The sequence below is a fragment of the Rattus norvegicus genome, chromosome X (genome assembly GCF_021556685.1).
Source record: "Rattus norvegicus strain SHRSP/BbbUtx chromosome X, alternate assembly SHRSP_T2T, whole genome shotgun sequence".
Taxonomy (NCBI): domain Eukaryota; kingdom Metazoa; phylum Chordata; class Mammalia; order Rodentia; family Muridae; genus Rattus; species Rattus norvegicus.
Window position 1 is genome coordinate 122495089 of NC_141554.1, and position 288358 is coordinate 122783446.

At 37.7% G+C, this 288358-nt stretch overlaps 1 protein-coding gene and 1 long non-coding RNA gene across 12 annotated transcripts; one reads left to right on the plus strand and one right to left on the minus strand.

Moving 5' to 3' along the window:
* The first annotated feature begins 12898 nt into the window (after window positions 1-12898).
* Window positions 12899-29546, plus strand: LOC108349247 (uncharacterized). The gene is made up of 3 exons (XR_015647031.1): window positions 12899-13092; window positions 15989-16081; window positions 29294-29546. It is a non-coding gene; the product is annotated as an uncharacterized LOC108349247 (long non-coding RNA).
* On the minus strand, window positions 20611-177869 carry Klhl13 (kelch-like family member 13). Of its 11 annotated transcripts, none has more exon segments than NM_001401131.1 (10): window positions 20611-22180; window positions 24254-24367; window positions 34240-35035; window positions 52364-52560; window positions 53110-53242; window positions 69746-69884; window positions 99978-100043; window positions 120564-120635; window positions 174291-174408; window positions 177762-177869. In NM_001401131.1, coding segments are annotated over 8 exon segments (1983 nt in total). In that variant the 5' UTR covers window positions 120614-120635; window positions 174291-174408; window positions 177762-177869; the 3' UTR covers window positions 20611-21692.
* Between the last annotated feature and the right edge of the window lie 110489 nt (window positions 177870-288358).

Below are 288358 nucleotides of genomic sequence, written 5' to 3' on the forward strand. Positions count from 1 at the left end.
CTCAGTTTAGTTCTAGACCCCATTTTTTGATAGGGTTGTTTGGCTTTTTGGTGGTTAGCTTTTTGAGTTCTTTATATATTTTGGGTATTAGCCATCTATCCAATGTGTGGCTAGTAAAGATATTTTTCCAATCTTTAAGATGCAGATTTGTCTTATTACTGTTCTTTGCCTTACAGAAGTTTTCCAGTTTCATGAGGTCCCATTTATCAATTCTTGATCTTAGAGCATGCGCCATTGGAGTTCTGTTTAGGAAATTTCCCCCTGTGTCAATGAGTTCAAGGCTCTTTCCACCTTACACCAATCAGAATGTCTAAGATCAAAACCTCAGGTGACCAAATATGTTGGAGAGGATGTGGAGAAAGAGGAACATTCCTCCAGTGCTGGTGGGATTGCAAACTGGTACAACAACTCTGGAAATCAATTTGGAGGTTCCTCAGAAAATGGGAAATAGACCTACCTAAAGACCAAGCAATACTACTCTTGGGAATATACCCAAAAGATGACCCACCATAACATAGGGGCACATGTTCCACTATGTTCATAGCAGCCTTATTTGTGATAGCCAGAAGATGGAAACAATCCAGATGTCTCATAACAGAAGAATGGATACAGAAAATGTGATTCATTTACACAATGGAAAATATTCAGCTATTAAAATTTGAGGACATCATGAATTTTTGCAGGCAAATTAGTGAAACTGGAAAATAACATCCTCAGTGACATAACTCTTCTTGAAAAGGACATACATGGTATGGTCTCACTAATAAATGAATATTAGCCAAAAAAAGTACAGAATACCCAAGATTAAGTCCACAGAACTCAAGAATGTCAACAAACTGAAAGGCCCAAGTGTGGATGCCTCAGTCCTACTTGGGAGGGAGAAGAAAGCAACCACAAGTGGGGAGGGAGGGAGGGACAGGAGAGTGAAAGCAGATGGGGGTGGGAGGAGATGGGAACATGATTGGTGGGAGTGTGTGGGAGGACTGAAGCCCCGAGGGCCAGCATAAAGAATGGAAACAGGCAACCTCTGCTGGAAGGAGGTTGAGAGGATGCTCTAGAATTCACCAGAGACCTGGGAAGTGAGAGATCCTCATGACTCAAAGGGGAGGACCCTAGATGAAATTCCCTACAGTAGGGAGAAGAAACTTATTGAATCTACCTCTAGCAGAAAGACAGGGGGGCATCAAGTGAAGGATGGGGTTACTATCCATAGTCAAAGCTCTGACCCATAATTCTTCCTGTCTGAAAGAAATGCATGGATGGAAATGGAGAAGATCCTGAAGAATAAAAGGTCCAGTGACAGGCCCAAAGTGGGACTCAGCTCAAGTGGAGGCCCTGAGACCTGGCATCATTACTGAAGCTATGCGGAATTCACAAAAAGGGAGCTATCATGACTGCCCTCCAAAAGACCCAACAAACAGCTGGAAGAGTCAGATGCAGATATGTGTACCCAACCAATAAACAGAAGTGTTTACCCCTGTGGTTAAATTAGGGAAAAGCTGCAGGAAGCTGAGGAGGAGAGCAACCGTGTAGGAGGACCAGCAGTCTCAATTAACCTGAACTCCGGAGATCTCTCAGACATTGAATCACCAATCACCAACCAGGCAGCCTATGCCAGCTGAAATGAGGCCTCCAACACATATACAGCAGAGGACTCCCAGGTCTGGGTTCAGTCACAGAAGATGCATCTAACCCTCCAGAGACTGGAGGCCCCAGGAAATTTAAAGGTCTGGTGGGGTGGGTGTGGTAGAGACGTCCTTGTGGAGACAGGGTGGGGCAAGGGAATAAAATCTGGAGTGTAAAAATTAAATAAATAAACAAATAAATAAATAAATAAATAAATACATAAATAAATACATAAATAATTTTTAAACAGTTGGATATGAGACTAAGAAATGGTTCAGGGGTTAAAAGTATGCACTTTTCTTTCCGAGGGCCCAAATTTGATTCTTGTGCCCACATCACACAGTTCACAAGTACCTTTAACTTCAGTTAAAGTAGGATCCCATGTGGCAGTAAAATGATGGATACAGAGAGAGAGAGAGAGAGAGAGAGAGAGAGAGAGAGAGAGAGAGAGAGAGAGAGAAATACAGGTGTAATAGAAATAAATTTCTAAAGGTGTGATATGACCTCATAGCATTGCCCTTGCCCATGTTGGCATATAAATACCACTGGAAAAATAGTTACAGGTGGTCAATGTTTGTTGAGAGAGTGATAATCAGTAATCTGTTTCTTCCAGAGATGGTGTCAACATAGGTGATTCAATCCTCAAGATGTATGCTAATATAATAGTTATAAGCTGTGCATGGTTATAATTAAATCCAATCTGAACTTCTCTAAAGAAGTTAGGATAATAGAACTCAGTCCCACGAACACATTCATTTCTCTAGAATCATTCCTTAGCATGACTAGAGGTCCTCACTAAGCACTCATTCAAACATCCATAAAAACAGACTGGTTGCCAAAGTCAAAGAAGAAACATGGACCAGTGTATTAGTTACTTTTCTTGTCCTTATGACAAAACACCGAATCAAAATGACTTAAAGAAGGAAATTTTTATTTTGCTCCCCGTTTCAGAGCGTTCCAGTCCATCATGGAAGGAAGGCAATGCTTCACAGATATGGTTACAATTGCGGAAGCACATTGGTGACCTGTTTATATTGTTCGCATAGGAAGTGGTAAACTCAGGGAAGAAACAGACATGGACACAGCTTTCAACGGCCCATTCCTAGTGACCTACTTTTATAAACCAGGTGCTACCTCCCAACCTTGAAAACAGTGCCACAAAATAGTAGACAAGCATTTAATGGATAGATCTGTTGGGGACTTTTCAGCCTTAATTCATAGCTTTCAGGGTAGTAACAAGGCAAATAATGAGCTCTTTCCATTTTGTTCAGTAAGCTCTGTCTATGTATTTTAAACCACTTTAACTATGTTGTTCTATAATGATCTTTAAAATTGAAGAATTTTGCTCAAATAACCCAAGGATACCATTAGCTTATTTCTCTTGATGCTAACAACTTGCATTCCCTTGACAAAATGGTCAGCAGTGCAAGTCTACTGCACTAACTCAGCACAATGAAATGAAGTACATACTGGACTGTTCTTGGCCTTCTTACACTAATTTTTATTTTCTGTTCTAGAATTCAACCCAGGTCCTTTATTGTAGTACTTGTTGTAACTCTTTGGCCTTCCCCAGTCTATGACTGTCTTTGTCCTCATATTGACACTTTTATAGGAGTATTGGCCAGTTATTTTGCTGAGTGTTTCTCAATGACCTCAGATCATTTTATAACTCTCACTCTGTGTCTTGGTCAGGTTCATATTTTAATATTTGTATCAGTTAATTTTTTGTTTTCACTTAGGACCATTCCCAATTTGTTATCACGGTTTTGCCATTATTAGATTTGCTGCTCTTTGCATGTCTCTGGAGAATCATTTTGTGATGTATCAGGAGTAATGAGAACACTGTCAGGACAAGCAATGTGAAGCTCATTAATATTGTAATCATGCATCTGTGTTGTTGTCTTGCCTAGTTTAATTATGACAAAGGACTGTGGTGAAGATGAACAACTGAACAACAGTTTATGGGGATGCAGTCAAAAGTCATGAAGATATGATAAATGCATCACGCAAAAAGTCATGGAAATGCATGGCACAAGATAACCAGGAAATGTTAATTCAAGCCAGTCCCATCCTAAGACATGAGAAGCTTCCAAGTTGTGAGAGATGATGGGCATCACGAATAGAAATGGATCCTGAATGCTTCACCATAAAATAGAGGAAAGGCAGCTGAGAAGAGGATTGTGCAGAAAAGCAATTTGTGAAAGGGTCTTAATACTCATGTACTTGGGTTCCCTCCCTATAATACAGGATAACAGAGTCATCTCCATTTACCTCCTAGGTCTTTTTGCAGTGACCATGGGCACACTAGGCAAATGCAATATGGCTTAAAATAAAAGGCATTGGACATCAAGAAAGACTTAAGACTGCAAAATTCCATGAAGTCATTTGATGGTATTATCTACATTGGTAAAAAAAAGTCAGTGTTCTGATGGATCTGCTTAGTAACACAACTTCAACAAACCTGTTGGTAGCCACCCATACCAGCTGTTGTCTGTTAGTACAGGGCACAGCTGTTGTCCACCCCCGAAGGATGCAGTGCGCATGCGCAAGGGTGTGTTCGCGCCAAGTCTTTGCCCACCCTGGGGCGTGCCAATGAGATCACGGCTATGCGGCCAATCAGGAAGGAACACGTTGCTTTGGGGGATATAAAGCTAACACTCTCTGGGGCCGCGACATCTCTCCTCTTCAAGATGCAATAAACACTTTGCTGCAGAAGGATCTTGGTGTCTGTGTGCATTCTTGCTGGCGAGACGATAGCGCGGGACACATACCTACTTTAAAAATCATGTTTAACGTGAACTCTTGCTCTGTTGTGGGGTCCTTTCAGTTCTTACCTGATTCCACAGCTCTTTTCCTGATGTCTCGAAAAGTCTCCCAGGTGTCTTACTCTTTATTTATTTTTTTCATACAAGATGTTTTATCATATTCTTTCCCCTCGTCTAATCCCTCCCAGATCATCCTTACCTCCATATCCACCCAACTTCCCCACTCCCATGCTTCTCTGTCTCCTCCTACCCCCACTGAGAGAAAAGATCTAGACTACTGTAGGGACAGTACTTAGTCAAATACCGGTCATGTTGTTTTACTTCTCTAATTCAGTCCTCCCAATAACCTAGAAAAATAAGCACCATGGATATTATTTCCACTTTAATGAGAAAAAATGAGACAGTGGAAAGGATCTACTTGAAATTATACGACAGTTGACTTTTGCATTATAAAACCAGGGGAAACGAAATGGTTCCCATACCTGTGCTAAGCCTGGGAGAGCAAATGCAAATATCTCAAGGAGACTCAAAATGTAGACAAGGAGAAAGTGTTGAGTAACAGCTGTGATGATGGAGACAACAGGATAAAGAGGATAGATATGGTACACGATAAAGAAAGCAAATGAGCAGCATGGCCCTTGCTATGTAGGTTGATGTCATTATGCAGGTGAAGGCAGGAACAAGATAAAATGAGGCTTGTCATTGGACAAGAAGGAAGGGAGGCAGGAACAGAGATTTTAGGAGAGAAGCAGAATGGGAAGACAACATGGAGGCAGACATAAACGATCCTCAACATGCATCTATACCTAGATGCAGGTTGATATGAATATTCCTTAAGGGATAGATTTCTAAAGGTCAATTTATCTTATCTAGGTGGGTGGTTTGTGTATTTATCAGTTGGTTGTGGGTTTATTGTATAGATGTATTGTGGATTGAGAATTTAACATATAAATCTGGTTGTTGGGTTGCAGTTGATGAGTCTTGATTTTACCGGGTAGCGAGTAGCAAGAGTTCGTGGCTAGTAGAGAGCCTCCAAGAGAGCTACTAACCCGAGATAAATTATAGTTAGTTCTATACAGACCCTCAGGTGTCAGAACTAACACTTGAGACTCTGGTAGAGCTTAAGGACCTCCTGGGTCTGAGAATAGTTGGGGGCAGCATGGAGCCACTAAGATAAAGATACCCTGCAGTGCCGTGCAGCACCATGGGTGCTGGTGCTAGCATGGGGTAAAAGGTTCAGCCCTTTTTAAAATATTTACCGGAACAGGCCTAGGACTTCATTTCACTCTAGTTACAAGCTGTTGAGTTTTCAGATGAGACCATTGAAATTGGTATGTTCTGAGTGTCTGGAGAAGAAATTGGTAGTGAAAAGTCTAATGTGATCATCATGGTCATATCACTTCAGGGTCTTATCTAGGCTCAGAGCTCTTCAGAGGAGGCCAGACCATTGTGTCTTTTGAGGAAACAAAAGTCTTCAGGAGTGGTTGAGAGGGTTAACCTAAAGAAAATTTTAGAAGGATAGAAGGATAGGTTCAGAATAGCATTCATTGAGGGAGTTGAGTAGGAGACACTTCTCTGGGAATTTCAAAAAAAAAAATACAAAAGTAAGAGGACAGAACTTTCTAGAAGAAGTAAAAGTAGAAGACAGGGTCAGAATATGATTCATTAAAGGGGATTTCAACTAATCTTTCCCTCCTGGGTATTTTTCTGAAGGCGGAGGAAAGAAAGCAGAAGTTTTTTGGAAATGAACCATTTTAGAGAAGATAGATTATTTCTGGATAGAAAAAGAATGATCATTAGTTGGCATGACAATCAAGGTTCAAAGTAGATAGGGGACAAACTGCTTTCACTTTCCTTTGCTTCTGTGTCAAAGATAAAATTCTAAAATCAACTCCTAATTTAAAAAATATTAATATATATTTGTTATACACAATGAAGGACTTCATAATATTTCTGTTCAAGTATAGCATGTACTTGACCTTTCAGCCTCCCAATTAGCCTTATTAGTTTGTATACTCTTAATATTCATATACTTCTACTTCTAATTTCATATACAATTACACACGTATGTAAATATAGGCTTCAAGTATTTTTATGTCATCTACTCTTTTTGCTGTTTTGATAAAGTATCCTGACAAAGCAACTTGAAGGAGAAAAGGGTTTACTCTGACTCACAGTTTGAGGAACTGTATTATTGTGGTGAAGTCCTTTTGAGGTAGCTTTCTAAATTGCATCTGCTATCAGGAAGCAGAGAATAATAAATGCTGATATTCAGCTAGCTTTATCCTCTTCATACAGTTAGGGACTCCAGCCAGTGGAATCTTCTTGCCTTTACTAACCTAATATAATCTCTCATAGGCTTGCCCAAAGGTCTGCATAGCCTATAAAATCCTTCTCAAGCATTGACTCCTACATGATTCTAGAACCTACCAAGTTGATAACTGAGATTAATCATCACACCAGATAATGTTTTGCTTAATATGATCATTTTAACTCTATTAATTTTCCTACAAATCACATAAGTTTGTATTTATAAAGGAATAAAACCTCCACTCAGTATACATAGTATACATTTTCTTTACCCCTTCATCTGTTGGTGGATGCTTATTTAGTCTGATTGCATAATTTGATCATTATGAATGTGTAAGAATCTGTGGAGTAGTCTGGATTCTAGTCATTTGAACACACATGGCTGGTTTCTTGTGCCTTTTCACTGTCTTATTCTTTTTTTTTTTTGTATTTTATAATATGGATTTTTTATGTTCCACTAAACCCTCTTTGTGCCAGAAAATTAAGTTATTTATGGGTGTCATTTTAAAGAATTTATTCTACTTATGCTAGAATGAAGAGTGCAGTGGTACAGGGAAAGAGCAGATATGCGGGTAGAACTAAGGCAAGGATTGTGGTTGGGATAGAGTAATGAAAACAATCAAGAGAAAAATCAGAGAAGTCTTCTGTTCTGGGTCACTTCTCAGGTTAATTCATGTCACTACTTAATCCTGATAGTCATAAATCTGAATAAACCTTTGTCTGAAAGAAGAGGTAGAAAAGTTACCTGCAACTATATTTGATGTGTTTTATAAAAATATAGGAGAGAAGGAATGTGTTTGGTGGATATGCAGTAATGAGTGGTAGAATGGGGTGCCTCTCTGGGCCCATGTTGAGGCAGTCCTTTGTCCTGAAGGACCAGCCAAAAATAGTTTATTCAGGGCATTGGGAGGGGAGTTGAGATAGTAGAGATAGAGAAAGGCAGAGAGGAGGGGGAGGGAGAGGGAGAGAGTAGAGGAGCATAGGCCAGCCATGAGCATGTGGGAGGGGGGAGGCGAGAGATGGGGAGCAGGAGCAAGAGGACAAAGCAAAAGCAAGAAGGCAAGAGAGAGGGGTGGGGGAAGGGGCAACCAGCACCTTTTATAGTGAATCAGACACACCTAGCTATGGCCAGTTAATTTTGAGGCAGAACCTTGACTAAATGCCAACATTCCTCTGTTTTGATTTAATTAAAAAAGAAAAATTAGAAAGAGGTGATGGTGGAACAGGAATAGGATCATTGTGATCTTTAACTACTTCCTACTTAATTGGGGGTGACATGTCCCCAGGGAATCTAGAAAAATGGGTATGGGGATGTTGGTCCTCTTAGGAGACTTGGCTGTTTCCTTGATGTCCAGGGTCTATAGAACTATCTGTGGATAGATAGGACGAACAGGTCCAGCAGAAGCATCTGTGTCTGTGAGAGTAGATTGGAGTATCTGGGGGTTTGTGCTTTAGAGCTGTCTTGGATAGAGTAAATGCCTAGACATGACAAGATGCTGAAACACACATATATATTATATGTAGGGAATAAGGTTAAGTACATCTGGGAGAAATTTTTTTCTTACATGTACATGTGGAAGTTTAGGTGTACATTTGAAAATACATTTGAAACCCTTATGTCTTGGTGGTTAGGGGAGAGGTGAGTCCCAATTACAGGGCACAGGATAGGAATCCTATACTCTTGAACAGGTAGCAAATAAGAACCTAGGCTATTGACTAGCAGGTATACTTACTTGAATGGAGTCTATTTGTTCCACAAGAGGTAGTTCTGAGTGAGTTTCCTATAGCTTATAAGTTTATGTTAACAACATAGTTGTTAAGGTGAGCTTAGGGAAAACAAAATCCTTTCATGGAGTAGAAGGAACAAGAAGGGTTTTTTTTCCTTCTCTCTAGGAGACTGAATATATATACACATATGGATCACAGGATCATATAGTTTAACATGAGAAATACCTTAAGGCTATAGTTAAAAGACAACCGAGGGAAACTTATATTTAGCATGATAGCTTATAGTGTAGACTTAGCAGGGGATACACTTTAAATTTAGTTAAAAGAAAATCAAAGAAAACTTGAATTTTGAATTTGTTATTATACAATTAGATCATATAGTGGAATGTTTTATTAGGGTTAGGCAAATTTATAAGAGCTTTACCAAATAATATTAGGCCAGTGGCATAGCAAGAAGAAGAAAACATGACACATTTAGCTGCTGAAAACTGAGTTTAGGTAAAGAAGTAACAGGTCACATGTGTGAAAAATTACATCTGAACTTGTGTATCATTTCTCATGAAGTCTGTAAGAAATCTGGCCGTCTTAGCTAGTTAATGAATTTATTAATGAGCAAATAAGGTGGAATACTTTGGGGTAAGGAACTAGGTCTGTTTTCTAGCTGTCAGACAACAGTTACCTTAGCTGTCAATGTAGTCCGAAATCTGAGAAAGAATAAATTATTATCTAGGAGTTATATATTAATTAAAATGACAGTTTCAGCTATGGTCTACTACCTAAACAGTTTCCAGGTCCCAGTGTCTCCATGGCACCTTGGGCTGAGTCAGTCTGGCCCCACATGTTGAAAAACTTTTTCTTTCTGGAGTTAGATACATGTGAAATGAGAAATGATCCACCTTGACTTAGGCAATATGAGACATTTGACTCTCATGGTATCCTGTTTTTTCCACAGTGTAGACCAAGCCCTGGCAGTGGGCAAGGAAATGGCAGTGTTTCTCAGTAGTTATCATACCACAATCCAGGTAGACTCTTGTCGCTGTGTCTATATCTTCTCAGAGACCTTGAGGGTAACTGTCACGCTTTGGGAGTCTGTCTGTTATAAGCTTAAACATTATTTAGTAGACTTCTGACAAGATTGAGAGCAGTATCTATGGGGCATACCTGAGTTAGACAGCCTGTGTTTAATTTCTTGTTCAAGAATGTACTAGCAAATAGAGTAAACTATAATTTAACGACAGTAGCAAAAAGTAAGGCTAAACATATATTTATAAAAAGCAGTGATATTTAACCTTTATATTGTTTAAAAATCATTATTTACCAAGGCAGGACAGAACGAAAACCTTATCTTAATTGTTAAGTGACTTTGACAGGTTGCATTAACAAAGATAAACACATGATGAGACACATATAGAATCAAATGGCAGAGTTGTGTCTAGTGTACACTTCTCTTAGAATTGATGTGGACCAAAATGGAAAGAAATCAGGAAGCTGACAGTGGCAGTGTGAGCTGTGGGCCATGACAGAAAGTGACTATCTGGGCAGGATCAGCCTTCTGCTCCCTCCCTGACTGGGGAGAGTGTAGGCCCATTTCCCAGCCCCTGTCAGAGTGGCTCAGGCATCTAGTCAGCTGGCAGTGACCTAGGGATCCATCTCTGGGAATGCACTGGGGAACTCGGAACTTGGAGTAGCCCCTGCTCTGGGCTGTAAACTATGGGCAAGCAGTGCTGATCTTCCAGGAAAGATCTGAGAATGTTCCATTTCCGACCTGGGCTAGTGCACCCCTCCTTAGACAAGTGGAGCACACTCAGAAGAGGAAATGGGAGCATGCATGTGCTTGGCTGAGGAAACAGGGGTGCAGGGCCATGCAAGATGCTGGCTTTGTTCCCTCTCCTCCCCTACCCTGGGCAGGGATGGTAGCACTTGTGCTTGCTGGGGGCGCCAGAGAAGGCAGAGTCCCAAAGAGAGAGATAGCACATGCATAAGAGAGTGCAGGGGCAGGGCTGGTACAGGAGAAATGGCCTGGGAAAGCATCACAGTAACTTAGCAAATAGTGTCCCAGGCAGGGTATGGTAGTGCAAGGGGACCTGATTTTCCCCCACTGAGCTGGGAGCAGAGCAAGTGGCTGAAAGCAGCAGGACAAGCAAATCAAGTTGGGAGGGGAAAAGCCTATGGATTGCTATTGAGGAAGTTGTTTTAAAAGTGCCAATTAAGTAGACATATTGCTTGCTGGGTACTGTGAATTAGACCTGGAAATGCCCTGTAAGTAGGAGCAAGGCAGCTTAAGATCAACCCATTGGGTGTGGAAGTTATTAAAATGTTCCTACCAGCATCCTGAGCAAAAAATTCAGTAACTAATAAACAGAAAAACCAAACAAACCAGCCAGGTCTAGATATACCAGCCTCATGGATGCTGATGGCTCAATGAGAGTCTGGGACTCACAGGAGAAAAGTGACCCAGCTAAGCTTAGGAGTTTGTTCCATGGCTGCAAGAGCCCAAGGGAGGGGTCATGAAAACCACTAGAGACAGGGATCACCCAAGGGTTAGAGGTACTAGAACCAGTGAGGCTCAATGTAAAGAACAGTCATAAAGACTGAATGTTTCCATACTCACGGGTACCATAGGGGTGGCTGTGAGCTCAAGAACTCTCCCCTGGGACGATAGGACATCTACAATGACCAGTGGGGAGCAGGAGATTACTGGCTCTTTCTGTGGCAGTGGATGTGAACCTTCAAGTTTCTAAATCCCATGTTTCTGCACCAAATCTTGTGTTTTATAAAAATATAGAAGAGAAAGAATATATTTGGTAGATGTGCAGTCAAGGGTGGGGTAAGGTGGTGTCTCTGTGGGCCCATGCTGAGACATCCCTTCCCCCTGAGGGACCAGCCATATGACCATATAGTATAGAATAGAGTTTATTCAGGACATGGGGAGGGGAGTTGAGAGAGCAGAACCTCTGTAGCAGTTCTGTTCCATTAAACATCAAATACAACATAGCAGCTGCAGACTGGTCCTCTAGGAAGGCACATACGACACACGAACCAGGAGCTACAGTCTAGTCCTTTCAGGAAGCAGACACCAGCATGAACCAGCACCTGGATTTCAATCCTGAAGAAACCGCCATGCTCGCCAATCTGCCTGAGGAGAGGCTACAGAAGTGGCAAACTGCAGCAGAAACCTCACCAGCAGTTCTTGGGCGAGTTTCTTCTATCTGTGGTGAACTTATCACAAGTTGAGCTCAAAACTCGATGTAAAGCAAACCAATATATGTGTGTCTTCAGCAAAGAATAGGGAGATGGAGCAAGCCCAAGCAAAGCTCATTGCTTGTCTCTCACTGTCTGTGGGGTCAGATTTATACTCCTTCATTCTGGGTCCTTTCACCTGTCTGCTATATCCAAACATCCTTTCACCTGTGTCTGCTTGAAGTAAACAGTCTTTCACGTGTTTACTTTAGCAAGACATCCGTTCACCTGTGTGTTCCAGCAAACCAACATTTGACATCACTAACTTTCCAAAGAACTACAAGTTTCCACTTCACAAAATTGGCACACATCGTGTGCCTTTTTAAAAACCACATTTATGTGACATCTATACAGAGCACAGAGTGATTGTCAGAGGCTGAGTGAGAGGTAAGCTAATGCTGTGACTGTTCATGAGTAAAGGGTTTCTTGGGAAGTTATGGAATCACAAAATTCAAGTCAATTAAGTTTGGAGCTCAGCTTTAAACTGTTTAAACTATTGAATCTGTGATCATTAACAAAGAAATCCCTGAAAGTGAATTCATGCCAGGTGTGTGATTTAAATGATTGCACGGCAGTAGTCTTTATTAAAATATGATTTTCCATCTCACTATAAAAAGATGGAGGGAGAGAAATTGGGCTAATTTTCATTTACACTTTCCAGCGAGTGACATTTTAATTACGTCAGCCAAGAAAAAAAGTTTCATCGTTCTTGGCTTTTCCTTTTTAAAAAGCCTAAGTGTATGCTATCTCCAGGACAAAAAAGTTGTACCACTTGTGATGGGGGGATGGATCACTGTCAATTCTCATTCCCTCTTGAGACTCTGCTGGGTCCTTGGGACAAGTGGGTATCATTTGTCAGAGCTGGGCAAGAAATCAATATAGATTTGAAGAGTGAAAACAAATATATCTATACAATATATAAGTCTAATTGAAGCTGCAAATTTCTTCTCAGCCCTCAGGGGTACCCAGAGAATTCTCATTAGTCTTTGCAGTCTGACATGCATTTATTCTTAAAGAGAGGCAAAGAAGGTGTCAGTAAATATGGATGGCTTCCAGAGAATCAAAGAACTAACAGTTTGGATTTGAGGCCTAGGTCGGAATGCTGGAAGGAGCTTGGTCCTGAATCCTGAAGAGAACAAGCATTCTAAGGTCTCCCTAGCCATGAACATGTAACAATCCTTTATTTTCATTCACAATGGTGGTTCACAGGGTCTGGCTTCCTCTAGGTTCTACTTCTAAGACCCAGCAGAGGATACAGAAGGGGAAATGGTAGTGGAGGTGGGTTGGTGTAAATTGTTTGGTCACACAGAGACTACAGGAAGTCAGAACTTCCATGCAAGGCTTCCAAACAACGCCTGGAAGTGTAGAAGAGGATCTTGGCATCTTCGGAAAACATCATCTACCAAAAAGTAACAATAACTAGGTATGTCTCTCAGGTGTATGCCCCTGATACTTAGCACTCTAAAATAAAATCACTTTACTGTGGTAAGAAATTTTCACTCGTCATGTTTCAGGGGTTCAGTGGGATGTCATACACAGATGGTGACTAACTTCTTTGCTGTCATTCTGACCTAAATTCAATATTGTAGTTTTGGTGACAAATATTCTATGGATGTGGTGGTTTGAATGAGAATGACCTTCACAGGCATATATATTTGAAAGCTTAGCCACTAGTTACTGGAACTGTTTGGAAGGATTTGGATGTGGGCCCTTGTTGGAGTAACTGTCACCTTGTGGGAGGAGCATGGGCTTCAAAGTTTAAGAAGCTCATGCCAGATTCTCAGCCTGTTTTTTTAATACAAACTGTTATAGCTATAAACTTTCCTCACAAAATTGGTTTAGTTCCATTCAAAGGAATCTGATAAGTTGTAGTCCCATTTTCATTTGAGTCTAGGAATATTTCAAACACCCTTACTATTTTTTAAAGTGAGGAAGCATACAAAACCTTTCTCTAATGTGTGATATGTGAGTTGGGTCACACCCCCCTCTCTCTCTCTGTCTCTCTGTCTCTCTCTCTGTCTCTGTCTCTCTCTCTCTCTGTTCCCCCCCCCCCCCCGCCTGCTGTCTTTGGATCAGGATAGAAAACTCTTGGGTACTGCTACAACACCACACCTGTCTGCTTCCTGTCATAATCCACTTACATACTTTTATAAGAGTTACCTTGATCATGGTGACTTTTTACAGCAATAGAACATTATGAAAGACACTGGGTACTTAAATTTGTACTCAGTAAAAAATTTTGAATTGTCTTAGGCAAGGTGAAGTTTTTAAGAAGGAAATTATACTTAAGTATACATTTAAATATATTTAAGGAAGAAATGTCATAATGCTTATAAATTTTTAAATGCCTTAATATCAAATTATACAAATATGAAAAATGTTTACAATTGTTTTATATAAACAGTGGGTGTGCATGTTTAATATAGTGGTTCCTCTACTGTAAATATATTTAAATTTTTAATATTCAAAATTAAATGTAAATGAAATCTTCATTGTATGTAAATAGCTCTCAAGTTGTAACCTTACTTGAAGAATTCAAATGAAACAAAATGCAATGTTTAACTTCTGGGTCTGGTTAGTTTGCCCATAAAATCAGCCTACCATGAAAATGTCATAATGAAACCCATACCAAGAAAAAAAATACACTTTCTTTACACTGTAATCAAGTATGTGTATATGTATTTGCATTTGCAAATACTAGTTTGCTAAAATTTTCCTTAACACTACATATATAAGTGGGAATGTATGTGTGTGTGTGCATGTTTATGTATACCTACATGAATGTAAGTATTTATAAACATACACATATATACATTTATACAATCAGAAAGGGCCGATCCATAGGAGGGGATGACTGCCTGGTATTGTAAATATTGCCAAGAATCCATAATTGAGGATCTCACAGATTGAACAAGTGACCTTACAATTATTGTTTGGCTAAATAGGCATGGTATTAAACTATTCACTAAACTTATGCCTCTATATTTATAGATTAGTGTAGCTCTCAGACCTGATCAGTAATGTTTCTTTGTGCAGTGAACAGTTAAAACCTTCTAAATAATCCACAGCCTTCCCAAGCTGTCCCAGCAACTGGGGACCAAGTGTTCAAACACATGAGCCTATGGGGCTCTTTCTCCTTCCAATCAACATAATACAGAATCTAGAAGCACAAGCTTATTAATACAAATTTAACCAAGTAATGTCTATTGGACCAATATTGTTCTCAGTGTTTTATATTCGTTCTTGCATTGGAAAGGGACTATTATAATTTCAAAAGATGTAAATTCCTGGTTAGGAAATGTTTTCTCCTCCTCCTCTTCCCTCTCCTCCCCCTCCTCCTCTTCCTCTTTTTCTCTTCTTCCTTCCCCTCTTCTCCGATTCTTCCTCATCCTCTTTTTTTGTTTCTCCTCTTCCTCTTCCTCCTTCTCCTTTTATTTTTCAAGACAGGGTTTTTCCATATAACAACCCTGGTTGGCCTGGAAATCAATCTGTAGACCAGTTTGGCCTCCATCTCAGAGATCCACCAGACTCTGCCTCCTGAGTTCAGGAATTAGAGGTGTGCACAACCATGCTCAATGAGGTTTTCTTTTTTTCCATGTGAACTAGGCATACTACTGGCAAAACAGTATATGGAGAGAAGAAATAACAATAATAAAAAGACTGGATGTTTCATAACACAGCTAATTATAGGATGCCTAGGGCCCCACTTGCCTCCAAGAAAGCTTTGCAATAATATAAGAAAGAAAATATTCTTTATTGTTACCATCAGGTTTAAGTTCTCTGTACCAAAGAAACATGCCTACACAGTGAGACTTGAAGGAAGCCTTGTGAACTATTTCATCCTGAGTTGCAACATACTTTAAAGGGCAAATTATTTGTAACCTTGTCTATATGGACAGGAGCAAAGACTAGCCTTTTTCAAGGATGCTCTTTATTTTGAAACTTGGAGCAACAGGATATGCGTGTTATTAAGGAAGGCTATCATTTATAGTTTTCCATACATCCACTTTATAAATACTTCTTCTTATGCCATTGTTGGAATGGTGCCACTTTACACACCCACCATAGCCTTTAGCACACTACAGTATAAGTCCCTATTACATGACTAGATTGAGCTTCAGATTTTTGTATTTATATTTGTAGCCCAGGTGTGGTGGATTGAATGAGAATGGCCCTTACTGGCTCATATATTCAAATGTTTGGTTTACAGTTGGTGGACAGTTTAGGAGGGATTAATTGCCACTAGGGGTGGAGTTTAAAGTCTCCAAAACTCATGCCATTCCCAATTATCTCTCTCTCTCTTTGCCTTCAACTTGAAGATTATAAGTGAGTTGTCGCCTACTGCTCCAGCACTATGTCTGCCTGCCACCAAGCTTCCCTCCATAATGATCATGGATTAACTCTCTGAAATTGTAAGTAAGCTCCAATTAGATGTTCTTTTCTTTTATAAAATGCCTTGGTCATGCTGTCTTTTCACAGCAATAGACCAGTAGCTAACACACCAGGAAATTCCATCCATGCATAATGGTAAGGCAAGACTCAGGGAACTACAAGCCTGTGGCATTTTTTGGTGCATGCTGTGAGTGAAAGTGGCAGTCATGTTTTTAAAGGTTTGAAAAAAATACCCAAAAGAGTAGTAAGATTTTATAATAGTCCCCATTACTTAAAATGCTAATGTCTTTAAATAAAGTTGTATCCATGTGTTGTGTGTCTTTTTGTAGTACCAGTGTGAGGATGAGTAGTTGTGATAGATATTATGTAATTCACAAGGATTAAAATAGTCACTGACTTTATGCACAAAATGTATGCCATTCCTACTAATATTTCCTGTATTTTTTCTTTCTATGGAGGTATGTTCCTTAACATTGCCTTTATCTAAATTTAAGCATCTAACAGAATAGTACAGGTGAGGTGAAAAACTGTGATAATTGGGTATATACTATTAGTGGGGACATTTAAGAATGAAATACTCATTGACTATAAGATCTAAATCAAATGAACTAGGTTCACTAGCAAAATATTTGAAATGTATTGCTATACCATCCCAACAATATTCAGTAGTTTTAAACTGGCAAAGCTCAATACATTTCCTGGTCATTAACTCTCACTTGAGACAGATCACAAACACTATTAATTATACTCTCTTATGCTTGCAGACCGGAGTCTAGCATTACTGTCCTCTGAGAGGCTCCACCCAGCAACTGACTGAAATAGATGCAGACACCCGCAGCCAAACTTTTTACAGAGCTTGGGAGATTTTATGAAAGAGTTGAGAGAAGGATTGTGACCCTCAAGTGAATAGAGACTCGAGAGGAAGACCAACAGAGTTAACCAACCTGGACCCTTGAAGGCTCTCAGAGACTGAGCCACTAACCAAAAGAGCATACATGATCTGCACCTATGCCCCCCTGCACATAGGTAGTAGAGGTGAAGCTTGGCTTTCATATGGGTCCCCAAAAACTGGAATCTGTGCTTAGCCTGCCAGACTCTTGCCTATGGATCCTATTCCCCTAACTAGGGCAGCTTGTCTGAACTCAGTGGGAGAGTATGTGTCTAATCCTGCAATGACATGAGGTATCATGGTCAGTTGGTACCCTGGTGGGACGTCACCTTCCTCAGAGATGAAGGGGAGGAAGAAATGGGGGGAGGGATTATGTGAAGGGGGACTTGGAGAAGGTGTGTGCTGTGATAGGGATGTAAAGTAAATAAATTAATTCATGGAAAAAACACAGACCAGAAATACTATCTTAAAATTCAGAAGTCAACCTGTTGATATATCAGAAAATTGTCTATTAATACTTTAAACCATATTTACATAAAATATGAAAAAGTATACTGATATTAGAGATTTTCTATATTGATGTAATGCTTCTTTGTGGTATTTTTCTTCTTAACTTTTTCAATTTTTAAAATACATTTTTGTGACTACCAAAATTTTTAAATACTGAATTTGATCAACTTAAAACAGTGATTTATCAAACCATTAGAATTTTCTTTGCATTTATTTTCTTCCCTAAAATCAATATGATATACAAAAACTTGACTACAGTGGAGATGCTTATAAACAAAAATTTCAGGGGTCTAGAATGAAATAAGAACTAAAGCTGACTTTCCACAGAAATGTTTTAAAATGAAAAAAAAAAGGATGCATGCAATTAAAAATACAATCTAACTGCCTTCTAGAGTGTTTTGTCAGGAGTGGATATGAGAGAAAGTGTTCAGTAATGCTCTCAAAATGCTGTATAGTTTTATAGAGTTTTATCTCCTCCAACAACTGTAAAGAAAGGGAAAGATACTTAGGCAAATATTAACCACATTAATTTCTTTTAAATTATAAAAACAAACCATATTTTGTTTTTTAGACCCCAACTACTCTGTTCAAAAAGAATATTAACCTTTTGAGAGTCCATGGTTTTTAGTCATCCATCATGTACACCAGGAACCTATGAGGGTAGGTGTGCTTATTGGTTTAATGTCAACTTGACAGAAACTTGATTAATCTGAAAGAGAGGAACCTCAATTGACAAAATGCTCCCGTGAGATCCACCTGTGAGGCATTTTCTCAAGTAGTGATTTATGAAGGAGGGCTCAGGCCACTGTGGACTGTGTCATCCCTGGGCTGGTGATCCTGGGTTGTATAAGCAGCCTGAGCAAGCTATAGGAAGCAAGTCAGTATCCAGCACCCTTCCATGTCCTCAGCATCAGTTACTGCTTCCAGATTCCAACCCTGCTTGAATTCCGTCCCGACTTCCTCAACTGATGGACTATTCTCTGGACATGTGAGCCAAATATACCCGTTCCTTCCCAACCCAATGGTTGGTTGTAGTGTTTTACCACAGCAATAGCAACACTAAATAGGATACCAAGAAAATGCAAAAAAAAAAAAAAAAAACCAAACCAAACCAAAACAAAACAAAACCCACCTGTATATTCCTTTTTCATCAAGAAAATAACTTGCTAAGAAAAAACTATGTGATAATTCTCCAGCTGTTTGAACTATCTAATAATAACTATTACAGTACAGTGTGGAATTAGTTGCTTCTAAATAACACATGGCATGGATGCAGAGAACTGCATATGCTTTGCAATATTCTCATGACATCCTGCCAGCAGATCACCAACCTGACTTTCTCTTCTTTCTTTCACTCCCCTTTGTGGTTTTATGTAGCTAAGGTACTCTGGCAATTAGTATGTAGCTAGCTACGATGAATGCCTCTTTCCAGATTGAGCACTCTGGCACTCACACCTCTACGGCTTCTACCAACTAGTAGTCCTCCTACCAACTGCAGGGAGGACTCTGTGGAACTAGGTATGGGTAGCCACAAGATGTGAAGACTCTTCACTTCTTGGACTAGAGTTGCTTGATCAGGAATTCTGGCCTGGGATTCTTACAGGATCATTAGTTTTCTTGTATATACGTCCATTTTCAGGCTGGTTTTAACTAAAACAAATGCTACTGAATATTCCCATGTATAGATAAATAAAATCCCCCAGAGAAGTTGTGCTCATTTAGGAACAATCTTACCTAAGTGGAGGAATCTTTCAAATTTAGGGTAGGTTCTGCCAGCAATATGCAAAAGTACCACAGATGGGAATTTTTTTTCCCCTCAATGATATTTAACTCAAGACAGAAGTGGTAAAACTCATGCTGCCAATCTGTCCCTCTGGTCAAGAAATAAGACGCTGCTGTGCTGTTTTGGAATAGCCTTAGGTTGTGGTTTTAGTCTGCATTCAAGTGTACATTATACACTTGTAGACAAAGAGAAAGAGATGGCGATTCTTTTGCTTTAGGGTGCAATGTTAAGAATAAATCTTAGGGTGGTTGTGGTACACCCTTTAATTCCAGGACTTGGGAGGTAGGGGCAGGTGTATCTCTGTGAATTTAGAGGCCAAATGGTCTACCCAGCAAGTTTCAGCACAGCCAAAGCTTGATAGAGAAACCCTATCTGGACAAAAGAAAGCAAAAACCTAAGAAGCCACTTTACATGACTTCACCTGAGTGGACAAGATGGATCTTGGGTGGCAGAGAAACTGTCCTCAGAAATATAATTCAGTATATCTCAGTAAGGTAGCATGAGTCTGTGCTTCTAGTTGCTGAGGCAGTACGATGGCTTGAACACAGAAAATTAAGGTCAATCTGAGCAATAGAGTAATAAAGAGCTTCTCAAGGAAGCAGGACGGGGAGAGGAGAGGAGGTATAAGGAGCATAGGAACCCTGAGTGAGGGAAATCCTGAGTGAATGTGAAGTGTTGTCATGGACACAGCCACAGGAAGGATTAAGGTCTCAGAACCATGGGAAATTGGCAGTCTTTCCCCATACGGCCCAAGCTTGAAATTGGCAAAGCCTTCTTCCACTGGCCCAAGTACAAGTATTTATGAACAACTGGCCAGTTTGAGCAAAAACTAGCAACTGCTACTCCCTCCTTTCAGATGTTTGGAGCCTGAGACTGAGACAGATATCGCCTAGCCAGATTAGTTCCCCCGTTTCCCACGCTACTCCCAACATGTTTGGGGTACAGCAGGTGGAAATGCCACTCCATAGAGTGACAACACCTCATCTGGCCCCAGCTTTGCTGTACATGGCTGTCATTTCTATATTACTCTCACCAACCTTAGATAGGGTTTCTGGACCAAGCGTGCAGGTCACAGTAGGGAGGGAAGAGAAGGGAAAAGAAAGGGACGGAGGACATGTAACAGCATTTATAGTTTACCCAGACTTGGCGCTGCGGCTGCTTAAAAGCCAATTAGCATCTTTCACAAACCATTTCCTCAAAGGCAACAAGCAATATCTCCTCAGTGAGGTGTGGGTTGGCCCAAGTCTTTGTCCTTTGAATAAAAGTCACATACATTTACGTGTTCAACCTCCTCAGTTCTCTCCCCTAGAAAGACAGTGAATAAATGGAAGTCAAATCGGAGAGTAAGGGAATAGCACAGAGCAGAATGACATTAAATGTTTTTATTGAATAAAAGGGAAACCATGGACATCATAGAGCAAAAGCAGCTTCCCAGGCGAAGCTGTTACACTTTGTGCTAAATAACCTCATGAACCAAGAGTGTACAGAATACAGAATACACAGAACAGGTAAGTTACCTCAACAGCAAAGGAGAAAAAGAGAATGTAATTCTTTAAGATAAAATTTGGTCAAGTGATAAATTTAGTTGCTCAAAATTTCTAGCCCTTATCCACCTAAATTCAGTATGGTTCCAAATATATGCATTTAATGTGTGCATACTGAATCCCCATTGTTCATGGAAGCTGCTTTTTCGAAGAATTTATTTTAATTTCACATTTATTTGACCTGACACTCAATTTTTAAAAATTTGTGTTTGATAGAAGTATGTGTGTGTTTATCTATACACACTTAAAAAACCCCAAACCAATTCTTAGAAGCAGAGGGGTCATGCTTTCCCCCTAACTAGTGTTGGTGAATTTCAGTTATTTCTCCTGTGTGTCTTAGAAACTTGGTGTGTTCTCAATGCACCCACATATTCGGGTGGGTTGACAGATGTGTCAAAAATACTGTATGAAAAGAGGGAGGTAGCTCATGCGAGTTGACAACCGTTTGTGTATTGTTTCCTGTTGGAGCAGGCTGCCTCCCTTTGACATTTTACAGTTACAGATGAAAGGAAAACTTTACTTTGAAGCCTAGTGTGCACAGTTGTACGTTTACTACAATCCACCTCTGACTTGGCTTATAATGTAAGATGATGAATACCTTACACTCAGTACACAGCATTTAAAAAGTACTGAAGGAACAGCTTGTAGACAATACTTTTTTTTGTTTTCAATGTTAAACATCAGCTTCTATGGGATATATTTCGAGGATGGGTTGTTACCACTTTATAAACATTCTAGGCCATACAAATAGCACAAGTAACATCAATGTCAATTTTTTTTCCATTATCTGTATCAATTACTGGATGCTAATTCTAACATATATACTACTTAAGGGGGGGGGGGAAGAAGAGAATCATGACACATTGCAAAGATAGGAATATAGCATCTTAACTGTAAGGATGATCTTAGGGTCCAGAAAGAGGGGACTCTCTAGAAGGTGATGGAGTATTTTCTTCAGGTGGATAAACCGTAAGTGTACAGGCTCGAATACCACCAAGGGACTCTGGCAGATCGAAAACCTTATGCCATTCATTTTTCTCTGGATCATACTTCTGCACTATCTCTACCATACAGCGATTATTCCATGAATATCCACCAACCACATAGATTTTATTCTCAAAGACAGCGACCCCAACATCGCTCTGCCCTCTTAGCATGGAAGCAATTGGGGTCCACTGGTCAAGGATAGGTGAATAGTATTCACAGCTCAGGACATCATCGTAATCACTGGTTCCTCGGAAATGGTTGCCACCAATGACATAGAGCCTATCCCCTACTGTACACATGCAGTGTAGGCCTCGGACAGTGGTCATTGGAGCCTTCTGGATCCATTTGTCAGTATCAGGGTCGAAGCACATGAGTTCCTTTTGGAAAGTGTCATGGGTAATTCCTCCTAGAGAATAAAAATAATAGGCATGAGGAGAAGTCCTAAAGAATATAAAAAGTGAGGCTCCCTCATAGATAATTAACTTTCCTACATTTTATGGCATGTTATAGATTCCAAATATATAAGTGTTGTCACTCCATGTTCTTTAACAACAACAACAAAGAAAAGAAAAATCTCATGTTTAACTATTTAAATCAAGTCAAAATGTTATAGTATTACAAAAATCTTCCGAAATGAAGTAATGGATGGAAATAATTTTTGACTACTATTAGAATTAACTGTGCAGTACATTTGAACTTCAGTGTGTTGTGATAGTTTAGTGAGTAGGCAACGGGTGCTGAGCACTGGGCTAGGACACCTTAAATTGAAGGTACCCATTAGTTCCTTCCCCAAATCAAAATACCCATTCTAGTTAACATATTAGGGTTTTGAATATAAAGCAAGATATTTATTAATAACTGTTAAAAGTCTCATGCCAGTAACACCCAACCTGGAAGCCTATGCAAAGCTAAAGGATTGGAATTTGGCGCATAAGAATTTTATATATGTAGTAGTAGTTGTTGTTGGATTGGGTTAAATTAGGTCAAACTACCTATAATCTGACTACAGACAGAACACAAATAATCCAAGCTATGTGATGAAAGTACCAGACTCTATCTTCGGCAGACAAGGGGCAGACGTAAGCTAATCTTTAGCTGTGCCATAGATTTATCAAGTAGCCAGGCAGAAATTAATGAAGCCTATTTTTCTAAATCTTTAAGGCCCTACCAGAAAGCAAAGCATTGTGTTTGGGTTATAACATTGGCTCAGTTCTTAGCCCAACATCAATATGGAAGATAACCTTTGCAGCATATACCAGTTATGCCAAAATGCCACTAAAACTATTCAAGTGTCAGTTTTGCTCTGGAGAACTGGGAACTCTTGTTATAAGTAGTAGAGCACTTACACACATGAAACAGGTATGTGATACAATATGATTTCCTTTATGGCTCTGTCAATGTAAGATACCTCACAGTCACTCAGGAATTGAAGCCTGGAAACCTGAAAACCACACATGGCACAGCCATTCCCAGATCCTTCTTGACTACAGACATCATAAGGCAATGCTCTGTGACTCATCAGCTCCTTAACAACTTTGTTTTCTAATAACAGAACTATTTGCCTGGCATTGAAGGGAGAGGGCTCTCAGAGGTAGACAGAAAGAGGGAAGGAGAGAGAGTGGGAGGGGAGAGGGGAGAGAGGGAGAGAGGGAGGGAAGGAGAAAGTGTGTGTGTGTGTGTGGGGGGGATTACTTAAAAAACTAAATGTCAATATCAAAGGTGATCACTATGTTAAAACATATTTCTGAATTTGTGAATTTCTGAAGGGAAATGTAAGTACAAACCATTTGAGAATGAAAGTTGTTATTTGAATATTGAATGAACTTGAGCCATTTTAGAATTTTCATATAAAAGTATCTCTGCATATAATGGTACCACAGTAGAATCCCCACTATAATACTAAAGGAATAATATATGTGTTTTTGTTATGTATATTATATACAATGGATCACACTTAAAGAGATTATTATGTATATTTTATTTCCTAATATGGCTTAGCTAAATTTGAAGTCAAACAAATGATTACTACATGTGAATGGTGTTTACTAGAATACAGAGTATTGTCACTTACTTTACAAATGAACTGGAGATAAATGCTTTCCAATTTCTTATACATTATACATTGATACATGAATTGGTTTGGTGCTAGATCATAAACATAGAATACTCAAAGCATTCATATATAAATATACACAAAAAAGTCTTCCTATAATATAAATATCTTTTTACCATTTTCCCAGAAATTGCTATTATTACTGGCACTATATGGAAAGATCATATTTAGTGGAAGAAGGGCCTAGCTCTGCAGGGACTTGATGTGCCACAGTGGGAGATACTCAGGAGAGGGAGTAGTCCTTCACTCTCTCAGAGGAAAAGAAGAGGGGATGGGGAAGGGGGAACAGGAATCAAGATGTAAAGTGAATAAATTAAATAAGTAGAATAAACACTATTATGATATGTTCACAAAGTAGTTGTCTACCTGAAATATACATCACTCCTCCATACACAGTTCCAGCATGTCCATAGTGAGGCTCATTCATTTTGGCAACGTAGGTCCATTCATTTGTTCTTGGATTGTAACACTCGACAGTAGCTGTTAAAAAAAGAAATACAATGATATTTTAATCTCAAATTTTATTTGATTTTAGTAGAATAATAATACTATATTAATTACTGAAAATGCATAATATGAGAGTCCACAGAGGGCTTCTTATATCTCTTATAATTTTTGAGACTGTTAAAATGAAACATTCAGAGTATTATATTAGGCTAGATTATGTACATTTCTAAAACATTATACAACTGTAAAAAAAGTCACTAAAGATTTTTTCTACCATTTATCACTTTTCAATTTGACATTTCTCAAATGTCTTTGCTCTAAAAATACAGGAAAGGAAAAATATCACATAGAAAGAATAACACATCAATTCTGAATATTTATTTTTTGCCATAGTGTACAGGAAGTAACATCAATATCTCCAATGTACAGCTGAGTCTGAGAGTATAATCACTGGCTGATCTATTTCCTACAAGTTTCACTATGGCAACTGTTACAACTAATACCACCATTCTTAACCCAAAGATGATTGGCAAGAATGTGTTAATTTCTTTCTTAAGTGGACTTCCTGTATGTAATCAATTTGTCATCTTCAACATAAAGTCCTTTGGACAAGTGACTTCAGTTACTTAAATATCTTTCAATCTATCCATTGTTGGAAACCACAGAATCAGAACAATAGCAGTCCAGACAGATTTTTAAAATGTTTCTTTTTACAAGGAAAGAAACAGATACTCTGAAGACTAGCAGGAAGCATGAAGTTTGGATGGACTTGAAAGCTTCAGATTTACTACAGATACTGCAAAAGCAAATCCTATTCTTTGTTTCCCTCCACCCTGTATTTTCTTTTAAAAAATATTTTATTGATTATTTTATTTACATTTCAAATGTTATACTTCTTCCTGGTTTCCCCTCCACAAACCACCTATCCCATCCCCCCCTTCTCCCCTGCTTCTGTGAGGGTGCTCCCCCACTGAACCCCACTTCTGCTTCACCAGACAACACTGTGCAGGGAAGCACAGTGGCAGCCTCAAAATGAAATTTGCCTCAGTAACTTCCCTTTAAGCTTTATGATATTTTTTTACTTTAGGATACAGCTCTAGGCAGGGGCATAAAGCAGAAAGTATAAGGTTTAGCAACTTCAACCCAAATGCAATCCTAACTGGAGAGTTAACCTTTGAAGCTCATTCTCTACTTAATAACCACAGGCAAATATGGGGATAGAGGAGTGATTTTGTTTGTGTTCTATAGAGTAAGCTCATTTATTCCATCAGTTCACTTATGCCAAGTACTCTTGCTCTTCTCATCATGCCTATACATTAGCAATTCACACCCTTCTAGTCCTTTCCTTTTCCACTTATTTTATTTTTTAATTTCAAAATCTTTTACTATTCTCATTCTGATTTATTATCTTGATGTTCTATAAGAGACTCTGGAGCCTTAAGTTTTTAATGGACACATACTAATGATGAATTTATAGCATAAAATATGATGTTCTGATGTCTGTATACATATATGATGGCCAAATCAGAATAATTAGTGTATCTGTCACTTCAAGTACATATTACTTTTTATTGTTCAATCTCTTTAAAAATACTCCTTTTTAGTTGCTTTTAGCATGACTATCACCTGACAAGCAAAATGCAGATTTTACATTTTTGTCTCATACACAGAGGGGCTTAATGTACTGAATGGCATGTGATATTAGAAAAGTAATAAATGGACAAACTTTCTGTGAGAAAATAATCTAATCTCACATCCTAGCAGAATGGGGATTTGAAATTAAAGACTTGCAGGTATTTTCTTCATCTAGTTCAAGCCAAAGAGACCTGACTACCTATATGCTTCTCTTTTTTTTTTCTCCTTTATTTTTTTTATTTTTTTTATTATTAACTTGAGTATTTCTTATATACATTTCGAGTGTTATTCCCTTTCCCAGTTTCCGGGCAAACATCCCCCTCCCCCCTCCCCTTTCTTATCGGTGTTCCCCTCCCCACCCTCCCCCCATTGTCCCCCTCCCCCCAACAGTCTAGTTCACTGGGGGTTCAGTCTTAGCAGGACCCAGGGCTTCCCCTTCCACTGGTGCTCTTACTAGGATATTCATTGCTACCTATGAGGTCAGAGTCCAGGGTCAGTCCATGTATAGTCTTTAGGTAGTGGCTTAGTCCCTGGAAGCTCTGGTTGCTTGGCATTGTTGTACATATGGGGTCTCAAGCCCCTTCAAGCTCTTCCAGTTATTTCTCTGATTCCTTCAATGGGGGTCCTATTCTCAGTTCAGTGGTTTGCTGCTGGCATTCGCCTCTGTATTTGCTGTATTCTGGCTGTGTCTCTCAGGAGCGATCTACATCCGGCTCCTGTCGGTCTGCACTTCTTTGCTTCATCCATCTTGTCTAATTGGATGGCTGTATATGCATGGGCCACATGTGGGGCAGACTCTGAATGGGTGTTCCTTCAGTCTCTGTTTTAATCTTTGCCTCTCTCTTCCCTGCCAAGGGTATTCTTGTTCCCCTTTAAAAGAAGGAGTGAACCATTCACATTTTGATCATCTGTCTTGAGTTTCATTTGTTCTAGGCATTTAGGGTAATTCAAGCATTTGGGCTAATAGCCACTTATCAGTGAGTGCATACCATGTATGTCTTTCTGTGTTTGGGTTAGCTCACTCAGGATGATATTTTCCAGTTCCAGCCATTTGCCTATGAATTTCATAAAGTCGTTGTTTTTGATAGCTGAGGAATATTCCATTGTGTAGATGTACCACATTTTCTGTATCCATTCCTCTGTTGAAGGGCATCTGGGTTCTTTCCAGCTTCTGGCTATTATAAATAAGGCTGCGATGAACATAGTGGAGCACGTGTCTTTTTTATATGTTGGGGCATCTTTTGGGTATATGCCCAAGAGAGGTATAGCTGGATCCTCAGGCAGTTCAATGTCCAATTTTCTGAGGATCCTCCAGACTGATTTCCAGAATGGTTGTACCAGTTTGCAATCCCACCAACAATGGAGGAGTGTTCCTCTTTCTCCACATCCTCGCCAGCATCTGTTGTCCCCTGAGTTTTTGATCTTAGCCATTCTCACTGGTGTGAGGTGAAATCTCAGGGTTGTTTTGATTTGCATTTCCCTTATGACTAAAGATGTTGAACATTTCTTTAGGTGTTTCTCAGCCATTCGGCATTCCTCAGCTGTGAATTCTTTGTTTAGCTCTGAGCCCCATTTTTTAATAGGGTTATTTGTTTCCCTGCGGTCTAACTTCTTGAGTTCTTTGTATATTTTGGATATAAGGCCTCTATCTGTTGTAGGATTGATAAAGATCTTTTCCCAATCTGTTGGTTGCCGTTTTGTCCTAACCACAGTGTCCTTTGCCTTACAGAAGCTTTGCAGTTTTATGAGATCCCATTTGTCAATTCTTGATCTTAGAGCGTAAGCCATTGGTGTTTTGTTCAGGAAATTTTTTCCAGTGCCCATGTGTTCCAGATGCTTCCCTAGTTTTTCTTCTATTAGTTTGAGTGTGTCTGCTTTGATGTGGAGGTCCTTGATCCACTTGGACTTAAGCTTTGTACAGGGTGATAAGCATGGATCGATCTGCATTCTTCTACATGTTGACCTCCAGTTGAACCAGCACCATTTGCTGAAAATGCTATCTTTTTTCCATTGGATGGTTTTGGCTCCTTTGTCAAAAATCAAGTGACCATATGTGTGTGGGTTCATTTCTGGGTCTTCAATTCTATTCCATTGGTCTATCTGTCTGTCTCTGTACCAATACCATGCAGTTTTTATCACTATTGCTCTGTAATACTGCTTGAGTTCAGGGATAGTGATTCCCCCTGAAGTCCTTTCATTGTTGAGGATAGCTTTAGCTATCCTGGGTTTTTTGTTATTCCAGATGAATTTGCAAATTGTTCTGTCTAACTCTTTGAAGAATTGGATTGGTATTTTGATGGGGATTGCATTGAATCTGTAGATTGCTTTTGGTAAAATGGCCATTTTTACTATATTAATCCTGCCAATCCATGAGCATGGGAGATCTTTCCATCTTCTGAGGTCTTCTTCAATTTCCTTCTTCAGTGTCTTGAAGTTCTTATTGTACAGATCTTTTACTTGCTTTGTTAAAGTCACTCCGAGGTACTTTATATTATTTGGGTCTATTATGAAGGGTGTCGTTTCCCTAATTTCTTTCTCGGCTTGTTTCTCTTTTGTATAGAGGAAGGCAACTGATTTATTTGAGTTAATTTTATACCCAGCCACTTTGCTGAAGTTGTTTATCAGCTTTAGTAGTTCTCTGGTGGAACTTTTGGGATCACTTAAATATACTATCATATCATCTGCAAATAGTGATATTTTGACTTCTTCTTTTCCGATCTGTATCCCCTTGACATCCTTTTGTTGTCTGATTGCTCTGGCTAGAACTTCAAGAACTATATTGAATAAGTAGGGAGAGAGTGGGCAGCCTTGTCTAGTCCCTGATTTTAGTGGGATTGCTTCAAGTTTCTCTCCATTTAGTTTAATGTTAGCAACTGGTTTGCTGTATATGGCTTTTACCATGTTCAGGTATGGGCCTTGAATTCCTATTCTTTCCAGGACTTTTATCATGAAGGGGTGTTGAATTTTGTCAAATGCTTTCTCAGCATCTAATGAAATGATCATGTGGTTTTGTTCTTTCAGTTTGTGTATATAATGGATGACGTTGATGGTTTTCCATATATTAAACCATCCCTGCATGCCTGGGATGAAGCCTACTTGATCATCCTATATGCTTCTCTTAATACAGCATTTTTCCGTTGAACTTTGAAATTTCTCCATTATAACTGTCCTTTTCTATATCTAATCCATCTGTCTGGATGCAGTTTCCATCATTTTCCTCCTATTCTTTTTATGATGGATTTAGAGACCAAATAGCTAATCATGGTGGTGGTTAACATTCCCCTGTATGAAAAGATAATGCTGTTTTTGTATTTTTTCTAATAGGAATTGTAAGATCCATCCACAGTTTCTCGTGCAGTAACCTCTCAGTGCAAGATGGAAATTCATCTCACCAACTACATGATAGCCCATCAACCCTGAACATCCCCTCTTCCAGCTGGGCCATCAATCACCTTTACACTTTTCAGGTCCCTTAGCTTTACTGTCAGCCTTTAAAGTTCCTCTGTGTCCAGCTGTTGTTCTTAGAGAAAGCAACAGCACTCACAATGAAAATAAAATGCAGCTGATTCAAAATCTGGTGTGTACATTCTTGTCTCTGTATTTCACATTTGCGCAATAATCAGATAGAGATTGATACCGATAAGTCTGACAAGCGGAGGAGGGAGAGCAAAGACAGCAACAAGACAAGGAGCTTGAGCCCTCAAGTGATGGCTACAGCAGTAAGCACCAGGGCAAATGCCCGGCAGGTAGTCAGGAAACTTCAGTCCCTGCCAAATTCACTCTCCCAAATCCATGCCCATTTCTCTATGCCCCACAGTATAGCAGGATGAATGGCATAGCATCTTTTAAAGGCTGCAAAAATCAACCAAAGGACAATTCCACAACATAAAAATTATATGAAATTACAATTTCAGTGGTCATAAATAAAGTTTTGTTGGAGCTAAGACCCAAGTATTTGTTTACGGACTCTCTGCAATTGCTTTTGTTCTACAAGAGTGGGGGGCCTCATTAGCTGCAACACAGAATTACTATCTCAAAAGCTATTAATAGAGTTTCTGACACTTTATAGAAGTTATCTGACTGTTAAACTAAAGACTCAACTTCAGAGCTCTAAGGTTCTGGAGTAGAACTTAAGAGACCTTTCGATTCCGTAACTATAATTACTATGCTTATTGTATCTGTCTCAGGGATCCTCATTTTCTCAGATGATTTTATCAAGTTCTGGAATAAGTCTTAAGAGATAATGTGGATGGAGCTGGAGAAATGGATCAGTGTTTAAGATGACTTCTCCTCTAGAAGTCCTGAGTTCCAATTCTCAGCAACCACATGGTGGCTCACAATCATCTGTAATGAGATCCTCATCTGGTGTGCAGGAAGACAGCTACAGTGTACTCATATACATAAAATAAATTTTAAAAAGAGAGAGAATATGGAACCTTCTCTAGATCTAGAATCTGTTTACTAACGAACAAACCTCCCAAATCCATTAAAGGATACAGGGATTCATTAAATATATTTTAGCAATTTTGCTATTTATTTGAAATTTTAACATTTTTTTCTGTTATTCCATCAACATTCGAAAACTTTTTATTTATGTAATTGCAGTGAAAGGATCTGAGCCATTAGTCTTCTTCAAAATGGAAAGCCACAATGGAAGGCTAATTTCGTAATGATATTACATTTTTAAAAGGCTGAGAAAAAGAACCAAATGACACTGAAAAAAATGCAAGAAATAAAAAAAAATCCTTTTCACTAAAATGGCAGCTCCTATACACTAATCCTATTTTCCTGCTGCAACCAGTATCAGGGAGAGCAGAATGCCCAAGGAATCACATTCCAGCAATAAGTGAAACATGCAGGTATACAAATAATCTTTTTAAAAATGGGCTATAGACTTACATTGTTTCCCCTTAAGACCCTCATACACTCCATGAGAGATTTTGAAAGGACCTAGCATATTAAATTGATATATGTCTTACAAAGGTGGTCAGTTTTCCTTTCATAATTACATATGGACAATTGGTATTGTGTATATGATGGTTACATGATATACTGGACCTGATCAATGAACCTGTTAAATTATTAAGACTTTCCCCATCAATCCCTGTTTCTAGCCATGTTCTCTCCATCATCTTCTCTATTTCAATAGCCATGTGAGCATGGAAATCTAATGAGTTAAAAAGAGGATGCTTGTTTTCAAGAAGAGATGTTAGCAAGTCTGTATAAGGGGAATAAAAAACCCAACAATAAACCCAATCTATCTATCTATCTATCTATCTATCTATGTATCTATCTATCTATCTACCTACCTACCTATCTATCTATCTATCTATCTATCTATCTATCTATCTATCTATCTATCTATCTGACTTAAATCTTATATATGACTTTCTTTAGAGTTCTGCTGTTCCTTAAAAACAATGTGGGCAGCACAACTAGACAGTGCAACAAATACAAGTTTAGTTTGGATTTATATAACAAATCATTATTAATGGATAAGATTCAGAAGGATTCACCATGTTCACTAGAAAGATAAACCAAGGATGGTTACAAGTTTGACTACCTCACCAAAATGGAACAGAACATGGGAAGATAAGGCAGCAATACCCTCCACCTCAGCAGGCGTTCGGGTTAGAAAATGAATGAAGTCTCCTGATTTTAGCCTTGTGCAATTGCTCTTCCTAGCCTGAAGTCTTTCGTGGATTCAAGACTCTCAATTTGAATCACTTAGTCAAATTGAGAATCAATCGTGTCATTTTAAAAATTCCATATATTGTACCTTAAACTACTTACAAAATGTGTTTTTGACAGCGATGCTATTTAGGAAACAATTCCTAGAAAAGTTTAGGAATGGTTTTTAATTTTGTACTTTTTAAGTGATGGGAGTTTTCTCTTCCATTTGCTTTCTCTGTTGTTCTTGAGACAGAGTTTTTTGTGTATACTTGGTTGTCCTGGAACTTGCTCTGTGTATCAGGCTGGTCTCAAATTTAAGAGATATGCTTGCCTCTGCCTGGGATTAAATGTGTGCACTAACATGCCCACCTAAGGGAGATCTCTTAAATGGGATGGAGTATCAGAAAGGGAGCTATAATTGGAATTAGAGCAACCTCATCACAAGGAGGTTTTGGATCTGTACTGAAGTCATATAAACAGGTGTGAAAACTTTTTAAAGTCAGAGTCTTACTACATGGATTAGATGGGCCTTGAACTTGGCATCCTTCTGCCTCACCCTGTCAAGTCCAAAGAATTCAGGTATGTACCATTAGGCCTTGTAATAGTCTAGTAGTGTCAATAGGCAGTGTATACTTTTTGATTTTCTCTCTCTCTTTTTTTTTATAATAAATTACAATTACATCTTTTTTCTCTTTCAAGTTCTTTCCTCCAACCTATCCCGCGTACCCCATCTTGATCTCAAATTTATGGCCTCTATTTTTTAATCAGCCATGTGTGTGTATTAGTGTGTGTGAATGTGTGTGTGTGTGTGTGTGTGTGTGTGTGTGTGTGTGTGCGCGCGCGCGCGCGCGCAACTTTCTCTAATTAGGGGTACAGATCATGTTCAAGGAAGCCTATTCCTATGCCGTTTGCCTAATGCACTCACTTATTTCTTGTTCCTTTCATAACACAACGCAGGAAAAAACAAGAGAACACAGGGATACACTAGAAAAAAAAAGAAGCCTCTAGCTTCTTAGTTTTACATAATGATTTTCCTTGGCTTAAGAGTATAATTTCCCTAGAACAATACTCTTAATTAATATTAGGGACAGGATAATGAAAAATAAGTGGCTGCATATTCATTCATAGCACTAGGAATGAGAATCATCTGATGTGATGTACGAATAGATGTTTCAAAACGACTACCAACTGCTCCCTAGAATCCTGTCAATTCTTGAAGATTATCTTTATGGTATTACATCTTCAATAAACCACAAAACCATCTAGTTATTTTTAGATGCCATACACTTAAAATAGCACAATAACATGAAGATAATATGTATGGCTAAACTAAGAAGACCTAGAATTTCAATTCTATGCTAAGAGCATGAGTATCTCATGCCTTTATTAATCTGACTAATGAAAGAATTTGGAAAACATATGTAGTTAATGATAATGCCATCTAGGCACCCCAGATCTATGAAGCTTGGTCCAAGAAAAACTTTTATAACTCCAAGTAAAAAATCAGACAGAAAAGATGCGTAACATTAAGGTCATGCTACTATCAAGAAAGTGTTCTATACATAGTAAAGAAAAAATATGGAGGTAGTTCTTTTCCCCAATAAATAGTTCAATCTAAAAAACAAAACAAAACAAAAACCCACTAAAGTCTCTAATTTCTTATAATAATAGGAGAAAAAGATACTGAGAAACACTCTAAATTTATTTAAAGTCATGACAGATGATATAGAGTTTGAGATACTGGCCACCTCAAGGATGCTCTCTCTATATAGAAGTCAAAGGCTAGATTGAGGCTAGTGACTGGAGTATACTTCACACTGGGATGGAAACAACAACAAATAACTAAAACAAAAAATTAACCAAACAACTTCAAACTAACAAAGACTTTTTAGATACTTTCCAAATAAAAGAATGTATTGTTGTTGGTAATTTCAAAAGACCAAACAATAATAGTGGTGACAGATATAAAATAAAGTATCCCTAGCATTCATTGTAGCAAAAATATATTATTCATATTTAAGCTAAAATGTGCCTTATCAGATTGATGTTTATAGTTAAAAATATTTCTGTTAAAATACACTCATGACCAATATTTAATTAGTAAATCAAAAGAAGTATACATTGGTGACACCTGTCTGATATTACAGTAAGGGTAACTTTTAAAACTGATAGTTAGAGATCTTAATTATCATAGTTAATAAACTGTGCCTAATACTGAATGAACTGTGTACTTTACTCCAAGAAGAACATATTACTATGTAGTCTCTAGTAGGTATTTCTCATTTAGGAAATGAAAAAAATAAGAAGAGCCAGGCCTTTGCAAAGAAGGATCTTAACCTATTAAGTACCATAGCTCATGGGCTTTTAATAGTGGAGGATTAAGAATTATGCCAAACTTCTATCAAGAAGCTATTAGAATATAAACTATTTGAATATATACTGCAGTTTATCTTTCAATATGAAAACTGTATATATATATATATATATATATGTTATATAGTTGTTCAAATTCAGCAAACTATATATTAGTTATATTAGTTTATTTTGTTACCTACAACAAATTTCTGGATAAAAATAATATAAGTAGAGAGACTTACGTAGTTCTCCAGCTGCATTTCGCCCACCGACTGCATACAGAAATCCTTTGAGGGCACTTAGGTGGAAGAAGGTGCGCTTTTCATTTAAAGATGCAACTTGGATCCACTTGTTGTATCGAGGATCAAATCTAAACACTGTGTCGACGGCCGTTTTTCCTTTTGTGTCATAATTACTCTGCCCACCAACAACATAGAGAAAATTTCCGATGACAGCAATGCCATGCTGGTATCTTGGGGCATCCATGGGGGCTAGAGATTTCCACTCGTGGGTCTTTTCATCATACATGCGCAATTCTTTACTGACGACAAGCTGCTGCCTCAGGACTCCTCCGAGTGTGACCAAATGAGTGGTGTCAGACCGAATGGCAGTCCTGTCTGACTGCATAACTGGCTGCATAAACGGCATCATTTGGTAATTGCTGGCTTCCAGAAGCAAATTGACACAAGTATTGTCAGTTCTCATGAAATCCACCGTTTGCACATAATTAATCAGCTCCTGTGGTGTCATCAGCGGGAATCGTATGTTCTTCATTAGTTTTGCAGCAACGTCCATTCTAGGTTCTTCCAGGCGAAGCCAACGGCAGGTAGCTTTGAAGAGCTCGAGTTCGGTGCAGCGCTTAAGGCTGTTGCTGGAAAGCACAAAGGCAAGGCGCTCAAAGGGAAGCTTCAGGAACTCCCCGGTACTCAGCAATGCAGCAAAATTCTTTAAGACGAAGCTGTTGACATATTTATCCACTTCTGTCAGATGGTAGGTGTTGGCAATCCGTCCAACTTCAACACAGTTATCCAAAGTGACCTAGAAAGCAAATGAGAAAATTCAAACATGGCTCCTTTCTGGACATCTGCATTTTGATCAAAAAACTCTTATTTCAGAGGAAGAATGCTTTCTAAAATCCATCTAGATGCAAATAAAATTCTTATTTAAGTGCATAAAAATCTAAGTTAGATGCAAACAACCTTCGTCTGGTTCAGCAAAGAGATGGCTAAAAATACAAACTAAAAGCTCTTAACATAAGACACAATATTTCAATGGACTATGTCCAAAATGATTAAGTTTTTCTTCTTCAAAAATTATTCACTTCCTAAATACTGATGAAATTATTGTTAGATAAAAAAATTTAGAAAAAAGATGTTATTCAATTACAGTCAAGTCATCTTTTTCCTCGTGGTTGTTCAAAATAGCACATATAATTACCAGAACACACCACACACACACACACACACACACACACACACACACACACACACCCCTCTCTACTAATTCTTTGACTTCCATTTTCTATAGGTGTCATTTGTTACTATCCTTCATATAGATTCTTTTCAAAGTTAGTGTTCACAAGAAATGACTTAATAGCACAGTTGCTTCTTGTACAAAATTATTTTACATAATTTATCCAGAAATATAAGTTATAGAATGTGTTGAGGGCAGGAAGGATGTATCTATATTAAAACCTATGCAGTAGGAATGAACAGCCTAGTAAGAGCACCAGTGGAAGGGGAAGTCCTTGGTCCTGCTAAGACTGAACCCCCAGTGAACATGATTGTTGGGGGGAGGGCGGCAATGGGGGGAGGATGGGGAGGGGAACACCCATAGAGAAGGGGAGGGGGAGGGATAAGGGGATGTTGGCCGGAAATGGGGAAAGGGAATAACATTTGAAATGCAAATAATAAATACCCAAGTTAATAAAGATGGAAAAAATTTAAAAAAAAAGAAAAAAAGAATTGAAAAGTACATTGAAAAAAAAAAACCTATGCAGGATGAGTTTGGGAGATCTATTGTTTGTATCTCGATAGCATAAATTTCCTTAGTTAGTCTGCTAGTACTAACACACGCTAGAATGAGCTAGAATTGAAATGAGCCCAGAATAATGTTCCCAGCACAAACTTAAATATGCCTTAAAGTGGAAAGCAAACAAAGGGGAGAAGTGATTCAAGTGGTCCTTCCTTCCTCAGCAGGATCTCTTTGCGGTGTTCTAATAACTGATGGGTCAACATGAAAAACAGGAAAATAAAATCAGCAAAAAATAATACAGGAAAAAAACATAAAACAAGCCCACCACCCAAATACTTCCATGTGTGTATGCAACACAAAGACAGGAAAAAGGCTCAAATGTGTGTGTTTCTTAACTTTCATCACAGCGCATTAACAATGTGTAACATAAAATTCATCAGCGCATTGTTAGCCTCAGAACCGTAATGCTAAGGCATGTGTTATACGGTTAAGAGAAAAGTGGATAATCCTTCTGTTGAGGTTTCACTTGAAAGATGAAATGAAAGGCTAGAGATGTAGCTCACTGGTAGGCTGTTTGCCTGGCATGGAGAAAGTCATTAGTTCCACACCCAGTACTGAAAACAAAAGCTAGAAGCATTACTCCTTTGCATTAAATAACAAACCAGTTAGATATTAATAACTGTAAAACTGTAAGGTTAGCTGACAAATACTTTTTAGAGATATTTCTCAAAAAGAATTTGTACTTTTTTCTGTTATTTGTTCTATTTCACTTTAATAACTTGTTTCTAATTAATTAAAATCTGTTGGTACTCAAGTTTCAGACATCTACAGAGTTCATATTGATAACTCTCACTCCAACCTCTCTTATCTTCTTGTTATCCCTATCCACTCCTGTTTTCTCTCCACATATCTTTTTGTTGGTCATGGAGTTTAACCAAGGTCTGGGTTTTAACCAGGGTCTTCTGTGTGAGCATGGGTTTTGAGCTATCCATTTGAGCCTGAAGGGCTCAGCAGAGAGTAGAGAACTGATGGCAATGTTTTCCCTAAGAAAACTGATCTGCTTACTATAAAAAGATCATCAAAATGTCTCATTGCTTACTTAATTGGCAGCTGTATATTTAAAACACCTAAAATTTACTAGCAAAAAATAAAGAAAATAAAGTCTGGTTCTCTAGAACTGCATAGATTAACAATGTACCAATATCTTTGATTTTTAATATTTAATGTATTTTAATCCTAGTTTTGAAGCAGCAGAATGATTTGTAAAAAATCCTTCAGTTCCATTAAATAGAGTTATAATCAATATTTGATTACACAGATGGTGCTAGGTGGAAGGCATTATTGTTTAGGGTGAAGAATCTGCTTTCCAAGGCAAGTAAAAAAGTGAAGGTAATTTTTACTTTTGGAAATATTTACTAGTCGGGATTAGCAAGTATTTAGGATAGCACAAAATTCTCAAAGATGATCATTTTTCATTACTGATATAATTACTATCAAAATCAACAAGGGATGGGCACTTAAGATGCTAAAAAGAGACCGCCAGCTGTTACAAATTATTTAGTTACAAATTAAATCTAAATTTATACCATGTGGTGGGTGTGATGGTATATGCCTGTGATCCTAGCATGCGAGAAGCAGAAGTAGGCTGCTCAGAAACTCATGGCCCAGCCTGAGCTACAAACTGAGATCCCTGTCCCCTGAGCAACACGGATGAAATGAAAACATTGAAATAGAAACAGAGTAGCCCAACAATGGAGATTTACAAAACAAGCTACATAAATGGTTAGCAGAGCCTGGCGTCCTGGTGTGCAAGTATAATCCTACTTGTGTATCCAGGGAGTAGGAGTAGGATTGCCATGAGTTTGAGGCCAGCCTGGGGTGGAGGGAGAACTTTTCCCAAAAACTGATGACGATGTTTATAATGGTGATGATGACAACAACGAAACAGGATTAGCATATTTTATTCTCTTCCACCACCCGCCCCTGTCTTCAATAATGTCTAATCAGATAAACATTACTAATTCATCAGGAGAGAAAAAACTACCACTAAGGGGCATTTGGAGAATAATTTCTAGATATCAGTAACCCATATACGTAGATGCAAAGGACTGAAAAAGACTTGGACAGAATAACTAACTACTCAATACAAATAACTCCTACCTTTAAAATGACGCTAGAGAGGTTTTGATAACCTTCTGACCTGTCATCTTCTTTATAAAGGACTATTTTCTATACACTCTGTACAACAGGCACTACACTATGGGCCTACAAACAACGTTAAGACCTATTAAACTCAGTATTACAAATACAGCAATATTTTCTGTTAGGACAGAAAATTACTAGAACCTTATTAGTTATAAATGGAACACAGGGGAAGTGTGTATTGGGAAATTAATTTTCATCAAATATTTGTAGAATATAGGGATAAAAGTTGAATTCTCAGAGAACAATTGACAATATAAACAGATTAAAGCTGATGGCGAACAGGAAATAATTTTAACACAGTTCGGGACTACTTTATTCTTGTTCATTCTGACTTACTTCTCATTCCAAATTCCTAGTAATGTGTCAGATAGTTGATCTCTAGATGTTTGTATCAGGTAGTATTTTAAAAATGGATACAGGCGTTACTATGTAATGTAATTTACACATGATAGATGACCTTTTACTTTCAATGATACTTAAAATAAGAAGTAATCAAGTAGAAATAATTCTATTTTAATCCCAATTTATTGAATTCCATCTGAAAGTCTGGCCAGAATTTCCCAAGTAATTACATATGAGAACAGATTTACAATAGAAGTGAGGCATGATAGTATTACTTCATTTAAAAGGGCTGCATGTACTCTGGCTTCTCTTTAGATCATATAAGCCTTCTATATTTTAAAAAGACTGAACAACAAAACAAAAGAAAATTCCTAACACACATCTAGGCCCTTCTAAATTTCTCTTCAAATTTTTACTTTTATTTCCTTGACATTTATTATTATATTATTTTCTTAATTCAAATCTTCAAGCCATTCTAAAAACAGTTCTTCACACACTATAATTTTGCTACTTTGAGTTCTCACTAACATGTTAGTCCTTGTGGCTGCTGCAGATTCAAATGATTTTTGGCTGCACCCAAACACGTTCCTTAATGTAATTTAACGATTCAATGGCACATTTGATTAGACATCTGTGGTGCTGTTTTGTTAAAGGAATAGTGTGATATACAAAGAGATCCTGGTACAGATTAAACAAATGAATGCCTGCTTTTATATTTTCAAGGAAAAAAGTAGAGACTTAAAAAAAAAATCTGAGGCTGCTGCCGCAGAGAGCTCATAGGCAGCACCCCACGAGCAAACTTGAGCCTCTGGACCACGGGTAAGACCAACTTTTCTGCTGCAAGAGACCTGCCTGGTGAACTCAGGACACACAGAGGCAAAATTCCTCTAGGACCGGGCACTTCCTGTGTTTACCTGGAGTCCCAAACCCGGCCCGCAGCAGCTCTCTGCTCCCAAACCCCATGGGAGAGAGACTTCACTGCCTGGTCAGGCGGGCACTCCTGAGGCTGCAGAGCGGAAGAGACCACCAACACTGCCCACACCTGCCCACATCCCTGGCCCAAGAGGAAACTGTATACGGCCTCTGGGTTCCCGTGGGGGAGGGCCCAGGAGCAGCAGGACCCCTGCGCCTGAGACACCACCGGAACCTGAAGGGACAGACCAGATAAATAGTTCTCTGCACCCAAATCCCGTGGGAGGGAGAGCTAAACCTACAGAGAGGCAGACATGCCTGGGAAACTAGAAGAGACTGCACTCTGCACACATCTCTGACGCCAGAGGAAAACACCAAACGCCATTTGGAACCCTGGTGCACGGAGGCTCCCAGAAAGGGTGGCGCAGATCTTCCTGGTTGCTGAAACCGCTGAGAGCTCGTAGGCAGCACCCCACGAGCAAACTTGAGCCTCGGGACCACAGGTAAGAACAACTTTTCTGCTGCAAGTGACCTGCCTGGTGAACACCAGACACAGGCCCACAGGAACAGCTGAAGGCCTGTAGATAGGAAAAACTACACGCCCGAAAGCAGAACACTCTGTCCCCAAAACTGGCTGAAAGAAAACAGGAAAACAGGTCTACAGCACTCCTGACACACAGGCTTATAGGACAGTCTAGCCACTGTCAGAAATAGCAGAACAAAGTAACACTAGAGATAATCTGATGGCGAGAGGCAAGCACAGGAACCCAAGCAACAGAAACCAAGACTACATGGCACCATTGGAGCCCAATTCTCCCACCAAAGCAAACATGGAATATCCAAACAAACCAGAAAAGCAAGATCTAGTTTCAAAATCATATTTGATCATGATGCTGGAGGACTTCAAGAAAGACGTGAAGAACTCCCTTAGAAAACAAGTAGAAGCCTACAGAGAGGAATCACAAAAATCCCTGAAAGAATTCCAGGAAATCATAAATAAACAAGTAGAAGCCCATAGAGAGGAGTCACAAAAATCCCTGAAAGAAATCCAGGAAATCATAAATAAACAAGTAGAAGGCCATAGACAGGAGTCACAAAAATCCCTGAAAGAATTCTAGGAAAACACAATCAAACAGTTGAAGGAATTAAAAATGGAAATAGAAGCAATCAAGAAAGAACACATGGAAACAACCCTGGATATAGAAAACCAAAAGAAGAGACAAGGAGCTGTAGATACGAGCTTCACCAACAGAAAACAAGAGATGGAAGAGAGAATCTCAGGAGCAGAAGATTCCATAGAAATCATTGACTCAACTGTCAAAGATAATGTAAAGCGGAAAAAGCTACTGGTCCAAAACATACAGGAAATCCAGGACTCAATGAGAAGATCAAACCTAAGGATAATAGGTATAAAAGAGAGTGAAGACTCCCAGCTCAAAGGACCAGTAAATATTTCAACAAAATCATAGAAGAAAACTTCCCTAACCTAAAAAAAGAGATACCCATAGGCATACAAGAAGCCTACAGAACTCCAAATAGATTGGACCAGAAAAGAAACATCTCCCGTCACATAATAGTCAAAACACCAAACGCACAAAATAAAGAAAGAATATTAAAAGCAGTAAGGGAAAAAGGTCAAGTAACATATAAAGGCAGACCTATCAGAATCACACCAGACTTTTCGCCAGAAACTATGAAAGCCAGTAGATCCTGGACAGATATCATACAGACCTTAAGAGAACACAAATGCCAGCCCAGGTTACTGTATCCTGCAAAACTCTCAATTAACATAGATGGAGAAACCAAGATATTCCATGACAAAACCAAATATACACAATATCTTTCTACAAATCCAGCACTACAAAGGATAATAAATGGTAAAGCCCAACATAAGGAGGCAAGCTATACCCTAGAAGAAGCAAGAAACTAATCATCTTGGCAACAAAACAAAGAGAAGAAAAGCACACAAACATAACCTCACATCCAAATATGAATATAACAGGAAGCAATAATCACTATTCCTTGATATCTCTCAACGTCAATGGCCTCAACTCCCCAATAAAAAGACATAGATTAACAAACTGGATATGCAACCAGGACCCTGCATTCTGCTGCCTACAGGAAACACACCTCAGAGACAAAGACAGAAACTACCTCAGAGTGAAAGGCTGGAAAACAACTTTCCAAGCAAATGGTAAGAAGAAGCAAGCTGGAGTAGCCATTCTAATATCAAATAAAATCAATTTTCAACTAAAATTCATCAAAAAAGATAAGGAAGACACTTCATATTCATCAAAGGAAAAATCCACCAAGATGAACTCTCAATCCTAAATATCTATGCCCCAAATACAAGGGCACCTACATACGTAAAAGAAACCTTACTAAAGCTCAAAACACACATTGCACCTCACACAATAATAGTAGGAGACTTCAACACCCCACTCTCATCAATGGACAGATCATGGAAACAGAAATTAATCAGAGATGTAGACAGACTAAGAGAAGTCATGAGCCAAATGGACTTAACAGATATTTATAGAACATTCTACCCTAAAGCAAAAGGATATACCTTCTTCTCAGCTCCTCATGGTACTTTCAACAAAATTGACCATATAATTGGTCAAAAAACGGGCCTCAACAGGTACAGAAAGATAGAAATAATCCCATGCTTGCTATCAGACCACCACGGCCTAAAACTGGTCTTCAATAACAATAAGGGAAGAGTGCCCACATATACGTGGAAATTGAACAATGCTCTACTCAATGATAACCTGGTCAAGGAAGAAATAAAGAAAGAAATTAAATACTTTTTAGAATTTAATGAAAATGAAGGTACAACATACCCAAACTTATGGGACACAATGAAAGCTGTGCTAAGAGGAAAAGTCATAGGGCTGAGTGCCTGCAGAAAGAAACAGGAAACAGCATATGTCAGCAGCTTGACAGCACACCTAAAATCTCTAGAACAAAAAGAAGCAAATACACCCAGGAGGAGTAGAAGGCAGGAAATAATCAAACTCAGAGCTGAAATCAACCAAGTAGAAACAAAAAGGACCATAGAAAGAATCAACAGAACCAAAAGTTGGTTCTTTGAGAAAATCAACAAGATAGATAAACCCTTAGCCAGACTAATGAAAGGACACAGAGAGTGTATCCAAATTAACAAAATCAGAAATGAAAAGGGAGACATAACTACAGATTCAGAGGAAATTCAAAAAATCATCAGATCTCACTATAAAAGCCTATATTCAACAAAACTTGAAAATCTGCAGGAAATGGACAATTTTCTAGACAGATACCAGGTGCCGAAGTTAAATCAGGAACAGATAAACCAGTTAAACAACCCCATAACTCCTAAGGAAATAGAAGCAGTTATGGTCTCCTAACCAAAAAGAGCCCAGGTCCAGAATTCTATCAGACCTTCATAGAAGACCTCGTACCAATATTATCCAAACTGTTCCACAAAATTGAAACAGATGGAGCACTCCGAATTCCTTCTATGAAGCCATAATTACACTTGTACCCAAACCACACAAAGACCCAACAAAGAAAGAGAACTTCAGACCAATTTCCCTTATGAATATCGATGCAAAAATACTCAATAAAATTCTGGCAAACCGAATCCAAGAGCACATCAAAACAATCATCCACCATGATCAAGTAGGCTTCATCCCAGGCATGCAGGGATGGTTTAATATACAGAAAACCATCAACGTGATCCATTATATAAACAAACTGAAAGAACAAAACCACATGATCATTTCATTAGATGCTGAGAAAGCATTTGACAAAATTCAACACCCCTTCATGATAAAAGTCCTGGAAAGAATAGGAATTCAAGGCCCATACCTAAACATAGTAAAAGCCATATACAGCAAACCAGTTGCTAACATTAAACTAAATGGAGAGAAACTTGAAGAAATCCCACTAAAATCAGGGACTAGACAAGGCTGCCCACTCTCTCCCTACTTATTCAATATAGTTCTTGAAGTTCTAGCCAGAGCAATCAGACAACAAAAGGAGGTCAAGGGGATACAGATCGGAAAAGAAGAAGTCAAAATATCACTATTTGCAGATGATATGATAGTATATTTAAGTGATCCCAAAAGTTCCACCAGAGAACTACTAAAGCTGATAAACAACTTCAGCAAAGTGGCTGGGTATAAAATTAACTCAAAGAAATCAGTAGCCTTCCTCTACACAAAAGAGAAACAAGCCGAGAAAGAAATTAGGGAAACGACACCCTTCATAATAGACCCAAATAATATAAAGTACCTTGGTGTGACTTTAACCAAGCAAGTAAAAGATCTGTACAATAAGAACTTCAAGACTCGGAAGAAAGAAATTGAAGAAGTCCTCAGAAGATGGAAAGATTTCCCATGCTCATGGACGGACAGGATTAATATAGTAAAAATGGCCATTTTACCAAAAGCGATCTAGAGATTCAATGCAATACCCATCAAAATTCTAATCCAATTCTTCATAGAGTTATACAGAACAATTTGCAAATTAATCTAGAATAACAAAAAACCCAGGATAGCTAAAACTATCCTCAACAATAAAAGGACTTCAGGGGGAATCACTATCGCTGAACTCAAGCAGTATTACAGAGCAATTGTGATTTAAAAAAAACTGTATGGTATTGGTACAGAGACAGGCAGATAGACCAGTGAAATAGAATTGAAGACCCAGAAATGAAACCACACACCTATCTATGGTCACTTGATTTTTGACAAAGGAGCCAAAACCATCCAATGGAAAAAAGATAGCATTTTCAGCAAATGGTGATGGTACAACTGGAGGTCAACATGTAGAAGAATGCAGATTGATCCATGCTTATCACCCTGTACAAAGCTTAAGTCCAAGTGGATCAAGGACCTCCACATCAAACCAGACACACTCAAACTAATAGAAGAAAAACTAGGGAAGCATCTGGAACACATGGGCACTGGAAAAAATTTCCTGAACAAAACACCAATGGCTTATGCTCTAAGATCAAGAATCGACAAATGGGATCTCATAAAACTGCAAAGTTTCTGTAAGGCAAAGGACACTGTGGTTAGGACAAAACGGCAACCAACAGATTGGGAAAAGATCTTTACCAATCCTACAACAGATAGAGACCTTATATCCAAAATATACAAAGAACTCAAGTTAGACCGCAGGGAGACAAATAACCCTATTTAAAAATGGGGTTCAGAGCTAAACAAAGAATTCACAGCTGGGGAATGCCAAATGGCTGAGAAACACCTAAAGAAATGTTCAACATCTTTAGTCATAAGGGAAATGCAAATCAAAACAACCCTGAGATTTCACTTCACACCAGTGAGAATGGCTAAGATCAAAAACTCAGGTGTCAGCAGATGCTGGCGAGGATGCGGAGAAAGAGGAACACTCCTCCATTGTTGGTGGGATTGCAGACTGGTACAACCATTCTGAAAATCAGTCTGGAGGTTCCTTAGAAAATTGAACATTGAACTGCCTGAGGATCCAGCTATACCTCTCTTGGGCATATACCCAAAAGATGCCCCAACATATAAAAAAGACACGAGCTCCACTATGTTCGTCGCAGTCTTATTTATAATAGCCAGAAGCTGGAAAGAACCCAGATGCCTTTCAACAGAGGAATGGATACAGAAAATGTGGTACATCTACACAATGGAATATTACTCAGCTATCAAAAACAATGACTTTATGAAATTCGTAGGCAAATGGTCGGAACTGGAAAATATCATCCTGAGTGAGGTAATCCAATCACAGAAAAACACACATGATATGCACTCATTGATAAGTGGCTATTAGCCCAAATGCTTGAATTACCCTAGATGCCTAGAAGAAATGAAACTCAAGACCGATGATCAAAATGTGAATGCTTCACTCCTTCTTTAGAAGGGGAACAAGAATACCCTTGGCAGGGAATAGAGAGGCAAAGATTAAAACAGAGACATAAGGTACACCCATTCAGAGCCTGCCCCACATGTGGCCCATGCATATACAGCCATCCAATTAGACAAGATGGATGAAGCAAAGAAGTGCAGGCCGACAGGAGCTGGATGTAGATCTCTCCCGAGAGACACAGCCAGAATACAGCAAACACAGAGGCATATGCCAGCAGCAAACCATTGAATTGAGAATAGGACTCCCGTTGATGGAATCAGAGAAAGAACTGGAAAAGCTTGAAGGGGCTCGAGACCCAATATGTACAACAATGCCAAGCAACCAGAGCTTCCAGGGACTAAGCCACTACCTAAAGACTATACATGGACTGACCCTGGACTCTGACCCCATAGGTAGCAATGAATATCCTAGTAAGAGCACCAGTGGAAGGGGAAGTCCTGGGTCCTGCTAAGACTGAACCCCAGTGAACTAGACAGTTGGGGGGAGGGGGGTAAGGGGGGAGGATGGGGAGGGGAACGCCCATAAAGAAGGCGAGGGAGGAGGGGGATGTTTGCCCGGAAACCGGGAAAGGGAATAACACTCGAAATGTATATAAGAAATACTCAAGTTAATAAAAAAAAATCTGAAAATTTCAACTATCACTCAACCACACAATAGAAATAATACACCTCCTCAGTGAGAAATCCCTTCACACACTTAGAGATAAAGTAATCTCTTTACTAAAGAAAGCTCCTGGTTGACTGTGGCTAATGTCCAAATTGATGCTCAAAAGATTTCACTGGATGATAAACCCCTTAGGCTTATGTATTTTATATCTGCTACTGTCATTCTTAAATGTCTTTTTGGGTTCCAACCCCAGGTTGCACTCGAACAACTAGAGACAAGATACTCTAAGTCTGGCCATTTAGGCAGATATACACTACAAGAATTTCAATATTGCCAGAATTATTTTAAGTATCCCAGTGTTGTTCTTTTTCAAATAACTGTTACTGGGGAAATCATCTTACTCACCAGGCAGAATTGTATTTTCCTGGTAAGAGAACAAAGGGTTACTGGCAGACCTGGACTTATTGAATCATGGTTTACCCAATGCTGCCTGCCTGCCCCGGGTGCCTGGTAGAGGTATATCTTTCTAATGGCTAGTTTTATGTAGGTGCTATCTCTTTTGTAATGAAAATCAAAGCCTAGTGGCTGATCAAAACTTATCAATTTAAATGAGTAAACATTTAAATCCCTGCATCCTAAATTGTATAAATGTCTAACATGCCTGGTAAGCATGCTACTTATCTTTGGGGTTTTTTGGAGACAGTGCTCCCATAGATAAATTCCACTTGTGTGACTTAATGTTTCCTGAGCAAATCTATTAGTAGCCCTTTATAATACTAATTCTATCACTTCAGTTTCTTCTACATCATCCACACCACACATTAAATTCTACTTAGTGCTTTCTAGTGTGTCCAAAACCCAGCCCAAAGATGAGTTCAACCAACTTGAAAAATGGAAGCATATGCAATCGAGCAAGTAAATATTGGAGCAGAAGATGTAGCACGCATTTCTAGCCAGAATTCCTGCATAAGCACAGGACACATTAGAAGACAAAAGTTAAAGAACCTTTGGATAAGATCAAAGAGATAATTAAAGTATATATAAAACAACTAAAGGGCAAATCCAATTATAGACAAATGATCTAAAGATGTAAAAATGATGGATAAATATATTAAGCAATTTTCATCATTCTTGGCTGGGATCAGCTGGGATCAATAAATATATCAAACACTATTAAACATTTTTAGCCATTAGAGGAATGCAAGTTAAATGGTTATAGGCCCAAGAGAAATCTAAATCAAGATACTCTAAAGAGTTATTTATGTCTCTCAATCTATCAGACTATTGAAACAACAGAATCCCCCAATAAAAATTTCTCCACGAATCTCATTTGACTGTTGAAGACTTGTGGCTAGATCTAGCTTTGGGCACAAGATGTGACCCCAAGTTCAATAACAAAACTACCTTACCCTACTCAGGATAGCAAACAGGAAAACAAAGGACAGCAAGTGTTGGCAAGGATGGGGCTGGGATGAGGACAGGAACTCAAATAGTCCCAACTCTCCAGAAGTCACTGTAGATACTCTTCAAAAACTAAAGATGGATCTTTCTTTAAAGACCCAACTATAGCACTCCCTGGTACATACCAAAGGCAATCTATGTTACATAGCACAGAAAGGAATGTTCATCCATTTGTACTATTCACAGTAGCCACGGTAGGGAATCAGCACATGTGTCCATCCACAGATGAACAGATAAAGAAAGCAATGAAACTGTCATTTGCAGGAAAATGAATGATACTGGAGAATATTGTGCAAAGTGAAACAAGTCAAAGAAATACAAATATTCATTTCCTATTATATGTGGAACGTGAAACTGAAAAATATTGTACTTACTATGCATATATAAAGAAAAGAAAATTATTTATTTATCTTGTAGTATATATTCTTAACATTTATGTTCTCTCTCTCTATATATATATACAGATATATATGTATATATATATATTCCTGTGAATTCCAAGTATCCTATTCAGCAACCTAGTATTAAATGGGTTTATACTATAGACAAGCTTATTATTATTATTATTCATAATAATTAACTCTACAGAGAAGATAGATGACAAGTTTTTCAAACTAAAAAAATTAAATGAATGAAAATCTTGATCTAAGTCCATTTGTAATTTGAGGAATGGCTATAAAATATTGTAGTGATATGATGTCATAGGGACAAAGAACTATTTAATTTTTTTATTCAAAAGACTTGTGCTGTGTGTGTTTTACAGAAATGTGTGTGTGTGTGTTACATGGATGTATATATATATATATATGTACTGTATACATGCCTAGTTCCTGCTGAGGTCAGAAGAGATCCCCTGGAATGGTAGTTACATTGGTTGTTAGGTGTCATGTACGTGCTGAGATTCGAACCTGAGGCATCTGGAAGAGCAGCTGGGGCTCTTGACAAGTAAGCCATTTCTCCAGCGCTTTACTTTTAAGTTCTAGTGATAAATATAAAGACAGCTTATTAAAGAAGAGAAAGGGAGTGTGGTAGAAGCCTGGGACAGGTGGTAGCCTCAAAAGCCCTAATGTAATATCTTTAAAGTATGTGATTAAAAACAGGCAATTTCCCTTTACCTTCCCAACATATAAAGATAGTTTTTTAACTTTATACATAATTTTATCTATTCTGATTTATGGGCTTAATCATCAGTAGTTTATGTTCATTTCAGTGTTCTCTTTCCTATAACAACAAAGAAAATGATACAGCAATAACAAAATTGCCAGATCCCATAAAATATAATACTAATTATAACCCTAAGACAAAAGCAATAATCTTAAAGGATGATGAAATTAGACAGAAGGTTGATTTTCTTGTATTGAGCCTCAGGCTCTGTTACACAAAGGTGGATTCTAACTAACATAAAAGTGAGTTCATTCTATTTAAAGCTATCATTCATAAATTCTTTCTGGATCCCACTTTACCAATTCACATTTTCCTAGCCACCATCCTTTATTCACACACATGATTAAGAATTAAAAGCAATGTTTCTTTTCAAAGCTCCAACTTGATTAGTGCTTCAGTTATTTGAGCTATAATCTCAATGCTTCATTAAAAACATGAAGCCCCTGAGATCTCTCACTGGATCACCAACCAGGCAGCATACACCAGCTGAGATGTGGCTCCCAGCACATATACAGCAGAGGACTCCCGGGTCTGGGTTCAGTCAGAGAAGATGCATCTAACCCTAAGGAGACTGGAGGCCCCAGGAAGTTTAGAAGTATGGTGGGGTAGGTGAGGTGGGAACATCCTTGTGGAGACTGGGAACGGGGTATGAGGAAGAGGTATGGGATGTGGCATGGACCTGGAGGGGAATAAATTCTGGGGTGTAAAAATAAATAAATTAAAAACATGAAGTCTGTTTCTGCCAAAACATTTTGACTCAGCACTCAGTTTTTAAAACATAGGATCATCTTAATAAGAAATTACCCCAAATAGTTTCCCTCCGCAAAAAACCCTCCTATGTGAAATAGTCATAGTATCTTGAAACTTGAAGTTCTAAGTAGAAAAGTTCCCCAGGAATATTGTATTTCACTTTCACTTGCTGAGAAGGGAGAAATAGTTTAAAGCTAAATAGTGGCTCAACTAAGAAATAAAATGCACCAGAAAAAATAAAGATCCTGGGACTAACAATCCTCCAATTTTCTAAAACATAGTTCAAAAAACATGAGAGAGGAGATTCCCACCATAAAAGCACACAGACACATTGCAGTAAGCAAGAGAAATTATCAACAAAGTAGATTGGTCAGAAAAATTTGCATCTACTAGAAGTTCACAGGCAAGGAAATCTGAAAAGTAGCTGGAGAACGAACTGTAGCACAAGTAAATAGTAATCTGAAGCCTCCTCAGTACATAGAGGGCAGCTTGTCTGCTAAAGCTATTAAGAATGAATAACATAGTCTTGAAAAGAATATTAACTGTTCACGGTAATGAAGGTTACGAGCCTTAGTTACAGCAAGTATTTCAAATGCATTAAGGAAATAACTTCTGAATGATTGCAAATGTTCAAATATATAAAATCACTATGATTACCTCTCTAAATAAAACTGTTTTTAAATAGTTATCTTGAAAATTTCTTCTGTATTAGTCTTATAGGAAAATGCTAACATTAAATATAGTCAGGTGTGGTGGTTCCTGCTTTTAATCCTAGCACTTAGGAGGCAGAGGTAAATCTCTGTTGCATGTGAGGATAGCCTAGCCTGGTCTAAACTGAGTCTTAGAAGTCAGCCAGGGATACATAGTGAGACCCTGCCTCAAAAATGTATGTACATATAAAATATATACACATTATCTCTCTGTGTCTCTGTCTCTCTCTCACATACACATATATATTTATATACTTTTAGTCTGTCTTGTCTGTTTCTCTCTCTTACACACACACACATACACACACACACACACGTACACACACACACACACACACACACACACACACTAAATTTGCCATCTTCTTTCAGGTAAAGTAATTGATCAAAATAGCTGAAGTTATAAACACGAACCTTTTGTTATATAATAGGTCAATATGCTTATTTTTCACTACTATCTCTGCAGAAATCATAGTACTTTCCCTAGTTGGTTCTGAACTGCGTATGTATTGCTAAGCTTAGTGGCAAGTGATGTAAAAGGGTCTACAAACATAAAATGTAAGGGCTACTACAAAATTAATCCTTGAACTTGTGACATTATGAAAATACATTCAATACAATCCCAGTTTACTTGAAGCTGTCTCATGGTGTTTGTAACAAGAAGTTAGGAGAAAATAGTTAATACTATGGGATTTGCATAATCAGATTAAAATGAAATTTAGTACACAAATTCAGTAATGTTGGCAAACAGTCCCATGAGAGGTTAATAAACTTCATTTAGACTATTCCGTAGTAATGACAAGTCAATAATATACTTCCATATTGTCATAAAACCTTTAAAATAGCAATAACTTAAACTTAACAAGTAATTATGATAGTCATTTGAGTACTCTAAAATGGTAAGAAATATATTAAAATGGTTCAATAGTATAATTAAATGAGCATTTGCAGACTTACAGAAAGTTTCTCATATTTAAAATGTTCTTTTAATATACTTAAATTTTTATTATAATTTGAATGTACACATATATTACTTATATAAGTTTACTTGTACATTGTAATGTTTATATATGTATATGTATGCTGTGTAATAATTAGAGTAATTATTATGATCTTAAATATTCATAATTTCTTCATTGTACCAAGATTTAACATACTTTTATAACTATTTTGAAATATATGAAACATTAGAAATAGTCACTGTGCTGTGCTATACTAGAACACCAGAATACTCCTATGTAGCTCTATTTCTGTACCTACTAACAAGTTTCTCCATAAACCTCCTCTAACTTTACATTCTCTGCAGTCTGGTAACCACTATTTTCCTCATATGAGTGTGAATACATTTTTCTATGTGTGACTAATTTCATTCAATATAATATACCCCAAGCTTATACTTGTTAACTATAAATGATAGTAATGCATTCTTTTCATCATTCCATTGTGTACTTATATCACATCTTCATTATTGATTAACTTGTTGATAAGAGGCATCTTATTAATAAAGAAATTAGGTAAATGTTTTTCCAAAATTTAGTAGTTTAAAGAAGAGTTCATGTTCAAAAGCCTTAAGACACCAAGGAGCAAATTACCAATATTAAAGGTGACAGTATAGGAGAATATATTATCTATCAAATAATGAACTAGAAAATAGACAACATTTCACTATCACTATAATTTTAATCACAAAAGCAGGCTCCAGGAACTATAGAAATTTTGTTGTTCCTGTATAAACCGGAGATTATTTAGTTCAGAGTTTCCTGAACTAAAATTAAGGGTCTTGACTAAAATAAAACAATATCTGCAGGAACAGAGAAACTGTTCTGCAGTTCATTGATTAGTTGATAAAGAGCTAACCACTCTTCAGGGTGATATGTCCTAAGGACTAAAGATTCTTGTCTTTGCAAGTTTGCACTTAACTGCTAGTTATTAAGATCGCATCCCCATATTCAAAGAAGAAAAAAATGCTGAGCTTGTTTAAACAGAATTCTAGAAGCTCAAATTACTTTTCTATGCAATTCTATAAAAGAAGTCTACTGTATAAAATTAAGTCAAGTGTACAAAATCAATTAAACAAATCTAAGTATATAAATTATTTAACAAGCTAAGGTATATACATTTATCAAATGTTATTAGTATTCTACATCATTTGACTACAGGAAATGGTTTTGTTGAATCATTCCACTTTATAAAATTCACTGGTTTTATTTTCCATTTACTTCTATACCTCATGTTATACAACATCTTTTTCTGATGATGAGTATTACATATCTATATAACTGAGCCATTATCTAATTCTACATGAGCATGTCTCACAAGAAAAATAAAATATAAAACATCTTACCCCAGATATGAGAAATACTTTGCAGAAGTCTAAAACCGGCAGAATCTGAAGAAAGCTGGCAGCTTCCAGTGTATCTTGAAGGGTGTCCATGTTGAGAGAAAGCTTTGCAGTATAGATGAAGTCAATAATTTTCCTTAGACCCACTCTGCTCACGCCATGAAGCTTAATGCACATTAACTCTTGTTCTTTCATTCCACCTTAAATGAAAAGACAATTAAATGAAGGTGGATAAAATTAAGGTCAAACTCCGTTCTGCTGGTAATTAGATGCAGCAAAATCAAGGGAAGGTCTTATTCCAAGTAAGCATCCATTCCGCAGTTTTGCTTTTGTACCTTTTTACAGTTAAAAGGTCACTTGAGGAAATCCTATCTGTACTAATAGAGATCATATATAATACAAGTACTTTCAAATGTTCTGTCATTTCACATCTTTTGATGGATTAAAGACCATATTATAGGAGCACAGAATCTATGATAGTCCATTCAGAGATTTTTTAAAAAAGCTATGAAGTAGAACAGATGGTAGAAAACATGATTCAAACACACACAATCACATAGATTAGTGAACTTTTCTTTTGAAAGTGTTTTTTTAGAAGGACAAAGAGTAAAATATTGGATTTTGAGTTAGCAATTATATAGGTATAGTATATACTGTATATGTATTATGTATTAGATATATACATACATACACATAGATGTCTTCTAACTTATTAATGTGGGAACATAGAGTAACAGAAGGCAACCTACCGGTAAACATAGCTTTGAAGTAGTCACTAGCAGAGGCCATCATGACTCGGTGCACAGGATAGGCATCATCTGTATCACCTGGCATCAGTGTCACGTCACAAAGCAATCCATCAAGCCGAAGCTGGTCAAATCCCTGTAACAAGCATATGAGTTGAGTAAGGAATCAAGGAGAAAATGCTTACACCCCTGTGTGCTAAACTTATGCTTATGAGCTCATACATCTCTGGTATTTTGAAAACAGAGTCAAGGGAGTTCTCAGAAGGAATAAAAACTACTTTGTTTAAATATCTATAGAATTTACTGCATAAAAAATAGAGTACTAAGGCAATTTGCATCAAGAACAAACAGGGTAAGTATGTGAAATTTATTGAGACATCTATTTGCCCTAATTGGAGAAAAAAAAGATGACCATTTACTTCTGTTTTTCCCACACATGAAACAAAAATCTTTGACCTTCCAAAATTGCTTTCCATACTAACACAGATAGCACTGCTGTGGGGCTTTAATAGATTATTTTGCATTTTGATGACTTTTTTCACCTTGAGACAGAAAGGGAGAGGGTATTTATCTGTATCAAGTGCTAGAGACTGGGGTTCATTTTATTATCTGAATTGTTTACTCTCTCAGAGAATTAAAGCTTGTACTTTAAATATTCCAATACTTAGCTTACTGCTGCTGCTGTTAGGCCAATTATCTTTCAAGTCAAAGATTTAATTATCTTTGATAAAAGGAATGTAGGGAGTCCCAACAGGAGGCTTGATTGTCTCCAAAGGCTTAAAGGATTAGCATAGAATGGACAGGCTAGCCCCTACAGTGGAGAGGAAGGACAGGACCCAGTGAGAAGAGTACCTGTTGATTAACTCCTTCAGCTGGCCTAAAACCAGGGCAGATGTCTCTACTCCCTGCCTCTACTCATAGGAGAATGAAATGCTTTCATTACAATGGATAGCTTCCTCAATGTATGTGTATCACTCAACATGTTTTACAAGATGAATTATATAAATTACTTTATTAAAAATAATGAACAGAGCCATAACAAGCTGCTAAAAGGGAATCATAAAGAAGTAGATAATAAAGCAAAAAGGAAGAATGTGGCAGACTCAATCCATACTTTCAAAGAAATGTTTCATTGTAAAACAAAACAGGGGTGATAGAAAGTGATGTAAACTAGTTTCTAAGATTATAATAAACGAACATAGTAAGAACAGATATAAAGGACTCCTTGATCTCAAAACTTCAAATAAAGTCATGTGTCACAGATTTAAGAAAGAATTTAAGAATCAAAAGGTATAATTTACTAAGAAGGCAATTCTGGAAATATTGATTCTATCCATGGGTATAATACAAATCATAATCTATACATCCCATTATAATTTTAAAATTACTTTTGAAAGTAAATATGTAGCTTAATAGAATTAAAACTTCAGAGAGATTATCTGAACCAACCATTGCTCCTCTTAGGAGAGAAAAATATTCACGTATTATACATATACTTTAGGATATACATATATATTTGTGTTTCTCCAAAAATGAATCGCATATTTTGTTCACAATCACAAAACTTTTCATAAATACCCCTTTCCTTTGCCAATATAAACACTCTTAAACCCTACTTCTGCAATTCATACCTTGCCTCTCATATTCAGAAATGCAGATATAAAAGAATAGCAATGCATTTGGCCAAAGTAATGTCCACCTGGAGAGATTGTTCTCATTCTTAAGACAAGAACTGACCCTTACTAATGAATTAAGGAGTAAAATGTGCATTAAGTCCAAGGCACAGGCCTTTAAAATTCAGTAAGTATCCATAAGCACTGAATAAGCACATTGCTGTGGTGTTAAGACTGTTTGTCACTCAGCTGATAAGAAGCCCAGCCCAGGCAGTTTGGGGACCAGTGCCTTTGAATTTACCAGGGTTCTCGCAAATCCTTGGTCAAAATGTTCAAGTTAAGATAGCCCTACTTCATTCAAAAGCAATCAAATAGTACTTTAACCATGTAAGCATGGTGGGGAGAACACTAGCTTTGTGTCATATTAGCCAGGAACTAGAAACCTAGCTTTTCTCAAGAAAGAATTAGAATGTGTTTAAAGTGCTTGCTTGTGAAAGAATTGTAAAGGTTGAAAATTAGAAGAAAAAAATTGAATTAAGCCAGTGTTTAAGAAGAAAAGGTTGGGTCCAATGGCTTAGCTTGTTTACGCATTCTTCATCAAATAAATTTGAAGTTAAAAGTTTATAAATATACATTTTTTAACAGTCTAGACACATAAGGATAAACCCAGGTGTAGTGACTGACACATGTCTATATAACAGTGAAGAGCCTTGTATCTCAGTGTGCAAATACAAACTTTATTCTATCCCATTTCAGTACATATTGCAGCAGAACTTTGATGGTTTTACAACTTTTGATATTACAATTGATGCGACAATGAACTTCCTGTGAAAGGAAGGGCCCATTCCTTAATATCTGGACAGATCAGCTTAGTTAAGATATCATTCTGTATTCACTCACACTGCCATGAAAAACTCAACCCTTTGTTAGTACAAGTTAGTGTCATGAAAGGCCTTTGAATTCACCTTCAATATATATCTATATTTTGTTCTCATTCTCATACTCTTTTCTTTTTACCTCTCTCAATTTTGAGATTTTTCATATCTAAGTGCTGGATTCGTATCATGTTTACTCGATTCCCTCCTGTTTTTCTCCTACCTCCCACTTTCTCAACACACACACACACACACACACACACACACACACACACACACACACACCACACTACAGGGTCCATTAAGAACAACTCTGGTGTTTGGGGCTGTACCACTTGGGATGCATCTACCAGATGGCATGTCTCTGGAAAGACTGCGCCTCTCTCTCCAAGCATCCAGTGATTGCTTATATTTATTCATCTAATTATGAGGCTTTGTGAGAATTCCCCATCTACACCAGAGTGTCAACTGATGCTGTCATTATGCAGGTCTTATTTAGGCAGCCATATTGTGGAGATTTCATGGGTGCACCTTCTGTCCCTTTAAGATAGAAGACACTATCTTGAAGCAGACATCTAGGTCCTGTAGCTCATACAACCTTCCCATCCCCTCTTTTGTGATTTCCCCTGAGCCTTTGATGTAGGGGTGGTCTTACAACTGAATCAATTGGGGGTTGACATGCCACAATCTCTCCTCTGCATTTTATCAGAGCTGTCTCAATCTTTTCCTCTGATGAGCTTTAGAAAAGATCGTAGAGATCATGCACAAAGTGTACACTTTCATTACAAAAATTTCTCCTCACCAACTTTGTACTCATTCCTTTTAAATAATTTCTATAAACATATGTTCCCCACACCTCTACACATAAAGAGTTCGGTTTTACGGGCATTGCTTAGGCTATAGTTAACTTTTAAGGGTGTCCTCAAAATTGCTTCAGTTGATTTCAATTCACTTTTCTGTCTCAGTACTTCTCTTCTCTATTAGTGCATTTCTGCTGGGTCTTGGTTCTCATCTAAGAGAAACTTGTTTGTCTTCAGCTTCTAAATATTTACTTTTTTCTCCTTCTATAAATCTCCCTATATATTTCTATACATCTATACTCTTTGGGAGCAAATAAGCACAGTGATGTTTTTACCTTCTTGAAATTAAGTTTAATCAATGTGGCAAAGATTCAAATATGATGACAAAAGGCATGTACATACATACCCTAAAAGAATGAAACATATTCATCTAACAAATGTCATAATAATTGTCTAAAAGGGAAAATGAGTTGATGCTATAAAATTATAATATTGAGATAAGCAGCAATAAAATTTTAAAAGTTGGTTGGATAGCTAGAGCACTCAAATGAAATATACCCATCATGATAAAAAGCAACTCTGATGTATAGTATGGTACTAAAGATAATGAGATAAGCAAATATTTCTACTTACTTCTGCATTGCAAAGAATTTAGTAGCATATTATAACTGATGTGATGACCATAATTTTAAAAGAAGAATGAGCAAAACCAGGAAATTCATCTTTACAAGAACAATAAAAATTAATGATGGGACATGTGTTGTACAAACAAGGATGGAAGATTTTAAGAACAGAAGAAGAGAAGGCTAAGTAATGAGTTTAAGAAGATGTCACGCATTTGATCAAAACAATATGAGTTTTGCTTTTATGAGGCTGCCTCTCATTTGATTCAGAGGACAGAGAGGAAAAGACGCATTCAAGTTAAAAGAGATATATAGGCTGGACATAATAAAAGTTTATATTAACACTAAACACTATTGTCATTATGTAACATGGCTTGTACTTTCAAAACATCTAATAGCTCTCTATCATTGTCTGTATCATAACTATTGCTTTTCAAAGACTTCTCAAGTTTGGCTTTAACCCAAATATAAACCCATAACTTTTATGACTCTGTGTACTGTAACTAATCATATGACTTTTTATTTCTGCCATTATTTTTCACATGGATGGCCTCCCTCCTTCAAAGCCTAATTTAAAATTGGCTCTCTTTAGAAAGCTATTAGCAATCAAATCTCCTCTAAAATAATTAGACAGTTTTGCTCTTGCCCTCAATATTTAGCATTTATGTTTAGCTTAAATTTTTTTTGTTTTCAGAGGAAGCAAACCAGCAGCATATTTCTTCATGTTACCCTCAAGAAACACCTTAAACCAAGATAAAATATAAGAAAAATAGAGCTTTTACAGATCAAAAGGACAGTATCTGTGAAAGGTAGGAAACAAATTAGATGGACCTTTAACTGTTACAACATGCTGCCTAGAAAGAGGTACAGCATGGGAACCCTGACAAACCTCAATCATCCCTGCATCCACTGGTGCTGCCAAGGCTGTGGGCAAGGTCATCCCAGAGCTGAACGGGAAGCTCACTGGCACAGCCTTCCATGTTCCTACCCCCAATGTATCCGTTGTGGATCTGACATGCCGTCTGGAGAAATCTGCCAAGTATGATGACATCAAGAAGGTGGTGAAGCAGGCATCTGTGGGCCCACTAAAGGGCATCCTGGGCTACACTGAGGACAAGGCTGTCTCCTGCGACTTCAACAGCAACTCCCACTCTTCCACCTTTGATGCTGGGGCTGGCATTGCTCTCAATGACAACTTTGTAAAGCTCATTTCCTGGTATGACAATGAATACGGCTATAGCAACAGGGTGGTGGACTTCATGGCCTACATGGCCTCCAAGGAGTAAGAAACCCTGGACCACCAAGCCTAGCAAGGATACTGAGAGCAAGAGAGAGGCCCTCAGTTGCTGAGGAGTCCCCATCCCAACTTAACCCCCAACACTGAGCGTCTCCCTCACAATCCATCCCAGACCCCATAATAACAGGAGGGGCCTAGGGAGCCCTCCCTTCTCTCAAATACCATCAATAAAGTTTGCTGCACCCCCCCCCCCACCAAAAGACTAAGATATTTAGAGAGAGATGCTTGGAGAGATGCATTCTCACGCACTTCCTTCCCCAATCTCCATCAGCCAATAGACCAAGGCAAGGCAAGGACTTGGACAATCCTGCTTCCTGCAAGTAGTCATGTAGCATTTCAAGGCAGTGCCTAAAATTCCAAGGAAGAAGCAGCTTTCTTTTTGTATGATGATATGCATGCTAGCCCATGTGGTAAGTGCTCACATTTTATTCCTTCTATATGGATTAAGACATGGGTATAGTTGTGGTATGTATGTAGCACAGCAGAGGTTGAAGCCTCAGGTTTGAGATCATGGAGACAGTCCTCGAAAGTGGAAAATACTGGGAGAATGGCAAATATGAAGTCATATAGCCAAGCGATATTAAAAAGTAACATACTGTGAAAAACTTTCAAATATTAAAAAAGCAGATTAATAACATATATGATAAGGTACATGATTTAAAAAGACTAAACTATGAAAAAGAAGCCAATCTCAGTACCTTATGGGTTATATTATATTTGGGGGTTCTTTTGAATAAACAAAGTAACAGAAAATAGACTGTAGTTCCCAAGACTTAGGAGAAGGGACCACCAAGGTGTAATAAGAAATAAGGCAGAATCATGTAATCATTCTTTGTCAATATAATTGTGAGGATCAAATGAAATGACATATTTTCAATGCATATACAAGAACATACAAGAAAAGATCAAATTCGCTATATGTTCCAATTTGTAAAATAAAAAGTAGGAAGACAGTAAAATATACTGAGTTGATAGTAACTAAAACATAGCCAGGATAAATATAGTATTAGACAAAACAGATTTCAGAGCAAAGACTATTAGCAGGGAGGATGTGAGTCACTTTGTGGTACAGGCATTAATTAATCAAGAGTATATAAAAATCAGTAAATGTTTCTGTGTCTTAAGAGCAGAGTCTCAAAATACATGAAGCCCAAACTAGAATAATCAGAGAAAGAACAATAGAGGTTCACACTTGATACAGATTTCAAAGCTAACCATTTTGGTGGCCTTAAAATGTGATAGAAATCAGTAAGGGTATTGCTACAACCATATCCGTCAACTTGATCTAGCCAAGACATAAAATATACCACCAAATAACTTTAAATGTGCATTATTTCCATGCACCTATGGGATACAGCACAAAGTACATGCCATTGAAAGTTATAAAATGTGTCTTAAAATAGTTTTTAAATGATCCAGGTTATACAAAGCATGTTTTCTGACAAGTTTGATTAAATGAGAAATCAAACTGGAAAGATATCCAGAATTTCCTCAAGTCTTTGAAAGCACAAGAATGACTGGCCCAGCAATGGTGCATAAAAGCACCTATTTCATTGGGTGAACAATAGCTGTCTAACTGGACTTAAGGCACACTCGATAATTGGAGGAAATTCATGCCTGGTGCCAGAAACCCAGCCAACTATTCATGGCTGGAGTGATCACAGATCCTAGAGCAAAACCAGCTACTGCTATTTTCTAAACCATATAATTTCTAAGTGTATTCAGTTAAGTGTAGCTCTTACTCCTCATCAGAGACCCCACTTGTCCCAGCACATAGAGACTATTGCAGAGATCCAGAAGTAGTCAAAAGGCACAGGACAACTGACCATGGATGTAGTCCCCAACATGATACACTTACAATGCAACCCCTATACCTAAGGCTTGTAATCAAAAGTTAATAAAGAGGCAGGGCAAAAAGGTAAGAGGCAGAGAATCAGGAGCCCTGCTGTTAGGTACTACCTTCTGGACATGCCAGGGAAGCTCACACACATGAAATCTCAAGCAACATAGTTCCCTAAAGAAGACGTGCATAATGACACCACTAGGTAATATTCCAATGCAGATGGAGGATATTTCTTAAGGAGCTATCCCCTAGAAGAGGTACAATCAGTGGCTGCTGAGAATAAGGTTTTTTCAAGGAAAAATTCCTTTATAGGCTATCCAATTCCAGTGGTTAGATCTAAAAGCATGTACAAATGAGTAATGTTAAATGGATTCTGGAGTGGACGTGCCCGTGTATCAATGATAATAAAAGAGGAAGTCTGGAATTTAGAAAGGAATGAGAGGGAGAAACACAAGAGGATTTGGAGGAGAGGGAGAGGTAGAAATGATGTAAAGATATACTTCTGTACGAAGTTCTCATCTTTTCAATTGAAAAAAAACATAAAAATATTTGGAGGACACTTCCACATAAGTCATGAAGAACTCCAAAGGGGAACTAGAAAGTAGGTTTAACTCAAAGAAAACACAACATCTCCCAAATGTGTGGGATGCAGGTAAGTAGAGCTTAGGAGGGATTTCTGTCTGTAAATGACTAGGAGAAAGTCCCATATGAAAGAACTCCATGTTCTCATTGTGAAACTTAAAATAGAAGAAACTACTTATAAATTGAGCAGAAACAACCAGTCATAATGGGATTCAATTAAAATATGAAACAAATCACAACAAAAGAATAATAAAGACAAAAAGGGTTTCTTTAAGGATATCCTTAAACCACACATGCACACATGCATGCACGCCCACACGCCCACATGCACTTACAGGGACACAGGTAAATGAAACTTGAGATCTAATGGCTAGAGATACAAATAACTAATATCAGAATTGAGGGATTTGATAATCAACTCTAGATATCTGAATAACTGCCAATCAAATTTGATAACTTAATTGACATGGATCAATTGAAAGACATGAATCAGATAACGTGAATATCTATATAGTTTTAAAACTGAATTTGTACTTAAAACTCTCCCTTAAAACACTTACAGCAAGATGACTTTCACTGGTACAATCTACCAAATACTGAAAGAAGACAATCAATGCTTTCTGTATAAAATGCTAGAAGTGACTGACTTTCATTTGTTTGCTTTGTTGACTTAAAAAAAATGGATATCAAGGAACTCTGTAGAGTAGGCTGTCCTTGACCTCCTCACAGAGCTCTATCTGCCTCTGCCTCCTGAGTGCTAGAATTAAAGGTGTTTCACTACCATGTCAGGATCTACAATATCCTTTTAAAATTGTTTCCCTTATGATCATAAAATTTTGAAACGAGGTAAGTTATCAACCTGCCATGATCAATAACCCAAACATTTACTTTAAACTAAGTATACCATGGCGCTAAACCAGTAGAGAGCAGGGCATCATTACTTTGCCTATGCTTTTTAAACAGCTCTGTTCTAATCATTCTATTAGGTAGGTTATAACTGAAGGATATACCATAATACCTTACAGTGACTTTAGCACTAAAATTATGCAGAGAAAATAAATAGCTAAAGTGGAGAAAAACATGGACAGATGAGTGTGACAGTCACTAGGAAGGGAGGTGGTCAATTACCAGTCTCAATGGTCAGAACACTGGGGTATTTTTAAGTTTTATGGGTTTAGGTACCAGTTAAAGCGTGGTCCCCTTGTTATGGTCTCCTTGTCCTAATAACAGGGCTTCCAAATGCAGAGGAAGGGAAGAACAAGCAAAGAAGGAGATGATCTGTATAATATTACTATTTCTTTGAAGAATGAAATTACTGTACCATTGTGTAAATTGCTAGCTTCAATTGATATGTTTTTAAAATCCTGGCTAAGGAACAGTTAATATTTGAAAGAGATGGCATTTCCAAAGGTAAAATGGTTTACAACAAATTTAGAGTATAAGTACATGCACAGAGTCAGAAAAGCTGAATCAAGTATGTGCCATCTAAATGGGTATATGAATCTGAGGCAGGCCTCCTAGCTTTTGGGATATTCAGTATCCCTTTATATAAGGTGGATATGACAATGTTTGCCATTTCTGTCTCATGATCTATTTTCATGCGTCAATGAGGCAAGACTATACATAAATGCATCACAAACTGCCATCTAAATTTATTCATCCCATAAATAATATTCCTAAGAACAGCAAAAAGGCACTGAGTGGTTCCTCTATGCCAAATATGAGGCTAAGCTCTTTACTTGCATTGCCTCTTTTAATGATAGACAATATTAAAAAATCAAAGCTGAATATTTATGGAGAATACTCATGTGCCCTAGCACTAGAACACAAGGCATTCAGTGGTAGAGCGCTTACCTAGGAAGCGCAAGGCCCTGGGTTCGGTTCCCAGCTCTGAAAAAAAAGAACCAAAAAAAAAAAAAAGAAAAAGAAATCCTTCCCAGAGCCCACATTTATCAAGGACTGAATTACATGAATATAGTAGAAGTCAGTAGTTGCTTTAGTCACAAAAAAGCTTTGATGGGAGAAGTAGATCAATGGTTGTTAAGCTGCAATTAGATATGAACAAAGGCTCTGGTATGCTATTTGCCTAGCTGGGTGCCTCTAGATAACAAGCATTGTATCACAAAGTTTAAAAAGTTCTTTGAAATCTTTTGAAACATTTTACCATCAAGAAATGGTAAATATTTGAACATATTTAATCTTATTTAAATATACAACCTACCATGTACCAATAATACCACTCATTAACAGGTATACTTTTATGTTCTATGTGTCTGAAAAACATACATTTAAAAAATAGCCCCCAAAATAAAAGTAGAAGCACGTTGCCAAAATGTAACATTTAAGATGAGTCTTTATGAATAAATAGAAATAAATAAATAGAACGGAGAAAAGAAAGGACATTCTTGGGAGAGGAAAGAGGAATAAGAACCATGATACATGAAAGAATGGTGCAAATTTTGAGGGCAGTGAAAAACTGAAACTCTTCTATGCTAATGCCAAAGGTAGGGCTAGGTGGTTGAATGGATTAGAAATTGACATAGCTTTAACAGAACAATGAAGGAACATAAGACTGAAGTTATTGTGAGAAATGCTGGCAAACCATTTATAAGTATTTGTATCTATGTTATAGAAGGCAATATTTATTATTAAATACTAGAGAGATAAGTGCTGCAATTAAAAACTGGGCCAAAATTCTAAACAGATATTTCCCCAAAGATAGCATAAAAATGACAATAAGCACAAATGAAAAGCTGTTCAACATAATTAGTAATTGGGGAAATGCAAATCGAAACCACAAGTAGTACTTCACACCTGCTCAGATGGACATAATGCCAAAACAAACCAAAGAATTGTCAAGGAGACTGTAATACATGCTTTCTTTACTGTACTCCATGTCAAGGAGCATGCAACATATGTGTGTGTGTGTGTATATATATATATACATACATATATATATATATACATACATATATATATATTCATTATACTGTAAAGAAACCAGAAGTGTCTGCAATCACAGTACAGACAAAAAATAGTGCAAACACTCTGGTAATGCTTCAAAAGTTTATGCATACAATTATCACAGGACCAAGAAATTCTATTCCTAGACTCATACCAAAAAGAAACTAGAATATTAGTAAATAAAAGCATTGTTCATAAGCTAAACACTAGAAGTCACCAAGTGCCCATCAATAAACAAATGGTTGAATAAAATGTAATACATCCACACAATGGGATATTGCTTGGTCATAGAAAGAGAGTTTGTTGCATGCTATAACATGGATGAACCTTGAAAACTTTATACTCTTACTAAAAGAAATGAGTCACAAGGACATATAGTTGTAACTTCATATATATCAAGTGCTGAGAATATATGAAGCTAGAGAGATTAATGGCTAGAGACAAGAAAGGGTTTGGCAGTAGATGTCATGTACTTGCTAGCAGATAAAGGTTTTCTTATATTGAGAGGATAATCTAAAATAGACGACTGTGATAGTTGCAAAATCCCATGAACAGTCTAAACCCCACTGACTCATACACTTTAACTAGGTGAATTATATGGTATATGAATTTCATCTCAATAAAGCTCTCATTCAAATGTTAAATGAGCCTGATATATATGAAACCAAGAGCTATCATTATAGGACTCCATACATTGTAAAAGAAAGTGACAACCCAGGATAATAAACCGAAGCAAGCAAGCACAGATGCAGAAGTTCAGAATTGGGGGGGCAATGAGGTTACCCTTGACTTTAACAATCACCCCTTAAGCTAACTCTAGGTAATCTTACTTCAGTATGTGTAATTTGTACTGCTAACTTCATCATGGATTCTTCTGGGATTTGTTCAAGGTTCTAGGAATCCAAGATGATGACTTATCAAATGTCTTTCTAGGCACTTTGACAGCCTAATTTGTTGCAGCCTATTTACTAAAGATGACTAATCTTCTGGAGTCACTCAGCCCAAACAGATGGATACCTTATTTGGTGTACCCATCACTTCTGATCAGCTACAGTTTCCCTGATCTCTTTTCTATTTAGCTTGGATGGAAGGAAAACAAATATTGATCACAGATCTCACTTTTCCAAAATTGTGATACTTAATCTTCATCTACTTCACCTAGTTTACGAATAAGGAAAAAGGTCCAGAGAAGATAAGTGATTTTCTCAAAGTCAGATAACAGACTAGTAATACTATAATTACAATTCTAGTTTGGGTTGCACTATACGAACCAAGTTATGTTCATTACAGTTTGGAAATGGGTAATCATTCAAGGCAAGAATTCCTAAAAACAGTTGCTCCCCATGGAGTAATCACCCCTCTCATGCTGGAGTTTGTACTGTTGCTAATTTTAACACAATGATAACATTTATATATTAAACATTTCTCTGGCTTATTCCCTTGACAACCAGCCATCCAAAATTAGATAGAAAAGGTTCCCTGTTAGTGCTTAGTCCTAAAAATCTGTTTGTGGTAACATACTTTTTAAAAAATAATATTTTATTAATAATTTGAGAATTTCATACTATGTATTTTAATACATTTCCTCTCCCAACTCTTCTTCCCAGATCTATCCACACCCAATTTTGCTACTCCTCTCCTCCTCCTCCTCCTCCTCTTCTTCTTCCTCCTCCTCCTTCTGCTTCCCCTTCCTCGTCCTTCTTCCTCTTCCTCCTCATTTAACTCACCAATTTCAATTTGCATAGTCCATGTGTGAGGCCTGCCCTAGAGTATGGCTTATTTACTCATGAGTCATACTATTAAAGAAAGCAAACTTTTTTATTTTTGTTTCTTTGTTTTTGTTTTTAAAGAAAACAAAGCTCTTTCTGCAGCTATCAAATGCCTATAGCCCCTTAGCTAGGGGTAGGAGGACTTTGAACTGATCCCAGTCCCCCTGCAGCTAGGATTTTGTCTGTCTTGAGTTTGCACTGTAAGTTCAGATGTGCACTTCTCCTATTGTGTCTGGAAAACACTATCTCTTATCGTAGCCACCCAACACTTCTGCCTCTGGCACTTACTTACACTCTTGATTCTTGAAACTTTATGGGAGGGCATGACCCAGATTTCCTATTTGGGTGTAAAATTTTTCCTCTGTTGTTATTTACACACTGTCCAGTTGTTGGTCACTCTGAAAGCTATTGAAAGAAGTAGCTTTTCAGGTGAGGGTTGAGATTTGCACTAAACTGTGAGTATAACAATAGGTCATTGGACCCATTAGGAGCTGTTTGAATATTGTGTCATTTTAGCAGAAAACAGTAGTATTCTCTCCTATGAACCACAACCAGTATAGGCAGAGTATATATGGCTTCAATAACAGTTTCATGTATGGGCTCCATCCGCTGGAGTGGATCTTATAGCCAAGAAAACATTAGTACTCCTAAAATTTGTGCCACTATTAGAGCAGTATCTGGCCAGGAAAAGCCATTACTGTACCTCACAGAGATCACAACTGAGGACTGCTATTCTCCTTCAGTAGATTGCATAGCAACTTCTAGTCAGCAGGGTGAAGCTTCCAGGTCTGTACTTGCTTTAATTTCCCATGTTTTATGACTCAAGTATTTAGTGTTTTCCTCACTTAGGTCTTACAATCGGGTTCTAGAGGCTAAGCAAGAGCAAAGGCAACAGCCTACAATGCTTAGGGGTCTTTGGGCTATCACTATTCCTGAACTCAAGAAGATAACCAGGTCCTGGTACTAGTGTTTTTATTTGCTAGCACATGGTGTCTAGTTGGAGTATTGTCCCCCAGTTATAGGATAATGCCACTTAAATCCTTTTGTGTATGAATTATGTATATATTTTAGGATGTTTCTACAGTAATAGGTTTCCATATGGCTTTTTGAAAAGGCCTCCAGTATTTGTTTTCCCTCCTTATGTTCCCTCCCCCACACTGACCTCCCATACACCATCCATTTAATCCAGCTTATTTTATTATTCCTCTTCGCCCCTCTATACCACTATATTCTATCTTCTTTTGCTGGAAAGATTCCCTCCTTCCATATGGCCCCCTACTATTTATGTAACTTCTGTGAGTATTGAAAATTAAATATAATATGTAAAGATTCATAACTAACATCTACCTATATGAGAAAAAAATATGGTGTTTGCCTATCTGAGTCTGGGTTATATCACTCAAGATGACTGTTTCCAGTTCCACTCTTTATTTGTGTATGTCACAATTTTATTTTTCATAACAGTTCAATAATATTCTATGATGCAAATGCATATTTTTGGTTTGTCCATCCTATTTCCTGCCTATTATGAGTAGAGTATCAATGAACATGGATGAACAAGCATTTCTATAGTAAGATGTAGAATCCTTTGAGTGTTCAAGAGTGGAAGAGCTGGATTGTATGCTAGACTGATTTTCAGCTTTGTGAGAAACCTCTACGCTGATTTCCAGAGTAATTATACCAGTCTGTAATTTCACCATCAGTGAATATGTCTTCCCTCCTCCCTTACATCTTCACTAACACTTGCTGTCATTTGTTTTATTGATCTTAGCCACTATGTCTGGGCTAAGATGAAATATCAAAGTAGTTTAAATTTGCATTTTTCTTATGGCTAAGGATGTTGAACATTTTTAAATGTTCCTCAGACATTTGTATGTATCTGTATTTATTCTGTTTAGGGGGCTGAGATAGGAGGACTGCCTCAGTTCAAGGATATTTAGACTACATAGTAAGCTTCAGGCCATCCCAGGCTACTGAACAAGACCTTGTCTTAAAATAAACAAAAAAGTAGAATATATCTATGTACCAAATCAAAAGAATATATGACTAAACGGAAACAAAAACCTTAATGGGAAAATATTTAAGCTATTGTTTATGTTCCTCTGCTGTAATAATGACTTATAGTCCATCTCTCTATTGTCTTATCTATTCATCCATCCAGAAAAGATTCTATTTTTCTTGAGGAATCTCAGAGGAAGATTCTTGCCTCTAAACAGTGGTGCTACTGTATATTTGAAAATTCAACAACTGTGGATAAACTGTACAGTAAATAAACGCTAGAATATTTGCATATATACTGAACATGGTATTTCTGTACTCTCCTTCATGTCATCTGTCCATAAAGAAATCAATACAGCACCTACTTATAGAATGTTTAAACTCTATTATATCAACAGTCTAGAGATGACTTCAAGTATACAGAGGACTCAGGTTAAAGGGAAACACTGTGCTATTTCATGTAATGAATTTGAGAAAATTTTGATCCCTGTGGTAAGGTCTGGAAAAAAATTTCCTGTGGAAATTGGGTGTACACTGTATATTTTCTGGGTTAAAGCAGCATCTGAGAAGTTGCTAGAAATAGGAATTATTAGGTCATACCCAAGACTTTTGATTCAGTACCTCTGGGTTGAGAGTCAGTGCTCAGTGTTTTAACATGTCCTTCTTATGATCCTAACATGCACTAAAATTTTGGAGCCATAGCTTTGAACTATAGTAGTGATCAATATTCAGTTTAACACATTCAAACTGTTTAGCACATTAGCAGGGTTACAATGAGTGGTCTAAAGACATGAGTATGAGTATGTATCTATCATGAGCATTACACAGATACGTCTGTGCTTTATCCCATTGTTTTAAAATGGTTCAAAATCCTTATATTTGTTACTAAGCTAAAGTTATAATCTTTTATATTGGTACAAAATTTTATTTGATACAAGTTTAGATTTTCTTTCTGTCAGATGATCCTAGGCCAGAAGGCTGAAGATTTGCTCTCACATGTTGCTAATAGAGGACTATGGAAGTAGAAAACTGTCTCTACAACCTGTCTCAGTCCTAGAAGCCATGTTAGGCTTTCTATATTTACAGATATATTGGTCATTCTCAGATTTCTGATGGGGTTGAAAACTGATTATAGTCTCATAGACTACCCAGGCCTTTTAACTTTGATAATATATATGTAATTAAATAGTTATCAGATAGTATACAAGCTAGCCAGGATATAAAATAGATTTTAAGCCTTTCTTAAGCTGGAATAGACAACTAAATGTTCTGTTTGACTGTTAAAATGTTAGACTGGGTGTTAGGCATTTTTTTATACTTTTACATTAAAATTGCTAATAGTTGTGCTCAGCTCACACTTAAAAGTTTTTTTTTTAATTAGACAGAAAGGGTAAAGTGTAGGTTGATGTCATTATGCAAGTGAAGGCAGACAAGATAAAATGAGGCCCATCATTGGAGGAGAAGGTAGGGAGGTAGGAACAGAGGTTTTAGAAGGGAGGAAGGTCACCTAGAATATCGATGTCCATGCAAAATAGTTCCAAATCTCTGTGGCTTGTGTTTCTTTTGTTTTCTGCCCCTTCCTTTCATGTTATTTTTTAACTCTTACACCTATGAATGGGGATTACAGGAAGTATTCTCCATCCCTACTCCTGTACTTACTTGGCCAATGAGAACTGAGATATCAAGTAAACATGATATTTAGGAGGACTATGGCAATGATAACTGTAGGAGTGATAAGAAACTAGAATATTTATAATAGAAAACTTGTGACTTTTACTTTCGCATATAATAGAAATTAGAGAGTTGATGTTGGTAAACATGATATTCTTTAGGGAGGAATGAGAAGTGAGAGGAAATGATGTAAAAATAGTGTGTGTGCCTACGTGCGTGCATGCATGTGTGTTTGGATATGAATGAAATTTTAAAAAAAATAAATGCAAAAGAATGTGACATACTGGCAAGATACTCTTTACATAAAATAGAAACAGAACTATAGCAATAATTTAAAACTCAAGAACACGTTCTTTTTTAAATCAAGATTTCTACATTGGTGGGGGTTTGTTTGTTTTTCTAAGTAATAGATTCTATTTCTGAGAAATATTGTATAAACAAGAGATGAGCTCACAACAGAAAATTCCCAATGCACCTTCTCTTCCCATCCCTACACATTAACAGCCTTCCCAATTACGGATATCCTGCACCTCACAACAGTAACAACAAAAACTGGAAGGTTTTGTACCTATACAAATCCTGCCAAAAGAGCAGTCAAGATTACCTGTAACACCACAGAACTGTGGCTGTTGCTGGTAAAGATGCGTGTACTTCCTGCCTTGCAAGACTGCAAATGGGAAGAGAGGCCCATTTCACTTCCAAGGCACAGTTTCAAGTGCTGGTCTTCCTCTTCCACAAGTGATCTGAATTTTTTTAAATCAAAAGAAAAGAAAAAGTTAGAATGTACATAATTCACAATACTGAAACTATTTAGCTGCTGCTGATCTAGCTATGGAATATGTTGAGATTTCTTTCACTGTATTCTAATCTCACACCATTCCATAGCATAGAAGAAACATTCATACTTAAGATGCTTTTCAAAGGAAAGAAATCGTAGAGAAGAACTGAGAAATCAACTAAAAGAGTTTTAAGCTGCAGTCTCAAGGAACTTTTAGGGTGACCATGTTTGCTTTATGTATTTTACTATTCTGATGGCAATGTCATCAAATTGTTGTGTACTTCATGGCTAGGTTTAATTTCAAGGATCCAAATGATGTATATTCTCTCTCAAGTACTTGCCAAGAATTTTACCCTCATGAGTTTTTTGCTTTAACACAGCCTAATGAAAAATGTCCTATTATTAGCTCCCCCTTTCTTTTCTTTTATATTTCATTTATTATGCTTGAATATCCACCTTCATGTAGGTCTATGCACCACAAGAGTGCCTAGTACCCTCAAAGTTTAGAAGACAGAGTCAGATCCCCTAGAACTGGTGTTCCAGAGGCTTGTGAGACACAATGTGAGTGCTGAAAAGTGAATTTGGGTCCTCTGCAAGAGGAATAAATGCTCTTACCCTGAGCTATCTCTCTAGCCCCTATCTCCTTTTTCCTTAAGGAAGACAAAGGAAGTGTTAGAAATAACTTATCCAGGTTATTCAAGTGAATGAGTCAAGATTTTGATTTAAATCTAGCATTGTTCCAATTCCTATCCACCCACACTAATAAAAGTTAAAAAAAAAATCAGTGCAATATATTACCGCAATACTTCATGTTGTCATTAGTTCTAGTCAATTCACACATGGAATAAAAATGTTAGCTCTTTTCTCAATTTGAGACTGTTCAAAGAAATAACTGTATTCTACTAACATCTCCAGTTTTTTCAAAGAAATAGATAAGAGTAAGGAATCCATATTACTACTTAACATAATATGCATGTATATAAGAGTCATAGAAAGGATTGCAGAATGTACAGTTACTTAATTACCAGAAACTACAGTGAAACCTTTGATAGTTAAAGGGGCTTCCTAAGGTTATACTAAAATGAACACCCTGATATGACCTGTCATTATTTCTTATAAGAGGCCTTTGGTATTGTTACCTCTTCATAGCTAACATGGTTTCTAAGAACAAGGAGTCCTTGGCTTTGAATTGGTTTGCTTTGTACATTCTTGATAGATACCACTAAGTGGATATTAGAAAAAGAAAGATCAACTTTTATTAAAACTTCCTGAATTTTAAATTACTCGATTTCTTAACTGGATCATTTTACCCTTTTCCTGTAATATCTATAACCTGACCTGCTGAATTGTAATTAGAAACGGTTATAATACTATAGCTACTTTGTACACAAAGATGTTACATTTTGAATACTGACACCAATCAAGTGGTTTTAAATCCTGTAATAATTAGCAGAAATTCTTGTTTTAAGGCTAACATCAATTCTTCTTAATGACATTAGAGCCATAATATAATGAAAAATGCATTAATAATACATAAGTATGTCTTATTCATCTCTCCTTGATATTTAATAGAAATACTTATAATAAAATTTTGACAAGAATAAAAGAAAATGAACAGAGCTTTCCATTAAAATTTCAGAAATAGCTTTAAAAGAATATATACTATATATATTTATATAACTTATATAACATACAAAATACTCATATACATGTTTGTAGATAGGCACTGGAATTTATAGAATCAATTGGAAAAGTCAGAAAGAGATAGATGGTGAAGCATGTCTCTATCCCAGAAAATATCTATCTATCTAAAAGTATTTTAATAGCAAATTCAAGCAGACTGTGCTATTAATTTCTATATTCCTTACACATAGCCTGGCATGAGAGGCTTAATTTATGTCCTGTAACTGAATATGGAATCTCATTTCTGTGAATCATTCCAAAGATGTTTCTTCATCATGCAGTGTTTAGGACAGGGGTAAAGCTGGAGCTTCTCTGTCCTTATAAAAAACCTTAGAAGTTGCTTCATTGAATAAACTATATATAACAGTTTGTTCATTTGTCCATTGTCCTGTGCTCTCAAAATTGAGGCTTCTATGAAAATGCAACCCTTTCATGGCAAGGGGAGATAACTAGCTTTGTAATTAATTACTTTGAAAGCTGAAGAGGCCCTCATAGTTGACTTCTGGAATACTGAGGCGACTGACTCTTTAACATTCAAATCACTCCTTATTATTTCTGCACCAGTAACAGTACATGACATGTCAACCTTCTTAGGAGACCAAGTTTATTGACTGCAAGGAAGAACATTGTTCTTCGACACTGAAAGGAAGTAATATCTTTCTTTTTGTAAAGCCCAGACCTCAATTATATCATGTTATAGAGAATGTTTATCAGACAAAAATTTTTCTCTTAAAAAACATTTTTCAAGGCATTTAGTTACAGGAATATGCATGTCAATGGTTCTCAAAAGGTAGTAGAAAGGACAGAATTTTCTTTCCAAGTCTTGCCCCTTGCCATGCACATATCCCTTGACAATGGACATTTTTACTGTAGCAGCTGAGGGAGGGTAAGCAATTACTGCCATCTCTTCGGACGTTGCTGGAGAATACTACAGTGCACAGGACAATTCTGTATGTCAAAATGTTCTCCAGCAAAAATATCAATTTTGCTAAAGATGTGGAATCCTGCTATCGAGAGGTTAATTTCCCCATGAAGTGTTTGAGTAATTTCATGCTTTAAATATTTCCCAACCCTTGGCTTGACTCCACAAAGTAATGTGAGCAGTACAAAAACACAGTGGGGATTATTAATTACCACTACATCTTCTAGGCCATCTAACGAAATACTTCAGCTCTCCTCATTCCTAACATTTTTAAAAGTCAAGTGTTTACAACAGATCAGTAGATAATAGCTCTGAGGTTTATAAAGTAATTATATAGAATAACATTTTTTTTATCTTTCATGTAGGAATAACGATTTCTCAATTCTACTTAAAACAACTCTTAACTGGATTTATTGTCACATAATAAGTTATAATCTTGCAAATCTTGAACAAACTATGCAATTACATAAATACTCAAAGGTTATTTAGAGGAGACAATATTTTATCAGTTTTTCCAAAACTTATATCTTTCTGCTATATTAGTGTCTACATATGGCTGCCAAATTAAACCTGTACACTGAACATATTTCATTTTCAAAACAACTAACAAGTGAACACAAAACCAATGCTTCATAAAATGCACATGAAGGTAGCCAAAGGTGTTGACTCAAAAAAAAAATAATAATGATCACAAGCTTTTGAAGAGGATAGGTTTAGAGGTAGAAGCATCTTGATTCACTTACTAAAACAAATGCAAACATGAAAAACTGAACACACAGTAGTGTATTTACTTACACTGTTGTTTGAAAAAAAATAAAGTCTAATCATTTGGTTTTTGTTACCAAGGTAGAGCCAACATTGTAATCATATCTCAAATTGCCCATATTTTATAAAAACCTCAAGGAAAACAAATATAAATGAATACAAGTGCACAATTCATATAAGCATGTACAAATAGTTAATGAAAATGTTCAATCTCTTCACTATCTCTGAGCATGAAAATCAACACAAAGTGTCTATCTGTAAACCTACAAATTATCAAAGCATAGAACACAAGGCATACTTTCAAAATTACTAGTGCAGACATGCATGAAATCCCTGGGGTCTACGTGGAGCTGTTCATCCAAATGGATACTTGACAAAGAGACTTCTAAAAATTACCAGACCAGTCTTCTTTCTTTTATGATAATGAAGAATTGTACGTTGCATCTATATCCTAGGAGACTGTCATGAAAGGAGTGCTCTGTGAATCTTGTTAAAACATTTCCAATACAGAGCCGTGATGGGTAAGTTCATTTGTTCAAGGTTCTAGGAAGAACTGAATATTCTTATAAATTACTATGCCAATCACATTGGTTGGTGTGCTTCATAGGAGGGCACATCTAATTTGAATTGAGTCCAAATTCACAAACTCTCTCTAAACAGTCCTAGATCTCTCTACATCCAAAAGACTAAAACCAGCTATTGTGCTGAAAATTGAGGTATTATCTTGATAAGTTATAAAATGCACATTTCATTTTCTTGGCTTCTATCACTGCAATCCACAAATACATCTTTAATGCAAAAGCCAGGGAAGGTGACATTTCACTGTCAAGGAAAAGGGGAACAGTTTAGTACTTTTTGAAATTATTATCATGAGAATACATTAAAACCACATGACTTTCCTTGGTAGGGAAGTTTTGTATGCCAACTTATCCACTGGCAGATTAACTTTTAGCTTGATAAGGAACAGCACAGTGATGTTGCCAGGAAATAGTCTGCCTTAAACATTCCTGCATTACTTGGAATTTGTCAGAGAAAACATGAATCAGAATAAAATTTAAAGTATGTGAACAACAGCTTTATTGTTTCCCTCCATTCAGTTATTGGTTAATTTCACAGTGTGACTTTTGGCTTGCTATCATTTCCTTATACATATTAAATCTAGCATATACTATACACAGCTTCACTATAACAAAACACTTGTGTCCCTTAAGTTAATATTTTAAGTATAACATAAATATTTTTAAATTCCAATATCAACAATATTATCATAACCAAATGCTCCTGCCAGTGGGCAAGCACATAAGAACAGCCACACTAACAAGACATAAGACAGCCAGAGAGGGTATTGCAGTACCATAAAGCAGGCCAGTTAATCAAGTCAATGACTCATTCTTTCCACATCCCAGCCCCCAGGAAAAGACAGATTTCAAACTCACAGTTTTAAAAGAAAATCAAGAAAGGGGTTTTCTTCAAAGAAGTACTCTCCCTCCATTTGTTTGTCTGCTCTGAAGTAGAGAAGTGTGTGCTAGCAGCAGCATTTGCTAAATGAAACATTTCTTGTGATAAAGTTGCATGGCAGGTGGAGGAAAAATTTTGCCACCTGTTCTCATACTCATTTGAATTTGAGTGCTAAATCTGTCAAGGTATTTCCTTCCACCCTTGAGAAATGAATCAAAAACTTAAGATGATAGAAGCCATTTCCCATTAGTTTTCAGATAGATTCAAAGTATGAATTGAATGTTAAAGATATTAATACATTTTTATACTCTTCAATCCATCCTGAGCAAAAACTGAATGATAAATCAGACATGTTTGTGTATTCATACTCATCCATTTTATCTCTCTCCATTAGTGAAAAATTAGGAAACTACAAAATAAAAATCAGGAACAAAATTTCCAACTTCTGAAGTAAACATTTATAAAAGAAATCAGTATATGTAACGTAAAACATCTATTTTAAAGTCATTTGTTTAAAACAAATGAAAAGTATCTGCAATACTTTAAGTATTGATAAATCAGTTTACCAATGAAATGCACAGTATTATTACATGAGGAAATTACAAATACCATGGCGGCCTGTATTATTAAGGCATTAATTAAATGCTGGCTAAGAAAAGTATAGACAACCTTAATAAGGTTAGGCTTGAAAGGAATCAGAAAAACAAAGCTATTTGTAATTTTATAACATATATGTTAAGTCTATTCTTATTGATCAGAAATGGCTGTACTAATAGTAACTTTTTGTATAAACAATAGTTTTTATTTTTATCAACAGCTGCTGTTCCCAACATTCTATTTGTGCTGTGATAATACAAGTATCTAGAAAAAGAAAAATAATCAAGGCCATAAGAATATGTCAAAATGGCATTTCAAAGTGAAAAAAAAACGATTGTGCGCATTTCTCAAATTCATATATCTACCATATTCAAAATAGAACTAAATTACCAAGTAGCTGATGTTCATAATAACATAGGAATAAGATCATTCACTCGGCACCTGCTGTGTACTAGGCACTGTGCCAGGCACATTCTCATATGGTACTTAATCCTCATGACAATCCTACTTTCAAGACTGGGAACTGAAGCCGGGGGACTTTAATGCCTTACATACATATCATAACTATGAATCCAAACCCATGTCTAAACCTAGAGCCAACATTGTTTCCATTACATGAGGGCTAAAAGTTAAAAATAGCAGGGAGAGGAAACTGTACAATGATTCACATTTAAAAGTTCATTTTATAAATACTAAAAAATACCATAAAATATATTCTCTTGGAGGCAAGTAATTTTCTGATTTAATTAATTGCATCCCAAGTCCCCTGCTTTGAGTATGGGAAAGGATGATGGTGAGGCAACAGTTAATAGGTACAAGGTTCAGAGGTACCTTGGATTCAGTGTGATGACTTCTAATAATTCACAATATAGGGTAACTAAATTGACAAGAACTAACTGAAGACTTAAAAGTACCTGTTAGTGAATATTTTAAATATTCTCTAAACAAAGAAATAACAAATGTCCAGGGTTAGATAGATATACCAATTTCATTGTTCTGATTATTATACATTATATGTGTGTGTAGAGATATCACAGTGGAGCCTATAAATATGTACAATTGCTAATATGCCATTTACAAAAATAAAAATAAAACTTTTTTTTAGTGGTGCAAGCCTGTATCCTTCAACTAGTTGGGACACTGATACGGGAGGACCTCTTGAGCCTATGAGTTTGAGAGTAGCCTGGGCAACACTTCAGGACCTTGTCCCCATTCCACCAAAAAAATGATAATAAATAGGGCTATAGACAGCTTAGTAGTAATGAATATTGCTACTCTACCAGACAACATAAGTTTGATTCCCAGCACCCATATGGGGCAGTTGAAAACTGCCTGTAACTCCTGCTCCAGGGAATCCAACACCTTTTCCTGGCCCCTAAGAGAAGAATTTGCACAAACATGGAGCATGTGTGTGCTCAAGCATGCATATGCATGCATACACACACACACACACAGACATTAATACATAAATAAAAAATAAGATAAATCTTTAAAAAATTCATAAGCATTTCAAAAATTAAAAGTACCTATTCTTATCACCCTAGTTTCATAAAAAACAATTATCAATGGTAAAATTATGTACTAATATGGGAAGAAGGAGTAGTACTTCTTTGATCATAATTCAGATCAAATTTAAGGGGGATTTTACATTACTGATACCAGCTTTTAAAAGAGCAGATTTTGAATTCCAATGCTGACTATCACTATGACAAAAATAGCACTATGACACAGATGAGGGAATTGGGCTAGACAAATGGAATGACAAATGATACTCCATTAGATAACTGTAACAGGATGAAAGTTAATTATCCGAACGAAAAAGCATTTGCACTGAATATTTCAATCTTGTCCTTGAACAACTCTAAAATTAATGATTTTGCTTTCACCGTACCATATTTTAAGACTTTGTTCTGATCTCCTCATTTAATACACTGATACTAATTAAATTACATCAAGTTTCACATACCCTGACCAAAATTTATTCTATTTAAGAAGCTTAGTTCATATATTTTTATTCTTCATATTTTAATAACATTTTGGTGACAAACAAGTGAGCATATAGGTAGGTAGGGGGTGAATAGGTGGAAGAAAAGATGGATGGATGAATGGGTAGGTCGGTGGACGAATTCCTATAAAGAACAAACAGAATCCACCATATATTCAGAAGTAGAAATGAATGAATGAATGTTCATTCCATTCCTGGCATATGGAAAATATCTTATCCAAAGAGTCCATTGCCTTTATACTGCTACAAGATATGACAGATTGCACATGGAGGTTGTGATGGTTTGATTAAGAATGGAGTGACATTAGGAGCTATGGCTATGTTGGTGGAATATGGCCTTGCTGAAAAAAAGTATGACCCTGGGTGAGCTTTGAGATTTCAAATGTCGAAGCCAGGCCAAGTGTCTCTCTCTTCCTGCGGTCTATGAACCTGGATGTAGAATTCTCAGCTACCTCTCCAGCATCATGTCTGTCTGTATGCCACCATGCCTCCCACCATGATGACAACAGACTAAACCTTTGAACCTGTAAGCCATCCCCAGTTATACTTAACTTCGTTAAAAGAGTTCTCAAGGTCTGGATATCTCTTCAGAGCAACAGAAGCACTAGGTAAGACAGGGGTATTGGTGATAAGTAGATTGCAATATATAGAAGTCCATTGAGAGAAACAGCAAATACTCTAATTACTATCAGTTAAATAGAGGACACAGAATCTGTCCTCTAGTAACACACAGACCTTTTGGCAGAATGATCTAACCTCCAGCCATTAATCAGTCAGGCCTGGCGATCAAGAAGCCTCAGTATACTTACAGCGGTGACTTTATCTTTTCTCCCTTCAATCCCCAATAAAGAAATTGGATTAGACTCCCCAGCTCCTTCAAGATCAAGCCAATTCACTTTAAAACCTCTTTTTCTTACAAGGGATTTTTCAACTCTAGTGACATTTAAATAAGGGATCCATACTATGAACAAACTGGGTTTCAAATGCCTAGAAGTTGACATTATTAAATATTTAGACACTCAAGTTATACAAATTTAATATTTATTTAAAAGGCAGATCCCATAAACCAAGATCAAATTAGCAACCACCAAGACAGATCTACTGGGGAATAGGGGAAGCATTAGACCAATGAGGGGAGAGTGAAAAGCCCAACCACTTTCTGGATTTTCCAGTTATATTTGACTTATGTTTATTATTTTTTGTTTATATAACAGTGCTTTCCCTCCTTGTTGATTGTAAAGTAGTAATAAAATGCCACCGTGATTTGAGATAATGGAACAGAATCCTTCTTCTTTCCTTTCTATACAGAACATTAGACAGTGTTTCATGTGCAAATTATAACTTATAACAATCAGAGTAGGTGAGAAGCACATAGAAAGAAATGAGTCATCGGGGAAGTGAGAATAATAATGAGGTGTTAAAAGTTTGCCTGCTGGTTAGAAAATGGTGCCTACCACCTTTACTATATCTTCATGAGCCATCTTTAAATGTTAACAGTTTTAAATCTTCAAAATGTCATTTTTTACATGCCTGCAGTATTCTACATAAAAATGAATTTGACTACTTATTTTTTAATGATCCTTAACCTAGTCAATCAGAACAAATTTCAGGAACCTCAAATATATCCTGTAACGCATCCAAACAAGCCGTGGACAAAATATATCGGATTCTAAAAGGCAACTCCTATCACCACAACATTTTTTGTTAATCTCATACACTATATTTATAATGACCAATTTCATAAACATTATCTTTTACCATTTTCATTGATACTGATCTTATATTTCTGAAACTATCTTGTTCAAAGGTATCTGGCTAAGTACTATAGGCTAAACAAAACATCAGCCCTATACTCTTGACTCTAAGACAACTGGGCCTAGCCCACCTTAAATAATGGAACATCCCAATTAATTAACAATAAAGATTCTTGATTAGAGGAAAAATAAAACTTATAAATTAACAGTTGTTTTGATTTACCTTGTATTTATCAGTCACTGCTATGCCTTTGTCTACCTTTAACTATGAAGTATGCATAAAACAATCTTATTTAAACATATTTGGGAAATAATTCCCTTAGTTTATAATCTCCAGTGATCCTGACTGCTCTTTCACTGCATGTTCAGGGAAATCAGCGTAAGGAGATGAGAGAAGATGGGTTACCTACGAAAGAGATATGAAGAAGCCTTATAAAACTCACTAGTTTTTTAAAATATATGTTTGAGTATTTTGTCTCCCTATATATCTATATGGCATGGGAATGTCTAGCGGCTGTGGAGGCCAAAAGTGGGCATTACAGATGATTGTGGGCTACAATGTGGGTGCTACTAATTAAACTTGGATCTTCTAGACGAGTAGCCAGTGTGTCTTAACCAATAAATCCTCACTCCAAACTCTGAAAACCTACTGGTTTTTGAATATGCATAATGATGTTTATATATTTATTTATATTTAAAAGGACTTATTCAGAAGTATACTTCAGGAATGGATAATGTTCCCAGATGGCATGGATGATTCAACAAAAATCTCATGGCCCAGAACAGTTTTCTACCCTTGGAATTATTGGTAACAGAGACACCAGAAACCCTTAAGTCTTGCCCTGTAGAACTAATTCTGCGAAAGATACTGCATAGTTTGGCTTCAGGACATACAGGAATCCATTCCAAACTAACTAGAAAACTTCTTTCTTGCCAGATCGAGTCTACTTAAAAGGGAATTTTGGTTCCAGTTCTACAAATTTCTTTACAGTTGCGATTCTTTTAGAAGTGATTGTGCATACACACTCTTGTAAGGATCTGTACTCAAAAGATCATGAAGTGGACAATCTGCTTATAACCTAGAATATACATACATTCCTCAAACTTCTATTTCAAATACCTTGAATTTGCACTCACAATAAGGTAGAGTAGCATAATTGGGAGCACATTTCACCCCAGCACAAAAGAAAAGGAGTGAGAACATATCTATGAAGAAAGATCTAGCTTCGTTGTGAACTGGCCTTTAACATTAATCGTAATACATTTGAAACCAGAAACAAAAGAAAAGGTGAAACTAGTTGATTTTGTAATGGTTATTAAAGACCACTTTAGATTTTTTTTAAAACCACCTACAGTGAGAAAAATGAATGTGAAAGGAAGAAAGGAAGGCAGAGCATGGGCAGAAGAATGGCATACACACACTGGCCTGAGCTTAACATCCTAATTTATCATTTTCTAAATGTGTCAATTTCAAAAAGATAATACATAATAATGCATATTCCAAATTTTTAAGGCTAATATGTAGCTCATGAAATGGCTCACTACTTAAAGGTGCATGCCACCAATCCTGACAACCTGAGTCTGATGCATGGAATCCACAGGTTGGAAGCTAACTAAGCTTCTGCTCTATTACTGTAAAGAACCGCCATGAGCAAGGCAACTCCTATAGAAGAAATCATTAAACTGGGGGCATGTTTCTAGTTCTAGAGGGTTAGTGCACTATCATCATGGCAGAAAGCAAATAGGCATGGCACTGGAGCAGTGCCTGGGAGCTTTACATCCTGACCTGAAGGAAGTGGGCAAAAAGAGAGAGGGCCTGGTATAGGCTTTTGAAACCTCAAAGCCCTACCCCTGTGACATACCTCCTTCACCAAGGCCACTCCTCTTAATCATATAAACAGTTCTGCTAACTAGGAACTCATCACTCAAACATATGAGCCCATGAGGGCCATTCTCATTCAAACCATGCGAAAAGGAAAGAAACCAATTCCTGCAAGTTCTCCTTTACTCTACAAGATACCACGATACATGTGCATACATGAGCAATAAGTATATTGAATACAAAGAAAGAGAACATACTATCAAGCCTCTGTACCTTACTAGTAAGAAGACAGTGTGTAGAGAGCTGGGTAACCAGATCTGAGTTCAAAACTTTTCCTACATTTGACTCCAGGTTTAGTAATAGTGCTTTTCAGGCTTTAGCAACTTGAAGAATCGGATTTAAAACTCAGAAACAGATGCACAACCAGTCCTCACCTGCTGTTATGACTTCACTCAATAATTGGTAATTAAGAAACATTCAAATTTCAATACTCTCTCATTTTCCTACCAGAAACCTTGCACGGAAGGGCATAAGAAAGGCTATCAATCACATAATTATATGCCATTGCATGATAATTGTAAAATACATTACAATTTTAATTGCATTGAATTTTATTGATTCTGAACCCAGAGTCTGTGTTTATAACGGACACCTGTGAAGACTGTTTCAAAGGTTTTCAGAAACCTGTGTCTATTTGACTGCAGAAATGTGTGAGAACCTTCTAGTTGCTACTGTTTTCTAGCAAACTTTCTACTTCACCTGATTTTGAACAGTTCGTTGAACAAATGCTCTGAGAGGGCAGGAAAAAATATGGAACAGTTTAGGCTTTCAATCAAATATGATGCAGTTATATCAACCAACTTGTACTATGCATTCACTTTAGGAATTTCTAAACAGCACCAATATCAATGGAATAATTTCATGTGCTTCTGCTTATTAAGAAAATGGCTCTTTCATTCAAAAGATAGCACAACTGCTTAATTTTCAAAGAGACTTAAGGTATGGAAATCTTGCTCCCATAGTCTTTGTTTTATGAAATCCAATAAATAATACAATTTTAACGGCTAGCATTTTAGTTCATATTTTTATCCTCATTTTATGGGATTATGTCTTCTTGCAAAATTGATGTCGTCAATATCTACTGACAAGAACTGGAACACAAATAAGCTCCTTTATAGTGCTCTAATGAGGCTTTCAACGAAAACCAAGGTGATAAGGTTTTCAATTGACAATTCTACTGTTAATAAGATTTTTTCATTAAATTTTGTTGCAAGGGATTTAGAGCTGCCTATGTAACAATCAAATTATCGTAATTTCCAAGAAAAAATTGATCCAGAAATTAATAGAGCTTAGTTGCAAAAATTCAAAGTTTATAATATCATTTTAGTTCACTGGAAAAACTTTTTACATTCCTTATGCAAGTCATGTCTGACTGTTGATCTAGATTTATTAGAGCAGATACCCAAAAATATTCACATCCCAGGATCTTGTGAGCATGGTAAAAGCAAAAGCATGTTGTGAACATGCCCATGGCAAAAGTAACTAATATTATGGACCCTGATATGTCAAAATATCTTGTATTATTCAGGTGGCCAATTCTAATTACATAAATCCTTATATGAAGAAATAAAGAGTGGGTCAGAGAGCAAATTTTTAAAAAGGATTCATCTTGTTGGTTTTGAAGATGGAAGAGAGTCAAAAGTCAAGGAATGAAGTTACCCTCCAGAAGCTAAAATTCTCCTTCAGCTATAGCCAGCAAGACAATGGGGACCTTAATTCTACACTCATAGAGAATCCATTTAATCACTGACAGGAAATGAGCAGGAAACAATTTTTCCCTAAAGCCTCAGTCTTGCTGAAACTTGCATTTTAGCCTGCTGAGACCTGTATCAAACTTATGATCTACTAAACTGTAAAATAGCACATTTGTGAAGCTTTAGGCTACCAGTAAACATTAACTCAATACTAAAGCTAAGAAATGGGGCATTTACATTTGTATTGAGTGCTTGTATATAATTAAGCAATAGAATATTACTGTCCTCAAGAAAATATTAAACAAACTGACTAGAAAGATGTCCTTGGACAGTGCTAAAAGAGCATACCAGTTATAGCACTGTCCATGGTATTCAGTTTCTACAGGGAACCAAAGTAGAAGAGTGCATTAAGAATTACACAGGCCGCGGCTGGAGAGATGGCTCAGTGGTTAAGAATTACACAGGCCAAGTGTGGTGGTTCATGCCTATATTCCCAAAACTTGGGAGGCAGAATTCTGTGAGTTCCAGGGTAGTCTGTTCTACACAGCAAGTTCCAGGCTAACCAGAGTCACATTGTGAGACCCTGTCTCAAAAATAAACAAATATGCCATATAAATAATTTTAGAAAAGAAATTGCACACATATCAGCAGTCAATGGATCAGTATAACAAGTGAACAGAGCTGACCCAATATTTTTGAACAGCTTTGCCATCTGACAAGATGTGGATGAATCTTTTTCTATACCACCATCACTACTACAAAACAAAACAAAACAAAACAAAACAAAACAAAACAAAACACCTCTTTAAGCTACCAGGCTGCCTCTTTCTTTTAATCCTAGTGAGACATTACCTAATTAAAACATAAGGAGCCAAAGGATTGTATGGAGTGTAGTTCATTGTTACAGACCTTGCCTAGCATCCACAAAACCGGGGTCCCTTACAAAGCACCACAAATGATTTTAAAGGCAATTTAGAAGACACAAACATCACACAAATGAAAAAGGTATTATAGCCAGCAAAAGCTTTGAAATCAGGTAACCCTGGGTTTAAATTATGCCATCACTTATCACACTAAACAAGCTAATTAGTTTACCTGAAACTCTGTGTCTGCAAATGTAGGAATGGGATAATACATTTATATATGCAATTTGGGAGAAGCATCATAGAAGGTGCTTAGCAGTTTCATAGTAGCACTCAATATTATTAGCCAGGCTAAATGAAGACATTAAAAATAGGATACATTCTCATATGAAAGTTAGAGCATATGATATATATATATATACATATATATATGTGTATATATATATATATATATATATAGAGAGAGAGAGAGAGAGAGAGAGAGAGATAGTAAAGTTTTAAGCTATTTCTTCTTATTGCAGGATTTGATTTCACTTCTCCACTGAACCCCATTTTAAGATGTGCCCTGGAAAAACGGTGTGCATGTTCTCACGTTAGCAAGCCATAAATGTGAACAACTGAGTAAAAACAACAGAGCCCTTTACCATAGTGAGTTATGTCAGTAAAAATATTTTACTGTAATTGAAAATGATATTGTCATTTTAAACCAAAATTCCATTACATAGTCTAGATAAAACTATTGTTGCTTGGAAAGCTATGTAAGTGCCATTGTGTGATAAAAAGCATCTGACCAATATATGATTTCCTGTCTAACACGAGGATGGCCTTCCATTTTGTTGTTTAAAAAGATTCCATCAGGTTTAAGTATAAATTACTTTATTTTGAATACTATGCAGTTTACATTTTAAAACCTGGTACCTAGCTCCAATTTGTGCCCCATTAGGCTTAAGACCCATTTTTCCTTCTGTAATGTTTTCATTGACTTTAAATCAGTTATCAAATTGAAATTGTTTAATGCTTATCTTGGTTCAGAATTTTCACAGAAGGAAAACATGAATAAAAACAGAAAGATAAAGAATATTTACAAGTATAAGGACTGTATTTACTTAACATTTAGCAATTATTGTTGGCATGCAACATCGAGTAACTGCTGAATGTTACTGATTTAGAATATGGTGGCTCCTGATTTACAATAGTGTCACACACACACACTCACACTCACACACACATATACACACACACACTTTTTATTTGCTATAAAATATGCATTCAGAAGCAAACCTTCTGAACTTCGACCTTTTCCTGTATTATCCAATGCAGTATGACTGTGTCTTGTTATGCCCCTAGAGTTGAGCACTATAGGTCACAGTCACACATTATGATGATAAACACACACATTATAGTATGCTGTGATGGTAGTCAGGGATATGGAGTGAGTTAGGTGTATTGAATTCATTGTTATTTACCTGTGATATTTTCAACTTACAAGATGGCTGGAAAAGTGGCATGCACTTTGAACACCCAGAATAACATGTATATGCCCTCTTTGGTATAGACTTGAAGAAACACACATTAATACACTGTGAGTGCCATTTCAACTTAAAATATTACCTGCAGTGTGTATCGCTTAACTCTTTAGCTGCAAGAACGTTATTTACACAGACATTAGGCACTCTCTTATTGGTCTTTCACTCTTTCTGCTTTCTCAAATTTGGTTCTACACACATCTTGCCTGAACATTCTGTCCGGAGTAACTGGATTTCTCAAGATAATATCAAGATTTGCAATTCTACTTTTTTGCCCCCTATGGGCAGTTGCTTTGCAGGGAGGAATTCTGGACAGCAGCATCTCATTAAGGATAAAAAGAATAAAGCAAGAGAAATGATTGGCAAGCAAAATTCTTTGAAATATTGGAAAGTAAAAGAAGCACTAGCTTTTTACATGAGTCGTGTAGTATTTTGCAAGTTCATTACATGATTTTTTAAAAAAAAATACAATGGGATTGACGAGAAAATTTTAACTTTACTTGAACATGCCAGACTAAAGTATCTTAAATAGTTAAAAGAATAAATGTTGATCAAGAGGAGGTGCAGTCTAGTCAGAAACCTCTAACAAGAAAAGTTTGCAAACACAAAAGGCTGTCTTCCCCTAGTGGGACGACATACATTGCATAGACATACTGAGCGAAAACAACTTAAACATTAAGTGTCTGGGAACCATGGTCCACAGGACAGTTTCCAATCTTGGCTCTATTCAAGAAATACTTTTAATTTTACTAGCTCCATGAGACTCTACTAGGAAGAGGAAATAAAAGAGAAGGAACTGATTTTGCACAGTACAAAGACTTTTCCATGAGTGAAGAAGGGTGCTATTCTGGGGAGGTAGTCAATTCTCTTTTCCCTGACCATGTTCAAAGGAGGACATGGATTGGCATCCATGAGAAGTATCACAGAAGAGGTTCCTGTAATAATGAAAGGAAGTATAAGCTCTCCAAATCACCTCAAAGGTCACTGTGATTTTCTATTCATAAATGATAAGGTAACCCTTCTGTAAGCCAAGACAACACAAATTCGTAACCACCATGCCACAAAAGTTACAGAGCAACACAAATTAGTCTAATGCATTGGATATATGATTTGATTTACGGACATAATTGTGTTATATAGCAAAGACAAATCAAGCGGACACAGAATTAAACTGTGCTGTGAAAGCGATTAGTCCTTCTAAATTTGAGACTATTTAAATATTGCAGTAGTTAAGAAAGATTTACTAAACTACAAGTTTTGGTTTGTACCCTGAACTAGTAGAGGGTACTCTTAGGGGAAAGAAGGGAAAGAAAATATCAAAAAAGTATAAAAATATTCATTTTGGTTTTATCTGTATTTGAATCATCCAGAAATGAAGAAAATTAACATAGCGTGCAAAGTGTTTTTCTCAGAAAATTTAAGGACTGAATTATATTGATTAAAGAAATTGCTATGGAATACTACACTATTGGCATTAACTATAAAATGTAGTTTACATATACAGTAAACAATAAACAGAAAGATAACTGATTACAAACATACAGGCTAAAGGAGGACGAGACTGATTCTGATTCAAATTAGTTCACCAATATCAGTCATTTCTTAAGAAAATTACAAATCTAAGGGAAGGGTATCATAGTGCCCACCTTGCAAGAATTCACTGTTACGATGCATCATATCATTCTTAACCTAATTATTTTCCACCTTCTTTCCATACTTCTATAACTGATAAAACTTTTTGTTTGTGAAAAAAGAAAAGGTTGCTAGAACCTATACTGTTTCAGTGTGCGTTCAGAATCGAACAATGCATTAATCCTATAACACTGGTCTGAAGGAGCCATTTGCTGTTTTAAAACAATGAATACCAAAACATTGGCAAAGCACTTCGGTGCGGTTGCCCTTTCAGCTTTATTAATTTAAGCCAAATGGCAGGGGAATTTATATGGCTTACACCTGTCAAGAGCAGAGTCTCTACTAATGCAGTTTTCACTGACCAGGAGAACCTCCCGGAGGCTAAGGCTGAACTTCAACCTACTGTTGAACAGACAGGTAGCACAAACATGTCACCAAGGACTCTGTTTCTATTAAGAGAATCCCTCCAGACATCCAGATGGATGGCATACCACTCTGCACGTGTTCAGACCTAAAGCTGGAGGAAGACTATGTCTACACAGTAAACAGGGCCAAAACTTATCCTAAATCTTTTATCTCCCCTAATGCATTACAAACATAATTGAAATGTATTTTATGCTACATAAAACAAATTTCCTTAAAGGTGCCATAGTTGCTACTGTCACAACTCTTGAAAATACTGAGACATCTCAAATATCTAAAAAGAGAAAACAAACTTCAACTATAAATCCCACAGGAACAAACATAATATATTTGATGTTGAAAATGAATTCAATGTTCTGTACTGTAGCAGATGTTAGCATAGCAGCCCTGACCTGTGTACAGCATCAAAGCAGAGCTCGAACCCAACAGCACTGACACTGGGCTTAGAAAGATAATGTAGGACCCTTTGTATTTTGTTATACTTTCTGAATTCCTACAATACAGTTGTGCTATAACTAAGGAGACCTTGTTTTGGCACTTCAGTCTTTGAGAAAATACTTGCTTCCAATCAAAGTCATGTAATGTGTGTTTGACAAATTGCAGTACATAATGATAAAACATTGTAAAGCATTCTTTGTGTTGCACAGGCACACATACAAGAAGATTGTACACAGACTGTGAATGATTCTAGATTATTCAAAATATTATTTGAAATTCTATGACATGATTTTATAGATCAATGTCCAACAGATCACAGTCTGCCAAGGAGCCAGAGTTTAACTATTTCATTGCAATGTAAAGAGTTTAAAAAGCAACAGCAACAAAATCCAAGATTTATTGGCCAAACAACTCTAACCCAGTAACCCAACTTCATTTTGATCATTTGGGGTTTGAATTTTATGTTAATCTTTTTTTTTTCGGAGCTGGGGATCGAACCCAGGGCCTTGCGCTTCAAGCGCTCTACCACTGAGCTAAATCCCCAACCCCTTATGTTAATCTTAAATAGTGTTCTGTATTCAGGAAAGTTATAGAGTGGAAAACACTGAGGACAACAATATGCTTTATTATTGTTGGCCAAATGACTCAAAGCATTATGATAAAAAAGGTAAAAGGTAGTCAGCTTACACACTCTCCAAGTGACCCCTCTCCATATCAAACTTTTCATCTGCATGTATATATATCACTTGATGTTTGGTAGTAATATGTTTATAAAGAAAAACACACTGGGGTCAGTTTAATAATATTACCTGGTACCAGTCAAAATAGTCTAGCTTAACTTTCCACCCTACTTATGTGTATTACCAGTAAATAGCATTCACCATTGTAAGAGCACACAGTATTTTCTAGCTTTTACCTTCTAAACAGATGAATTCTTCAAGGGAAAATGTTATTTATTTAAAATGTTGTATTACCTTGTATCTGAGCTTGTGGCTACTAAAAATTAATAAAATATGGGCATATATTTAAACATCTCTAAAAAAGGGCAAAGGAGCCTCAGAAAGGACTATAATTTGCACCATTTAAACTGTGAAACATAGTAAAAAATACCATAAACATTAATTACAATTATTCATTGTAACCCAGTGATCTTTGCAGGGTTTTGTTTTGTTTATAATTAAGTTGCTTTTCGTATATATTTCACCATTCCTCATTAGCTAAGATTCATAAAGTCGGGAAGCTATCCTGTTTTTCTCAAATAATTGGAAGGCGTTCCACTAATTGTCGCCTCCCATTAATTTGTTCTTTTCCTAAATACAGCATCTGCAACCCAAACATAGCTGTTGTATTTTCACAAACATCAACTAAATTATTTCACTTCAAAAAAAAAGAGTTCACTATCCAATTAAATAAAATAACCCAGAACACAAATAGCATCATGAAAAATGATTTCAAAATGACTCTGAAATACCCTCATTTTTCAATGCTTTCCAGGGAATTACATCGGACACAGTAAAAGCAACTGAGTACCTTTCAAAAGACCTGACTATTGTATATTACATACAACTAATTTTTTTTAAAAAATGGCAATACTATGGATTTCTAAATACATATTTCGCTTAAAGCAAAAAGAATTTCCACGTTATAATTACTAAAAAATAATTTCAAGGGGACATTCAGAGTTCAAGCACCCTTAACACTCAAAAGATTTTCTTGTTTTAATATTGTTTTCTTACAAGGTCCAGCTTTCCTGCTCTCATTCCTCCTCTAAAAAAGATTTTGAACAATACTTCAAAAGAACATTTCAGCATAGCTCCTGGATTTTTTATGCCATATTTTATAGATTTAAAATATTTTTTAAAAAATTCTAAGCAGAATGCCCAATGTATTTCTTCAGCTTTTTACACATTTCTAAATAGCTATTTGTAGAATACTCTTTTTTTTAGAATACTCTTTTCAACCTCTGAATATATAAGCAACTGCCCAGAGAAGTAACATGCATGCCACCTAAATTTGAACTTGTACTTCACAACTTGAATGAACACCGAGAAAGACATATCATTCATTCACTTTTATACAGAACTAGAGTGTACTCATTTGATGAACTATGAATGTTTCAAATTCATCCAACTTAACACACTAAACATTCCCACACTTAGTGTATCATAAACATCAAGAACCAGCAGATTTTAAGCTAAAAGAAAAAAATTGTTCTTTCAAATATATAAACATCCCAAGAAGCTCATGTTAAACATTAAAGTTTCCTTATATAATCCTTCGGCTATACCTTCATAGTAATGACTAGTTTTGCATTTAACACTAAGTGAAAATAAATGGAAGGAAAACGAAACCAATGTTAACTTGGGCATACCAGTATCTGTAAATTAAGCAAGCTTGAGGGGTTTTATTTGTTTGGCTGTTTTGTTTGTTTGTTTGTTTCCCAACCTTGTCAGTTGGGGGATGTTGCTATTTGGGATCCCCCTCCCACAGTTTGCCACATGGCAGATTCATGAATGAAACCCCACTTTAATATCCTATTTTCTCTCACTTACATGTATGCTGGAGAAAGTGGAGTTGACCTGGATGTTTTAAGTACAGGAACTGGGAATTTCCAGCTAGCAGGAGAGCTCGTTTTCCATTTCAATGGCATGTTGTCACCACGGTACTACGATAACAGTAAACAGCGTTTCCATAACAGACTAACAACTAACACTTCCATTCCACAGTGGACCGACACAGCAGCCGCCGAGAACAAGCAAAAGATCCTGCCAGTGCCCTTAAACCGACGCCTCCAATCTGTGCAATAGGAATGCAAGGTACCTCCTTCAAATCGCACTGTCCCCTAAAGCAATAAAGCAATATGATGATTCTGTTCTTCCAACTCAACAATAGTGCTACCTCCTTAAGAAAGTGTTGACTGCAGTGTGTGTGTGTGTGTGTGTGTGTGTGTGTGCGTACACTGTACTATGCATAGTACACAATGCAGCTTTACTTAATAAAAGCAGCTAGGGTGCTTTAAAAAAAAAAAGCTTGCACTACCATTGTTCTACCTTAACAGGGATACTGCAGCATTGTACTATTTTCTACACCTATTAACCTGATTTCTGACCAATACTAGCAGAAAAAAAAATAGATGAGTTTCATATAAAAATGAAACAACATACCTACTCAGAATACATTTGTCATCCTCTGAACATTCTTCTTTTGAGCTGCAACAGTACAAATGGGATATAAACCTCAGCATAGCCTTAGGCCACAGCTAATAGAGATCAGTGATTAAATTCAGCAGCCTGCTTTCCTCCTGTGAAAGCTCTGGCCACACAATACAAGAATGCCATTATGGGAAAAGCCCATTTAAAAAATGCCAGGTCCTCTGTTTTCCAGTTAGAAGAAAGCAGAATGTCAGAGCAAATATAAACTGCAGTAGAACTCTGCGCGCTCCTCTAGTAGCTTCTGATTCAAGTTGCACTCCTTTCCCTATTTTTATTTCCAAGCCGGATGAGCAAAACCTCGTACATTTACAACATGCTGTGGCAACACGACTATCTCTCTGTCTTCTGCAGCAGAGAAGTACAGAATAGCGCGCTCTTAATAGCAGTCCTCGGAGGGACGCTATCAACAATCTAATTCAATACTGCCCTCCCCTTCTTCCCCTTTTCTCCTCCCGTTCACCCCCTTACTCCTCCCCCGTACCCCAAACAGCTCACAAATTGTCTAGAGGAAAGACTGACACTGCTAGCCAAGCAGGTGTCCAGCAGGGACCACTCCACAGCTCAGCAGCGGTCCAGTAACCTCTTGGGATTAGCGATTGTCAAAGAGGTTCCAAAAATTGAAGCTGCTGTTAAAGCAGCTTGAGGTATTCCATGAAAGCAATGTCAAATAAAGGGTTCATCTACATTGTTTTAAAATACTGCCTGAAAATAGTGTTGTAAATAATCCCAAAATGATTGGGTGTTTTACTTTTGTTTAAAGGAGCCAAACAAATTCATAAATTTTCTATGTAACTTTAAAAGTAAAATTAGGCTAAATTAAATTAATATTATTTACAACTCTTTTCTTACAAGCTGAAAAGATACTGCTTCTTAAATGGGCAAGGTGCTGCTGTAAAAATCCTACCCTTCTGACACCTCTATATTACCGTAAAAAAAACAAAATTATCTTGTCTCTATCAATGCCTACTTAATAAAGGCAGACCACCAATAACAGAAATGTAACTACCTTTTGAAGACAATAAATGCCACAACAAAGAGTTCATACTTATCTTTTATTCATATCTAGACAATAAACTTATACCTCCAGTCAATCTTTTCAAATTGTCCTGGTTTCTAAAGACTGAGATTCAGTCCCTTAAAAAGATTTTTTTGTATTAAAAATACCCTACAGATGAATGTTTCTTTAATAAAAAGCACCTTTCAAAAATCCCCAAACCTCATCATTTAATACACCAGAAACACAGCATGAAATCAACCAGGATAATCACAACTTCTTTTGAAAATTTAGTTCATTATGAAGGCGAAAAGCCACTTTTTATGAGATATAAATACAGATGTAGGAGGGGTATTTATATGCACATTCATGTCTGGAAAGGCAATGTTTATTTTGAAGCACTTATCAGTAATCCATAAACCTTATAAATATTAAATTGGCATTAGTCATCATTACCTCCCATGTAATTTTTATTCTATCATACATTAACTACTTCTCAAGAAAAGAAAGGTCAAAATAATTCCATCTCATTTTAGTACTCAACAGAAAAGTATCTCAGAGAAATCTTTAAATGAATCAAAGATAAGAATATTCATCAGCACATCTTAGCAGTGAAAAAATACTTGATTTAAAAAAACCTCACAAATACAAATATACAATAATCAGCATTTCATATTGGGAGATTTTATGTTGTCTAGGAAAGGCCAGCAAGGGTAAGTTGCTTGAAACCCAAAGGAAAAATATATGCATAAATATATATATACACAAGCATGTATAGAGACACCCAGCTTGGAATGCCTTATTCCAAAATGAGTTTCTAATAAAATTTCAATGTCTAAGGCACATGCAGACATTTGAAAATATTAAACATAATATTTGCCATTTTGTAATAAGAAAAGTGTATTTTAGGAAGGAGAGATCTAGGCTTTTATGCTTATAGCAAGTCTACAAAGCAGCAATTGCAAACGTGACTACGCCTTCTGAGAACCTAGACTTGTACCAAACGACGGTAATAAGTGTTTCTAGTAGCTATCTGTCCAGAGAGACACCTCAAGATTGCTGAACAGGAAACAGCGTGAGAGTTTTATAACTTTCTAAAGTACATAGTTGATGATCATTTTTCTTACAAATATCCTTGAGGTATCACTCTTCTATAAACAATCAACTGACTGAAGTAAACAACAAACAGTTGTCTAATGTCATTAAGAGCCAAAGAAACTAATCAAAGTCCATTTCATTTGCCAATTTTCAGTATAGACTTCTGATTTAGTGTGAAATAAAATGATTTTAATAGTTCTTCAGAGTGAGAAGAAACAAACACTGCTACCTTGCATCTCATTTTCAGCATCCTTAAAGACTTAAAATGCAAATACCATTAGACCTGATTGTAAGCATTTATTTACGTTTAATTCTAGGTTTTGGGCTTAATAAGTTGCTATATGCTTTGCAATTTTCTGTCACCCACAATAATCATTATGCCAAGGGCATAAGAAATAATTACTTTAAGGAGAAATGTGGTCCATGAATTGTCATCAATTTAAATCTGCTTAACAATACCATTCCTCATGTATTGTTTAGAAATAAACTCTACCCAGGAGAAACTGCCACATTACAAACTAGCATTATCAAAATTAACCAGATTTCATTTTCTTAGCAGAGAGCATAATACCAAATATTGAATGTAATCATAATTACCATCATATCCCAGAACCCAATATATTTGCATATATATAAGAATGATTACTTATACATTTATAATATAATTTTACTCAGGTTCAGTGAAGCGCTATTTTCATACTGTCCCTTCATCATAGCACAGGAAGCACTGATTTCATTTATAAAATACTTGGATGCTATCACAGCACCAAGAAGACACAAGGATATTCCAAGTATTTTATAAACATTAATGTCTTAAGTACTTGTACCATGTACATCTCAGAGTTAAGACAGCCAGAAGACAATGATGGTTCTTGGTCATGACCATAGAAAGAAAGATCATTTTTGGGCAGCGCCTACACCACAGAACCCTATGGCTTCCAAAGTAGGAAATAAGATTCCCTACAAAACATCTTATTCAGTATTCCCATTTGTGGAGATTGAAATTCTGAACTCAGAGAATTAATTGTCTTCTGTCATAGTGCTGACTAGTTAAAAGATTACTTTCAATCTCCTAGTCCAGAATTACTTCTAGAGTATTCCTGAAGTTTTTTAATTCAGAATATTCATTAATGTATGCTTCTATCTGAAGTGAACCACATCCTATTAATTAATCTCAGCATAATCTAAAGAAAGAACAACAAAGAGATATTTCATCCTCCTACTAGAAGTCCACTGAAAGACAGAAATGAGACAGAATCATCCAAATGAAAATGTACACATACAGAACCATACCTGAAACTTTAATTCTACCATGTGTAGAAGAATGGTCAGGTGGAAAATAATGTAAGTACATGTTAAGGCAGTCTTGATATAGCGAAAATAGAGAAAATACAGCTAATATTCTTGATTTTTCTCAATATTTATCCCTAAATAACTTGTAGAAGTGAATTTTCTGACTGTTACAGCCTATTGTATACTGGTAATCTATTTATCATGTAATTAGCAATCTTGACACTACCTCTTCAAATCAATCTACAATATCAATGTTACTTATATTGTCCTGACAAAAATTGTTACTGACCATACCAATCTAGATACTCATTTATGTTATATTCTACCAATTAATAAAACATATACATGACAACCAGGGCTTGTAATTCTGTCCAAATATGCATCATCGACAACAAAAGCGAACAGCACATCAAAATTCTTTTGGGAAATACTTTTCACATGTACATGTATGTGTGTATCTTTTCTACACAGTAAGATTATATATGCTTGTCTGTCTCCTTAATTTGTTTCCGTGAACTTGAATACAAAAATACAATAAATTTCTTTATAGATACTCATAGACATAGCCTTGTTTCAATCAATCTCAAATGTTTTTTTAATAGAATACTATATTGAAGAATTCTCTTTTGAAAATTTTCCTATGGTCCCATAACAGATCTATGGAGACATATACAAGTATAGTTATGACTACTCCTGGGAGAATACCACCATCTTATGTTCACATGCAAGTGCAAAAAATCAAATCACTTACTCCGTGGTAAGCATAAGTAATATGAAGGCAGAACTCTTGAATAGCTCCAATGGCTAAGAATAATTAGTTGTACAGCGGTAGGACAGCAATGTAAAGAGCTAGTGTACTGAAAAAGCAGAGCACATGATATAAGGAATCAAAGAACAAAATTGTTTAAGGAATAGCAAGGGAGGAATAACTAGAAGGGGAACAGAAAGAACTTTCTGGTTTTTACGTCAAACATTTACAGTTGGTCAAACATTTATAGTTGGAAGTCTTACTTGATTGTCACCTACATACTTTTACTAATTGATTGACAGAACCTATCAAAGCTATGGGGCTAAGTCAGGAGTAGGACTGGGTGGATGAAGATGCCCAGGGATTATATTAAGCAATGAACAAAAAAGCCCAGTAGTTGAGGAACCAAAGGACCTGCAGATTCTGACTACACTTACTATACTGATTCTGACCAAACTTACTATACTCATTGTCTTGTTAAAGCTAAAAAAAGATAAATGTCAAATGATAAGTTCAAAAGTTCTTCCAACTCTGCTATCTACGTTCTGGTGGTATCTATATTTTTTATATCTTTTCTTGTTTTCTATGCTTCAGTATCAGAATATTCCCATCTGTTCAGAAATGTATCTCCCCCACCCTAGAGTGCCTGTATTTACTAGGGATGTAGTAGCAGAAATTAATGATTTTTAATATATGCCATTTAAATAAATAATATTTGTACTATAGTTTTAAAATTAATTACAAACAGCAATATAAAGTGATGGGTTGTCATCATCTTAGAGGGATAATTTCCTTGGTGCCCTAGTAAGATGCCATGATGTTAGTAAACTTTGTACCACAAACATGTTACATCAGTTAGAAACCGCATATTACTGTCCGTCCTTCAAGAATAATCAAGAATTCTCTAATTTGGATAACTTCCTACCTCAACACCATTTCTGTCATATTGGGAGGCACTCAGTACATATTAAATTGTGTGAAATGAATGGAAAATATGTTAGCTCATGATTGACTCATTCAGAATATCCTAGTGAAGAAAGGTGTTTGAAATAGTATTGCTACATTTGCTAGGCCTACAAGTAGAGTTTAGGTATAAAAGGAATATTTATTAGTTTGATAATTTTAGGCTATAAAATCCTTAATATCAAAATACCTATCATCTATCTATATGTCTCTATTGATCTATTTAAAAATATAAATATATATCAACAGATAGACAGAAATGTGGAAATGTTGCTACAGGTTCAAGGGCTGAAGGCTTGAGTCACAGATGATGACATTTATTGTGGGAGGAGGTAAAAGTAAGAAGTAAGAAAGGAGGTCACTGAGGTGTGCTCTGGAAGATATGTCCTGGTAGTCAGCCTCTCCTCCCACTCTTAGACACTATAACGTAATATCCTCTAGAATATGCTCCCTTGCCTTAAATGTATTGGATTTTCCAAACCTATCCAAATAAAAAAATTTGAAAATGTGGACAGGATGGGGTGTGGCTCATTAAAAATAACCAGGCATGCTTGAAGCTATGGGTTTGATACACATCAGAGCCTGATATAATGAAAATAAAAATGTATAGCAAATTTGAATGAACAACTAAGGATATGGCCATTTTAAATAAAAATACATGATTAATATTTCAGGAAATTTGCTTTCATTTTGATAATTTTATATAGACACAAAACTAACAAATATGAATGAAAAAATATGGCAATCTTTATATTTGTAAATCTTTATGTTGTTTTAGTAAAAGTAAGTAATTTGTTTTTATTTATGATGATTGAAATTTTTCAATAATAAGAACAGTTCATACCATACAAAAAGCATGCCAATTAAAGAAAATCAAGACTTCCTATATTTTTAGAAATATCTTGTCATTAATAAAAAGGCCTTTCAAATAGTACATTTGCTTCAATATTCCAAGTTTAATTGATAAAACTTTAATATTTTCAAAAATAAATACAAAGATCTATTATTATATTGTCATGAAAACCTTTCTTTGGCTAAAGCTGAGCCTGGAGGTTTACCTGATAACTTCATCTCTTCCTCCTCCTGTTTATAAACCTACAACATTGGGGGGGGGTCCCAGAAACAATATTCATGAAAAATTAATCTTAAAGATTTATTGAAATTATACAATACTAGATGAAATTGTTATATGAAATGTTGTGATTTTCTTTTACTATTTTCTAGACTTGCTCATTAACACTTTAAATTTCTTACACTTGTCTACAATAAAACCACTACTATCAGTCGGGGGTGGCAGCAAGTGCCTTTAGTCCTAGCACTTAGGAAGCAGAGGCAGGCACATCTCTAATATTGAGTAAGTTCCAGGGTGGACAGTACTACACAGAGAAACCCAGTCTTAAAAAACACCGATCAAATAAACAAATAGACAGAAACACCCCAAAGCAACTGAAAACACTACTACAATCAAAAAATTAAAAGTTCATTTGGATATGAGTGGCATATGCCTCTAGTCCTACATCTTGAAGCAGGAAGATTGAGGCTAGCTGGGATACAGAGTAACAAGACCAGGTATCTAATAATAATAATGATAATAATAATAATAATAATAATAATAATAATAGATTCAATGGCATAAAGAAAAGGTCTTTAAAACAACTCCATCTTCAACTTGAACCTCTTGACCCATTGCTCTAACATGTAGCCCAACAGGTATGTTAAAGGGTCGGTTCCCATTATTTGTCTTCTATGGAAACACCCTAAAGACTAACTTAGTAAATACCTGTACTTTCTGTGACTGTTTCTAGAGACTTCTCATTTTTTAAATTTAGTGTTATTTGGTGATTTTGAGAGCTCCAAAATAAGTATAGGATACCTAAAATGCACTGAAATATGACATATGCATAGTGTTTTGTCTGAACTGCATAAGTCATTTCTTGTTCTTTATCTCATGTTCTGTTAGTCACTAAATGCAATTTTGAATAAAAATAGAATGAAACCTATAGGTTGACCATACATTTAAGCTAAAGGTAATCTAAACTTGAGTTTTCTACTTGTATTTCTAAGACTGTCTTCAGCTGCTAATACATTCAGAACTACTACTTCATGTCTTCAAAATCAAGTATCTGTGTTAATCAGTTATTTCTTCCAGTATTCATAAGTCCTGCAAAACTTTAATGAAGTACACTTCTCTCTCTCTCTCTCTCTCTCTCTCTATATATATATATATATATATATATATATATATATATATGTAAAGAATTACAACATTTCTTCTTGGTCTTAATCTAAATCAGAAATATTGCTGGACATTTTTACCAGTATTCTATTAAAGGGTCTGAACAATTTGTTCTTATAAAACTGTAAATATTAAAGCATAAAGCAAAATTATTTATGCTTAGAGGTTTTCAGAATTACAAATTATCATGATTCAGATTTATAAAGTATCACAAAACTTGTAAACAACAACGCCCGAAGAAGAAGCTAGACTGAGCTTAAACTGCTCCTATAGATAATCAACAAAAGACATTGGCAAATTTGTTTATTAAATAAACATCACGCATTCCTGTCAAATAAAAGCATCTTCTTACCATGGCCTCTTTAACATACTAGACACCATCAATAGTGCCATATAAACTTCTTATATATTACAAATATCAAAACCAAAAAATTTCCTCTATTTTGTCAAAACTCCCTTGAGAGACTCTGCATGACAAATGAGTTGTCTAAGTAAGCCCTGACAACTTTGCTAAGTGTTAGATATACACAGAAAAGCACATGTGACCTGGCCCCATGTCTGATCAGACACACCCAAAATGGGAAGAAATATAGTGATGTTGTAAAGCTTTCACCATGCAGCACTTTTGACAGCTTAATGTTTTAGACATTCTTTAAAAATATTTTCAAATAAAAGAAATCTGGCAGAATAAAGCTAGTGAAATACCAAAATGTATTTTTATCTGTTAGTGACATCTTTTTCTTTGCCTTTTACCTTCTTCAAGTTTAAAACAGACACAAGCCTTTCTAAAATACCTCACAGTCTTCAAAATGCATTAAAACCCATTGTGATGTGCTTCAAATCCAGACACAGAAATGTGCACGAAGGGTGGCTTTCATGCCTCACCCTTGCCTGCCCCTTGTCCCAACTGTCTTAGTTGATATGCTTTGACATAAAGCATAGATTCTGCTGAGAGAAAGATGTTCTTTCTCTGGCTCTTCAAGAGTCAATTGTGAGGCACAGAAAACTCTTATACCTTTAAGGCAAATGCTCTCAAACATTAGTGTGTGGAAGAATCACCTGGGGTGAATAAAATGTCAAAGTCTGGGGGTGGGGACGCATACTCTGCATTTTAAACAATTACTCAGACTCATTATCACACCAGGTCTACCAGGCTTCGTGAAAGACTGCCTTAAACTCAGGTAATGAAGCCCTGCCAAGATACCCAAGCTACAGTAATAGTTGTCTCTCTCAGTCACTGGCCTCCCTTAGCACATAAGCATTGGCTGCTCACCACCAACTGTCAAACCAGTATCCACAGCCCTTATCTTGACCTCCCAAACTCAAGATCCTTTCCAATCAGGGAGTGTCTGAAAGCAAGATGTCCATCTGACAGAAGCAGACAAGACAGATTCACAGTGGGAAAAAAAGTGAGATGTACAGAAATAAGGAAAGAAATATAGTACAAATTAGACTGATTATGCAATACAGATTTAAAAGTTAAAAACTTATTATCAACTTCATTCATTAGCAAAAGAGGACAGAACAAGAGACCTGCGGTCTGGATGCAACTCTGACACTAATTAGCTGAATGACTCCGAGTGCTATTTTTCTCTTCTGTAAATTAGAGGGAAAAATGCTACTGTCCTTGTTTATCTCACAGCAATGATATGAAAGCCAAATGAACTTAGGTTTGTGAATATACAATGAGAAGTACAAAGCCAAAACAACGCTGCAAATATTATTAGCACATTTCTCAATCAACACAGACCCTAGGCATTAATGGAAGTTTATTTGACAACTGAATGTCTTCAAATACCTCAGGGTCTTTTATGAAAATAAATTCTCATCAGAAAAAAACAGGTACAGGAAAATGTAGACCCTTGGACATACCCTGCAGCTGCTTTTTTGAATATATCCTTGAAATCGGCTTGTTTTAAAGACAATTGCCTCCGTCTCCTAAAGTGTAGTGCAAAAAAAAAAAAAAAAAATCTGGTTAATTGTGGCTGTATTGTATTTGGTTCAAATTTTTCAATACATACCCTGAAAATATTTAATGTAATTTAGTATGTCATATGTTTAAAATTCTGAACATTTAAGGCCACACAGAACAATATAATGCTATATAAAGTAGTTTTACGAAATGTAACAGAAAAAATCATAAGATTGCATTTGTATTTTAGAAGCTTTCTTAATGTTTCAGAAACCATAAAGCGCAGATTGGCATTAAGTAAAACATTGATTTGCAGCTGATCTACAAGACCAAGCTGATCAAATTATCATAGAAAGAAACATTTTTTTTCAGTAGATACCCTCTTAGTCTTTGGGATGCTTTGTCGTTTTCTTAAAGCTTTTTAAGCCTAACGGATTGTTCTTTTCTGATATACTGCTTTGCCATAAAGACCTGAAAGCAAATGACCGAGATTCTAAGGTTTCAAAGAACATATGGCTAATGTTCTTCTAGCTTCATTTATGATAATTTCTTTTGTTGTTGTTATTTTCATACTGCTTGTAATTAATTTTAAAATGGGAAATACATGTACAATCTTCGGTATAGAAAATTTGTGGGATGATTTTTTTGTGAAATTTTCTCACAGAACTAGCTCCTTTGGGAGATAAATATATAAAATCTCCCAACACTGGACAGACAGACTCTTGAACTGCCTTGGGGATGCAGTTTTAAAAATAGAGACTACTACAGAAACACTGCAGTATCTGCTTCTGACAGTCAACTCTCCTCGAAAAATTACAATTTGCTGGCATTTGTTTGAGGCGCTCCAACACAATGCATAATTTATTTGCATTTATTGCATTGATGTTGCTTTCACCTTATGCAAAACAAACATTAGCCTCGCCTAATATTTTTCTCAAAATAAACCAGCTCAGATCTTTTTATGGGTCATTTCACAAGCACCAGTGCATTATTAAAGTCAGAACTACATCAAAGTCTAAGAGAATCTTTAGAGAAGACCTTGACAAAGACATTATCCAAATATATTTTAAGCCCAAAGGCACCCTACAAAATATGATAGTTATAGAAATTTGATTTCTGTGTGAAAATTATATATTCAAGACATCATCTCTTTAATGGTAATACTGTTTCAAAGCTTACTTTTAAAAATTCTATATACATAAATATTATGGTTGAATAATAAATAGGTACAGTATGTTAAATTCACATTTGTCATTATTTTCTTATTAAGCCTTGCCAAGTAAATGGCAATTGTATTATTCCTGTGATTACAATATACTAAAATATCTTTAAATATAGGTTATTTTATATTCTTATTAATATTATTCCTTTTCTTTGTGTATGTAAGAACAATCTGTTGTGCCACCTTCTGGTAGCTAAGTGAAATCATGTATTTCTACACAAGTCACTATTCTTTATTTTAACTTTTAAAAAATACATATTTCTCAACATGCATTACATTTATACTATATAAATAAATCCACTCTACAGTCTGAACTAAAATAGAAATTCCTTAGAGGTTTTGTAAGAAGAAACCAAGCTTTACACACGTTCCCTATGTTTTTACATGGTTACCAATATGTCTTCTGAATTCTACAATACATATAAAATTGATTTTTATATACCGCTTCACAGCCACATCTCAAAACAACAGGCTTGCTATTTTAATGAATAAGTAACAGTAGTAAATAAAGGAAAAGAAAGGTCTCTTACCAATAAGCCCATTTTTCTCTTAAGGTTTGAACTCTCATCATTTGTCATGTTCTTGTGGATCCCTCTCTCATCAAATTCTCTGGAGTTTTAAAGTTAAGAGCTGTGATGCACAGCTAGGCTCTGCTACTACACAGTAGCGCACCCCAGTGCCTCTGCCTGGTATAACACTTCAGCTGTAGCTCCCAGAAACGGAAACAAGCCTTTTATATTCAAAAGCCTATGTCCTGCATACCTTGCCTTGATAAGAAATTACAGTCAGTGTGGTTGAACTATTTATATTTCAGATCTAAACTCCTGATCAGATATGAAAATGAGAACCAAATGAATCCAAAGCTTAGTTTCAGCAAACTGAACTAAAGCAACATGCTCGTCCTACAGCAGAGGCAGTGTGAGACAAAGGCTAGCACCAGGAGCTCTGACTCAGGCAAAGCATGTTTACTTAAAAGTAACCGGAGTTTTGTAAGCATCCCGGTCTTGCTATTTTCACTATGATATTAAATCTTTATTAGCATTCACACTTCCCTCTCTCTATGCCAGACAGTAATAAATCCTAGCCAGTCATTAAATCCTGCATTTTCCCCCTTAAACCCATTTTCCAGAAATCTACCTCCTAATGGGTCATCTAAACAAATAATCTGCTTTAAAACCGAGACATCTAACTGTTCTCCCTCCATTTTTCCATTTCTGTTCTCCATTCATATTTTTCTAGATCACTTTTAAATCAAGCTACCTGTGATAAAAAATTAGGTATTCAACAAATACTCAACATTCATTTATTTTTGAAATTAGCTGTGGTAAATGCTGTATTTACTACCGATAGTGATATAAAAGTGAATGGGACACAATTTTTTTGATCTCAAGAAGCTCCTGAGTGAGAGAATCAGGCACAAAAACGTAGTGCAAAAGCTTCGGTAGCATCGAACCAGGATTCCAGAGAAGAAAAAAAAAACCTGAAAATATTGAGGCTAAATACTGACGTAGTATAGTCAGCAGTGGCTCCATGGCTGCAGACAAGGGAATAGTGTTGAGAGACATATGCAAAAGGCATGCAAAAGATCAAATAGTGGAAGACAACGCATGAGAGCAAAAATACGTGCATTTTATCCTTTGTGTTACGAGAAAACATTTGTTGAGTGAGTAAATGGATCAACAGCAGAATTAACCCAGCAGTAAAGCACAGCATCAAGGATCCGGTACACTGTGGCTGACAGGGCTTTTTCAGCTTTCTGCTGGAGCTGCCCAGAAATCGCAGCCTAACATTCTCCATCATACCCAGTTTTCTTTGTTGTTTTTTTGCTTTTGCTCCACAGGTCCTCCTGGCATGCAATTTTTTTCTCTCAGCCCCCTTTTGTGAATGAAACCTATACTTATAGATTTACTTCAAATTGTACTCTTTTCTATGGTTATCATCCCGTTTTTCTTCAGAGGAAACTGTCCACCATTCCTAATGTTTAGAATATAATGTATAAGAACTCATTTTGATCCTGTGTTCATTATATGAAACAGAATGATTAACAAGGTGACAATTAGGGCTCAAGAGACCCAGTTTCCCAGATAGCAAAGTGCACACTACTTTTAATAACTCCCTAGACCACATTTAAAGCTGCAAAGAATGATATGTGAATTGTGGGGAAGATGGACTCCTGTTAGTCAGGAGCATTGCACCATTGCTAGTTGCACTGTCTATCGAGTTCGGAAATTACAGAGGACAGATGAGAGCAAGATGCCAACACAAGAACTGAAAGCCGTACAAGTAGCCTTTAAAAACAGCTGTTAAGTAGGGGAAAACTGTGACTGCGTTCTATTGCTTCCAGTAAAGCAAAAGAAATCACCTTGAAGGCATACAATAAACTAGCGGCATTCAGGAGGACCACAGAAAGAGATGGGGAAACAGGGTGAATTATTTTTATCTAGGTTCAAAATCTTCAAGGATGGTCCCATTAAAGGAGAAACCCAAGAGTAAGAAGAAAGTGGTATTTTTAAAGGGTTAACTGTTTTGCCAGGAGATTAATCTAGGGCAAGACAGTGTCCTTAGGTGTGTGAATATCAGGATGGAACCACATCCTATTACAGCCAGTGTCAAATACTCAGTAAGCATTTAAGCTGTTGTTGGTATTTGGCTTTGTCTCATCTTGTTTATGGCTGCAAAATATCTTAAGATCTATTCAATGAGGCAAAAAAATGATGTTTTCATTTATGTCAACAGTAAAAAAAACCCTTTTTAAAATCATACTGTTCTTTTTGTTTAATTGAATTAAGAGGAGGCAGCTAATAATTTCAAAAAGTAGATAATACTTGCAAGTGTATGCTCTCTGACTTAAGATTTCAAAGATAAAAGCTGTCTACCTATCCTTCATCCTATTGAAAGCAAAAAACCCCACCAGTTACCTTTCTACTAATTTGTACAAAACATTCAAATACAGAGGAAAAATGAGCATGCAGCTTTGGAAATGAGCCACATCTTCTCAAGTAATCTTCAGAAGGGCTACTGGGTAGAGGGCCATAAAGATCATTTCATTTTCCTTCAGAAGAACTTTTAAAACGGTATTTGAATGACATCATGAATTGAAAGAGACAAAATAAGCCAACCCATTCACATGCTTAGTTTCATAGAAAACAAAATAACTTCTATAGTTTTCTCTAGGCTTGAAAGGAAATAAAGCAAACAACTTTTCATAAAACAATTTTATGCTTTCATTAGAATAGGTTAAAACTCAGGGCAGTAGAAATGACTCAGTGGTTAAAGGTACTTGCTGCTTTTGCAGAAGACCAGGTTCAGTTACCAGAACCCAAATAATGGCTTGCAACTATCAGTAACTTCAACCTTTGGGGGGAGGGGGCAACGCTTTCTTCTGGGCTCTACTGGTAAACCACATGCATACAGGCTATACCGAATTCAGTTGAAACACTCACACATATATGTAAATACATCCCTTCTTGAAAAAAAAAGCAAACAAAAAATAAACTAACCCCCCAAACACATGCTCTGACCTTTTAGATTAATAAATAAATAAAAATATCCCCATCTATCACCTATTTGTCAACCTGATTTTCCTGTTTTAGTTGTTATAGGTATTAGTTTAAACCCAACTAGCAGAATTTCTAAGGTCTTATTACACCTCTTAATTTTGAAGTACCTCAGCTACAATTTCATGTTAATCTAGTCCTTATGTTGGCAGTGTAGGTGTTAATGTTCCCACTCATTCTACCATTGAGAAAATAAAGTTGTTAAATGATTAAGGTTGGTAACAGCTACTGAGATAAATGGAAAACAAGATTCCAGGCCTGTGACATCAAATTCAGTGTTTATTAGGGGCTTACACACACACACACACACACACACACACACACACACACACACACAAATGCGCGTGTGCGTGCACACACGCACATGCACACATAAATGTATATATACCATACTACTTATATAATCTCTAGAACTGAGGTTAAAAATGTGTATGCTTTTGTAATACCTAATTCATTGTATCATAAATAACAACCAAATAAAAAGACTAAATTTGGTGAAAACCATGTCAGAAGAGGTAGTTTTTTCTAAATTAATTTTTACTGTTTAAATAAGGATTCATTAAAGGGGTCTTATCCTCCTCAAACAAAAATGAGTCACAAGAAAGAAATAAAAGACCATAATAGCAAGCAGCATACTGAAAATGGTTCCTTTTGATGCTTGCATGATAGACTCTGTGACTGGCAGAAGGCTCAGCACCATAGAAAAGTAACTGTGGAGTAGATGGATGTGTGGGTGACTCAGTAAATTACTAAGGAACTCTATTGAGAAAGAGAAATGCTTAACTAGAAATAAAAGCAATGCTCATTGTCAATTTTCTAAGTAAACATAAAATGGCTAAAATTTAGAGAATAATGTGTTTTACAGGTTTGTCACCACCTCCTCTGTGAACATTGAAAAAAATGAAGTTGTGTCTCCTAAAGCCAGTTATTTCTACAGACTTATAATTAAAAATGATAGAAGCCTTTTCTGTGGATTGTTAGATTCTATTAAATTCTTATTTCAACCAGAAGTGATGAAAAAACATACTTTGAAATCCAATACTGACAATCAATGCTCCACTAGATGGAGCAAAAATATAAAACAGTAAGTTCAATCAAGCAAGCCGCTGCACATGACTAATACCCTGTAACACAAATGGTATAGAAATGGTATAGAGGGCAGTCAAGAGTAAACTATACAAACAAATGGGAGATCCAGGGAATGAAGAGGAACATCAGAATGATGAGAAGGTAACCGTTTACTTCACTAACAGAGGTCAGGCATAAGCTGAGCATTTTATATTACACTCAGTAAGGATTACATTCCCCATGCTTTCTTACTCAAAATTTAAAATTGTTACTTTAGTACATCATATTAAGTAAAAGCAGTTATCAGAAGGGGAAAAGTTCCAGTTGATCATTTTCTTATCTACTATGAGAAGGATATCAAGGTGTTTAATTATACTGTTGACACCACAGAGTGAAAATTTATATAATAAATATATTAATTAAGCATTCTAAAAAGCATCAACTAGTATATATGTGTATATATTAGTGGAAAGATGGTTTAACAATGGCTCAAACAAAACAAAAAAAGAGTTTTGCTAGCTCTTAAAAAACAAACAAAACAAAACAAAACAAAAGAATGATGAGGAGGAGGAGAGAAGCAGACAGAGCAGTTTAAGGGGAATAGAAACAGTCAAAGCATATATATATATATATATATACACACACATATATATATATATATATATATATACATATCCAAAGGAATCTGCTGTCTTTATGAAACTCAGCAGCATGTACAGTGAATAAACCTTAACAAACAAAACATGATTAAGCATACAACTGAAACACAGGAAGAGAGAATGCTACCATGACCCTTACTTTCAAAATAGAAAAATATACATTTTTGATTAAAGACCTATGAAAGCCCACCCAATTCGAGACTTATTTGGGTTTAAAAATATATCTTTAATCTTCCTTGCCTCTCCCTTTCACCCTGATCAGCAGGGAACAAGTATCAAGGGTATCAACACAATGAACAATACAAAAAGGAAATAAAATACAACTGGACTTTCCAAGAGAAAAAGTCTGTTTGCAAACTCGATAAACATATTGAATGGGGGAATGAGGGCAGAAGCTGCAGCAGCTATGATGACTGATAGATCATTAACCACCGTCTCTACTATGTTCTAGGAAACCACTGGAAGGCCTACTGACTTTCACTAAAAAGAAAACCTGTTTGCAATCTAATAACATGATCTTTGAGTTTTAGTAACATTGGACTCAAATCTGAGGACACAAAAATTTAGCTCCCAAGCGTAGTTGAAAGTATCAAAAGCATAAAGGCTGGTAGGAATCTGATCCTGAAGAAAGACTGGCCCAGGAGCCACAGAAAACAGCCAGCAAGCCAGGAATACAGACAGACACTAAGAGTTATAGGAAGAAGGTCCTGGACAATGAAATATAGTAGCCAAAGGTGGAACCCAGCATTAACAAATCACAAACCAAGGCTGAGTTTTGATGCTTGTAAACTTCAGGAGTCTCTTTTTGGATCCAGCTTGATTTCTCATAACTACCAACAATAATACTACCTTATTAAGAACTGCTATGTAGCTATTAGAAAAAAATGATACAACTTGCTGCTTATAGTAAATCTGTGCATGAGAACACCCAGGAAAACTTTAAGGAGGAGAACTCACGAAGGGAAATTAAGAAAAAAGTAGTTTGAAACAAGGCTTTTGCAGTTTCAATATACCTCTCTTTCTGTTGTCAAACTCCCTCTCCCTCCATCCTCCCCTCATTCTACCCCTACTGTTTGCTTTGTAGTACTGCCAGAAATTATACCAATTACAGGTTCATGTGAGCTAACAAGAAGCCTGTTGAAATTATATTAACTATGGCTTTAGGATGAGGGAGCCATCAGTTAGTCACACTCTGCTGTACATTAGTTCAACGAAGTCTCTCCAAAGTAGCAAAGAGCTTTTGCCCGAGGGACTAAAGCTAGCTGAACTAGGAGGATGACTTCTCGGCAGTATTAGCTGAGGTGCTATTTCAAGAATGTGAGCAGCACAGAGAGGTTTTTTTTTTTTTTTTTTTTTTTTTGGTTCTTTTTTTCGGAGCTGGGGACAGAACCCAGGGCCTTGCGCTTCCTAGGCAAGCGCTCTACCACTGAACTAAATCCCCAATCCCCTACAGAGAGGCTTTAAAAAACAGTAGAAATCAAGAAACTGGGGCTCAGTGAGTAAAGAGCCCTGCAGTCAATCTAATAACCTGAATTACATCACTGAAATCCTCATTGTAGGAAAAGAGAACTGACTCCCAGAAGCTGCACTTTGACCTCTACAAGTATCCTGTGGCACACACAACCTACACAGATATACATGTTTATATTCATACATACATATAAACATACATGCATACATGTTTAAGAAAAAAGAGGCTATAAATTTAAAACAGAGGAAGGGGATGGTACATGGGAGAATAAAGGGCCCAACTCAAGACCCTTCCCTCAGGCGAGCACCAATCCCTGACACTATTAATGATACTGTGTTATGCTTGCAGACAGAAGTCTAGCTTGGCTGTCCTCTGAGAGGCGGCACTCAACAGCTGACTCAGACAGATGCACACACCCATAGCCGAACAGTGGATGAAGCTTTTCAGATCTTATAGAAGAATAGGAGGAAGGATTGTGGGCCCGAAACCTGATGTGCCAAGGTGGAGAGATACCCAGGGGAGCCTCTACCTTCTCAGAGGAGAAGGGAAGTGGGGAATAGGGGAAAGGAATGTGGGAGAGGGTGACTAGGAGTGAGGCAATAAGTAGGATGAAAAATGAATAAAAAACAAATGACATAGGTGGTAGTTTGAATAGGGAAGCCCATAGATTCATGTGTTTAAATGTTCGGTCCATTGCATGTGACATTATTAGGAGTTGTAGCCTTGGAGTAGATGTGGCTTTGTTAAATTAAATGTGTCACTATGGGGACAGGCTTTAAAGCTACATATGCCTAGTGTGGCTCTCAGTCCCCTGCTGCCTACATTCAAGAGCTCTTAGCTCCTTTCAGACACCATGTCTGCCTTCAGGCTCCCTGCTATGATGACAACAGACTAAACCTCTGAACTGTAAGCCAACCCCCATGATATATTTTTCCTTTATAAGAATTACCACGCTCATGTTGTCTTTTCATATCAATAAAACTCCTAAGACATTATTGTACATAAATACCACCACAATAAAAATTGTGAGATCGTCACACATTAAGAAGCATAGCATTCATTTAAAATCATGGTTGTGTGAGGAAAATAAAACACTTAAAACCTGAAATATGAGAATTGTTCTTTCTCTCCTGCCTTCTGAACACTTAGATCCAACACCCAATAATAGTGAAGCCAATCCATGTAGATGGGTACACTAGAGGTAGATTGTAGCACCCACATGACTAGCGAATGCAGTACTACAGATACCCAATATTGACAGAGGCCTACATGACTTATTGAAAGCTGTGGGAATTGAGGAGGAAGGCATCAAGGAAATGCAAATAAGAACCAATATTCACAAGAAACAGATGCACTATCAGGATAGAATGTACATAGAGGACTAAGATTGGAGGGCAAAAAATCCAGAGTAGGGTGTTCTGATGAGTAAGGTGTTACATGGGCTTAAACTATGGTAACAGCAGTAAGAATGAAGTGGCAGGGAAACAGATTTGAGGAAGGAAAATAAGTGACTACTTAAATATAAAGAATGAGAAAGCAAGTCCATAATTGTGCTCAATTTTCTGATTTGGGTGACTAAGTTAACTGTGGCATCATTTCACAAGACCAAGACTGTGTGGGGTTTGGGTGCCAGGGCCCATATCTATCCATGTTTATGCTACTAATAGATCTTATAAGTACTTATAAGTTCCAAAATACTAGAAGTGTCTTCAGAGCAATGGTATTATACTTTTCCACAGTTTTTTCAACTGGCTCATTATACCTATTAATTATATATGTGACTAAGGGAAATGTTTATCAATGTATGAACATTCTATTCTGAACAACAAAATGCTAGTTACCTCTGATCATGTAAATTCTAACTCTATACCAACTATCTTGAAGACGTGTTGGGAGTCATGCACACAAACATTAACACTGAAACATGGTAAAGTTTTGCTTTTTCATGTAGCTTGAGTGTGGCGGCTTTCTACTGTATACCCATTTCTAATATGCTGATTCTCTCTTATATTTATATTAGTGCAGGAATTACATGCCAGGCTCTGAAAGTGTAGTGTAGTAACTTCTTTTTCTATTGCTGAGTACTAAATAAGGATCATGGCTAGAGAGAAATTTTAAACATCAACAACCGATTACGTTACATGTCTGATAGGCATCTAAAGTCAAATCAACAGGGCTTAAGGAGAGAATTTGTCCCCTAGTCTTTTCAAGGCTTGCAGGGCTTGGCATATATCACTTTCCTGTATCTTCAACAGGTATCATCACTCCAAACTGAATCCTTCTTCACAACTTCTCCCAATTCTGAGTTTCCAGTATCCCTTTCATTAGTTCTCTTGTGATTATATCCTAACATCCTTAATTTAATAGTCTGCAAAGTTGGGGTGGAGAGTTGAATTAGTTAAAGTGTATACTGATAAGCCTGATAATCTGGGCTCAATCCTCAGACTACACAAAGTAGAGGGAGAGACCTAACTTCATTTGGCAAGTTGTTCTCTGACCTCCATACATGGGCGGTAGTACACACATAATGTACTAACAGCACCATCCACACACAATAAATAATTTCAATAATAATAATGATAATAAAATAATAATAATAAAAATCTGCAAAGTCCCTTTTGCCATGAAGAGTGTAATAGTTATGTATTGTAGTGATTATAATATTGATATCCATAGAGGGTATTATTATTCTGCACATCATTGATAACACTTGCCAAATTTCTTTCCTGTAATTGTATTTTCCCCATTTAGCGTGCTTTTCTTTAGAATGAATCATTAAATCCATACTTGGCTTTCAGGGGTGAAATTTCTCCCTCTGAATCAGGCAGATATATAACTATGTACATTTCTACACACACACACACACACACACACACACACACACACACACATATATATATATATACATATATATATATATACATACACACACATATAAATCGGCAATTAGAATATGGAGTTTTTCAAAGGATACCCTTTCCACTTTTAACTAATTACCCATTTATATATTTACTAGTGGCTAATTCCACCACAGGGGTGGGGCCAGTGTTCAAAAGCATGGGGGTATGAAGTCAATTTATTTACCTTTTCATTTGGCAAATACTAATTGAGCTGCTAACCCTGTGCAAAATATAGCTCTTGGTATCACAGTGCATAATAAATCAATGACAGAGAAAAAAAAGCAAAAGAAAAAATGGTGACAGCTAAAACTAGTAACATTTCAAACAGAATCAACTTAAAATTAGTATTAACAAATTATTTGTACTGTGTAATGACTTATGCAGCTACTTTTGTGCATTACAAGTTTTTATTGGCATGTGAAATTTTTCATAATGTATCTGGGATAGAGATAAAGGCATAATACACAGTGTAACAAAGAAGCGTTTCTTTTCTATTATTAAACATTCCCTACAGGCCAGGAATTTAACTCTTAGATATACTTCTTTTAATCCACATATATATATATATGTATATTTACATGTATATATGTATATATCATACACACTATAACATTAATTTAGATATGAAACAATCAGAAATGTGAAAGACCCTTCTATATTTTATGCAGCTAGTAAGACCTGTGGGGAGGGGGTAGACAATGTGGGAAGGACTGGAAGAAATGGAAGGCAGGGAAACTGCCATCAGGCTGTAATGTGTGAGGGAAGAATAAAAGAAAAAGAAAAAACAGGGCTTGAATAGAATGTGGTAACCACTCCTATACAACAGATCTTATTCTATCATTATAATTTGGTAACATTCAAAAGTACACCAAAATACCAGAATGTACATACATTATTTTAGGCTATTTTGCTGCTTACATATATGCTTTCTCCCCTTTCCATGTATTCTACAACAAATGAGTTATGCAATGCACCCTACCATCCCAAATAACAGAAAGTGAAAATAATAAACATCTAACCTACAGTTCACGAAAAAGGTTTAGATTTGAGACATGAAATCATCAACACATGGACAAAGATTAACAGGATGGCTGCAAATGAGACTGTGCAAGAGGATGGTATAGAATTCAATAAAAATTATGAATAACATAAGACATGTGGTAGAAAAACAGAAATCTAGATTTTTTTCCCTTCCTAGGAAGAGAGAAAAGTTTGTATGGTCTGGAAAATTTTTTAGATTATAAAACATAGAACATTACTAAAATCTACATACCATTTGTATAAAAATATACAGTCTCTCAGTGATGGGAAAATATGACAACACTTTAGATGTAGTGTAAAATCTTATGGCAATATAGAGAATAACAAAAATTCACATGATTTCTGAAGCAAAATGAGCGAACTGCATAAAAAGCAAATGGCCTCTCTATTTTGAGCTTTACCCTCTGTCTAATTCCCATATTCCTCTTCTGGGAGATTGTTTGACTTACAAGCAAAAAGCACAAAAACCTTTTCAAATCAGTTTACAAATACAAATCATGAAAAAGTAAATGGCCAAATATTTGGTGAGTAATAATTTTTTTAACTTTATTTTCTATAAATTTAAACAAATGTTTCTACTTAGTAATCACTATGGGTACTATATAGTATATATATATATATACACATATATACATATATGTGGGTGTATCTGTGTATATACACATGTATACAAATATATGCATATAAATAACAAAATTACATGTATATAACAGAATAATATATGTATATGCATGTTTGTAGACTTTAACTCAAAAGGAGAAGCTAGTATCTCTAGCCTTCCCATTTTTTAGGTTGTACACTTTGAAACTAATAAATGCTGAATATTTTAAAACATCATCTGGTTTTAGGCCTAGCCCTGTGTTCGTCTGTTATCTTATATTTTATGAAATTATTAGTAGCATCATTGTTTCACTCATTAGGAATTTTCTCATATGAAAATAGAAGAAATATGGAAAGCTTGAAAAAAATGTTACAGTATACTAGCCTAGTGGAAAAGGTCTATAAACATGAGAAAAAATAACAAAACAGCACACTAAATAAATTAAAGTGGAGAAACTAATTACTGCTCCTTAATGGGTTGATACAGAAATTAATTCAAGTCTTATATGTAAGGCAATTAAGCTCATAAGCTCAATCAAAACAAAAATTCAGGAACCTGAAAAATTAGAAAATTAATATAAAAATATAATAGACTAAATTTTTGTGAAATTTATATAAATAACTAAAATTATATTTATAGATTATGTAAGGCAACTCACATAATGAACCTGAGGTAGGCAGGCACCTGGGAAGCAGGTCTAATTAGCAAAAACAGTCTATCTTCTAGCACAGAAACAGGATGGGGGAGAAGTGACTACATATTATACCAGTTAAAAATATCTGATACCAAACGGAAAAATATGTGATAAAGAATTGAAAACAAACAAAACAAGTCTGGGCAATTTTATAATCTAAATTCAATTATTTCGCATCACTTATAGAGACTGACAGAATCCCGTTCCTTAATTATAATATTCTGGCTGACTGGAAGAAACTCATGAAAATGACCTTAAATCATCTAACCAAAGTTACCGGCAACGAGTGATTTGTCATCAGCGATATAATTTCCATATTATGCAACATCATAGTGTAAATGATACCAAATTAATTTAGTAAGCCATGCATGCTCTAAAACCCAATGCCATAGGTATTGACAAGGTAAAACTGCGTAAATGTAAAAATAGACGTCATACAATAAATGTATTAAATGAGTCAGAAGCCAAGACACCCTCCTGGACCATCTGGCTGATCACAGGGCATGGAATTTGATCTGAGTACTGAAAAATAGGTTGCATTTTGACCAAACAAGAGGACAATGTTGTTGGCACCATTGTGCTATAAATTTAAGGATTATTCAAAGTAGGGTGTGACTACTCCTTGTAGCCATGGAATCCTTCCAAATTAATCTAAGTATTCCGCAAGTCCATTTCCTCATCTTCACTGTCAACCACTGTGTTCTTCCATTTCTCACTTGACTGCTACATTAGGTACCTGATCTCAAAAACTTTCCAGCCTTCCTTCCCCAGATAGTTCACACAGACATCATTTCTTTTTTTGAAAGTCTCAGTAAGTCCTATAATTTTTGGCAAACGCATATTCACACGACAAAACATAGTGTAATACAGCACATGCAGCAATACCGTCGCACATCAAACTCTTCTTAATTTGGTCTCCTCTCACCTTTTCCAACCTTTTCCCCCTTTACAGAATATTTTTCAAATTTGCATGCTGTTCTGCACACATGACACGTTTTCCTAAGCTTTAAGAGAGATCTATACAATCTATAAAATATTTTAGGGAGACATCTATCTTTGACTAGCAGTTTAAGTCTTATATTTAGACCCTTGTATGTAATGTTAAGTGCTCTGCCTTACTTTTGGGAATTATACTTGAGATTATTCCAAATATTTATGCTTTATGGCTATTTTAGTGAAATGTTTTTCCTTGGAAAATTTGAAATAGCTACTACAAATAAAACATATTGTTATTTTAATATATATTTTACATCAAATTTCTTTTTATATTCTTTTATGGATTATTTTAAAATCTTGTATAATATTTATAGGTATATGACTATAACTTCCCTTCATCTATTTATATCTTTTATGGTATACATTTAAGGTCTATATCTTGGTGTTTTAGCACTCGTAGTCATAGTCACAGTGAAACAATTTCTAATCCCCAAATAAATTAACATTTCTGTGGTGGTTTTAATTAGGTATGGCCCCCATAGACTCTTGTGTTTCAATGCGTGGCCATAGGGAGTGGCACTATTAGGTAGGAAGTGTGGAATTATGGAGTAGATGTGCCCTTGTTGAAAGAAGTGTCCCACTGGGGATTAGGCTATGATGTCTCCTATGCTCAAGCTGCACTCAGTGTGATACACATTCTGCTTCTGGCTGCCTATAGAAGACAGTCTCCTTATGGCTGCCTATGGATCATAATGTAGAACTCTCAGCTCCTTCCCCAGCACCATGTCTGCCTGCATGCTGCTGTGTTTCCCACCATGATGATAATGAATTAAATCTCTGAACCTATAAGCCAGCCCCAATTAAATGTTTTACTTTTTAAGAGTTGCTTTGGTCATGGTTTCTCTTAACAGCAATTAAACCCCAACTTAGATAATTTACATCACTGTCCATATTTGTTGTCTTTGCTGAAAGCTCCTAAGATGAACACTTCTGGCAAATTTTCATCAAATACTGCAATATCAACTATTATACTAAAGCTGTATTTCACACCTCCAAGACTCTGAAAATTACCTAAGGATAAATTTGTACTCTGTGACTCATTTCTCCACATTTCTTCCTACTCCCTGTCCATCATTACCATCCTACATCTCTGAGGTTTGTTTGTTTTTCCTCAGATCCCACAGTAGGACTGGCAATTGTGTCATTTCACTTAGTGAAATGTCTCCTGAATCATCCATGTTGTGGAAAATGACTGTGCCCCTTTAAAAAGAATGGAGACTATTTGACTGTGATTTTATATAGAAGTCATTAAAAGGTAGTCTTCTAGCTCTTGGCTATTACGAATGATGCTATAATGAACATGGGTGTAAAGCTACCTCGAAAAGTTGCACATTTCAATTCCTCATCACATATGCTAAACATAAGGATATCTGATTCACACGGAAGTAGTTCTGTATTCCTTTTTGAAAAATCTACATACTCTTTTCCTCAACATCTTATGAATATATGTATATGTGTGTGTGTGTGTGTATACTAGTATAATATATAGTTCCTATATCCTTGTTAAAACTTTTCCTATGTTTTTCTAATATTTGCTGTCAAGCGCTCCATTTCTGTTGACTGCTTTCTTTGTCCTATAAAAGCTTTTCATAAAATTACTTACTTATTTTCATTTTATGTGGATTTTGCCTGCATGCAGGTATGTGTAACATATGAATACCTAGTATCCTTGTAGGCTTGAAGAAGTCCTCAGACTCCCTGAAACTGGAGTTACAGATTTTTGTAAGCTATCATATGGATACTGAAAACGGAACCTGGTTCTTCTGCAAGATCATTAAATGCTTTTAACCCCTCAGCCATCTCTAGCTCTTACACAAAATTTTGTAGTGTAGTGTGAAATAGTTTATTTTTACTCGGTTGCCTAGCTTTTAATCTTACATCAAAATCAATGCCAATGTCACCAATACCAAAGAGGGTTTTATTTACATTTCCATCTATGAATATTATTACCTCAGAACTTATGCTTAGGTCTTTTATTAACTTGGGCATTATTTTATGATTGGTGTAAAATAAGATTCAGGTTCACTCTTTTGCAAGATTATTTAGCATTCAAAATAGGATATTTTGTCTCTTTTTTTAACCCTACACAGAATGCATAGGTATATATTAAATAATGGTGATGATGGCCTTTTCTGCTGCTCCTTAAAAAGAATTGTTTAAGCCAGGCTGTGGTGCTGCGCTCCTTTAACCTTTAAAACACTCAGGAGGGAGAAGCCAGCCTGGACTACAAGAGTGAGTTTCAGGATAGCTAGGGCCACATAGAGAAATCCTCTATCAACCTAGATATGGAAAACCTAAGGAAGAGAACAGCAGCAAATAAAGCAAGCATCACCAAAAGAATACAGGACAAAGAAGAGAGAATCTGGGGTATAGAAGAAACAATAGAAGAAACTCATAACAGTCAAAGAAAATGTTAAATCTAAAAAGTGCCTAACACAAACATCCAGGAAATCTGGGATGCCATGAAAAGACCTAACCTAAGAATAATAAAAATAGAAGAAGTTGAAGAGTCCCAGCTCCAAGACCCAGAAAATACTTTCAACAAAATCATAGACAAAACTTTCCCAACATAAGAAAGAGATGCATATAAACATACAAGAAGCTCATAGAACACCAATAAGAATAAACCAGAAAAGAAAATCCTCCTGACATATAATAATCAAAACAGAAAACCAAAATATATATCACAAAGAAAGAACATTAGAAGCAGCAAGGGAAAGGAGGCAGGTAACATATGAAGGCAGGCATCAGAACCATACCTGACCTCACAACAGAGAGACAAAAGCTAGAAGGGATGCTACAGAGATCTTGCAACCTCTGAGAAACCACAGATACCAACCTAGATTACTGTATGCAGGAAAACTCTCAATCACCAAAGAGGGAGAGAACAAGATATTTAAAGAAATATTCAAATTCAAGCAATATCTGTCCACAAATCCAGCTCTACAGAAAACACTAGAAGGAAAACTAAAATCCAAGGTAGATAATTACATCCAAAAAACACAAGAAATTAATAATTCCACAGCAACATCAAAATAAGAAACACACACACACACACACACACACACACACACACACCACCACCACCACCACCACCACCACCATCAAAATAACAGGAACTAACAATCATCGGTCATTAATAGCACTCAACATCAATGGACTCAATTCACCAATAAAAAGACAGGCTAGCAGAGTGGCTATGTAAACAGGATCCATCATTTGCTGCATAGACAAAATACAACTCATCAACACAGATAGACACTTCCTCAGAGTAATGGCTAGAAGAAGGTTTTCCAAGCAAGTAGTCCCAAGAAACAAGTTGGAGCAACCATTTTAATATATAATAAAACAGACTTTTAGCCGAAAGTTATCAAAAGTGATGAGGAAGGATACTTCATATTCATTGAAGTGTAGAAAAATTTACCAAGATGAAGTCTCAATTCTGAATATCTATGCCTCAAACACAGGTGTACTCACAGGTGTAAAAGAACTATTGCTACAAATGAAATATACTTCAACAGCCCAGTCTCACCAATTTGCAGGTCATACAGACAAACATGAAACAAAGAGAACAATACGAAGGCTCAAGAAAACTAAGAGCCAGGTCATTGAGAAAGTCAGTAAGATAGACAAGCCCTTACCCAAACTAAGTAAAAGACACAGAGAGAGAGAACTCAAATTAACAAAATATTTCACCAAAACACAAAAGAATATACTTGCTTCTAAACACCTCATAGAACCTTCTCCAAAATTGTTCATATACTCAGTCACAAAGCAAGCCTCAACAGACACAAGAAGATTGTAATAACCTTTTTGCATCTTATCAGACCACCATGAGGTAAAGTTGGACTCCTAAAATAACAGAAACAATATAAAGCCTACAAACTCATGAAAAGTGAACAACTCCCTAATATATGACCACTGTGTTAAAGAAGAAACAAAGAAAGAAATCCAAAAACTTTCTAGAACTCAATGAAAATGGAGTTACAACATACCCAAACTTATGGGACAAAATGAAAGTGCTAAGAAAAAGCAAAAATAGAGTTCTCATACTAACAATTTAAAAGTACACCTGAAAGCTTTACAAAAAAGCAGCAAACACATATAAGATAAGTAGACTGCAGGAAATAATCAAACTCAGAGGTGAAATCAATCAATTACAAAGAGAATAATACAAAGGATCAACAAAACGAAGAGCCAGTTCTTTGAGAAAATCATCAAGCTAGACAAGCCCTTTCCCAAACTAACTAAAAGATGGGATACAATACTCAAATTAACAAACTCAGAAATGAAAAGGGAGACATAGCAACAGACCCTGAGGAAATTTTTTAAAAAATCATCAGGTCTTACTTCAAAAACCTTTACTTTACAAAATTGGAAAAATTGGAAAGATCTAAATGAAATGGATTTTTTTTAGACACCACATCTTAAATCAAGATAGATAAACATCTTAAATCAAGATCAGGTAAAAAGTTTATTCCTATTCTTCTTAGCTTTGGCCTTTTCATAGTGTTCCAGAGTGTACAGAAGTTCAGAGAGGAAAATCTGTCTGGTCCACTGGAGATAGGATGTGAGGATAGGGAAGACTGCAGTAGATGGTCTACTACAGGAATGGGATAAGACTGGAGCATTAAATTTGAAGGAAATGGGGGAGAAGTGAAGATCTGCAGTAGGCCTACTTGCTTTCTGGACTGGAGTGTCCTCTGTCATATTACCCAACATGCTCACAAGTTATTTTTATTATTTTCCTAATTTCAGTGTGATTAAGCAAATACATCTTATAGTCCCCCTGAATAGATCAGCATGACACCCTCCCAAAGATGGTAGCGTATATCCCAATTATGTTGGCATTACTATGTAAAATATATTGTATGCTATATATCAAATAGCCATGACTTTGTATATATTCTCTTTCTGCCTTAACCATTTCCGTTGTCTTTCAATTCAACTGTATTTAAAAACATCTCAAGATTCAGAATCAGAAAGTCATCATGACTCACTTAATGATAGTGATGCATCCTTGTGAAATACATCATTAATTTATTTTACCAATGTGTGCATAGCACATAATACATCTATACGTTTATAGAAACTTGGATGTTCAGTCACTAATCAAGTCATCAATAAGAAAAACTTTCTACATGATGTTACTGTCAGTCTAAAATGTATGTTTATTTACATATAAACATTTTATATGTAAATAGAAATAAATTATAACATAATATTGAAAATATAGTATAATGGACATACAAACTTATGACATAATCGTTTATTATCATTACTAATTATTATATCTAACACATAACTGTAATAAGGAAAATTTGTACACAAAACAGAAAAATATGTACATTCCTACCAATATCTCCACAAAAGCATAAGTAATGAACTATCCTATGTCATTACGATGAATTCATAGGGCTTTCCATTATAATCTTATAGGACAGCAGATGTATATGCTTCCATTATTAATAAGAATGATGTGTGGTATTTAACCATGTTAAATTTTAATAATTAAAATAATTTAATAATTAAAGTTTCAATAATGCTAGCACTTACACAGCACTTACTATTTGCCAAACCTGCTATCTCTCTATCCTCATTAACATTACAAGCATACACATACCATATTACATGTATTTCATCTCCACAATCGTTTCTGCCACAATGGTATTATGGCTCCACTTTACAGATGATAAAATTGATGTTTAGAACAGTTTACGTTTCTCAAGACCATACTCCTACCACGAATAATAACCAGAGCACAAAGAACTCTGTGGAATATGCTATTTCCATGCGTCATCCAAACTGTGTAATCAAACAACTAGCAGAGATATACTTTCACACCTGCATAAACAAGTCTATTTTTTAAATCATTTCTTTAAATTCTTAATCTACCTCAGGGAGTTCTAAATGGCTGACATTAATTCCTTGGCAAGCATATAACTGGAATTTTAGCAACAGAAATATATACATAATCACAGGAAGTATTATTTGAAAATCTTATTGGGACTTTTACTATTAATCCAGGATTGTATTTACTCACAGATAATGTTTTTAGAATTAAAATTTTTAAATCATAATCTCCAGTGACTATATGCTAGCTCTTCACATTTTATAGCCATTGTGTTTTCTTGGTATGTTCTCTGTTTTTTCATTAGCTCAAAACACAGTGCCACCAATACTCTTTATCTGTTAAACAGTTATTCTCTTATTAATTAATAAATAATTCCTATTTTAACTAGGTGTAAAATAGTATTTATTAAATAGCTTCTAAGTTAAGTATTTAAAATAGGAGAGAGATTATATAGTGTATAAAGTAAATTGTTTCTATAAATACCGGTTGCGGAGTATTGCAGCAACCAATTCTCCTCTGTGCAGAATGTCCATCACTTCTCGGGGTTGAGCAGACCTATTCAGGAAGAAAAGAAGCCAAAATTCATTATGAAGGTCAGTACTGAGACTTTTCAAAATGATGCTGTTTGAAAGTTTTAAGCTATAAATACATATATCTACTGACCATGATACATCTTGTGAAAATTATTGAATCATTTTACAACTAAGAATATTGAAAACCCAATGGTGGATCATTAAATACACCAATAACATTATTGATAATTTCATGTGAAATCATTAGTTAACAAGTGTATATAGACAGTCAACCACATATAGAGAAATTTAGGTAAAACAAAATCAGTAGGTTTGAGGAGTCTGTGGAAAGTTAGGTAAGACAAAAGAAATGAAAAGTGTAGGGTTACTGCAAATATTTGTTATACAAAACATAGCACTCCTTCCCATATTAATGTGGGAACTCAGAGTTTGAGAAACCCACAAAGCTATTAGAAGTAATTGCAGAAAATACAGGCCATACATTTACAAGATCTTGAAATCTTAAGCATTAAACAACAGGTAGCAATTTTGTTTTTCTTGAAATAAACGGAATTGGTTTCATGGTTGTTTTGGTTTAGTTGTTTGCTTTAGCAAATTGAACTATACCTAATTCTATTTTTCTGCAATAATGTCAATTAAAAAGGTGGAGTGTATATTATGTATTTATTCTCTTTGAGTATGTTGGGAAGCAAAATGCATATTTTCTTTTAATGTTCATTTTAATAAAGTCAACTCATCACAATAGAAGCATGATGTGTCAGATACAATTTATTTTGTTTGTAAAAGTGTCTGCTCTGAAGGTTTACAGACAAATTAGGGAGATAGGTTCTTCCCCAGCCCTCTTCAGGCTTTTTTAAGAAACAGGAAAAAAGGAAGGATATGGTCTACTTAGAAATGTTTTAATAAATAGGAAACAAATCAAAAGGCCATATAGCATGTGCTATTTTCACATCATAATTTCTGCTTATAATCACTGTTGCAAGTAATCAAGGCTCTTACATGAAATTAAAAACTTAAAATATCTCAAAATGAAACAACATTGGATTTACCCTTTCTTTAAAAAGTTTCAAAATAGTGAGAGAATTTTGAGATGTTGTAAGGTTGGTGTTTTGCTTAGGCTCCACGGGGTATTTTTAAAGGACATATGATAAAGCATCAAAAACCCAAATGTACCAAGATTGCTCCTAGGAATCTAGATAAATAAGATGAGCAACACAGCCCTGTTTCACTAATTAAATAGACATAAACTATAAAGTTCTGAAGCTAAGCATACAAACTTATACTCCTTACCGTCGTTTGGATGCATACCCCCTGAAAGCATTATGTTGGAAAAGTTTAACCCACATGTGGCAGTGCTGGGAGATGTTTGGTTTTGTTAAATGTTTGACTCATGGGGACAACACCCTTATTAGTGATAATTTCGTGGAGTGTTTCCTCATAAAATGATGTTTCACTTATATGTCTTTCGTTTGGTTTTTTGTTTTTGTGGTTTTGGTGGGTTTATTTTTTGAAATTTTTTTCAATTTGGTTGCAGAGAGGACGCATACCATGGCATGCACGAAGAGGTCAGGCAGGGGTCAAATTGTGGGAGTAACTGCTCTCCTATCTAGTAGTGCTCATGATTGAACTCAAACACAACCAACTTGGCAGCACTTTTTTCTGCTGTGCTACTACATCAGCCTTTGGTCTCCTTTTAAATGCATGTACTCACTATTACTTACTCTCCCCTCTCCTTTCATCACTGTGGTGCTTTGAATAGGTGTGTCCCTCATAGATGCATGCATTTGAATGCTTGTCTATAGGAAGTTGCACTATTAGGAGGTGTGGCTTTGTTGGAGTGGATGTAACTTTGTTGAAGGAAGTGTGTCACTGTGTAGGGGAGCTTTGAAGTCTCCTATGTTGAAGCTCTGTCCAGTGTGAAATCAGAGCTTCATCCTCTTCTGCTACATGTGGATCAAGATTTAACTCTTGGCTCCTCCAGCACCATGTCTGCCTGCATGCTGCCATGATTCCTTCCATAATGAGAGTGGACATTGTGTAAGCTAGCCCCATCTAAATATTTTCCTTTGTAATGGTTGCCTTGGTCCTGTTGTCTCTTCACAGCAATAGAACTGAAACTGAGACAAATCACCTTCCACAGGGTAAGTCAAGAAGATCCTCGAACCTCGATTTTAGACATCTACTCTACAGAATAGTGAGGAATAATTTTACTTTATCTGTGAATTATCCTTCTTAGGGTAAATAATTTCACAGCAGCAAACCAAGAAGACAGGAAGTGTGTGTGTGTGTGTGCGCGCACACACACACACACACACACACACACACACACAGACACACACACACACAAACAAACAAAGAAAAAAAAAACCCTAGTACCAACAAAGGAGATTGGAAAGAACATTTCATACTGAAAGGAAAAAATCCACCAAGAGGATATCTCATACCCCAAATGCAAGGATTCTCACATTCCTAAAAGAAACATTACTAAACCTTAAAGCGCTCATTGAGCACTGTACATTAATAGTGGGAGACTTCAATACTACACTGACACCAATGAACAGGTCATCTCCACAGAAACTAAACAGAAATAATGAAACTAATAGATGTTATGAATCAAATGGACCTAACAAACATCTACAGAACTTTTCACCCAAATGCAAAAGAATATACTACTTCTCAGCACCTCATGGAACCTTCTAGAAAACTGATCATATAGTCAGTCACAAAACATGTCTCAACAAATATAATAAAATTGAAATGCCCCCACCCCGTATCTTATCTACCACCACAGATTAAAGCTGGACTTTACCAACAGCAGCAACAGAAAGCCTACACAGTCATGGAAACTGAACAACTCCATACTCAATGACCACTAGATAAGGGAAGAAAAAGTAAAGAAATTAAAGACTTTAAAGAAAAGGAGAGATAGAGGGAAACCTAACCAGGCAGGCACAGTAACTAAACAGATGTACTTGAGCTGCCCTGAATGTTGTTGGTACATGCCTATGATCTAGAAGCCAGAAAGCAAAGGACTGTGAGTTTGAGGCCAGTCTGAGTGACATTATGAGACCACACCTTTAAGTTTTTCAATCCCTCCAGAAAACAAAAGAGGAAAAATACAGGAGAAAAAAGCACACACTTCTCACTGCCCGTGACAACATGATAAATAAAAAGGGAACTCAATCACTACTCAGAAAATACACCTGACGTAGACCTAATTGTAGTTTTATCCTTTAAAATAGTCTACTCAGCTCACTAGAAATAAAACTGACCAAACTGTTTCTGATAGTTGAGATATCTTACATAAGTCAAGCAATTTTTCCATAAGCATTTCAGTAATTCACAAATCTAATATTTTAAGGATCTATCATATTTCAAATAGAGATTCCTATGGCTTAATTATATTTAATTAAAAACCACCATGTCACTCCATCCTTATCTGTATAGGAAGTAATAGCTTTAAAAATAATAAGATTTGAGATATCCCAAATTAATTTCATATTACCTAATATAAACCTTATTTAGGAATTAAACTTGTGTTGAAAGAAATTTTAGAAGTTCTATAATAGTCTACCTTCATTTAAAGTTGTATTAAGTCCTGTTTTAAGAAAAAAAGCTGACAGGACTGTTGGGGATCACTAAAAACCACAAAATTTGAAAATTATGAAATTTTTAGTTTAATCATCGGAATTATTTGGTGAAAGGATATATTTTACCTAACTTTTTTCTTTTTACTGAAAATTGATTTTAATAACATATTCTGATTATAATTTCTTCTCCTTCTACTCCTTCTTGTTCTTCTCCATACACCTCCCATCCAGACCTACTCCCTTTCTAATTCTCATTCAAAAAAAAAGACTCCTAAGGGATAATAATAAAATAAATACAGATAAAATAATATAAATCAAAAACAGAAAACATATAACAAAACAACCAAAGAAAAGACCCAAAAAAAAGAGTACAAGAAAAAGCACATACACATATAAGGACATGCACATTCACATACACAGGAATCCCATAAAAACCTAAAACCAGAAGCCATAATGTACACACTGAGGGTAGATTATAAAATGTAACAGAGAGGGCTGGGGATTATTCCAGAGGTTCATCACTGTCTACTGCACACAAAGTACTTAGTTCTATCTCTAGTATTTAAAAAAAGTTACAGAATGATAAACTATCATCTAAGCTCATAGCTAAACCGTACCTGCCACATGGAAGAGCTCATACCCCAAAATGCCTACATGCCAACTGCTGCAGTAGATGGCCATTTCTTTCTCATAAATCTACGTTTGAATACTACTCAAGGTATGTTTCCATATATTCACGCCTTGTAAACTGTGTAACATTATGAACTAGAGCAGTCATACTCTCCTAAATCTGTTTTTACATTGTGTAATTGAACTAAGTGATCAGCTTGCTAGCTTCCCACTGACTTCTGTTGCTTTAAAGCTGTAGGTTTCCAAAAAATGGGTTCATTTCAAGAGTTACTGGCGACTATTATCAGGGAAGAATATCAATAACAATTCTCACTATGAAGTTGATCTGTTTTTATATCATTCTTTTTTTTTTATGTAGCACTAAACTTGGAAAGAGCTGCTCAGGCTACATAGGACAAATAATCCTTTCCTTTCATCATAAGTTTAGGAGTGTTTCCATGATGCTGTCAGCTCATTGTCAACTTCATTGGATTTCCTGGGTCCAGAAAAGTACCAAGTATTTCTAGATCCAAACTACCACTTGAATGAAACTCCTACAGTTCCATCTGATTTTTGTTTTCTTTGGTGGAGAGACAGAGTGGATGGCACACTCTTCTCAAAACTTCAGATTTGTTTCTCTAGTAACTGAGGCAATGTGCCCATGTTATCACCATGTAGTCACTACTATCTTGCTGTCCATTCAGTTGCAGTAGTGTCACTCTTTCCTTCTCAACAAGGTCCTTCATACTTTCTAACTTTGTCACTCATAATAGACATGGGAATGTCTAGGAGTTTATTGTTGTTTATGACATCATTTGTCATTCAGCAACTGATCATTTTTGGACTGATGATTATATTGCACTCCTATTAAGAAAATTCTCTATTATTTTCAAGCGGTTACTGGCTCTATTTTTCTATAATTAAAGGAGCTAATTTTCTTTTAACAAACATCTATTGAGTGTCAAATGCCAGGCATAGCTGACTCAATGTCTTGCAACTCCACTCTTCGAAACTTTTGATTGCCTACCATGTCTCAATTTGAAACAAACTTAATTCTGCTAATCACCAAAATCTCACCCCTTCCTGATTACTCTAATTAAGCAACTGAAAAATGAAAAAGACTGTGCATATCCTATAATCTCTTACTCTTAGAAATCAGTAATTTGTTTCCACTGAATCCTGCTACACAAGTCTTACAAGAAAAAATATAAATCAAGGGAAATATTCTTTGTATCAGTGGTCCTCAAACTTGAGCATAAGAAACCCCTAGAGACATGCTAAATGCAGAGTGCTACACACAGTTTCTCATTCATTTACGATGGAATGAGTCCAGAGAACCTGCATTTCTAACAAGTTCCCAAGGGACATGGCTGCTGCACAATTGTGGATGACAGACTAAGGACTAATGATTTACAGCTAACATAATGTTTCTTATGCATTGTGTAGAAAATCTGAAAATCTGGCCAAGTTAAGAGTCTCACTGTAAAAATGTTGATCCTATAAAAGGAAGGACTGCTTTTATTCCATCAATGTCATATTCTAAATGCCATGGAAAAAGATCACTTACTCATAAATACCAAATTTAGTAAATACTTGGAGAAAGCCCCAAAATAGATGTTAAAAGGTATATATTTTCCAAATTTTACTTAAGTACATAAAGGAATGAAGGACCTGAGAAAATGAATATTAGATGCAAGTACAACATATCCAGGGACAGACAGACTCAATTTATATAGAAGCTATTTTTTCCCTCAGTATAATTTCAATAAATTCCTTAGAGAGAAGAATGGGAGGAATTAAATGAGTTGTCCCTATAGTTTTTGGCATTTGAATGCTAAATTCCCAGTTGCTGGCACTGTTTGGGAAGGATTAGGAGGTGTGGCCTTGTTGAAGGGAGTATGTTACTGGAGGCAGGCTTTTTAAAGAATATATATATATATATGTATATCTATATATATCAGTGAATATATATACATACATAGATGCATATATATATATGTATATATATATATATATATATATATATATATATATATATTTCACTTTCTTCAGACACACCAGAAGTGGGCCTCAGATCTCATTTCAAATGGTTGTGAGCCAGCATGAGGTTGCTGGGAATTAAACTCAGGACCTCTGTAAGAGCAGCCAGTGCTCTTCACCACTGGGTCATCTCTCCAGCCCCCGGAGGAAGACTTTCAGAACTTAAATGAGCATACCATTTTTTTGTTTACTTTCTCTGCTTCATGCTTGAAGTTCAAGATGTGAACGAACCCTCAGCTATTGCTCTCAACATCCACTTCTTGATGACTGCTGCCTCCACTATACCATCATGATCTCTAAACTTCTGCAGCCATAAGCCCAGATAAACTCTTTTTTCTATAATAAGTTGCTTTAGTCATGGCATTTTATCACAAAAATAGAAAAGTAATACATACAGAGAGCATGGATATTTTAAAGGATGAGTTTATAATTAGGTTCTATTTATAGAATCTATATATTAGGAAAACTAATCACGTGAAAGTTTCCCAATTGCTATTAAAATACACTAAAAATAACATTAACTCTAATATATAGTACTAGTGCAAGGTCAGAAAAGTGTCTTGATAAAATGTAATATATATGTGATTATTAGCTATTAGCTATATTGTGAATGTGATAATTGAACTCAGGAATAAATATGAATATTTCAAAAAACAGTTGGCAATGGTAAGATTATCCAACACTTGGTAAAGATAAAGGAAGACAAGGAGATCATTACTTGGAAGTCTGCCTAATCCAAATCGTGAGTTCAAGACTTATACACAAGACTTTGTCTCAACTCCACCCAAGGTCACCCTCCTGACAAAAGAACAGTGGTTGGAAAAAATGGCTACAGGCAGTACAAATCCCACTGGTATCACACATATATATTACACATAGATTAAGTATCTGAATACAAGTAAGTAGAATTATAAAAGCAGAAAATCAAGAACACAATTTAGTAGATACAATGTCTTTCTAAGGTCTGACACAAAACTCAGATGCAACAAAGAAAATGGTTTAGAACCAACGGATAAAGGTGCTTGGCACCAAGCTAGACAACCTGAGTTCAATCACTGGAACACATGTGGTAGAAAGGGAAACTAGTTCGACACATGTATGTATCAACTCACACTCAATAAATACATGTAATAAAAATATAAAACAAAATGGTTTATGAGTTTGATAAATTTTCCTTTCAGAATGTTACAATTTCTTATGTCAAAAAAGACCATATGCTCAGACAAAGGTAAGGGGCAAGAAGACCTGCAACAAAATCATTCCTTAGATCAATGGTTCTCAACCTTCCTAATGCTGTGACCATTTAATATATTTTCTCATGTTGTAGTGACCCCCAACCATAAATTTATTTTCATTGCTACTTCAGAACTATAACTTTGCTACTATTATGTATCATAATATAAATATTTTTGCAGATGGAGGCTTGCCACAGTCAAAGAATAGCTGCCTTAGAAAAGCAAAAGCAAAGGTGAGCATACCCATGAACAAGAATTTGACGTTAGCTTGCACAGAACAATGACAAGGAAAAATCAACAGTTTTAAAAGGATTCTAAACTTCTATAATATATTTACATTTGAAAAGAGAAAAACAGAGCATGGGAATTCATAGCTACCCTAGAAATATATTAATCACAGGCAGTTTTCTTCTCATCAACAATTTCAGATTCAAAATAAACTAAGATTGCTCTCAGACTCAATTTACCATCAAAAACTATTTTGTTGGTCAAGCAATAGTAATAAAAAAAGTGAACATAAAAAAGAGATTACAATTTATAAAAAACTGATTTTTTACATATATACTATAAACATATATGCATATATAAATATATAAACATGTATTTATATATATAAATATATTTTACAAATACATGTCTTTTTAAAGCTTCCAATTTGGATTGACTAAGCAGGTAAGCTCAGACTGTTTTCATCCCTAATCTTTACTCTAAAAGGCCTAATTCAGTTTGTCCCATTGAACTGTAGGTTAAAAATTTAAGCAGTTTTATGCTATAGTAATCACCTTATTGGAAAGCTTTTTAATCCAAAGATAATGAGATATATGGGTTATGTAAACACAAAATAAACTACATATCTAACCCAATGGAATGTGATTGCACTGAAACTGACTCTTGATATCTAGTGACCATGAGCTACTTTATAGTCTTATGGAAAAGCACAAACCAACAAAATGCAGTGTTCTGGAACCCAGTCTCAACTTGTCCACTGACAACAGGACTCCCACACCTAAGGCTCAGAAAGAACTGAAGAAGTGAGGGCAGGAAGATTGTAAGAGCCAGAGGAACTGAGAGTATGCTGTGAGATTGTGTCCCCTAGAAATGACAAAAGCTACACCCAGGAAATCTCAACAACATGGCTGCCTAAACATGAACTGAAGAAGGACAACAGCAGACATGCTAATGCAGAAAGGGGACAGCTCATGAGGTCTCACCCCTACACAAAGAACTAATAGAAGCAACCAAGGAATGCTGAGCGTGGAAAAGTAGCCTTCATCAGGGAAAAGCACAGCAGTCAGTAATCCAATACCAAAGAATCTGTTCTGAAATCATACAAGGAGCATTATACAGACTAAGCAGTTTATATTTATGTATTTTGTGATATATATTATACAATTGTTCATATATATTCCTAAATACACTGTTTATATATTTGCAATTGTATAAAAGGTATATTTGTATAAACTATATATTTTTGTTTATAATATATAAATAACTGAAGAGGGAGGCTTGAAGGGAGAAAGGAAAAGCAAATGGTGTAAGGTTTAGCACTGAATTCAAAATGTTGAAGGAGGGACTCTTTATAACAGGTTCTTAAACTGAATATAAAAACCAAGTCTTTTTCCACATAAAGGCCTGCTAGATAGATAGTGGCATCTTATTTCCTAAATTGACCTCACCACCTCCAAAAAGGTGCAGGCTTCTAAAGCATAAGCATAACACAAATACACAATCTGAATTCAGTCACAGGATTGTGACTAGGAGACAATAGAGCAGTACATTACCCAGTCCTGAAGTTGTAAGGGGTTGTTTAAAATTTTTGTAACAAAGATATGTAAGAAAATTCTGTAGAAAGATGAATAAGAAAGAAAGAAAGAAACCAATTAACATTATTCTTAATCAATGAAAGACAAAAAACTCTTGCCCCCAAAGATCAGGAACAAGATTAAGGATGTTCCTTCTAATTGCAGCAATTCAATACTATGGTATAACCTTCAGACAGGGAGATTAGTTAAGGAAAATAAATACAAAATGTATAGATTAGAATAGAAGAAGTAAAGCTATCTTTATTTCCAGGAGACTTGAGCCTACTGATACAAAACTATTCTTAGAGTCAACTAAGCATTATCACAAGTGAAAATCAATTTCAACAAAATTGCAAGCCATAACATCAATATGTAAAACAAAAAGTTTACTTCTACACACTTGATGAAAATAATCTGAAAGCAGAACATAAGACAATCCCATTAATATAAAAATGAAATAAATATTCATAGTTTATATGACGCATACATAGCATATGCAATTGTCTATATGAACAGAATACAGATAAATAAAACAATTGAGAATTACAAAACTTAATTCTCTTTAAAACATTTTAATTACTACTATTTTATGAGTATACATGTCTTGACTTTATGTATGTCTGCATACTATGTACATGTCTGATACCCACAGAGGCCAGAAGAGGGTGCTGGATCCTCTGGATCTGGAGTTCCAGACTGTTGTGGGCTGTCCAATGTGGGTTCAGGAATTGAACCCAAATCCTCTGGAAGAACAGCCAGTGGCTCTTAACCACTAAGCCATATCTCTAGGCCCTGAACTTAATTCTTATAACTACAAAAAAGGAAAAAAGACACTAAATAAACTTGAATAGGTCTTGTCTCAAACTTGGGACCCAACTGACTTTATATCCCTAATATACAGATATAGTGTACCATTCTTCAGGAATGACAATGAGAAAACATGAGAGGTACTGAAAAGAACTGCAAAATGACAGCTCAACCCTGTGACTCCAAGTGACTCCATTGACAGCTATTTGGCGCAAACTCTGATATTTGATGCTAACAATCTGTCATACTATAATTAGTTTATCCTTTGGAAATACAGCCTTTGAAGTTACAGCAAAAAATGATTTTGGTTTTTCCTTTCTGACCTTCAAAAGACTGCACTCTGAATTCTGTTTCATTGAGTTCATCTTCCATTCCCAGTTCTTGTATTTTAAAAATACTATCAGGAATTCTTCTCTTTTCAGTATGGTACATATTTGACTTTATATCTAATATTTTCTTTTTTGTTTATTCACTTTACATTGTGCCCAATGCCCCTTCGTAGTCATTTCCTCCCACAGTCCTTCCCCCATGACCCTATTCTCCTCTGAGCAGGTAGGGTACCCCCTGGGTATCCCCTTAACCTGGCACATCAAGTTTCTATAAAGCTAGGTACATCCTTTTCCACTGAGGTCAGACAAGGCAGCCCAGCTAGAAGGACAACATACCACATGTACAGGCAGTCAATAGCTTTTGGAATAGTTACCCCATCCCTGCTCCAGTTATCTGAGGCACACATGAAGACCAAGCTGCATATCTTTTACATAGGAGTGGGGGGTGGCTAGGTACAGCCCGTGTATGTTCTTTGGTTGATGGTTCAGTGTCTGAGAGCCCCAAGGGTTCAGGTTACTTGGCTCTGTTAGTCTTCCTGTAGAGTTCCTATTCCCTCCTTCCTCCTGTTCTTCCATAAGAGTACCCAATCTCCATCTACTGTGTGGGAATACTTAATAAAATATCAAACTTTAATTTAAATCAAATAAGGTTTACTCAAGATAGAGAGGGACATTTCATCACCTGTGAGAAGCTGCCTGAAAGTCACCTGTGTCCTCAGTGTGGAAGATCAGAACCTGGTGAGATTGTTACCTTTTTAAGCCCCACTAATATTTCTTCCCTAGCTACTTTTTTTTTAAACAGCCCTAAGCACACTGATTATAAAATGCACAATCTGGGCAAATGAGATGGCTTAGCAGGTAAGGGTGTTTGCTGCCAAGTCTGACAATCTGAGTTCAATCCCTGAGCCACACATGGTGATGAGAACTGACTCTCTCAAGCTGTCCTCTGACCTCTGTATGTTCAATGTGTTCAGTGTGGTGTGTACACACTCTCACCCCCTCCTGTGCCATAAATAAATACATAAATAGTCTATAAATATTTAAAGGCACAATATAATATTTTGTAAGGATTTTCATGCATATTCTTTGCTACAAAGTCAGTAATTTTGTGATTTATACCACAAATCATATGGTTGTGCTTTCAATGTTTTCAAATTAAATCTGAAATACACAAGCAAATTACTGATTTTACTGGCACGGCTATTTAGGTTGATCTCTAATTAATGCAGATAAAAACATACATGTGAAGGATAGTTTTGCTTCTATAATATCAACACTAGATAGCTTAAATTTGTTTTTTTATAACTGTGAAAAACACTTCACACTGTAAATATTGGTCTTCACCAAAATTTCAAAAGTACACCTTTTTTTCACATTAAAAATATGGTATTGGAAATACCAAGTTTCAAGTATATAAACATGAAGAGCTTAAAATACTTCTCCCTAACGTTTAGACAGACTATGCTTTCTTCCTTCTGTTTGTTTAGCCTGAAAATGAAAGGTCAGCATTCCCCTATTCCCTCAATCCTCAATTTAGGCTGCATTAATGTTTAGAATATATGGACCAAAAATGTCTCTTTCTCAAATGTAGAAGCTTTAGCTATTTTTAAGTATTGATTCATCACTTTAATGACCCCTGAAAAATCCAGGTGCTTAGCGGCTAACATTAGACAACTACTGTAACTCTCTCACTCTGCTCCAGCTATGGAGAAATTGTTACCGCACATTTACAATAGTGTCAAGTATATAGACAGGAAAACAAGCTGGGCAGCTCCTTGCCTCTAAGCTTTTCTGAGAGGGTTTTATTCATAAGCTTATGAGGGCAGGAGAGACCGTTCAGGGGTTACCAGAGCATAATGTTCTTTCACTGATTCGGTTCCCAGAACCCATCTATGGAGGCTCATTTTTTTTTTTTTTTTGCTTATCCCCACAACATACCCCCTTTCCTAGTCTAACACCTTTGCTCTCTGTATTCCTTCTGTTTCTGACATGCTTTTACACATTCTATCAACAACTTGGTAGTGATTTAAATTCTATACATAGATAGATCATCCCCAAACTCTTCCATATTTAAGGCAGAAGTCATTACTCTTTGTGAATTTTTACTTTATATATTCTCTCTCTCTCTCTCTCTCTCCCTCCCTCTCTCTCTCTCTCTCTCTCTCTCTCTCTCTCTCTCACACACACACACACACACACACACACAAATTGATTACTTAATTGATTAACTAAACATTTAAAAAAAACTCAAAATACTTTGTACAGTAGATTATGTGGAAAAGATTCTCACCATTCCTCACATGACCTTAAATTTCAGCCTTGTCATATATTTACTGGGATGTTTTTTCGTGCATTTTGATTTCTCTTCCTTGGATCCAGAATAATAATAATACTTCTTAAAGGGTGTATGTGAAAGTAGAATAAAATGACTTATATTCAGTAGCCATCTAAGCAGAAAATTAGTAATATGAGTCTTCTATATGCCCCTCCTTCCCTACTCATGGATACCTAAATTTGAATATATTTAAACTAAAACTTGTTAAGAAATATGTGATAAATGTTTAATATTTTATATGTCAATTTTCTTTAATTCACAGTCCTTCCATTGTTAGAAGAACATGACATTCTTTGAATGAAATGATGCCAAACGAAGAAACTAATGTCTAGTACTGGAAATCTGGCCCAAATCCTGTGGAACATCATACCTCTATTACTATTATTTTGCTAGAAGGACATACTATCAAACTGCCTTCTAAACACTTACCATTCATTTGTACTAGAGAAGCTCTCCCTCCTCATCAGAGAAGCTTCTATATGTTGGAGGTTATAGGTAATGTTTAGATTTGCAACTGGTTACAAAGTAGAGAATAAGGGAGTGTAGTCTGTGGAGTCCTCAGCCCTGAATCTATATCACCTCTTCTCTCACCAATATTCAGGGAACATCACAGGAGGCAGAAAGACTGCAAGAACCAAAGGTCAGAGAAGAATACCACAAAGTAATGTCTTGTAGACCTGAGCAGGCTATGGCCATTAAGAACTAACAGTAACTATGGTTACCCAAACAATATCTACATAAAACTTGTACAAGATCAAAGCAATAAACACCCTAGCATGGAGAAAGAAGGGGCTCACGATGTCCTATTCCGAGCTAAGAGATACAGGCAGTTTACGGGCACTGAGGAAAGGAGAGTTAGCTTTCTTCAGACTTGTGACCAATGGAAGGTTGCCCATGCTTCAGTTGGTACCCTGCATCCATGTGCACATAATAACTGCTCTGTGGACTCTGGTTTATTAAAAGAAAGAAGATGGCAAGAAACTGGGAGGCTAACTTGAGAGAGAGAGAGAGAGACAGAGACAGAGAGAGAGACAGAGAGACAGAGAGAGACAGAGAGAGAAAGAGACAGAGAGACACCGAGACCAGGAGGAATTAAGGGAGAGGAGCAAGTAGAGCCGGGGAAGGACTATGCTCTAAATACATTGATTGTATCTGTGTATGAAATCACCACAGAATGCATACATTTTAAAATAATATGACAAAAGATTACCCAATGGTTAAGATATTGAATAAAATCTATTTTTTTGAAAAAAATGCAGAAATCAGTACAATTCATTCCTTGCTATGTAAAGTTTAAAATTCATTTTTAAAAATATGAATCAGCTATTCCTATCAGAAATTTTAGTACAGCCAACACCCTTCTCAATCTCTGAGGACTGTATTCCTTCTTCCCACAAGATACACATGTCAGATGGGCGGTAGTGGCACACGCACTTAATCCTAGCACTTGGAAGGCAAAGGCAATTGGACCTCTGTGAGTTTATAGTCAGCTTGGTCTACAGAGTGAGTTCCAGGAGAGTTATTATTGTGTGTGTGCATGTGTATGTGTGTTGATTCTTTCTAATCAGCAAAGCTGACTAGATCAGACATGGAAATTTTCCTAAACTAAATTAATTGTACTGTATCTTCTAAGACACGTAAAAGAGTAATTCCAGTCTTGCTACACGGAAACTCAAAAATTCCTGGCAGCCATGTGTAGTCTGAAGAGAGAAAGAGAGGGAGGGATGGAGAGACAGAGAGATAGATGGATGGCTGGACAGACAGACAGGCAGGCAGGAGGACAGGCAGAGAAAGGAGTCCATAAAAGGGAGAGAGATGAAGTAGAGCTGAGGACAAATTGTTGAAAGAACTGCTGACTAAGTTACTGACTATTCCTTCTGTTTCTGACATGCTTTTACACATTCTATCAACATCAAGGTAGTGATTTAAATTTAAATTCTATACATACATAGGATCATCCCCAAAGAAGTCATTACTCTTTGTGAATTTTTACTTTATATATTATAGCTCTCTTATAGTACTCATCCCATCCCACTTTATCTCATAGTTGCTTCCTTGCTTCCAGTCATAAACTCCTCAAGGCCAGGTGTCTAGCCTTGCTCCTCTGAATACTACTACAGCAGCTGCCTGTGTCATACCCTATACATACAGTACGTTCTCCATATTTTCAGTGAACTATAGCCATACTAAATATGTCTCACAGTTCCAGAGAGCACCAATCCAAGAGAAAGGAAAAAGGCAGACCTGGAAAGCCAAACACTCGAATAATAAAGTACATGGATGCTGTTTCCTCACACTGGCCAGGAATCTGCAGAGAAACAAACCAACCAATGGGATGGTGACATGGCTGAGTGAATATATATGTGCATATATACACATGCTACACCACACACACATATATGTGTGTGTTGTGTGTGGTAGATGTGTCCATGTGTATGATTTCTATGTGTTTCTTTCTAAACCAGTTGCAAGTAAACTAAACCGAAAGCCAAATTTCAACACATCATGAAAGGAGAAACAAAAGAGAAAAATGTTATAAAATAAAAATTTAACTACCATAATTACTGATGCTAAAATCCATAGTGCCCAAATAAAAACTAGAGTAGAAACTCCTAACTATTTTAATACAGCCTTTCCCTGTAAAGATACACATAAACAGAATCTAGCAGACTGCTGTAGCCAGCAAATAATGAACTTTGGCAAGGCATAGGGAGATAGAAGTTAGATTGCTTAAGGAAGTAAAAAAAAAAAAGTATATTGAACCATGAATGCAACAAGTGTCAGCTGAGTATCTATTATAGCAGTGCGAGCCTCATGAAAATGATGGGTATAATGCACTACATGAACTGCTTTTACCAACCAAGGTCATCAAGCTACCCTGAAAGCTAATAAGGATGTTTGATCCATTTTTACATAGCCTCTCTGGAGCTTGACCCAGATGATTATTCTCCTAGTTAACTTCCTCCGCCTCTTATTCCGTTCACCCAAGGTCTCCTGGCTTTGACAAACCACTGCTTCAGGTCTCCCGTTCTCATGTCTTAAATGTCTTCTCACATTTTATATATTCCTTGGGCAATTTTGGTTTCAGCTACCATCTGTGTGCTGATTACTTCTAAAACACATTTGTTTAAACATATATTTTTGACTATTCTATTATGGTAAGAAATAATCTCATTTATATTTATGTTTCTATTTATTATTTTTAAAAGATTTATTTGGTTTTAGGTATATGAATGTTTTGCCGAAATGTATGGAAAGTGCACGACAAATATGCAGTGCCCAAAAGTGGCCAGTAGAGGGCACCAGATCCTCTGAAACTATAGTTATAGGCAGTGGTGAGCATTCAGTTCTGGGAACTAAACATGGGTCTTCTAAGAGAGCAGCAAGTGACCTTAACCACTGATCCATCTCTCCATTCCCAGAACCATCTATTCAACCATTTAGGTAAATCGCACAGTATACATAACTGGCACAAATTGTCTTTTTGCCTTGCTGTGAAATTGATCCCAGGGCCTCTGACAAACCAAGAAAACTATTGCTGATACATGCCCAGACTCTTGTAACATGCCCAAATTATAACTACCCATGTTAGCTTACCGATTTAATGTCCCCTCTCAGGCTCTTGCATTCTCGGGCACTAGATACAAGACGCTTCTCAGACCAAGGAACACACAAGTCCCAAACCTTTACTCTTCTCTAATTTCTCACTCCTTCATCCATCCCAGGTCTGAAATCTTTGACTGTCAATCAAGTTCATCTGTCCTCCTCTCCCTTTTCTTTATCAGATCTTAATTTGCATTAGTCTGCTAAACCCTTAGCCTCCAGGCTTCTCTCCTTTTAATTAGTTCTACAAACTGCACTCTTGAGTTTTTTTTTTTTAATCTCTATAATTCTATTCTGAAGTCAGTCTTTTGTTTAAAAATCACTTCAAGGGCTGGTGCTCTTCCAAGGAACCTGAGTTCAGTTGCCAGCATCCATACCAGGTGGCTCACAACTGCCAAATTCCCAAAACTCCAGCTCTGCGGGATCTAATGCCCTCTGTGAGCCCCATAAGGACCTGAACATGCACACATGGCACACACAGCAGACTTTTTTCATTGGTGTGTGTGTGTGTGTGTGTGTGTGCGCGCGCGCGCACGCACACACATGTGCCTACATGCCTGAGTGTGTGCCTGCGTGCGTGCATGTGCGTGTACCGTATATGACTTTAAAATTTAAAAAGAAGCTCCTTAACAATCACCAATGTAAAATGCTTGCCATGTTCAAAAACTCATTGATTGCCTTGAAAAACTTGTGCTTTTTCTGTATCAGTAATATGCTCCAACCCAGATCACACAGCAAACAATGGCACCATCCTGAAACTGTCACATAAAATGCTCTAGAAGTTTACGTGATAAGAGACGATTATGTACCAAGAAAACCATGGGTGAACCCCCACCCCACACACACACACACACACACCATACAGCTGGGTAAGGCTAGCAGTTAACACTAGTCTGCCAAAGACAGCTCATAAATATGCATTTAAAGAGATTTTGGATCTTTTGAGAACCAGTTTTTTTTCAACCTACAAGGGCTGATAGATTTATGTTCAGGCATTTACTTCACAAACAAACCATTAGAATCAACATTTCAACTGAGGTCATAGTGCCCCTTTATACCAAAGAGACTCGTAAGAAGGAACAGTTTTTACATGCAGATTTATACACATAGAACACTCTGGTTGTCAGAGGATACCAAGGTCTATCAATGGCTCTAATGAGAACCCCAATTGAGAAAAACCCAAGGAAAATGGGATAGGAGAGCCAAAGGGGGAAATTTTTACTCTGTCATAAAAGTGTAAGTGAAAATTTTAAATATTTATGAAGATGTCAGTTTCTTAATCTAAAGTATATTACAGGTGAGAAAGGACCACTAAAAACTGCTCAAGGTTCTTTACAGCCTTGTGAAAGTACACTTTAACTCACAGTGACCTACTTGACCAATATATTGAAAGCAAAATTGAGTTAGGAAAACATATAAACTATCAGAAATGAGTCAGTAATATACAGAAAAGCAGGTAGACTGTCTGAGGAGCAAATTGGGACTGTTAAAAAGCATCAGTCATTATTTTCTAACTTGAGATTTCTTAAAATTAATTTCAAAATTATTTTCTTCATTCTTTACTGACGCTTTTATTGTTAAACACCATATGGGGGAAAATACTGTGTCTTTGGTTCCAGATAGGTTTGCATTTCTAGATAATCAACTGTTGTTTCCGTAGCCAATTCTGTATTGCACGGATATTACTGTAGGAAAAAGAGCAACAGAGGAGATGTAGGCATTTTCCTCTCCCTGTGACTGTACATTATAAAAAGTTTAATTTATTTCGGTCCCCAGCTCCGAAAAAAAAAAAAGAAAAAAATTTTAATTTATTAAGGGTCAGAGGATGTAGTTTAGCTGGTAGAATGTTTACCTAGTATGCATAAAGCCCTGGATTCCATCTCCAGCACCACATAAACTAGGCATGATGGCACACACCTATAATTCAAACACTTGGAAGGTACGTGCAAAAGGACTGGGATTTTTGAATCCTCCATAAAATGCAGAAGGGAGAGAGTATACATTCTGTATATGTAATGCATGTGTGTGTAAGAGTGAGAGTCCTCATGTATGTCAGTGTCTATATGTGGACTTATGTACACATGTGATGCATGTTGGATACCAGAGGACAACCTCCCACAGTGTTATCCCACAGGCAATATCACCATGTAGACAAGACTAGCGAGCCAAGAAGCCTCAGGAATTCCTGCCTCATCTCCCCATGTCCACGTACCCAGTACAAAGAGTACAATTATGTGGCAGTACCCCTGAGTTTTTTTTAAAAACCTGGGATCAAATTCAGATCCCACATGCTTATAGTTTATTGACTGGGCTATATATTCAGACTTGAACGTGGTAATTTTTTTGATCAAGCAATTTTTCTAAACTCAATAATAGATTACAATATCCATGTCTCAATATTAAACACATTAAACTTCTGAATAACAATCACTGGGTCAAACAAATCGAAACAGAAATTATACTCAAAAGTTTTAAACAAAAATGTATATAGAAAAGTCTGTGGGGCTAGCAAGATTCTTGAGCAGGTCATGGCCCATGCCATCAAACCTATTAATCTGAGTTCAATCTCTAAGAATCACATTAAGAAAGGAAATAAAAATCTGTTTTCTGACTTCCACACATGTACCATGGCACATATGCTTCCAAACATGAACACACACACACACACACACACACACACACACACACACACACACACACACAAATGTAATTTTAGAAGTCTACAAACTATGAGTAATATCTAAGACAATGTTTAAAGGAAAGCGTAGAGCCTTAAATACTTAAACTTAAAGACAAAAATGAATGTACTAGGCATTCTGCTTCATAAGCTAGAGAAAGAACACAGTTAAGATCACAGCAAGTACAAATCTAAGCTAGACAAAGCATGAGCCTAGATACTGAGGGACAGAAGCAATGTGTATCACAAAACCATTGCCAGCTGGTAACTTAGCAAGATGCTGTCTTAAAATATATTTTAAAAAAAGCTTTAAAACAGGATCAGCCTTAGCTCAGTGGAAGAGTATTTTCCCTCGCATATGCAAACACTGTATTTCTAGCAGCACAGGAAATATACAAATAAATGAAATAGAAACAAAAAACAGGAGCTGGGACACAGAAGTTACAGAGACTGAAAAAGATTACCTTTTCTGTTAGGTTGTAAGGAGATACTTACATAAAAGTACAAATTGAGAAAACCTTCTTATGAGTCAACGTGGATCCAACTTCCCATCTGTATGCTGCAACTGTACCTCTAGACTGTTCTCTCACAAGTATACACAGAAATGATGTGCACTGCTGCTTAGAAAATCAACTGCAAAGTCTAGACAAATACAATATCTATAGGTCAAAGACTATCTAGATATGCTATACACTTATTTTCCAGTAGCTAGCAAAGCAAAAGTTATTAAGAATCAGGAAGCAGACTGGAACAGGGAAATCAGAAGCACAATGTCCACGCTACACAAAAGATGAGGACTTTAATGCTACATAGTGTGGGTGTTCTTGCAGGGACTATAAGTAATAACTCCTGACGTAACTTGTAGAGCAGTGGTTCTCAAACTTCCTGATGCTATGACCTTATAATACAGTTCTTCATGTTGTGGTAACCCCAACCACAAAACTATTTTTATCGCTACCTCACAACTATAATTTTGCTACTGTTATGAATCATAATATAAATATGTTTTCTGATGATTTTAGGTGACCCCCATGAAATGACCCTTTGACCCACAAAAAGTTTTGCAACCCACAGGTTGGCCACCACTGTTGGAGACAAGCATTCACAGAAGTTTTATTAATAATTAGGCAAATAGGGGAAATAATTTTTATGAATTAATAAAAAGTGAAGTATACCTATATAATAAAAATTATTCAGTATTCAGTCATACAAAGAATAAAGTTTGTATCCATTGCAGACATACACAAACACGTTAAAGCAAAGAACAACTCTAAACACCAAACAAGAGCCAAGTATTTTCTCCCAGGAATACGATTTTTCAAAATAAAATTAATAAATTCAATTCTGCATAAAGAACTATAGGCAATGGAATTTCCTCACTGCAAATGGAAGAGATAGTCTTTCCCAGGGAAGAACTAACCGACTGATGGTCCAGTGGCAAACAGTCAGTCCTGAAATCATACACACAAGTATCATTATATGGACTCAACAAGTCAGAGTTAGGAATATACATATATGCATGTAATAACAATTACTGAAAATGAAGAATATGAAATGGAGGGGTATGTAGGAGATTTGGAGGGAGAAATGTGAAAGGAGAATTGCAATTATATTTTAATCTCAAAAATATAATAATTTCAGATTATTTTCTCTAAGAATATAGAACTAAGATTCCGGACTACCTTCCTTCCTCTCTAGTATTCATAGTTCCACACTGAAGAATATTTTTACATAGTTAAAGAATTAAATTTTAAAACTTTATCTGAACCCATTCTATGAGAAAGAGCACTCACTTTCTTTCAGGAGTCTTAATGTGTACTTCTCTAGTACATGCATGAAGATAGGATCTAGGTTTAAGTAAAGTAGAAGAAAACAGAGAATCTCCAGGACCAAGGAATATTAAAACCCAGTTTTTCAAAGTAGGCTTTAAAAACTTTTCTCAGGTACATTCATATATTTGGGCTCCAATTTCCTCATCAGTAGGCAAGCTGAAAGAACTGTTTCCTCATTCTTGATTAAATTTTATATATAGAACCATCAATACACATCCCCATATACCCACTCTCTCAGAGATCTATTCTGAATCCTCACTACTGTCATTAATTTGAAGGCACACTATCATAACTTCCTCACCAGTAAATACAATAGGAAGGATGAAGCATATTCATAGAATGACATGTAAGGACTTTAGAAAATGGATACCAGACACACTTTCAAGAATCAGTACAATAAGCAAATTGTATACCGGTACAGAATGTCTTGGAAGGTTTGAAGAACTGTGATATGCTTTCTGGTTAACTAGTGAGATACAGTACATACTTCTACTCATCCCAGATAGGGAGTTCATGAGAGAGACAAAGTGCCAAACAGCACCAAAGGCTGACTTGGTGAAGCGATGAGTTTTACTGGAGTTACATACAGGAATATGAGAGAGGGGTTACTTACAGGAATAAACAGGACAGATCCACCACAAAAGCCCACATCAACATGGGTAATAGCTCACAAAAGCTGAGAACATGGAATACTCTGCACAGCCTGCAAACAGCTCAATGACTTGGAGTATCCTTTCCAGGTGGTTCAGTTAGCCTGGACCTTTTCTAGCCAGCTCAGCTCGTCTTTGGCTCATCTAGGCAATTAGTCTGCTACTTTTCAGGCTATATGAAGTTTCTCTGATTCTTCTTTGCAACTTGGCTCATCTGAGAGTTACTATGATCATCAGTCTTTACTGTTATTACAGAGAGATGGTCCTAGTAAATCTGATCAGATTCAGGGATTTCCTGAAGCTATTTTGTGTTTATGTCATGTCTTAAGGGAAGTTTCCTGCAGTATCCTCTGCCCCCAGAATATCCTCTATAAAAAATGTTCTCCTGTAAAAACATTTTGTCTTCAGAAGTTCTCCTCCAAGATGGAAAGTTTTAATCTCAAAGGAAAGTGCCACACAACTGGCTATGTGTACATTTGGTGATCATTTAAGCAGTACATACATCATGTTATTGTATTAAGTATGACAAAAGTCCCCATTATAGCTTGAAGTATTTTTCTCTTCAGGCGACCTAGGCCATCTATTATATCAATTAATATTTTTCTAATCTCAAAAAGGTTTCTTTCTCAAAAGGAATAAATTCTTCTGTATGTGCTACATGGTTTTGCTTTTTAATGTTGGTTTGGTTTCTTTATTTTGTTTTATTTCCTTCATAAATGGAGAAGATGCCTGTCTAAAGGTAAATTTAAATAACACTGTAAACGTAGCAAACTGTCTCTAGAGTCCAGAGGTAAGAAAAGGATCTGTCTCCCATTTCAAGTTGAAAAGTAATTAAATCATGACAAAAGTTAGGCGAGGCCAAAAGTAATTAAAACTTCTGCTTCTGGGAAGATGAAATAGGTAGAACTTTTCTCTATTCCTCCCATGAAGTACAACTAACCATAGAAACAGTATGTAAGAAAAATGTCATAGCTCTGAAAGTTAGCAAGAAAGGGTATATCCTCTGAGGACCTCAAATTCTTTCTTTCTCACCTACTCTAAATATATAAAGTCAAAGAAGAAGGTACTCTACAGCTGACACTAAACAGAGACCATAACCAGACTAGAACAAATGGGAGGGAGGGAGAAAGGCAGGGATGGATGAAGGGAAGGAAGGAGGGGGAGGAAGAGAGGATATATTCTGCCTCTCATATCTAGACAAGTGATCAAGAAAGGGACAGAAGAGCAAGACGAACTCTGGGACAATAACAACAATAAAAACTCTACAACCAGCTAAACCCCACAAAATCCAAAATGTGGCACGCTATCGGTATCAGCAAAGGGTTATAAGGGAGCCTCTACTCCACATTCACAAGGCTACTGGGATGGTGGCACATGCAGCAAAGAAAAGAGTTTCAGTTTCAGCACTGCCCTATAGGGCAGTTAGTACCTTTACACAACTATTATTACCTCTCTTATAGTGGCAGTACAGATCACCTTGAGGGCAATGATAAGGTTTTCCCTGTCCTCCCAGGCAAGGAGATAGATATCATTCTATTGTTAATTTATCAGTAAGAAGGTAGCTATTTGGTTATCAACAGAGGTCACCTGAGGAACCTAAAATTCCAGACCTGAATGGCAGTAGTGAGAGGCACCATCTGTTCTCTGGAGGCAGAGAGCAGAGGATGCTAGGGAAGAGAAATCCATCAGATCCACTATCACATGGCCTAATGTGCAAAATGTCTAGGTTCCCATACCAAAGTACAAAATCATTTACCTAACTAGAAGATCAAGCTACACACACACACACACACACACACACACACACACACACACACCCCAATACTTGTGAGTGCCAAAATGGCAGAGGTGTTCAAACTGACAAAGTTCTTAAACAGCAATCTTAAAAACATTTGAATAAGCAATGATAAACAAACTTTCAAAAACATTAAACAAAAGAATCAACGGAATGTCTTGGTAATGAACCTTTTTTGAGCATGCCTATAATCCCAGCACTGCACAAGTTTAAGCTCAGCCTAGACTACACAGTGATATCCTATCTTATAAAAGAAGAAACAAAAATAGACGATACAAAGAAAAACAACATACAAGATTTAAAGTCAAAACACATAACCATCAAATAAAAACACTCACTGAAAAGACAGGCTCAGTACCACAACAGCATGAACAGGAAAATTATTGAGTGAACTGAAAGACAGAGATGCTTACTTATTACAAAATTTGAACAACAAAGTAAACATACAGTGAGTTAAGAAAAAGACAAACAATTGTCAGAAACTTCAGGACAAGGATAAAACAACATCAAACCTCCCTGTCAACAGAGTTTCAGAAGAAGAGAGGACAAAGGGAAGCTGATTACAACACCCCTCCCCTCCCTTTTCACCAGGAGCTACATTCCAGTGAATCCCTGAAACTGATTAAAGCCAAAGTCTAAACTCTATATATACTGTGCTTGCTTGTAATATACATATGTATGATTAAAATACAGTTTATAAATTGAACAAAGAAAAGGAACTAATTAGGGGATCGGGAAATGGCTCAGCAGTTTAGTGAGAGATGTGCTTAGTCCTGCTGTAATTTGATGTCCCAAGGCTGGAAGGGGTAGTGGGGGAGGGATTTGTAAGGGTGATTCTTGGAGGAGAGGAGGATTGGTATGCAACAGGAATAAAAAAAATAAATTATTGGAAAAAAGGAGCATTTACTGCTCTTGCAAAGGACCTAGGTTTCAGTTCCCGCAGAGCAGCTCACAACTGTGTATAACTGAAGTTTTTAGGGGATTGGCTCCCCTCTTCTGCTCTCTGTGGGCACCTGAGCATATATAGTACAGGAATACTCCTGCAGACCCATACACATACACAGAAATAAAAGCAAGTAAATCCATTTATAAAAAGAAAAAAATTAACTCTCAGAACAATGGTACCAGTCTACTATAATAAAAATTATTTGAATATTCTTCCCACACCAAAAGATAACTTGAACACAAGCAAGAATAGTTAACATCCTGGATATAATAGCACAGTGCTCAAAACAGGCTACATTTTAAAAAGTGTTTATTTCTCAACCCTATCATGGAACATTTTCAGCTTGAATTTAATCCTAAATTACTAAAACAAAGAAACCAAATGTGCACAGGGGGAGAATATTAAACTTAAAGAAATAAGAAATCTGTAGTCATGAAGCTGAACTAATGAGAAATAGTTCTTTACTTATGTGGCAAAAGCCACACACCATGTGACAGATTATCCTCAGAAAATGTTAAGGCCATAAGGAAAGGAAGAAGGATTTAAAAAAATAGTACTTTAAAAAAAGAACCACTAAGCAAGAACCCTGAATTCAATTAAAATTTCCTTCAGAAATAAATGGGGGCTGGAGAACAAGGCATTCTTGGATGAGGGAACAGGGAACAAAGAATCTGTCATTAACACATCTACCCTACAAGAAGTTGTAAAGGAAGTTTTCTAGTCTGAAAGGAAACGATAAAAGAATCTTGGAATACGAAGGAAAAGAACATAATAAAAAAAATACCAGTTACTTTCCTTCCTTATCTTGAGTTCTTAAAATTATGTTTATAGTAATTAGCTAGTTTTACATTTTCATTGTGGAAATGGTTATACGATGAAACAAAATTATGCATGCATGCATGTGTGCATGTATGTGCACATAAGCACACACACCCACAGAACCAATAACTGGAGAATTGGTTTTGAACATTTAAAGAACATCAGTTAGCCTATCTGCCTCCCTGGTTTATTTCCTGGTCAGAGTTTATTTCCTTTTTATGTTTTGAGACTAAAAGGGAAAACAAATGAGAAGAAATGACTACAAAACTAAGAATGATTGCCTTTAATTCTATTTTCGGCTCATTTATTTCTGTTTTAAATCAGTCTTGCCATGTATCCCAGTCTTGAATTTGTATGGTAGGCCACGGTGGCTTCAAGCTTGACATTCTCACAACTCACCTCTGAATGTTGGGATTACACTGCAGTTCCCTACTAACTTTTATTACTAGGAATTGTTTTATACTTACCTCGCTGACTAGGAAATCACATCTGTAGATAGTTTAAAAGATTTTGGTTTATTTTTGAGATAAATTTAATTTATCCCAGTCTGGTCTCTAATTCACTTTGTAACCAAAGATGAACTTGAACTTATGATCCTCCTGTCTCTACTTGTCAAGTGCTAGCATTGTCCACAGGCCTCATGGCATTCGTGCATGACAATTCAGCAGTCTAGCAACTGGCTACATCTCTACCCTTATTGCAACATATTTTGAGAAGAGTTCATGTATATCCTTCAATCTCATGCTAGCAACTTAACAGTACACCTGAAAGTTCTAGAACAACAACAGAAATAACATCCAAAGGGAGTAGATGGCAAGGAATGATCAAACTTGGGATTGAAAGTGATAACCGAAAAAAATACAAAGAATCAATGAAACAAAGAGTTGGTTCTTTGAAAGAAAAATCATTGCCACACCCTTCTCCAACTTAACGAAAAGCCAGAGAGAGAATATCCAAATTAACAAAATTAGAAATGAAAAGGGATCATAAAAACAGACACAGGAAATCCAGAAAATAAGGACCTACTTTAAAAACCTGTACTCTACCAAATTAGAAAATGTCAAAGAAATGTATAATTTTCTCTATACATACCACCTACCAAAGTTAAGTCAAGATCAAATAAGCAATTTAAACAGACATATAACCCCTAGTGAAGTTGAACAACTCATTAAAAATATTCCAACTAAGAAAAACCCCAGGGCCAGATGGTTTTAGCGCAGAAACCAGACTTTCAAAGAAGTGTTAATGCCCATACTTAAATCATTCCATGAGAGAGAAACAGAAGGAACACTGCCCAATTCATTATACAAGGCCACAGTTATAGTGATACCACATAAAGACCCAATAAAAAAGAAAATATACATACCAATTTCTCTTATGACTATTGATCTAAAAGATATCAATAAAAATAAAAACCAAATCCAAGACCATATCAGAAAGATCACCCATCACAATCAAGTAGACTTCACCCGAGATTCAGAGATGATTTATGACTAAGCCAATAAATGTCATCCACCATATAAACAAACTAAAAGACAAAAAACCCATGACCATCTCATTAGATGCAGAAAAGGCCATCAACAAAATCCAACATCCTGTCATGATAAAAGTCTTGGCAAGATTAGGGACAGAAGGGGCATACTTAAAAATAATTAAGAAAGTTTACAGGATGCCTATAGCCAACATCAAGTTGAATGGAGATGAATTCAAAACAACCCCCCCCACAATAGCTCATTGCAGGCCACAAACCACCTTTTCTCATCTCCTCCAGAGATCAGAAATAAGACAATGTTTTCTACTCTCTCCATATCTCTTCACTATAGTATTTGAAGTTTTATCTTAAGCAACAAGAAAACTAGTGGAAAGGAATAAGTCAAAGTATCTTTATTTGCAGGTGATATGAGAGTATAACAAAGTGACCTTAAAATTCCACTGGAAGGATCCTACCACTGATAAAATAAATTGTTTTTAAAAAATTTAATAGACATCCAGGCGCCGGAGGAAAACACCAAACGCCATCTGGAGCCCTGGTGCACGGAGGCTCCCGGAAAGAGCGGCGCAGATCTTCCCCGTTGCTGCCACCGCGGAGAGGACTTGGGCAGTACCCCACGAGCAAACTTGAGCCTTGGAACTGCAGGTGGGACCAACTTTTCCCCTGCAAGAAACCTGCCTGGTGAACTCAGGACACACAGAGGCAAAATTCCTCTAAGGCCGGGCACTTCCTGTGTTTACCGGAAGGCCCACACCGGCGGATCCCGGACCGCAGCAGCTCTCTGCTCCCAAACCCCGTGGGAGAGAGACCTCACCGCCTGATCAAGTGGGCACTCCTGAGGCTGCAGAGCGGAGGAGACCACCAACACTGCCCACCCCTGCCCACATCCCTGGCCCAAGAGGCAACTGTATAAGGCCTCTGGGTTCCCATAGGGGAGGGCCCGGGAGCGGCAGGACCCCTGCGTCTGAGACACTGCCGGAACCTGAAGGAAACGGACCGGATAAACAGTTCTCTGCACCCAAATCCCGTGGGAGGGAGAGCTGAACCTTCAGACAGGCGGACACGCCTGGGAAACCAGAAGAGACTGCACTCTGTGCACATCCAGGCGCCAGAGGAAAACACCAAACGTCATCTGAAACCCTGGTGCACGGAGGCTCCCGGAAGGAGCGGCACAGATTTTCCCGGTTGCTGCCACAGCGGAGAGGACTTAGGCAGTACCCCACGAGCAAACTTGAGCCTTGGAACCACAGGTAGGACCAACTTTTCCCCTGCAAGAAACCTGCCTGGTGAACTCAAGACACAGGCCCACAGGAACAGCTGAAGACCTGTGGAGAGGAAAGACTACACGCCCGAAAACAGAACACTCTGTCCCCATAACTGGCTGAAAGAAAACAGGAAAACAGGTCTACAGCACTCCTGACACACAGGTTATAGGACAGTCTAGCCACTGTCAGAAATAGCAGAACAAAGTAACACTAGAGATAATCTGATGGCGAGAGGCAAGCGCAGGAACCCAAGCAACAGAAACCAAGACTACATGGCATCATTGGAGCCCAATTCTCCCACCAAAGCAAACACGGAATATCCAAACACACCAGAAAAGCAAGACCTAGTTTCAAAATCATATTTGATCATGATGCTGGAGGACTTCAAGAAAGACATAAAGAACTCCCTTAGAGAACAAGTAGAAGCCTACAGAGAGGAATCGCAAAAATCCCTGAAAGAATTCCAGGAAAACACAATCAAACAGTTGAAGGAATTAAAAATGGAAATAGAAGCAATCAAGAAAGAACACATGGAAACAACCCTGGACATAGAAAATCAAAAGAAAAGACAAGGAGCTGTAGATACAAGCTTCACCAACAGAATTCAAGAGATGGAAGAGAGAATCTCAGGAGCAGAAGATTCCATGGAAATCATTGACTCAACTGTCAAAGATAATGTAAAGCAGAAAAAGCTACTGGTCCAAAACATACAGGAAATCCAGGACTCAATGAGAAGATCAAACCTAAAGATAATAGGTATAGAAGAGAGTGAAGACTCCCAGCTCAAAGGACCAGTAAATGTCTTCAACAGAATCATAGAAGAAAACTTCCCTAACCTAAAAAAAGAGATACCCATAGGCATACAAGAAGCCTACAGAACTCCAAATAGATTGGACCAGAAAAGAAACACCTCCCGTCACATAATTGTCAAAACACCAAACGCACAAAATAAAGAAAGAATATTAAAAGCAGTAAGGGAAAAAGGTCAAGTAACATATAAAGGCAGACCTATCAGAATCACACCAGACTTTTCGCCAGAAACTATGAAGGCCAGAAGATCCTGGACAGATGTCATACAGACCCTAAGAGAACACAAATGCCAGCCCAGGTTACTGTATCCTGCAAAACTCTCAATTAACATAGATGGAGAAACCAAGATATTCCATGACAAAACCAAATTTACACAATATCTTTCTACAAGTCCAGCACTACAAAGGATAATAAAGGGTAAAGCCCAACATAAGGAGGCAAGCTATACCCTAGAAGCAAGAAACTAATCATCTTGGCAACAAAACAAAGAGAATGAAAGCACACAAACATAACCTCACTTCCAAATATGAATATAACGGGAAGCAATAATCACTATTCCTTAATATCTCTCAATATCAATGGCCTCAACTCCCCAATAAAAAGACATAGATTAACAAACTGGATACGCAACGAAGACCCTGCATTCTGCTGCCTACAGGAAACACACCTCAGAGACAAAGACAGACATTACCTCAGAGTGAAAGGCTGGAAAACAATTTTCCAAGCAAATGGTCAGAAGAAGCAAGCTGGAGTAGCCATTCTAATATCAAATAAAATCAATTTTCAACTAAAAGTCATCAAAAAAGATAAGGAAGGACACTTCATATTCATCAAAGGAAAAATCCACCAAGATGAACTCTCAATCCTAAATATCTATGCCCCAAATAAAAGGGCACCTACATATGTAAAAGAAACCTTACTAAAGCTCAAAACACACATTGCACCTCACACAATAATAGTGGGAGATTTCAATACCCCACTCTCATCAATGGACAGATCATGGAAACAGAAATTAAACAGAGATGTAGACAGACTAAGAGAAGTCATGAGCCAAATGGACTTAACGGATATTTATAGAACATTCTATCCTAAAGCAAAAGGATATACCTTCTTCTCAGCTCCTCATGGTACTTTCTCCAAAATTGACCATATAATTGGTCAAAAAACGGGCCTCAACAGGTACAGAAAGATAGAAATAATCCCATGCGTGCTATCGGACCACCACGGCCTAAAACTGGTCTTCAATAACAATAAGGGAAGAAGGCCCACATAAACGTGGAAATTGAACAATGCTCTACTCAATGATAACCTGGTCAAGGAAGAAATAAAGAAAGAAATTAAAAACTTTTTAGAATTTAATGAAAATGAAGGTACAACATACCCAAACTTATGGGACACAATGAAAGCTGTGCTAAGAGGAAAACTCATAGCGCTGAGTGCCTGCAGAAAGAAACAGGAAAGAGCATATGTCAGCAGCTTGACAGCACACCTAAAAGCTCTAGAACAAAAAGAAGCAAATACACCCAGGAGGAGTAGAAGGCAAGAAATAATCAAACTCAGAGCTGAAATCAACCAAGTAGAAACAAAAAGGACCATAGAAAGAATCAACAGAACCAAAAGTTGGTTCTTTGAGAAAATCAACAAGATAGATAAACCCTTAGCCAGACTAACGAGAGGACACAGAGAGTGCGTCCAAAGTAACAAAATCAGAAATGAAAAGGGAGACATAACTACAGATTCAGAGGAAATTCAAAAAATCATCAGATCTTACTATAAAAACCTATATTCAACAAAATTTGAAAATCTTCAGGAAATGGACAATTTCCTAGACAGATACCAGGTATCGAAGTTAAATCAGGAACAGATAAACCAGTTAAACAACCCCATAACTCCTAAGGAAATAGAAGCAGTCATTAAAGGTCTCCCAACCAAAAAGAGCCCAGGTCCAGACGGGTTTAGTGCAGAATTCTATCAAACCTTCATAGAAGACCTTATACCAATATTATCCAAACTATTCCACAAAATTGAAACAGATGGAGCCCTACCGAATTCCTTCTATGAAGCCACAATTACTCTTATACCTAAACCACACAAAGACCCAACAAAGAAAGAGAACTTCAGACCAATTTCCCTTATGAATATCGACGCAAAAATACTCAATAAAATTCTGGCAAACCGAATTCAAGAGCACATCAAAACAATCATCCACCATGATCAAGTAGGCTTCATCCCAGGCATGCAGGGATGGTTTAATATAAGGAAAACCATCAACGTGATCCATCATATAAACAAACTGAAAGAACAGAACCACATGATCATTTCATTAGATGCTGAGAAAGCATTTGACAAAATTCAACAACCCTTCATGATAAAAGTCCTGGAAAGAATAGGTATTCAAGGCCCATACCTAAACATAGTAAAAGCCATATACAGCAAACCAGTTGCTAACATTAAACTAAATGGAGAGAAACTTGAAGCAATCCCACTAAAATCAGGGACTAGACAAGGCTGCCCACTCTCTCCCTACTTATTCAATATAGTTCTTGAAGTTCTAGCCAGAGCAATCAGACAACAAAAGGAGATCAAGGGGATACAGATCGGAAAAGAAAAGGTCAAAATATCACTATTTGCAGACGACATGATAGTATATTTAAGTGATCCCAAAAGTTCCACCAGAGAACTACTAAAGCTGATAAACAACTTCAGCAAAGTGGCTGGGTATAAAATTAACTCAAATAAATCAGTTGCCTTCCTCTATACAAAAGAGAAACAAGCCGAGAAAGAAATTAGGGAAACGACACCCTTCATAATAGACCCAAATAATATAAAGTACCTCGGTGTGACTTTAACCAAGCAAGTAAAAGATCTGTACAATAAGAACTTCAAGACACTGAGGAAAGAAATTGAAGAAGACCTCAGAAGATGGAAAGATCTCCCATGCTCATGGATTGGCAGGATTAATATAGTAAAAATGGCCATTTTACCAAAAGCAATCTACAGATTCAATGCAATCCCCATCAAAATACCAATCCAATTCTTCAAAGAGTTAGACAGAACAATTTACAAATTCATCTGGAATAACAAAAAACCCAGGATAGCTAAAGCTATCCTCAACAATAAGAGGACTTCAGGGGGAATCACTATCCCTGAACTCAAGCAGTATTACAGAGCAATAGTGATAAAAACTGCATGGTATTGGTACAGAGACAGACAGATAGACCAATGGAATAGAATTGAAGACCCAGAAATGAACCCACACACCTATGGTCACTTGATTTTTGACAAAGGAGCCAAAACCATCCAATGGAAAAAAGATAGCATTTTCAGCAAATGGTGCTGGTTCAACTGGAGGGCAACATGTAGAAGAATGCAGATCGATCCATGCTTATCACCCTGTACAAAGCTTAAGTCCAAGTGGATCAAGGACCTCCACATCAAACCAGACACACTCAAACTAATAGAAGAAAAACTAGGGAAGCATCTGGAACACATGGGCACTGGAAAACATTTCCTGAACAAAACACCAATGGCTTATGCTCTAAGATCAAGAATCGACAAATGGGATCTCATAAAACTGCAAAGCTTCTGTAAGGCAAAGGACACTGTGGTTAGGACAAAACGACAACCAACAGATTGGGAAAAGATCTTTACCAATCCTATAACAGATAGAGGCCTTATATCCAAAATATACAAAGAACTCAAGAAGTTAGACCGCAGGGAAACAAATAACCCTATTAAAAAATGGGGTTCAGAGCTGAACAAAGAATTCACAGCTGAGGAATGCCGAATGGCTGAGAAACACCTAAAGAAATGTTCAACATCTTTAGTCATAAGGGAAATGCAAATCAAAACAACCCTGAGATTTCACCTCACACCAGTGAGAATGGCTAAGATCAAAAACTCAGGTGACAGCAGATGCTGGCAAGGATGTGGAGAAAGAGGAACACTCCTCCATTGTTGGTGGGATTGCAGACTGGTAAAACCATTCTGGAAATCAGTCTGGAGGTTCCTCAGAAAATTGGACATTGAACTGCCTGAGGATCCAGCCATACCTCTCTTGGGCATATACCCAAAAGATGCCTCAACATATAAAAGAGACACGTGCTCCACTATGTTCATCGCAGCCTTATTTATAATAGCCAGAAACTGGAAAGAACCCAGATGCCCTTCAACAGAGGAATGGATACAGAAAATGTGGTACATCTACACAATGGAATATTACTCAGCTATCAAAAACAACGAGTTCATGAAATTCGTAGGCAAATGGTTGGAACTGGAAAATATCATCCTGAGTGAGCTAACCCACTCACAGAAAGACATACATGGTATGCACTCATTGATAAGTGGCTATTAGCCCAAATGCTTGAATTACCCTAGATCCCTAGAACAAAGGAAACTCAAGACGGATGATCAAAATGTGAATGCCTCACTCCTTCTTTAAATGAGGAAAAAGAATACCCTTGGCAGGGAAGGGAGAGGCAAAGATTAAAACAGAGACTGAAGGAACACCCATTCAGAGCCTGCCCCACAGGTGGCCCATACATATACAGCCACCCAATTAGACAAGATGGATAAAGCAAAGAAGTGCAGACCGACAGGAGCCGGATGTAGATCGCTCCTGAGAGACACAGCCAGAATACAGCAAATACAGAGGCGAATGCCAGCAGCAAACCACTGAACTGAGAATAGGTCCCCCGTTGAAGGAATCAGAGAAAGAACTGGAAGAGCTTGAAGGTGCTCGAGACCCCAAAAGTACAACAATGTCAAGCAACCAGAGCTTCCAGGGACTAAGCCACTACCTAAAGACTATACATGGACTGACCCTGGACTCTGTCCCCATAGGTAGCAATGAATATCCTAGTAAGAGCACCAGTGGAAGGGGAAGCCCTGGGTCCTGCTAAGACTGAACCCCCAGTGAACTAGACTATGCGGGGAGGGTGGCAATGGGGGGAGGTTTGGGAGGGGAACACCCACAAGGAAGGGGAGGGGGGAGGGTGATGTCTGTCCGGAAACCGGGAAAGGGAATAACACTTGAAATGTATATAAGAAATACTCAAGATAATAAAAAAAAAAGAAAAAAAAAAAGAAAAAAAAATTTAATAAACACTTTCATCAAAGTCCCTGAGTACAAAATTGACACACAAAAATCAGGAGCCCTCCTATATACAAAAGGCAAATGGTCTGAGAAATAAATAAAGGAAATATTCACAATGGGCTAAAATAACATAAAATATCTTAGAGCAATTCTAACCAAGCACATAAAAGACTTATAAAATAAAACCTTTAAGACACTGGAAAAATAAATTGAAGAAGATATCAAAAGATGTAAAGATCTCCCATGTTCATGGAACAGTAGGATAAATATAGTAAAAATGGCCATCCTACCAGGAACAATCTACAGATTCAATACAATCCCCTTCAAAATTGCAATGCAATTCTTCTTCACAGATCTTACATATACAATTTTAAGCTTCATATGGAATCAGAGAAAGGGGGGAGGGAGGAAAAAGGGGAGGGAGAGGGTGAGGGAGAGGGAGAGGAAGAGGGAGAGAGAGAGAGAAAACAGGACAGCTAAAACAATCCCGAATATTAAAAGAACTACTGGGTACATCACCATCCCCAATTTCAAGTTGAACTACTACGCTATAGTGATTTAAAACAGCATGGTATTGATACGGAAACAGACACACTGATCAATAAAATCAAATTGAAGACCCAGCTACAAATCCATACCGACAAACACCTGATTTTTGATTATGAAGCCAGAAATAGAAACTGGGAAAACTTGTACAGCAGCATGTAGAAGAATCTAAATAGATCCAGTTACTTATCACACTGAACAAAACTCAGCTCCAAATGGATTAAGTATCTCAACCTAAGGCCAGATACATTGATCTGATGAGGGACAGTGGTCCATGCCAACAGACAGAACTGGTAAGGATGTAGCAAGTTCAGTACCCCAACTAATCTCATGACTGAGAAAAGGAAGAAGGTCAAACTAGCTCCCAACCAGATTCTGTCCTGGAGCACTTAACCACAACACCCCACTAAGAGGACCATGACAATTGGTCATGTGGCATAGAACCTAGAGTTCTCCATGCTAATGAACTATCTAGATAGGCCCCGAGTATTTAGCCAATGAGCTTCCCTTCCTGGACATCCCTTCCTGCAAAAGATATTTAATCTCTGATTCACCCTTAGTAAGAAGTATGTATCTTCATCCACCATGAACAAAACAATTAGGGCAAGCAAGGACTGTCTCCTTCATTAAAGACCACACTGGGGGGAGGGTACAGTTTGGAGACATTCATACAGAGGCACGCCTAGGTCTCCCATAGAAGACACTCTATACTCCTGGCACTCATTTGGAGCTAAGCCTTATCCCCCCCATGCCCCTGTAGCTCATTGTAGGCCACAAACCACCTTTCTCAACTCCTCCAGGTCTGCAGAGGCATCTAGGCACACAGGAGGATGGGAACTATCTTTCTCAACTCCTTGTGGTTCCCAGCAGTGTCTGGGCGCATAGGAGTTTGAGAATCACAGCCTCCATCCTAGCCTCTGCTGTTTGACACACTTGCTGGGCCCCCTATCTTAGACTGCATTTCACTTCCCCTGAGTGGGGATCCAGCACCCCAGTGGCATAGAAGAACTGCAGCTTAACATCCCTGCATTTTGCCTCCCCTGAGTGGCACATGGGCACTCCAGCAGCAAGGTGGAAACACAAAATGACAATCTGATAGAAGAGGAAGAGGGGAGTAACCTTGAAGGCATAGGCACAGGAAAAATACTTCCTGAATGACACAGGCACTAAGATCTACAACAAAAGAGAACTCATAAAACTGAAAAGCATCTGTACAGCAAAGGACACTGTCATGCAGACAAAGTGGCAGCCTACAGAATGGAAAAAGTGTACCTTTACCAACTACACATTTGATGGAGGACTAATATCCAAAATATATAAAGAACCCAACAAACAGGTAGGTGTCAAGAAAACAATATGCCAATTAAAAGTGGAACACATGTCTAAACAAATTAAACTCAAATGGCAGAGAAATGCTTAAGGAAATGTTTAACACTCTTAAGCACCAGGGAAATGCAAATCAAAACAACTCAGAGTCCATCTTATACCCATCAGAATGGCTAAGATCAAAAACTCAAGAGACAGCACACGGTGGTGAAGATGTGGAGCAGGGAAACACTCCTCCATTGCTGGTGAGAGTCTAAAAGTATACAACCACTTTGGAAATCAATTTGGCAGTTTCTCAGAAAACTTGGGAGTAGTTCTACCTCAAGATCTAGCTATCCCACTCCTGAACACATGCACAAAAGATGCCCCAACATATAACAAGAACACATGCTCCACTATGTTCATAGCAGCCTTATTCATAATAGCCAGAAATTGGAACGAACCTAGATACCTCTCAAATGAAGAATGAAGAAAGAAAATATTGTAAATCTGCACAACAGAATACTACTCAGTTATTTAAAAAGTACAATCCACAGGTAATATGATTGAACTAGGAAAAAAATCATCCTGAGTGAGGCATCTCAGAGGCAGAAAGAAAAATTGGATTAATGCCTTGCTCAGCCCCATCAGAGAAGCATTTCCTGCATCAAATGGGAATAAATACATAGAGAGCCACAGCCAGACATTTTGTAGAGAATGAGACATCTTGGAAAACTCAGCCCTAGAGGTATGTCTTCGTCAATGCTTTCCCCTCAATGCCTTCCCCTCCAGACTCTCTCTGGAAAAGGAGATAGAGTGTAACAGCCAGAAGGAAGGGAGGACACCAGGAAAACAAAGCCCTCTAATTCAACAGAAGCAAAGCTCGTACGAACTCACAGAGACTGAAGCAGTAAGTAAGGACAGGTTTGCTCAGGGTCTTCTGCTTTTATATAATGGCTTTTAGGTTAGTGAATTTTTTATTGGACTCCTGAGTATATAAATGAGTGAGTCTCTAATTCTTGTTGCTTTTCTTCTTTTGCTTCTCTTGGCTTGTCTTATTCAATTATATTATATTGTATTGTATTGTATTGTATTGTATTATATTACATCATATTATATTATATCCCCTTAGAAACCTGTTGGTTTTCTAAAGAGAGTCAGAAAGGAGGTACATCCCGATAAGAGGGCAGGTGGGGAAGGGAGAGAGAAAACTGTAATCAGAATATAGTATGTGAGAAATTTTATTTGCAATTGAAGGAAAATAAATAAATACATTACCTTCCAAAACAGAAATGAAAATGAGTAATTTACCCATTCACATTTGATAATAACTATTATTTGATAATGACTAAATTGCTTGTTTTTCCCCTTATTTAATTCTTACTAGATTGTTTCTTCTATAGATGCTTATTTTAAATAAGACAGCTGAAAAAGTAAATTTGGAACAAGAAAAGATCTTTTGGGAGTCAGATAAATGGTACTTGTTTGGAAGAATTATAATAACTGACATTCAGTGAAACTTACTGTATTCTGGGTACTGCACTTAAACACATGCCACATTCATCTACTTCCTGAGACATTTATGTTTTTCTATATTTGGGAAGGTAAACCATGACTTAATGACATGTATGATTCAAATAGCAAATAGCAAGGCCACTTAACTAAAACTCCAGTATAACACTATATTTATATTCACTACAGTATACAATGCACAGAAAGAACATTTACTCATGTGTATTGAATTTCTATTACACTCTACACTATAAATTGCTTTTAAGTATTTCCAATAATATTCAGATTTGAAAGTTTAACAAATAAGTTTTAACAGTTTATAGCTTAGATAATCCTGATAATTTATTTATATCTTAATGCGACATACAGAAGTATAACTTTTCTGAAATATTATGACAGTAAGTTTTAGAATGATATATGGTGCCAAACGGCGCTGGTTGGCAAACATTTTTGTTTTGTTTACCAACCAAACATTTGTTGGCAAGAGAGGCTGGAATGATGGCTCAATGAGTAACACATTTGTTATACAAGCATAAGGAAATGTCTTTGCAACTCCATCATGCATGTATAAGATAGGAACAGTGGCATACATCATTAATCCAACCCTGGGGAGGAGTTGTGGACCAAGGGCTAGATGGCCAGCTACCATAGTTGAAATGATGAGCTCCAGGATCACTGACATATTCTATCTCAAAAGGTAGAGGGACTACAAAGATGCCTCACAGTAGTTTAGAACACTGCATCAACTGAAGCTAAGCCTACAATCCTGGCCCTTGACAAGTGATGCAGGAGGCTCAGAAATTCAAGTTCATCCTTGGTTATACAGGTTTGGTTCTAAGCATCCATAGAGAGGCACACAGCCACCGCTAACTCCAATATAGGGTACCCAATATTCTCTTCTAGACTACGGGTGCTGCATACACAACTACATGCAGACTAAACACACATAGACATATAACAAAAACAATAAATATATGTAAAATAAAGAAGATACCTGATGTTTAACTCTGCCTTCCACATATGCACACACATTCAATGTGCACATTGCATTCAGTGCACATGCACCACCCCCTAAACATGTACATATACCATAGATATGCAGATAGATAGATAGATAGATAGATAGATAGATAGATAGATAAATAGATAGATAGATAGATAATATTACATTGCACAACAGTAAAAAGTACATTATGGGCTAAATATTACCATATCTTAGAGTAGAGAAAAGGAAAAAATGAAGAGGAAGCAATATATACTTTTAAGGTAAAACTGCATTCAATTTTCAAAAGCTTACAGAGTTGACTAAATTGTACTGAGGTTCAAATATAGTATAGAATAGGTTTGCACAGATTTATCTGTGCGTCTTTTTTAATATTTTTGATACAGATTTCCTCAAAGAAGCTTTTAAGATATGCCAGACAATGGCTCAGAGATTAAGAGCACTGACTTCTCTTACAAAGAACCTAGCTTTAGTTGCCAGTACCCACATGGTGGCTGCTCTCAGTGACCTACAACTCCAGCTCCAGGTGATCCAATTCCCTTTCTGGCTCTGTGGGCACATGCATATAGTATGTACACGTACACAAACTCAGGCACACAAAGCACAATAAATAAATTAAGCTTTTAAAAATATGATAGACTCAAATCAATATTATACAATTCATTCAACTCAAATGTTCTTCATAATTGTTAGGTGAAAAAGAAATGATATAAACTGTCCACAGGTAGGTTCTTTACAAAAAATTAGTATTGATTTTCTTTAATCCCCAAAAAAGAGTAAAAAATGAAAATGTGCTGTAAACTTATAGACTTCACAAACCAAAGCTAAAATCATCCAAGTCTCTCCTCCAGAACCATGTGTTTGTTCCCTTAAAGAAATATGCAATGCAGGGCATAGTGGCTACTTACCCTTGACTCTAGCATTTTAGAGATTGAAGAAGAAAAACCAAGAGTTTAGTCATCCCTCACTATATAGCAAGTTCAACGCCAGTCTAAACTACAGAACCCCATACAAAAATAAATGTACTCAGCACTAACAATGAAAATTAGGTATAATATTTATAGATGTACCTTTCACAATGTATCTGCACTGCACAAGGTCAGAATTCAATGTTTTCTTTCATGTTTTTCAGTTTCAGAGGAACTGTAATGTTTGCAGAATTCAGCTCTTAAAATACAGTGTAGTAACTTGCTATAAAACCATTCTTAAACAAAATGGCTTCCAAATGCATACGGAGGGAGCATGCTTCATGTTAATTTGTCTACTCTAAATGACTGGTTAACTAGCACAGGCCGATGCTGCAGCTGCTACCGTGTTCTCAGTTACTTCAGGAATGTTTACACTTGATTAGCGTAACAGGAGAGTTTATGCAATTATCTATAGTATTTCATGATGAATACATGCACGTTACTGATAGTACAAGTTTGCTGCTTGGGCTTATTTTTCCATCAGGCAAAAATTCTGACGTTGTTATGTTAATTACATTGGAAATTGGTGATATAACATGTTTTTTTTCCTCTAAGCAAAACCAAAAAAAAAAAAAAAAACAATTAAGTCCCTAATCTTTAAATTGGCATATTAGCATGACCCATTTATCTTAAGCCCTGACAAAAAACAGTCATCTAAAATATAAAAGTTATTTTCATTAAATCAGTTGTCTAATTAGAAACTGCCCACGGTTTCCCCAAGTAGCATCTTAGCCAAACGCCTATACTTTCTGGTTCCAAGTTTCTGTGATTCCTCTTACAACTCTAAACCACTCAGCTGAACATGTTCCCCAATTCTCTGTTACATCTTCCTAACTGAATACACTTCCCATTCTCTTATTTCAAAATCCTAACTACCTATCCAGGGTCATTTCACAGCCTAATTCCTTGGTTAAATCTTTTCTATTCAATCCCCTTCTATTCCCTTGACACCTATTTTTTAATTGTGTTTTCATGATTATAAATATCATCTGTTCTACGATACTAAACATTCCTTAAAGATAAAGAACAATTTGAGCTCTCTCACTATGTATTATTCATCCTTCTGAAATTATAGGGGCTATACTAAAGGAACCCTAAGGATGCTCCTAATTCAAAAATTTTATACATCTATCTCATATAATTTTTATAACGTGGCATGTATTTTAAAATAGCTGACTTTAACCATACCCAGTATAAAATGATCCAGTCCTAGCTACTCGAGAGCTAATACATTTCCAATTTCAAGAGGACAAAGGGATAAACTGTCAACTTTGACTCAACAGATGTCACTAGTACGTAAAACATTCACTCATCCATTTTCGCAGTCAGCAAGTATTAAACTTCAATCTAAGTCAGGTATCATACAAAGCAATAAAAATACCTAACATTTTTGTCTCAATGAACTCACAAGCCAGTGTGAACAAGACAGAAGCAAAGAGAATAATAAACATTGCTAAAAAGAGGAGCAGACGACACTACATAAACATGTAAAAGAAACCCTGGAGTGGAATTATGAAGTTGAAGGGATTCAAGAAAATCTTCCCAGAAGAGATGTCATCTAAAGTGAACTCTGAATGACAGGAAATAGTTAGCATTCCAGAAGAGAAGCAAGTGCAAATTTGTGAAGCTAAGAGAGCGTGGCCAGTTTGGGGAAGTGCAAGAAGGCTGGGTAAGGCTCCAAGTTAGATTGCAACATTACTAGGCATGAGAGACGAGCTAAAGGGACAACCAGAAGGCAAATCTTAAGTCTATTATAGTTTGAGCCCTCAAATGCTCATGGACCAATGCTTGCTTTGGGAAACGGCCATATTTCAGATGTTTGGCTTTTAAGAATTAACTGGATTTTGAGAGCTGACTTTATCACTAGGCTAATCCGCTGAGCTCATAATCTAGTGGGCTATTGGGAAGTGATAGAAACTTAGGAAGTAAAAGCGATGAAGGAAATGGGTTATTCTGACATGCCGCTGGGGCCTATACCATGCCCCTTTCGCTTTTTGCTTCCTGGCTGCCATAAGTTAAGCCACCTCTGCTACAGCTGCATTGCTGGCCTTGCTTCAGTTCCTCAAAGCAATGGAGACACCCAACAAAACCCAATACCTCTGAAACAAACAGGTATCCAATGTTATAAAGATGCCATCTTTGAAAAATTCATGAAATTGACTAATGATTCAGAGTTTACATTAGGAAAATGTATAGGAGACATTGATGGTTATCCTCTAATATATGCTCTTCCCTTCTCATTATGAAAAGGCTTTTGCACAGAACTATTAGGAGACGTCAGCATTGTTTCTGCTTCCCTTATAGCTAGATGTCACCACAGGTCTAAAAGGGCTAGTGACATATTTGAGAAAGTGATGTGTGCAAGCACCAAGTAATATCATTGAAAAGAATGTGGATTCTCTGCCTTTTCTACATTCCTTTAGATACAGTGTTCTAAAAGAAAAAAGAACAAGGAGGAATACTGTGATTGGCTCAGAAGATGAACAAAGGCCTCAGTATCAGTCACTAATGCATCCCAGCACCTCTGTCAGGGAACTCACTAATATATCACAAGTAAATGTATATAAAATACTTCATTTGCTTCCAGAGAAATAAAGTCCTGCCTACAACATATGAAGGTTAATTAAAGCCAGAGAGTCATTATCTGAAGATAAAGCAAATCTATAGTAGATGGATTTAATCTACGTGAAGAGTCCTTCAAAACCATTTACTACTCCAAACCATTTTAAGCACTACTTTAAGCAGAAATAGCAGGCCATTTTGAAGCAACAGTTAATGAGAATAATGTAATGGGTTCTTTTTTGAATCCACAAATAATTATAGCCATAGAGAATTCAACAATCACATTACTCTACATTGTTGCTGCTTAACAATTTGGCCTGCTTTAAAAGAGTACATTTCTAACATATTTCCATATAGTCGCAAAGCATAAAGGCTTAATAAATAAAATCTAGCCATAATAAAGGCACCAACATTATATACACAGCAACCATTCTAAGTCAAGAATCTTCTTTTTTCAGAATCCACTCTATATCTTGATTACCTCACCCCATGTGATACCAAGTTCCTTGGCAATAAGGCTATCTCAAGCTTCCTAATGCTGTGACCCTTTACTACAGTTCCTCATGTTGTGGTTACCTCTAACCATAAAATTACTTTGTTGCTACTTAATAACTCTATAATTTTGCTACTGTTAGGAATTGTAACATAAATATCTGTGTTTTCTGATGGTCTATATGTAACCCTTACGGAAAAAGGGTGAACATCCAACCCCCAAGGGGGTTGGGACCCACAAGCTAAGAACTGTTAAACTATACAAATGGTTTCCTTCTCCTAGAAAAAGTAGTGCCATCTTGTGTGAGTCTATTTTTCTCTACCAACTGCGAGCACATGTGCCTCTGCTGTACATGGTAAGTCACACAAAACACCAAAGCAACTAAAAGCTACACTTGACATTTACAGCAAATCTTGTTGAGAAAGTCTGGTGACTTTAGCATGAAAGGGTCCTTAGAAATGTCATGTATACAGTAGGCACAAACTAAGCAACTATAATAACATTTCAAAATCATTTTGAAAGTCAAAGTCAGTAAAATCAAAAGCAAGTAAAATAAAAAAAGCAAAAGAGAAGTAAAATTAACTCAAAATTTGCTTATGACAACTCATTATGGAGATACTTTTTTTTAATAGCAAAAACTGAACAGCAATTCCCTCCCTGAAAAGTAACACACTTATTCCTTTAACAAAGAGCTGGAAGCAGACTTTCTTCTCAAATGCTCACACAGATAAACGGAAGGGTAACTACAGCTTGACTGAAAGGCAGTCCTCAAATCTAGCACCAACTAGAGTTTTCCTGAAGGCTGAATGGCTGAAAAGCAAAGAGCCAAAAAGTTTTTGAAATGGCCGTCATTTCATAGTATCTGTACACAGTGACACAGTATCCACTATAGTAGGCATTTTTCACAACACAGGACACCAGTACTATCCTCCAGCCAAAATCAGGCATAGGATTCTTTTTATGTCAACAAACTCTACAAATTAAACTATGCCAGGCATAATATAACATCATATACCCATAACATTTCTCAGCTATTTCTAGTTATGGTCTATAATAAAGAATAAACACAGCAGAAGACAGCCAGTCACACTAGTGGGTTTAGCATTCCATTTTTAAAGACAAGTCTGACTTACATTTGTTTAGCACTAATATCAAAATTTGATGACAAATATAATTATACAAACATTTTAAACAAAAAACCATAATCCATTGAACAATGAATATGTGTTCAAAATGGAATTAAAAGTAGTTTGACGGCCAACTGGAACTAGACTGTGTGTGAGTGGGGGTGGGGTGAGCTTCTGAGTAATGCTGAGAGGACTGAGAGGAGGTCTGATAGTTTATACACAAATCGGTAGAACAATTGGACAACCTGCTTTCATCCAGGAGAGGTGAAACATTCTGAAACTGATTGTTGGTGATTGTTGTAAAGTGAATAGCTAGGCCTGGTGCCTTAAACCTTGAATCCCAGCATTTAGGAGGCAGGCAGATCTTTATGAGTTTGACGCCAGCCTGCTGGACATAGTGACTCCAGGGCAGACAGAACTACATAGTGAGAACCTTGTTTCAAAACAAAATCCCACAGTGAATACACTAAAACCACTGAATTGTATACTTCAAATAGATTAAATGTATATGGTATACCAATTATGTATTTTTGGTTTTTTTTTTTGTTTGTTTGTTTGTATTGATACAGGCTCTCTCGCCCAGCCCTGGCTATTCTAGAATTCACTATGAAGACCAGGCCTGCCTCAAACTCAAAGAGATCTGTGTACCTCTGCCTCAATAGCACTAGGATTAAATGTGTGCATTATCAGGCCTAGTTGATTTGTGCTATTTTTAAAAAATGCTAGTTTGGGGGCGGAGAGATTGCTCAGTGGTTAAGAAACACTTGCTGTTCTTTCAGAGGACCAAGTTCTTAGCACCCACATTACATGGCTCACAACCACTGGTAACTCCAGCTCCAAGAGATCTGCTGCCATCTTCTGGCCTCTGCAGGTACTTGCATACATGTACACATATACATTAATAAATAATAAAGATAAATCTTTAAAAAGGAACACACATCTTTTGACGTTATACAACTCAAGATACCCTGAAAGACATTCACAACTGTTTATAAAAACTGGGTATGAAAATATTAAGAAATGTTTTCCTTGGTTTTCAGTAAGTCCCCCGTTCAGAAGCAACTTCTTAAAAATATCTTGTCACAGATCTACATGGATGTCTCTGCAGATTCTAGCACTTGCTGCTCTTCCAAAGGATTCTTTCTCAAGTCTCAGCACTTAAATAGCAGCTCACAATCCTCTGTAGGGAATCTAATGCCCTCTTCTGGCTTCCAAGTGCACCATCATTCAAAATACCCATAAGTATATAAAAGCATTCTTGCTACTACTTTCCTTGGCATTTTTACAAACTATATTTTTATATGCTTTCTTAGCTATCACACTCTCTTATATGTCATCTTTCGCAGACAGAAAAGAAATGAGGCTTAAAATTAAACAGCATAGATTTTGTTCCTAACTATTCTATTTATTAGATACGATACTTTCAGAAATGTATCTAAACTTTATAATGCCTCAGCTTCTCCTTCTATTAGATATGGGAACAACAGTCCTTACCTCTTTACACTGTTATGTTTTAAATTAAATGTGTAAATACATTCAAAGTACTTGGAATAATGCTAGGCTCATGTCATTAGAACAATTAGAACAATTCAGTGATCTGCACTATCATCATCAACACTGGTGGACATCAAATTATCTCATGTTCTCATCAGTCCCTGGCTAGACTGTAAGTTATTTCCAGAGAGTGTGTGCATTTTAAAGTACAGTGCTTTACAAGTCACTGTTAAGCAAATGCCTATTCATTAATGTTTAAGTGGATATTGCACCTGTATGATGCCAAAAGGCACTTGAAAAATTCTTACCCTATCCAAAACCCATTTTAATAAATACCAAGTTGTATAAGAAAGTGTACAGATATAGAATGGTGGCTGGTATTTCCACTGCTGCTCTTTTACTTTCAATTTGTTAATTAAAAGACTAAAGCTAGTAAAAGATCCTTGGGCTAAATAGCTGCTGCTGCTTGCTTCGGCTTCCTCCTTTTCCTCCTCCCCCCCTCCTCCCCCTCCTTCCCCTCCTTCCCCTCCTCCTCCTCCTCTCCTTCCTTCTCCTCTCCTTCCTTTTCTTGCTCTTTCTTTTGAGATAGAGTTTCTCTGTCTGGCGCTAGCTGTCCTAGAACTTGCACTGTGGACCAGGCTGGGTTGAAACTCACAGAGATCTGCCTGCCTCTTCCTCCTGAGTGCTGGGATTAAAGGTGTGCTGCTAGAGCTTCTAAGATGATTAATACATTAGCTTAGAAATGAAACATGTTCAACTCCTAGCTGCTCCTCATAGCAAGTAACTCAAACTCACTGTGTATATGTATGTGTATATATATATATATATATATTTCACAAAGATAAATTAAATGATAACTACACTTCAAAAGGAAAATACTCTGTTACAGGTAATACTCTTTCTACTGCCTAGATCACAGACACCCTGCAATATCAATAAACAATTTTTAGCAGAAAGAAAGCATGGTCTATGATAAAAGGTATTATGATTGTTTTAACAGTTAAAAAACTTCTTCTAAGGGTATAATAAAACTAATTTTTCCAAAACCACTTTTTTGATTTTTGCAGTGCTGGATATGAAAATCTAGGGCATTACAAATAACTATATACAATGAATATGCCAATAAAAATTGAACCTAAAAGGGGGTACTGGGGGCTGGAGAGATGGCCAAATGGTTAAGAGCATATACAACTCTTACAGAGGATCCAAGTTCTTTTTCAGAATCAATATTTGGTGGCTCACAGCAACCAGCAACTCCAGAGTGCAGGACAAACAGAGATACAGCCGGCCAGTCACATACGCACACGTGTGCACGTGTCAGCACACACAGTTAAAATAAATCTTTTTAAAATGAAGAAATGGTAGCATATATACACATGAAATCACATCATTTATAAGAAAATAGATGGAACTAGACATGAAACAAGTCATGGGACCTAGAAAGATTGCTCAGGGGTTAAAAGCATTTGCTACTTTTCTAAATGACTGGCATTCCATGCCTTAGCACTCAAATTGGAGAAGTCAGAACTTCCTGTAACTTCAGCCCCAAGAGCCTATGCATTCTTCTGAACTCTTTAGACACTCACATACACATACTTACATATATGGACATACCCAGAAATAAACCAGAAACCAGACAAAATTTCTCATGTATTCACACACACACACACACACACACACACACACACACACACACACACATAAAAAAGATTGTAAAGGGAGAGTGATTGTTCAAAGGAAGAGAAGTGGGAACAAGATAGAATAACTGGGGAAGAAAATAAATGTCACATGTTCTGTCTCATTATGAGACCTAGATTTAATATATCATAAAATCCAAGTAGGTACTATTTGGGAAGAGGAAGGAGAGTAGCAAGAAGTGGGTGAGGAGATAAGCTAGGTTAATAGAAGGTAAATATGAACACAGTCCAATTACAATACAATGATATAGATGTAGGAAAATATAATGAAAGATTATTTTATAAGCTTAAAAATATCAATAAAAGACTAAAAGACAAAAATAGAGCTTTCAAAAATTGAAGAACACAAATGAGTAATGACAACTAATAAGAAATAAAAAAGTAAAAAGTAACATATATGTGAATAAAGTGTCATAAACTTACCATAAATTTCATGACTGTCAGAAAATTGATGTTATTCTAAGTATATTAAAATGGTCTTTTAGCTAGGATGAGGCTATCATAAACACAAAAGACACAATTATCTCTCACTTTTCTGTTCTATGTATAAATGGCAGTGCCTGTGTGTTTGGCCATATTTTCAACCAATTTAGCCACTAATTTAGGAAGAACTAGCACTAAGAATAAATGACCAAGCATAGTAGTGCATGTCTAAAACCAAAGAATTCAGGATGCAGAGGCAAGAGGACTGCGCCCAAGTTCAAGGGCAGCAAGAGCTACATCAAGGATTTGTGGCCAGTATACACTACAGGTTGAAAAAAATCATCTTAAGAAAATAAAAATAAACCAAACAAAAAGAGTAGTTCTTTGTAATGTGTGATGTGAGCTGTTCTGGGTGCTTTATGAGCATTTCTTTATGGGTTTTGTTATTGTTATTTGTTTTGGGAATTTTTGAGACAGATTTTCTCTTTGTAGCCCTAACTGTCCTGGAACTCACTCTGTAGACCACTCTGGCCTCAAGCTCAGAGATCTGCCTGCCTCTGCCTTCCAAGTGCTAGGATTAAATGTGTACCACAGTGCACTACATTTCTTATTTAATACTTATCACTGTCCACTGTCTTCCCACTTAGTATCACCTCAGAGTAGAACAAATGTCCAAAATCTTTAGCAATGTTTGCTTATTTTTTCTACAGCAGATCCAAAAAGCACAACTCTCTTACCCACTTTTACTGAATAGACTATAAAGCCCCTCCCTTGTAGATTGCAAAGGCTTTGACTTAATCACCATCCTCTATTCCTCTATGCCCATGGGTTTTACAATCTTTCAGCACTAACACAGCACAGCGATGTCAAGTCCCAGGAACTGCATCTGGCATGAGAAAGCACTAAAAGTGGGACAGCAATGATGAAAAACAGTTGAAAGATTTACTGGCTGATTTATCCCGCTTACTTTCACCCCCCCCTTTATAACTTGCTTTTTATTTTTTTAATCTTTCTCATTTGTAGCACATTAAACTACTGCACTGCAACTTGCCCTATTTCGCAAACCATCTGAAGTTGTAGAAAACTTTTAAAATCAAAGTCAAGGCAACCCTTAACTTTGATCTAGCTTCAAATATGCCAGTAGTTAGCAATTAACACATTGTATACTTGTGTTGTAAACAAAAGACAATTTAAACTTAGCAAAGATAACTTCAAATCAGCAAGTGCTCACACGACAGGGCACAGCTCTGACCCATCAACTGTGTAGTTTCAGTTGATGCTCACTGTGTTCTAATAATCACTCTTCTGAAGATATCGGTTCCTCAGCTAATCCCTCACTGTCAGTCTTACTTCTTACACACCAATGTTAGGAATTCAAAACATGTTAACATTTTGGCCATTATCGAGTAAACAGCATGTAACCCTTTTGGGTAACTGAGAAAAGCACCAATGATATTTTTGACACATCATGATGGAAATGTAATGACCCATGAGTATTTAACTTAAAGGAACATATTCTAGCACTACAGTATGGCCTCGATAACCTTTGCAGGGTAAGCACACACTTATAACTGTCCCTGGAGAGACTTACTAAGAAATACTGGGGTTTAACTTAAATTTCTCGTGAATATTATATTTCAAAGTACAATGTATATCTGAGTTTGTGTAAGTATTTTCACATATGTAAATTTAAAAAATAGTTAATCTTCTGAATCTTTATATAAAATATGTGACTGATGAAATATAAATTTGGCTAGATAGAAGACTCACTAGTTCTTCTTAAAGAAGACCAAGATTCAATTCCCAGCACTCATATGGCAGCTCAAAGTCACCTGTAACTGGAGTCACAAGACATTCAATGTCCTCTTCTAACCTCCCAAAGCCCTCTTCTGGTCTTCCCCAAGCCCTGTTCTGGCCTTCATAGGTACCAGACAGTAATGTGCATGCAGGCAAATACACATAAAATAAAAAAGATTTTTAAAATACAAACTGACTTATTTTCTATCTCAGGTGGCAAACTATATTACCATCCTGTTCATTCAGTATATACACTCCATTCTGAGGAAGCTGGAGTAGGGGAAAGAACAATGAATAAAGATTCTGTATGCTTAGTTCAGACTGCAGTGGCTCTCAACTTTCCTAATGCTGTGACTCTTTAATGTAATTCTTCATGTCATGGTTACCCCCCACGATGAAATTATTTTCATCGCTACTTCATAACTGTAATTTAGCTACTGTTATGAATCAATGTGCTGGACCTAGGCCTACCGTACATATATAGCACATGTGCGGTTTGGCCTTCATGTGGGGCCCAAATCAACTGGAGCAGGGGCTACTCCAAATGTTCTTGCCTGCATGTGGATATGTTCTACTAGCTGGGCTGCCTTGTCTGGCCTCAGTGGGAGAGACTCTTGAAGTGCCAGGGTTGGGAGGATACACGGGGGTGCCCATCCTCTCAGAGAAGAGGATGAAAAATGGTGGAAGGATTGTGGGAGGGGATGACCAGGAGGAGGCAGTGAGCAGGATGTAAAGTGAACAAACAAAAATAAATAAATAATGCCTGAGAAACACTGTACATATTTCATATATATTAGGTTCAATTAATTGGCAGAAAAAGGGCTCAATTTCAACAGAAAGAACATTCAAGAAAAACATCCACTGAGACATAAAATTATAAATAGCATCAACAAAAGTGAAAGGATAAAAAAATGCCATTAATGATTGTCAAATATGGATAAGAGTGATCTTTAAAACTAGTTTTTTAATGTAAGATAACTTTAATAAAATATACAGTCTTTATTAGTTATGTTTTATAATTATTTGATATGTCATATAATTATCATTTTGGTCAGCACAATTTTGGTTATTAAGAAACAAATTCTCGATCCCCAGCTCCGAAAAAAAAGAACCAAAAAAAAAAAAAAAAAGAAACAAATTCTCTTCTACTTTTCATCTGAGTGTTTTTCCAATGATTTATTTTTATTCATTTTACATCTCAATCATAGTCCCTCCCTCTCCTCTCAGTACACTCCTTACAAATCCCTTCCTCCATTACCCCTTTCCTTTCCCTTCAGAGAAGGGGAAGCCCCACATTAAGTCAGGTTAGAATGAAATAGCTGCAAAGATATTAGGTAGTGAAGAGAAGGTTGTGATAAGTAAAGATTCATGTAATAGACACTAAGGTCAGTTAGGTCTTTTTCGCATGTTTTTAATATTATTTAAAGATTAAAGAAAAATCAAAAATTATATTAAACACTCATGGTCCTATGTAACTATGAATAGTTCTGGACTAGGAATTAAGTTTCAATTATCTGGTACCTTTCTTCTGTTTTTAATACAAATTCTTAATATATATTATGAATTTAATAAATGTTTAGAAATCGCAACAAGGAGTATATAATCAGAATAAACACATCTTAACTGAATTCTGACCCCAAAAAAGACTCCCTTGTTGTAAAAAACAGTAGAATATTTAAATAACAAATGAAACACAAAAATATTCTATAAACATGGCTCTAGACCACTGAGCACCAAGTACTGAGTACCAGTACTGACAGATCAGGGCTTTGGTTACTTTCTCTTGTGTAACCCTGCTATATCTGTTTTCTTCTGATATAAGGAACAGACAGACAGCCCTTTCTACTGAGAGCTGTGTGAATAAATCGGCATGTATTTATATGGTTACAATTTATATGATAGCCATTATGAGAAAAGTACGGAGAAGATGAAGTAATTTATTTACCTCCCTAATCTCCACTACCCACAGCAACAGCTTACTACAAATATGTGCAAGCCCTGCTTTAAGCACTTCACTGTGAAGAGACAAGGTATACAGTCTCTTATCCAAAAACCTCAGTGCCAGGTAGAATCCCAATTCAGAAATGTCCAGCCCTTCAGATAGGCAATAACCTGTATCACTCTATATAATGTAATTCTCCACTAGAGTCTATAGTGCTATTTCCTAAGCATATTACTAATTCCACGTAAATAAACAGTCTACCACTAAGGAGAAAAATATCTTAATATCTAAAATTTATATTTTGTTACCACTTGAGTTTTAGCACCTAACTTATCAAATGAGAGTTTTATTAACTTTTACAACTTTGGAAATCTGAAGGTTTCAAATCAGTCATGAGCCAATTAATTTAAACTTTAAAATATCCAAAGGAGTAAGTTTAGTTTGCCTTACTTTAATAATGAACTGAGGTGTATTTATGGTACTCCATCACTCCAAGGCCTCCAGCTACCAAGTGTCCTAGATAGACTTAGAACCGAAGCTGCCTAGCTACAGTGTCTATGTTCTCAAAGATTATGCTTCATAAATAAACTCTCCCTTAGACTGCTTTAGAATACCAGATAGAGATGTAAAATGTAAAACAGCATTAAATGATATGACGTGCAAATGTAACAGGAGACCCATCACAAGCCATTATTCATTCTTAAGTAACTAGAAGGATAAATCATGTGCTTGGTGCTTGGGATACCAACAAGCAGCAAACAGATGAGGTCCCAGTCACCTTCACAGAAGCAGCAGCAAGTGTAGAGTCGGCCAGGTATCAAATAAACTTAATAATGTCACCATAGGACAAGTTGATGACCACTACTCACCTGATATTTAAAGTGTTCCTTGAACAGTGCTGAGATTTGAAATGACAGAGAAAAATAATTTTACAAAGAAATTATAAACACAAAAGTTCCATATTGGGAAAACCCCTTGAAACCGAAAGAAATCTATATGAGAATAATAAATGTTAGCATTTCTTCTAGGCTTTAGTTACCCGGCAACTGAGTATAAAGGGGCTGTTTGACCCCTCCTCTCTCTCTCTCTTACTCTCTCTCACTCTCTTACCCTCTTATCTAAGTCCATCTCTGTCCCTTCTCTCCTCATTCCCCTCCCCCCTCTCTCTACCTGTTCATGGCCACATGGCCGGCCTCTTCTCTCCTTCTCTCCTTCTCTCCTCCCCTCCCCTCCCTTCCCTCCCCTCTCCTCCTTTCCCCTCCCCTTCTTTCCCCTCCCCCCTCCTTCCCCCTCCTTCTCCTCCTCCTACTCCTCCTCCTTCTTCTTTCTCTCTCTCTCTCTCTCTCTCTCTCTCTCTCCCTCCCTCCCTCCCTCCCTCCCTCCCTCCCTCCCTCCCTTTCTCTGTCTCTACTACCCTCTCCCTCTGCCCTAAATAAACTCTATATTGTATCCATGTGGCTGGTACCTCAGAGGGAAGGGATGACTCAGCATGGGCCAATAGAGGGCCCCCCACTTTCCCCACACCATACCACCCCTCTAGCAAACACATCCCTAGCTTCCTTTTCTCTTTTATAAAACACAAAGATAAAAAATGTTGGAAAATCTAGAAAGTCAAGCCATGAAGGATCTGGCCTTGCTCAGTTCAGGAATTCGAAGTTGAACCTACAGGAGGCGCTAGAGGTCATTTTACAGGAAATTCTTCCACAACACTAGAATTGACTCCTATGGGATGTTAGTAACCATACTTACTCCTATTTGCGACCAAAAAGAAAAGAAAATCACATCGAATCCAGATAGCTTTCAATAAAAGGCTTAGAGAAATAAAATCCAACTTAAGCACTAGGCCTTTAAGACAGCCTAAACTCAAAGCATAAAGGAACAGAGAGATGAAAATGTTACAGGGGCAACAGCTAAAAAGGCACAAAAAAATCTCCTAAAAGTCCAAATGGTATTTTAAAAAACCCAAACAGTTCCTTTGTGTACAAATGAAATTTCCAGCCTTCCAAAAGAAACATATTTCTAAGAAATTAACAAATCAGTCCTGGAAAAACAAATTCTTAAAATAGCACAATGGGCTGCTGGAATGTGGTGGTGGGATTTCTGGTTCTTTTGCGACAACTCTGCCCTAGAAAAGACATCTGCCTGCCTCTGCCTCCTCAGGGCTGTAATTATAGGTCTCGGCCAGCAGGTCTGGCAAAGCTCTCTTGTTGACAACTCACCTAGCAGCACAGATGACAAACTGCCAGAGGCAAGGGGACTGCTTGGACCGCCTGAACTGCTGTGAACACACCCTAGAGTTTCTATGTCCTGGAGTCCTTTATTTAAACAGGGTAGAACTGAATCACTTAGCTATTTAACAAACTTTACAAAGTTTTTATTCTTGGGTATTAATGTAAATGACTGAACCAGGTATTCAATTTAATGCTCTGTAAAACATGTTTTAAGTTCCTCTTTTTTTTTTTAAGCCAACAATTTCAAATTCCCTAACGGCTTTCCGTTGTTCTGACAATCAAATTCAAATTCTTTCCGAGGATTTCCAAATTCTCTCTATTCCAAATTCTCTATTATCTCTAACACTTTCTAAGGCCTCTTAGCACACCAACTTTCTGCTCTTCGTGAATCCTATGTCTGAACGTTCGCAGATTTAGAGAATGTATTCCCAGATTTAAAAAAAATAGAGCTTTACTGTGTAGCTCTTGTTGCCCGGAACTATGTACACCTAGCTGGCTTCAAACTCACGGAGATCCAACGCCCTGACTCCCGAGATCCAACGCCCTGACTCCCGACTGCCGAGATTAAAGATAAAGGCCTGTGTCACCAGGCCAGGTGTGGTCCCAGATTTTTTTTTTCCGGAGCTGGGGACCGAACCCAGGGCCTTGCACTTGCTAAATCCTCAACCCCCATGGTCCCAGATTTTAAGAAAGTAAATGCATTCCCTCTTCTGTTTAGGCTGTGCTCCAACATTGCCCCTTCACCAAGAAGCTATATAGTTGCCAGAGTCTTCCAGGGAGAGATACAGAATAGGAGATTTGAGTAAGTCTAAAAGGGGGTATATAGAAGGGTATTAATTGACTTACAGAGTAGAGTAGCAGCAACAGAGACTTCCCACGGTAGTCGCTTCCCACAGCAGTCTGAGAGCTGGATACTCAGAGATCGCTGGCGGTGGAGCTCAGTCCCGGACTGAAGGCCTCAGCACTAGGGAGACAAAGGACAAAACACTCAGTTTAAGGAAGGCCTAAAGCCTAAGAGCCTAAGGGGCCACTGGAGAAGAGTGGAGCCTAGGTCCAAAGCTCGAGGCAGCAAGGGACGAAGTGGCGCTCTTCACAGTCTTTTATCTGCTCTCTGCAGCCAATTGGATGGTGCCCACCCACTCTGAGGGCAGGTCTTCCCTACCTGTCCACTCAGATTCAGACACTATTCTAGAACACTCTTACCGACACACCCAAAGAAATGTTTTACCGACGCTCTGGATATTTCTTAATCTACGTAAACTACCGATGAACATTAACTACCATACACCACCCGCGTGGAGCTAGGTGTTTTCGAGTTTTCTATATTCTGTGTATTTTCTTTATTGCTCCTTTTATAAGCTATATGGACACTGACTTACAAGGTTTTATATCGTGGCTAATATACAGAGCCTTGGAAGACAGGAGACTTTCAACAGATTTTATGCCAAGAAATATTAACTTATTTAGTAATATTTAAAAACCTCCTTGATATAAATATCTGTAACTCTGTGAAAACCATTTTCTCTACTTTTGAAAAGTTTACTCTAGGCTGTTCATTTTTTTTTCACATTTTCTATGCTTTTTAAAAATGTGATTTCTGCTGAGTTGTCATCATGTTGGAGAAACAAACAAGAGAATTACACCAAAAACAAGATGCCGAAAAGATTTTACTAATATATTAAATATCACAAACGGAACAATTTGAATATTTACGTTAATCTCATTTCAGGACTGCAAATCAATTTAATGAACATAATATAAAGGCAAAAGAAGACGGAAATCTGAGCAGACGTTGAAGTTAGATTTAGTACTATTCATCTGAGCTGGTTCTGAGGTCTGTGATCCAAACACTGAGATCAGAGGATCATATCTTCAAGGTCATTCTTCCTCAGCTACATACCAACTCTAAGGCCAGCATGGGCTGTGTGAGACCCATTTATAATTTTTTAATGAAAAAGAAATATTCAGTATTGTAATCTCTAAGTGTGTCAAACAATCTTCAAGTATTGAAAATACAGAGAAAAATGCTTATGGCTAACTTGCATTTTTTTTATCTTCCAGGCAAAAATGAATAGCAGAGTCTCTCAATAAAGTCATGATCAGTGGCACTGTTAGCTTAGGCTTAATAATAATAATAATCACAAAGGGAAAACAAACAAAATATACTTCTCGAAAATAGTTATCCCCCAAAATGAAAATGCTAGGCCTACTAGAATAAGTACCTTTCCCTATCATCTACCTTTTTGTGATGTATTTGTTTTTTGGTAGGGGGCAAGGTTTCTCTGTGTAACTGTGGCTGTCTTGGAACTCGATCTCTAGACCACGGTGGCCTCGAACTCATGGAGATCTGCGCACATCCATTTCCTGAGTACTAGGATTAAAATCAGGCACCACCACGACCACTACTGATCTTCCATTTTTTAATAGAACTAAAATGAACTCTAGAAATCCACTGGAAACGGAAGTATCAGAGGCAAGTTACCTAACTAAAATAATTGAGATCCATTACTACTCTTAGGAAAATTACTTTCTTCAAAACATTGACTAAAACCGATAGAACCACACCACACAGTTTAAAAATTTGCTTATAAAAATGGCAGCTTAAAAATACTGAGCATTTGAAGTTCTTGTCTATTTACAAATGTATGGTTTGATATTGCAGCTGAAACTCTTCTCATTGCCACACTACCAGACCTCAAAATTGCTACCAGGAGAGCAAAATGTAGTCACCATCTTTTATTCTTAACTTGGTTGCTTCTGAGACTGCTGCCAATTAGTGACCTGTTGTGTCAATGGCAGCACCTGGTCATGCATTCAGCAAACAAATCTATCACTGTTAAGTGTAAGGACTTATGGTTAAAGGAGCTAATATTTTTAGATATAAAATGATGTCATAACTGTTTTAACTCATTTTTTTTCTCAGCTTTCAAGTTTGAGCACCAGATAAAGCCTATTTCTAAAAACACAGCTGCCTACGTCAGCATGTGCTCATTCACTGGTATCTGCCTCCACTTTCAGCTTCTCCATTCAATTTTCCTCACACTAATTACAGCGTGGAAATGAGCAAATGAAGCCCAGTACAGGAACTAACATGGCAACTGCATGGGCAAGAAAGTGAACCAGCAAAAACTAGTGGGCTTGATTCGGTTTGATGGTTTTCTAAAGAGTTAGGAGGTTCTAAAATGTACTACATGAAACTGTGGCTTCTGTTTAAACGGCAGGTACCCTCCCAACAGAGGTAGTTTTAAACCCCAAGGCCTCTCAGCTCCCATTCAGTGTGCTTAGTAACCAGTCTATAACTAACTTGGGTGACTTGCTCCAAAAATCTAAAGTCATCCTCTAAGTATGTTTAAATGATGAACATCCTAATTTGTAGTTAGAGAAATGAAGCCAGGTTTACAAACCCCACCAGACCTTCTTCAGTGCAGCCTGCTCCACGGCCAGGAGGTTAGGGCTATGAAAGAATATTGTATACAACCACTTACACACATTTTAAGTGACTGGGTTTTAGACTAGGCTATTAAAACCTAGAAAGAAATCTTAAAATTCCTCAAAAGATGCTTATTAAATGATATTTAATAAAGAAACTGTTCAATTTTTTTTTTCTGTAAACGATAGGCTTAAACCCTGTAAGCCTCCAAGAAAACTGTGATTTAAAAAAAAAGTCAAGAAATTTAGAGCTGAAGACAGTCAGAACTAAGTTAAAAGCTCGGAAGGAAGGGGGGGAAAGTGTTCTTGACCAGGGAGAAAGCAGCGGAGTCTCTCAAGTTAGGATTCTGAAAGCGGGATGGATCAGAAGCACAAAGTAGAAAGTGTTAGAGGGCAAGAGACAGGGAGGCTGAGGTTGACAGAGGAACCCCAGAGGATCGGGGAAGCGATAGGGGAACCCAGAGAAGATCCTGGAGGGATGACAAAGAAGCACAGAAAAACTGAGTTCTGACTAGGAGCCTAGAGGTACCCAGGATTCTAGTGCAGCCAAAAAGGACCTGTAAGTGCAAAGCGTGGAGATAAGCCCGGGAGGCAAAGAGCGAAGCGTGTTCCCCGCCTTGCCGTTCCGGTACAGATCCCAACTCCTAGTCGCGCAGAAGGCGGGTAAGCTCATGGAGCCCCCGAGACTTCGGGATCTTGCCTCACCTTGTTTGCCGAGTCCCTGCACCCAGCCGCTCCTCCGAGAGCAGCTGCGCTCAGAGGCCAAAGAGGGAGGCGCGCAGCGCAGCCCGGGTCCCCTGCTGCTGCGAGGCGCAAGCACCCGCACCGCTGCTCCCCCGGTCACCCTAGCCACTTCGCCCAGTCTTCAGACAGTGGGAGATTGCTTACCCTAACCCGAACGCCGCTCCAGTTATTTGCCAAAGTCCCTTTTCCAGGCTGCCTGGGAATGGGAGCTGAGCTGCTGCGGCCGCAGCGGCAGAGCCTCCGCCTGACCTCACCGGGGGGTGGGGGATAAGGGAGGGGACCCGGAGCCCAGCTGGGGAGGGGAGGGGACGGAGAATGGTGGGAGGGGAGCGAGTGGGCGGGGGAAACATGGCGGCAGGGGTGGCCCTGGCGGCGCCTGCGCGGAGGCTGGGGCTAGGACGGTGTGTGGGGTCCGAGTTGAACACTCGGCCAAAGAGAGGCAAGGCTGGGCCCGGAAGCCGGATGACTGCCAAGTGGCCCCGGAGCCTTTGGAAGCAGGACACTTGAGTGTGAGCCCACATGGCTTCTAGTGTCCAGGAGGCAGAAGTGAAAACTGTCAAGTATCAAGGGACAGCTTCTCCAAGGAAGTCACCAAGTACATTCTGCCAGCAATAACTTCAGCTTCTACAAAGTTACTCCAGAGACCAAGCAAGGGGATTTTGAGCAAGAGGTGTCTCATCACCTCAGTGGGTCCCAAAGCCCCAAATAAACTTGATCCAGGCTCATACACCTAATTGTTCATAACTCTTATAATGGGCTGGAATGAGTAGTTCATGTCTCCTTCCCATTAGAATACAAAATATTAAGAAAGAGGAAGAACAACTCCAAACACAGCAGTTAACATTTTACTGAATGTCTACGATCACCAGCACTGTGCTGTGAAATCACTGTAGTCTGGGAGCTACTCCATGAGGTACATGAAAGTTAAGCACATTGTTCAAGTTACTATGAACTAGTAAATGGTAAAGTAGAACGCAGAATGGCAAGGGCTGTGATTCTGGCACCCAAATTCTTCACACGTGCACTATACTACTTCTCAACTGAGACCACTCTCGTAAGTCTTAAATCTTTGTTCTTTCCTTCTAATTCCATTAACCTGGACCTCAACCAATAAAAATTTTTAAAAAGTCAACTCAGCTTTCCCCTGCCTGTTTTCCATTAATCATTTGCCTTCCTGACAGTTGAAGCGTCAGGTCACCTTCTTATATTTCTTCCTTCATCATTTCTATCTATCATTCTAGACCTCCTCATTTCTACTTAAAGTTCTAGTATCAGGCAGGTACGATGGCTCAGCAGTTAAGGCATCTGCTACCAAACCTGATAGCCTAAATTTGATCCCCAGGACTCACAGTCTCATGTGGTAGAGATTATTATTATTATTAATATTATTATTATTATTAATTTACAATACAGCTGTTGCCACCCCTCTGGTCTGCCCTCCTAAAGTTCTTCATCCCATTCCTCCTCCACCCTGTCTCTGAGAGGATGCTCCACCACCACCAGGCCTTCCCCCTTCCTGAACCCTCAAGTCTCTCTTTAGGAGTGTCTTCCACTGAAGCCAGACCAGGCAGTCCTCTGCTGTATATGTGTCGGGGAGTGGGAGGGATTCTGACTAGCTCCTGTATGCTGCCTGGTTGGTGACTCAGTGTCTGGGAACTCCAAGGAGTCTGGGTTAGTTGAGACTGCTGGTCTTCCTATGGGGTCACCCTCCTCCTCAGCTTCCTCCATCCTTCCCCTAATTCAACCATAAGGGTTCCCGACTTCAGACTATTGGTTGATTGTTTAAGTATCTGCATTTAAATATCTATATCTGTCTCAGTCAGCTGCTGGTTGGGCTTCTGAGAGGGACAGCTATGCTAGGCTCCTCTCTGTAAGCACACCACAACATCAGTAATAGTGTCAAGCTTTGGTGTCTCCCCATGAAATGAATCCCATGCTGGGCTGATCACTGGACCACCTTTCCCTCAGTCTCTTCTCCATTTTTGTCGCTGCAGTTCCTTTAGACAGGAACAATTCTGCGTCAGAAAATTTGGCTGTGGGTTGGCAACCCCTTCCCTCCACTTGAGGCCCTGTCTATCTATTGGAGGTGGGCTCTTCAAGTTCCCTCTCCCCACTTTTGGGCATTTCATCAAAGGTCCCTCCCACTGAGTCCTGAAAGTCTCTCACCAACCAGGTCTTTGGAACTTTCTAGAGGGTCTCCCTACCTCCCACCCCCTGAGGCTGCTTATTTCCATTCATTCTGCTGGCCCTCTGGGCTTCTCTCCTTCCCCCACACCACTCCCCACCCCATACCTGATCCTTTTGTTCCTTTCCCTTCCTCCTCCCCTCTCCCACCTACGTCCCTCCCTCTCCCTCCGGTGATTGTCTTCCTCCATCCTCATACTTACAAGAAGAACTAACTCACAAGTTGTCCTTTAACCTCCACAGGTGTTTTACAATGTCACATGAGCAGCTGCATTCTCAACACACACACACACACACACACACACACACACACACACACACACACACACTAATGTATTTATCCATTTATTTATTTTTATTTCTAGTCCCTTCTTTGAAAAATACCAGAGTCTTCTTAGCAACCAATCTAATTCATCACTGTGCGATTTCCTCTTATTTTTCGAGAAAGTGATGAGGCTGGGGACTATAATGATATGTGTTTCCCAACACTTCTTTTCGCTATCACTAAACTGTTCCAGTGTCTGAAATCTCATTATTGCTGTCTTGATATTTTACATTCCATACACTGAAATCCAAATAGTATTATGTTTTAGGCAAATTGAGGAATAACAAGCTCCTCAAAAGCTTCCTAGAACTAAAGACAGCCCTACTAAAAACATGATAATAACAAAATACACATGTGATATGCATTATTACTTTTGACCTATCAGTATACTCAAACCAGTTCATCTGTGTCAGCAGGGTTGCCTCCACTGGCTTTTCTTCTATGGATTATTCAAAGATTATTGTATATGTAACCACAAAGTTAATACCTACTAGTGAGACAGCACCTAATTTGCCAACACTTAGATTTGCTGAAGCCTCTCCCAGATGTTCAGAGAGTACTGAAAGTTCATGGTGTGAACTATTTTACAACTTAAGGAGAAAATGCATTTGCTTAATCTGATTCACCAATTGTGAGGAGCAATGCATTTGATGGCTCTGTATATAAAACTTTTGAAAATTTGTGAAAAATGAGGAAATGATAATCTTGTTAGTTGCCCTTAGCATCTCTGGCTAAATTAACAATGGAGAAGAAAGAGCTCAATTATAAAAATTAAACAATTTCTAGTATCCCAGAATATGGTGAAGGACAACAATGAACTCAGTGATAAAACTGACCAACTCCAGATGCACAGTAACAGGCTAAAGAGTTGTAAGTGTGCCCTGGAAGAGAACCTTTCCTTGAGAAACCACAGGGCTCAAGTTTCACAAAATCAGACAGAAGCCCTAATTATAAGGTTGGCTGAATTACAGTGAAAATCTAAGTCCCAGTCTCAGAGCCTATTGGTGTTAAAGTAAGGGTATTAGTTGTTAAAGAAAGGGATCCATTTCTTTAGGGTGTAACTTGGGATGGAGATGTATAGAAGAAGCCTAATGAAGCTGAGAACTTTGAACCCTCAGAATCTCAAGGTGTTATCTCACCATGAGGAAGCAATCTCTCTACCCTCAGCAGAGGAAGTACTCCTACCCTGACTTCCTGACTTTTCAACCTTGAGTGAGGAAATTAACCTTCATTGTCTGCTAAATCAGCAGTAACTATCTCTGAGGAGATGCCAGGCAAGACAATACTGATGTCCCTCAGGGCCCACCATTAGTTGCCTCTAGATCTAACACCAGATAAAAGACTCCTAGAGGTGAGACAGAAAGAGTAGTCCTTGAGTAGGTGCACTACACTGCTAAAGAGCTTAATGAGTTTGCTAATTCATTCAAGCAAAACTCTGGGGAATAAGAATGGATTTTAAGGGTGTTGGTATAATGGTGGAAGAAGCATAAAACTGGATCCGTCTGAATTTGTTAATATAGGCCCTCTGGAGAGATTATGTTTAATATGGAAACTTGCATTTTTTAAAAAAAATACAGGAGGGTGTTCAAAGTTTGTTTGAATGGTTGGCTAAAACATTTGTCAAAAAGTGGCCTATTCAAAAGGAGTTAAGAGATTCATGATATCCTTTTGCTCAATGTTGATGATTTTACATCTCAGGGAAATTGTGATGCTAGAGAGGGTATGAGGTTTAAAACCTAATCTGTCATAATGGCAAGGCCCAGAAGACATGACCTTCACTAATCCTATAAGACACCAAATGGTTAAAGGCTGCATTTGATCATGACAAAAGCGAATCTCACCCTGTGAACCAATTTACAGACTTGAGCCAGTTTGCAGATCCAGAAACTCTTGAATGAAAAAAAAAACAGCTAGGTTTTCCTTTCTTCACACAGAAGTTGTATGTTGATATCTTTAACAGATATCTTTTCTGTAGGTAAAATTGGAAGCAATCCAAATATCCATAAATAAGTGATCAATGCATTGACAATACATGCCCTGCAATCAATACTACTCACCAAATAAAAGTGAACCAAGTATAGTATAAAGCACAGAGCAATCTATATGCATGAATCTCAAAATAGTTGTTTAGATACCTTGTAATAGAATTCTATTCTAATGATATAAAATTCTATGAAATTAAAATGAATCTATAGTGATGAGTGGTTGTCTGTAGGTAAGACTAAGTAGCTGAAAAGACAAAAAGGATACAGAGAAAAGTTTAGTGATGACATGAATATTCCTTACAGTTTTATAAGAACTGTTTTACATTGCATACATATGTCCATATTTAACCAAATTGTATACTTGAAATATTTATGCCATTACCCGATGATTAGTCTATTGAGCAATCAGTCATGTACCTTTAAAACTTTTACTTTCTCTACTGTGTTTTCTTTTTGTGGAAAATAGACAGACAGTATATGCAGTATATACAGTATATGCTCAGGAGTGGTTTGGAATTGGGGACAGGACACTGAAGGGACTATCTTCATTTTGTTTTTGCATATTATCACATAGGTATTTTTTATTCTTTCATCTTTTTTACCTTCCAGTCGTTATCCCCCTCCCAGTCTGCCCTTTGACTGTTTCTCATCTCATACCTCCTTCCCAGTCTCCAAGAGTATGTCCCCACTCCCCAACCACAACCCCAAAAGACCTCCCAATCCCTGGAGCCTCAAGCCTTTGGAGGGTTGGGTGCATCTTCTCTCACTGAGGCCAGACCAGGCAGTCCTCTGCTGTATATAGGTCCGGGGCCTTGGACCAGCTAGTGTATGCTGCCTGGTTGGTGGCTCAGTGTCTAAAAGACCTCAGGAGTCTGGGTTAGTTGAGAGTCCTGGTCTTCCTATGAGGTCACCCTCCTCCTCAGCTTCTTCCAGTATTTCCCCAATTCAACTTTAGGGGTCCCTGAATTCAGTCCAATGATTGGGTGTAAGTATCTGTGTCTGTCTTGGTCATCTGCTTGTTGGGTTTCTCAGAGGACCAGAATGCTAGGCTCATGTCTGTAAGCACACCATAGCATCAGTAATAGTGTCAGGGCTTGGAGCCTCCCCTTGCGCTGAATCCCAATTTGGGCCTGTCACTGGACCTTTTTTCCCTAAGTTTCTTCTCAATTTTTGCCCCTGCAGTTCTTTTAGACAGGAACATTTCTGGCTCAGAGTTTTTGACTGTGGGATGGCAACCCCATCCCTCCACTTGATGCTCTGTCTTTCTAATGGAGGTGGCACATAGAGTATTTTGCTATTCTATTACACATTAGGATTTTATACTTTTCAGAATGATGAAAAAGTTAGTCACAAATTTTTGAATTATATTTATTCTATGAAGAGGTTAGCCAGAATAAGACTAGGATATCTTGTGTGTGCATGTGAAAGGGGTTTTGTGCATGTGCATGTGTATACAATCCAGGTGGCAGATACACACAATTTTTGCCAGTAATAAAGGGAAAAGTTTTCTTAGATATTAACCCAATCTCCATCACTCGATATCTGCACCACTTAAGACCTTATATCTCTTTTTGGCACATCTGTAGCATTTGTAGAATAAATGTGATCTAATGGGATTCTCCTGGAGGTTAAATAATTTATTCTACTCAACCAGACACAGTAGAAAGTTCCTGTAGTCCCAGTTTCTCATCAGATTAAAGTAGGAAGATCACTTCAACGCCAAAATTTCAGCACCATACAAATCTTCAATCTTTAGTTAAAAACTCAGGTTAACAATTGATTATATTTCAGAGCACATATGACTTTGTCAAGAAGGGTGACATAAGTCTAATGACTACTTCTTTCACACAAGCACTACAAACAAGTGCAGGCATTTTTTTCCTCTTCTTTTTTTCTGCTTTCTATCATTCTTTTTCTATTGGATTTTTGTTTTTGTTTTTGTTTTTTGTTTTTGTTTCTTTTTTTGAAACACAGTCTCACGATATACAGTCATGGCTGTACTGAGACTGGCTGTGTAAACCTAGCTGACCTCAAACTCTGAGATCTGCCTGCCTCTACCTCCTTAGAGCTCAGCTTAAAACACTTCTAGGCCGTGCAGACATTTCTTCTTCTGAGTCTACTTCTCTTCACTACAGCATTAGCTTCCTAGGCCAGGGATGAAGATTTGCCTGCTCTCTGGAAAAATGTGTTAAATAGATTGACAAACTGTATCCACAGGGATCAGTAATCCCTAATCGAAACAAACTAGACCCCTCTCCAAAGAAGACTGTTACAAAAACTAATACACATCCTAAGCTTTTTCTTGGTTTTTTCCTAACATTTAAAACAAGACTACTTTACAAAACTCCCAGAAAACTGGTAAATTCTATAAGGTAAAAAAATGTACAAAGTAGGAATGTACCACGCTACACTATCTCCTTTAGCATCAACCCAGAACATTGCTTTACTTCCTTCTTTGCCATACAAGTGATGGATCAGGACTATTGTGTATGCAAGGCAAGCCTGGCACCACAGAGATAGACCCCTAACTCCTAATGGCTTTGTTTAAATACTTCCATTTACACTATTCCACCCTGGCAAGTAGGCTCAGTTAACTACTAATGGATTTGCAAAAATCATTTACCTCCACTGAATCTTTCCTAATCCATAAAATAAAACAAGGTAACACTCATTACTCATCTTTTCAAGGTGAAGTTGTGATAGTGAGCAAGTTGAGATTGACAGTGCTTTATTGAATTACAGGATCATTCATTCACTCATTCATTCATTAATATTCTGAAGATGAGACACTGCTACGCAAGCACTCTACCACTGAACTACACATGGGCATCCATGTAAGGTACTTTTTTTTAAGGTATGCAATGTACCATTTTGCTTATTTATTTTGACATTTCTATTCACAAACAGAATTTTTTTGTTCTGTCTCAAAATCTTTTTTTTCTTTTATTGGATATATTCTTTTTTTCTTTTATTGGATATTTTTTTATTTACATTTCAAATGTTATTCCCTTTCCCAGTTTCCTGGACATAAGCCCCCTATCCCATCCCCCTCCCCTTCTTATATAAGGGTGTTCCCCTCCCCATCCACCCTCTTCCTGTCCCTAGTCCCCACCCCAACATTCCCCTACACTGTGGGTCCAACCTTGGCAGGACCAAAGAGCTTCTCCTTCCTTTGGGGCCCAACAAGTCATCCTCCACCTCATATACAGCTGGAGCCATGGGTCAGTCCATGTATAGTCTTTGGGTAGTGGTTTACTTCCTGAGAGCTCTGCTTGGTTAGCATTGTTGTTTTTATGGGTTTCCAAGCCCCTTCAGTTCTTTCAATCCTTTCTCTAATTCCTGAAATGTGGATCTCATTCTCAGCTCAATGGGTTGCTGCTACCATTCACCTCTGTATTTGTATTTGACATGCACTGGCTGTACCTCTCAGAAGATAGCTATATCCAGATACTGTCAGCATGCACTTCTTAGCTTCATCAAACGTATCTAGTTTTGGTGGCTGTATATATATGGGCTGTATACCCTTGTGGGGCAGGTTCTGAATGGGTGTTCTTTCAGTCTCTGCTCCAAACTTTGCCTCTATATCCCATCCTATGAATATTTTTGTTCCCCATTTTAAGAAAGAGTGAAGTATCCACACTTTGGTTGTCCTTCTTCCTGAGCTTCATGTGGTCTGTGGATTGTATCTTGGGTAATTCAAGATTTTGGGCTAATATCCACTTATCAGTGTTCACTCACTGTGTGCTTTTCTGTGACTGGGTTACCTCACTCAGGATGTTATTTTCTAGATCAATCCATTTGCCTATGAATTTCATGAAATCATTGTTTTTGATAGCTGAGTAGTACTCAATTTTGCACATGTACCACATTTTCTGAATCCATTCCTCTCCTGAAGGGCATCTGGGCTCTTTCCAACTTCTGTCTATTATAAATAAGGATGCTACGAACATAGTGGATCATGTGGCTTTTGTTGTATATTGGAGCATCTTTTGGGTATATGTCCAGTGATGGTATAGCTGGGTCCTCAGGTCCAGTTTTCTGAGGAACCTCCAGACTGATTTCCAGAGTGGTTGTACCAGCCTGCAATCCCACCAACAATGGAGTAGTGTTCCTCTTTCTCTACACCCTCACCAGCATCTGTTGTCACCTAAGTTTTTGATCTTAGCCATTCAGACTGGTGTGAGGTAGAATCTCAGGGTTGTTTTGATTTGCATTTCCCTGATTACTAAAGATGTTGAACATTTCATTAGGAACTTCTCAGCCATTCAGTATCCATCAACTGAGAATTCTTCGTTTATCTCTGTACCCCATTTTTAGTAGGGTTATTTGGCTCTCTGGAGTCTACCTTCTTGAGTTCTTTGTATATTTTGGATATTAGCCCTCTGTCAGATATAGGATTGGAAAAGATCTTTTGCCCAATCTGTTAGTTGCTGTTTTGTCCTAATGACAGTATTCTTTGCCTTACAGAAGCTTTGCAGTTTTATGAAGTCCCATTTGTCCATACTTGATCTTAGAGCATAAACCATTGGTGTTTTGTTCAGGAAATTTTCTCCAGTGTCCATGTGCTTGAGATGCTTCCCCACTTTTTCTTCTATTAGTTTGAGTGTATCTGGTTTTATGTTGAGGTACTTGATCCACTTGAACCTAAGCTTTGTACAAGGCAATAAAAATGGATCGATTTGCATTCTTCTACATGCTGACCTCCAGTTGGACCAGTACCACTTGTTAAAAATACTCTCTTTTTTCCACTGGATGGTTTTAGGTTCTTTGTCAAAGATCAAGTGACCATAAGTGTGTGGATTCATTTCTGGGTCTTCAATTCTATTCCACTGATCTAACTGTCTGTCTATGTACCAATACCATACAGTTTTTATCATTATTGCTGTGTAATACTGATTAAGGTCAGGGATTGTTATTTCCCCAGAGGCTCCTTTATTGTGGAGGATAGTTTTCACTATGTTGGGTTTTTGTTATTCCAAATGAATTTGCAAATTGCCTTTCTAACTCTATGAAGAATTGAGTTGTAATTTTGATGGGGATTGCATTGAGTCTATACATTGCTTTTGTTAACATGGCCATTTTTGCTATATTAATCCTGCTAATCTGTGAGCATGGGAAGTCTTTTTATCTTCTGAGATCTTCTTCATTTTCATTCTTTAGAGCCTTGAAGTTCTTGTCACACAGAACTTTCACTTGCTTGGTTAGAGTCACACCAAGGTATTTTATATCATTTGTGGCTCTTTAAAGGGTGGTATTTCCATAATTTCTTTATCAGCCTTTTTACCTTTTGAGTAGAGGAAGGCTACTGATTTGTTTGAGTTAATTATATACCCAGCCACTTTGCTGAAGTTTACAGATCTTTCCTGATCTTTCCAGGACTTTTATCATGAAGGGGTGTTGAATTTTGTCAAAACGCTTCCTCAGCATCCAATGAAATGATCATGTGGTTTCTTCCTTTGAGTTTGTTTATATAGTGGACTATGTTGATAGATTTCCATACATTAAACCATCCCTGCATCCTTGGAATGGAGCCTACTTGATCATGATGGATAATCGTTTTGATATGTTCTTGGATTCGGTTTGCGAGAATTTTATTGAGTACTTTTGTGTCAATATTCATAAGGAAAGTTGGTCTGAAGTTCTCTTTCTTTGTTGGGTATTTGTGTAATTTAGGTATAAGCATAATTGTGGCTTCATAGAAGGAAATGGGTAGTGCTCTGTCTGTTTCTATTTTGTGGAAGAGTTTGGACAGTATTGGTATGCGGTCTTCTATGAAGGTCTGATAGAATTCTGCAAGGTAGTTTTGATGAAATTTGTCTGGCTTAATTCTTGGCAATTCCATAGAAACTTTATGAGCAACCTGAATTTTTAGCTTTTTATTCTAACTTGATTTTGATTTAATACTAAATTTCATTCCCATGATCTTGCCTAGAGATCCCAGGAAGAAAATAAACAGTGGGAGCTTTATTAAAACAGTAGGCCTAGATTTATAACCATATCGTTATTAGGTATCTGCATTTTAAAATTGTGTGATACTTGAAAAGCATCGGATCAGGTTTGTTTGTCCAATGTGCCATTCTCAACTCAATATCCATCACACCTACAGATGATGACATATTTCAATAACCAGTCCTATCAAAAGTCAAACATTCTCTAACCAACAATAATGACTCCTTGTGGTCACTTAAAAGGATGGAACTTGTTAGATTTCTCTTTGGACTGTCCTGAGCCTTTGTTTACACACACAAAATAAAGACTAGATCACTAACAAGAATAAATATGTGAGCCACAACCATTACTCCAGCTATATGTTTAAAGATAAGAGGGCAGGGATATAGTTCCAGTCATAGAGTGCCTGCCTAACATACTCAAAGCCTTAAGATAAACTCCCACTGCTGAAAAGTAAATATATGATTGAGGCTTCATTTGTTAAAAATTCAAAAATTAAAATATCCTGGAATTAAGCTAATCAAAGATGTGAAAAACTTATAAAATGAAAATTTTTGAGACTCCTAATAAAGAAATTGAAGAAGATACCATAAGATGATAACAGCTATCTTACCAAAAGGAACTCACAGATTAAATACAGTCTTCACCAAAATTTTAACACAATTCTTCTCAAAATATTTAAAAAAAAATAATCTTAAAATTTAAATGGTGGATACTCGCCCAAACACTGTAACCTTTGTGTTTCCCAGGAGGTCCATAGTGACTAAGGACACTGATAAGAATTTTGCCTAAATACCCATGCCAGCTCAGATACCCACACAGCCCAGCAGACTCAGGACCTATCCCCCTACCGGCATCCCTGAGTTCTACTTCCCTTTTGTCCCACTTTCCCAACTGGTCCAGACCAGTTGGCTTGATACCCAACCAAACACTACAGCCTACAAGCCTCCCAGGAGGTCCATAATTACAAAGTGCACAGGAAGTCTGAAGTAACCAGACATGAAAGGCCCACACTAACCAGAGACAACACTGCCTGTTTCCAATGATACCCATTCTAACTCAGATCATATAGCTCTACCTGACTCCAAAGAGACTGATTCCAGTCAAAGACACCCAAGACAGTTAACAAGAGAGAAAACCAGATGACCAGAGGCAAACAAAAGATCATAAGTGACAGAACCCAATGCAATTTAGCACCATCAGAACCCAGTTCTCCCACAACAGCAAGCCTTGGCTACCCTAACACACACAATAAGCAAGATAATGAAGTAAAATCCCATCTCATGAGGATGAAAAAGGCTTTTAAGGAGGATATAAAGAACTCCCTTAAATAGAAGAAAACAAAGAAAATCAGGTAGAAGCCCTTAAAGAAGAAACAAATAAATGACTTAAAGAAATACAGGAAAACACAATCAAGGAGTTAAAAGAATTGAACAAAATGATACAAGAACTAAAAATGGAAATAGAAACAACAACAACAACAACAACAACAACAGCAACAAACCCACAAAAAAAGGCAACTCTGGAGGTGGACAACTTAGGAAAGAGATCAGGAGTAACAGATGCAAGAATCATGAACAAAATACAAGAGATAGAAGAAAGAATCTCAGGCATAGAAGATACCATACAAAATATTGACATATCAGTCAAAGAAAATACAAGCATCCTAACTAAAAATATACATGAAATTCTGGCACAATGAAAAGATCAAACTTAAGAATAATAGGAATACTTCCTGGTTGCTGCCCCTGCAGAGAGCCCGTGGGGAGCACCCCACGAGCGAACCTGAGCCTCGGGACCACAGGTAAGACCAAATTTTCTGCTGCAAGAAAGCTGCCTGGTGAGCTTGGGACACAGGAAAGCAGAATTTCTCTAGGACCGGGCACGTTCTGTGTTTACTGGAAGTCCCACACCCACGGATCCCGGCCCGCAGCAGCTCTCTGCTCCCAGACCCGGTGAGAGAGAGACCCAACCGCCTGGTCAGGTGGGCACTCCTGAGGCTGCAGAGCGGAAGAGACCACCAACTCTGCTCACCCCTGCCCACATCCCTGGCCCAAGAGGAAACTGTATAAGGCCTCTGGGCTCCCGTGGGGAAGGGCCCAGGAGCGGCAGGACCCATGTGCCTGAGACACCGCCGGAACCTGAAAGAAACAGACCGGATAAACAGTTCTCTGCACCCAAATCCCGTGGGAGGGAGAGCTAAACCTTCAGAGAGGCAGACAAGCCTGGGAAACCGGAAGTGACTGCTCCCTGCACACACATCTCAGACGCCAGAGGAAAAAGCCAAAGACCATCTGGAACCCTGGTGCACTGAAGTTCCCGGAAGGGGCGGCACAGGTCTTCCTGGTTGCTGCCGCTGCAGAGAGCCCGTGGGCAGCACCCCACGAGCGAACCTGAGCCTCGGGACCACAGGTAAGACCAAATTTTCTGCTGCAAGAAAGCTGCCTGGTGAACTCAAGACACAGGCCCACAGGAACAGCTGAAGACCTGTAGAGAGGAAAAACTACACGCCAGAAAGCAGAACACTCTGTCCCCATAACTGACTGCAAGAGAGGAAAACAGGTCTACAGCACTCCTGTCACACAGGCTTATAGGACAGTCTAGCCACTGTCAGAAATAGCAGAACAAAGTAACACTAGAGATAATCTGATGGCGAGAGGCAAGCGCAGGAACCCAAGCAACAGAAACCAAGACTACATGCCATCATCGGAGCCCAATTCTCCCACCAAAACAAACATGGAATATCCAAACACACCAGAAAAGCAAGATCTAGTTACAAAATCATATTTGATCATGATGCTGGAGGACTTCAAGAAAGACATGAACACACTTAGGGAAGCACAGGAAAACATTAATAAACAAGTAAAAGCCTACAGAGAGGAATCGCAAAAATCCCTGAAAGAATTCCAGGAAAACACAATCAAACAGTTGAAGGAATTAAAAATGGAAATAGAAGCAATCAAGAAAGAACACATGGAAACAACCCTGGATATAGAAAACCAAAAGAAGAGACAAGGAGCTGTAGATACAAGCCTCACCAACAGAATTCAAGAGATAGAAGAGAGAATCTCAGGAGCAGAAGATTCCATAGAAATCATTGACTCAACTGTCAAAGATAATGTAAAGCGGAAAAAGCTACTGGTCCAAAACATACAGGAAATCCAGGACTCAATGAGAAGATCAAACCTAAGGATAATAGGTATAGAAGAGAGTGAGGACTCCCAGCTCAAAGGACCAGTAAATATCTTCAACAAAATCATAGAAGAAAACTTCCCTAACCTAAAAAAAGAGATACCCATAGACATACAAGAAGCCTACAGAACTCCAAATAGATTGGACCAGAAAAGAAACACCTCCCGTCACATAATTGTCAAAACACCAAACGCACAAAATAAAGAAAGAATATTAAAAGCACTAAGGGAAAAAGGTCAAGTAACATATAAAGGCAGACCTATCAGAATCACACCAGACTTCTCGCCAGAAACTATGAAGGCCAGAAGATCCTGGACTGATGTCATACAGACCCTAAGAGAACACAAATGCCAGCCCAGGTTACTGTATCCAGCAAAACTCTCAATTAACATTGATGGAGAAACCAAGATATTCCATGACAAAACCAAATTTACACAATATCTTTCTACAAATCCAGCACTACAAAGGATAATAAATGGTAAAGCCCAACATAAGGAGGCAAGCTATACCCTAGAAGAAGCAAGAAACTAATCGTCTTGGCAACAAAACAAAGAGAGTGAAAGCACACAAACATAACCTCACATCCAAATATGAATATAAAGGGAAGCAATAATCACTATTCCTTAATATCTCTCAATATCAATGGCCTCAACTCCCCAATAAAAAGACATAGATTAACAAACTGGATACGCAATGAGGACCCTGCATTCTGCTGCCTACAGGAAACACACCTCAGAGACAAAGACAGACACTACCTCAGAGTGAAAGGCTGGAAAACAACTTTCCAAGCAAATGGTCAGAAGAAGCAAGCTGGAGTAGCCATTCTAATATCAAATAAAATCAATTTCCAACTAAAAGTCATCAAAAAAGATAAGGAAGGACACTTCATATTCATCAAAGGAAAAATCCACCAAGATGAACTCTCAATCCTAAATATCTATGCCCCAAATACAAGGGCACCTACATACGTAAAAGAAACCTTACTAAAGCTCAAAACACACATTGCACCTCACACAATAATAGTGGGAGACTTCAACACCCCACTCTCATCAATGGACAGATCATGGAAACAGAAATTAAACAGTGATGTCGACAGACTAAGAGAAGTCATGAGCCAAATGGACTTAACGGATATTTATAGAACATTCTATCCTAAAGCAAAAGGATATACCTTCTTCTCAGCTCCTCATGGTACTTTCTCCAAAATTGACCATATAATTGGTCAAAAAACGGGCCTCAACAGGTACAGAAAGATAGAGATAATCCCATGCATGCTATCGGACCACCACGGCCTAAAACTGGTCTTCAATAACAATAAGGGAAGAATGCCCACATATACTTGGAAATTGAACAATGCTCTACTCAATGATAACCTGGTCAAGGAAGAAATAAAGAAAGAAATTAAAAACTTTTTAGAATTTAATGAAAATGAAGATACAACATACCCAAACTTATGGGACACAATGAAAGCTGTGCTAAGAGGAAAACTCATAGCGCTGAGTGCCTGCAGAAAGAAACAGGAAAGAGCATATGTCAGCAGCTTGACAGCACACCTAAAAGCTCTAGAACAAAAAGAAGCAAATACACCCAGGAGGAGTAGAAGGCAGGAAATAATCAAACTCAGAGCTGAAATCAACCAAGTAGAAACAAAAAGGACCATAGAAAGAATCAACAGAACCAAAAGTTGGTTCTTTGAGAAAATCAACAAGATAGATAAACCCTTAGCCAGACTAACGAGAGGACACAGAGTGTGTCCAAATTAACAAAATTAGAAATGAAAAGGGAGACATAACTACAGATTCAGAGGAAATTCAAAAAATCATCAGATCTTACTATAAAAACCTATATTCAACAAAATTTGAAAATCTTCAGGAAATGGACAATTTCCTAGACAGATACCAGGTATCGAAGTTAAATCAGGAACAGATAAACCAGTTAAACAACCCCATAACTCCTAAGGAAATAGAAGCAGTCATTAAAGGTCTTCCAACCAAAAAGAGCCCAGGTCCAGACGGGTTTAGTGCAGAATTCTATCAAACCTTCATAGAAGACCTCATACCAATATTATCCAAACTATTCCACAAAATTGAAACAGATGGAGCACTACCGAATTCCTTCTACGAAGCCACAATTACTCTTATACCTAAACCACACAAAGACACAACAAAGAAAGAGAACTTCAGACCAATTTCCCTTATGAATATCGACGCAAAAATACTCAATAAAATTCTGGCAAACCGAATTCAAGAGCACATCAAAACAATCATCCACCATGATCAAGTAGGCTTCATCCCAGGCATGCAGGGATGGTTTAATATACGGAAAACCATCAACGTGATCCATCATATAAACAAACTGAAAGAACAAAACCACATGATCATTTCATTAGATGCTGAGAAAGCATTTGACAAAGTTCAACACCCCTTCATGATAAAAGTCCTGGAAAGAATAGGAATTCAAGGCCCATACCTAAACATAGTAAAAGCCATATACAGCAAACCAGTTGCTAACATTAAACTAAATGGAGAGAAACTCGAAGCAATCCCACTAAAATCAGGGACTAGACAAGGCTGCCGACTCTCTCCCTACTTATTCAATATAGTTCTTGAAGTTCTAGCCAGAGCAATCAGACAACAAAAGGAGATCAAGGGGATACAGATCGGAAAAGAAGAAGTCAAAATATCACTATTTGCAGATGACATGATAGTATATTTAAGTGATCCCAAAAGTTCCACCAGAGAACTACTAAAGCTGATAAACAACTTCAGCAAAGTGGCTGGGTATAAAATTAACTCAAATAAATCAGTTGCCTTCCTCTATACAAAAGAGAAACAAGCCGAGAAAGAAATTAGGGAAACGACACCCTTCATAATAGACCCAAATAATATAAAGTACCTCGGTGTGACTTTAACCAAGCAAGTAAAAGATCTGTACAATAAGAACTTCAAGACACTGAGGAAAGAAATTGAAGAAGACCTCAGAAGATGGAAAGATCTCCCATGCTCATGGATTGGCAGGATTAATATAGTAAAAATGGCCATTTTACCAAAAGCAATCTACAGATTCAATGCAATCCCCATCAAAAGACCAATCCAATTCTTCAAAGAGTTAGACAGAACAATTTGCAAATTCATCTGGAATAACAAAAAACCCAGGATAGCTAAAGCTATCCTCAACAATAAAAGGACTTCAGGGGGAATCACTATCCCTGAACTCAAGCAGTACTACAGAGCAATAGTGATAAAAACTGCATGGTATTGGTACAGAGACAGACAGATAGACCAATGGAATAGAATTGAAGACCCAGAAATGAACCCACACACCTATGGTCACTTGATTTTTGACAAAGGAGCCAAAACCATCCAATGGAAAAAAGATAGCATTTTCAGCAAATGGTGCTGGTTCAACTGGAGGGCAACATGTAGAAGAATGCAGATCGATCCATGCTTATCACCCTGTACAAAGCTTAAGTCCAAGTGGATCAAGGACCTCCACATCAAACCAGACACACTCAAACTAATAGAAGAAAAACTAGGGAAGCATCTGGAACACATGGGCACTGGAAAACATTTCCTGAACAAAACACCAATGGCTTATGCTCTAAGATCAAGAATCGACAAATGGGATCTCATAAAACTGCAAAGCTTCTGTAAGGCAAAGGACACGGTGTTTAGGACAAAACGGCAACCAACAGATTGGGAAAAGCTCTTTACCAATCCTACAACAGATAGAGGCCTTATATCCAAAATATACAAAGAACTCAAGAAGTTAGACCGCAGGGAAACAAATAACCCTATTAAAAAATGGGGTTCAGAGCTAAACAAAGAATTCACAGCTGAGGAATGCCGAATGGCTGAGAAACACCTAAAGAAATGTTCCACATCTTTAGTCATAAGGGAAATGCAAATCAAAACAACCCTGAGATTTCACCTCACACCAGTGAGAATGGCTAAGATCAAAAACTCAGGTGACAGCAGATGCTGGCGAGGATGTGGAGAAAGAGGAACACTCCTCCATTGTTGGTGGGATTGCAGACTGGTAAAACCATTCTGGAAATCAGTCTGGAGGTTCCTCAGAAAATTGGACATTGAACTGCCTGAGGATCCAGCTATACCTCTCTTGGGCATATACCCAAAAGATGCCTCAACATATAAAAGAGACACGTGCTCCACTATGTTCATCGCAGCCTTATTTATAATAGCCAGAAAATGGAAAGAACCGAGATGCCCTTCAACAGAGGAATGGATACAGAAAATGTGGTACATCTACACAATGGAATATTACTCAGCTATCAAAAACAACGAGTCTATGAAATTCGTAGGCAAATGGTTGGAACTGGAAAATATCATCCTGAGTGAGCTAACCCAATCACAGAAAGACATACATGGTATGCACTCATTGATAAGTGGCTATTAGCCCAAATGCTTGAATTACCCTAGATCCCTAGAACAAACGAAACTCAAGACGGATGATCAAAATGTGAATGCTTCACTCCTTCTTTAAATGAGGAAAAAGAATACCCTTGGCTGGGAAGGGAGAGGCAAAGATTAAAACAGAGACTGAAGGAACACCCATTCAGAGCCTGCCCCACAGGTGGCCCATACATATACAGCCACCCAATTGGACAAGATGGATGAAGCAGACCGACAGGAGCCGGATGTAGATCGCTCGTGAGAGACACAGCCAGAATACAGCAAATACAGAGGCGAATGCCAGCAGCAAACCACTGAACTGAGAATAGGTCCCCCGTTGAAGGAATCAGAGAAAGAACTGGAAGAGCTTGAAGGGGCTCGAGACCCCAAAAGTACAACAATGTCAAGCAACCAGAGCTTCCAGGGACTAAGCCACTACCTAAAGACTATATATGGACTGACCCTGGACTCTGACCCCATAGGTAGCAATGAATATCCTAGTAAGAGCACCAGTGGAAGGGGAAGCCCTGGGTCCTGCTAAGACTGAACCCCCAGTGAACTAGACTATGGGGGGAGGGCGGCAATGGGGGGAGGGTTGGGAGGGGAACACCCATAAGGAAGAGGAGGGGGGAGGGGGATTTTGCCCGGAAACCGGGAAAGGGAATAACACTTGAAATGTATATAAGAAATACTCAAGTTAATAAAAAAAAAAGAATAATAGGAATAGAAGAGGGTGAAGAATCTGAGCTCAAAGGATCAGAAAACGTCTTCAACAAAATCATAGAAGAAAACTTTGCTAACCTAAAGAAGATGATCATAAATATACAAGAAGCCTACAGATCATCAAATAGAATTGACCAGAAAAGAAAATCCTCTCATCACATATTAATCAAAACACTAAATGCACATAACAAAGAAAGAATATTAAAAGCCATAAGGGGAAAAGGCCAAGTAACATTTGAAGACAAACCTCCTAAAATTCCACCAGACATCTCAACAAATACTCTAAAAGACAGAAAATCCTAGACAAATGTCATCCAGACCATAAGAGAACATAAATGCCAGCCCAGGATACTATACCTAGAAAAACTCTCAATCATCATGAATGGAGAAACCAAGGTATTTCATGACAAAACCAAATTTAAACAATATCTTTTTACTAATACAGCCCTACAGAGATACTAGAACAAAATCTCCAATACAAGAAGGGTAACTACACCAAAGAAAATACAAGAAACTAAAAAGTTCATGACAAACCATAAAGAAAAGGATCATACATACATAATAGTACCCCAAGCAACAAAATTAACAGGAACTAACAGTCATCTGTCTTTAATATCTCTCAACATCAATGGACAAAATTCCCCAATAAAAAGACACAAGCTAATAGGATACATAAACAGGATCCAACATTTTGCTGCATACCAAAAATACTCCTCAGTGACAAAGACAAACACTACCTCAGAGTAAAAGACTAGAAAAAAAGTTATCCAAGCAAATGGTCCCAAGAAACAAGCTGGACATGCCATTCTAATATCCAATAAAATAGACTTCCAACCAAAAGTTATCAAGTGAGATGTGGAAAGACACTGCATATTCATCAAAGGAAAAATCCACTAAGAAGTCGTCTCAATCCTGAACATCTGTGCCCCAAATGCATGGGCAAACACATTCATAAAAGAAAATTCCCAAAAGCTCAAAACACACACTGAATCTCACACAATAATAGTGGAAGACTGCAAAATCCCACTCTCACCAATGGACAAGTCATTGAAACAGAAACTAAGCAGACACAGTGAAACTAACAAAGGTTATGAACCACATGAATTTAACAATGTATACAGAACATTTCTCCCTAAAACAAAAGAATATACCTTCTTCTCAGCACCTCATGGTACCTTTTCCAAAACTGACCATATAATCGGTAACAAAACAAGCCTCAACTGACACAAGAAGATTGAAATAATCCCATGCATTCTATCAGATTTCAACAACAACAAAAACAACAAAAACAACAAAAGCCCACATACTCATGGAAACTGAACTGTCTCTCTACTGAATGGTAACTTGGTAAGGGAAGAAATAAAGAGATCAAAGACTTTATAAAACTCAATGAAAATGAAGACACGTCATACCCAAACTTAGAGGTCACAATGAAAGCAGTATTATGAGGAAAATCCATAGCACTAATTGCCTTCATAAGGAAATTGTAGAGATCCCATACAAGCAATTTAACACTACACCTGAAAGCTCTAGAACAGAAAGAAGCAAACACACCCAAGAGGGGTAGAAGGCAGGCAATAGTCAAACTCAGGACTGAAATCAACCATTTAAAAACTGATAGAACTATATAAAGGATCAAGAAAATCAAGAAACATCAACAAGAGAGATAAACCCTCAGCCAAACTAACTAAAGCTCATAGAAGCAGTATCCAAATTAACAAAACCAGATCTGAAAAGGGAGACATAACAATGGAAATGGAGGAAATTCAAATCTTCAGAACCTACTACAAAAGCCTATACTCAAAAAACTGGAAAATCTAGATGAAATGGATGGTTTTTCTAGACAGATACCATGTACCAAAGTTAAATCAAGATCATGTAAATTATGTAAACAATCCCATAATCACTAAGGAAATAAAAATAGTCATCAAAAACCTCTCAAGTATAAAAGGTCCAGGGTCAGATGATTTTAGTTCAGAATTATACCAGACCTTCAAATAAGATCTAATACCAATACTCCTCAAACTATTCCACAAAATAGAAACAAAAGGAATACTACCTAATTCATTATATGAAGCCACATTTATTCTGATACCTAAACCACACAAAGACACAACAAGAACTTCAGACCAATCTCACTTCTGAATATCAATGCAAAAATGCTCAATTAAATTCTTGCAAACCAAATCCAAGAACACATCAAAACCATGATTCACCAGGATCAAGAAGACTTCATCTCAGGGATGCAGGGATAATTCAATATACAAAAATGCATCAGTATAATACAGAATATAACAAACTCAAGGGAAAAAATGACATGATTATCTCATTAGATGCTGAAAAAGCCTTTGAAAAACTATAACACACCTTCATGATATAAGTATAGGAGAGATCAGGATTTCACAGAATATTCCTAAACACAAGTAAAGCAATATATAAAAATCCAACAAACAACATCAAATTAATGGAGAGAATCTTGAAGCAATCCCACTAAAATCAGAGACAGGTTACCCAATCTCTACTTTCTATCTATTCAATACAGTACTTGAAGTTATAGCTAGATCAATTAGAAAAGAAAAGGTTATCAAGGGGATATAAATTGGAAAGGAAGAAGTCAAAGTATTACTATTTGCAGATGATATGATAGTATACATAAGTGATCCCCAAAACTCCACCAGAGAACTGCTACAACTGATAAATAACTTGGGCAAATTGATGGATAAAAATTAACTCAAACAAATCAGTAGTCTTCCTTTATATAAATGACAAATGGGCTTAGAATGAAATTAGGGAAATAGCACCCTTCACAATAGTCACAAATAATATAAAATATCTTGGTGTGACTCTTACCAAGCAAGTGAAAGATCTGTATGAGAAGAACTTCAAATCTCTGAAAGATGAAATTGAAGAACACCTCAGAAGATGGAAAGATCTCTGGTGCTCATGGATTGGTAGGGTTGGTAGTGGCTATCTTACCAAAATAAATCTACAGATTCAAAGCAATCCACATCAAAATTCCAACATAATTAAACCCAGGCTAGCCAAAACAATTCTCAACAACAACAAAAAAAGACTTCCAGGGAAATAACCATCTTATATCTCACGCTGTAGTACAGAGCAATAGTGATAAAAACCACATGGTATTTTTACAGAGACAGACAGCACAAGCAATGGAATAGAATTGAACCTGTACACCTATGAACACATGCTCTGTGACAAAGAATCCAAATACATTCAATGGGGAAAAGAAAACATCTTCAATAAATGGTGCTGGTCTAACTGGTGGTCTGTATGTAGAAGAATGAAAATAGATCCATATTTATTATCTTGCACAAAGCACAAGTCCAAGTGGATCAGAAACCTCAATTTAAAACTAGATAAGCTGAGTCTGATAGATGAGTAAATGGGAAAGAGCCTTGAACTCATTGCCACAGGGGAAATTTTCATCAACAGAAACCAATGGTTCAGGTTCTAAGATCAACAATTGATAAATGGATCCTCATGAAACTGAAAAGCTTCTGTGAGACAAAAGACATAGTCAATAGGATAAGTTAGAAACTGACAGATTGTGGGAAAAAAATCTTCCCTAACCCTACATCCAACAAAGGGATAATATCCAAAATCTATAGAAAACTCAAGAAGTTAACCACTAAAATGCCAAATAACCAATTTTTAAAAATGGGAGACTTTGCTAAGCAGAGAATTCACAACAGAAGATTTTTGAATGGCCAAGAAGAACTTAAATGTTCAAAGTCCTTAGTCATCAGAAAAATGCAAATCAAAGTGATCCTGAGATTCCACCTTACACCATTCAGAATGACTAAGATTAAAAACTTGGGTGACAGCACATGTTGGAGAGGATGTGGAGAATGAGAAACACTACTCCATTGCTGGTGGGATCGCAAACCTGTACAACCACTCTGGAAATAAATCTTGTGGTCCCTTAGAAATTTAGAAATAGTTCTGCTTGAAAACCCAGCGATAGTACTCTTGGATATATAACCAAAAGATGCCCCAACACACCACAAGTACACATGCTTCACCATGCTCATAGCAGCCTAATTTATAATAGCCAGAAGCTGTAAACAACCCAGATGTACCTCAACTGAAGAATGGATATAGAAAATGTGTTTCATTTACACAATGGAATATTCTTCAGCTATTAAAAATAATGACATCATGAAATTCACAGGCAAATGGATGGAAGTAGAAAATATCATCCTGAGTGAGGTAACCAAGTCACCAAAGAAGGTGGTATGCACTCACTTATAAGTGGATACTAGTCAAAAAATACAGAATACCTAGGATACAACCTACAGACCTTAAGTGTAACAAGCAGGAAGGTTCAGGTGAAGATGCTTCAATCCCACTTAGATGGGGGAACAAAATAATCACAGGAGGCAGAGAGGGAGGGGTCTGGGTGGGAGAAGGGAGGGGAAGGGGAAAAGGTGAATAGGATCAGATATGGGAGGAAGGGACAGGAGAGAGACTCAGAGGGCAAAGAGAATGAGTGGAAATAAGCAGCCTCAGGGGATGGGAGGTGAGGGAGCCCTCTGGAATGTACCAGAGACCCAGAAGGTGAGAGTCTCAGGACTCATTGGAGGTGACCTTAGCCAAAATGCCCAACATCAGAGAAAGGGAACTCAAATTGTCCATCTCCAGTAGACAGAGACTCAAGTGGAGGGACAGGGTTCCTAACCCACAGTCAAAATTCCTGACCCAGAATTGTTCCTATCTAAAAGAACTACAGGGTCAAAAGTAGAGAAAAAACTGAAGGAAAGGTGGTCCAATGACTGGCCTAACTTGGGATCCATCTCATGAGGGGGTGGGCACCAAGGCCTGAACCTGGCATGGCTGTTGTCTGTGAGCCCCTAGCAGCAGATTATAGAGGCAGAAGCAGATACTTATCCGAACCATTGGACTGAAGTTGGGATGCCTGTGGAAGAGTTAGGGGAAGGATTGAAGGAACTGAAGGGAATGGCAAACCCATAGGAAACCAAACAATGTTCACTAACCTGAACCCCAAGGAGCATCCCAGAGGGAGCATACATGGGCTGATCCAAGGTCCTCAGCACATATATAGCAGAGAACTGTCTGGTTTGGCCTTAGTGGAAGAAAATTAGAAGTGAGAGAAGCTTGAAGCCCCAGAGAAGGAGGAGACCTGGTAGCAGGAAGGCAAGGGGGCATAAGGAATGGGATGAGGAACTATGGAAGAGGGGCTGAGCAGAGAAGATGACTATAAATAAATAAAATAAAATTAAAAAGTATATGGTAGCACAAAAGATCCCAGATAGCAAAATAATCCCAAATAAAAACATTAAGGTATCACCATACCTCATTTCATCTTGTATTTCAGAGCTGTAGTAGCAAAAACAGCATGATACTTGCCCATAACAGACATGTTGAACAATGGAATAGTATTGAGGGTCTAGAAATACACACCTGCAACAACATAATTTTTGACGAAAACATGCACACACACACACACACACACACACAAACGCACACAAATACTTCACATTGCAGACAGCATCTTTAACAAATTGTGTTAGAAAAACTGGATTTCTACATGTATGCAGACAAATGAACCTTGCTCTGTATCTCTCACCCTCCACACAAATTAATTCCGAATGGAATAAAGCTTTCAATGTTAGACCTGAAACTCTGAAAATTCTAGAATAAAGAATAGATTGTATACTTCAGATATTGGTTTAGGAAGAATTTTCTGAGTAAGACTCTGGTCACATGGAAAACGTAGGAACATCAATCAACAAATAGGGCTTCATAAAACTGAAAAAGAGCTTCTCTGATGCAAAGGAAGCTGTTAATGAATTGAAAAGACAGCCAATAGAATGGGAACAAATATTTTTCTGTTATAATCTGATGTACGATTAATGTGTACAGGATATATGGAACAACAACAAAGCAAAACACTTAGAAAACAACCCAATTAAAAAGTGCATATGTACTCAAGCAAAGAGTTCTCAGAAGAAGAATAAAAAGCTAATAAATATTTTCTAACATGTTATATAATTATTTTCTAATGTGTTTTAATATCTATAAGGAGTACACAAATTAAAAACACTTCGTGACACCATTGTATGACAATCAGAATGTCTAAGATTAAAAACACAAAAGACAAAAATTATTATGAAGGATATTGGGAACCTGGGTCCTCATGCACTGTAAATTGGTGTTGAGCTGTGGAAAACAAGGGGGAGTTTCCTCAGAAAACTAGAAATGAATCTAAGTCTTCAAAGAAATTTCTCTGTGTAGTGGATGATAGTTAATGTAGGAACTCCAAGCTGGTCAAAGTGTGGAGAATAAATATCATTAAGTAAGGGGTTAGTGGTGTGCTCAGTCAAAAATAGGACATCACATCTGCACTCCCCATTCTCAAGTATCATAATGGAAGTGGGGACATTGTAAAAACCAGACATCAGGTAACACTGGAACAAAATAGAATCTTTTGAACATGGCAGAAATGTTTTACCAGGAACTCATAGCAGCTTAGTATAAGTCTTGAAATTCTGAAATTATTAGAGGAAAAGGTAAAAAATCATTTCAATATATATACCCATAGGCAAGGGCTTTCTGAATAGGAAAATTAAAAAATAACAATTCTGTACTTAATGAAGGTAAGTGATGGCATACAGAATGGGACAAAACCTTTGTCAACTATGCATTTAACAGAGGAATGAAATCTAAAATATACAAAGAACTGAATAAAACCAAACAAGAAATGAAACAAAATAATCAGTAGCCTAATGAAATGAAAAATTGTTAGGAGCTGGAATGTGAATGGAATATCTGATATACATATGAAAAGAGGTTCGAGCCCACCAATCATCGGAGAATGGAGATCAATTGTATTGAAATGCCTTCTTGCCACTGTAAGAATGGCAGTTATTAAGAAAAGAAATACATGTGCACATCTTTGTATATTGCTACTTTATTCATAGTAGCTAGAAAATGGAATCAACCTAGATTTACATCAATAGGAGAGTAGATAAGAAAAATATAGTCCATATACACAATAGGATATTATGAAGCCATGAAATAAATCATGAAATTTCCAAGTAAATGAATGGGACTGGAGAAAATCACACTGAATGAGGTACTTCGGGTTCATACAATGTGTTCTCTCTTACGAATCAATTCTAGTTTCAAATATTTTGTTTTCTGTGTTTAACTTCCAGCACAAGAGTAAGTTAAGAAACTAGAAAGGGACCATGGGAACAGGATACAAAAAGTGAGGGGAACTGGACAATTAGACATAAAACAAAAGTAGAAAGAATACTGGTGGTCAAAAGACTTAAGCAGGGCAAAGCATGGCAATATGGGGGAAATTGGGGCATGGTGAAGGATAAGCCAAAGGAAGGATAAATGGAAAAAGTCATATCGAATCCTATTCTCTGACAATATAACTAAGAATATAATTGGGAGGATAGTAGAAGGCACATGACAAGAAAGGGGGAATACTGAGGGTTAAAGTGTCAAGTTGGGAAAGGCATGTGAGTTAGGGTAGAGGGTAGTTTGTGTGCTAATCACAGCTAAAGATGTATGAGAAAGCCTTATGGAAACACACTTGTTACTATTCTATTCTTAAAATATAACATGAAGATAACAAAAGAGTTTAAATGGAGGTAGCCTGCCTGCATCACCGGACAATGCTGCTCTAAGAAGACACAAGTTCTTAAAGACACAAGTTATGGAAATCACAGTGCAAACTTGAGATACCTTCCCATTTGCAATTGGTCAAAGAAGTCACAGAGTTCTTCAAAACAACACAGAGTATTGCTATTCCCCTTGATTATTATTATGACTATTTTTAAAGCCAACATGTCATAAATTCAAATAACTTGAAGAAGTGTACTGGCTGCCTTGGTTGATATAGGAAATAGAACACTCCAATTGTACCTCTTGGTAGCAGCCCAGATACAAAGGTATGTGTGTCAGAAAAAGGATTGCTTGACTTTTACTCACTTGGCTTTCAGTTTTGATACCAAGATGATTTTCCTTGTTGTTGCTATTGCTGAGTCCTTTGCTCATTGTAGGACCAGTATATCCATCCAAGCATTTATAATGGACCTACAATCAGTAGCTCTCCAGCAACCTTAAAGGCTTCTAGTCTCAGATTGAGACTATTATGGAACCCCACCTTGTGGATGGAGTAACTACTAGTTCTTGCCCCATTATGACAGACAGATATTGAGGGACTACTCCAATTGTTGCAGAATTCAACTTCAAGAACCTAGTAACTATCAGCTTCTCAGCTTCTCAGCTTCTCAGCTTCTCAGGTGTGAGGTAGATGTTCAGCTGTTGTAACCACTTTTACGCTGGCTAAGTAATGTTGCTAGAGTTGTGGAACCCAGTCCCAAGGGATATATCTTTCTACAAAACAACTCCTGTATGCACGGTTCAGGGATTATTTCAAAAGAGGAGCCAAAAAGACTGTAAGAACCAGAAGATTGGGGGGGGGGGTGTTCTATGATAGCTCCTAGTAATGTATCTACGGGGCTGCCAACAGTAGACATGCCAAAGTGTGTGGTGAGGGAAAGCCTAGGAGGCCTCAACTCTACAAATACAATTAAAAAACAGTTAGTTAATCCAAAACAGTCTGACTGATATTGCACCACTGAGCAGATCTTGTTTGGCAGACTGGTATTGTAGTATGAAAAGTCCAGCACTAGGTAAGTCCTCCAATATGACTAAGAAATAATCCTAAGTCTAGGAACAGGAAGAGAAAGTCTTTTCCAAGAAAAGCACAAAAATATTGACAAATATTAGCTAAAAATGTCAAATGTATACACACACACACACACACACACACACACACACACACATACATGATGTAGCACCTTTTGTTACCATAATATTAGACAGACACACAGACATACAGACAGACAGGCAGGCAGGCAGGCATAGACATAGGCATAGGCATAGACATAGGCATAGGCATAGACATAGGCATAGGCAAAGGCATAGACATAGGCATAGGCATAGACATAGGGATAGACATAGACATAGACATAGGCATAGGCATAGGCATAGGCATAGACATAGGGATAGACATAGACATAGACATAGGCATAGGCATAGGCATAGGCATAGACATAGGGATATGGATAGACATAGGCATAGGCATAGGGATAGACATAGACATAGACATAGACATAGACATAGACATAGACATAGACATAGACATAGACATAGACATAGACATAGACATAGACATAGACATAGACATAGACATAAGGATAGGCATAGGCATAGGCATAGACATAGGCATAGGCATAGACATAGGCATAGGCATAGACATAGGCATAGGCAAAGGCATAGACATAGGCATAGGCATAGGCATAGACATAGACATAGACATAAGGATAGGCATAGGCATAGGCATAGACATAGGCATAGACATAGGCATAGGCAAAGGCATAGACATAGGCATAGGCATAGGCATAGACATAGACATAGGGATAGGGATAGACATAGGGATAGGGATAGGGATAAGGATAGGGATAGGGATAGACATAGACAAATAGACTGGGAAGGTTGTTCATACATATGTGTGTTTTGCATAGTATGTGTATGTAAAGACAATTAATGAAAAAAGACCATGAATTTGTAAGAGATATGGAAAGATTTGGAGGAAGAAAAGGGAAAAATGATGTAATTATATTATAATCTCAAAAAATTTAGACAAAACCAACAGCAAAAAGGAAAAAATAATGAAAAAATTAAATTCTGATACACACACACACATATATATATATATATATATATATATATATATATATATATATATATATATTATTTTAATCTTGGTTCTGTTCTCTAGAGAGCCATAAGACAGTTATCCACCAGTACTACATAGTATACCCTATTGTCAAAGACACCACATTCTTTGGCCAAAGGACATAAATAAATTAATCTTAAAGTTTCCTGGAAACTCTTCCCCTGCTGCCTAGATTTAGTGGATACCATAAAGTGCTGTGCATGTTTACGGGAGTTGGAGGACATATCAGTGACCTTACCAAGTGCTGGACTTTTCATGCTACAACACCAATCTGCCAGGCAAGATCTTCTCAGTGGTGAAAAGCAGCCAGACTCTTATGGATTAACTAATTGTTTTCTGATTGTATTTGAGCTTCAATCCACAGAAAGGTGTTTCATGTTAGGTACTATATAATTCTACCCAAAAGCCAATGTTTGAGACATGAAGGGCCGTAAGGTAGAACACGATTTTGCTGTTTTACTGAATGGTCATTCTGTCAAACTATTTTCTAAATATTTATGTTTATATTCATAGACTTAGGCTGCTCTCAACTCAGAGAAGCTTCTTTGTGCAGTGGGCAGCCATCAGTGGGGAAATATATAAGGAGTCAAAGTGCTAAGAATAAGAGACTTAGTGCTCAGCCATAAATGGTGCATTTTCATCAACTTTTCCCTCCCACCAGGGCACAGGGAAGAAGCTGAAAGAATAGAAGAGGCAGAGGATGGATAGGATTGCAGTACAAAGCTGTCTTTTGGAGATAATCTGGCTATTAAACTCATGATCTTGTGCTTACATACACAAGACCTTCACAAAATCAAGTCAGTCAGAATTCTGGCATAGATTAGAGAGATATTCTATAAATTTCATCCCTTACTGAGATGCTATTTTCAATTGATAGTTTCTAGGGAGGGGAACATCATTCTTCTTCGGGCATAGGTTTCTTATAGTTCAGCGGATGGCACCATGTACATGTATGTACATGTAAGAAGCACTCATTGGATTTAGTGGGTCATAAAAAAGAATACATGAAGTTGAGAAGTGGACAAGTTGGGGAGATATGGGGAAAGTTAGAAAGGAGATATGGGAGAGTGGAGCTGGTCATTATTATATACATATATGAATTTTCAAAAGATAACAAAATTTTTAAAAAGTACTAAAAAGTAAATATCCAAAAGATAACTTTGGATTGTATCATCAGAGTTTAAAATGAAGTATTATTTGTATTGACGATTTCAATTTTTGTGGAATTCTAGGACTGAAAAAAAAAAAAAAACAAAAACAAAAACGTAGCAACAAAAGCTGGCAATGATCTGGACAAAACGGAAAAACCGGAATGCTTACACACTGCTTGGAGGTGAAATGTGGTGGTTTGAATGAGAATGGGCCCCAAAGATAATGGAAAGTCTGGTTTCCAGTTGTGAATTATTCATGAGAGATTAGGAAGTGTGGCCTTGTTGGAGGTGTTTCACTGGGGATGGGCTTTGAGGTTCCAAAATTCATGCCAGGTCCAGTCTCACTCTCTCTGCCTGCTACCCATGGGTCAGGGTAAAAGCTCTTAGCTACTTCTCCAGTGCCATGTTTGCCTGCATCATGTTCCCTGCCAAGATAACCATGATCTCACCCTCTAAAATCATAAGCAAGCCCCCAGTTAAATGATTTCTTTTATGGGTGGCCCTGATTGTATCATCTCTTCACAATAATAGAACAGTAATTAAAACAGGATGCAAACTAGTCCAGCTACCATGGACATCAATAAGTAGGTTTCTCAAAAAACTAAAATTAGATTTATAATATGACCCAGCTATATTGTTTCTGTATTTGTCTAAAGGACTCTAAGTCAACACACCAGAGATATTTATATATGAATGTTTATTGTAGCACTTTTCATAAGTTATGGGACAAAAATAGGTGACCAATAATAAAAGAGTGGATAAAGAAGTCATAATGTATACATAGAGTGTGATTTTTCAATAATAAAGAACAGATATCATGTACAGGAAATTGGATCCTACTGGAGATAATCATATTGAGTAAATTCAACTAGCTTCAAAGTGATAAATATGGCTTTTCAATGGGGTTCCTAGATTTCATATGTAGATATTAAATTATGACTTAAAAGTAGAAGTGAAACTGTTTATGCTACTCAGGGAACAAAGACTACTAACTAGGGAAGTGGGGGTATGGAAAGGGAAGAAGGTGGGGGAAATATGCTCAGTGTATAATACATACTTCTAGGAATGTTTCTAAAACTAAAAGTTGAAAGTTAAAAAACAATGAAATGCACTAGGTTTTCTTATTGTTCTCCCCTTTACACAGAAGTATGCTCTGAATCAGACGAGCTGGAATGGCTTCCCTATACTTCCACAGCTATAATGAGACAGAGATGGGTTTTAATCATGAGCAGGGTAGCTTCAAACTCTATACTACATGACTTTGGTGAAGATACTCTGGTTTCACTCAAGCAAACTATCTATGTGTGATAGATTGGAAAACCACTATAGAACATTCTATTCTATAAAGCAAATATAGAACATATTTTCAAACATAAAGCAGTTAGATATTCATCCACATTTATTGTTGTTAACATATTTCTTATCTGGTAGAACTTTATTGAAAATCCAAATTATATGAGTGGAGAGCATACTATTTTGAGTGGAAAAGACCTGGACTACAATCTGACACCTCCATCCTACAGGAGAAGACCTCTCGGTAAAGGGTGAGTAGTAGGACAGACTTCAGTTAGATATCAGAGAGAAAAGTCTCTTCAGAAATCAGAAGTGAAAATTCCCAAAGTGGGAATTCAAAGAACTAAAGTAACATAGCAACAACCATTACAGATGAAGGATGGCAAATTGTGGCCAAAGGACGAATTGTGATGATTAAAGCAGAAAGAACCAAGATCACTTATGCCTGCTGATTGAAGAAAGTTTGATGGCTATTCTAATTGCATGAAGACTTGCAGTAAACAGTGATATTATAAATGCTAATATGAAATAATGTTGGATTTTCAAAGTAGAGAACCTGTGCTTATTGCTTGTTTTCAGTTGTCCATGTATTCCTTGATATTTGCACATTATGCTTTCAGATAAATTTTGAAATTTTTAAAAATATAAAACAGATGGTTGTAATAACATCTACCATGAATCATTGCTCCTCATTTACATAGTCAATCCTCTAACACAAGAACTTTTGAATTGGCTTCCTACGTCAACTCGGTGATGTACATTAGTCAATGAGGTACAAGCAGACTCAAACAGGCCATAAGGGGAAAGTACTTGTTCCTTTTTTAGAACTGGCTCCTCTTACTTTTGATAGAACATAATAATCATGCAATGAAGTTCAGGTTAACTTGATATAAGGTAAATGAGACCTGTCTCACTCACCACTATTACCTCTGCTGAGAACTAGCATGCATGTAAGTAAACCCAGCCACAGGAGTGATGCCTCAAACAATGATAAGCCATTCCATCTACACTTAGTCCAGATTGCTGGTCCAAGAACAGTAAGAAACCAAGGGTAGTTGATTTGATTATTTTATTTTCTATGACAGCAGCTAGTATTTTATTCAACATGAAATTCCACAGCAATTGTGAAGTCTTGAAGCAGCCCCTGTGTCCTCTGCCTCTTGCTCCAGCCAGTCAACCTTTTACATTTGTCTTGTACTTGTGCTTTTGCTACTAACATTTCACTTGCCATCAGGGTTGATTTATGTTGGTGCATAGACTTGATCAATTTCTCTTTTTTTTATCACATACTTTAGTAAAACATTCATATTCCCTACACATGAACAAGTGAGTTTCTTGAACCATTTGTCTTCTGCTTGTTCGGATTTGTTGCTGTTGTTATTGTTGATGATGAGGAGGAGGAGGATGAAGATGATGAAGATGTTAATGGAGAGCCTCACTATGTGGTGCAGGCTGTCCTAGGATTCAGTATCCTCCTGCTTCTCTTTCCAAAGTGCTAAGATTAAGGTTGTAGACTGCTATTCCTGCCCATAAAAATTCTCTGTATTTCAGAAACAGAAGTTCAACTTCATTTAGTGGTTAAACATTAAGCTCGTATTCCCTGAAGTCTACAAAGGGCTGATCTTGCCAACATTTCATTATGGAAAGGGAGGATGCTAACAGTTAGTGGTGCCTGAAGGAAAGAACGTCACTTTCTGTAATGATGCTGTTACTTGCTTCAGTAAATGACCTCCCATCTATTAAAAATAGTTATGCTTACATTCTGGATTTTTATAAGCCTGAGTTGAGATGAGGCTTTACCTCGTACCACATCCTCAGAAATATTACTGAACTTTTTCATAGCTTCAGTTTTTCTCACACATGGTGTGAAAAAAAAAGATAGTAACAATACATCCTTTATCAATGAATCAGAAAGGTTTAATGAAATGAACTAAAGTGCTTATGGGCATCATCTAAAATCCATTCAAGGCTAATGAAATAATCACACAGTAAATCACAAATTTTACTGTTATTTACTGCCCCTCCTTCATTAAATCTCAGTACGTTCTATTATCACTTCTGAAAAAGGCTCCCTTGTGGAATTTGAGAACCAAGTTTCTTCAATTGAATACTGTCACCTTAGGTTTAACTACCTGTTCCCAGGAAAGAAATGGCAACATCACCTCAGGCAGCTAACTAGACAGATTCAGACTCTGAATCTTAAATCTGGCTATCCATTTAGAAGGAAACACAGACGCAAAATAAACAACTATTCCCTTAGTCCTTCTGTTCCCAATAAAGAATTCAAACAGTAACCCTAAGCCTACAATAGTGGCATGCATATCTTGACAGTAACCAACAGTTCTCTAGTTGGGCTTAAGGCCTGCTTAATAAAAAGGAAATCATCAAACAGACCGGATAAACAGTTCTCTGCACCCAAATCCCATGGGAGGGAGAGCTAAACCTTCAGAGAGGCAGACAAGCCTGGGAAACCAGAAGAGACTGCTCCCTGCACACACATCTCGGAAGCCAGAGGAAAAAGCCAAAGACCATCTGGAACCCTGGTGCACTGAAGCTCCCGGAAGGGGCGGCACAGGTCTTCCTGGTTGCTGCCGCTGCAGAGAGCCCCTGGGCAGCACCCCACGAGCGAACCTGAGCCTCAGGACCACAGGGAAGACCAACGTTTCTGCTGCAAGAAAGCTGCCTGGTGAGCTTGGGACACACGGAAGCAGAATTCCTCTAGGACCGGGCACGTTCTGTGTTTACCGGAAGTCCCACACCCGCGGATCCCGGCCCGCAGCAGCTCTCTGCTCCCAGACCCGGTGAGAGAGAGACCCAACCGCCTGGTCAGGTGGGCACTTCTGAGGCTGCAGAGCGGAAGAGACCACCAACACTGCTCACCCCTGCCCACATCCCTGGCCCAAGAGGAAACTGTATAAGGCCTCTGGGCTCCCGTGGGGGACGGCCCAGGAGCGGCAGGACCCCTGCCTGAGACACCACCGGAACCTGAAGGAAACAGACCAGATAAACAGTTCTCTGCACCCAAATCCCGTGGGAGGGAGAGCTAAACCTTCAGAGAGGCAGACAAGCCTGGGAAACCAGAAGAGACTGCTCCCTGCACACACATCTCGGACGCCAGAGGAAAAAGCCAAAGACCATCTGGAACCCTGGTGCACTGAAGCTCCCGGAAGGGGCGGCACAGGTCTTCCTGGTTGCTGCCGCTGCAGAGAGCCCCTGGGCAGCACCCCACGAGCGAACGTGAGCCTCAGGACCACAGGTAAGACCAAATTTTCTGCTGCAAGAAAGCTGCCTGGTGAACTCAAGACACAGGCCCACAGGAACAGCTGAAGACCTGTAGAGAGGAAAAACGACACGCCCGTAAGCAGAACACTCTGTCCCCATAACTGACTGAAAGAGAGGAAAACAGGTCTACAGCACTCCTGACACACAGGCTTATAGGACAGTCTAGCCACTGTCAGAAATAGCAGAACAAAGTAACACTAGAGATAATCTGATGGAGAGAGGCAAGCTCAGGAACCCAAGCAACAGAAACCAAGACTACATGGCATCATCGGAGCCCAATTCTCCCACCAAAACAAACATGGAATATCCAAACACACCAGAAAAGCAAGATCTAGTTCCAAAATCATTTTTGATCATGATGCTGGAGGACTTCAAGAAAGACGTGAAGAACTCCCTTAGAGAACAAGTAGAAGCCTACAGAGAGGAATCGCAAAAATGCCTGAAAGAATTCCAGGAAAACATAAATAAACAAGCAGAAGCCCATAGAGAGGAGACACAAAAATCCCTGAAAGAATTCCAGGAAAACACAATCAAACAGTTGAAGGAATTGAGGATGGAAATAGAAGCAATCAAGAAAGAACACAGGGAAACAGCCCTGGATATAGAAAACCAAAAGAAGAGACAAGGAGCTGTAGATACAAGCTTCACCAACAGAATACAAGAGATGGAAGAGAGAATCTCAGGAGCAGAAGATTCCATAGAAATCATTGACTCAACTGTCAAGGATAATGTAAAGCAGAAAAAGCTACTGGTCCAAAACATACAGGAAAGCCAGGACTCAATGAGAAGATCAAACCTAAGGATAATAGGTATAGAAGAGAGTGAAGACTCCCAGCTCAAAGGACCAGTAAATATCTTCAACAAAATCATAGAAGAAAACTTCCCTAACCTAAAAAGAGATACCCATAGACATACAAGAAGCCTACAGAACTCCAAATAGAATGGACCAGAAAAGAAACACCTCCCGTCACATAATAGTCAAAACACCAAACACACAAAATAAAGAAAGAATATTAAAAGCACTAAGGGAAAAAGGTCAAGTAACATATAAAGGCAGACCTATCAGAATCACACCAGACTTCTCGCCAGAAACTATGAAGGCCAGAAGATCCTGGACTGATGTCATACAGACCCTAAGAGAACACAAATGCCAGCCCAGGTTACTGTATCCAGCAAAACTCTCAATTAACATTGATGGAGAAACCAAGATATTCCATGACAAAACCAAATTTACACAATATCTTTCTACAAATCCAGCACTACAAAGGATAATAAATGGTAAAGCCCAACATAAGGAGGCAAGCTATACCCTAGAAGAAGCAAGAAACTAATCGTCTTGGCAACAAAACAAAGAGAATGAAAGCACACAAACATAACCTTACATCCAAATATGAATATAACTGGAAGCAATAATCACTATTACTTAATATCTCTCAATATCAATGGCCTCAACTCCCCAATAAAAAGATATAGATTAACAAACTGGATATGCAACGAGGACCCTGCATTCTGCTGCCTACAGGAAACACACCTCAGAGACAAAGACAGACACTACCTCAGAGTGAAAGGCTGGAAAACAACTTTCCAAGCAAATGGTCAGAAGAAGCAAGCTGGAGTAGCCATTCTAATATCAAATAAAATCAATTTCCAACTAAAAGTCATCAAAAAAGATAAGGAAGGACACTTCATATTCATCAAAGGAAAAATCCACCAAGATGAACTCTCAATCCTAAATATCTATGCCCCAAATACAAGGGCACCTACATACGTAAAAGAAACCTTACTAAAGCTCAAAACACACATTGCACCTCACACAATAATAGTGGGAGATTTCAACACCCCACTCTCATCAATGGACAGATCATGGAAACAGAAATTAAACAGTGATGTCGACAGACTAAGAGAAGTCATGAGCCAAATGGACTTAACGGATATTTATAGAACATTCTATCCTAAAGCAAAAGGATATACCTTCTTCTCAGCTCCTCATGGCACTTTCTCCAAAATTGACCATATAATTGGACAAAAAACGGGCCTCAACAGGTACAGAAAGACAGAAATAATCCCATGCGTGCTATCAGACCACCACGGCCTAAAACTGGTCTTCAATAACAATAAGGGAAGAATGCCCACATATACGTGGAAATTGAACAATGCTCTACTCAATGATAACCTGGTCAAGGAAGAAATAAAGAAAGAAATTAAATACTTTTTAGAATTTAATGAAAATGAAGGTACAACATACCCAAACTTATGGGACACAATGAAAGCTGGGCTAAGAGGAAAACTCATAGCGCTGAGTGCCTGCAGAAAGAAACAGGAAAGAGCATATGTCAGCAGCTTGACAGCACACCTAAAAGCTCTAGAACAAAAAGAAGGAAATACACCCAGGAGGAGTAGAAGGCAGGAAATAATCAAACTCAGAGCTGAAATCAACCAAGTAGAAACAAAAAGGACCATAGAAAGAATCAACAGAACCAAAAGCTGGTTCTTTGAGAAAATCAACAAGATAGATAAACCCCTAGCCAGACTAACGAGAGGACACAGAGAGTGCGTCCAAAGTAACAAAATCAGAAATGAAAAGGGAGACATAACTACAGATTCAGAGGAAATTCAAAAAATCATCAGATCTTACTATAAAAACCTATATTCAACAAAACTTGAAAATCTTCAGGAAATGGACAATTTCCTAGACAGATACCAGGTATCGAAGTTAAATCAGGAACAGATAAACCAGTTAAACAACCCCATAACTCCTAAGGAAATAGAAGCAGTCATTAAAGTTCTCCCAACCAAAAAGAGCCCAGGTCCAGACGGGTTTAGTGCAGAATTCTATCAAACCTTCATAGAAGACCTCATACCAATATTATCCAAACTATTCGACAAAATTGAAACAGATGGAGCACTACCGAATTCCTTCTACGAAGCCACAATTACTCTTATACCTAAACCACACAAAGACACAACAAAGAAAGAGAACTTCAGACCAATTTCCCTTATTAATATCGACGCAAAAATACTCAATAAAATTCTGGCAAACCGAATTCAAGAGCACATCAAAACAATCATCCACCATGATCAAGTAGGCTTCATCCCAGGCATGCAGGGATGGTTTAATATATGGAAAACCATCAACGTGATCCATTATATAAACAAACTGAAAGAACAGAACCACATGATCATTTCACTAGATGCTGAGAAAGCATTTGACAAAATTCAACACCCCTTCATGATAAAAGTCATGGAAAGAATAGGAATTCAAGGCCCATACCTAAACATAGTAAAAGCCATATACAGCAAACCAGTTGCTAACATTAAACTAAATGGAGAGAAACTTGAAGCAATCCCACTAAAATCCGGGACTAGACAAGGCTGCTCACTCTCTCCCTACTTATTCAATATAGTTCTTGAAGTTCTAGCCAGAGCAATCAGACAACAAAAGGAGATCAAGGGGATACAGATCGGAAAAGAAGAGGTCAAAATATCACTATTTGCAGATGACATGATAGTATATTTAAGTGATCCCAAAAGTTCCACCAGAGAACTACTAAAGCTGATAAACAACTTCAGCAAAGTGGCTGGGTATAAAATTAACTCAAATAAATCAGTTGCCTTCCTCTATACAAAAGAGAAACAAGCCGAGAAAGAAATTAGGGAAACGACACCCTTCATAATACACCCAAATAATATAAAGTACCTCGGTGTGACTTTAACCAAGCAAGTAAAAGATCTGTACAATAAGAACTTCAAGACACTGAGGAAAGAAATTGAAGAAGACCTCAGAAGATGGAAAGATCTCCCATGCTCATGGATTGGCAGGATTAATATAGTAAAAATGGCCATTTTACCAAAAGCAATCTACAGATTCAATGCAATCCCCATCAAAAGACCAATCCAATTCTTCAAAGAGTTAGACAGAACAATTTGCAAATTCATCTGGAATAACAAAAAACCCAGGATAGCTAAAGCTATCCTCAACAATAAAAGGACGTCAGGGGGAATCACTATCCCTGAACTCAAGCAGTATTACAGAGCAATAGTGATAAAAACTGCATGGTATTGGTACAGAGACAGACAGATAGACCAATGGAATAGAATTGAAGACCCAGAAATGAACCCACACACCTATGGTCACTTGATTTTTGACAAAGGAGCCAAAACCATCCAATGGAAAAAAGATAGCATTTTCAGCAAATGGTGCTGGTTCAACTGGAGGGCAACATGTAGAAGAATGCAGATCGATCCATCCTTATCACCCTGTACAAAGCTTAAGTCCAATTGCATCAAGGACCTCCACATCAAACCAGACACACTCAAACTAATAGAAGAAAAACTAGGGAAGCATCTGGAACACATGGGCACTGGAAAAAATTTCCTGAACAAAACACCAATGGCTTACGCTCTAAGATCAAGAATCGACAAATGGGATCTCATAAAACTGCAAAGCTTCTGTAAGGCAAAGGACACTGTGGTTAGGACAAAACGGCAACCAACAGATTGGGAAAAGATCTTTACCAATCCTACAACAGATAGAGGCCTTATATCCAAAATATACAAAGAACTCAAGAAGTTAGACCGCAGGGAAACAAATAACCCTATTAAAAGATGGGGTTCAGAGCTAAACAAAGAATTCACAGCTGAGGAATGCCGAATGGCTGAGAAACACCTAAAGAAATGTTCAACATCTTTAGTCATAAGGGAAATGCAAATCAAAACAACCCTGAGATTTCGCCTCACACCAGTGAGAATGGCTAAGATCAAAAACTCAGGTGACAGCAGATGCTGGCGAGGATGTGGAGAAAGAGGAACACTCCTCCATTGTTGGTGGGATTGCAGACTGGTACAACCATTCTGGAAATCAGTCTGGAGGTTCCTCAGAAAATTGGACATTGAACTGCCTGAGGATCCAGCTATACCTCTCTTGGGCATATACCCAAATGATTCCTCAACATACAAAAGAGACACGTGCTCCACTATGTTCATCGCAGCCTTATTTATAATAGCCAGAAACTGGAAAGAACCCAGATGCCCTTCAACAGAGGAATGGATTCAGAAAATGTGGTACATCTACACAATGGAATATTACTCAGCTATCAAAAACAACGACTTTATGAAATTCGTAGGCAAATGGTTGGAACTGGAAAATATCATCCTGAGTGAGCTAACCCATTCACAGAAAGACATACATGGTATGCACTCATTGATAAGTGGCTATTAGCCCAAATGCTTGAATTACCATAGATCCCTAGAACAAACGAAACTCAAGACGGATGATCAAAATGTGAGTGCTTCACTCCTTCTTTAAATGAGGAAAAAGAATACCCTTGGCAGGGAAGGGAGAGGCAAAGATTAAAACAGAGACTGAAGGGACACCCATTCAGAGCCTGCCCCACATGTGGCCCATACATATACAGCCACCCAATTAGACAAGATGGATGAAGCAAAGAAGTGCAGGCCTACAGGAACCGGATGTAGATTGCTCCTGAGAGACACAGCCAGAATACAGCAAATACAGAGGCGAATACCAGCAGCAAACCACTGAACTGAGAATAGGCCCCCGTTGAAGGAATCAGAGCAAGAACTGGAAGAGCTTGAAGGGGCTCGAGACCCCAAAAGTACAACAATGCCAAGCAACCAGAGCTTCCAGGGACTAAGCCACTACCTAAAGACTATACATGGACTGACCCTGGACTCTGACCTCATAGGTAGCAATGAATATCCTAGTAAGAGCACCAGTGGACGGGGAAGCCCTGGGTCCTGCTAAGACTGAACCCCCAGTGAACTAGACTATGGGGGGAGGGCGGCAATGGGGGGAGGGTTGGGAGGGGAACACCCATAAGGAAAGGGGGGGGAGGGGGATGTTTGCCCGGATACCGGGAAAGGGAATAACACTTGAAATGTATATAAGAAATACTGAAGTTAATAAAAAAAAAAAAAGAAAAGAAAAAAGAAAAAAAAAAAGAGCATACTCCAAAAAAAAAAAAAAAAAAAAAAAAGGAAATCATGTCTGGTACTGGAAAGTAACCAACAGCCCAAAGCTAGTGAGTTCATGGACCATTGAGGTGAACATACAACCACCACTTTACTAAACTAGCATAATTCCTAACTGCATAGGATAAGTATTTATCCTAATAATCACAGTTAACTGAAGCTCTTACACATCATCAAAGAAACTCCTCTTTTCCACAAATAGAGACCATCACAGAAAAATAATACAGTTGATGAAAATTCAACCCAACACAAACTGATACATCTACAACACAATTCCTGTACCTAATGATTGGGAAACCTCAAATAAGAGGAGGCAAAAAGAATCTAAGAGTGTGAGGACCAAAATAAAGTGTTTCAAGAGAGCAAGATGGAAGCCACCGTGTACTTCATGACCTAGCCTCAAAATTTGAGTTCTCATATGTCCCCAGCATCCTACTAATTACACAAGTCATCCCTACTTAATGTGTGAAGGAGTATCACAAGGATAGAAGTACAGAGACAGAGATCACTGACAGCCACCAGAGGTTAGCTCCCCCGAAAGAATCTTATAAGCCCCTAGAGTTCGTGTACCCAGGCACCATCCTTCCACTGCAGTTACACTGAACCACCTAAAACCCAAGATGAATCTTATTTCAGGAATCTAAAGACAATGACTTACAAATAATGGTTGAAAGGAGGGATAAAATATGCAAATAAGGAGGGTGAATGTGTCTATTCCAAGAACAATGTCTGTAGTTCAGTAACTAGAAAAGATAACCTTTTGAAAAGAGACATGGACTGCTCCTAAGGTCCAAGGACAGAGAGTACTATCAAGCCCAAGTGTGTACCTTGGCAGATCAGTAACTTCTCCTTTTACAATCACCAAGGAAAATCTGTCAACCAGTTCAACCCTGGTTGTGTGGGTCATCTGTTCCTATTTCACTTTAAAATTAGTCCAAGAACTGAGACCCATGAGTTCCAGTCGGTGAGGTACTCCTACTACTACCCTGAGACCATGTTCTGAATATAAGGTCTTTAAAGAGAATTTATGTTAACAAGAGGCTGTTAGGTGACCCCCCCCCAGTTTAATCTAACTGGTGTCCCTGGAAGAGTTCAGGACACATAAAGATAAAGAAACCAGGGACACAAACAGGAAAGATAGTGGGAGGGCACAGGAAGAAATGGTTGTATGCAGTCCAGGAAGAAAGGCCATCCTTTCTGACATTTCGTCTTGAACTTCCAGCACCGAAATTGTGCAAAAAAAAATCCTCTGTTGGTTATGTCAAACAGTTCTGTGGAAGTTGCATAATAACATCCCTAGTAAGCAAAAATGCCCACTAAACTGTTTGGGGATACTGACTTCTTGGCTACCTCCTAACCTTTATTGTTTAAATGTGATGTAAAGAATCAGACAAATATTCTTCCCAGAGCCTAAGTGAAGAGACATGTTGGACTTCCCTGGCCAGCTGAGAAGGACAGACCTGCTACGAAGCCATAAAACTAAAGAGTCCCGAGATTCTGTTTACACTCCAGGGTCCTTCCATGGTTTTCCTGATGGGCTCCAGACATCCTGTAGTCATCGAAATGCAGTTTTCACACGTACAGAAAACTAGGGCCACAGCCACTGACCTGCACATCTTCTCGCTAGATGCAAAGCCACTTCTGGATTCATTTTAGTTCCAAGGATACCATCAACTAAAGCACAAGTGGTCCTGACAGGTGTCCACCAAGGGCCATTTAGAGGAGTTTGATCCTGTGCTTTGTACCTTTCAGACCTTCTCCATTAGTTCTCCATTTAGCACACCTGAGCCAACCTTGAGGTAGAGATTTCTGAAAATGACAGCACACAGTCACCAACTACGTCTAGAAGCTCTGAGTTGGCAAAAAACTATACTCAGTCCACAGCAGGGTAATCTCTACGTAGGAGTACAGTATGGAGAACAAATTACACAGGCAGATATGGTCCTTTTGCAACAGGATGATTCTCTCTATTCACAACCTTGATCATAGAGACACATTTTTGCAATGAGTATTGGTTAATATAGATACTCATAACCAATCAAAGTGCTGAGAATAAATGTCTGTGAGTGCTCAACATATGGCCATCGATATGGACAACCCTGGACCCAGACATAAGAAATGTCACAGAAGAATAGGGGAAAGTATGTAGAGCCAAAGGATTGGCGAGGAGAGCTGTGAAATGCTGTTTTCAGATGTTCTGTGATGGTTGCACAAACAACTCACAGTATTTTTGGTTGCCAGCCTAAGATCAACCCAGCAAAATGCGCAGCATGAATAGAGAAGGGGCTCCTGAGGCCTAAACCTGAGAACTATTATGAAGTTGATGGCTGCTGAGGGAGGGGAATCTTTGGAGATTCAGCCAATGGTAGGTTGCCCTTGCCTAGGTGGATGTCACCAAAACCATTCACATTTGGTCAGCATAAATTGCAATAGTGGAAGAAAAGGAGGAGAAGGAGGAGGAGGAGGAGGAGGAGGAGGAGGAGGAGGAGGAGGAGGAGCAGGAGCAGGAGCAGGAGCAGGAGCAGGAGCAGGAGGAAAATGAAGTCAGGAGTGATACTAGGAGTTCAATGCTAGGGGTAGTTTGAGGGAAGTAGCACTGTGTGGATAAGATCAAAATACATTGTATATATTATGGAATTTTCAAAGAATAAAAGTATTTTTAAACAATAAAACAAAACGGAGTTTCCAGATATACTATTTCTATTTTCCTTATGGCAGAATAAAGAGGAAAGAAAGCTAGAGATCAATAAAATACTTCAGAAGAAAGTACAACATAAACTAGTGATATCCTTCAGTATGTTGAAATTCAGACATTTTATTAGTCAGGGTTCTTCTAAGAAATTGAACCAAAAAATAAGTGCACACACATAACAAAATAACTGGCGTGATAGACATAAGAGCAGGGGAGGTCTATTTCCATTTACAGTTGTAAAGTCTGAAGTTCAGTGTAGGCTGGCATGTTGCTTTTCAGCATTTGGAAAAGAGTCATGTCCCAAGAGAAGTTCATGGGAAAGAAATCTACTTACATCATGACAGGTTAGAAACAAAGGGAATAAGAGGGACTGGGGTGAAAAGAAGAAGGAGCTGAGGTTCCCAAAACACTGAGCAAGGCCATACCTTTGGTAGCCTTACTTCCTAACACCACGCTGTACTTCTTAAGGGTTCTATCACCCACTAATATTGTTGAGGTTTCTTTTTTTTTCACCCTTCTCTACCACTTTTCATCCACCCTTTTAACTCCCTCAGAGGAGAAAGGGAGGGTGGGTTGGAGGAAGGATTGTGGGAGGGGGGGTCACCACAAGGGGGGCAATGAACAGGATGTAAAGTTAATAAGTAAAAAATTGAAAAGAAGAGAGAGAAAAAAGAATATGGAGGAAAGGAAAGAGATCCTGAATAAAGTCAGGGGTTGGAAAGGGGGGTGACTTAGACTATTTCCTGTTGATTAGGGGCATAAAGTTATTAGGACAAGTTTGTTCTTCAACTTCATTGATGATTAAATTTTTCTTGTTGTTTCTTCTTTCCATATTACTACTTAACAAATCACTACCAGCACCATCGGCACCACTATCACCAGCAGTATCAGCACCACCACCACCACAGACGAACGATGATCAACAATGACCAACAACAACCAACCAACATTCAAACCTAACAGCAGGCTGCAGCATTTATATATACTCTGAAGAGTTCCCAGAATTCCAACCATCACACAACCACAGAAACTATCTGTATCTCTCAAAATCACACCTCTGCTAGAGCATGAGGCAAATCATAGGCAGCTGCTGCAGACAGTTTAAGGCAGCCTGACATCCCCACACCTGCAATTAAACCAAAAGCACATTCTTATTAATTATTTCTGTGTTGTTTAAAGAGGTCAAAAAGCTCTCTATAATCCTGAAAGAATGTCATTGGTATTTTGATATGAATTTCAGTGAATCTGTGCATTGTTTTGCCTCAGCTAGTATGGACATATAGACAATATTAATTCTTCTAATCCATGAGAATGAATTCCATTTATTTGTATGTTCTCCTAAATTTTGTCAATGCTTTATGCTTTTGAATATATAGCAATGTATGCATATTTTATAGATTTTACATTTATATACATTATATATTTTATATATTATATAGTAATATATATTTCTTTTTCATCTAGGTATTCTCCTCAAATTATTTTTAATATGATTGCTTTCTTGGTTTCTACATCAGTAAATTTATAATTGCCTTAATAAATTCTCCTAAATGCTGTATTTTTATCTTGTATACTACAAATGTACTGGACCTGTCAGTACTAATAGTTTGTTATTCAGTTTATTTTTGTTGAGTCTTGCGGGTTTTGTAGATATGAAATGCTACTATCAGCAAACAATGAGAGTTTCACTTCCTCATTTTCAATTTGGGTGCCCTTCTTTTAATTCCCTTGACTATTTGCTCTAGCTAGGACTCCCTCCTCAAAATTGAATGAAAACAGGATTGGGCATACGTGGCCTTTTCCAGATCTTACAGAAAATATGCTGCTGTAGCAACCAGAAAAATAATGCTGTCATTAAGATCAAAATATAAGAAATGGAATAGAAGAGGAAACAAAGAAATAAATGTACATATTTACAGCCATTTCTTTTTTTTTTGATTTTTTTTTTATTAACTTGAGTATTTCTTATATACATTTCGAGTGTTATTCCCTTTCCCGGTTTCCGGGCAAACATCCCCCTCCCCCCTCCCCTTCCTTATGGGTGTTCCCCTCCCAACCCTCCCCCCATTGCCGCCCTCCCCCCATAGACTAGTTCACTGGGGGTTCAGTCTTAGCAGGACCCAGGGCTTCCCCTTCCACTGGTGCTCTTACTAGGATATTCATTGCTACCTATGGGGTCAGAGTCCAGGGTCAGTCCATGTATAGTCTTTAGGTAGTTTTACAGCCATTTCTTAAACAAAGAAGATGGAGCACGTTTCTGGGGAATTTGGATAACCAAATTTAGAAAAATTAAATTAAACCTCATTCTCCCTACAGTCATATTATCAGGAATTAATGGAGAAACTATAATTAATGGATGCAGAAGTATAGGTGAGTAGGAGGAAAGCTTGTAATGTTATAAGGCACAGTAGCATATGTATAGTTGACACTTAATTGTATATTTCTAAATAATGGGACAATTTTTAATGTTCTCAACATAAATGATGTTTGATCTCATGGATATGCTAGTTTACTTAATCTAATCCTATACTATATACATGTATTACATTCAATCTCATAAATTTTGAAATGTCATACCAAAACTATAAATTAAAATTGTATTAATTGATATGATATGTATGAGTATTTTGTCTGCATGTATATCAGAATATCACATGCAAATCTTAAGCTCATAGGGTCTAGAAGAGAGCATTGGATCAACTGGAACTAAAATTACAGACAATTGTAAACTGACATGTCATTGCTGGGAATCAAGCTACAACAATTTACAAGAGCAACAAATGCTCTTAACCACTGAGTCATCTCTCCAGCTCCCTTAAAAATAAAATGTTTAAGTTCTTTCGAATTTTTAAAAAGCTTTTAATAGTAAAGAACATACAACACACGATTTCCTGACACATTCATTTTAATTGTAGTTCATTAGCATTAAGTAAATGGTTATTGCTGTACAACAAATCTCCATAAATCATTCATCTTACAAAACTGAAACTCCATAACTACTGAACATCTCCTCTTCTCTTTCTCTCAGTGCCTCCAACCAAAATCCAACATTCTGTTTCTATGATTTTGAATACTCTAGATCAGTGCTTCTCAACCTTCTTAAGGTTGTGACTCTTTAATACATGGTGCGGTAACCCCCAACTATAAAATTATTTTCATTGCTACTCCAGAACTAATTTTTCTACTATTGTGAATTATAATGCAACAATTTGATATGCAGAATATCTAGTATGTGACCCCTGTGAATGGGTCATTTGATCCCTAAAGGGATCATGACCCATGGTTTGAAAACTCCTGCCCTAGATATTTCATGTATGTAGTAGAATCATATTTGTCTTTGCATGACTAGCAATTATACTTACCACAGTATCTTTGTGTTGTACTCAAGTTGTAATATTTCTTTCATTTTTATGGATGGATAATATTCCCTCTGTGTCTACCAAACTTTATATACTAACCTGTTGATACAGATTTGGGCTTTTACTCCTTTTGGATATTATAAACAGCTACTATAATTGTAAAAGGTACAAACGTCTCTTTTCATATATATATATATATATATATATATATATATATGTGTGTGTGTGTGTGTGTGTGTGTATATATGTATATATATATATGTGTATATATATATATATATATATATTTCTTAAACAGGGCCTAGGTCTATTATGTAGCCAAGGATGCCCTTGAATTCAGTCTGTAGACAAGTCTGGCCTCAAACTCAGAGATCCACCTGTCTCTGCCTCCCAAGTGCTGGGGTTAAAGGAATGTACCACCATATCCAGCTTGAGAATTTAATTTCAATTATTTTGCTTATGCACTCATAATTGGGATAGCTTAATCATAGTACTCAAGACTTCTTAGATATTTTTGATGAACCATCATACTATTTCCTGATAGTATTTCTCACTATGCTACATTTTAAAAAATTCTCAAGAATACATAACAAGTCCAATTTCTCTACATCATCACCAATATTTGTTACTTCTGTTTTGCTTGGAGCCATCCTTTGTGGAGGTGAACTGGTATGCCATTTTGGTTTTGCTTTGCATTCCTCTAATAATTTGTGTTATTGAGCATCTTGAAGTATGCTAATGGCCATTCACAGGCCTTCTTTTGAGAAATGTATATTCATATCATTTACTCAGTTTATATTTGGGTTATTTTTATTGCTGTTGTAGGAGGTATCTTGATATATTCTGCGTAATAGTCCTGTCCTCATCCATTTCATAGGCTGCATTTTCACTTTTCTCTTTTGTTTTCTTCTCTTTTTGATAAACAAAAGCCTTTTATATTTTGATATAGTCCTATGTGTCAATTTTCCCATTTACTCCCATGCTTCTACTGCCATATCCAAGAACTCAATGTCAAATGCATCCAATATCATGAAACTTTCATTTATGTTTTCCACAAGTTTTATAGTTTTAGATGAAATTTTTTGTCCTTTAATCTGTTTTGTGCTGATGTTTATAGACGTTATGAGTTCTAACTTCATTCTTTATAGGTGGATATCTAGTTTCCCCTAAACCATTTTTTTGAGATGCATCATTGCCAAGATCATTTGACCATATTCTTGGGGCTTTTTTTTGAGATGCATCATTGCCAAGATCATTTGACCATATTCTTGGGGCTTTTACCAAGATTCTCAATTTTATTTCATTGTGTTATACCTTTGTTTACATTAGAAATGCTCTCTTTTATGTACATGGTATTAGTAACACAGTTTGAATTCACAAAATATGGCTGTGCTAAATTAACTTTCAGCTCACTTCCTGTTGTCCTACTGGTCTGTAGCAAATTATGAAACTAAAAGGGTTAAGGAACCCTTATCTTCTCTGACCAGTGGGAAACCAGCTCACTACCATGTACTAAGTCCTTTATAACCAGAGTTTCTTCGTCATTCCTCATTCCCTATTCCCAAACCAAGGTCTGTCACCTGAAGTAACAGAAACACATCAGAAACATTTGAGGCCAAAGAAATCCACTTCTAGAAATTCAATCCCTGGCACTAATTTTTTTCCTTTGAATTTTTGCATAGATTGGTTCATATGGCCTAGTTTTGTATTGGGATGTTTTTATACTCAAAATCCATCATCTTAGAGCCAAACAAAATGCTCGTTCTCATTCAGCTTCTTTTAGCTTTCACACTCTCCATTAGATTAAAGTTGAACCTAGAGCCTCTCCTATGCTCTACTCCTAAGCTGCATCTCCAGTCCACCCCACCATTCTTGACTTGTCTGTTTCCCTCTTTAGAATCAGTTTGTATCTTCTCTGAACAGATTTCATTTGTTCCTTAAACAACTTTTCTGTTTGCATCCTACTAGCTTACCCTGCCAACATGGATGTGAGGGGATATAGAACTTCATGGTAGTCTAGCGGAATGAAACTTGTTATTGTGTTTTTAAATCAATTTAAATAATCAAGTAAATAAAATCAGTTGGATGAAATGAAATAGGAAAAAAAATAGTCAGAGCTTATTGAACATAATGAAGTCTGTCTTTCAAAACTGTTCTGATTCAACTGTGAATATTCATTGGGTTATAAAAATGTATGCCTCGTCCAATTTCTAATATAAAATATATGAACAAACATGCAGTTCATAAAACCAAAATATGTATGTACTAACACAAATATATATATATTGCTATTAAAATATTCATATTTAACTGTACCTATCCTACTTGATATGAGATATCAATGAGCCACAGTTAAAATGCTTGAAAGGTTCCTGTTCATTCCAGTTGTCAACCCTGAATAAGTATGGCCTCATTGTATTAGGACCTAAAGAATATTTTAAAAATGCATTCTTCCTCATGGAGCTTAGTGTATTAAATCTTATGTTACAACTAAGACACAAGATCGTCAGTAATAAAGGCCATAAGTGAGCCATTAATGCATTTACAAATAATAAATGATGGCAACCACATATTTAGTGTGTTGGTGTCAGAAAACATGTTACATACTAAACAATAACTTTTCAACCTTAAGGACTACTCCCTGAAACAGACTTACCCTAAACTTCATGCAAGAGAAGAATAAGTAAAGTCTTTAGAGACTGGTGATTTATCCTGATCCTCAAGGCTAGTTAATGGCAGAGCCATTTGATGCCAATGCTGCTGTTCTTGCAGTACAAACTATATCATATCTATATTCAGTAAAATAAGCTTCTTCTATTGTCTTAATAATATTTCTATTTTAATTACATGTAATAATGAAATATTTGTAGATCATTCTTACTATTGCTAATGGTGTACATATAAGTCATTAGATCATAGAAAATTGTCAATAAAAGAGGTTCTCTAATCACCTGTTAAACACTAAATCATTTTTTCTCATGAAATCAGAGTTTATCTTGTTTTAACCTGCCAAAGCAACAACAAAATAAAAACAAAAAAAATAAACAAAGAAAAAGATCATTGTGTGGCATTTCCTTACAGTCTCAAAGAATTGACTATTTTTTATGTCTTTGGACCCATAGGCATAAGCAAGTGAATACTAATACTTTTCAAATACAATTAAGCAAATTGTGCATAAATTTTTCTTTTGCTTCTGGGCAGACAACTGTAAATACAAATGGTGTTCAATCTATTAAGTATAAACATGCATATTACATTACATCTTCTTAGAAATAATCTGTAAGCTATATTAACACCCACATGTCCATCTTCATGTCTCTGGGCTCATGTGGGCTGCCAAAAGAAACATTCTGTAAATCTTAACTAGAGCATAGCCTGAGTAAAAATACTGTTAAGCCCAGTATCAGTGAACAGGATGAATTAAAGAGTTCTCACTAGGACTCACTGCCCAAAAGATCTTCCACCTCCCAAGTGTTATACCCCTGGAGATCAATCCATTACCACATGTGCCTTTGCAGGACATGTTAGATACAAACTGTAGTACTCCCTTGAAATTGCATCCTTAATGCAATATATAATAAAAACTACAATGAATATAATAAGAAAGAAGATGTGTTTTTAAACTGAAGTATCTTAAAACTAGCTTGTTATTGTACTGGTTTCTGTCAACTGGGAGCATCTATTTAGTCATATACATTTATAATTCATTAACATTGTCTACAGGAGCAATCCAGAAGTTAACAATGTGAAAAAGTAATTGTATTTTTTACTGAACATAAAACTTTAAAATAGTTGGATACTAAAATGTTTAAATATTGAAGTATGGTAATAATTAAACTTTAAAATGAACTACCAGACTTGTTTTTATTACTCAAATTAATTCTGTAATGTGAACATTTGGCTTTGAGTAAGTATTGATGCAACATTAGACTTTTTCAGTAGTTTGTAATTTCAAAAAGTATAATTTACTACATTACCATATATCTCTCATGTCTTTGATCATAAATGTGATTTCTCCAGATGATATCATATTGAACTTATCCCATACTCTTTAGTATTGACTGTCACCCCACTGGTATACAAGTACCATGAGAACACAGACAGGCTGTGTCTGCCATGTTCTTTGTACTCTATCAGCAGCTAGCATAGTACTGGCCACAGAGTAGTCTCTCAATCAAGACTTGTGAAATGAATGAAGATGAGTAGTAACTTTTTGCTTTAAAATATTTGTAGTTTACAAAGTGCAGCTCTATAGATTTTTATAGTTGATCTTATCAGGTCCTTTTCACACAATCAAAACAGATAGGTTAAATATGAAACCTAAAACAGTAAGCATGAAAAGATTGACAATAAATGCTAAATAAAATTATTCATATTGCCATTTGTACTTATTAAAATTGTTCTTTGACAATTTCCTACTTGTATATAGTACATTCTGTATTCTTAACTCCTACACTGTCTATCTTCCTTTCACCCTACCAGTTCTTTCTAACATCCATATCTCTTTGTTTTGTGACCCACTGATTTAATGAGACCCATCTCGATGGCCACAGGTTTGAAACTATCTATTGCAGGGACTGCTCATTGGGCACAAAACTGAAAGAAATGACTGTTCCTCCTCCCAGAATCCATAAGATGCCAACAGCTCAGCAAAGGTGAATAAGATCCCATGAACCCTGTTCCAGTCCATGATCAGCTGTTGTCGGACCTGATCTTGCGTAGTCCCAGTGCAAACGATTGCACCTACTATGAAATCATGTTTGTACATATTCCCATTATAATTGCATAAAATCTTATCTTCAGACTGAAAGATGTTTTGACTCATGGTTTTGGAGATTTAAGTCCATGGTTTCTTGGCTGTGTTGCTTTGGGTAGCACATGATAACATCTGGTAGGAACACATGGCAAAGAAGGCCTCTTCAACTCTCAGGAGCTAGGGAAAGACGACAGAGACAGGAAAAGGTTAGGTTCCAAGTGTCTTCTTCAAGGGCCAGAACAACAATGGCATAACTTCCTCAAAAAAGGTCTTGTCTCTTGAAAGTTTCAGCACCTTCTCCTACTCAACTTACCAGTTAAGCCTTTAACATACAGACCTCCAAGGGACAACTACACACCACAGCATTCTTCTTCTGACTCCCAAAGACTTATATCCATTTCATGTTGTAAAATGCACTGAGTCATTCTCTCAAAGTTATCATAGTCTTAGTAATTCCAGTGTTCCTCAAAAGTGTAACTGCAAACTGTGTTCTCAGATTTAAGGCAACCTCTTAGCTGTGAGTTCTGTAGACTCAAAACCAAGCTCCATACATCCAAGTAAATCTTTCCAATTCCAAAGGGAGGTACAGAAAAAAAAAAAGACCAAAGCAAGGTTGAAAGAAAGTCAACAGAGCAAACATTGAATCCTATACCTCTAGTTCTGGCACTCCAGGGCACATGATAGTTTAATGTAAGCTCCAATAGACACACGCCATACTTCATTTTTCCTTATTACCAAAATAATGCTCCCTTATGTTGGCATGTGGCATTTCCATATGATTTTCCTATTTAGTCTGTGTGTGTTCAAGAAATCAGAAAACGGATATAGAGTCCATTGCTATGAGAAATCAATGATTACTGCTTCCTATTTTTACCATGAAAAAGAATGCTGGATTGCTGTCTCCGGACACAAGAAGGAGAATTATTCATGTAGAAGAAACAAGACGTGAGACAAAGAGTAGTTCTGTAGGAAGAGTTATGTAGAACATTTCTAAATTGGTTCAGAATCACTGCTTAAGATACCTCTTAAATTTTCCATTTTTATCCTAGTTTCCAAAATGCTAACCTCCAGCCTCAGAGCTGTATTTTAGTGTTACTGTTCTCTACCTTGGTTTATAGGCACTTTCAAGGGAGTAGGCAATATAGAAACAAGGAGCCTTTCTTTCCCTCCAAGATTCAGCAGAGCCCGTTGGGCATTGCTTGTCTCTTAGGATCAGTGCTAACAAAGAACTACAGGTTACCATGAAATGCTGAAAGCAGGAGAGGTAGCTTTCCCCAGAGAAGAACACATTAATTCCCCAGGGAATATCATCCAATTCCAAATGGTCACTTCTGAAAACATAAATACAAGTAACATTATACAGACTGAGCAGGCTATACTTATGAATATATTGCACACACACACACACACACACACACACACACACACACACATATATATATATATATATATATATATATATATATATGCATGTAATAACAGTTAATGAAAAAATAGGCCATGATTTGAAAGAAATGAAGGAATATTATATGGGAGTGTTTGTATGGAGAGAAAGAAATGCAGTTATATTATAATCTCAAAAATAAAGAAGAATAAATTTATTTTGATTAATAGTTTGTATTATTTTTCTTTTATTTGATATATTTTTATTTATATTTCAAATGTTATTCCCTTTCCTAGTTTCCCAGAAATAAGCCCCCTATCCATTTGTGGGCTTTATGTATTCTAGTTGGATCACCCCCATGCCAAGCTCAAAACTCTTAGGTATTACAGACATGTATTTTTAGCCACTGTCTCTTCAGCTTATTTCTCACATTTATAGCAAATAACATTTCCAAAACCACAGATCAAACATTTACATTTCTCTACCCTCCAAATGTTCAAAACTGCCTAATTTCCTAGCATATTGCTCTTTGCTTTCCTCTATAATTTTCAAAAGTGGATAAATTCTTTCCTAGATGAAAATATGCCATAGAATCCTTATATATAAAAGAACCAAAATTACATTAACATGAGCTTATTTTTCAAGTTCAAGTAATTTATATTTATGTGTGATAAAATCAACCAATGAGGAAAAATGAAGCTCTTCTGAAAAATACACGAAATCTGCAATCAAGGCTTTGGGCACACATTGTTATATTAACATTTTGCTATTTAATTTTATATTCCTTGTATAGTACTGAGAGAATTCTTACAGATGAGTAGCTGCAAATACCAACAACTTTAATAGTTCTTCTTGCAATCATGTATAGAGAAGGCAAAGCAACTTCACTAAAGTTCTGAACAAAAATAGTGGCAGCATAATTTCAACATCTCCACTATATTAGTTTTTATAGTTTACCTACTTAATGTATAATTTACTAAGTTCTAAAATATATGCTTATATATGTATATTTCACACAGAAAATTAAATCAAGACTCCGTGGAATTACTGAAAGAGCACTACATTGCATCTCAAAGTTCATGATACATAATTTGAAATTCTCACCATGAAAATGCTTGATGATTTAGCTGTGATCTGATTTTATGATTTTAGCGTCCTCCACTGCCTTTTTAAACTTCTTTAGAGGGCAGAAAACTTTGCTATGTTTCCCCTGATTATTAATGTGAGAATCTCCATAGAATAGAGCAAAATTACTCATTATCCCCCAACCAGAGGATGCCTACTATAAATGTTTTAGTATGAATTCTTTCATTATTTTAACTTCATTGGTAATTTTGATAAGTTAGAGAAAATTGTGCTTAGCCTTTAAATAGAATTTTGCCAAGGTCTAGATACTATATTATTAAATACAAATACCATATGATGCAATTATTTTGTTAATTCCACTTTACATTGAAAAAACAGGATAAAGTAAGTTGAGTAATTTGTCCAAAGTCGAGTCAATTGCAGATTGAAGCTTCAAACCACTGTCTGACTCCAGAGACTATGCACCCGGAACACTGTATGACCTCCGTCTTCATACACTTCCACTTTCTCTAAGTTTGCCCAATTTAATTTATTATTCCCTTTGAACATGCCATTTCCTTTATTAGGATTACCTTCTTCCCAATTTATACCTAGCCAAATCCATTTCATTATTCAAAGGCCCTCTAGTACTCAAACTCTTCATTTTAACTTTAGTTGTCCCTTTAAGAACTCCCAATAATATCCACAAAATGGGCTCTGTGCAAGTAGCAGGGGTATGAGAGAGGGTAATGAGTTGTGGAAATGATCAAAATGTATTACATTTATATATGCAATTGTCAAAGAAAAATAAATAAATAAAATACTATTTCCTGTACTTTATCAACATCCTTTTCCTGTCTGACCTCCTCTTCTTCCCCACCTCCTGCACTCCAGACAGCATGATATTTGTTTGTGCTGAATGACTGGTGGCCTTGTTCCAGTTCCCATGCTTTGGACCTGGGACTACACAGTTCCTCTAGTATCTGGCTACTGGAATACAGCGAGAGAGCTTGCCCATCTGACATCAACTGAGACATGCATTCATGTAAAAGTAAGGACAACTTATTCCAATGGTCCAGACAAAGCTGCTTTGCACCCCTCCTCCCACAGTTGCTTGTTGCCTTTTAACGTCTTTTCCTCTCCTGACTGCCCTGAACATTCCTTTGAAGAGGATTTCCTCTTGATAAAGTCATTTACAATGTGGGATAATGCCAGCTTTGTGTTCTGCTCTTGATTCTGTGAAGGCAGTCTTGGTAGCTAAACAAATTTTCTTTGCTTTATCCCAAAGTTTTTTTGGCCCTCTAAGGAGGTCACTGCAATTGAAAACCAATGTTCTGGATCCAAGATTATGAAACTTAGTTCTGTGGAACTATGTTTCCCAGTTTCACAAGTCATCCCTAAGGGTCCTTGAAAGAAACTGGACATGTTTATCTAACCCACTTGGTGAAGTGTGAAATCAAGGGAGTTTCTATGCCAGCTAGAAAGTGGTCTTAAGAGACTGGGACAGGAAGCTACAAACCCGGTGTATATGTGCCTTCGATGTAATGATAATTCTCTGATGGATTTCTGATATAACACATACAGGAACATGGAGAATGAGAATATTTACTCAACTTTCTCCTGACTTCAAGACTCATGTATCCAATTGCTTAGGAGACATATTTACCTGGCTGTATGATTGATGCCTCTGGAAGCTGTTGGTATCTACCCTCTCACCCAACCCTACCTATTCCATCCTCACTCATAAACCCTGTATTCTCTTAGGCTTCCCATCTTAGTTAATTGAAAACCTGAGATCAAAACCTTTAGTGTCTCTTCCATTCTTTCTCTTAAACTCCACACCTGATTCAGAGTAAATATGGTTGGCCCAACTATAGGAAAGGAATACCAATCACATTTCAGTGCTAAAATCTACTTTATTTCCCTTCTGTGTTATTGTAGAAATCTAACTCATTCTGGATATACTGCTTCATGACTGTAATCCCATTTACTTGGAAGGCAAAGACAAGAGCATTGAAAGTTCAAATCTAGCATGTTCCATATATTGAGGCTTTGACTTAAGAAACCAAGGCAGAGGCATCAGTGTATAAAACTCAGTTGTACACCCTGGCACACACATGCTCCTGGGTTCATACCTATCACTGAAAAAAAATACTGACCGATTTCTTTGCTTCATTCTTACTTATTAATCTATTCTATACTCAGAAGTCTGGGAACTACCGTTGTAACTAATGATACAAACTCAAAACTCTCTATGGGTGTTTTATTTTCACCCATAGCATAAGTCTAGCTGTTCTTTAAATGTGGTAGGGTACATTCCCACCTCAAGGTTTTAAATGTTATAGAAGGCTCTTTCTCTGTATCTCCACAGGGTTACCTCTATTTCCTTCAGACCTTCACTCAAAATTTATTTTAGTGACACCTTTCCTGGCCACACTTTCTAAAATTGCAAAACAAACATCCAGACACTTTCAACACCTCTGTCCTGTTTCACTATTCACCTTAAAACCACAGACAGCAAACTATGCCTTCTTCTTATATAGCATGCTAGTTGACTGGCTAGTACACTAAATGTTATACTATGATTTGAATCTTAACTGTCCTCCAAAGGCACATGCTAAAGACATTATACTCAGGTAGTGGTGCTATAGAGAGATGGTAGAATGTTTAGGAGGGGGCGGTCTAGTGAAAGAGATTTGGATAATTGGAATATGCCCAGGAAGGAACCATTAGGACCTACCTCTTTCCCAACCCATCTGCTTTAAATCTAAGGTGAATAGCTTTTGTTGTTAATTCTGTTTTGTTTTCTGTAATGTGTCCCTAGGCATGATAATTAACCTCAAGACAGGCTGAAACACTATAGGACAAACAACCATGTGAGCCAAAAGAAATACTTCTCCCTTATCAAGTGGATTATGTAAGGTATTTTGGAAAAGAAGGCTGACTAATACACACACTAGTTTGATCAAAAACAGGTCCTGTCATACATGGTCACTCGCAGGAGTCAAGTAAATGCATGGCAAATGGATAGAAGATAGGGAATATTCATGGACATATACTACTGTAAAATTTTTTAATATCTTTGCTAAACCCCAGAACTCCTTTGCCTAAGAGGATGAGTTTCTGAAGCCTCGATTCGCTGCTCTAAGAGACCAAATTTTTACGCATTGGCTTTCCATTTCAGCTTTGGTTTGAAGGAACTATTACTCAAATGGGATTTTTGAAAACATATGAAAGTTTCTACATTGAAATTAAAGAAAACAGAGTCAAAGCTTCTCCAGGCTAAAAATCATGACTTTGTTTCACAGGGACAGATACATTGGTTCCAATTTTTTTTCAAGTATGTTTCCTATAATATAACCTAGGTATCCTAGAGAATGCCACAGAATATAAACAAAGCCCATTGTTCTGAGCAGGAGTTTGAACTAAAAATTCATAGCAAATATTTTTCTTTTGAAACCTGGATTAGGTATAATTTTTTTACTTCTCATAAATCTTAAAATTTTAACATAAGTTTCAACAGAAATTCTTTATACTCGCAAAGATACTTGAGAGGACCCCTGACCATGGTTGATGGTCTGAATTTATTTTCTTCTCTCATTAGCAAAAATAAAGTAAATAAAAATCCCTCCTGCTTATTTGGTTAGGGCTCCTTACAGTGATACTTCAATTTTCCATCGGCCTAGAATGTGATTGGTTAAGCTCTTTCATTATGACATACAGATGCTATTGGAGAAATATGTCATTGTCAGAGCCCTTGCTCTTGCTGCTTCACTATGGAACAGCATCAGATTTCCTAAAGCTAAGGCATGTGGACAGAACTGCTTCCCCTGGGGAGCCTAGGCAGAAGAGTAGGACAACAAAATACTTATTCACTACAGTAGTACCTGGGCTAGAATTGCCTAGTATATGCTAGAACTGGGGTTGAAGCCTCACCACCATGAAAAGAAAAAAAGAAATCACTAAATCACCAAATAGTAGCCAGGAAAAGTCTTATTAAACAAATAGTTACTTTTCTCTCTTCTTTTTAAAACACACGTGTTCAAAGTTCAAGAAATGGCACTACCTCAGCCCACCTCACATCCCATTCCATTACAAGTTTTATCGTCAACATTTCAAAAAATCCAAACTAGAATTAGCAAATTTAAATCCAGTCTAATAAACCCCGCCCGGCTTGTTAGTGGATAAGAAATAATGCTAAGAAGAGGGAGCAGTTACTATTAAAGATTTAGATGTGATCTAGAGCTAAGGACTCCTTGATGAGGATCAGTCTAAAAAAAAAGTTAGGAAGGACTGGGCTGACTCAGGAAGTCCAGCCAGCCCACATGATGGTCAAACCCCATCCTTAGTTTCTCTTTAAGTTATTTGTCTCAGAGCAATAGCCTTTCCTTCTAGATGCAGTCTGGACACACGCCCACTTGACCTCCTTTGGGGGATTTAAAGTGTTTTGCTTTCAGGTTGGGTTATAAAGTACGAGCAAGCAATAAAAGGTCAGAGTTGGAGGGTCTCTGAAAGGAACTAGGCCAATGCTCCTGTTGGTAACAAGTGAGGCTAATCCAGCACATGTCTTGTAAGACCAGCATGCATCTAGAATCTCTCCTGTTCTCCAGTCAGCTAACACTCTTGGACTTCAAATGTGATGCCTGGCTCCAAAACACTTTTGGAGCAGAGACTTGAAAAATAGACTCCATGACACTATAACTGCCTTCTTCATCCTGCTCCCTTAGCAACCACTAGTCTGTCTCCAAGATGAAACAACTCACAAGCACTCTCAAGACTAGTCTAAAAAATCATTTCATTTCAGCTGACCATGCTTCTCTCTGCACTTTCTCCTATAAAGTCAGAACAGCTCAAGGCACCTATGACCAGGAAGGACGTTAAAGTGATGAGTCCTTGGCCCTAGGCCTTCCTTCCTTTACACACAGGGATTTAGGGCAAGGTGAAGTTAGTCAGGTCCTTGGCTCTCTGAAAAGCCAGAGTTGAGGATTTAGAATCATAGTAAGCGTTGGGGTGCCTGTGACTCTGAAATTCATAGCCAGGCAGCTCTGTCTGAGGAGTTTCAGTTAGCAAAGTATTAAAAACCTTGAAGTAAACACAAAATATCCTTGGGCTGGGGATAGGGGTGGGAGTACTTCCCTGTAGACAGAAAGTATGACAAAGTCCCTTAAGCACGTCATTTATGTTCTCATGCATACCATGTGTCTCAGGCTCTCCTGGACATTCTCACATCCAGATCTTAATCTCACTGTCAGATCATATGTCCTCATTTGCTGTTCCAGGTGAAAGACATACCCTGGGAATATGTATGTTAAGAGTACATGGATACAGAAACTAGGTTCTTTTCTTTCTTTTTTCCTCTTTATTTTTCATACCTTCAATTTCATTTTTTTTGTTCAGAAACCATAGCAATTATTGACTAGCATTCACCTATGATAATTAGAGATATGGGTGAATAGATCTAGCCTTATTAGAATGGACATGAATGGGGTTGGGGATTTGGCTCAGTGGTAGAGCGCTTGCCTAGGAAGCGCAAGGCCCTGGGTTCGATCCCCAGCCCCGAAAAAAAAAAAAAAAGAAAAAAAAAGAAAAAAAAAGAATGGACATGAATTCTCTAGATAGCTACATTTTTCACCATTCTCTATCCCATCCCCAAAATAATGGTTAGGTATTAGAGGTCATTTATCATGGCATTTGTCTTAGTGTTTTAATTCTAGTGAGAATGATAAAATATTCTTCCTGCCCATGTCTTGAAAAAAAGATCAAAGGTAAAATATAGATAATATATGTCAAGAGATAATGTGGAAGAGCATTATTCCATAAAAGAAAGGAATATTGTCATGTAGAATACAACTGTGTCTTTCAGTAAAGTAAAATCCAGTTTGTTTCACTCATTTTAATCACTTGTCTATCTCTACAAGCTTCTAATGGTCACCTATACTTTTTGGCTTATAGCCTTTTGTTCCTTTAAGACACGTCCAGCCTAACCTCTACATAATCGTACAGTCTTCTCCCCTTCTGACTTCTCTTGTCTCTTCCTATAGACTTTTATGATAATGCTAATCTCATACAGATAATTCAGAACAACATTCTTTTAGCTGTCTACATGTAGACTTGTCTACCAAAAGTGGTAAGAGTCAGTTACCAATGGTTAGAGCATGAGCATATTGAGAATGGACATTATTCAGCATTCCATAATAGGTGCAAGTATTAAGATTCAGAAAGTGTAGTGACAAAGCCCAGGTCATATCCTCAGCTTGTAATAGGCAGAAAGTGGCTGGAGCTTAAGCCTCCTGACTTCATGGACAATCATTCACTATACAGCAAATCTCTTGAGGGTTAAACTAGTTATGTGTTTCAAGGTAACAGTCATGTAATCTAATAAACATTGTAATGTCTAGAAAAATGGTGATTATTGTTCTTGTTTGCTTGCTTGTTTGTTTGTTTGTTTGTTTGTTTGTTTATAGAACTTCATAGAATAACCCTTTTACCTAAAGCTATGTCATGGAAGATGGGGAAGAAAGATTGTAAGGACCAAAGAACCAGGAGGACTGCTATGAAATAGTATCATTTAGACATGACAAGGATGTTTCACCTATGAACTCTTTCAGTAATATGGGTGCCTGCATAAGACAGCAAAATACAACACCGGTCAAAACTCCTTTCTTTTACTGATGGTATGTGTTTAACTTTTTTTTTCTGTTCAGAGTTATTTACTGGAAAGAATTTCAGAGCAGATTCAAAAGTAAGGGTCAGCTTGTACGTGTGGTAACATTTGTACTCCTACCTACTCAAAAGACTATGGCAGAAAGAACATTTGAGCTGAGAATAATCTGGGTAACATCATGAGATCCTGTCTCAAGAAAAAATGTGAATAGGAATGGCATTACGTGGATTTAGGCCAAACTAGAGTTCCCAGGATGAACTGATAGAAGCTGATCTTATTGACAGGAATAGAAGATCTTATTGAGAATTTTGAAAAACATACAGGTAAAAATACAAGTGTTTAACAGTGAAATTTAGAAAAATTCATTAAAATTACATAATTTCCCCTACTGGCATTCATTAGAGATATGAGGAAATAGTTACATATATCACAAGGAAATATTAAAGTATAAAAGAATGACTATATTGCTAGCCAATGAATCAAATTAATACAACTAAGTTCCTATGAAAACAGATGGATTTCTCTTCAGGGTATTTAATGAGACATCATGTTAAAGTAGGAACTAGATTGAGAACCTGTTTGTAAATAAGTTCCATCAAACTTAAGCATACATTTCTTAGTCATAACAACTTGAATTCTGTGCTTCCTAGCCTGGCTAAAAATGACAGTGGCTTTTCTAAAAAACATAAGCAGAAGGCTGAAAACTGTCTTTGTCCATTTACCCTTGTTACAACAAAGAAATCATAACTTCTATATACAATAGAGTGCCAGGACAAAGAAGCACTTCATCTTTTGATTACAGTTAAATTCACATTAAAAATAAAATTATTGATTGTATGCCAGACATGGACTACAAAACAATATCCTTAAAGACCAATGAATTAACATGGTGCCAACACTAGTTAACATCAAATAAGCCAAAATAAATTTTTACAGTGTGTCTCTAAAGGAAAATTATCATCAGACTTGATTGTTTATCTCCACAGACAAGTTTGTCTGTATAAAGATGCTGCATCTATCTTTATCGGCTATAGAAATCCAATCTATATATTCCATTGCTTATAAAACAAATCCATACTAGAAACAAAAATAGTCTTTTGGAAAAATGATAAGGCCTCCAGAAAAAGCATGCAAAAATTGATATCTTGTATACAAGTTCAATTCTTAGCACGAGACTCTTGTTACTCCTCAAGTTAATCAACTACTACTTCTAGTCATTGGAGACACCCAGTCTCTTGGGGGCTCTGAGGTCAATCCTTATTTCAAAGCCAAGACATATTCTCTTTAGTTAACACAATCTCAACTTATTTTTGTCTCTGTTTTTTTTTTTTTTGGTTCTTTTTTTTTTTTCGGAGCTGGGGACCGAACCCAGGGCCTTGCGCTTCCTAGGCAAGCGCTCTGCCACTGAGCCAAATCCCCAACCCCTGTAGCATCTTTTCTAAAAGGAACTTTCTTTCTTTTGTTCTATAGAAAATGGTGCCATCTTCTCTAAGCCTCCATTTTATGTCAAAATAGGAGGGAGAAAACAATAAAGATTTTGTAGATTCAATGTGTAAATTGAAGAGGGCCTGGTTGGTTGGTTGCTGCAGAATAAGCAACCATAAAAATAGCAATGATGGCAATAATACTGTCATTATGAATTTTGCCAACTCAACATATCATTTCTCTCAACAGATGGGATCTATACCTATCTGATTCCAGTGATCTCTGCAACATCCCTTACTTGACAACTCTTTTCACTCCATCTGACTTAAACAACACCTTCTAGTATACTACCACTCATCTTTTGCAGATGTTAAAATTAATGCATCTAAAATTCCCATTTACACAGACATAAATATCATAGACATTTAGAAATGAAAGTATGCAGGATGTTACTCGTCCATGAATTTTCCAACTCAGATTGTACTCTGGCCCATGATTGTGTTGAAATTCTTCACTGTGAAGAGCAGGAATAAGGTACAGTGCTCAAAAACAAGACAGGAGTCAAAAGTCAATTTCAATTGCTGCCCTGCTTGGGTATGAATTGCTGTTTTATAAAATCAATCAAACCCAGGCTTCCTCTTATAGCAGAGGATAAATCTAAAAGTCTGGAGAGTTTATATTATTTGTTGCAAATGACAGAAAATGTTTGTAGCCACAAGTGAATTAGCACCAGTCCTTCTGGTCCCCAATCCAGTGACCTTTTGCCTTCAATGTACTACTGTATTATTTGCCACTGTCCTTTGACTTAAGCAGACTCCACTGAACTCAGGACTGTAAAATTCCTTTATAAATATACCCTAATTCTTCCAGTTGGGTGGTCTCACTAAGGCTCTTTTAAGAAGCCAGAAGCTCCACCAAAATGATACATTTTCCACTGTTGGCCTTATCTACATTAGGATTCCAGCCTGAGACTGCTATGTTGGCTAATGGTTCTGCTACTTCTTCCTTTTGATATCTGCCCAGACTTTATCAACCACAAAATATTTCATCCACAGTAATACCATGTGTTTTTCTCTCAAATATATGACCAATACAGAATCTGGTCCTCCCTGAAGAGGGACAGACTAACTAACCAAAAACAGTTACAACTTCACTTCTTCATGTCATGTGTTCTTGAGTAACAAATAATGTACTCTGACCAAATTCCACAGGACATTCTTATCTGGGCAAACATAGGGGCTGGATAGATGAAACTCAGGAATTTATTGCCCAGAACACACAAGGAAAATTCTGTAAGTCAATGATTGGTAGTGAATGATACAACTTGTTTTTGAACCTAAGGAACTGACACATTGTGACCTGGTGAACTTTGGACTAGTCTTGTCACAAGTTTAACATCTACCAAATTTCTTCTATGCACAACCTTCTTCGCTGAATATCATTAGCAAAATATCCGAAAAAAATGGCAAGAAAATAATCCAGTTTAATTAACAAGTACTTACTCTTCTTAATTTTAATATGTTTTCAAAATTCTACCCTTCACGTGTGTGTGAGTAGGGAATATAGAATATATTTACCTCTAGATGTAAAAGAAGCGAACAATATCTTTGGCATCACTATGTTTAATACTTGGTGGATTACCAGTACAAATTTTCCTTTGTTGTCCTTTTGGTTATTTTATTTTTATTGGATTTTAAAATTTATATTTCAAATGTTACTACCTTTCTAGGTTTCTCATCCAAAACCCCCGTATCACATCTAAACCCCTGATTTTATGAGTGTGTTACCCCACTGACCCACACCTTCCTGCCTCCCTGCCCTCCCCTATACAGGGGCATCGAGCCTTGGCAGGACCAAGGGCTTCTTCTCCCCTTGATGCCCAACAAGGCCATTCTCTGCCATGTATGCAGCTGGAGCCATGGATCTTTCCATTTGTACTCTTTGGATGGTAGTTTAGTCCCTGGGAGCTCTAGTTGGTTGGTGTTGTTCTTATGGGGGTTATGAACCCCTTCAGCTCCTTCAGTCCATTCTCTAACTCCTCCACCTGAGGCCCCATTTTCAGTTCAGTGGTTGGCTGCAAGCATTCGCTTCTGTATTTGTCCTGCTCTGGCAGAGGCTCTCAGGAGACAGATATACTAGGCTCCTGTCAGCATGTACTTCTTGGCATCAGAAATATTGTCTGGGTTTGGTGGAAGTATGTGTATGGGCTGTATTCCCAGGTGGGGCAGTCTGGATGGCCTTTCCTTTAGTCTCTGCTCCAAACTTTGTCTCCATATTTCCTCCTATGAATATTTTCCACCTTCTAAGAAGGACTGAAGCATTCACACTTTGGTTGTCCTTCTTCTTGAGCTTCATGTGGTCTGTGGATTGTATCTTGGGTAATCTAAGCTTTTGCGCTAATATCCACTTACCAGTGAGTGCATAGCATGTGTGATTTTTTGTGATTGGGTTGCCTCACTCAGGATGATATCTTCTAGTTCCTTCTATTTGCCTAAGAATTACATGAAGTCAGTTTTTAATAGCTGAGTAGTACCCCATTGTGTCAATTTATTTTCTGTATCCATTACTCTGTTGAGGGACACCTGGGTGCTTTCCAGCTTCTGGCTTTTATAAATATGGTTGCTATGAACTTAATGGAGCATGTACCCTTGTTATATGTTGGAGTGTCTTTTGGTTATATGCCCAGGAGTGGTATAGCTGGGTCTTCAGGTAGTACTATGTTCAGTTTTCAGAGGAACCTCCAGACTGATTTCCAGAGTGGTTGTATCAGCTTGCACTCCCACCAATTCTTGGCAATACCACTCACTTCTCAACTCTGTGACCTGAGGCAAATCATGTCAGCTCTATCTATCCAAACTTTTATATCTGTAAAATAAAAATAACAAGAAATATCTACCACTGATATAATGAAGAATATATTTATCTCATATCCCTGGTTCACAGCACAGACTTCGTAAAGCTCTTAGAATTTCTTAAATGATAGGAATGACTGCTATTTATAACAAGTTCTTTTTTTTATCAAACTTAGAGTTTATGCTATTGAGTTCCTGGTAACTTCTAGGTGATAAGTGATCATATGAAATACAGAATGTGATTGGAGAATTAAAGCTTTCGGCCATACTGCCAGACCTCTGGAGAAGAGATAAATGCTCGAAAAGAAGTTTTATAAAAATTCCTGCAAATGGAGACATGGGGAGAGTCCAGGTTGGTAGACATGCATGTTTTGACTAGAAGATAAGATGTGAAATCTCTTTATCTATGTCCAGTACCTTCTATGCATTTTTTCCACTAGGAATTATTTCCTTGTATAAAATAAAAATTCATAATCAAAAGAAGAGTGTTTTCATGGGATATTTGAATTACCAAATTATGAAATCTGAGGAGACTTACAGTAATATATAGAAATTTCATAATATAGAAAGTACTATGGGTATCAGCATAGGTTACCTGAGGACACTATTTGTGGTTGACAGCTGAGGTTGAGATAGTCTTATGAGACTAAGCCCTATACTCTGCAAAGTCAGACTAACTCCAAGGAAACAGTTTTAAAGTTAAACTAAATCATTGTACACTTGCTATGCAAAAGTGAAGACCTGAGTTTAAATCACCAACATATACATAAAAAATTGGATGTTGCAGTGTGCGTTGTAATCTCAGCACTGGGGTAGCAATACAAGAGGATCCGTAGGTCTCACTGGCTAGACAGTCTACCCAGTACAATGAAAAACCATGTCTTTTTTTTTTTAATTTTTTTTTTATTAACTTGAGTATTTCTTATATACATTTCAAGTGTTATTCCCATTCCCGGTTTCCGGGCAAATCCCCCTCCCCCCTCCCCTTCCTTATGGGTGTTCCCCTCCCAACCCTCCCCCCATTGCCGCCCTCCACCCATAGTCTAGTTCACTGGGGGTTCAGTCTTAGCAGGACCCAGGGCTTCCCCTTCCACTGGTGCTCTTACTAGGATATTCATTGCTACCTATGGGGTCAGAGTCCAGGGTCAGTCCATATATAGTCTTTAGGTAGTGGCTTAGTCCCTGGAAGCTCTGGTTGCTTGACATTGTTGTACTTTTGGGGTCTCGAGCCCCTTCAAGCTCTTCCAGTTCTTTCTCTGATTCCTTCAACGGGGGACCTATTCTCAGCTCAGTGGTTTGCTGCTGGCATTCGCCTCTGTATTTGCTGTATTCTGGCTGTGTCTCTCAGGAGCGATCTACATCCGGCTCCTGTCGGTCTGTACTTCTTTGCTTCATCCATCTTGTCCAATTGGGTGGCTGTATATGTATGGGCCACCTGTGGGGCAGGCTCTGAATGGGTGTTCCTTCAGTCTCTGTTTTAATCTTTGCCTCTCCCTTCCCAGCCAAGGGTATTCTTTTTCCTCATTTAAAGAAGGAGTGAAGCATTCACATTTTGATCATCCGTCTTGAGTTTCGTTTGTTCTAGGGATCTAGGGTAATTCAAGCATTTGGGCTAATAGCCACTTATCAATGAGTGCATACCATGTATGTCTTTCTGTGATTGGGTTAGCTCACTCAGGATGATATTTTCCAGTTCCAACCATTTGCCTACGAATTTCATAGACTCGTTGTTTTTGATAGCTGAGTAATATTCCATTGTGTAGATGTACCACATTTTCTGTATCCATTCCTCTGTTGAAGGGCATCTCGGTTCTTTCCATTTTCTGGCTATTATAAATAAGGCTGCGATGAACATAGTGGAGCACGTGTCTCTTTTATATGTTGAGGCATCTTTTGGGTATATGCCCAAGAGAGGTATAGCTGGATCCTCAGGCAGTTCAATGTCCAATTTTCTGAGGAACCTCCAGACTGATTTCCAGAATGGTTTTACCAGTCTGCAATCCCACCAACAATGGAGGAGTGTTCCTCTTTCTCCACATCCTCGCCAGCATCTGCTGTCACCTGAGTTTTTGATCTTAGCCATTCTCACTGGTGTGAGGTGAAATCTCAGGGTTGTTTTGATTTGCATTTCCCTTATGACTAAAGATGTGGAACATTTCTTTAGGTGTTTCTCAGCCATTCGGCATTCCTCAGCTGTGAATTCTTTGTTTAGCTCTGAACCCCATTTTTTAATAGGGTTATTTGTTTCCCTGCGGTCTAACTTCTTGAGTTCTTTGTATATTTTGGAAATAAGGCCTCTATCTGTTGTAGGATTGGTAAAGATCTTTTCCCAATCTGTTGGTTGCCGTTTTGTCCTAACCACCGTGTCCTTTGCCTTACAGAAGCTTTGCAGTTTTATGAGATCCCATTTGTCGATTCTTGATCTTAGAGCATAAGCCATTGGTGTTTTGTTCAGGAAATTTTTTCCAGTGCCCATGTGTTCCAGATGCTTCCCTAGTTTTTCTTCTATTAGTTTGAGTGTGTCTGGTTTGATGTGGAGGTCCTTGATCCACTTGGACTTAAGCTTTGTTACAGGGTGATAAGCATGGATCGATCTGCATTCTTCTACATGTTGCCCTCCACTTGAACCAGCACCATTTGCTGAAAATGCTATCTTTTTTCCATTGGATGGTTTTGGCTCCTTTGTCAAAAATCAAGTGACCATAGGTCTGTGGGTTCATTTCTGGGTCTTCAATTCTATTCCATTGGTCTATCTGTCTGTCTCTGTACCAATACCATGCAGTTTTTATCACTATTGCTCTGTAATACTGCTTGAGTTCAGGGATAGTGATTCCCCCTGAAGTCCTTTTATTGTTGAGGATAGCTTTAGCTATCCTGGGTTTTTTGTTATTCCAGATGAATTTGCAAATTGTTCTGTCTAACTCTTTGAAGAATTGGATTGGTATTTTGATGGGGATTGCATTGAATCTGTAGATTGCTTTTGGTAAAATGGCCATTTTTACTATATTAATCCTGCCAATCCATGAGCATGGGAGATCTTTCCATCTTCTGAGGTCTTCTTCAATTTCTTTCCTCAGTGTCTTGAAGTTCTTATTGTACAGATCTTTTACTTGCTTGGTTAAAGTCACACCGAGGTACTTTATATTATTTGGGTCTATTATGAAGGGTGTCGTTTCCCTAATTTCTTTCTCGGCTTGTTTCTCTTTTGTATAGAGGAAGGCAACTGATTTATTTGAGTTAATTTTATACCCAGCCACTTTGCTGAAGTTGTTTATCAGCTTTAGTAGTTCTCTGGTGGAACTTTTGGGATCACTTAAATATACTATCATGTCATCTGCAAATAGTGATATTTTGACCCCTTCTTTTCAGATCTGTATCCCCTTGATCTCCTTTTGTTGTCTGATTGCTCTGGCTAGAACTTCAAGAACTATATTGAATAAGTAGGGAGAGAGTGGGCAGCCTTGTCTAGTCCCTGATTTTAGTGGGATTGCTTCGAGTTTCTCTCCATTTAGTTTAATGTTAGCAACTGGTTTGCTGTATATGGCTTTTACTATGTTTAGGTATGGGCCTTGAATTCCTATTCTTTCCAGGACTTTTATCATGAAGGGGTGTTGAATTTTGTCAAATGCTTTCTCAGCATCTAATGAAATGATCATGTGGTTTTGTTCTTTCAGTTTGTTTATATGATGGATCACGTTGATGGTTTTCCGTATATTAAACCATCCCTGCATGCCTGGGATGAAGCCTACTTGATCATGGTGGATGATTGTTTTGATGTGCTCTTGAATTCGGTTTGCCAGAATTTTATTGAGTATTTTTGCGTCGATATTCATAAGGGAAATTGGTCTGAAGTTCTCTTTCTTTGTTGTGTCTTTGTGTGGTTTAGGTATAAGAGTAATTGTGGCTTCGTAGAAGGAATTCGGTAGTGCTCCATCTGTTTCAATTTTGTGGAATAGTTTGGATAATATTGGTATGAGGTCTTCTATGAAGGTTTGATAGAATTCTGCACTAAACCCGTCTGGACCTGGGCTCTTTTTGGTTGGAAGACCTTAAATGACTGCTTCTATTTCCTTAGGAGTTATGGGGTTGTTTAACTGGTTTATCTATTCCTGATTTAACTTTGATACCTGGTATCTGTCTAGGAAATTGTCCATTTCCTGAAGATTTTCAAATTTTGTTGAATATAGGCTTTTATAGTAAGATCTGATGATTTTTTGAATTTCCTCTGAATCTGTAGTTATGTCTCCCTTTCCATTTCTGATTTTGTTAATTTGGACGCACTCTCTGTGTCCTCTCGTTAGTCTGGCTAAGGGTTTATCTATCTTGTTGATTTTCTCAAAGAACCAACTTTTGGTTCTGTTGATTCTTTCTATGGTCCTTTTTGTTTCTACTTGGTTGATTTCAGCTCTGAGTTTGATTATTTCCTGCCTTCTACTCCTCCTGGGTGTATTTGCTTCTTTTTGTTCTAGAGCTTTTAGGTGTGCTGTCAAGCTGCTGACATATGCTCTTTCCTGTTTCTTTCTGCAGGCACTCAGCGCTATGAGTTTTCCTCTTAGCACAGCTTTCATTGTGTCCCATAAGTTTGGGTATGTTGTATCTTCATTTTCATTAAACTGTAAAAAGTTTTTAATTTCTTTCTTTATTTCTTCCTTGACCAGGTTATCACTGAGTAGAGCATTGTTCAATTTCCACGAATATGTGGGCATTCTTCCCTTATTGTTATTGAAGACCAGTTTTAGGCCGTGGTCGTCCGATAGCACGCATGGGATTATCTCTATCTTTCTGTACCTGTTGAGGCCCGTTTTTTGACCAATTATATGGTCAATTTTGGAGAAAGTACCATGAGGAGCTGAGAAGAAGGTATATCCTTTTGCTTTAGGATAGAATGTTCTATAAATATCCGTTAAGTCCATTTGGCTCATGACTTCTCTTAGTCTGTCGACATCACTGTTTAATTTCTGTTTCCATGATCTGTCCATTGATGAGAGTGGGGTGTTGAAGTCTCCCACTATTATTGTGTGAGGTGCAATGTGTGTTTTGAGCTTTAGTAAGGTTTCTTTTACGTATGTAGGTGCCCTTGTATTTGGGGCATAGATATTTAGGATTGAGAGTTCATCTTGGTGGATTTTTCCTTTGATGAATATGAAGTGTCCTTCCTTATCTTTTTTGATGACTTTTAGTTGGAAATTGATTTTATTTGATATTAGAATGGCTACTCCAGCTTGCTTCTTCTGACCATTTGCTTGGAAAGTTGTTTTCCAGCCTTTCACTCTGAGGTAGTGTCTGTCTTTGTCTCTGAGGTGTGTTTCCTGTAGGCAGCAGAATGCAGGGTCCTCATTGCGTATCCAGTTTGTTAATCTATGTCTTTTTATTGGGGAGTTGAGGCCATTGATATTGAGAGATATTAAGGAATAGTGATTATTGCTTCCCTTTATATTCATATTTGGATGTAAGGTTATGTTTGTGTGCTTTCATTCTCTTTGTTTTGTTGCCAAGACGATTAGTTTCTTGCTTCTTCTAGGGTATAGCTTGCCTCCTTATGTTGGGCTTTACCATTTATTATCCTTTGTAGTGCTGGATTTGTAGAAAGATATTGTGTAAATTTGGTTTTGTCATGGAATATCTTGGTTTCTCCATCAATGTTAATTGAGAGTTTTGCTGGATACAGTAACCTGGGCTGGCATTTGTGTTCTCTTAGGGTCTGTATGACATCAGTCCAGGATCTTCTGGCCTTCATAGTTTCTGGCGAGAAGTCTGGTGTGATTCTGATAGGTCTCCCTTTATATGTTACTTGACCTTTTTCCCTTACTGCTTTTAATATTCTGTCTTTATTTTGTGCGTTTGGTGTTTTGACAATTATGTGACGGGAGGTGTTTCTTTTCTGGTCCAATCTATTTGGAGTTCTGTAGGCTTCTTGTATGTCTATGGGTATCTCTTTTTTTAGGTTAGGGAAGTTTTCTTCTATGATTTTGTTGAAGATATTTACTGGTCCTTTGAGCTGGGAGTCTTCACTCTCTTCTATACCTATTATCCTTAGGTTTGCTTCTCATTGAGTCCTGGATTTCCTGTATGTTTTGGACCAGTAGCTTTTTCCGCTTTACATTATCTTTGACAGTTGAGTCAATGATTTCTATGGAATCTTCTGCTCCTGAGATTCTCTCTTCCATCTCTTGAATTCTGTTGGTGAGGCTTGTATCTACAGCTCCTTGTCTCTTCTTTTGGTTTTCTATATCCAGGGTTGTTTCCATGTGTTCTTTCTTCATTGCTTCTATTTCCATTTTTAATTCCTTCAACTGTTTGATTGTGTTTTCCTGGAATTCTTTCAGGGATTTTTGCGATTCCTCTCTGTAGGCTTTTACTTGTTTATTAATGTTTTCTTGTGCTTCCCTAAGTGTGTTCATGTCTTTCTTGAAGTCCTCCAGCATCATGATCAAATATGATTTTGTAACTAGATCTTGCTTTTCTGGTGTGTTTGGATATTCCATGTTTGTTTTGGTGGGAGAATTGGGCTCCGATGATGGCATGTAGTCTTGGGTTCTGTTGCTTGGGTTCCTGCGCTTGCCTCTCGCCATCAGATTATCTCTAGTGTTACTTTGTTCTGCTATTTCTGACAGTGGCTAGACTGTCCTATAAGCCTGTGTGACAGGAGTGCTGTAGACCTGTTTTCCTCTCTTTCAGTCAGTTATGGGGACAGAGTGTTCTGCTTTCTGGCCTGTAGTTTTTCCTCTCTACAGGTCTTCAGCTGTTCCTGTGGGCCTGTGTCTTGAGTTCACCAGGCAGCTTTCTTGCAGCAGAAAATTTGGTCTTACCTGTGGTCCCGAGGCTCAGGTTCGCTCGTGGGGTGCTGCCCACGGGCTCTCTGCAGCGGCAGCAACCAGGAAGACCTGTGCCGCCCCTTCCGGGAACTTCAGTGCACCAGGGTTCCAGATGGTCTTTGGCATTTTCCTCTGGCGTCTGAGATGTGTGTGCAGGGAGCAGTCACTTCTGGTTTCCCAGGCTTGTCCGCCTCTCTGAAGGTTTAGCTCTCCCTCCCACGGGATTTGGGTGCAGAGAACTGTTTATCCGGTCTGTTTCTTTCAGGTTCCGGCGGTGTCTCAGGCACAGGGGTCCTGCCGCTCCTGGGCCCTTCCCCACGGAAGCCCAGATGCCTTATACAGTTTCCTCTTGGGCCAGGGATGTGGGCAGGGGTGAGCAGAGTTGGTGGTCTCTTCAGCTCTGCAGCCTCAGGAGTGCCCACCTGACCAGGCGGTTGGGTCTCTCTCTCACCGGGTCTGGGTGCAGAGAGCTGCTGCGGGCTGGGATCCGCGGGTGTGGGACTTCCGGTAAACACAGAACGTGCCCGGTCCTAGAGAAATTCTGCTTTCCTGTGTCCCAAGCTCACCAGGCAGCTTTCTTGCAGCAGAAAATTTGGTCTTACCTGTGGTCCCGAGGCTCAGGTTCGCTCGTGGGGTGCTCCCCACGGGCTCTCTGCAGCGGCAGCAACCAGGAAGACCTGTGCCGCCCCTTCCGGGAGCTTCAGTGCACCAGGGTTCCAGATGGTCTTTGGCTTTTTCCTCTGGCGTCCGAGATGTGTGTGCAGGGAGCAGTCACTTCTGGTTTCCCTGGCTTGTCCGCCTCTCTGAAGGTTTAGCTCTCCCTCCCACGGGATTTGGGTGCAGAGAACTGTTTATCCGGTCTGTTTCTTTCAGGTTCCGGCGGTGTCTCAGGCACAGGGGTCCTGCCGCTCCTGGGCCCTTCCCCACGGAAGCCCAGAGGCCTTATACAGTTTCCTCTTGGGCCAGGGATGTGGGCAGGGGTGAGCAGAGTTGGTGGTCTCTTCAGCTCTGCAGCCTCAGGAGTGCCCACCTGACCAGGCGGTTGGGTCTCTCTCTCACCGGGTCTGGGTGCAGAGAGCTGCTGCGGGCCGGGATCCGCGGGTGTGGGACTTCCGGTAAACACAGAACGTGCCCGGTCCTAGAGAAATTCTGCTTTCCTGTGTCCCAAGCTCACCAGGCAGCTTTCTTGCAGCAGAAAATTTGGTCTTACCTGTGGTCTCGAGGCTCAGGTTTGCTCGTGGGGTGCTCCCCACGGGCTCTCTGCAGCGGCAGCAACCAGGAAGACCTGTGCCGCCCCTTCCGGGAGCTTCAGTGCACCAGGGTTCCAGATGGTCTTTGGCTTTTTCCTCTGGCGTCCGAGATGTGTGTGCAGGGAGCAGTCACTTCTGGTTTCCCAGGCTTGTCTGCCTCTCTGAAGGTTTAGCTCTCCCTCCCACGGGATTTGGGTGCAGAGAACTGTTTATCCGGTCTGTTTCTTTCGAAAAACCATGTCTTAAAGTGAGGTGAAAAAAGTGATTGGCAAAGATAACCAATCGTCTGCTTCCCATATACAGATATACTCACAGAACACACACACACACACACACACACACACACAAACACAAATATATATACATATACATATACATATATATATACATATACATATACACAAACATTCATGCAATAAAGACAATACATATATATTGTGTGTAGACAAAATCAACAGACTCTGCCATAGATATGCTATAAAGACTAAAGAAAATGATACTATTATTTTACTAGGTGTGTCACTTTTCCATAACTGTGACATATGTCTGAGAACTTAAGCTAAAAAAGTAATTTTTGTTTTGGCTCACAATTTCAAAAAGCTTAGTTCAAGACCAGCTGGATTCATTACATTTAGCCTGAGGTGAGAGCATAGCTGCTCACCTCATGGCAGACTGGAAGTCACTAGGGACAAAGTGTCTCTTTCTACACATTGACCCCAGTGACCTACTCTCCCCGAGTAGGAGGGAGTTAGTGTTGAATTGATGGGTCTTCACTTTTTCCACACCTCTCAATAATGCCATAAAATTCTTAATACATTTATCACACCAGAGGCCTCAGGTTCCAATCCCTTTCCCAAAAGCCCACCAGGTGACAACCAAAAACTTAATATATAAAACTTTGGGAGACATTTCAGATTAAAGCTACAACACAAGCTTCTTACACAGGGATTATATTCTCCAATCTTAGCCATTATCTTCAGTCTGGATTCCCACCTAGCTTGGCTATGCGTCTTAGTCCCCATCTGTGATAGTTACTCTTGATTGTCAACTTGATAAGATTTAGAAGCATCAGACAGGCCTGGGAAACCAGAAGAGACTGCTCCCTGCACACACATCTCGGACGCCAGAGGAAAAAGCCAAAGACCATCTGGAACCCTGGTGCACTGAAGCTCCCGGAAGGGGCGGCACAGGTCTTCCTGGTTGCTGCCGCTGCAGAGAGCCCCCGGGCAGCACCCCACGAGCGAACTTGAGCCTCGGGACCACAGGTAAGACCAAATTTTCTGCTGCAAGAAAGCTGCCTGGTGAGCTTGGGACACACGGAAGCAGAATTTCTCTAGAACCGGGCACGTTCTGTGTTTACCGGAAGTCCCACACCCGCGGATCCCGGCCCGCAGCAGCTCTCTGCTCCCAGACCCGGTGAGAGAGAGACCCAACCGCCTGGTCAGGTGGGCACTCCTGAGGCTGCAGAGCGGAAGAGACCACCAACACTGCTCACCCCTGCCCACATCCCTGGCCCAAGAGGAAACTATATAAGGCCTCTGGGCTCCCGTGGGGGAGGGCCCAGGAGCGGCAGGACCCCTGCCGGAGACACCGCCGGACCCTGAAGGAAACAGACCGGATAAACAGTTCTCTGCACCCAAATCCCGTGGGAGGGAGAGCTAAACCTTCAGAGAGGCAGACAGGCCTTGGAAACCAGAAGAGACTGCTCCCTGCACACACATCTCGGACGCCTTAGGAAAAAGCCAAAGACCATCTGGAACCCTGGTGCACTGAAGCTCCCGGAAGGGGCGGCACAGGTCTTCCTGGTTGCTGCCGCTGCAGAGAGCCCCTGGACAGCACCCCACGAGCAAACCTGAGCCTCGGGACCACAGGTAAGACCAAATTTTCTGCTGCAAGAAAGCTGCCTGGTGAACTCAAGACACAGGCCCACAGGAACAGCTGAAGACCTGTAGAGAGGAAAAACTACACGCCCGAAAGCAGAACACACTGTCCCCATAACTGACTGAAAGAGAGGAAAACAGGTCTACAGCACTCCTGACACACAGGCTTATAGGACAGTCTAGCCACTGTCAGAAATAGCAGAACAAAGTAACACTAGAGATAATCTGATGGCGAGAGGCAAGCGCAGGAACCCAAGCAACAGAAACCAAGACTACATGCCATCATCGGAGCCCAATTCTCCCACCAAAACAAACATGGAATATCCAAACACACCAGAAAAGCAAGATCTAGTTTCAAAATCATATTTGATCATGATGCTGGAGGACTTCAGGAAAGACCTGAACACACTTAGGGAAGCACAGGAAAACATTAATAAACAAGTAAAAGCCTACAGAGAGGAATCGCAAAAATCCCTGAAAGAATTCCAGGAAAACACAATCAAACAGTTGAAGGAATTAAAAATGGCAATCAAGAAAGAACACATGGAAACAACCCTGGATATAGAAAACCAAAAGAAGAGACAAGGAGCTGTAGATACAAGCTTCACCAACAGAATACAAGAGATGGAAGAGAGAATCTCAGGAGCAGAAGATTCCATAGAAATCATTGACTCAACTGTCAAAGATAATGTAAAGCGGAAAAAGCTACTGGTCCAAAACATACAGGAAATCCAGGACTCAATGAGAAGATCAAACCTAAGGATAATAGGTATAGAAGAGAGTGAAGACTCCCAGCTCAAAGGACCAGTAAATATCTTCAACAAAATCATAGAAGAAAACTTCCCTAACCTAAAAAAAGAGATACCCATAGACATACAGGAAGCCTACAGAACTCCAAATAGATTGGACCAGAAAAGAAACACCTCCCGTCACATAATTGTCAAAACACCAAACGCACAAAATAAAGAAAGAATATTAAAAGCAGTAAGGGAAAAAGGTCAAGTAACATATAAAGGGAGACCTATCAGAATCACACCAGACTTCTCGCCAGAAACTATGAAGGCCAGAAGATCCTGGACTGATGTTATACAGACCCTAAGAGAACACAAATGCCAGCCCAGATTACTGTATCCAGCAAAACTCTCAATTAACATTGATGGAGAAACCAAGATATTCCATGACAAAACCAAATTTACACAATATCTTTCTACAAATCCAGCACTACAAAGGATAATAAATGGTAAAGCCCAACATAAGGAGGCAAGCTATACCCTAGAAGAAGCAAGAAACTAATCGTCTTGGCAACAAAACAAAGAGAATGAAAGCACACAAACATAACCTCACATCCAAATATGAATATAACGGGAAGCAATAATCACTATTCCTTAATATCTCTCAATATCAATGGCCTCAACTCCCCAATAAAAAGACATAGATTAACAAACTGGATACGCAACGAGGACCCTGCATTCTGCTGCCTACAGGAAACACACCTCAGAGACAAAGACAGACACTACCTCAGAGTGAAAGGCTGGAAAACAACTTTCCAAGCAAATGGTCAGAAGAAGCAAGCTGGAGTAGCCATTCTAATATCAAATAAAATCAATTTCCAACTAAAAGTCATCAAAAAAGATAAGGAAGGACACTTCATATTCATCAAAGGAAAAATCAACCAAGATGAACTCTCAATCCTAAATATCTATGCCCCAAATACAAGGGCACCTACATATGTAAAAGAAACCTTACTAAAGCTCAAAACACACATTGCACCTCACACAATAATAGTGGGAGATTTCAACACCCCACTCTCATCAATGGACAGATCATGGAAACAGAAATTAAACAGTGATGTAGACAGACTAAGAGAAGTCATGAGCCAAATGGACTTAACGGATATTTATAGAACATTCTATCCTAAAGCAAAAGGATATACCTTCTTCTCAGCTCCTCATGGTACTTTCTCCAAAATTGACCATATAATTGGTCAAAAAACGGGCCTCAACAGGTACAGAAAGATAGAAATAATCCCATGCGTGCTATCGGACGACCACGGCCTAAAACTGGTCTTCAATAACAATAAGGGAAGAATGCCCACATATACGTGGAAATTGAACAATGCTCTACTCAATGATAACCTGGTCAAGGAAGAAATAAAGAAAGAAATTAAAAACTTTTTAGAATTTAATGAAAATGAAGATACAACATACCCAAACTTATGGGACACAATGAAAGCTGTGCTAAGAGGAAAACTCATAGCGCTGAGTGCCTGCAGAAAGAAACAGGAAAGAGCATATGTCAGCAGCTTGACAGCACACCTAAAAGCTCTAGAACAAAAAGAAGCAAATACACCCAGGAGGAGTAGAAGGCAGGAAATAATCAAACTCAGAGCTGAAATCAACCAAGTAGAAACAAAAAGGACCATAGAAAGAATCAACAGAACCAAAAGTTGGTTCTTTGAGAAAATCAACAAGATAGATAAACCCTTAGCCAGACTAACGAGAGGACACAGAGAATGTGTCCAAATTAACAAAATCAGAAATGGAAAGGGAGACATAACTACAGATTCAGAGGAAATTCAAAAAATCATCAGATCTTACTATAAAAACCTATATTCAACAAAATTTGAAAATCTTCAGGAAATGGACAATTTCCTAGACAGATACCAGGTATCGAAGTTAAATCAGGAACAGATAAACCAGTTAAACAACCCCATAACTCCTAGGGAAATAGAAGCAGTCATTAAAGGTCTCCCAACCAAAAAGAGCCCAGGTCCAGACGGGTTTAGTGCAGAATTCTATCAAACCTTCATAGAAGACCTCATACCAATATTATCCAAACTATTCCACAAAATTGAAACAGATGGAGCCCTACCGAATTCCTTCTATGAAGCCACAATTACTCTTATACCTAAACCACACAAAGATACAACAAAGAAAGAGAACTTCAGACCAATTTCCCTTATGAATATCGACGCAAAAATACTCAATAAAATTCTGGCAAACCGAATTCAAGAGCACATCAAAACAATCATCCACCATGATCAAGTAGGCTTCATCCCAGGCATGCAGGGATGGTTTAATATACGGAAAACCATCAACGTGATCCATTATATAAACAAACTGAAAGAACAGAACCACATGATCATTTCATTAGATGCTGAGAAAGCATTTGACAAAATTCAACACCCCTTCATGATAAAAGTCCTGGAAAGAATAGGAATTCAAGGCCCATACCTAAACATAGTAAAAGCCATATACAGCAAACCAGTTGCTAACATTAAACTAAATGGAGAGAAACTTGAAGCAATCCCACTAAAATCAGGGACTAGACAAGGCTGCCCACTCTCTCCCTACTTATTCAATATAGTTCTTGAAGTTCTAGCCAGAGCAATCAGACAACAAAAGGAGATCAAGGGGATACAGATCGGAAAAGAAGAGGTCAAAATATCACTATTTGCAGATGACATGATAGTATATTTAAGTGATCCCAAAAGTTCCACCAGAGAACTACTAAAGCTGATAAACAACTTCAGCAAAGTGGCTGGGTATAAAATTAACTCAAATAAATCAGTTGCCTTCCTCTATACAAAAGAGAAACAAGCCGAGAAAGAAATTAGGGAAACGACACCCTTCATAATAGACCCAAATAATATAAAGTACCTCGGTGTGACTTTAACCAAGCAAGTAAAAGATCTGTACAATAAGAACTTCAAGACACTGAGGAAAGAAATTGAAGAAGACCTCAGAAGATGGAAAGATCTCCCATGCTCATGGATTGGCAGGATTAATATGGTAAAAATGGCCATTTTACCAAAAGCAATCTACAGATTCAATGCAATCCCCATCAAAATACCAATCCAATTCTTCAAAGAGTTAGACAGAACAATTTGCAAATTCATCTGGAATAACAAAAAACCCAGGATAGCTAAAGCTATCCTCAACAATAAAAGGACTTCAGGGGGAATCACTATCCCTGAACTCAAGCAGTATTACAGAGCAATAGTGATAAAAACTGCATGGTATTGGTACAGAGACAGACAGATAGACCAATGGAATAGAATTGAAGACCCAGAAATGAACCCACACACCTATGGTCACTTGATTTTTGACAAAGGAGCCAAAACCATCCAATGGAAAAAAGATAGTATTTTCAGCAAATGGTGCTGGTTCAACTGGAGGGCAACATGTAGAAGAATGCAGATCGATCCATCCTTATCACCCTGTACAAAGCTTAAGTCCAAGTGGATCAAGGACCTCCACATCAAACCAGACACACTCAAACTAATAGAAGAAAAACTAGGGAAGCATCTGGAACACATGGGCACTGGAAAAAATTTCCTGAACAAAACACCAATGGCTTATGCTCTAAGATCAAGAATCAACAAATGGGATCTCATAAAACTGCAAAGCTTCTGTAAGGCAAAGGACACTGTGGTTAGGACAAAACGGCAACCAACAGATTGGGAAAAGATCTTTACCAATCCTACAACAGATAGAGGCCTTATTTCCAAAATATACAAAGAACTCAAGAAGTTAGACCGCAGGGAAACAAATAACCCTATTAAAAAATGGGGTTCAGAGCTAAACAAAGAATTCACAGCTGAGGAATGCCAAATGGCTGAGAAACACCTAAAGAAATGTTCAACATCTTTAGTCATAAGGGAAATGCAAATCAAAACAACCCTGAGATTTCACCTCACACCAGTGCGATTGGCTAAGATCAAAAACTCAGGTGACAGCAGATGCTGGCGAGGATGTGGAGAAAGAGGAACACTCCTCCATTGTTGGTGGGATTGCAGACTGGTAAAACCATTCTGGAAATCAGTCTGGAGGTTCCTCAGAAAATTGGACATTGAACTGCCTGAGGATCCAGCTATACCTCTCTTGGGCATATACCCAAAAGATGCCTCAACATATAAAAGAGACACGTGCTCCACTATGTTCATCGCAGCCTTATTTATAATAGCCAGAAGCTGGAAAGAACCCAGATGCCCTTCAACAGAGGAATGGATACAGAAAATGTGGTACATCTACACAATGGAATATTACTCAGCTATCAAAAACAACGAGTTTATGAAATTCGTAGGCAAATGGTTGGAACTGGAAAATATCATCCTGAGTGAGCTAACCCACTCACAGAAAGACATACATGGTATGCACTCATTGATAAGTGGCTATTAGCCCAAATGCTTGAATTACCCTAGATCCCTAGAACAAACGAAACTCAAGACGGATGATCAAAATGTGAATGCTTCACTCCTTCTTTAAATGAGGAAAAAGAATACCCTTGGCAGGGAAGGGAGAGGCAAAGATTAAAACAGAGACTGAAGGAACACCCATTCAGAGCCTGCCCCACATGTGGCCCATACATATACAGCCACCCAATTAGACAAGATGGATGAAGCAAAGAAGTGCAGACCGACAGGAGCCGGATGTAGATCGCTCCTGAGAGACACAGCCAGAATACAGCAAATATAGAGGCGAATGCCAGCAGCAAACCACTGAACTGAGAATAGGTCCCCTATTGAAGGAATCAGAGAAAGAACTGGAAGAGCTTGAAGGGGCTCGAGACCCCAAAAGTACAACAATGCCAAGCAACCAGAGCTTCCAGGGACTAAGCCACTACCTAAAGACTATACATGGACTGACCCTGGACTCTGACCCCATAGGTAGCAATGAATATCCTAGTAAGAGCACCAGTGGAAGGGGAAGCCCTGGGTCCTGCTAAGACTGAACCCACAGTGAACTAGTCTATGGGGGGAGGGCGGCAATGGGGGGAGGGTTGGGAGGGGAACACCCATAAGGAAGGGGAGGGGGGAGGGGGATGTTTGCCCGGAAACCGGGAAAGGGAATAACACTCGAAATGTATATAAGAAATACTCAAGCTAATAAAAAAAAAAAAAGATTTAGAAGCATCATACCTCAGGATGTAACTGTGTGGGTATTCTCAAAAAGATTTAACCAAGCAAAGAAAAACATCCCAAATATAGACAGCACAAGCCCCTTGGCTTGGGTGCCAGATTAAGTATAACGGAAGAAGCAAGGTGATCTTTCATCTCTGTTTCCTGACAGTTCACAAGATGACCAACTGTTTAAGCTCCTGCTGTCTTCACTGTTCCACCAGGATTTATCATATTCTCAAACTTTAAGGTAAAATAACCTTTTCCTCCTTTCAGTTACTTTTTTCAGTTAGTTGATTACAGCAGTATGTAAAGTAACTAATAGTCCATCTTACCCTAATCATTCTTTTTCCCTTGTCCCTAGCCACTAGAAGAAATTCTACTCATCCAAGGCAGACCTCTATACTCACTCAGCTCTACCAAAGCACAGTACTGTTATGTATATCACTCTTTATTCTGTCTGTACTAGCAGGCCCAATCCACCAAAGAAAATCCTCTGAAGAAAATCCTTGCCTCATTTCAGGTAAAATACGCCACATGTCTTTGAATGATAGGATGTAGATAACAGGTCATCCTTCTTAAATAAAAAGCCTTATCCCTGGCTCAGCCCAATCTTGACTGCCTTCCTTTGCATGCTGTGTCCCTGCATATTTCACTGCTTATGACATAGGAGTTTGACTTAAAAGGCAGAACATGGCACTGAAGTAATGTGAAGGATTGGTATTTCCACAGTTTTTACAGTAACTTATGGGTTAGGGTATCTTAACATTAACTACAGAAAGAAATTAAGACTGTTAATTTTCTTGAGCTAGCAAATAGAATCACCTTTTCCTAAAGACCCCCAGATTATTTTCTATATGATTCACATATTACCAGAAATTTCTGCCTTCTTTTTGGGAATTGACATAGAGACTCTAACAAAAAAATTAAATACCACAGTTTTAGCTAACACCCTTAGGGAAGAAGTGCATAGAAAGGACCATTGACCATTAAAATTCCCTTGCAACAAGAATCTGGTTGTCTGAGACCACCATGGCAGGAGGCAGAATGAATGGTACCTCTCTGTTGACTTTTTTTTTTAAAGATCCTAATCCAATTACCTTCAGCTCCCAAAGCCAAAATAAGACTTTCCTGGACAAAGATAGAAGTGAATTCATTTGGACAAGTAGACTCTCTGTTAGATCCCAAACCAAACATTAAACCATGATTTACATGTACCATTCTTTATATAACAGACTTGGTTCTAAGCGTACTGTATATGAAATGAAAGGGCTTTTCTTTCTCGACTGTTTTTTTTTTTTGAGTTGACCCTTATTTTAATCATACCATAGGAGTTTGTTACTTGAAATAATCTTTAAGTTGTTTTTCAGAGTAAATAACCAATTGATTAGTTTCACAAGTCTGAATATCCATATGTTGCTTTAAGAAAAAAAAATTGTAGTATAGTTTATTGGTTCCCAGAACTGTGGTGTCATAATTAATTAAAAGATCATACCAGAATCTGGTGATCTCTACATTGTATTTACAACCAGCATACTACCACAGAGTCTCCAAAAACCTTTGACACTAAAGATCCCACTCTGTCACATATTTAAAACAAACCTGTTCCAAGCATCAAGATCATGAAAAATGTCACAGTTGGCCATGAAGATATTTTATTCCTGCTTTCAAATGCACAGATTAACTATAATATACCTCAAAAGTTTATGCTGTGATCCAGTAGCACATATGCAAAAGGTGTCATACAAGATGACAGTAGGATGCTAATACAATTAACAGTATGTAAGCAGGAAACCATATGCAAAAGTCACGAAACTGTATCCTACTTGTCCACAAGAGGTTTCCTGCAACCAAGAAGAAGAGGGCAGCAATCCAATTTATGTACAGGACTCTGGAAAGGAAAAAAGTAAAAGGATAGAGCTTTTCCCTCTTTCTAGGCAGACAGCATCTTGTCCCATCTGCTACCCTAGGCTTTTCTACTTTATTCAAAATCTATATTTATACTACTGATACTTCAGAAACCATAAGCATTCAAAGCCCCACAGTTTTAAACAACTATCCTTCTGTGTCCCCTAGCCCACCTTTCATGCAGAAACTTCAGTTCTCCTCATCTTCATTAACAAAATTTTATTGATAAAATTTATGAGACAGCTTTTCCCACTTTAACTAGAAATTCACTTTAGATATTTGCATATGTGTTAGCTCATTTATGTACAATTCATTCCTTTGATCACAGATTTGATATAAAGTTCACTCAAAAATACAAAGCAACAAAAGGAACATACAACCAGAAGCTAGCATTTGTGGTGAAACAAAATTCTATAGTGGTGTTTTAAGGGATTGATGTGAGATGGGAGAGGAGAACAAGGCAAAACCTCTAGGTTATGTGCTTTTCAGCAGGGAATCAGACTAGATAGGGGGATACAATTTAAAGAGTCGCGGGCAATAAACAGTTAATTTATGACTTCAACTCTCCCTCTCGAATATCAACTGTCTCAGTCAGTACTTTGTTGGGAGAACAGGGGTATACTTTGAGTGGGCTATAATTGGGGAGGGAGATTTTACCTTAGGCAGTATATAATTAAGTGCCAAACTGAGTGGCAGTCTGTGCTCTGGAGATCAGAGGCAGAGAGATCAGTAGGAGCTGAGCAACTGTGAAAGGTTTCCTGGAGCAAGCCAGGAAAGAGGCTGGCATTCTCAAGGACTTGTTTTCAACTGCTCTTTCTCAGCCATCATGCCCACCCTTCCTGAAGCATGGCAAAAGTGTGTGTGTGTGTGTGTGTGTGTGTGTGTGTGTGTGTGTGTGTGTGTGTGTGATGAAGGGTCAGCTTCCCATTTATCCAAGGAATAAATGATTATTTCCTCTCATAAAATTTCAGGGAATTAAATACAACATAATCTGTATGCAAGAAAAGTGCAAATGCTTGGCATTTGTAGTCCGCAGAAACATTCTGTTAGAGCAATTTGCTTACAGTATTTAGATAACCTTCACAAGACAGAAGCAAACTTCCCTGGAGTGCTGTGGCCCAGTGTGTCTGTAGTTTGCTCAGAGGTATTGACTCGTGGAAGAGGTGATATTCAGGAGTCCTGACATATGTGTGGAATCCCAGGTGGACTCCCTGCACAATACATGCATCTGAATACACTCCTGTTCTCTCTAGCTGCTCTGGCTTCCCCACAAATACACATATTAATATACATGTCTGATGCAGCTATGTACAGATTCTAATAGGAATATTGCCAATATCAATAGGTAAATTTTCACAGCATTCACTATGTACTAACCACTAGTCTAAACTCAATATAGCAATCATTTAATCTTTATATAAAGACTGCTAGGATTACACATTTCAAAAAAGGATGAAACTGAGGCACACAGAAGTAAAAAAAAAAACTGCCCTGACATGACACAGTCAGTACATGGCAAAGCTATAATTACAACCCAACCTACCGGGCTCCAAAATTTTTTAACCACCACACCACACTGCTTCATCTGCCACGCAAGAGGCAAGGAAGTCTTCTGAATCCCCCACTTGATCATAAAAGCTATAGTCCAAGAAGCAGGGCTAGTATCAGAACCAACTAGGCTGCATGTTTATGCTATGGTTTATAAAGAACCAGGCAAAATCTCCTGCCTCCAAGTATCTCTCATGTCCTAAAGAAATACTCAAAATTCCAACTATTCAAAAGTCATTTCTCTATATATTAGGGCACTTCTGATTTTCAAGAATACCAAGGAAAAGCTAAATAGTAAAAAAAAAAGATAACTCATAAAACCACTATCAATGTCTATAGTGTTATTTTTTAAGAATGAGTAAACTGAACTTGCATCCACAAACTGGAATCCCAGTTCTGGCTGTCAAATATTACCTATGTAACTTTGGGGTTCTGTTCGGTTATTATTAAATAACTACAAATAGCACCTTCTGCAATATACTCACAGAACTTCATGCTGTTGGATAATGATGAATACAATGATGTACACTTTAAAATGATGCAATTATAAGTGTATTATCATTATAAACTAAATGTCTGGTAAGATTAGATAATTTAGTTGACAACCAGAGAAACATATGTAACCAGTTTAAGACAGATTCCCAAAGCATAGTCTAAAAAATTATGTTGCAGACAATTCATAACTGATATCTAGGCTATCCCATAACTGGTTTCTTTTAGAGGTGCTCAGACATTCCTAAGAATCTCCTGGTTGTCACTGTCCTACTTTGTCTTCTGTGTCTGTGACTGGACACTGCATTACCATTAAGATCCCAGGGCCTCAGGCTGGGCTCTATCTCTTGGGTCCTAGTACTGTTTAATTATTTATTCTAATGTGTTTTCTAGTCATCAATGCCGACTGTACTCTGTTGAGCCTTCTTGCTAACTGACATACTGGATACTCTTGTCCAGTCAGTTGCAACAGTGTCATGATGCCTTACTTCTCTCCCCGGGTCAACAAGTCTCTACAAAATGGATGCTTTATAAGAGGGAGAGTGCCCCTCCAGCCAACAAGCTGTGTCAATGGCCACAAGAGTAGGCAACTATAGGTGACAAGCTGAACATACAGGCACCAACATGGAACAGACATCACAGCAAATTAGGAGATAAATAGGTAGTGACTGCCTGCTTTATTCGTTTACAGTGGTACTCACTCATGTTGCACATTTGATATGGTAGCCATAAGACAACCCCGAGGTTTTGCAAGACTTACAATGCACCGAGAGAAAAGTAGACACTTAAAATAGTCTCTATACGATCCTAGCTATCACAAGGAAATACCATTTTGTAAAGTGTTTTGCTTGCTTTGGTCATTAATGTGTCCCCTAAAGTAGTGTTTAGTGTATTTAAATTACCTATTTTTAATCTGCCTTGCTATCTTTCCTCTTTCTGTAACAACTGCCAACCTAATTCCTCATTTGACTTATGAAATGAAAATCCATTAGGATATAGGAGAATTGTGAGTTAAAACAAAGGTTTGTGTTCTCTACTCATAGACTGAGTCTAGGTCTTGCTCCAAAGAATAACCCTTCCTATAAGCTTTTTCTACACTTTACCTTTAACTAACAAATGAACATTTAATCAAACCAATACACAACGTAAGCAATTATTAGGTGATAGAGGTTGATATGGGACGTAGTGAAAGATTAGATCAAGAAAAGTGAGACAAGAAAGGCATCTAAGGATGCTGTGCTTGAGCTGCCTTGAAAGAGAAAACAGCATAGGCTAAGCTGTAAATAAAATTATATGATATTACCAGGAAGCTTGGGGTTGCTAGAGCATAAAAGGCTGTTCAGGGAGATAAACATGGAGAAAAAAGTAAAGGTCCTCTCATAAAATGCCTTAGAAGCTCCATGAAGAAAATTTGACATAGTAATACCTGAGGACTCAGCTATACCACTCCTCGGCATATACTTAAAAGGTGCTCCAACATATAACAAGAACACATGCTTCACTATGTTCATAGCAGCCTTATTTATAATAGCCAGGAGCTAGAAGGAACCCAGATGCCCCTCAAAAGAGGAATAAATACAGAGAATATGGTACATTTACACAATGGAGTACTACTCAAGCTATTAAAAACATTGACTTCATGAAATTCTTAGGAAAATGGATGGGACTATAAAATATCATCCTGAGTGAGGTAACCCAATCACAAAAGAGCAGACATGATATGCCCTCACTGATAAGTAGATATTACCCCAAAAGCTCAGATTGTCCAAGTTACAATCCACAAATCACATGAAGCTCAAGAAGGATGACCAAAGTGTGGATGCTTCAGTATTTCTTAGAAGGGGAAACAAAATACTCACAGGAGGAACTATGGAGACAAAATGTGGAGCAGAGACTGAAGGAAAGGCCATCCAGAGACTACCACACATGGGGATCCAACCCACATGCAGTCACCAAACTCAGTCACTATTGGGGATGCCAAGAGGTGCATGCTGACAACAGCGTGATATAGCTGTCTCTGAGAGGCTCTGCCAGAGCCTGACAAATACAGAAGAGGATGCTGGCAGCCAACCATTGGACTGAGAACGAGGAGTAGAGAAGTTAAAGGACTGAGGTAGCTGAAGGGGTTTGGAACCCCAGAGGAAGAACAATAGTATCAACCATCCAGACCCCACCAGAGCATCCAGGGTCTAAACCACCAAACTGAGGTAGCTGAGGGGGTTTGAAACCCCATAGGAAGAACAATAATATTAACCAACTAGATCTCCCAGGGACTAAACCACCAACCAAAAAATACACATATTTTTTGTCACATATGTAGCAGAGGATGGCCTTAGCGGACAGCAATGGGAAGAGAGGCGCTTGATCCTCTGAAGACTCGATGTTCCTGTTTAGGGTAATGCCAGGGCCGGGAGGCAGGAGGTAGTGTGTGCGTGGGTGGGAGAGCACCCTCATGGAGGAAGGGGTTGGGAGGATGGTATAGGGGGTTTTCGGGGGGAAACCAAGAAAGGGGATAACATTTGAAAGGCAAATAAAGAAAATATCCAATAAAAATGAAAAAAGGAATCTCCATGAAGATATTTGAATTCACGCTATAGGCAATAGAGAGTCAGCTAAAAAAAAAATTGAACTAAAGAATGTCCCAATCAGATTTATACCAAAAATTATTTTATCAGCAATATAGAAAAGAAAAATGCTGGGGCAGAACTGATGATTACTGAAAAAATCCAGGTAGGACATGATAAAATTTGTACAGGGAATCCAAGTAGAACTGTTTGATAGTCAATTAAATCAGCAGTCTTGGAACAGAGAAGGAAAAAATTTGTGATAAAGGTAAGTTTGGGAGTTACATGCAAATAATGATGATGTAGACTGCCGAGAAGACAGTATAGAGCAGAGTACATGATAATCTTACAACCTTGGGAAACAGTACTTAAGGTTGGAGCTACAGAAATGGAGCCAGAGAATGAGGTAACAGGTAAAAGAAGTAAACACTAGCCAAAGTAAAGGTACTGTTTTCCAGAAAGTGTGGCTAATATTTCGTATGCTCTAAGGCACTGGCAAGTCGAGAAGACCCATTGGTTTGGCAATGCAATCAATGCTGATGTTGGTAAGAATACACTCACTACATTGAGGAATGAACAAGGAGTAAGGAAACAGAGACTAGCAGTTTAGAACCAGTTAAAGTAGGAAAAACAGAACTACAGAGAGAGTCTGGAGGAGAGATCACACCGATGAGAGTCAGTACGTGAGGGAAACCAGCAAATGTTATAAGTCTATTGCCTGTATTGGAAAGGTAGTAGAACCACTTATGAGAAATGAGACTACATTTTAAGGACTAAGCTCAGAAATTATTATGACTCCTATTGTTATAATTCCTACTGATCTGGAATGGGGCTTTCAATATAAAGATGTGCTCTGGTTGACAGGAACTTCTTAAACTGTGATGGTATAAAAAAGGTAAACTTTAACTTGTTCCTCCTTTTCTATGAATAAATAGAAATGATTGTAAAGTAAGAATGTGATCAGAACTAATTTTAGGCCTTATTATTTTACATACTCAAGGGGGTTAAACAAAAAGCACATAATGTACACTACAGTTGAATATAAATTATTAGTTCCCACTGAATTTTCCCTTCTGGCATTTAGATCACGTTTTTGTATCCTTCATGATTGGAAATATAGCTCTGTTCTAGCATGTAGAAGACCACTGGGTTCATTCTCTAGAACTGACCAATTCATCAACACACCTCATATCAATTTTTTGACAAATAAGAAGACAGACAAAATGTTGTGGGCCAAATAACACAATTAAACAAAAATTTAAAAGGGAAGAAAGATATTCAGTAGTTAAGAGCAATGGCTGCTCATGCAGAGGACCCAGGTCTCATTCTCAGAACACAAACAGCAGTTGAAAACCATCTATAACTGCAGTACCAGTGTCTCTGAAATACTTTTCTGACCTTCATAACTACTGCATGCATGTGGTATACAGACATATGGAGACAAAATATCCACACATATAAAAGGGTGAAGGAATTGAACAAAACCATCCAGAATTTAAAAATGGAAATAGAAACAATAAAGAAATAACAAAGGGAGACAACCCTGGAGATAGAAAACCTAGGAAAGAGATCAGGAGGCATAGATGCAAGAATTGCCAACAGAATACAAGAGATAGAAAAGAGAATCCCAAGGACAGAAGATATGATAGAAAATTTTGACACAATAGTGAAAAAAATGTAAAACACAAAAGGATCCTAACCCAAAACATCCAGGAAATCCAGAACACAATAAGAAGATCAAACCTAAGGATAATAGGTATAGAGGAGAGTAAAGACTCCCAACTTAAGGACTAGTAAGTATCTTCAACAAAATTATAGAAAAAACTTCCCTAACTTAAAGAAATAGCTGCCCATAAACATACAAGCATCCTACAGAACTGCAAAGAGACTGGACCAGAAAAGAAATTCCTCCCATCACATAGTAGTCAAAACACCAAGCTCATAAAACAAAGAAAGAATATTAAATTCAGTAAGGGAAAAAGGTCAAGTATATATAAAGGCAGACCTATCAGAATTACACAAGACTTCTCAACAGAGACTATGAAAGCCAGAAGATCCTGGGCAGATGTCATACAAAAACAACTATACAAAGAATCAACAAGGCCAGGAGCTGGTTCTTTGAGAAAATCATTACAATATATAAACTCTTATCCAGACTAACCAGAAGGCACAGAGATTATACAAATTAACAAAATCAGAAATGAAAAGGGAGATGTAACAACAGAATCTGAGGAAATAAAAAAAATCATGAGATCCTAAACAGAAGTCTATATTTAAAAAAACTGGAAAATCTGGAGTAAATGGACAATTTTCTAGACAGATACCAGGTACCAAAGTTAAATCAGGAACAGATAAACCATTTAAACAACCCCATAACTCCTAAAGAAATAGAAGCAGTTATTAAAAGCCTCCCAACCAAAAAGAGCCAAGGACCAGATGGGTTTAGTGCAAAATTCTATCAGACCTTGATAGAAGACCTAATACCAATACTGTCCACAGTATTCCACAAAACACAAACAGAAGGAGCACTACCCAATTCTATGAAGCCACAATTATAATTATACCTAAACCGCACAGAGACCAAACAAAGAAAGAGAACTTCAGACCAATTTCCCTTAAGAATATTGACACAAAAATAATCAATAAAATTCTCTCAAACTGAATCCAAGAACACATCAAAATGATCATCCATCATGATCAAATAGGCTTTATCCCAGGGATGCAGGAATGGTTCAATATACAGAAATCCATTAACATAGTCCACAATATAAACAAACTCAAAAAAACCCACAGGATCATCTCATTACATGCTGAAAAAGCATTTGACAAATTTCAACAACCCCTCATGTTAAAAAGGCTCATACCTAAACACAGCAAAAGCAATATATAACAAACCAGTATCCAACATCAATCTAAATGGAGAGAAAATTGCAGCAATCCCACTAAAATCCGGGATTAGACAAGGCTGTCCACTCTCTCTCTACCTATTCAATATAGTTCTTGAAGTTCTAGCCAGAGCAATCAGACAACAAAAGGAAGTCAAAAGGATACAAATTGTAAAGGAAGAAGTCAAAATATCACTATTTGCAGATAATATGATAGTATACTTAAGTAACCTCAAAAGTTCCACAAGAGCATTCCTACCACTGATAAACAACTTCAGCAACATGGCTGGATATAAAATTAACTCAATCAGTAGCCTACTCAAAGAATAAACACATTCAGAAAGAAGTTAGGGAAACGACACCCTTCACAATAGTTGCAAATAATATAAAATACCTCGGTGTGACTCTAAACAAGCAAGTGAAAAATTCTGTATGACAAGAACTTCAAGTCTCTGAAGAAAGCAATTGACAATCTCAGAAGATGGAAGGATCTCCTATATTCATGGATTGGCAGTATTGATATTGTAAAAATGGCCATCTGGCTGAAAGCAATCTACAGATTCAATGCAGTCCCCATCAAAATTCCAACTCAATTCTTTATAGAGTTAGAAAGAACAATTTGGAAACTCATTTGGAATAAGAAAAAAACCAAAATAGCGAAAAATATACTCAACAATTAAAGAACTTCTGGGGGGAATCATCATCCCTGACCTCAAGCAATATTACAGAGCAATAGTGATAAAAACTGTATGGTATTGGTATAGGGACTGGCACATAGACCAGTGGAATAGAATTGAAGACCCAGAAATGAACCCACACACTTATGGTCACTTGATCTTTGACAAAGGAGCTAAAACCATCTCATGGAACAAAGATAGCATTTTCAACAAATGGTGCTGGTTCAACTGGCAGTCAGCATGTAGAAGGATGCAAATCAATCCATTCTTATTTCCTTATACAAAGATCAAGTCCAAATGGATCTAGAACCTTCACATAAAACCAGATACACTCAAACTAATAGAAGAGACTAGAGCACCTGGGCACAGGGGAAATTTTCCTGAACAGTACATCAAGGGCTTATGCTCTAAGATTAAGAATCGACAAATGGGATCTCCTAAAATTTCAAAGCTTCTGTAAGGCAAAGGACACTGTCATTTGGACAAAATGGCAACCAGCAGTTTGAGAAAAGACATTTACCAATCCTACAACTGATAGAGGGCTAATATCCATTATATATAAAGAACTCAGGAAGGTAGACTCAAAAGAATTGAGTAACCCTATTAAAATGAGGTATAGAGCTAAACAAAGAATTCTCAGATGAGGAATATGGAATGACTGAGAAGTACCTAAAGAAATGTTCAACATCCTTAGTCATCAGGGAAATGCAAATCAAAACAACCCTGAGATTCCACCTCACACCAGTCAGAATGGCTAAGATCAAAAATCTCAGGTGACAGCAAATGCTGGCGAGGATGTGGAGAAAGGGGAACACACTCCTCCATTGTTGGTGGGATTGCAGGCTTGTACAACCACTCTGGAAATCAGTCTGTTCTCAGAAAGTTTGGCATTATCATACCTTAGGACCCAGCTATACTACTCCTGGGCATGTAACCAAAAAAATTCTCAAACATACAACAAAGACACATGCTCTACTATGTTCATAGCAGCCTTATTTATAATAGCCAGAGGCTGGAAAGAACCCAGATGGTTTCAACAGAGGAATGGATACAGAAAATGTGATACATCTGCACAATGGAGTACTACTCAGCTATAATAAACAGTGACTACATGAAATTCATAGATAAATGTATTGAACTAGAAAATATCATCCTGAGTAAGGTAACCCAGTTACAAAAATCACACATGGTATGCACTCACTGATAGGTGGATATTAGTCTGAAAGCTCAAATCACAGAAGATACAATCCGCAGACCACATGAAACTCAAGAAGAAGGACAATGGAAGTGTGAATGCTTCAGTCCTTCTTAAAAGGGGAAACAAAATTATTCACAGGAGGAAATATGGATACAACCTGTGGAGAGGAGAATGAAGGAAAGACCATCCAGCGACTACCCCACCTGGGGGTGGTCTGCCCCATATACAGCCACCAAAGCCAGACCGTAATTCAGATGTGAAGAAATGCATGCTGACAGAAGCCTAATATAGCTGTCTCCTGAGAAGCTCTGCTGGCGCTTGACAAATATGATGGTAGATACTGGTAGTCAATCACTAAACTGAGGACGGGGTCCCCAATAGAGGAGTTAGAGAAAGGATTGAGGACTGGAAGTTGTTTGCAATCCCATAGGATCCAACCCCATTCCACTCCCCCCCCCAACAACCCCAGTGGCTAAATCACTATCCTAAGAGAACACAGGGACGGATCTATGGCTCCTCCTACATATGTAGCAAAGGATGGCCTTTTGGCATCAATGGGAGGAGAGGCTTTGGTCTTCTCAAGGCTAGATGTCCTAGTATAGCAGAATGTCAGGGTGGGGAGGTGGGAGGGAATAGGTGGATGGGTGAGGTAGCACCCTCATAGAAGCAATGAGGGATGAAATAGTGGGTTTCTGGAAGGGAAACTGAGAAAGGGGATAATGTTTAAAATGTAAATTTAAAAATCCAATAAAAAACAAAGACAACTAACACAATCAAGAATCAAAAAATAATGCAATTTTAGCAATATAGAGGGAGACTTAGATAGTTAAAAAGCTATCCCGCTATAAAATACCTAAAATACTGGAGATGGAGGGAAGTGTGGGCAGATGAGAGTCCAAAACCAAAGCTGATTTATTAAGGATTATTCTAAAAAGCCTGTAATTTCCCAAATATGCTTTACCAATTGTAGTCTCCAGGGTACTGAGGAGAACAAAAGTTTTAGATGCATCTAACAAAACAAAGTCCTTGGAGAAATAGCCTCCACTAACCGGAGGGTGCCAAAAGACAAGAAAAAGTAAACAGCAGCAAAGAGAAGAAAATTCCTTCACACTGGCTTTGTATGCAGAAGGAGAAAAGCCCTGAAAAATTATCATCACAGCCTTGTCCTAACTTGTGTGATGTCAAATGCCCTATGCCAGGGCTATAGCTGAAAGTGTTCCAAGTTTGGTCCTTTTCTGGACACTTGTAGGAAAAAATGCAAATTTGTGTCTTCAACAATTTCTCATGGTCAAATTTGCATATATCCTCTCCCTCCTCTCAAGGAAAGGAGCTGAAATCAACATCAGCAACATTCATTGAAGACAACAAAATGACCAAAAGCAAGATGTGTTTCATATGTTTGAAATTTGAATATATTTTCAAATTCTGAAGTATTATTGGTTATTTCTAAGCAATTTAAAAGGAAAAAGAAACAAAAAAGATGGATTTTCTGGAGAAATCATGTAAGTGAAATAAGCCAACAATAAAAATCAAGTACCCCAAATCCTGTCTAATTCTGTCTCTTGTGTGGACACTAAAAAACAAACAAACAAACAAACAAACAAACAAATAAACAATGGCCCCTAAACTTCATTGATCTGAAAGTAGTAGACTGATTAGTAGGGATTAAAAAATATGAAGGTGAGGTGTGGGAAAGGGGACAATAATCACAATCAAAACATCCTGTGTGTATGGATGGAAATATTACACAAAAAGCAAAAAAAAATTTTTGTTTTAAAAGAAACTAAAGAAGTGAGGGCTGGAGCAATACAATAGATCAGGGCTTAAGAGCACTGGCTGTCCTTCAATTCCTAGCACCCACATGGTTGTTCACAATGGTCTCTAACTCCAGTCTCACAAAATCAGTCTCTTCTGGCCTCTGTGTATTCCTTGCATACACATGATGCACAGACAAGTATTCAGGCTGTGCTGGTTGGTCTTATGTCAACTTCACACACAATCTAGGGTTATCTGAAAGGATGGAATATTAATTGAGAAAATACCTCCATAAGATTTACTATAAAGCATTGTCTTAATTAGTTAGTAATAAGAGAGGGCCCAGCCTATTGTGGCTGGTGCTATTCCTTAGCTGGTCCTCCTAGGTTTTATAAGAAAGCAGGTTGAGCAAGTCATGTGGAGCAGAGAAGTAAGCAGCACCCTTCAATAGCCTTTGCATAAGCTCCTGCCTCCAGGTTCCTGTCCTGATTGAGTTCCCATCCTGAATTCCTTTGATGATGAACAGTAATATCGAAGTGTAAGCCAAATAAAAGTTTTCTTCAACAGCTTGCTTTTTGGTCATGGTACTTTGTCATAGCAATAGTAACCATAAGATATAAGCAAAACATGTGTACACATAAAAATTTAAAACATTACTTTTGTTTTAAGGTAAAGTAAATAAGAGTACAAATACTCATGGGTAACTCATGTAACTAGCCAACAAATGTTTATTTACTGTGTAGTATGAGTCAGTCTTTACTCCAGTTACTAAATGTTGGCAAAAGAACCACATTACTATTTGTTGTCATTTGTATTTTTGACAACACCTAGTCCTACTGCAGCAAGATGTAATCTTAAAGCAGTTTTAATCTGCATTTCCACAATGCCTAAGGCTATTGATTGCTTTTTCAGACATTTACTAGTCATTTGTAGTTCTTCAAGAGCTCTCTGACTTGTTCTCTCCTCATTTTTTAAAATTGAGTTGTTTATTTCCTTGGTGTTTTGGTTAATTTAGATCTGTGTATATTTTAGGCAGTATTCCTCCTGTAATATGACCAGATCTCAGCCAGGAACACTTCCCTGCAATGATGGACCTATACTGCAAGTGTAAGACACAATAAAATCTATCCTCCCAGAAGCCCTTGGTCCTGCCAAGGCTGGATCCCCCAGTGTAGAGAAATGTCAGGGCGGGTAGGCAGGAAGGGTGGTAGTCGGGTAGGGGGAACACCCTTATAGAAGAAAGGGGAGGGAGAATGGAATAAGGTACTTATGGATGGGAAACCAGGAAAGGGAATAACATTTGAAATGTAAATAAAAAATAACCAATAAAAAAAACTTTCGTCCCATAAAAAAGTGTATGTGTATGTGTGTGCACATACCTGCATCTTTGAGCACCAACATGTGAGCATGTGTGTGTTGCATCTGTCAGTCCAGCACCTTCAAAAGAGCTACTGTCATTTTCTAAATATTCGTATTTGTGTTTGTCATGGTAGCACATATCTCTAATCCCAGTAGGCCAGCCAGGTCTACAGAGTAAGTTCCAGGAGAGCCAGGGATAAACAGAGAACACAGAGAAACCCTATCTCAAAGTGTGTGTGTGTGTGTGTGTGTGTGTGTGTGTGTGTGTGTGTGTGTGTGTGTGTGTGTGTATTATTTGAGAACCATATATCTTACTTTATTAAAATCATTTTCTATAATATGCAAAATTCTGGGTGTTTGATCTCCAGCACTGGTGCAGCACTATCATCAAAGCAGATTATGGTACATTAGAAGTAAGGGGAACTTTAAAGTTTACCAGTCTTATACCATTTCTCAGAAGGCAAAGCTGAAGTGAGACATTTAAAATGCAATCTTTGGGAACAGTGACCTGGCATGTTCAATAAAAGTGCATGCTGCATAAGCCTGGCAACCTAAGTTTGATCCTCAGAACTGACATAAAGATAGAAGTAGAGAACCAAGTCTACAAAGTTCTCATCTGACCTTCACACATGTGGATGTACACACACACACACACACACACACACACACACACACACACACAGAGAGAGAGAGAGAGAAATAAACATAACAATAAGTTAAAACTTAAAAATATAGTCACTGACTATTAAAACTGAAGCTACAGCCCTGAATTCTAACTGAATAATTGCTCTACCCATGAAAATCCCACTAACAAAATCATGACACTTGCCCTAACCCATACTTGCCTCATTTCTTATCAATGATTTCCAGAACAGCAGTTTTCCCTAAAGTAAAGAGTAATATTTCTACAATTCTTTTAATACCTGGAGTATATTAAAATATGGAGCATAGCAAACATCTTTCTTCAGTGTTCCTGTTATTGAACTTGAGATAGAGACAGCCAGCAAAGATCATCTAGCTTAGGGCGTTCAGTTAGACTGTCCCAAATCCCAGAGCAGGATTGGGGATATTTTGTCTTCATTGTAGGGCTGCTAGAGAGGAGACAGTGTTGACTCAAAATTTCTATTCAGAATTTTAATTAAATTGTGGCCTGTGGCAAAAAAGAAAGACATTAAAATCAAATACTAGTGTCTCTTTGTTTATTTTATGGGTTCTCATCTCTGACTAGTTCTTGCTGAAATAATTAAATGTCTTTTCAGCAAATGGACTGTTCAGGCTCTTTAGTTTAATGTTTTCTCTAACCTGGCAACTCTATGCTTCGTAACTCAGTTCATTTCTGCTATTCCCTACCCCCACCCTCAGGCACACACTTTTCTCCTCTTTCCCTGCACATGCTGCCCTGAAGGTATCTGCAGATCAGAATGGTATGAACGTATGTGAAGGGCAAAGCCTCCTCACAGAAATTAAAAGCTGAATACATTGCATTTGACATTAGTGGTCAGAAGCATATCATAACTGAAATTAGTTGAAGTGGAGTAGACTCAATGAAAGTCTCAGAATGAAGCATGAAATCTCTTTACTGATTCACTGTAATTTCATATATACAGGTGTGTGTGTGTGTGAGTTTGTGATATATATATATATACATATACATATACATATATACATATATATTTCATGTAGAGGAAAGTATAGCAAAACATACCACCTATGGGATATAGGAGAGATGCTACCTTCTTGTCTAAGATAAACCATTAGAGATCTCTTTTTAAAACATAATAAACAAACAAACAAATCACCAAGGAACAGAGTATATTATTCAATGGTGAGATTTAGTCAAAGGAATCTAATTTCCTGCATAATAAAGCAGAACACAGGTCTAACCAGGTATAAATGCATTGCCTTTGTGCAAAATGTATTTCTATTTTCTCCAAAAAGAGCCCAAACACAGAAGGTAGAAAGGGGATTCAAGAGGAGATGTGAGAGATAATAAAAAGATAATTTTAATTATAATAACCAATTTGTGTTGTATGTTGCTATGTCCATCTAGACATTAGGTTAAGTACTGAGTATGATTTGAGTAATCACTCCAAAATTCATGCTTAAAATTTGTCATTGTGGAGAAGAATAGGAAGGCTACCAGTAATCCTTTTCCTTTCTCTCTGTCCTACCTGATCCCTGCACCCAGCAGACCCAATCCCTCAGGCTCATCCATAGCTCTACAAGAGAATACCAGCTTCAGCCTCCCTTTTCACATCTACATGTTCTGTGGATCGCAAAGAATATCCCCTTCTTTCCTCAACACTCCCCAAACATACACTGCTTCTGTGTCCCAGCTTTCAGCTCCTGAGGACACTTCTTGATCAACCACAGCCTACACCTGCCAGAAGACCAGATAGTCTACCCCTAGGCACTCAACACTTTCTCTATTTCCACAGATTCAATCCTCACGCTCATCTCTAGTTCGACAACAGAACATCAGCTGCACCCCACCATGCCTCCGTTGGATCACACAGCCTACCATCCCCACGTGTTCCCCAGCAGCCTCCAACACCAACAAATACTTCCTGTGAATGTACCAGTTGAAGAGGCTAATAAAATAGGCAACACACAGCTAACACACCCTCTGGAAATCAATAGAGGAAACAGAAACTAAGGAAAAAAGCAGCCACCCATCAAAGACATATGCAGAAATCAGCAACTAGACCTAAAATCACCCCAAACCCAACTGCCTAAACACCAGAACAATCTGTCTCCACCAGAGCCCAGCTATCCTATTGCAGCCAGGCCATGAGTATTCCAACTTAGCTGAAGCACAAGAAAAGGATCTTAAGCCAACTGTAAGAAGTAGGAAGATGATAAAGGTCTTTAAAGAAGAAATGAATAAAACTTTTAAAAAAACTAGGAAAACACCAACAATTAGAGGAAATGAATAAATCCCTTAAAGAAAGACAAGAAATAGCAACCAGTTGAAGGAAACTAATTAAACAGTTCAAGACCTAGAAATGAAAAGAAAAGCAACAAAAAGCACAAACTGAGGGAATTCTGGAAGTGAAAATATTAGGAATTTGAACAGGAACTACAGAGGCCAGCTTCATCAGCAGAACAGAGAGATGGAAGAAGGAATCTCAGCCATGGAAGCTACGGTAGAAGAAATGGGAACATCAGTCAAAGAAAATGCTAAGTCTAAAAACTTCCTGACCAAAAAAGTTCCACAAAATCTAGGATGCTATGAAAAGACCAAATGTAAAAATATTAGGAAGAGAAGAAAGAGAAAAATTCCAGTTCAAAGTCACAGAATATATTTTCAACAAACTCATAGAAGAAATTTTTTCTAAGCTAAAGAAGAAGATGCCTACGAAGGCTCAAGAAGTATATAGAAAACCAAATGGATTGGACCAGAGAAAGAACGTTCTGCTGCCGCATTATAAGCAAAACACTAAACACAGGAAACAAAAAATGAATATTAAAAGCTGAAAAGGAAAAAGCCCAAGTAACATATAAAGGTAGGACTATTAAAATTATACCTGACTCCTCAAAGGATACTCTAAAAGTTGGACTGAGACTGCTGCAGCCTCTAAGAAACCACAGATGAAACCCCAGCTCAGTATACCTAGCAAAATTTTCAGTCATCAAGGATGGGGAAAATAAAAATATTCCATGACAAAGTCAAATTTAAACAATATATATCTACAAATCCAGCCCTGCAGAAGGTATTAGAAGGAAAACTCCAACCCATGGAGGGTAACTACACCCATGGAAACACAGGGAATAATCTAACATCAGCAAAACCCAAAGAAGTGAAATATACACACCACCACCATCACCACCACCACCACTACCACCATCACCACCACCACCACTAGCAGCAGCAACAAAACAGGAATTAACAATCATTGGTCATACAGGAAAATATGATCCATCCTTCTACTGCATATAAAAGCACACCTCAATATCAAGAATAGACAGGGCATCAGCAATAGTGTCTGGGTTTGGTGGCTGCATATGGGATGGATCCCCAGGTGGGGCAGTCTCTGGATGGCCTTTTCTTCAGTCCTTTCTCTACTCTTTGTCCCTGTGTTCCTCCTGTGAATAGAGGAATGAATATGGACAATGTGGTATATTTACACAATAGAGTACTACTCAGCTACTAAAAAAACGACTACATGAAATTCTTAGGCAAATGGATGGAACTAGAAAATATCATCCTCAGTAAGATGACACAGTTACAAAAGAACACACATGGTATACAATCACTAATAAGTGGATATTATCCCAAAAGCTTAGAATGCCTACGAAAAAATTCACAGATCATACGAAGCTCAAGAAGAAGGAAGGAAGACCAAAATGTGAATACCAAAGCCTTACTGATACAGATGAGGATGGTTGCAGCTAACCATTGGACTTAACAAGGGGACCACAATGGAGGAGTTAGAAAAAGGACTGAAGGAGTTGATGGGGTTTGCAACCCCATAGGAAGAACAACAATATCAACCAACCAGACCCCACCTGAGCTCCAAGGAACTAAACTGCCAACCAATGAGTACACACGGAGGGACCCAGGATGCCAGTCACATATGTAGCAGAGGGTGGCATTGTCCAGCATCAATAGGAGGAAAAGCCCCTGCTCATGTGAAAAGTAATGCCAGGGCATTGAAGTTGGAGAGGGTAGGTGTGTGTGGGAGCATCCTCATAGAAGCAGGGGGAGGGGGTATGGAAGGGGGAAGGGGATAACATTTGAAATGTAAATACATAAAATATCCAAGAAAAACAAAATTAAAAAAATGAATAGACTTGGTAAACTGCTGAAAACCATGTTATAAGCAGTTGGACATAAGAAGTAAGACAGTATGGACATTTTAACAACTAACAAAATAGACTTAAAAACCAAAATTAATCAGAAGAGATGGGGAAACTATATGCTCATCAAAGCAAATATCCACCAAAATAACACTACAATTCTTAACATCTATGTCCAAATCAAGGGCATGCACTTTTTTAAAAGAAACACAACTTAAATCACACATTAATCCTCACACACAGACAGAGGGAGATTTTAACACCTGACTTTAATCAATTAACAAGTCACCCAGACAAAACCTAAATAAATACTAGAACTAACAGATACAGTAAACAAAATTGACCTAACCAATATTTACAGAACATTTCACCCCCACACAAAAGAGTATACCTTTTTCTTAGCACTTCATGGATTTTTTACAAAGTTGACCATATTCTAGGACAAGGCTCAATTGATACACAATTGATACAAAAATATTGAAATAACTCTCTACATCCTATCAGACCACCACAGATTAAAGCTGGCTATCAACAACAGAGCCAACAGAAAGCTTACAAACTCAGAAACTGAAAAACTCTCTACTGAATAAAAAGTAATGAAATTAAATACTTCTTAGAATTCAATGAAAATAAATATACAAAATACCTCAACTTGTGGAACAGAATAAAAGTGATGCTAAGAGAAAAGTTTATAGCACTAAGTGCCAGTATTAAAAAAGTGGAGAGTTCTCATATTAGTGACTAAATAGCACACACTAAATATAATAAGAAAGAAAGTGGGAACTGCCTTAAACATACTGGCACAGGAGACAACTTCCTGGACAGAATACCTATGGCTCTAAGATCTGTAATTAATCAATGGGACCTCATGAAATTGAAAAGCTTCTATAAGGCAAAGGAAATTTGTCAATAGGACAAAATAGCAGCCTACAGATTGGGAAAAGATCTTCACCAACCCTACCTCCAACAGTGAGCTAATATCTAAAACACATAAAAAATACAAGAAGTTAGACTCAAAAAGAACGAATTATCCAATTAAAAATGGGGTACAGAATTAAAACAGAGAATTCTCAACAGAGGAATCTCAGATGGCTGTGAAGTACTTAAAGAAATGTTCAACATCTTTAGTCATCAGGAAAATGCAAATCAAAATAACTCTGAGATTCCAACTTACATCTATCAGAATGGTTAAGATCAGAAGATTCTACTAAATGTCATTGTGATCTTATTAAAAGGCAGGAAATTTTCCAAGTATGGATCCTTACATGTGGATTCCTAACTAGTCAGAACACAAGGACAGTAAAAGCTCTTGCGTCCAGGAATTCAAGGATGAATTCTTGAAAAATGTAGAAACACATCGTATTCATGAAAAATGAGGTGGAGGCTGTGGAATTGGCTCTGTGAGTTGAATGTTGGCTGCTTGAGTACCAGGCTTTGAGTTTGATTTCTAGCTCAGACATAAAAGCCAGGCACATAGCTAGTATTCCAGCACTGGGGAAGTATAGACTTTAGGGTCCCTTGGACTCGCTGACAAGCCTGCCTAACTTAATTGTTGAGCACCAGATCCTATGAGAAACAAAGTGTCCAAAAAGAAGGTGTGAAGGTATTAAGAATGACACCCAGTGTTAAACCTTCACATGCATATATACTCACATGTACCCCACAGCACACAAACATATATACACATACAAACAAAAGAGTTGGAACATTTAAGAGCAATCAGGTCATGAACAAATGAAGGCTCTCAGGAATCAGGTAGTTTTCTTAAGATTCAGATCCCAGTAATAGACTAAGTTCCCCACCCCTTCTGGCTGTGCTCAATCTTCTGCCAAGTTATGATTCAGCAAGAGAATTCAAATTCAGCTCCTTGAGTTTAGACTTCCCAGGTTCCATAATCAGGATCCATGTAATGGTTTACAAATTTTCCAGTATGTGGTATTCCAGTATAAAAGCAGAGAATGGTATAGGCAATGCCTTAGAATGTAGATGATGTGGAATACCTTGCTTATCATTCCACGTAATCTTCCGAAGGTTCATGTGAATAAATACCATTATTCTATTTATTTTCCATATCTGAAAACTAAAGTTTAATGATAGTGTATTAATTTTTTTGTAGCTATGAGTAAAATAACCAAGAAAATAACGCAAAAGGAAAGTCAATGATCACTTGGCTCCATATTTCTGGGCCCACTTTGCCATAAGATGAAGTAGCTCAGACTGTGTGAGTAAGGAGATCTTCTTGCTTCTTTGCTTCTGGGCAAACAGGAAACAGAGAAACAGGCATCTATCTAAGAGTTAGGTCTAGGACATGATACAGACCTCAGGATATATTCTCTAGTGAACTTCTTACCCTAACTAGACTATGCCTCTTACTTTTCACCACCTCCTAATAATGCCATCATATGAATCTATCAGTGGATTAATCCATTTATTGCACCAGAGCTGGAAATACTATCATAGATATAACCAAAGATGTGGCTCACTAATCCCCCTGACAATTTTAATACACTGAATTTTAATACAATCACAATTAACTCTCACAGATATTGAGTGTCATACTTAAGTTCTTATGTCTACCAAAGGGCAGAAGTGAAATTCGTGTTTGCTATCTCCATGCCGTGCCACATGAAATGAGACACTAATACAAATGTTTGATATCTGGCCCACAGTCTTTTAGTTTCTTGTCACCAAAATAATGATGGCTTGTTAAAACTAGAAATAACATCACAGGTACTGGGTACGCACTATGTGCCTGACACTGTCAGATGCTTTCTGTAAATTAATTCACTTACATTCTCATAAAATTGTGAGGAAAAATCATTTATTCTATTTTATAAGGCAAAAAAAGAATTTTAAGGTCAAACAATGTGACCAGGTTAGATAACTAGAAAATTGTGGTTTGGGGTAAAAGTAAAGAACAGCCATTCCAATTAGGTGGAATACCAAGCTAACAAAGACAGTAAGCCCTGTATCGTAATGGGATATGTACCAGAACCTTCTGCAATCCTGGTATCGTATACAAAATGAATATTTTTCCCTATTCTCAACAATGATCTATTCTGAAAAAAAGGAGTTATGCCTTATATTGTAGAGAAAATAATAGTCAAAATATGTTTGGTGAATAAATAAATAGATGGGTTGCACTCATTTTATTGGTAATTTGCCATTTATTCCTTATGTGGCCTTGTATGCTCTGAATTTATATGAGTTGAACTCTTTCATATAAATCTTTGAATGCACTGAATTTTTAAATAATGAGAAAATACTTGTTTATTGTTAGAAAAAATAGGATATGGAAAATAGTTAAAAGGAAATGACTCTCTTAGGGCTTACATCTTTTAAAAGGAAGTCTGCTGTGTAGGAGTTGGGCATCTAAGAAGGAATGAAAAATCAAACTCAATGGTAGGGACACAGGAGATAAAGGGAAACTAGCCTTTACTGTGAGCCAATACCAGTCCCTTCTATGTATTTTCTGTGCTGTAATGCTTGCACCATTCTCAGGAGACAGTTGTTATCATCTTTATTTTACAAATAAGAAAAATGAGGACTTTGGAACTAAGTGACTACACCAATGGTTTCTCATATAGGAAGTAGTGAAGCTAAGGTTTCTTCTTCAGATCGATTCAGTCTGAACACTTTCTAGAAAATTCATTTCCACTTCAAGTAAATTTGAAAACAAATGGGACATCTCCTTGAAGTTGGTAAAGATTTTAGACTTAGAAGAAAAATATATCAAAAAGAACTGGTAGGAAGGTGTAGACCAAGGAAAATGAGACCTTAGAAACCTGGGAAACAGGCATTAACTGAAGGTGCTAATCTTAGGAAAGCCATGAAGTGACTCTAAATTGTCTGGTAGCAGTATTGGCTCACTTGCTAATTCTAACACTGTAACTTGGACAAGAAGAGAGGAAACTATAGCCAGGAAGACACATTAGCTCAGGCAATGGTGGGTGATAAAGATAACATTGTTCCCCAAACTACTGCTCAATTACCAGCCCCTACCCCCACGGCCACAGCTGAAAGGAAAGGCAGGGCTTGCTGTCAGCCCATAATATCTACCACCTCAGCCTCACCATCATTCCCAGCAATCTGGTCTTGCTTATCATTGTGCCTGTCTGGAGAGACATGAGGTCTGCTCATCCCAGGTAGGACACCAGAGACAGAAACAAAGAAACGGTTCAACTGAAGTGTAGCTTGTTGAACCAAAGTGTATAATTGGGATTACTTACAGAAGCTTATTTTTATGGGCAGCTTCAACAATGAAAAGAAAAATAATTTCATTCCTAGTAGAGCCTCATGAGCCCCTGGCAAACATTAACTGCCTATAAATCCTAGGGTAGAGGACTTATTAGTCCCTCCTCACTAGCAATGGCTAGCTGTGTAGAAATCCTTAGAGATCCAGGACCTTAAGCACCATCCACACTCTAAGAACCTTTAAGTACCTACAAATTCTAGGGGTACTGCGGGCTTCTGAGCCAATCTTCCCCAGCAACCATTAAAGGTAGAGGCAGGGCCTTTCAGAAGCCCCTCTCCCTAGCTACTCTTAATGCCTGTCTATCTTTGAAGAAGGGAGGGATCTCCTGAACATCTTTTTACCACCATATAGGCCAATAATGTGCAAATCTGTGGATATTCGCAGCTGCTGACAGTTAAAAATAGCGCAAAGGCCCATGTCATGACAGAAGACAGTATTCCATATCATAAATGCAACTCCTAATAACTAGTTGGAGCATCACAACCTTCTTTCAACAAAAACCAAACCAAACTAAACCAAACTGAACCAAAACAAAACAAGACCATGTATTTTTCTCATCATCTTGAAGATAAAAATCCAAGATCAAGACATGGGCAGTTGATTTTCAAGCTGATTTTTCTCCTTAACTTGTAGAGGAATGTCTAAGTCCTATAGCTTGATGTGGCCTGTCTCTCTGTGTCTCTTTCAATCTTCTTGTCAGGAATGTATCAGTTCCTGGATGTCAAATCTGATCCCAGAAATAAAATGTTGTTCCCTTCATATCAAATGCTCACTTCACTTTTTAAGGCCAAATAAAACTTGGAAAACTATCAGAATCGGATATGTCCACATAAATGACAGTGAGGATGGAGCTATGAGTAGAAGACTGATCTTGAGTGGGGGAGGGGGAGATGAGTTTGAATGTAAACATCCTTGGCTATCTAACTTGCAGATAAGCTTCTGCAAAACATCCAAAAGTTAAGCCAAAGGTCACCAGCAAAGGAGTTCAAAGGCTGCCTTGACAGCCCCACAACATGCAGTCATGGGAGGGGCATTCCATAAGCACCACCAGAACAGATCAGCTGAAGTTCTCAACATTATCCAGTTTAGCAAGGTGTTCAGGCACATCCTAATGGACCTAATATGACAACAGCCTCCTCAATCATTTCCCCTATAAAATTCTCAGCTTAAGCATCAATTAAAAAAAAAAAACCTTTCCTGAACCAACATTTTCACCTATGGGTAAACTGAACATTTTCATATGGTCTCATGAAATAATCTTTCTTTCCTTTATAGAACTTGGTAGGATTCATACTTTCATCTTTAGTGCAATTATTAATAATTATTATTTCTATTACTAAATTTTTGTTGGTTTTTATTTTTTTTCACTGCTAAATCTTAAACTCCATGATAGTAAGCACCATGGGTATTTTATTCACTGGTTTGTCTTAACGGTCTATCAAAGTGACTAACAGTAAACACCCAATCAATATTAATTGAATGAATGGGTATGAATAAATGCCAATGAATGGAGACGAGGTAAACAATCCATTATAACCAACTTGATGGTGAATATATAAATCTCAAAACTAGGAATAAAGAGATGTACCTTTAAGAGGTAGAAGTGTTACAAAATCCAGCTTCATCTACTCGTTACAGAAAACGGGGGTACAGGTACAAGGAATCAAGGAAAACGTTTTTAGGCTTGTGACCATATATGTTCAGGGAAGCAACAAAAGCAAGATGATAGACTAGTATCCTGACATGAGCATTTCAAATCATGGTAAGTGTCAGACTCTATCTGTCCTTAGTTTGGGGTTCAGGATTGATTTTGGCAAAAAGAAAAAAAAAACTGAGTGCTAAAAATTTCTAGTTGCTACTCTGGTGGTCTAGAACAGGATATTGTGAAATCGGTGACTGGTAAAATTGTAATCACAAGGTGAGGCTGCTGCTGTACATCTTGAAAACATCTCTGTTATCCTTATCTTGACATCTTGAAGGAGGAAAAGAGAGATTCAGGGTAGTTTGAAATACACAGCCTTACATTCTCAGCTCCAGATAAGCATTGCCTAAGTGCATACCCACATGCAGAAATAAGCACAGACTTAAGCTTGTTTTAGTTACCAATGGACATCTGTGCAGGTCCAGGTGAGTAGTCAATGCTTTGAACAGAAGCAGCCTTCAAGCCTCTGAGAAAAGCATAAGGCAACCCTTATCATCATAACCCACAGCTCAGAGGGCATATCTACCCCTAAAGCAAGCAGAAACTAACAACATGTTGTTCAGCTGTGTGACCTTCAAAGTTAGTTACTTTTAACTTCATCAAAAAGCTAGTAACTAAAAGCGAGTAAAGCTAAAAGATTTATGTTTTCCCAGAGTTTCTGTTTCAGGGTAAAGGGGAGGCAGAAGATACTGGAACTGACACGGAAAGTACAAGCTGTGGCTAGCATCTGCTGGGTCAAACTGACTGGGAATGATGCCAGAGAAATTAAAGGAGAAATTACAAGGAAAATAGAAAAAGAATAGGTATGCTTGGAGAGAGGCAGATTACAAGAGCTACATGAACATCCCTTTAATAGTTCAAGCAGCCTACTCAAGGAAACTTGGGGGTCAGAGCTGTGATAGACACAAAACAATCACATAGCAAGGCACTCACCCACTATCATGCAGGAATTGAGAAGTATTCTGCCAAGAATAAGAAGTTATGCCAACAAGGTCTGCAGACCTTGGGCTGATTTTGAGCTTAGAGCTTGTCTGGTAGACCTTCCTAATCTTAAAGGAACAGCATTCTCTGAAATTGAGGGTTCAGGTTATAGGGTAGTAACTCACATCTAACAGCATCTGATGGTAGCTCTGTGAATCCTATACTACTTGAACTTTCAATGTTTTGATCTTCAATCCTCTCTCCGAAACAGATATAAATATTATATCATAGGATTAGATTAGAAAGTGTGATAATTTGTTATAGTTTTCTGTAATCTAAGATCATTCCTTACAAATACCCAAACATTTTAAGGTAGAGAAAAGTCTGAACATAATTATAACAAAAGAAAATTATCCGACTAATCTCACCAGAAAACATACTGTTTTGGACACACAATACCCACTACAATTTTACACAGTGCACAGCACTTTTGAAAAAAACCTGTTAAGTTTATAATATCCCACATTGATTTAATATTGTCCTATAGGGTAGAAGTCATATTGTTCTAGCCAGGCATGGTCCTAAATAGCTTTTATCCCAGTACTAGGGATGCTGGAAGCAGGAAGCTCAAGAGTTCAAGGACAGATTCAGCCAAGCCAGCCTGAGCTCTCAAAATAGAAGATAAAATAATGAAAAAAAATCAGGGAGAAGAGGAGAGGAGGTGGGCAAAAGATGAGCAAAAATTAATTATGTATGAAATACCATAATAAAACCTATTATTTTGTGCACTAATTAAAAAATTAAAAAAGAATATTGTATAATTCTAGAGTCTCACAGCAAAAGAGAATACTTCAAAATTAATTCAGTTTGAATTAGTAACTTTAGGGGGGAAATCATTCATTTTCAAGATTCTAAGTATCTGTGCATCTTGCTAGGATTGATTTTCTTCTTCATATATGGACAAAAATGTGAGCTTTGTCTACAAAGAAATATAAAATGGGTAGGAAGTCAGAAAGATACTTCATGGGTAAAAACCATGTACCCTGACCACTTGAGCTCAGATCCTTCAAACCCATGCAAAAATCAGATGTAGAGGTGCACATCTGGAATCCCAACACTCCTATGCTATGAGATGGGAGACAGTGACCAAGAGAAGCTCTTTGGCTCTAGTATACAGCACAATGGCAAACAAGTAGAGACCTTGCCTCAAACAATGTGGAAGGCAAGGACTAATACTCCAGGTTATCTTCAGTCTTAACTTATGTACAAGTCCCTCACATAAACATGTTACACCACACAAAAACATGTTACACCACACACACACACACACACACACACACACACACACACACACACACACACACACACACACAGACAGACACAGACACACCCACAATTTTTTTCATCTTTATTTTTTTTCTCTTTTTTTTTTTCCAGAGCTGAGGACCGAACCCAGGGCCTTGGGCTTGCTAGGCAAGCGCTCTACCACTGAGCTAAATCCCCAACCCCTTTTTTCATCTTTATTAACTTGAGTATTTCTTATTTACATTTTGATTATTATTCCCTTTCCCGGTTTCCGGGCCAACATCCCCCTAACCCCTCCCCATCCCCTATATGGGTGTTCCTCTCCCCCATCCTGCCCCCATACCGCCCTCCCCCCAACAATCACCTTTACTAGGTGTTCAGTCTTGGCTGGACCAAGGGCTTCCCGTTCCACTGGTGCTCTTACTAGGCTATTCATTGCTACCTATGAGGTTGGAGCCCAGGGTCAGTCCATGTATAGTCTTTGGGTAGTGGCTTAGTCCCTGGAAGCTCTGGTTGGTTGGCATTGTTGTTCATATGGGGTCTCGAGCCCCTTCAAGCTCTTTTAGTCCTTTCTCTGATTCCTTCAACGGGGGTCCCGTTCTCAGTTCAGTGGTTTGCTGCTGGCATTCGCCTATGTATTTGCTGAATTCTGGCTGTGTCTCTCAGGAGCGATCTACATCCGGCTCCTGTCGGTCTGCACTTCTTTGCTTCATCCATCTTGTCTAATTGGGTGGCTGTATATGTATGGGCCAAATGTGGGGCAGGCTCTGAATGGGTGTTCCTTCAGTCTCTGTTTTAATCTTTGCCTCTCTATTCCCTGCCAAGGGTATTCTTTTTCCCCTTTTAAAGAATGAGTGAAGCAATCTCATTTTGGTCATCCTTCTTGAGTTTCATGTGTTCTATGCACCTAGGGTAATTCAAGCATTTGGGCTAATAGCCACTTATCAATGAGTGCATACCATGACACACACACTTTTAAATGTAATAAACAATTAAAGTTTATTTCAGTCTTGGACTAGAGTATAAAATCATGCATAATAATTCAAACAGTTATGCTTGGACTGAATTAACTGAAGTTGTTAGGCATCCTATAAACAGTTAATCTGTCCCAATTTATGATTGTATTTCAGTTGTTACATCTTGTTAAAGGTTGAGGGTCCTGTTTTCTTTTTGCGTCTTTTACTGACTACTGAACACATAGTTCCCTTACCTTTTCTAACATCCTTTTCACCATGTATAAATCTGGCCTAGAAACACTTCACTATAGTCATTTTCATTTCACCAGCATCGTTCAGAGCACAGCACACCATCTCAGCAGTTGGAACAATCCTTTTGCTAAAAATCCACTAACTCCAAGGATGAACTTCCACAGGCACTGACTGATATTCCTTGGCAGTATTCCTTGGAACGTTACACAGTGGGAACAGAAATCAGGATAAAATGCAGTACCTTTTTAAAATGGTAATATCCACACACTACTTCACACCTTGAACTGCTCCATAAGAATTTTTTGATAGTCTTGAAAAGTTAAAAGAAGAGTATAATCAAGAAAATGTTTTATAAGTCTAAATTTCTGTTTAATATAAATGACTTCTCTTTGATAAAGGTTTACTAAGGATATCACTTTCAATTTTTCAGGGTACTGAGAGTCCTTTATTTTACCATGGCAACTGCCTTCTCTTAAACATCTACACATAGAAAACAGAAAACTCATTTTAGTTTCCTTTTTCTGCTGATTTTGTTAAACTGTTCATTCAAAATGTATGAAATCCACTACACTATATCTACCAACTTAAGGAATATGATTAATCCAGTTTATGGTTTAGACAGTTAAATTGCATTCATTTGTTATTTAGAAGTTTATGCTGTTAAAACTGTTTGAATTTATAAACAGAAGCTCTCCCCGCACCCCCAGAAAGATTTTCATTTCAAAATAAGCTAAGAAACAAAAGAAAACTGCAACAAAAGAAACAAAGTGAGCAACAAGTGATTAGTATCTGTCTGGTACTTACTTCAAGACCCAATGAATAATTGCTGAAGAAGTAAACAAATAAAAATTTAAAATGTAAACCAGAAGAAAAAGGTTAGCTGTTAAGAATATCTAAAGTTGCAGAGATGACTCTATGGTTAAGAGCACTTGTTGCTCTTCCATAAGATGTGGGTTCAATTCCCAGCACCCACATGTGTAATCACAGTTACAGGGGATCTTATACCTTCTTCTAACCTGTGCAGCATCAGGTATATATAAGACACACAGACACAGAAAAACAAATTAATAATAATAATAATAATAATAATAATAATTAATAATGTGTGTTGTCAAGCTCAGTTCCCATCACTCACATCAGGCAGCTCACAATAAAGTATAACTCCAATTCCAAGATGCCTACTGACGGTTCAGTTTCATAAACATTGGAATCACATAAGTGTGCCAGCATATCTAAGCCTCATTTTCAAGATGTTGCGATTTCTTGTGGTGGTTTGAATATGTTTTATCCTCAGACACATGTGTTTGAATGCTTAGGCCAAAGGGAATGGCATTATTAGGAGGTGTGGTCCTGGTGGAGAAAGTCACTGTATGGGCAGGCGTTGGGATCTCCTATGCTCAAGCTATACCCAGTGTGGAATTCCAGTTTTCTGGCTACCTGCAGAAGACAAGTCTCCTTTTAGCTGCTATCAAATCAAGATGCTAGCACTCTCAGCTCCTTCTCCAGCACCATGTCTGCTTGCACGCTGCTATGTTCCCTACCATGATGAAAATGGACTAAACCTCTGAAACTGTAAATCGGTTCCATATAAACGCTGGCCTTTATAAGAGCTGCCTCGGTTATGGTATCTCTTCACAGCAATAAAACCTTAACTAAGACACTTCTTTACACTTACAACATTATAAAAATTGAATTTGGAACAAAATTTACCCAAAAAGAAAAAAAAACCTTAACACGACAAAGCAAAACGAAACAAACAAGCCTAAGTTTTTATCCAATTTTTGGCAAATCCATATAGAAAAAAAATCATTATTTCAACTTAGCTTTAAGATGC

What these genes read in the sequence shown, in the direction of transcription:
- Klhl13 (XM_087599795.1), bottom strand. Translation starts at nt 120,613, where the DNA reads ATGGACATTCTGCACAGAGGAGAATTGGTTGCTGCAATACTCCGCAAC. An exon ending in TTCAAAAAAGCAGCTGCAGG is followed by an intron (nt 69,885 to 99,977) that starts GTATGTCCAAGG and finishes AAAAAAATTCAG; the next exon opens with ATCACTTGTGGAAGAGGAAG. An exon ending in AAGTATTTCTCATATCTGGG is followed by an intron (nt 35,036 to 52,363) that starts GTAAGATGTTTT and finishes TTTGCTTTCTAG; the next exon opens with GTCACTTTGGATAACTGTGT.